A 212,061-nucleotide genomic window follows, 5' to 3' on the forward strand; every position below is an offset into this window, starting at 1 on the left:
ACTCTTGTAATACATACAAATACAATATTTTTTGCATACAATATTATACAATATAGGTATCTGATAAAAAGAAGATGTTAAACCAGAATTAGTCCTATGTGGGTTTACTCTATACAGGCTATCATCCCTGCCAACAACTTTTTCCCTTGATCTTTTTTTTGCGCATCGAGATACAATACGCACTTATCTATACAATAATCTCCGATTATCATTTCTATCAATACATAATAAATACTCATCACGACGAGTACTTCAAAAGTAAAACATTTTACATGGATTGTTAACATTTCAGTTTTTTTATTTTTTATTTGATATATGATATATTATGCATATATACTATAATTATACATACGTATACGTTACGAGAACGAATTATATATACAATGTGTACATCAAGATGCATATTTTAAAGATAATATTTTACGCTATAGTTATTCAATGATGTATAAGTGGTTTTTAAATTTAAACCGTATACAATATATACTATAACGAAAAACACGATACATTGAATTGAAAACAAAATGTATAGAATATTTAAATATATATTTAATGTATAAAATATTAAAACGTCTGCCTTCTCAACAGTCTCGAGTCTCGACCTATACTCACAGTAAGTTCAGAGTGCAGACAAACATGAGTATTAATTATAAAATTAAAATAAGTATATATTTGAACGATCACACGACAGTTGATTGCAGACTACGAGCTTACTATGGAACTAAAAAATTATTTTACGTATATATATTTTTATACCAATGCCATGGTTAAAATGTATGTACAACTTAATCTCATGTAATAACATGTAAATTGTGACAATCAAAAAGAAGTTATTATAGTATATAAAGATAATTTATAACAAATTTCAAAATTGTCTGTCATATAGACATATTTTTACATTCTAGACATTTAAATATATTGTTTTAAATTAAAAAAAATATAAAAACATTATTATTTCATCTATTAATATTCATTAATTCAATATATTTTGAAAAATATTATGTAATTTGACAAATGTTTTAAAAACTTTTTAGTTTATGGTGTTAGAATAAAAATAATTCTGAAAGTATTTTTTTCGTGTTTATATTTTATAATTTATTGGCTTATGGAAATATATGATATTATATTGTTCAGATACTGTATTATTTGATATACTACACTATTTATTTACACTCATTGTTTTGTTTTATTGCTTTTTTTTTATATTTCCTAGTTTGTTTTATTTGTTGTAATTGTATTCTTACAATGAACCTACAAACAAAGAATTTTCGAAAATATTTAATATGCTACTAATAATTAAAAAAAATTAAGAATGACATTTGTAAATTATCAAATTTTAAATTTGAATATTGAATAAGAATTATTATACAGTTTACACTATAAGTGATGTATATCTATATAATATGAATGTTATTCTTTTCTTATAAAAATTTAGATTATGGAAAACATGTACTAATCATTTTCGATAGTTTCTTCATCCGATATTCCGATGACGGATGAGTTGATAAATAAACCTCATAAAGTCGGTGGATCGAGCATAGATTCTGATGTAGCGTAATACCACATAATGGTAAATCTAAATGTTATACTTATAATCAGTAATAATTTATTTTATAATACAACAAAAAGCTTTAACCTCGTATATACTATATACATTCAATATTTTATCTACACTAAAATGAATAAAACAACAATGCTGAAGTTTCTGAAAAAAAAAAAAAAAAAAAACGTTTCCGCCAAGAGTATAAAATAATTTTAAATGTGATACAATTATGTATTAAAATTGATTAGGAAACCACAGTCCGTAACTTTCCAATATCGGGAAACCAGACGACGGCAAACCGCATTACTGACCCGTGAGTTCAACGACTTCGTCTCCAGCGTGGAATAACGATAATATTTCATTAAATCGTTTTGTATTTTATTTTTCAACCATTCTATAAGTAATAGAATGAAATTAGTTCACCCCCAACGCCAAGAGTTTATCAATATCGTCGAAACCGTAAAATATAATAGTGAACAGACTTCTCAGTGGGAGAGCGGGAGATCATGAGTCGTTGTTAGTCGTTAGTCGTCGTAATTAGCTTCTATAATATGATATAGTTGATAGTTCTATTATTGTCTCACCACACTGTGAAAATAAGCTAAGTTTGTGTGTGTTTTGAGATGTATATGTCTTACGCTTACAAAACAATTATATATTTTATATAGTTTATTTCATATTATTTAAATCGTTATTTAATTAGGTGCCGTAAGTAACGATTTGTTAGTACAAACTAATTATTGTAAACAAAATAATTAACTATTAAATTTAGATTTAAAAAAAAAAATAAGCTGAACAATATACACAAATTACGAAGACCTATTAATATTTTCATTATTTTCAATGAATTTCACTATGAAAAATATAAGATATTAATTAGAAAATAAAAAATATGATCAATTTGAAATATCAACTAGAGTATAATTACAAAAATTGATATAAACACGAAAATCACTATAGTTTATGACTTTATGAGCACTACTTCTGCCACACAAATAACTGTTCACGAATAATTAGAAAACATAATTTAAGACCATTAATGTAAAGCACTAATACTAATTACTTATGATGTAGTTATTATAATAGTTTTGGTTTCCTGTTTTTCTCAGATCTAAAGTAGTACTGTAAATTCAATGAGAAAGAGTAGTATCTACAACTAATAATTATCTAGGGCGGAATTGAAAGTACAGTGGCATTTAATATGTAAATTAATTTCATTAAATAATTAATGTATTTTTTTGATTAATCTGGACTTACCTATACTACCAATAATATTATTCAATATTCAATAATGTTACCTACTAGGTAGCTAATATTTAAAAATGGCGTAGGTACATATAATAAATGAATATCAAGTGACGATATAATATCAAGTTTCTGACTGAAGATTAATTATAATTCAATTTATCTTAAATGATAGCAGTGACTGGGAAATAAATGTAATCAGAAGTGTTGTGAATATGAATAATTTAAAGTGGGGATTATAAATTTATAATAAATATTATAGCCTTTAACGTAATGAAAATGATCAAAATGCTTAATTATCGATAATATAGTAAGATATTTATATTTTAGAATCTCGTTTTATAGTCATCATAAATAAGTAAGTACCTATATTATTAAGGATATAAAAAAACTATATCATAAAATTAAATATTAATAAAATAATTTTAATGTTTTTTTTTGTATCTAATATTCTTAGAAACTGACTCATTTGGGATCGTAATTTCACATTTTAACCATAATAATATGAGTATCTCGTTCTGATAACTAGTTTTTTAAATTTTTTCAGATTTTCTATACCATAAAAAAACGTACTAAAATCATTAGAACTAGATTATTCATATACCTACTTACGTACAGGGTGTTTCTGAAATGAATGAGGAAACTAGTATATACGTACTCAGTGTGATGACCCAATGATGATTTTTTTGAAAATTTTTTTCCACCCTCAAATTCTGGGTTTTTTCATTTTATTTTTATAACATTATCTTAAATGTAAAAATAAATACTCAAGTTGTATTTTTTGTAAAAATCTCATACGAATCGAGGTGTCACATCATTTTTGAGCTTTTAGAGCGTTTTTCACGCTCGAACCGCCGACTAAAAAAAAAATGGTGTGGCACATCGATTTGTATGAGAAAACTACAAGATAAACAGTGGTGATAGTTATTTGTTGAAATTTAACATACACGATTAATTAACACATTTTTTTACATTGTAAAATAATTATAATAACATACTCTTTATTTTTAAAATCGATTTTAATCTACAAAAGTTGTTTAATGTGACCCCCGTTAACTTCGATACACTTTTCCATACGACGATGTAGTGAACTCCAAGTTTTTTCAATCATATTTGGCGTTTAACGAATTATATCAGCTACATTATGTATTCTCATCAAAAGTTCATCTCTATTATTGACTTCTTTGGAATAAATTTGTTCCTTCATAAAACCCCATAAGAAAAAGTCACATGGATTAAAATCAGGACTACGGGGTGACCATGTAATGTCTGGGCGATATTGAGCATTGTTTCCAGCTTGTCTACCAATAAGTTTGTTTGGAAAAGATAATGCAATTGTTGTCGGACTGCATTTGTATGATGAGGAGGTGCACCATCTAACATAAACCACATTGTTCTTGGTCTTCCAATGGTACATTCTCTAATAGTACCGGAAGATCATACATAATAAAAAGTAAAAATCCTTGGCCATTTAATCTAGCCGGTAGTTCATGTGGGCCCAATAAAGTATTTCCAACTAATCCACACCAAATATTTATACTAAATTTGTATTGGGAACCCCTTATACGTATAGCATGTGGATTTTCCTCTGACCACAAATGCGAGTTGTGTTGGTTAAAAATCCCATCTTTGGTAAATGCAGCTTCGTCAGTAAATAAAATATTTTTTTAAAAATTTGGATTTATTGTGATTCTATCAATAATTGTTTGCGAAAAAATCAACCTTGCAGGATAGTCACGTGGTAGTAATTCTTGAACTCGTTGCCGATGGTATTGGTACATGTTGTTTTGGTGTAATATTCTCCATACTACTGATGGAGAAATTCCAGTTCTTGAGGCAATACGTCGGACACTAAGTTCCGGATCTTCGTGTACTAAACCAAGTACCAATTCTTCGTTAGCCACATTTTGTACGAATCTCGGGCGTCCACGATTAATATTCCCAGGTCTCACGTTACCTGAAAAACACACCTTTTTAAATTTGTCAGTGCATACTTATTGAAAATGACCAATTTATTTAGTAGTCTTATCACTTTCTCTCAAACGACGATAAGTTGTTAAAAAAGTATTTGGTTGAGGCACTCTACGCTGAGGAAATCGTTCTACCCATAATCTAGCTGCAAAACTTTCATCTGCTAAACCTAGTCATAATTATTTAACAAATAAATACTTTGTTTCTTATCACATGTCACTTATAATAAGTTAACTAGGTATGATTTGGGCTAAAAAAAATACAGTTATTAATGCTGTGTATTAACATTAGTTATTAAACACATCACAAATTGGTGATATTAGTTGTAAATAATCTAATTTATTAAATTAATTAGTACTTACCCAAAATGAAAACCATATCTGCATATTCAACATTAGTGTACTCCATTATTCAAAACGTAAATTAAAAACTTTTAAATCTTAAAAACGAATTTAAAGTGTTGTACTGTTGTAGTGTTGTTCAATGGTGTTGTTTAAATCAACTAATGTTCCTTATGTAAGAAATATGGTCAATTCGATATTAACAATAAAAGTATAATATCAAACTAATAATAAGTACACTATTAAATTTTTATTTTATCGAGCCAAAATAATTACGTAACTGCGATATCCAAAACTGGATTTTCAGTGTAAATAGGAATACAAATAGTTATAGTTTCTTTTATCTCTAACTTATGAAGTATGTCGTTACGGATCAAAGTGACCATATTTTATTACCTGTACATTTAAAACACAAACCTAACTTAAATGTGTGTTAGTAAATTCGATCATTTAAAACTCTGTTAACCCTAATTATGTTATTATTTATCATTTTTATTAGTTGACAATGTAAAACAATGTGTTAATTAATCGTGTATGTTAAATTTCAACAAATAACCATCACCACTGTTTATCTTGTAGTTTTATCATACAAATCGATGTGCCACACCATTTTTTTTTTAGTCGGTGGTTCGAGCGTGAAAAACGCTCGACAAGCTCAAAAATGATGTGACACCTCGATTCGTATGAGATTTTTACAAAAAATACAACTTGAGTATTTATTTTTACATTTAAGATAATGTTATAAAAATAAATTGAAAAAACCCAGATTTTGAGGGTGGAAAAAAATTTTCAAAAAAATCATCATTGGGTCATCACATTGAGTACGTATATACTAGTTTCCTCATTCATTTCAGAAACACCCTGTATATGAATTTTTCGGTTGATTGTATCAGTTTATCCTATATTTAATATCCATAGATGTATAATTACTATAATTACCCAATATACAGTTCATATTATCAACATTAAAAAAAGCGGGTATGTCGTGGATGTCGCTCTGCTGTACAGTAGGCTACAATTGGGTTACTGTAATGGATGGAATTAAATTTGAATCCAATGATATTTTATCATTGTATACGAAAAACAAGACGGAGACGGAGAAGCGGAGACGGTTTATCTGTCTAAGATATTATATTATAGATTATTAAAAATTTTCAAATCTTAGATTTAAAAAGAACATTTTTTATGTATTTATATCTAAGATAATTTGGACATTGTTGTAATTTTTACGTATTTAGTTAAAATTTAAACTTTAAATGCTTATAAATAAAATCATGCCTAAGTATTTTTAATATTTTTCAACTGTTATTGTAACAATATGTTAGGTGTCTTGAATTAAATTTTCAAGCTAAAAAAAAAACTTCAAAAAACTAAAAACGTTGAAAAATTAAAATGTTTGTAAACAGCTTAAAACAAATCAAATAAATTTTATAAATTATAGAAAATGCCTATATAAACATTCAGTGAAAATTTCAAGTATCTGCGGTCATTTGTTTAAGAGTAACACCAAAATAAGAAAATTACTATAAATATAATGAGAAATCTAGTGAAAATCCAATTTTGTAAAAATTTAAATTTCAAACGCTCATAAAAATTGAATTTGAATTTCTGGTGTACATTTTTTTGTAATAAAGATTGACAAACTTGTAAGGAATCTTGCACTAAATTTTCAAATCTTTAGATTTAAAAAGAAAATTTTTTTATAAATTTCTAGCTTAAAATAATTTCCGAATTCTTGTGATTTTTACGTATTTTGTCAAAATTCAAACATTGAATGCTTATAAAAAAAAAAAATAAGTCTTTGAATTTATTTTATTTTTCAACTGCTATTGTAAAAATATATTAGAAGTCTTGTATTAAATTTTCAAGCTTTTCTACCCGACAAATAAATTTTTATAGATTTTAATAAAAAAAAAAAAACAAATAATGATCGAAAATTGCATATACCTATAAATAGTTAATTTAAGTCAAAATTTTTTTAAAATTTGAATGGTGGATAGAATATACTTAAATCAAAGCCTTTTTACTGTCCCAAAACGTGATTACTGACACAAAAAAAAATAATAAATACACATCATGGTAAAATCAACACATTCCTCGCTCCGGTAAGAATCTAAAAAATGTCCTGAAAAGTTGAGATTGCAAAGTACAAACCGTTTCCGCTTACATTTGTCGTGTGGAATTACAATATTTATCATTATCATTGAATTCAAATTTAACGTATCCATTACAATAACCTACTCCATAATGAGGTATACCTTCTACACTCGATACCTACTATACATATATCAAAGTGAATTGCTGACTTTAATTTTTATTTAAAATAAATATTTCCAATCTATACCAAGTATTTTCTTAACCAATAATAGGCTATTATAACACAATAATCAAATTTCATGAAATAGCACACACAGCACATGTGAGCATAAAAACGAATACTTATGAAGTTACAAAAATTTACATTCGTCGTTGAGCTCAGAATCTGAAATTATGTTTCAAAATAATATTATTTGACAACCATAAGTGTTAACCTGACATTCTAGTCAGTTGTTTTAACCAGTGGCGGAACTACATATGATTGAAGGTGGGATTTTCCGCGGGCCTCATCGTGAAAAAGGCAAACTCGCAGCAAAATTAAGTACTGTTATAAAAAAATTTCGGTTCAAGTAAATAAAACCATTGAATACTAAAATAATGCAAAGTATACTGATAAGTGAGTACTAATCGTGTACCTATATGGTTAATCATACACCATAGAATTTAGTAGGTACTATTATTAATTTGAATAATAATATTGTCATATTGTCTTATTGTGATATGCGGGCATGCGGCGGTGATACACGGTAACTCGGAGTGGAGCCTATAATAATAGCTGGTATACTAAATTATAGAAATAGATTATATACTACGGTCTACGGCCCAAGAAAGAAATTATTTTTTTCATTTCATTCTAACGATTTCAATACATATAAGAGTGGTGTTATTGGGTGTTTGACCTTTGACGGTGTTTGGTGTCAGAAACAACGTCCAGTTACTTAGGTCAGTAGTTTTACAATTATTTTGCATTGAAAGACAACATTAAATTGTGATTCGTATATAATCACTGTCGTCATTGGTGTTACGTAAATACTAGAAATTTAATATTAATCATTAAAACTAATGGTTTTGGACATATATATATATATATATATATATATATTTCATCTACATAATATATTAAATTTTAAAGAAAATTAAATAACCTTATAATTTAAAATTTTATAAAAAGTAGTTAGTACAATTACATGAGTTGTCATATTACTTTTAATAAATATATCGTGAATGCGAAATCCCATATCGTGTATCGACAATCTTATTATTATACCGTGTTCGCAAATCGTTACGTTATATTATTATATATAATATATTTATATTGTCGTGGACGCGATTGTCACTTATTATAATATATTAAACATTTTATTCATATTTTTAACGGAGACTTGACTATTTTTCTTGACTCGCATTTAATATTTTTATACCTCCATCGAGAATCACTATACATATTATTATATTATTATCGTTATTGGTGAAGACGTTTGCTCAAAACCGTAGCAGAAAAAAATCATTTTCATTGTAAATAAAATATTATTATTACTCTTTCCAAAATTATAATTCAATAAATTATGAATTTACTATAAATATATATATATATTTTTTTTTTTATTGCATACAAATAAATAGCCTAATGTTTAGACATTTAAATTACAGATATAGGGCCTCCAAAAAAATTGTATCCACGGGCCTCAATGATCGTAGTTCCGCCACTGGTTTTAACTTATTATTATATCATCCATCATGATGCTCTTTCAAACAAATTCGATGATCTCGAATTAAGTCGGTTAATGGAGTACAGTAAATATAGACATGTAAATAAATAAACTATATATATACTATATAACTATAATATATAAACTATAATATTTATAAACATATAAAGAGTGTCAGGTGTATAATTGGCGTGCTGTGAACGGGGGTTTGTGATACCTAGGCGTCATGATGGAATTTTATTTTTGAGGGGAGGTGTGGTTTGATACAATAATATGGTGAGCAAAAAAACATAAATCAAAAAATGTAATTATTGACAGTCACATAAGAATCATATTTATTATATTATAATAAGGGGTATGTACTGTGCAGTAGTTAGAGTGAGTAGGAACTGTGCATCACTGTGGTTATAAAATATGTTCACCACTAGACCTGGGCAGTATTATCTTGTATAACACTACATTTAATCACAAGCCACAGCGACATTGTATTATGGTAGGAAGGCTACAAATCGTTAAACATTATAATATAATTATAGTTTCGACCGCGGAATAAACGATACGCGTGCTTGAGCAATACTTCGTGTACTATAGCGCTCATTATTAATGTTATTATTAGATTCTATTCCCTTTTCTTAACTACATGCTTTTATTATATAAACCGTATTGCGTAAATGTATGATAATATTAATATAATAATATTATGTAATATTATAAAATACGCGTGGTTCGTACGCAGATTATATGATACGATATTCAATAATGTATAGGTATGTTATACATTATATTCTAGTACTTACTTTTTATAATATATTATATTTTAGTACGCGTATTATTATTATATCTCAGTGTGTATAAAATATATGGCAATAACAAAGTAGGTACACATTAGTCAACGTGTACGTCATAACACAATGTAGGTATATTATAGCACTAAAGCCGTATTATACCACTTTATAGGTACGATATAATATAATATTATTATAATGTACGCATCTATTATGTACACCAGGACGCGTGTGAGCCTTTAGCCAGAATTGGGGGGGGAGCTAAGGAGGGGGTACGATGAGGTCTTGATGGGTCGACGAGGTGGCGGCGGGTCGGCGTGCACAGACGGCGTAGACGACGACGACAACGACGACGAAAAACCCCTGTCTCGTCACAAATAATTAAACGCGTTTGATCGGCTGCTCTAACCAGACGGAGCAGACGCGTTCCGCACACACACGCACACACGCACCGAGACCCAGACAATGATGACGGCGTACTCACACTAACGCGCCGTCTGTGTGTGCATACGTATAATACGCCTCTTCCCCGCTTCGCGAACGCTTAGAGCCGTCGTCTACGTATACACACGCAACACAAACCACACCACCGCGACCGGCCCACTCATCCCTCCCGCGCGGCCTCTTCGCATGTGGCGGCGGCGAGTACACGATCGTGTTTATCGCGGGGAGGCGGCCCGCTCGTCCGTCTAGAGGTCTAGACGATAGTGTTTACGGCGCGGTGTGCGTATATACATAATATATTACATTATATACGGTATACGCATACACATACACACACACACATACACACACACACACACACACACACACACACACACACACACACACACACACACACACACACACACACACACGCGGTACGCGTACACTCACCGTCAGCCGCCGTCTAGTGTACTCCTCTCGTCCCCTCACCATCACGACGACGGCTGCGTGATCGGAGCAGCGGCAGCAGCAGCAGCCGGCACCACCACCACTCGTCCTCCGTTATCATCGTTCACGACTTTTTCACTATTATACACTGCCGCCGCCACGATCACGGCCAGTCGTGAATACTAATAACGGTAGAGCCGGTAGAGGAAAAAAACACTTCGCTTAGTAGTAGTAGTAGTAGTAGTAGTAGTAGTAATAGTAGCATAGTAATAATAATACAAATAAAACATATTTTGTATAATGATAATAATAATAAAAATATAAAATATACAAACCGGTCGAATAGAGGACATTGGCCATTGGATGCGTATCGTTGTCGTTTGACCTCACGCACTTGTAGTCTGCAGCAGGGTCTGAATAGCCTAAGGGGGCACCCTGGCATTTCGAGATGATGAGTTGATCTTTGGTCATATTTTTTAATGTTATTATTCTGAATTTAACGATCGTCTCCTCACTGGTACCATAAAATATCAAAATACGTATTATACATAAAACAAATCCGGGAATCGCCTATTTTCATCCAGCGACGGGAAACAACTATGCGTAATGTTTAGGTCATGCCGCCAAAAGTAATAATTCTTATATGAAAACTCAATTGAGATTTGACATAATTTTTCTTAATACGTTTTACATTCTTACCATACCTAATATACTTACGTAAATACTTATTTTATAACTGCCTATGCCCTATACAATAGTGTGTATAACTAAAATATTTACAACTAATTTCAAAGTTAATATAGTATTCGTCATTCTTTGGTGTTTTATTATTGTGTACACAGCTATATTATACTATACTTATTTTTAACATCCCATAACGATAGTTATATAAATTACTATCGTCTATCCTGCATAAATCTCATTTAAACATCAGTGTTATTGCTGTTATTTCTTATTATTTATTTTGGTTAGAAAAACGGTAATAGTGTATAGATTATTAGATTCTAAATAATCCATGCAACATCTACCTTTACTGATGTTCATTGTTCCGTTTACACTTGCAATTGGACATCAGCTGGAAAACGACATCCAAAGTGTGTATTACATTGCCACCACTTGATACAGATTCTAAGCGTGAACGATTTATAATTTATGCTCTAAATATACCTACATATTCTATTAGGAAAGTTAATTAAATTATTATAATTTTCAAAAACCATATAATATGGACTTAGGAGTTATTCGAGCTATGGCATCTTACAGAATTTAAGAATATCGTTCTTATTTTTTAATCATTTTCATCGTCACCAGAATCGCAACAAGTTCACCGACATCGTCTCCGTCGAACGAAAACGATTAACAATTTTCTTTATTTTTATTACTACACTACTGGCGGCACGGCTAGACAGAAGCCGTCTATGTAGGTTAAGCCCGGTGCCTCGGTAATGAAAAATACTAGCACTCACATTCTCAAAACTCATCAATAATTTTCAAACGTTCATTTTCTATATAATTACTAGAGAAAGCACTTCGATGCAATAATAATTAATAAGTATATTATATACCTATTAGCCTGTATAGATATTATTAAATATTAAACGGAGTTTATCGAGTATAATATGTATATTATGTTAGGTTAAATGGATTAAATGAAAACAAGTATAAATTATGTGTCTTAAACATTTTAGATTTTGAGCGGAGCTAATTAAATGAAAAATGAATGATGTCTGTTTTTTTATTTTTTTTGTCTGTCATCACGTTTGTGGAAGTAAAAATGCTTCGATTTTCGACTTCAGTATTTTGTTAGGTCAGAAACTGAATCTAGTTGGTACTTTCAGGGGTCAAAAGTAAAAAATTCTCAATATTTTTCTAAATAATCGGGATATGCAAACTAAAAATTAAGGAAAAAACGAGAAATTTTACGCACAGTTTTCGACAAAACCAATTTTTGTTTTTAATATAACTTTGAAACAAAAGACCATAGATGATAGATACATGAAATTTTCACCGAATGTTTATATAAGTATATTCTATCCACCATGTAGTTTTCAAAATGTTCTACTTAAGTTGAACTATTTATAGGCATATGTAATTTTCGATCATTATTGCAGGTTTTATTAAATTTAATATCGATAAAAATTTATTTGTTGGATAGAGAAATTTGAAAATTTTATACAAAGCTCCTAATATATTTTTATAATAGCATTTGAAAAATATTAGAAATACATATGCACGGTTTTTCTTTATAAGCATTCAAAGTTTGAATTTTGACAACATACATAAAAATCACAAAAATTCGCAAATTATTTTAAGCTATATAGAAATTCATTAAATTTTTTCTTTTTAAATCTAAGATTTGAAATTTTTTAATAATCTATAATGTATCCAAAACAGATAAACCGTCTCCGCTTAGAATCGTTTTTCGTATACAATTATGTAATATCATTTTATTCAAATTTAATTCCATCCATTACAGTAACCCACTTGTAGCCTATACTGTACAGTAGATGAGCGACGTCCCCGACTTACCCGCTTTTTTTTATTATCATTATACGGGTTAGGATCCAGTTACATGAAATAATTTAATATAACAACATAGTATTCGAAAGATAATTTTTAAACAATAAAAAAACTATTTTAGTAGTACAAACAAAAAATAATATAACTTATGTTTTATAACTTATTGTTCTTTATTTTTATACTGTATGTTTAACTAGTTTTGTATAACAACGTATTCATATTATAAAATAATAATAATAATTTTTTTATATATATATAATGAGATTTTAACATTACATTATGATATCTCGACAATTATGTACATTAATTTGGAATAATACAGTTGGTAAAGCTCACATTCTTAAATTCGGAGGCCTGATTGCAGTATAAAATTTATCGTATGTTTTATTATGTTAACATTGTCGGTTGAAAGAGCGTCAATGAGGGAAAATAATTATAATAATATATACTTATACATAATAAATAATATATATAATTATGATATGTTATAATATTCATAATATATTATTTTTATTAGCTTATATAATGTTCAATTATACCGACGTACTTATTATAGAACAATGTAAATAAGTACCTACACAATAAAAATATCTTAAAGTAGCACACAACACAAAAAAAATTCTTTACATTTTTTAAAGAGATTTTTTTTTAATCTCTTTAAGAGATATTAAGAAATATAGAATAGCCACGTGATGTCATTGGTCCCTCACCATTATTGCCTATCTTTTATACGTGTAAAAGTTCTTCGCTTCTCACAATGATTTACCAACCTAAACATTTAATTTTTTTAATTTAATTTGCATATCTATAAATATGTGGTTTTATGTGTTAAAGGCGATGCAAGTATCAGAATCTCAATATGTCGTTTAGTTTTCAAATATTAAAAATCTTGGTAAATCATTATGAGAAGCGAGAAACTTTTATACGTATAAGATAGGCGATTATGGTGAGTAGAGCCCAATGACGTCACGCTTCTTTTTTTAATTTATCATAACTTATAGAATAATGTGAGTAGAAACGTAAAACCTATACAACTATTCTTAGAATTTAATATTCTTTCCAATAAAAAATCTTATTTTTTTGTGTCGTGTGCTCCTTAAAAATAAGTCTAAATATTTTTCAAATATTATTGTGTATACACCATATTATACATTTTAGTTATATTAAATTGTTTGAAGTATTCACGATTATTTATTTTTTTAATTACATAAAAATAACAAAGATTTTTGTATCGAATAATTATTATATAATTTCGTTAGTAGTTAATGCATTTCAAGACGCTCATAAAAAATATAATGACCTTTTACTTTAATGGTTTTATTAACTACAATAAAACAAATTTTGATGAATCTTGTATGCTAAATTGTCAAGTTTTTATAAAAAAATTAACATTTTTATGGATTTTGAACTATAAAACAATACCTAAGTATATTTTCCTGATTTTGGCGGTTGAATAATGTCGGTGCCCGGTGCGCCCGCAAAAAGGCACTACTTAGCATGTTTGTTTGTTAAATTGAAAAGATTAGGGATCCTAACAAACTCTAAAAATTAAAACACTATTAATCGTCCAATAAAGCAAATTTATGATTGAAAGAGGAAGCCACGTATAATATAGAAATTAATTTGTGTGACGTCCGCTAAATATAACACTCGGAGTATTAAAATTTATAGTATATTATCCGCTGGTTGACTCGCCGTGCTGTATTTTATTTTTCAATGAAATATATTACAAGTTGATCCAACTATAAATTGTAGGTACTATATTTTTAAACACTAAACTACGGTATAAAATACAAACATATTTATGAATACGGATCACAACATTTATGACTTAGTGACCTTTAAAAAGAAAAATAGATTAAAATGTCTAGCGATAAGTTACCAAATAATTTAAGAGTTCATATGTTAATGGATATTATTAGAGTAAAAAAAAAAAAATTAGAAAATAGTAGTTCACAAATAGATAAAATGTAATATATACATTTTTCATTGTTTAAATATATATTGTGGCCTCCGTCTACTATTTAGAAACTAGGCACGAATACTTTAAACTATAAACAATACACTTAAAAATATGCTTAAATAAATTAGATGCTTACACATTAAACTAAATATAAGATCTGAATTTAATGACATTAAGATTCTTAATTCAGATACATTTTTTAAAAATCATGCACTTATCAATTTAGAATAAAAATTGTGCATGTTTTTAATTGAAAATAAGCAGTTTGTACTTTGTGTCGTCATAGAATACTCCTTAAATGGTATGCAGAAATACAAATTCCAAAAATTAGAATTTTAATACATTAATTATTAAATTATAAAAACGATGTAAACATGCTTGATGAAGTACTCTGTATATTGTTGCTCATTAATTTCTGTTTGTCAATAGTCTGCATGCATGAGTAAATACATAATAATATTAGGTCGAATGTCTGATGCATCACATTTTCTACGAACTTTCAACAAAGAAATTAGCTTCAATATACATATATTTTTATAAGGTATTATATAATATACAGTAGTTATCGCTTTAATACAATGACGAATGATTATTTTTCATTTTTTTCGTTTGTAGAAAAACAAATAGTTTGCAGTCATAATATTATATCAACAACAGTTGTATATTATAATTTTATTATCGTGTCGACCTCATAATATGCGCCATACTATTATAGTGTTGTTAAAATATACAATTAAAACATTCTGAAAGCCATAGTCAAACATAAAGAATGTGATTACATATAAGATGACTACCTATATCAAGTATATATTTTTATGTTTAACTACTCATCGTACTATACTATTATACATAATACATATTGCTACAGTAGTTATACATTTTTAGAAGCCCAATTGTACAGTAATAGCGTTTGAATAAGGGCGTATAATTACAATAATTGGGCCCATCGGAACCATAATGTACACCAATAATTCGCATTTCGCTCCAAAAATAACACAACTGAGTATGAAAACGTTTTTAAAAAAAATAACCATTTCCAAATTTTCAATCCCATATCTTCTTTTTCTGTATATTATATGTATAGAACAGTAAGCTGATTGACTGATCTATCGACGCACAGCTCAAACCATTGGACGGATCGGGCTGAAATTTGGCATAAAATAGCTATTGTGACGTAGGAATCCGCTAAGAAAGGATTCTTGAAAATTCAACCCCTAAGGAGGTTAAAAGTGGTAAAAGAGATAAAAATGAAAAAATCATCTAGCCGGAACCGCTGAAGCTATAAGTATGAAATTTGGACAGTAGTTTTGATTCATGGTATAGGCATTCACTAAGAAATTATGTTTAAAATTAAAATTAATTAAGTTAATTAAGGATACCTCCTGAAGTCCTTTATTTGATGTCTTCGTTGTTATCTGGATTAAGTTTGTTAGGAAACACTTTCAATTAAAAATGTGATTTGTCTACATTTCTAGGACGTATAGAAAAGGTGTCAGACCACAGAATGTATTTTTAATTCACTTTCACTTATTTAAAAAATAAGGAACAAACATTACGCACGTTTACAGGTCCTTTAACACGTTGTACTCCGCGGCTATATTATAGGTGTATAGTCCGTGTCGCCGCGCCGAAAATACGTCTGGTCGAAAGTGTATTTGTATCACGAATTCCTTTAATTCCGAATGATCTTCTGTTCGAATTTAAACGATTAAAGTTTCCCCTCAGAGTCTGCTTTGCAATGAATTCAAACAAATCGCAAGGCCAGACTCTCAAATTTGCGGGAATAGACTTGCGAGAAAACTGTTTTTCACATGGGCAGTTCTACTTAGCTTGCTCACGCGTAAGCTCACCCAGTAGCTTGGTGATTTTGACTTCTATTAATAAATCAACGAAGAATATTGTCTACAAAGAAGCTTTGTAGATAATATTTTGAATAATAACTAATAATAAAATGATTATTATAAACCTTCACTGCAAAAATGTATCTCAAACAAAGATACGATCAAAAGCTATAACTTATGGAATAGGTTATGATAATAATAAAATTGTCTTAATACCTAACTAATATGTATAAAATATTATTTCAACAATATTAATTACATTTTATTTAAATAGAATAAACAATATTTAATCTTGCCAGATTACATACATTTTTATACTTAAACCCGGCAACGACGGGTAATTCAGCTATGTTCCATAATAGAACTATAGGACTGTCATTATACAATAATATTTCAAAACAAATTGGTTTGGAATATCAAATGCTTAAAAATTAACATAAAATAAATACTGAGAACTAATTAATTACGAATGTATTTTGTAGCAATTGAATTTTTCTTTTTTGTTATTATTAATTTTTATTGTCAAATATTACTACTGAGTATACCAATGACGATCAACTATACCACTGATTTATTTATTTTGTATGAAAATAGTCATCTCATCATACGATGCACATATTTCATATCGTTAAAGTAATAAAGTGACGTATATTAGAAAATATCAGTATAGTACAATTCAATACAACCAGTTTTTTTTAACTAAATTAATAAGTCGTATAATCATTAATCAGATTGAATCTAGTCAAGAATACCAATCCAAAAATTGTTCTTAACTGTTTAACACCCTTAAATTTGTGATATAACACCATTGATAATGCCATAACATTTCAGTTGTTTTACTGAATGATTTGTTTTTGTGTCTATGCAGTATGTGGTACAAAAATGAGTCCACGAGAGTCTCCGAAATGTAAGAGCAAACTGTCCGTAATATGAAATAGTATATCATATTTCTCAGTGCTTACATTATTAATTTCTTTATATTAAGTTCTCAGGTTGTGTTTTAATGTCTAACATGGGCGGATAGGCCATTTTTGGGCTACCGGAAAATTTTAAAAAGGGGCCCCCACATGAAAATAAAAATTAATAATACATGATATTATAAAGGGCCCCATTACCGAAATACGAAGGGGGGCCCATCGGGAAATGCCCGGTAGCCCGATAAGCCTATCCGTCCATGAGGTCTAACAGTATAGTCATCTGTTTGATTAAAGTTATTGACTTTTGTTATTTTTTATTTTTATAACGATTATAATCATGTAGTTAGTCGTTTGAAAATGGTAAATTTTTGCAGTACCTACCATTTATGTAATAAAAAAAGAACAATGTTTTTCATTGTCACAACCGATGACTTACAGGCCATTCGGTGATCCATTTGTAAATTGTAGTTAAATCCAATAACTTTGACACAATATATTAAAATCTTATGAATTATTTAACTTTATATAGCCGAACTCTCAATCAATATTTTACTGTCATCTTTTTACCCTTTTAATATTAAATATCTAATTAAAATGTTATCTACAGGTTTATTGAAGCTTATATATACCATACTGGTATAATAAGTAATAACTATCATTTTCATTAAAAATCACTTAAATAAAATATAGTATGTAATCTTTTGTACACCTACTTAATTCACCTTATCATGTCTAGACGATTTCACTTTCCACAAGTTTAATCACAAATAAAAACTTATGTACGTATTGCGTACATCATGTGTGATAAAATCATACTTTATATACATATATATAATATATATACATATATATATATTTATATATGTATAGTTGTAGCAATCATAATTAATGAGTAATTTAATTACACATTACAGTTTTTTTTTTTTTTATGAGGGCTTGTTATTAGAGAACCAGAATCAATAGTATTCTTGTTTGAGAACAACTAAAGTGCTAATTAATAATGTAATATTCAGTTCTCTCTCTCTCTCTCTCTGATCTTTCTGTTAGGTTTTAATGAGTTTTATTATAGTAAAATATCATATACTGAGGTTATATTATGAACGATTTTGATATTTTATTACTGGAATCATTTTTAATAAATTATTTTATAGGTGATGTATCCTTATATAATTAATACAATTAATAAAATTATCTTATACACATTTATAATAATTTAAATTAAAACAATAGAGAGAATCACAACAAAAAGTTTTTCAGATAATATTTGCTAAATTTTATAAATTTAAAATCTGTAATCTGAATTTCAATATTTTAAAAAAACTGATCTGTATAATACACATTTTATGAAGTTAATTAGGTATACTGCAAAATTAATAAGACATTTTTTAACATCAAATATAGTATGTTAATCAATATAGTATATACCATGTGCAATGTGCATATTATTAAAATTAAATATAAATGAAAAACAACTTTAGTATTATTTAATGGTTTTTTTTATACATATAGCGATTATAAATTACTTAATAAAAATGCATGCCATTACGTTCAGAGTTACATAATGCTAAACCATTTAACCACGCCTCATTGGTTGACTAACAATACATTTTCCAATATTATACATTTGCATTTACTTTATTTAAAAAAATTTTATTTAAGTACAATGCACATTTACATAGATATATTATTCTTGTCAAATAAAAAAATATACTATATCAAAAATAAATAGTCACGCTCATTAAAAATGTAAGTACAAATTAATCATGACTACTGTCAACCTACTTACCATTAAAAATGTTGGTTGAATTTCCCTGCCAGTGAAGTTGAGGAATGGATTGTCCAATGTGACAAAAACTGTGAAACAAGTGAAAATCTTAATGACGATCAGATTATTACCGAAGTTTTGGAAAATAACGGTGAAGAAACTGTGAACGAGGACTCGGACAGTGATGCTGACGAACCCCCTACCCAGATTTCACACACCGATGCCAAGAATGCTTTTGATATTGCCCTTCAGTACATAGAGCAGAGCTCAACCTCAACACCTATGGACATTTTGTGGATCGAGAAATGGAGAAATATTGCAGCTAAGTCTAGAATTACATTCTCTAAACAAAAATCTATAACTGACTTTTTTTCTAAGTAATTTATATTAAAATAATACATTTATAAAATAGTACATTTATATGTGTAATTATTTATAATTAATTATTTATAATTATTTCTGAATACAAATAAATTTAATATTCAATTCTAAATAAAAATTATCTGTATATTCTGATAATCCGACCTTTTTCGCGTTCCGACCATATCTCCAGTCCCAAAGGTGACGGATTAGAGGGGTTCTACTGTACTTAGGTGTCAGTATAGTAATAAATAAATAATACGTATTAATATATTACATTAATATATTAATATATTAATGTATTACATTCAAATATTAAGTTATATATAAATACATAATTGATCAAGTATAATATTGTATAGATAGATTTGTATGTTCAATTTTATTAAATTACTTATAATCACTCTAAATAATTATCTGTCATATAAAGGTATATATTTTACTTAATTCGCATATTAAATATATGTATAAATTGAAATGTATTTTTGAAATCAAAGACTAATTTATAAATGTATTGTGTATTTATAATTTGGGTTAATGTTTATCATTTTTAAATGACGTGATGAACAATTCAATTGTTTTTACTGGTTTTAGAATACTTGTATAAAATATACAGTCAATTGTATGGTTGTACCTATGATTAATAGGTATTTCCACTTAAATTGTATATTTTTTATTCTTAAAAATAGTTTATTCTAATCAATATAATAAGGTTATGTTAAGCTAGTTATCACTTATATATTTATAATGGTTACAAAATTAATGGATGTATAAAAAATTATCATTTTTTTTTGTAAAACAGACAATTTAAACATCATTTAGATAACCTTATTCTGAAATGTTTGAGATTATTTATTATTGTATTAGATATGCTCTTTACAAATCATTCTTTAAAATTATAACGATTTAATTGTTTAAATTATAAGTCGTTATGCTATATTATTCTCATTTCACACGTCGCAGCATGCCCATAAGCCATAATATGATGAATTTCACGCATTGCTATTTTTAATGTTTAAAAAATAAATAATATCCGCTTAACTACAAAAAATACTAAATGATTTCAAACTACGCTATATGAATGTGAATTCTCATCAACATTTAACAACTATATTATTATTTTTATTAGTACTATAACTACTTTTCATACTACCTGCAGAACTATCAAATATTAACTTAAAATCATCAAGTTATAAGATAGGTACACGGTACACGTATCTATTATTATAGTTTAAGCTCATAGGTGAAATTAGGAAACCTAACCTCATAATATATGCCATTTGTGAGCTAACTAAAAAAATAAGGCGCTTCAGCCTCTCTAGTTTTTTCATTGAAATTGTGCCACTGGCTATACATAGCGTATTAACTATCATTTACCAATAATTATGTTATTTTTAAACTTCAGGTTTATATTTAACTAAATATGTTTTATTCAGTATCTATACCTACCAATGGATATTTCAACCATTATGTATAGATATACGTAATATAATATGTGTATAAACATTCCAATACATTATCTGAATTGATATTTGATTATTTACTGTCCCATATGGCCGTATAGGTATACAATAAGGTGTTCAAAAAATTAGAAACGATTTAATAACTGTTTACATATTTTTATATCTACATAATATAGCGATTAACAACTTTTAATTGGGTACCTACTATTAATGCATTATTGCATTATTTTGCTTTTTATGACTATAGATACACCTAATGTATTTAAAAATTTGTTAATTAATAATTAATAATTGTGTCTGGTGGATAAAAATTATTCATTTGGTGTAACGAAAATTTAAAATAAAATTACGTGCGAGTATAAAACAGTGGTTTCCATTTCATGAAATTTTTATTAACTATAACTGCTTCCACTTGGTACATTACTTTAAAACAATCTTACATAGTTATACGTTATGATTGAGCTTCATAAAATTAATATATTGATATCCATTATAGGTTTAAGTACAAGTTTGAATAGTTTGATTATACTTAAATATACTATTATGCGTGTGATGCGCATGATGCGACACACCGACATAGGTACAAAAATTGTATGACATAAATTGATTTGGATTTGATTCTGTGAATGTTTTTGGCAAAGCATTCCAACATGAATATTACGTTACATCATTTGTCGACCCAAATTTCAAACAAACAATATAAATATTTACATAATAAAGTAAACTTCCCGCTAAGAGTTCTAAGACTATATAGATATTATTATTATTTGAATTAGATATTGCCGCGCAATTATAGTGTTATGAATTTATGATTCATGTTGATTGTGTGACTTTAAATTATAAGACACATCAGTGAAATTGTATATTTAAGTAAATATATTATATTCGGTATTATCTATACTTTAAAAGAAGAAGTCATAACAGCTTAACGGTCAAGACTGACGCAGAGGTAAATTTGCGAAAAAATGTTAAAACAAAATTTTTTGTATAATCATTTTTGTTTTCATATTGAAAATATTAAGCATTAAAATTAAATGGACAACCAGTTTATTATGTCCAGGCAAATACCTGATATAAATATAGATTGGACGAAACCGCCCAATTCAGCGCTACGGGTGCAGTCACAGTAGTGCAAATCTAATACCAAATATTATTAGGTATATAGGTACCTACTTAACAATTTTGCGTAGAATATTAAACTGTCGATGTTCAATTGTCTGTTACCACTTTTCCCCAACCGATACACTCTGTATCGTTGTATTATTATAGTGCATCGATGTTACTATTTATATTTTGACTGGCGTACAAATATTTTAAACATCAAATAATATACAACGCGTACAATAAACACCATTCTTTAGGTCAAACTCGTTCATTATCACAAATCTGACACATTAAAAGCACGATAGTTGTGCACACTCGCAACTTGATTGTTAATAAAACTCCATCAATCAATTATTTCAATTTCATCATTAGAATAATATATTATATTACGATGACGACTAAAACACAATATATTATAATATTATAATTATCTGTCATTAAAGCCATGTGGCGTGTGCATCCGATCCATTTTCCATTATTTATGTTACACGCAAAGTAGGAAATCTGTAGGTACACTAGGTACACATAATAAAATTAATCTTCTACTTCCTACATGCCTGATGACTAGGGAACGGATTTTAATTTAGTATAAAATTAAAAATATTTAAATATAATATATTATATTTGTTTATTACTTAATAAATATTTATTTATAAATGTATAATATTTAAATATTTAAATTGAAAATAACATAGAATTATTAAATAATTAATTAAAAAATAAAAAAAAATTAAAAATCTCTTCTGAATCATCATAGTCTTCATGTGGGAAACAGTTAGAAACAACATATAGCTTGAAATTTTCAAATGTAAAGTGGCGGCGGTTCGGTCTTAACATTGCTTTGTAACGGCTGAATGACCTCTCCATATTAACGGACGTGGCAGGTGCATATTTCATACACATTATTTCTTTTGGAGTGTATTCAATTTCTGAATAATTGTTATTTGGAGTTTTGTTTAATAGTATGTCTCTTATTGACATTACAGTATTAAAACATGTGTTTTTTTCCAATACAATACGAATTTCATACAAATACTGATCGAAAAATGAACGCATATACTCATATACTGAAATTACTACCTACTACTTAGATAACTAGAAAGGATATCGAATCGTTGTCGTTTGATGTCAAAGGTGTACAGTACAGAGACCTAATCGTATCGCAAAATACTAAAATAAAAATGGAAATTCTTCAATAATACAGCATACGTATATTTATTTGTAAAATAATTAAAATATACACGGAAATTCTACAATATTACATAATTTATGTATTTATTTGTAAAAAAAGATTAATTGAAATTAAATGAAACGTATACATACATCGAAAACTTTCCGATGCTATTATTACATAAAAATATTTATTTAAATTAAAATCCGTTCCCTACTGATGGCATATTTTATGATATTGGATGTACTGTTAGAAGGTATATTGTTCAATACTTCTCTCAAATTATATTCCCTCTAGTAATGGCGCATTCTTATCTTTTCTAAACGTGGTACTTATTAGTTTAAACAATATAATATATTCGTGGCTAAGTGCCCCTAAATCCACATTTATTGGAAGCGAGTTAGAAAGAAAAATAAACGACTATTCAGCTATGTACTTTTTTTTAGCATATTCGACAATATTGCCTGCTAAATTTGTATGCAATTGACTTTCCTGGACCATAACACTTTAATAGCTTTTTCTAAATGCTGTATTATTAATAGAAGATATTTTAAAGCCTTAATCAGTTTACCTCTACTATTACTGCATTCACAAAAGTAACGGCTGTATTATTATTATGATCAGATTGATGATTTTCTATCAACATATCAGTACACAAATTTTTTCATCATACTTCTCACAGTATATCCAGAAATATAACTCCAAATATCAATCACATATTCTCTCTAATAGTTTTTAGATTACCTATTTATATATTATATATATTAAGTATTAACTAGCTGACCCGACAGACATTGTCTTGAATAAAAGCACAAAAGGAAATACTAAAATATATTATTTTGTACTTTTGTATAATTAAAACCCAATATGGCCTATGTTGCTAAGGGTCTTAATTAATTTAAAAAAAAACTTGCTCACATAATAAATTTACTGTTATAAAATACGTGTGTAATTATTTTCTTTTAAATTTAATTTTATGATTTATCCTAGGTTTTTTTATGTGATTTTTATTTATTGTTAAATTTTATCTTTTTTCATATCATTATAATATGATATTATATAATATATAAATAATCATGTTAATACAACAAGATAAAATTAGTTATTACTACATTCAATTTGCTTAAGAATTAAGAAAATAATTGAAATAAATTAGGAATTATGAACAAAAATAGTCATAAGTACACGAGTAGTATATATGTCGCATCCACTTAGTGTAATCGTATTTTTCATGAAATGGATATCCATTTCATGAACTACGATCATATCATGTAAGTCAAATTTTAGTTCATGAAATGGGCATATATTTTATCCATTTCATGAAATGAAAACTCTTATTTTACACTTTGTGTAATATTTTAAATTAATTACATCAATAGATAACTTTTTGTGAAATTGAAATCTTTAAATTTAAAAAAATTCTAAAATCTCTAAATTCAGCCACAGTTAAAATAATGTAATTGCAGTTATTGTCAATCAGAACAATCATAAACTTCACCAACTCGGAACTCAATATGGTTTAGTAAAAGGGTGGTACAATTCAGCAAGTTTGAAACCCGCGACATTTAATTTTTTTTTACACTACTGAAGTTTATAATTATAAAGAACTCACATTACGTGAAACAGTTTCTCATATTTCTGGGGGACAAGGTTTTTTAAGTTGTACTTGTAAACGCCAATGTGAATCAAAACGATGTGCTTGTTTTAAAGCTTCTGTAAAGTGTAACAGTCGTTGCCATAACACTAATATTTGTAAAAATAAGTAATAATTTATTATTTATATAAATAATATTATGATGATGATTATTATAATTATTTATATTTATATAATTTATAATTTATTTTTATTTTTATTATTATTATAAATAATTATAACAATGTAATAGATTAAAAAGTAAACTTAATTTAAACTGATTTTATTTTTTCATAACAAATCAGAGTTTATTAATATAATATTTAGTATTTAAAGATTTCGATTTCAAGAAAAGTTATAATATAAAGGTAATTATATTATTATATAGTTGCTATATTATAATAATCTGATTGTATTTTTTCATAACAAATAAGAGTTTAATATAATATGTAGTATTTAAAGATTTCAATTTCACGAAAAATTAGCTATTATTGATGTAATTAATTAAAAATATTACACAAAGTGTAAAATAAGAGTTTTCATTTCATGAAATGGATAAAATTAATGTCCATTTCATAAACTAAAATTTGACTTACATGATAATATGATCGTAGTTCATGAAATGGATATCCATTTCATGAAAAATACGATTACACTAAGTGGATGCGACATATATATGCCGGTCCTAGCGCACTCCTTATATTATCAGTAAAAGATCACAAAGAAAACAATGTGCAAAAAGATCAGACAATTAAAATGCAATTTACAATCGCAAAATATTTTTCATAATACCTACTTATTAATAATTAAAATTGAAATGCAATAATAATTAAAATATTTTTCATAAAACTAATGATATTAATAATTGAAAATTGAAATGCAAAACGAAATAAAAAAATCTTTGTAAATGGTTTTACGAGTAGACTATGACTAATCTAACATTGATATATTTATTATTATTATCGATGTTTGAAAATTAATATAATATATATTTACTATTATAAATAAGAAATGGAAAATTATAACGATGTGTGTATTTCACGATGTAAATTTTTTAAACTGTTGAAAATAAAATCAAAGAACGTGAAATACAATGTAAAGTATATCAACGTGAGATCGAGAAACAAACACAATTTATAAATAATAAATGTAAGACAAATAATTTTTATTTTTTTAATCCATTAAGAGATCACATCAAATCATATGAAATACAATATAAAAAATATCAACTTGAAATCGAGGAACTTAAGGGTATGCTTAATAATTGTAGAAATTTACTATTCAAGATACAATTTTCAAGATTTTGAATAACTAATGAATTATCATTTTTTAATAGAAATATTTCTATTAAAAATATCTTAATATCTTATATTTAAATAAATTTTTTATAATTTTTATTAAATTCTAAACACAAATGACCACAGATGGTGGATCATTATAGTATTGAAATTGGTTATCAGTACAATAAAGATTATCTTTACCCAAATATTTTACAAGTTCTTTTGGTGGTTTATCAATGAATCGAAATATATTTTTTCATTATTATTAATTTTTTTCCATGGAACCCAGTGAGAACCATCTTGGTAAGAATTATTTAAATTAAGAACTCCACGAACATTTACCCATGCTTTCATAGGTAATTCATTTATCATGAAACACCCTCTGAAGTTTTTTATTACCAAATTGTATTATATCAAAATTAATTAGCGGTTCAATTTTTGTATATTTTTTTTCTGTTAACCAAATTTTTTAATATTATTTGTAAATGTTGTTATTTCAAAATTATTCATTTTTTCAATTTTTTTTTTTTTTCTTTCAACCCAGCACCTTTTGATATAATTTTTTCCATTTATTTATTATGTCGAATTGTTTCTTGTTCCATTCGTTTTTTATGTTGAACATCAGTTACTGCAGAATAAACTGCACTTGCACCTCCAGCCAAATCACTTGCTGCTTTTATTCCAGCAATAATTAATGGTAAAAATCCACCTTCTTTAATTTCTTTATGTTTAAGTTCTAATCTGACTCCAGTATTATTTTTTTAGCGTTTTTTAATTTTGTTATTTGTTGTATATCAAAAAAAAATTATATTTTCCAGTATCAATTTGATTACTATTAAGTTGAATTGTCACATCTTTATTACTATTATAAACTCTATATATTTTATCTTTTTGATTTTTATTTAAATTTAAATTCATTTTATTATACAAAATATTAAATTAAATTCATTCCAAGGCGTCTTTTTACATTCATTACATTTGCCGTAATAATGGCGACAGTTTTTTCACCTAAAGAACTATGAGGATCATAAAATCTTTCCATTGCTGTTTGTTCTAAAATTTTATCAGCAACATGTCTTGTTTTAGTATCTTTATTATCTTTATAAAAATAATCATGTTCTCTGGCAGCTTCGTCTAATTTGTTTTTAGGTTTTTTATTTTTTTTCTAATTTTGTTCCCGGTCCTAAATAATTATAACCAGGCCAATGCATTTCAGGTAAATTTGAGCAATTCAAAAGATAATTAATAATTCCTGAACCTGTTATAATTTTATTCGGTAAGCATGAAATATATGTTGATAAATAATCTGCACCATTAATAGGTATATCAATTAATTTTTCCATTTTTCTAATACAAATATTAAGAATATCAAGTTTTTCATCATGGAAAATATAATTTCCTTTTTCTTCTTCAGTTTTCTTCATAGAATATATTTTTTTTACTATGGAATCTTTTGATATTTTCATTTCCTTTGGCAAACATGTTACATATTTTAATAAATATTCAATACCTTCAGGAGTATCAATAATGTTTTCCATAATTTCTTTAAGTAAATGAAGAATACCAATTTTTTCATTATGAAAATTATTATTTCCAGCTCTTTCTTCTGCAGAAATAAACTGTAATCTATCTATTAATTGTTTTACATTACTAATATAATTATATTCAACACGATCTTCTGTGTATTTCTTTAAACCACCCCCTTTTGTTTTACTTGTTGGTTCTTTTATTTCCTCATACATCGGTTTTATCATAATTTTATATTTATTTGAACCACTCGATTTAGGATTTCTACTTGATTTATTATTGTTCTGATATATTGATTCTGATTCAAATAATATTTCTTTATAAATTTTAAGATCCTCTGAAGTATAAAATTGTGAATCTATTAATTCTTTGTATGATAATAATCGCCACAAACCTGTTGTTCCTATATATGTTTTTCTATTTAAAATTATATCATTATTTTCAATCTTTACTGAACTTTTACCAATATAAAATTCATCCCATACATCATCATGATATAATCCAAAACATCTACCTTTAATCTTTGGTAAATATTTTGATGCTAAATCACCTAATTTTATAATATTTTTAGGTAATGGAGAATTATTATAACTATATGATGATTGGGAACTTTTCGGTGTTTGAATATTATCTACTGTACTCATTAAATGTAGTATTTCTGGATTTCTAGGCTGATATGGAACTCTTAATTTTTGGATATCACCTTCAGTTTTAATAGCCACATCTTTAACTTCTTTCATTCTTGTGTTAACTTTTGTTAAAGAGTTTATTATTGGTCCAAAATGTTTTTCTTGTTCTTCAGCTACATGTTTTTCATTTATAATAAAATTTCTAAATCTATTCTTTAAATCATTTTTAAGACGATTTATTTTTTTATATCTGAATATGTGAATTTTTTTTTTAATTTTGATTAATATTATCTTCATCATCTTTTTTAAAAATTACATTCTTTTTTTCATTGGATTTTAATAATGCCTTTTTAAATTTTTTTTTTTAAATTTTGTTTAATATTAATTATTTTCTGTGGATTTACATCAGATGTGTTTTTAAAATTATTTCCTACCTTGGAATTGTTTTGGTCTTCAAATGTTACTTTTTTTTAATTTTATTTTTTAATTCTTTTTGAATTTGTTTAAAATTAAAATAAATACTACCATTTTAAATACCATTTATAAAAGTAAATTTATTTTATTTTGTTCAAAATCAATCAAATGCTTTGATTTTCCTTTGTTTAATTTTTTCATTCCTTTATAAATAAGATTAAATTTTGTTTTTTTCGAATTTTTATATAACGATATATTTTCATCTGTCATTTCATCATTATCAAAATATCTATTTGGTAAAAATACTCTAATTTTATTATCTAATACAACAGTTATTGTTTTACCATGTGCTCTGTATCAAAATATTCGAAAAATGTCACCTCATATTTTTTTCCTTTTTCTAATGTATCTAATTTTACAAAATCATATTGTGTGTTGCCGCATTTATTTAAAGATGCTTTAAAATTTTCCATTTCTATTATTTATAATAGTAAAAATTTTTTTTTTATTTTCGATTTTTTATTTCGAAAAAACTCTATTATAAATATTTTCAAAACAACAGTAGGTGTTTGCAAAACGGTAGGTGTTTGCAAAACGGTAGGGGTTTGTAAAACGGTAGGTGTTAAATGTTATGTGCTAGGTGTTGATATTTTTTAATAATTATATTAAAATTATATTATATATTTATCAACGTTTGTGTAGCTAGAATGATTATTTTTTTAACATCCGTTATTGCAGTGTTAGGTATCTAATATATAGGGTCACAATAATACTTATTGTATACATTTACAGAATGTTATCATTTGTATATGTAATCTTACTTATCAAAACCCTAAATTTATTCCAATTGTTTGTCATAATCTATCAGGTTATGATGCTCATCTATTTATAAAAGAATTTGGGAATGATAACAATGATATAAAATTAATTCCAAATAATGAGGAAAAATATATTTTTTTTTTTCAAAAATTATAAAACGTACAAAAGTTATCAAAGGTGAAGAAACAATAGTAACAACAGAATTAAGATTTATTGATTCATTTAAATTTTTACCAAGTTCTTAAGATAAATTAGCTAATAATCTTGAAAAACATCAATTTAAAGAACTCAGTAAATATTTTCCTAAAAAACATTTAAATTTACTAACTAGAAAATTAGCTTATCCTTATGAGTACATGGATTCTGAAGAAAAATGTAATGAAACATGTTTACCACCTATAGAAAAATTAAATAGTTCTCTCACTGATAAAAATATAACCAAAGAGGAATATGAAAACTCACAAAAAATTTGGAAAGTATTTAATATACAAAATCTTCGTGAATTCACCAGTTTATATAATATGATAGATGTTTTACTATTAACAGATATAATAGAAAATTTTAGAGACATTTCTTTAAGAAATTATAAATTAGATCCTCTGTGGTATTACACAACACCAGGATTTGCTTGGGATAGCATATTAAGAATGACAAAAGTAAAGCTAGATTTATTAACAGATATTGATCAAATATTGATGTTTGAATCCGGAATAAGATGGGGCTTATCTCAATGTAGTCAAAGATATTCTCAAGCAAATGATAAATATATGGGAGATAAATATAATATTCTTAAGGAATCAATATTTTTACAATATTTGGATACAAATAGTCTTTATGGATGGGCAATGAGTAAATATTTACCTACTGGAGATTTCAAATGGATTGATAATCTGAATAATTTTGATGTAATGAAAATTTCTGATGAATCACTTAAAGGTTATATTTTAGAAGTCGATTTATCTTATCCTAAAGAACTTCATGATCTACATTCAGATTTCCCTTTAGCACCAGAAAGACATTTTGATAGTGAACAACTCCCAAAATTATTAACAACTTTGTATGATAAAAAAAAAATATATAATCCATTATGAAACATTAAAAGTATATATTAAACTAGGTTTAAAGGTAGAGAAAATTCATAGAGTATTAGAATTTAGTGAATCTCCTTGGTTAAAAGTTTATATTGATTTCAATACTAATCTTAGATCAAAAGCTAAGAATGAGTTTGAAAAAGAATATTTCAATTTAATGAACAATAGTGTTTATGGACGTACTATGATGAATGTGAGAAATCATGTTGATATAAAATTTTGTTCTAATGTTTCAAAACTAGACAAATTAATTGCGAAACCAAATTTTGATAGAAGGACAATTTTTACAGAAAATTTATCTGCAATCCATATGAAAAGAACACAAATAACTTTCAAACAACCAATTTATATAGGAATGTGTGTTTTAGATTTATCTAAATTATTAATGTATGATTTTTATTATAATATACTAAAGAAAAAATACTATACTGATACAGACTCATTAATAATAGAAATTAAAACTGATGATTTCTATCAGGATATAAAAATTATGTTAGATCATTTTGATACTTCAGATGGTATCCCGTCAATTGATCGCATGACAATTGCTCGAAAAACAATTGCTCGCAACGGCAATTGATCGAAAAGAAATAATTGCTCGCATAACTAAAAATTATATTATTATTATATTATTGATATCATATTATTTTTTAAAAAAAAGGTCATATAAAATAACTAAATAATATTAAAAAATGGTCATATAAAATTAATAGGTTATATATAAAAAAGGATAGATAATATGTAAACTTCGAAATTGTATTTCGATACTGCTTAGGAATAATAAAATCAAAATTATTTGGGTTAGGTGGAGAAGCTTCTTCTCTTTGTCGAAGACGTCGAATTGTTCTTTTAAATGTTTGAACACTTGGCATATCTGCAGCAAGAGCACTTGGTAACTAATTATATGAAAAAATATTTTTATTTAATTTAAAAATTACTGTTATATATTTATATTAGGTATAGTAACCTAGCTATAGTAAAATATAATATTTTATAATACCTGCGATGACATTTCTCCAATAACAGCATGATGAGTACTAAGCGTAGTTTGGGAAGAAATTTCCTTTAAATGTGATACAGCTTTCTTAATTTGTTTCTTAATTTTGATTGTATATTGCATTTTAATTGTCTGATCTTTTGCATATTGTTTTCTTTGTGATCTTTTACTGATGATATAAGGAGTGCGCTAGGACCGGCATATATATACTACTTACACGTCTTTCATACGTAAAAATTAAATGTTTTGCCTTTCGGTGGTGGTGGGGGAACGGAATTCGAGACAGCTTTTTTTTATCATTGCAAAGAATGACGAGTCCGCGCGCTCTAGTATAATATATTATCATCTATCTCAATTATTAATTTATTATCAGTCATAATCATCAATAATAAAATTATCATTTCTATAATCAGTTTGGTAAAATTTTTGTTACCAGCTAAAATATTTTTAGATTCTGAACGAAGTGATGAATGTATTGATTTTACAATGATGTGTGTTTTGCAAAATTTTCACGTACGTTTCCCCAGCCCCCCACATATCACTTTTCGCAAATTTTCTTTTGCCAACATTTAGTACGTCATTTGTTTGACCAAATTCAGAATTTGTTTGATGTCGGTTCACCTCGGAAAATCGGTTTTCCGTGCGGGGGGCTGTGGAAACGTTTCCATAGCCCCCCCACCCCGTTAATTATTGACTTTTCCCAAATTTTCTTTTGCCAACATTTAGTACGTCATTTGTTTGTATTTGTTTGACCAAATTCAGAATTTGTTTGATGTCGGCACGCCCCGGAAAATCAATTTTTAACAACAGTATTTATTATTATATATTATCTATCTATAAGTATATAATATATTATGTTGTTGAAACCTGATAAAAATTAATACAATTCTTATTTTTATAATATACCTACTGATTTATGTTTATTTAATGTAATATATACATTATAATTACATTGACACCAAAAAAATTACTTAACATTATATGTATCGGGAACATTTTTAGTTCGAAACGTTTGACATGTTATTATTTTTTGTTGTTCATACATTTTTTGAGTACGAACTATTTTAATTTTCGAACTTTTTTGTTCGAGTTCAGTTCGGTTCAGATTTTTTAAGACTTGGTTCGAATTTCAAAAAAAGTCAAAATATTTTGAAATTTAAATCATGTAATGAAAACGCCAATCTAAATAACCGATAAAATTTTCAAGTATCTACGACTTATACTTTTTGAATAATAACAAATATTTAAAATCGTTTGAGGATAAATCGTTATCGTTACGCTATTTCGTAAAAATTTAAAATTCAAACGAACTTAAAATTTTTCCTATAATGATGCTTCGAGTTTTCTCTATAGCTACTTGAAGTAAAACTTATAGAAAACTTAGTGTTGTATTTTCAATCCTTAGTTGTAAACGTAAAAAATGTTATGATTTTTCAACTTCAAAATTACTTGCAACTGTAAACGCTTATTAAAAAAAAATTGTGACTTACGATTTTTAATTTTTTTTTAGCTACAATAAGAACAACTCATAAGGAACCGTGTATTAAATTTTCAAGTTTTTTTGGTGGTCCAATATTTTTTTACTGACACTTCAAAAAAAAATTCTCAAAAAAATCGAAAATTTCAGTGGTCTATAAATAACTCAAAAAAAGTCGAAAATTAAACTGTATATAGATAACACTAACATTAACATTTGGTGAAAATTTCAAGTATTTACAGTGATTAGTTTTTGAATGACAACCATATAAAAAATCGATTTGGTCGAAAACTGGTTTTGCGTAAAAATTCTCGTTTTTCTGTCATTTTTTTTTTTGTTTTTCTCTATTTTTTTGAAAACTGTTGGAAAATGTTCACTTTTGACCTCTATGATGCACCAAGGATCTTCAATTTTACATCGGAAACCACCCCCAAAGTTTGAAATCGAAGCATTATTTCTACTAGTTATGCTGTACACACACAAAAAAAAAAAACACATAATTGTAAAATCAATACTGTATATTCCTATATTAAGTTTAAAAATAAAATAAGTAAACAGGTATGTATTTTATACTATCAAAAATATTTAAAACGTTATACTAATTGGAGATGAAAATATCGTACGATAAGTACTTCAGGTCACTAATAAGTAATATCGTAAAAAACGTGACACAGTGATACGGCACAAATAACAAGACATAAAACGGCCGTTCTCACGGCCACCAATTTAATGCACATATCAAGACAGAATCATACGAGCAACCGTACATACGGATAAGAACTAGGTGATTCTTCACAAGTATGATCAACGATTATGACGAGCGAAAATGACATCAACGGAGCAGAATAGATCATAGGATCGAGGTCATATTCACTCGTCATAATAGAACTCTCCGCCAATGAAAACAGCCACAACAGCAAAAACTGGTATATATACGGGTGCATTTTACTGATCGTCAACCAGTACTCCTTCAACCTTCAAGACATCAAAACAAGATTCATTGCTGTCTACAAGAAGGAAAAGGAGAACGACCGACGACGAAGCCGAATACGAAACACGTTGCAGGTCATTAAGAAGCGAATCGGACACGACTAGCCAGAGTCCAGACCCTCGAACGGCGACGATCTTTGAAGCCAACGCCGACCACACCGCATTATTAAAATAGCCCGTTTCCGGGCTGATAACACCGACGCAGCTTACGAGCCGAGACGAGCAAGAAACTTACGGAAACCACGCGGCTCGTCGAGCATTATAGTCAGCGCCGTCAACAACACCAATAGAACGAGCAACGTAACGGCTCACCAACAGATCATCACCCGCAACTCAATCCGTAAAGTTGCCGGATACCTAAAACGGCCCTTTTAAGGGCCGAGAACAAACGTGTACTGTCCCCCCAAGCACGCCTGCCTAGGCCACGCTTCCCATCCGGAACTATAGATCGACGCCACTTATTCGAGCGGGCTGATCATAGTCAACCGGGTCGCCCCTTCATTGTTCAATTAAACCTATACCCAACTTTGTAAGGACCGCCGCGCATCCATACACAACCTTGTCGGTGTGGGAGCGCGAGCCGTCCACTCCCCTTATATTGTATATAAATATTTCCTTATCATAGAAATAAACCAGCAGATGATACCATAAAGGCATTTGTATACTTTATTTGAAGTAACGGATGTTCGCTTCCGGTGACTCCGTTACAACAGTTACTAAAAAAACTTATTTAATCGTAATGAAATTATTGTTACTACATGTTATTACATGTATTTTAAAAAGTAATTGGGTTAGAAATACAAATCAAGTTTTGGTGTATTATTATTTGTATGCTTTATTTATTGATTAATATTCTTAAGTAAGCAGGGGTTTTAATTAATAAATAGGTCGCGACTCGTGACTCGTGAACTAGGAGCCACGTACCGTGCGCTAGTACATAGTAAGAAATAGTGGATGACAATTTACGCAACGGTCAACTACATTGACGCGAAACGTCTATAACGACAGTCCGTGATATAATAATGTACCGCTCCCTCGATTATAACACACGCGCCGCGGCGCGTAGATGATGGGCGTGGACGCGTGGTTACGGCCAGCCGCGACGGCGGCGATACGGAATACAACGGCATCTCTTGAGCGTTGTATGTTTTTCACTTTTACCACGACGGCCTCTTAAAGCAATATCATCATAAGGAAAGATATCCTTTAAATCATTTTTTCTTATAAACGCTAACATATCTTGTATACTTTGAGGAGTCTTGGAAATGGTTTTTAAATAACTGCCAAAATGAATACATTCATTGGAAAATGTAGTTCCCAAATCTGTACTGTATTCATTTCTTAAAAACTCAGCAGATATCCTTATGTCTGCTGCTGTCATTCCAGTTAGTTTAAAAAAAAAGTAATAATTTTTTAAAAGGTTGTCATATGCAATTTTTCTTTTCAACAATTCTGACTTCAATTGATCTAAAATTACAAAATATGTATTTACTTTAAAATCAGTGACAATATTTTCTGTTGAACTGTCATCACTAAATTTTTTAATTTTTTAATTTATTTTTTTTAAATTTTCATAGTCTTTATCCTTACGAATATCACCAACATAGTTAATTAATGATTGATAAAGCTCAACAACAACACTTAAATCAATATTTACACTTTGAAGTTTTTTGCTAACTGTATTAAACCTATGTAATATGTCACCCCAAAAAATTGATAAGAAAGATGTTTCTAATGATTTAAGTATTTTGAGTACACCATTTGCTTCACATCGAATAGCTGGTTTTTCTTTTACATTTTCTCCAATCTTAACTAAAGCATTTTCAATAGACGACCAATTTTTATTCAATGAATAATACACATCATCTCTTGCAGACCACCTTGTATCTGACATTCTCTTGATTGAAGAATTTAAAATCTGCCTACGGTAAGTTGATGCCGAAAAGAATGTGTACAAGTTTTGAAGAAAGTTAAAAAATGAATAGCTTCCTCACAACAGCTGGCCGCATTTTGTCCCACTAAATTTAATGAATGAGCCGAGCAGGGGACAAACTTGGCCAATGGATTTATCAGTTTTATTCTAGCCTGTAATCCAGAGTAACTACCTGACATGTTACTTGCATTGTCGTATGATTGTCCCCTTAAATAGTTAAGATTCAATTTGTACTTTTTCAGAATTGTTATCACTGCTTCAGCCATATCTTCTGATTTATGTCCAACATCCATAAAACATAAAAAACGCTCAAACACATTACCGTTGTTATCAACAAACCGTACAACTAAAGAAAGTTTATCAGTATGGGTAATATCTGGTGTTGAATCAACACTTATTGAAAAATATTTTGAAGTATTGACATCTTGAATAATAGTATTTTCTACTTTTTTAGACATTAATAAAATAAACTGCTCATAAGTATAATATGATAAATATGAAGTATGACCTTTACCGGGATTACCGTTTTTGGAAATATGGTTTGAGATAAAAGTTATAATATAAGATATAATAGTTGGAAAATATTGAAAATATATAGGCACTTTTTTTTATAACCGATTAAGGTTCAAATTTTGACAAAATTTATTTAATTGAAAATTTAAAAATTATTTAATTGAAAAATGTATGAAACGTTTAACTTTAATAGCTAAGGATTGACAATTTTAAACAAGGTTCCATGTAAGTAGTTAATCATCCAACAAAAAAAATCGAAAAACTTTACAAACACAGTTTTTTTATAGTTATTTTAAGTTAAAGAATAATAATTTTAGTTTTATTGTAATGTCGTTAATAACTTAATTAGGTACCTATATTAATACTTTAAAAATAACTTGTATACAGCGGCGCACGAATTGGCCCACCGGGATTCCGGGAAAGTTCCGTTGGCTGATCCTCGTTTAAAAACTCTGGGTCGATGTACTTGGATTACAAAATTATTTTACAATATTTATCTGCGTGTCAAATTGTTTGTTGTCAAATACTTGTAATTTAATATAAAAAAACGGGTAAGACTGAAGTAGGCCAGACTGACCTCCATGTCCACATCGTCAGCAAGGTGCGCGTCCGGCCCTCCCAACAGTTCCACCTCTTTTTCCGCTGATATTTCCATATCAACGGGTTGTGAGGAGGCTGTTGTTGGTTGTTCCGTGGTCCCGGTTGTTTGGTTACTGGGACCGCGGTTGATGTCGGTTTTTCCAGGCGGTGCTGCTGGGACGGCTGCAGCTTCTTCGCCCGATGGTCCCGCAAGCGTTGTTGGTTCCAGCGTTGGCAGACGTTCGGCGCGGCTGGTGAGGGTGTGGACGTCGTGGCGGCGTCCGTGTGGGCGGTGTGTGCGGACTATACGTATGTACGTATTATACCATCAGAATCACTTTGAACAGACAAAACTTTTGGTCCCAACCGCGCGAATATCAATCAATTTTAACACAAGTAATGGTGAAAAATCATCGGAGCCTCCCAAACAGAACAACATATACTTACCCGCTTTTTTATATTAAATTACAAGTATTTGACAACAAACAACTTGACACGCAGATAAATATTGTAAAATAATTTTGTAATCCAAGTACATCGACCCAGAGTTTTTAAACGAGGATCGGCCAACGGAACTTTCCCGGAATCCCGGTGGGCCAATTCGTGCGCCGCTGTTTACAAGTTATTTTTAAAGTATTAATATAGGTACCTAAGTAAGTTATTAACGACATTACAATAAAACTAAAATTATTATTCTTTAACTTAAAATAACTATAAAAAATCTGTGTTTGTAAAGTTCTTCGATTTTTTTTGTTGGAGGATTAACTACTTACATGGAACCTTGTTTAAAATTGTCAATCCTTAGCTATTAAAGTTAAACGTTTCATACATTTTTCAATTAAATAATTTTTAAATTTTCAATTAAATAAATTTTGTCAAAATTTGAACCTTAATCGGTTATAAAAAAAAGTGCCTATATATTTTCAATATTTTCCAACTATTATATCAATTTACAATAAATTGTCAAGATTTTAACCTAATAAATAAAATAATGCCAATAAGACATAGAGCAAAAAAAAATGAAAACAACGAACAATTTCAAATGTTTATAAATAAATTAAAAATTGTTGAAATATTTTGAAAATTTTATTAAGAGGTTTGTTTTAAAAAGTAAAATTAAAAATGATTTTTTTTTATACTGAGGGCCTCAGGAAAACTAGTATAGGTTTTTATTAAATATTACTAAGAGATTGAATGTCATAAGAATGATTGAGTAGCACAAGCGAATCTTCCTTGAATTTGGCCATTGCCAAACTTTATTCTCCCCAATTTTTTCCGTGGTCATAGACTTTTTGAGGTCGATTAAATCTCCAAAATAGCTCTGTCGCCGATTTGAGTTTGTCTGATTGGCTTCGATTAGTGGGCTTCGAGTATTAAATTTGGAAGTTAACTCTTCTAATAGGGTACAAAGTTTTCTTTTCGTTTTCAAACCCAAAAAAGTTCCAATTACGCCTAAAATATAACAATATCTTTACAAATATTTACAATTTTTAATGTAGAAATGTTTGTTTTGGTGTATAGGTACTATTAACAAAATAATAAATAAATATATAAATATTTACTTGGGATATGATCATAATTATCATAACTTTTTTTTGGATTCCAATAATCAAAACCTCTTGACAAAAAATTGGGTAATACCAATTTCTAAAAACAAAATTTAAGGTTAAAAGTTTGAAATTAAATATAATACTATAAGGCAGTTTTTTCCCAAAAAAACTTTTCTTTAAATTTAAATTATTATAAATTCATAAATGTCTAAATAAAAATTTTAAATAAATAATTTTTAAAGCATATTTTTATATTTTTAGTGCTATAATGATAATGAGTTTCATTTTAAGGTAAAATATATCAGAAAATCAGAATTTTCATACTTTAAAACGGCTGCCTTAAAAAGTTGATTAAATTTACATAAGTTCTTAAAAATACATACTTTCTTTTGTTTATATTTGTTATAATTTGAAGATTGGTCGTTGAAATCACAATTCGTATATACATTTTTTACATTTACAATTTTAATCTTTTGGTCAATATTGTTCCTAAACATGAATTATAAATATTATTTCTGATTAAACGGTTATAACAAAGTCGTTATGTATTTTTAATATTTCTTAGCCGATATAAGGTAGGTATATCAACTTACAAAGAACAGTCTCTGAATTTACGATATTTGCTAGTTGAATTTTTAAATTTATTATTTCCGCCAACATAGTTCCTGAAATAGCAATATTATAAATATTATTTTTGATAAACGGTTATAAAAAAAAGTCATTATGTATTTTAAATATTTTTTAATTGCTATATTATATCAACTTACGAGGAACTTTGTATTAAATTAATAAATACCTCCGTAAATTGATCATTGGGTGAGAATTATTCTGTCCAAAACTTTCCAAACTCGCAGGTTTTTTGAGGTCCAAATCTCCAAAATAACTCTGTCGCCAATTTGAAATTGTCTGATTGGCTTCGATTAGTTGGCTTCGAATGTAATTTGAAGTGTTATGTTTGGAAATTAACCCATCTAATAGGGTACAAAGTTTTCTTTTCGTTTTCAAACCCAAAAAAGTTCCATTTACGCCTAAAATATAACAATATCTTTACAAACATTTACAATTTTTAATGTAGGAATGTTTGTTTTGGTGTATAGGCACTATTAACAAAATAATAAATAAATATATAAATATTTACTTGGGATATGATCATAATTATCATAACTTTTTTTTGGATTCCAATCATCAAAACCTTTTGACACAAAATTGGGTAATACCAATTTCTAAAAACAAAATTTAAGGTTAAAAGTTTGAAATTAAATATAATACTATAAGGCAGTTTTTCCCAAAAAAACTTTTCTTTAAATTTAAATTATTATAAATTCATAAATGTCTAAATAAAAATTTTAAATAAATAATTTTTAAAGCATATTTTTATATTTTTAGTGCTAATATGATAATGAGTTTCATTTTAAGGTAAAATATATCAGAAAATCAGAATTTTCATACTTTAATACGGCTGCCTTAAAAAGTTGATTAAATTTACATAAGTTCTTAAAAATACATACTTTCTTTTGTGTATATCTGTTATAATTTGAAGATTGGTCGTTGAAATCACAATTCGTATATACATTTTTTACATTTACAATTTTAATCTTTTGGTCAATATTGTTCCTAAACATGAATTATAAATATTATTTCTGATTAAACGGTTATAACAAAGTCGTTATGTATTTTTAATATTTCTTAACCGATATAAGGTAGGTATATCAACTTACAAAGAACAGTCTCTGAATTTACGATATTTGCTAGTTGAATTTTTAAATTTATTATTTCCGCCAACATAGTTCCTGAAATAGCAATATTATAAATATTATTTTTGATAAACGGTTATAAAAAAAAGTCATTATGTATTTTAAATATTTTTTAATTGCTATATTATATCAACTTACGAGGAACTTTGTATTAAATTAATAAATACCTCCGTAAATTGATCATTGGGTGAGAATTATTCTGTCCAAAACTTTCCAAACTCGCAGGTTTTTTGCGGTCCAAATCTCCATAATAACTCTGTCGCCAATTTGAAATTGTCTGATTGGCTTCGATTAGTTGGCTTCGAATGTAATTTGAAGTGTTATATTTGGAAATTAACCCATCTAATAGGGTACAAAGTTTTCTTTTCGTTTTCAAACCCAAAAAAGTTCCATTTACGCCTAAAATATAACAATATCTTTACAAACATTTACAATTTTTAATGTAGGAATGTTTGTTTTGGTGTATAGGCACTATTAACAAAATAATAAATAAATATATAAATATTTACTTGGGATATGATCATAATTATCATAACTTTTTTTTGGATTCCAATCATCAAAACCTTTTGACACAAAATTGGGTAATACCAATTTCTAAAAACAAAATTTAAGGTTAAAAGTTTGAAATTAAATATAATACTATAAGGCAGTTTTTCCCAAAAAAACTTTTCTTTAAATTTAAATTATTATAAATTCATAAATGTCTAAATAAAAATTTTAAATAAATAATTTTTAAAGCATATTTTTATATTTTTAGTGCTATAATGATAATGAGTTTCATTTTAAGGTAAAATATATCAGAAAATCAGAATTTTCATACTTTAATACGGCTGCCTTAAAAAGTTGATTAAATTTACATAAGTTCTTAAAAATACATACTTTCTTTTGTGTATATCTGTTATAATTTGAAGATTGGTCGTTGAAATCACAATTCGTATATACATTTTTTACATTTACAATTTTAATCTTTTGGTCAATATTGTTCCTAAACATGAATTATAAATATTATTTCTGATTAAACGGTTATAACAAAGTCGTTATGTATTTTTAATATTTCTTAACCGATATAAGGTAGGTATATCAACTTACAAAGAACAGTCTCTGAATTTACGATATTTGCTAGTTGAATTTTTAAATTTATTATTTCCGCCAACATAGTTCCTGAAATAGCAATATTATAAATATTATTTTTGATAAACGGTTATAAAAAAAAGTCATTATGTATTTTAAATATTTTTTAATTGCTATATTATATCAACTTACGAGGAACTTTGTATTAAATTAATAAATACCTCCGTAAATTGATCATTGGGTGAGAATTATTCTGTCCAAAACTTTCCAAACTCGCAGGTTTTTTGAGGTCCAAATCTCCAAAATAACTCTGTCGCCAATTTGAAATTGTCTGATTGGCTTCGATTAGTTGGCTTCGAATGTAATTTGAAGTGTTATGTTTGGAAATTAACCCATCTAATAGGGTACAAAGTTTTCTTTTCGTTTTCAAACCCAAAAAAGTTCCATTTACGCCTAAAATATAACAATATCTTTACAAACATTTACAATTTTTAATGTAGGAATGTTTGTTTTGGTGTATAGGCACTATTAACAAAATAATAAATAAATATATAAATATTTACTTGGGATATGATCATAATTATCATAACTTTTTTTTGGATTCCAATCATCAAAACCTTTTGACACAAAATTGGGTAATACCAATTTCTAAAAACAAAATTTAAGGTTAAAAGTTTGAAATTAAATATAATACTATAAGGCAGTTTTTCCCAAAAAAACTTTTCTTTAAATTTAAATTATTATAAATTCATAAATGTCTAAATAAAAATTTTAAATAAATAATTTTTAAAGCATATTTTTATATTTTTAGTGCTATAATGATAATGAGTTTCATTTTAAGGTAAAATATATCAGAAAATCAGAATTTTCATACTTTAATACGGCTGCCTTAAAAAGTTGATTAAATTTACATAAGTTCTTAAAAATACATACTTTCTTTTGTGTATATCTGTTATAATTTGAAGATTGGTCGTTGAAATCACAATTCGTATATACATTTTTTACATTTACAATTTTAATCTTTTGGTCAATATTGTTCCTAAACATGAATTATAAATATTATTTCTGATTAAACGGTTATAACAAAGTCGTTATGTATTTTTAATATTTCTTAACCGATATAAGGTAGGTATATCAACTTACAAAGAACAGTCTCTGAATTTACGATATTTGCTAGTTGAATTTTTAAATTTATTATTTCCGCCAACATAGTTCCTGAAATAGCAATATTATAAATATTATTTTTGATAAACGGTTATAAAAAAAAGTCATTATGTATTTTAAATATTTTTTAATTGCTATATTATATCAACTTACGAGGAACTTTGTATTAAATTAATAAATACCTCCGTAAATTGATCATTGGGTGAGAATTATTCTGTCCAAAACTTTCCAAACTCGCAGGTTTTTTGCGGTCCAAATCTCCATAATAACTCTGTCGCCAATTTGAAATTGTCTGATTGGCTTCGATTAGTTGGCTTCGAATGTAATTTGAAGTGTTATATTTGGAAATTAACCCATCTAATAGGGTACAAAGTTTTCTTTTCGTTTTCAAACCCAAAAAAGTTCCATTTACGCCTAAAATATAACAATATCTTTACAAACATTTACAATTTTTAATGTAGGAATGTTTGTTTTGGTGTATAGGCACTATTAACAAAATAATAAATAAATATATAAATATTTACTTGGGATATGATCATAATTATCATAACTTTTTTTTGGATTCCAATCATCAAAACCTTTTGACACAAAATTGGGTAATACCAATTTCTAAAAACAAAATTTAAGGTTAAAAGTTTGAAATTAAATATAATACTATAAGGCAGTTTTTCCCAAAAAAACTTTTCTTTAAATTTAAATTATTATAAATTCATAAATGTCTAAATAAAAATTTTAAATAAATAATTTTTAAAGCATATTTTTATATTTTTAGTGCTATAATGATAATGAGTTTCATTTTAAGGTAAAATATATCAGAAAATCAGAATTTTCATACTTTAATACGGCTGCCTTAAAAAGTTGATTAAATTTACATAAGTTCTTAAAAATACATACTTTCTTTTGTGTATATCTGTTATAATTTGAAGATTGGTCGTTGAAATCACAATTCGTATATACATTTTTTACATTTACAATTTTAATCTTTTGGTCAATATTGTTCCTAAACATGAATTATAAATATTATTTCTGATTAAACGGTTATAACAAAGTCGTTATGTATTTTTAATATTTCTTAACCGATATAAGGTAGGTATATCAACTTACAAAGAACAGTCTCTGAATTTACGATATTTGCTAGTTGAATTTTTAAATTTATTATTTCCGCCAACATAGTTCCTGAAATAGCAATATTATAAATATTATTTTTGATAAACGGTTATAAAAAAAAGTCATTATGTATTTTAAATATTTTTTAATTGCTATATTATATCAACTTACGAGGAACTTTGTATTAAATTAATAAATACCTCCGTAAATTGATCATTGGGTGAGAATTATTCTGTCCAAAACTTTCCAAACTCGCAGGTTTTTTGCGGTCCAAATCTCCATAATTGCTCAGTGTATATTTTGAATAACTTATAGTTTTTGCATCATTATACCATGTCTTAAAAAGTCCAATTGATTTAAATCCATTTTTCTTAATAAATTGTTTTAAATAAGTCATTTTATAGTTTAATATTTCATATGCGGTTAGAATACCGTTAACAAAAATAATATAAATTTGTTAATATAATCAACAATCAATTGTGTTTCTATGGTTCTAAATTAATATATTAACAACAACATTTCAGCTGATTAATATTTTAAGTTACTGTTATAATTTATAGACATATTTTTTTTTTTAGGTATATAATTAAATTAATTTATAATTCCATTATTTCATGATAAATTGCACCGGAACGACAATATTATTATTACGTCAGTGGCAGTGTCGCCGACCGCTCCACGCGCCTCTTTACACCCGATTGACATAACACATACTGTTTATTTATATTGTTTTTATTAATTATTTGTATTGTATATTATATAATAATATGTAGATAAGGGTGCTATCGCATGCCGCCGCTTCGGCTATGCGATTATTATTTAACACGGCCGCCCAAGCAAGTCAGTCAGTCGCAAATAGTGTCAACGCAGACGTGCAACAATTATTATTCTTCCTTCAAAAAAGTATTACATTATACGTGCGTGAATTGTTGTCTTTTATTATTAATTTGTGTGGGCGCGAATCGCCACCCGTTTATAGTTTATATGTTATAGCCGTTATAGGTGCTTATCGCCTATATTAAATATTTACTGGCATATAATTCGTGTACGCCACGGACTAAGATATAATGGACTGGAAACGACATGGTCGGCGGGGGTCGGGGGACGGCCACCAAAAGATGTCACTGATAACAGACTGTGTTCTTGAAGTTTTCAGCGCTACTGGTGGTTTAAATTGGCGGTTCATTTTAAGTTATATATTTTAATATATAATATTAATAGCATGATAAATTAAATAATAAATTAATATTAAATAATAAATTTAATTTATCATGATTAATAGTAAACCACGGAGGCACACAGCGGCTTGGGCCTGGGAAACAACTACTCTCTGCCACACACTCCCGAAGACTTTTTGTCATCAAACATGGACGACAACATGGACTGTACTTCAGGTAAGGGCCAAAGATTTTTTTTCCTGCAATACAATGTGGGTACATACGATAAGTCATTGTTGTTGCTGTTATTATTACAACAATATCGTAACCTGACCTAACGGTATTGATGTTTTTATTAATTTTGTTTCGTTTTCCTTTGTTCATGCACTCGTGGTGTACAGAGAGCGATAATCCGGGTCCTTCATCCGACATGTCGGTAGTCGATTCACAGGAAATGTCCACGTTGGATGTCACCGACGACTTAGTCCCGTCGCTTCAAGTAAATACAATCAACTTACTATTAGAACTATAGAATTGTAATAATATAGCGAACACGTCCGATCAGTTTCGGCCAAACTCACATGCATTGTTATTGTATGGTTATTTATTATGATATTTTTTTTGTTTTCTAGTTAGGGGACGAATTTAGTAGTGACATACTGGATGAAGTACAATTGTTGATCGACCCGAACAATAAACCAGGATCGATTTTGACTTGGCTTTAAAAACGTTTCGCACATCAGCTGTTTTTATACCTAATTTTTTTTTTTTTTTATGTCACCCTAATTAAGAAATTGATACATACATGTATATTTATTTATGTGTGTGTGTCCAAGATATGTTTGTCATATTAACCTAGTCTAAGAAACATGAACCTATGTATGTGCGTCGTATGACGTGTGAAAAATTATATATTATGACGTTACACTATATTATTATATTAATACAATATATAGAGTATCTCTCCGGCACAGCGGCGTTACAGGGCGTATGTCACGTAACTGACTATCGATTGTTCCGATTTAAGTTTATATAGATTATATTAAATGTTATTAATATTGAATACCAATGCGCGTAAGCACTGGTGAATCAGATTACTCTGGTAGAAATTTGAATTTTGGAACTTCGTCGTAGTTGAAGCACACCGCCGCTCCATCTCCACACGAAATATGCATTTAAACAACATTTTTCATCAACCCGACGTTTATGCTGACGGATATTTCAATACATTTTTATTTTTGTTTACTGCCAAAGTTGAAAGGGTTAGATTTTACAGGGTATATTTTGATATTTTTTACTTAAAATATACATATTAGGTATTTTTAACATTTGTATTCAGTGCTCGAGTTCAGAAAAATAGAAGAGGGATGCAAAGTGTAAATAAAATTTGCGTACCTGAATATTTAAATGTCTTATTGATTAAAACATATAGTTAAAAAGTTACGCATAATTAATATTTTATCTTAATAATTTTTTTTTACTTCCGGGTTTTCCCTCAATTCGAGTACTGTTTGTATTTATAAATTATCTTTTCACATAATATACATATATCATACATGTAATAAATTATACTTATATGCAAGATAATTATTTTGATGTGAATTAGTCAAAATATCTAAAATGTTGATACCTACAACATGAATGCTGCAGATATTTCGCTCAATAGTCTGTATAACCACATCCCTACGTTTTCAGTATCCATAGGTTTTTCTATAACTAGCAAATGATAAATTACATGACACTATATATATGGCTATAATTTTCCCTTGCTTTTGTATCAACTGCGTATAGGTACTTATTGACATTTTAGACCGATATTGAACGATTTGCGTTAAAATAATTACCCTGCGTCTATATGTATACATATTTATATATATGATAAATGCTATGTGTGTGTGTGTACTTGCGTTTAGATAACGCCAATTATTATCACGCTAAGATTTATTCGTACTGATCAAAACAACGAGTGCCTTAAAAAACTTAGCAATATTTATGTAACCGTCCTTATTTATTGAGTATATTATGTTGAATGCGCGGAAACGTTTTATTTATCTTGTTGACATTATTAAGTTTATATTATTATGTAATTTTGTTCTCATGATATATATTTAAATTATAGAGTTGCAAATGACAATCGTACTTAAGTCCTCGCTACGAGCGTATTCATCCACCTAGAGTGGAGCGCTATACGGAAGCGAGTTATCATCCCCTCTCCTGGCCACCATCACTTTTACAATAGCACACTTAAATTTGTTCATATAAAATTTATTCTCGTGCTTCATGAATCATATTGTGTTGTGAATCAACAATGTAGTTGTGTAGGTACCTAGTTAATGATGTTATTATTACGATAAAACTGTAAATAATAATATTAATTGGTATGAAAATAATTATAAGATTGTAAAACAACAACAGAAAACTGTCATCAGGCACGGGCTAGATGTAGAGTTGTTGTTAATAATATAGTTTTGTATGGTTATAAATATATAGTATATATTTACATTCATAAAAATATTACGTTTAGTTAAATTTGCTCAACTGTGAGGTTGGCCGGAATATTATTTCGATTATCTATATTAAAGTTGTACTTCTTTAACGTGTTAAGTTTAAATTAATTGTATGTTGTTCATAATGTATTTCAAAAATATATATAATTAAGTGATAATATTAGTAAAGAAAAAAAATAAAGAAAATAGAGCTTTGGAATTATATACTTAGTTGATTATCAATTGTTCTTTTGACATTGAATGAATTATTGTAGGAGTTTTTTTACTAACTCTAAAATTTACGTTTTAATTTTAAAACATTTATTAATAATATTAAGACTGTTTGTTCTTTATATAAATTAGTATATCGATTGTGACGTATATTATGTACATTTATTTTTAGTAGTTGTAAAATTGTATGTAAATGTGTGTGCAATCTGGCTCTATATTAGTTCATTTTAAATTGCGATTAGTATAATATAGGAGCTGGTTAGGTATATCTTGTACCGATAACACGCACATAATATTGTAACCTCGACAATATCTGACACTTACAAGGCCCTCGACCTCTGAGGCTGGTTGAAACTCGAAAACTACCGAAACGTCTCTCCTTAAACGTACGAATGACATGGCACATTAATGCGACGGGGCCTTGTATAAATTAATAATATATGTGTGGTATAATATGGTAGATAGTTTCGGTTTATATTTTGTTACCGTCGGCGGTGATGCTGCTGTTGTTGCAGGTGCCGTCAAAACCGTCAAAACCAGCCGAGCGCGAGACTATTATATAATATTAGCCCATCTCCGACCCAAATTCCCGAGTTTGGTTCTCAAAGTTTTACTTTAAATTAAATTCAAACTCAGACTGTTCCGTGTTCTAAATATAATAATACAGCATATTATACTATTACTATATTCGTACTACATACCTGGTATATTATATTATATTTTACCTTAATGTCATTACTTTTAGTGATAACACATTATGCACGTGTGTATATTAAACGTACAGAATGGCGCACCGCACATGCTGCTACGGACTGAGCCCCAAATTCCCAATAAATCTTTTTTGGACGAATTGAGTGAACCTCTTGTTAAACATTACGAAAAAAATATCTTTTTTTTCATTTTTACAAACTTTGAAATCAGGAAGGGTACCTATAGTTAAAAATATTGATTTTAGTGTCCAATGTCCATTATGTAAGAATTTATTAATTCGTAAATCTATACATAATTTAATTGTTTAAACGGGTTGATATTAATAATCTATTTTTACTTTTTTCGAGTGCAGACTCAATTAGAATATAATTAATTTTTTTTTCTCCGTTCAGATATGAACGATTTTAATTAGTATGTATCGAACCTACGCGCAGTTAAACTACAATAGGTACTGCACCCAAGAAAAGTTGGTAAAACTCCATGTACTTTTTCCGTTTAATACTCGTAATTCGTATACAATACGCTTTTACTACCTAATGGCTATAGTATACATATGTACATTGTACAGTACTAGAGATTGTCGATTTTTAATATGTAGGTAGGTACAGCACAATCGTTTTTACAAGTTATTATAATCTATCCATATCAATAAAAATAAATGTGTGTGTGTGTGTGTGTGTACAACGACTGTAATTTATTCAATTCGAACCACAAAATCGTAGGTAAATCGGACGATTTTCATGTGAGTCACTTCACGTTCTAGACAAAATGCAACTTACTGACAACCTATATTACTATTATTGTTGTTATTTGCTGTACATATTGCCTGTGTGTGTACTTGATTTATGCATTATACATAATAATTTAATATATTATATTATTATTACATACCTACGCAGTTCTTATAGACATACCTTTTGCAAGTTTTCCTATCATATTATAATATAATATATTACATTTTTATTATAATAACATAATAATATGATAACGAGAAGACAATGTGTCATAAACTGTCTGTCGTTAATACGTGTGACAGTTATTATATTCTGTACCTACTTTCTACACTACATAATATTATTATTAAAATATTATAATTTGTATATTTGCGTGTGCAATTTATATATAGCTACTTGACATCGTCGTATAAACAATTTAATCACAACATAGTTATTGAAAATATACTCGTGCATGTTATCTTTACTAATTTCATAATGAAATAGAACTAATTGTTTGTATAAGGTTTTTATTTATTTATTTATTTTTTTTTTTTTGGGGGGGGGGGGGTGATGGGGGAGGAATTTATTTATAACCTTTTTATCCATTTGTCTCATTTATTTGAATAAATATATTATTTTTGGTTTGGCAATCGTCCTTATTTATGTAACGTCCTTACTCTTTAACAATTATTGTGTAGATTTGACGTTATAATTTTGTTTTCATTTTCCACTTTTTGATTTTCAAATTATATAAAATTCATAAAAGATAATTTAATTAAGCGCTGTCTCTGGCTTAAACTTAGTACCAGCTCTTCTTTAATGCAGAATGCAACAGGAAATCACAACACAATCTTATAAAGTATATTATTATTTCTGAAGAAATTGACGGCGATGGAACTAACCTATAAAAGTAAAAAAAAAAATGTGTAGTATGAAAAATTAATAAATAATAATGTAATGATGTTTGCGATAATATTTATTTATTGATTTATATCTAAGTAGTTTAAGAAATTTAAGAAAAGTGAGTGCTTCTATAATAGTAATTATAGAAACTTATTTTGAGAAATTAACCATCGAGCCATTTTCTACTAATCAAAAATCATCCACAATATTAACCAATGAATACTATAATCTTTAGTATAAATTAGCTTATGCTCTTTAAAAAGGAAAGAAGAAACAATATTAAACCGCATGCGTATCGGACATACCAGACTAACACACGGATACTTAATGGCCAAGGAAGAAGCTCCTTTATGTGATGCTTGCGGTTTAAGACTGTCCGTGAAACACATTTTAACGGAATGTTTCAAGTACGAACAAGACAGACAAAGGATCGGAATCGACGCGACACTCGGCACCGCACTGGGACCAGAATCCGAGGACAATATCAAGATGATTAACTTCCTAAAATCAACTAACTTATATAACTCAATTTAAATATTATGTTCATTTTTCCTTAGTTTTTAGTTATTAGAATACGATAGCATAATGAATCCCTATTGTAATTAACTTTTGTGTCACCATAGCTGTAACTAATGGCCACAGATGCCGGGTTGTATTTAAGATCAAAAAAAAAAAATCAGCTTACTAATTTTTAAATTATCTACCGTTAACTAAGTGTAAAAATGTCTGTTGAATTGTAACACCTATAAGGCTATACAATAGGTACCTGAAAGCTATCATTCATTATTGCATGCTCTTTTTTTTAAATGGCATTTATTGGAAGTTTACAATCTGTACAATGTACATTATATACAATAAATAAATATGGTATGGTAAAAACTAGTTTATAAAAGAAGAAAAAAACGGTTTTGAGTAGCTTGAAGGAGAACTTGGTAAAATATATGAATAACTAGCTAAATAACTCAGCTTTGCCCGTGTACAGCTTTTTATATTTATTACAGGCTGCTTTTAGATCTTCTATGTATATTGTATAGAAACTTCTGTAAACTCTTTTAAAACTAATTAAGTTTTACAACGTCGTTGTAACATTATTATATACATTATGGTGTTATATAAACCAAAAAAATTAATATTTATATTGACATATTTTATTCATCTCAATAACTCTTTACAAACAGTATTTTTGGTACTGCCTTTTGGGGCTAAAATAAATTGGAATCAACGTTATTCTCGGGATTAAAACTATATCTCCTCTTACACACCCAGTGATAAAAGCTTCTATTACATTTTTGTGCAGAACTTTAACTTGCAATCTAGTTCCATTACACAATTTAGGTGGGTTAAGATTTCTTAGTAATATTATAGGTGCTCCAATTTTAAGGATAAGTTTATGTGATGGAAGACCAGAAGGATTTAGAGTATTAAGAAATTCTAAAGTGTAATAGACAGCATCATCCAAATGGATCACTGAATCAAATAATTTATACTCAACAGCTTTTTCATTAAATGCCTTTATTAGAATTTCATTGATTTCGACTGCCTTATTGTTCTTTGGAGTTAATATGGCTCACTTGCAAAACCATTCAATGGGTTTTATCTTGATATTTATTATATCTGGTTAAATTCTGGAAGTTAGTTCTGAGAACGAGCTAATAATTGTACTCATATTTGAGGGAATAGTGATCCTAACACTAATCCCTAAGCCTGTTTTCTAAATGCACAGAAAGATGGAAGAATGTTGGGAAATCTCTCGTGGATTGGAAAAGCCAGAATTCTCCATATAGCCTCAGAGCTGCTGGTATATCAACCACTTTCATAAAACTTGACTTCATCATTATCGTTTTCAAAACCAAATGCTGCTTGATCAAACTTCCTTTTGTAATATATTAACAAATGTATTTTATAGATTTTACGGAGTTAAGGTACTCTAAATTAATATGTTCACCGAATGTACGTGAAAGCACTGGGTTATACGGCACTATCCAACGATTATCAATTTTCTTAGCATTTATTTCAACATTAAAACCATCATTTTCTGGAGCTTTTCATCTATACTTTAGATATCCGTCGTCTCCTGTGGCATTATAACGTCCTCTGTGAGCATTATCAGTTTTCTATCAGCGTGTATTTTAATTTCAAAGTTTTTACTAATTTTAGTTACTCTTTCGAGCGTGGTTTTAAAGTCCTTTATGTGTGGATTATTATGGTGCAATATCGCTTGTAATTGTTTTACCAGGCTTTGCTTTACATAAGCAAAGTTGCTACATCTTAAGCGTGTTACTCTCTCATCATCTCCAATGAAATAAATCTCTAGAACTTGAGGGTTTTGTTGAGGTAAAGCTTGAAAACTACCGATTAAATGATATACCTGACCTTTCACTTTGAATGTGAGCATAAATCCATCTTCAATAACTAGTTTCGCTCCAAAAAATGTAATTTGGAAGCAGTTATTGTATTTTCTAATAAGGTCTATGAAATGTTTGTGATCAGGATGGAACTCTATTAGATAGGTTTTGCATAGAACTAAAACGAAATCTCTTTAGGGGGTTCATTTTTTAACCAAATTTTTTATACAGTTCATCATTGAGGTACACCTGAATAAATACCAAAAATAATTGTCTGGCTGCCACCAGCTGCCACCAGCTCACATAAACCACCACAAGTATTAAATTTTAACATATCATTAAAGTATTCGGCAAACCAGCGATAATTATTTCCATCACTTTCATGTGACATTATTGAATAATCTTCCCAGTGATTTATCACATAGGTTACTATCTTTTTACGTACTTCTTGGGCCTTATCTTAAGTGTCATATAACACAAAAGATATTACACTAAACAGGCAAGCTCCGCCACCAATAATTTGAATGAAATGTGGAGCAAAATTGTGCCATTTATGTTCAATAATTGACAGCCATATTAATTATTTTTTTATTAATTTGTAAGAATGTAAAAAATTGTATTTTAATACACTTAAAGAATCATACATAAACTGGGATACGTATTCGAAGACGCATTAATAATCGAAAATAATAAGTAAAACATCTTGTTATTTTAATACAGTGGCGCACAGCCATGTGTTAAAACCCCTTCTACGTTTTTCATCAACCCACCCACCCACTCAAAATAATAAAGCATAAAAGTATAAAGTAAAATTTAAAATGGTATTGCGGTTTCTTCTGTTATCAACTAACATCAGTTATCTTAGGCTTTTCCCTAACTATTATGATTTGTGGACTGTGGAGCTTTCCAACTGCATTTGTTATGAATTGAATTAAAAATACCTCATTCTCCACACTTCCATATTGTATATATTTATCAGCTATAAATTTGGATTCTTCAAATTTGTCTATAATAAAATAGGCTGTACGAAAATGATTTTTAAACTAGAAGCATAAAAAACAATGTAGGATTCTTATAGGCACATTATTTTATTTATGTTAAGAATTAATTTATATAAATTTAACAAAAAATAGTGCTAACTACCAAGGGCCCGATCATTAGCCAGACCGACACTGCTTAACACTATTGTATAATAGTATAATACTACGTAAATTATTAATATATTATTTTTACTAGTTGATCGGAATAATTGTGTACAACATCTATTATATAATTGGATATTTTTGGTTTAATATTTTTTAGAGGTGTATTAAAAATGAATTCGATAACGTCCTCATCTTCATCATCACTACTTGATAAAAAATATAAAATTGCAGCTTTCTTTGGCTCATTCATATTCATATGTTAATTACAAATTCCAAATTCCAAATCAACCCACCCACCCACTCAAAATAATAAAGCATAAAAGTATAAAGTAAAATTTAAAATGGTATGGCGGTTTTTTCTGTTATCAACTAACATCAAATATCTTAGGCTTTTCCCTAATACTATTATGATTTGTGGACTGTGGAGCTTTCCAACTGCATTTGTTATGAATTGAATTAAAAATACCTCATTCTCCACACTTCCATATTGTATATATTTATCAGCTATAAATTTAATACTAAATATTTTTCTAAGTTCCAAAAACACAAACTGCTTCAAAAAGTGACTAAACAATTATGAGAAGTGCCGTTTTCAATTAATATAATTTATTTTTAATGTCTTAACTATAAATGCATACATTTTAAAATTAAAAACAAATACCACATTGATTCAATCTAAATTTACAAAAAACAGCAGATTGCCAGATTATAATTAATAATTGTAAATTACAATTTTTTATAGTATGTATTACTATATAGTAATTATTATATTATGTATAGTAATTGTATTACTCTTTGTTTGTATAAATGTAATATAATAAAACATAAAAAAAAAAAAAATACCATAGACAAAATAGATATAAATAAATATAGTATATAATATAATAAACTATCGAAATCAAATTAAATAGTTAATAGCTTAAGCAATCCTGGATTCTTTGAAGAAAATATATTTAAAATATTATCATAATCTATATAAATGTTATTTTCACAAGAGATTTTCATCAAATTTTCCAATCGTTCTCCAGCCATGGTTGAGCGCAGTCTGTTTTTTATTATTTTAAGCTTGGAAAAACTACGTTCAGTAGTTGCACTACCAACTGGTAAAGTTAAAGCAATTTTTACCATTATATATAAGTTTGGAAATACATCTTGAAGTTTATTTTTCCAAAATATGCTGAAAATAATATAAGAGCAAATAATAGATTAGAAATATAATGATAACATTGGAAAATAAGCTTTAGTTGGTATCTATATATATAACTATTTTCTGTTTTTATTTAATCTTTAAGATAATGGGACACAATACCCCACTAAATATGTTCCTTCAATCCTACCAAATAATAAAAAAAGTTTTTTTAATATTTATAGAAAATCTTATATAATTCATAAAATATACCATTTACCTACCTATGATCTTAAAATTAATTTAATTCAAAATTATTGAACAATTATATTACTTGAAAATATTTCCTAGGCTGGCATGGTTCATTGATTCATTTTGAGTACTTCCATGGACATACCTTTCTTCTTCTTCACTAGATATATTACTATTTTCTGAATCTGACTCGGAGGCATGTAAGAATGTTGGTAGTGCCATGTTTTTTAGAAAATGAGGAAGACTTACAGCAAATTGTATATACTCACTTTTGAGCATTATTTCATCTATAAAATAACCATAAATCTGGGAAAACGATGAAAATGAATCCAATGGAACAGTTGAAGAATCTAAACGAGTTTCATCCAATCTCTTTTTAGAAAGGAGAGAAAAATCTTTTAAGAGACCAATTGTTTGGCCTTTGCAATTATTATTGTCTCCCATAAATCGTTTTTTAATTTGTATAATTATACAGTCCAAGGCACCATAAAATGTTTCAACTTTTAATTTTTGTAAAGCATTTGATATTGGACTGTCATCAACTCCCTCTCCTGGCATCCTTTTACGTTTTTTAATACGTTTTTATTGAAGTGGAACAAATTCAATGTTACAATTTTTAGCAGTATATTCGTGAGATTTAGAAATTAAACTATTAAATACATCTTCCCTACGAAGATTTTGAAGATGACTAAGTTTTTCAGTTATCATTGGTAGTGCAGCAAGTAAATCAAAATCAGGACTTTGTAAAAAATTTGATAAAGGTTCAATAATTTCTAGAATTTTTTTATAAATAAATGCTGAATAAATAAATCGATTTGAAGTAAAGTAGGCAAATAAACCACTTGCTTCTGATCCAGCTCTCCTATCAGATGGTCCTTCACTCAATTGTATAACATTCAATGTTTCAAGCAAAGCGTTCAAAGTGTCAAGAACTGTATCTAATGCATACTTATGAGACATCCATCGAGTTGTCCCAACTTTTTTAACTCGGCGAACTTGTTGTCGTGTCCAATTTGTTTTATTGAGTCCTTCTCGTCGTTTACCACACATACAAACTTTTTCTAAACTCATAGTTTTTAATTATTTATGAAATTTAATCAAATATTAAATAAAAAAAAAATTTTAATTTAAACACAACACTGTTGAATGACGTAAATAGGTACAATAAAATATGTAATAATATAATTACAATGTATAGGTATAGGTATAACGTTTGTAACAAAAAATAAAATGATTTTTGCGCGACAACTATTGTACACGCGTCGAGAAGTACACTGTTGTTTGTACTCTGTACAAAATTGTACAAAACTGCTAATAAGTAATAACTAATAGTAATGAGTAATGCCCAACAACCAACCCAATAAACAAAAAAGAAAAACACAATTCACAAATATTATTTTAGTAGGCTGTATTGCTATAGTCGTATAAGAGCCGATTATGATTTAGTACGATCTACGGGCCTACGGGATTTACGTTTATAAATAAATATCTACATTTTAATCTCTTGTAGAAATTGGACTAATTGGAGTCTCGTTGGGAATCAGATAAGATATTAGATAATATCAAATATTACTATACTGTCTATTTTTTTTTTTTTTTTTATAGTGTCTATACTTCACTGGCTATATTGTACTCGTATATTCGTATACCTATTATCTATACTAATAATGTACTACACAGTACACACTATTATACTATATAAATAATAATTCATGTATAAAATAAATATTATTTTGTGCATTATACGTTATATTATTATTATACTTAAATACTTAATATAATATGCAATGTATTGACGTATTGGCGTATTGTAGTTAATATTATTAATTATTGTATTACGAATATTATGCCATGTGTTTTGTGTCCATGTATGATTTAACGATTTAAGATTTCATGACCAAGTATCACATTTTCATACACCCACCCCCAATGTTAAGTCTTGCAGTCGCAAGACATGAATATATGGTAGGGCGCCACTGTTTTAATACATTTCAATATTAATAAAAAACCGTAATTACCGTGCATAAACTTTGTAAGTGTGCGTATTCAAAGACGCGTTATTTAATAATAATAATAATTATTATTATTAGCTGTAATAATAAAGTGATAAATGTGTCAACACATAAATCCGGTTCTTATAGCAACAATTTATAAACGAAAATTATAAACGAAATTTCCATTATAAATCCCAAAATCCCCGTTTTAGCAACCCTTAAAATGCGAATTTTGAAAAATCCTTCTTTTGTGCGCCTCTACATTGCTTAAGGAATCTCTGTACAAAATGTCATGTCTCTAGACCCAGCGGTTTGGTCTGGGCGTTGATGTATCACCCAGGATAAGTCTCTTTATATATTATATAGATAGATAAAGTTTGTTTTATAGGTTAAGAAGATTTCTGTACTATTTGCGTTTGAGCGTCTTCTGGGGTTGTCCGGAAGTGTCTTTGAGGCCAATTTATTGTGAGATGAGGTGGTTATGGTTCATAATTGTAAGCTCTATACATAAATTATATTCCACTTATTTCTTACCTACTACACTAATTTAAATAATGAATGAGTCAATATATGTATCTATATATTTTCATGTAGATGTTACATTATTATCATTGAAATTACAATATCACGTGGAATGTGTTTTGCTTATAAATCTCAATTTGTTGAATAGACAGAATGCAATGGTCGAACCATGCAATTGTATGCTAAAAAACAATACTTAATATAGCCTATAACGTTAAGTACTATACTATATAAACTTCATTGAATATCATAATGTTTTAATTTACAAGATAAATGTTCTCACTAACTCCACATTTAGCAAATGTATTGTATTTTCAAATTCAAAGTGTAAATAGTAGCTGTACACAATTTTTTGCTAAATCACCTACAATAATATTATACTGATGGCTGATGAGAAGGTAATAATACATAAAAAAAAAAACAATGTCTGATTATTTTAATCGATTGTTTATATAACCGTGTTTGATATATTAATCTGAAAAACATAACAATAGGTACTTGGTATAACAATAAATATTAAATAATATACCTTACAATTAGGCTGTAACATTTTTTTTTATAGATTTAACTTTAATTTATTATTTGATTGCAATAAATGTGCTCACAATTCAAGTTATTCATCGCCTATATAAAGATTAGAGACAATAGAGTACACAGTTAGAATTTTACATCATATATTATATGTACATAATAGCTGTTTTTTAAGATTAAAAACTAACAATGTAAAATGCATTAACTCATTACGTTTAGTTTATTTTAAGATAATATTGTAATTGTAAACGACATTAATATTTACGTCTAAGTTTATCACTTCTACGTAAAATGTATCTATCATCTTTAATTAAATAAACGGACAAAGTTATATGATCACAAATAATACATTAATACTATGGTACTTAATTTTGTAATTACTAAAAAGATTAATTGTTCACTTTATTATTTTATTACTAAATTTAGGTACCTACGCGTAATTTATAATTGCTATGTCATCGTATTGTGTACATTTCACAAACTTAGGTAATTAAACTTTTTAATCGGCTTATAAGTTTTATAATGGGATTCGACCATCAGAAGTATTCAATACAGAAAATTGTATACCGCAACGAATTATACTTACAATTGTGTTAAGGTCATTGATTCTTCAAACGAAATAGAAAAGCTATTCTCATCAATCATCATCAACATTATTTGATGTTAGGTATAATAATAATATAATAATGTTTTTCAAATAATTAAATAAAACAAAAAGTATATAAGTATTAAATATATATATCACACACATAGATGAATATTTTTAAATTTAAGAGTATCTACTCGTAACTAAATAAATTATTAAATAGATAAAAGTTTTAAACACGCAGTATAATATAAGTTGGAAGTATAATGAGGTATATTGTGTGTAAAAATGATTTAACAAACAACGTGGGTTAATTTACTTTCAATAGGCGTGCAAAGTATAATTTTAAGTTGTAAACCCACTGTAGGTATAATGTTATGACATTATACTCCTAAGTACATTTCACAAATTGAAGGATCCGTAATAGATTAAGTTGTTTAATATTTCTTGTTGTTTTTTATTCCAAATTTATAATTATAATGATTAAGAATTTATTACAGTTGATATTTATTTTTTGATATTAATTTGTGTTGGTATACAATTCACACTATTTATCTATATATGATATACGTAAACGTAACCAACGGTTCTCAACTCACTACGGGAATAATATAAATTCAATTTAAAATATTTTATCCTTAAATTATAGTACACACATAAATATATGAAACTTGCCAATATAACATACATATATTATGTATAATTAAATAAAATATTTAGTTTATAAAAAATGGATCCATAAAATATTCATAGTATTCATAGAAGTAAAAATTGAACCTAATACCTATCAAAGAATTATCTTAAAAACAGTAAACTATAAGTATAAATATGTATAAATACTATAAATCTACGGTTTAATAATAACTCGTCAAAAGATAAACTTTACTAGATAAAGATAAAGAGAGCTAAAACGAAAAATCATTATGTTTTTCCGTAGCTGCAGCTTGCGAGTGTTCAACATTGCATAAAAAATAAAAATCACCTCCTCTTTCCTAAACCCCCTCTTTCTCATTTTAGTGGGTTTAATTTTATATCATGTGGGTTTTACTGCACAAAAAACTTTTTCCTGCCTCAGTTTTTTCAAAAAATTATTATAGCAACTTTGGTATAGGTGTGTTTGATTACCAAATTTATTTATTTTTTTTTATACACTTTCGATGTTATTTCAAAAAGTAAGAGTTTATTTGTATATATTGGTTTTTTTAAACAATGTAAATGTTAAATTGTTTATTCACATTAAATACGTATATTATTATTCATTGAATTCTGAATTTTTAATTAAAATTAAAAATGTTAATACCTTTAATCTGTATAGTTTATTATATGGTCAATGGTCATAATTTATATTAGAAACCATTTCACACTGCTCACAGAGTAGACAGCTGATATATTTTACAATTACTCCAATTTATGCGTGCACTTGGAACACGAGATAAATTAATCTGTTCGCGTACATAAAATGGTTATACTAAAAAAATTTAAATGACTGCGGTGTACCTAAATAGCCTATTCATCACGCCGTGTAAAACTTAATTTAGATTATCGAAATGCGTATCATATTATTTATAATTTATAACTACGAGATGATGAAAAAAATGAATCTTTTACTATTTTCATTAGACCGTATTATAGACGTATAATTTATAAACGATTAAATAATATTTTGTTATTGCATCGATTTAAATTTTGAGTGTTCAAAACCCCTATCATTATGATATTACCATCTGTATTCAAGTATATTATTACGGTGGCATAAATTATAATAACTTTAAAACATAATACTATAATTTTCTCACAATAATTAATGTCTTATACGATATTCATATATTGGTAAGAAATATAGTCCCGACGTTATATATCGTGATAAAGTATATTTTTATACCTAACTGTTAAATTATTTCTCAGAGCTATTATTATTATCTCGCCAATTACACAAATACGTCAGCGCTACTCTGCACGCGTTACGTATGCTGCGACTTGAACCACGACGCAAGAACATGCGATCTCCGACGCACGAAATAAACGATAGTTAACACATTATGTTTTGAATCGTTAATATAATATCGTCTATCGTACAAATAATGTAGTATAAGTGGTATTATTTAAGTAGTACTATAATGCATTTTCACAATTTGGTTTCATACTAATAAGCAATCCACCTATATACGGCGTTGATCGTAAATTACGTATAGTAATAATATGTATATTATAATATATTTCAAGTGCGGTAGCCAAATTAATTTGAAGTTACTGCGCTGTATTTTCGTTTAATTATAATATATGTGTTAGGTAAGTAGGTATGCGAGGACAAAATACACAGTAATAATTTATATTTTAAAACGTAATTACGTGTTAGGAATATCACAAAATTTGCCACCTCCCAGTAGAATTCATACAAGTGAAGTGTATTATTATGTATCATACGACAGAAAGCAAACAAAAAACACACGCATTATGCTATTATATTTCAAATGTCTTTTCCAGTTTGTTTCATTTAACTTTAATTGCTTTTTACCACATAAACAAGCAGCAATAACGAAGAATCTGACAGTATATTTATATTATTGACAAAAATTATAAAATATAATAACCTATAATAATACAATAATATTTTATAATTTTTCCCAAATTTCTTTTTTGATCCTTAAAAATCATTTAACTGCGGGCATCGCTAACCCCTTTCCATTATTCCTTTAAAAAAAAATCCATAGTTTATTTTTGTGTAGACAATTTTTAAACTTTTTAACCAAGGATAATTAAATAATGATAAAATTATGGTTTTTAGTAAGAACATGGGAAAAAAGTTTTGAAAATTGTTACCACAAAAAAAAACTAGAACTATATTTTGAAAATAAAAATGGAAGTGGTAGTGGCGCCCCCAGGAAAATGACTTTTAAGGTTCAAAAAAGAAATTTGGAATAAATTTTGGTCTTAGAATAAACTATAAATACGGCAATATGTAATCTCGAGAAAAATAAATGAAGGATAATTAAATCATGATAAAATTATGTTATTTAGTTGAACATGGTTAAAAAAGTATGAAGATGGTAACCACAAAAAAAATTGAGCTATATTTTGAAAATAAAAATGAAAAGGGTGTATTGGCGCCCGCAGGCAAATGATTTTTAAAGCTCAAAAAAGAAATTTGGAATCAATTTTGGTCTTAGAATAAACTATAAATACAGCAAAATGTAATCTCGAGAAAAATAAATGAAGGATAATTAAATCATGATAAAATTATGTTATTTAGTTGAACATGGTTCATAAAGTATGAAGATCGTAACCATAAAAAAAATTGAGCTATATTTTGAAAATAAAAATGGAAAGGGTGTATTGTCGCCCACAAGCAAATAATTTTTAAGGGTCAAAAAAGAAATTTGAAAAAAATTATAGTCTTGGAATACACAATGAAGACTCCACTATGTATTCTCAAGAAAAACAAATGAAGGATAATTAAATCATGATAAAATTATGTTATTTAGTTGAACATGGTTCATAAAGTATGAAGATCGTAACCATAAAAAAAATTGAGCTATATTTTGAAAATAAAAATGGAAAGGGGGTAGTGGTTCCCCTCAGTCAGATGATTATTAAGGATCAAAAAAAAATTTTAGAAAAAATTATGGTCTTTGATTACACAATGAAGACTGCAATATGCGTTTTCAAGAAAAATGAACAATAATTAAATCATAATAAAACTATGTTTTTTAGTGGCAAGTGGCTAATAAAGTATAAAAATTGTGTCCACAAAAATAATCTAAGCTATATTTTGAATATAAAAATGGAAAGGGGGTAGTGGCGCCCGCAGGCAAATTACTTTTAAGGCTCAAAAAAGAAATTTGGAAAAAAATTATAGTCTTGGAATACACTATGAAGACTCCACTATGTATTCTCAATAAAAACAAAAGAAGGATAATTAAATCATGATAAAATTATGTTATTTAGTTGAACATGGTTAAAAAAGTATGAAGATGGTAACCACAAAAATAATCTAAGCTATATTTTGAATATAAAAATGGAAAGGGGTTGTGGCGCCCGCAGGCAAATGACTTTTAAGGCACAAAAAAGAAATTTTGAAAAAATTATGGTCTTTGATTACACAATGAAGACTGCCTTATACGTTTTCAAGAAAAATGAACAATAATTAAATCATGATAAAACTATGTTTTGTAGTGGCAAGTGGCTAATAAAGTATAAAAATTGTGTCCACAAAAATAATCTAAGCTATATTTTGAATATAAAAATGGAAAGGGTGTATTGTCGCCCACAAGCAAATAATTTTTAAGGGTCAAAAAAGAAATTTGAAAAAAATTATAGTCTTGGAATACACAATGAAGACTCCACTATGTATTCTCAAGAAAAACAAATGAAGGATAATTAAATCATGATAAAATTATGTGTTTTAGTGGCAAGTGGCTAATAAAGTATAAAAATTGTGTCCACAAAAATAATCTAAGCTATATTTTGAATATAAAAATGGAAAGGGGGTAGTGGCGCCCGCAGGCAAATGATTATTAAGCATCAAAAAAGAAATTATGTTCTTTGATTACACAATGACGACTACACTATGCGTTTCCAAGAAAAATAAATGAAATAAAAAATGAATATAATATTTCGAGAAAAATAAATGAAGGATAATTAAATCATGATATAATTATGTTTTTTAATTGAACATGGTTAAAAAAGTTTGAAGATGGTGACCACAAAAACATTGAGCTATATTTTGAAAATAAAAATGGAAAGGGTGTATTGGCGCCCGCAGGCAAATGATTTTTAAGGCTCAAAAAAGAAATTTGGAATCAATTTTGGTCTTAGAATAAACTATAAATACAGCAAAATGTAATCTCGAGAAAAATAAATGAAGGATAATTAAATCATGATAAAATTATGTTATATAGTTGAACATGGTTCATAAAGTATGAAGATCGTAACCATAAAAAACATTGAGCTATATTTTAAAAATAAAAATGGAAAGGGTGTATTGTCGCCCGCAAGCAAATGATTTTTAAGGCTCAAAAAAGAAATTTGGAATCAATTTTGGTCTTAGAATAAACTATAAATACAGCAAAATGTAATCTCGAGAAAAATAAATGAAGGATAATTAAATCATGATAAAATTATGTTATTTAGTTGAACATGGTTCATAAAGTATGAAGATCGTAACCATAAAAAAAATTGAGCTATATTTTGAAAATAAAAATGGAAAGGGGGTAGTGGTTCCCCTCAGTCAGATGATTATTAAGGATCAAAAAAAAATTTTAGAAAAAATTATGGTCTTTGATTACACAATGAAGACTGCAATATGCGTTTTCAAGAAAAATGAACAATAATTAAATCATAATAAAACTATGTTTTTTAGTGGCAAGTGGCTAATAAAGTATAAAAATTGTGTCCACAAAAATAATCTAAGCTATATTTTGAATATAAAAATGGAAAGGGGGTAGTGGCGCCCGCAGGCAAATTACTTTTAAGGCTCAAAAAAGAAATTTGGAAAAAAATTATAGTCTTGGAATACACTATGAAGACTCCACTATGTATTCTCAATAAAAACAAAAGAAGGATAATTAAATCATGATAAAATTATGTTTTTAGTGGCTAGTGGATAATAAAGTATAAAAGTTGTGTACACAAAATTAATCTAAGCTATATTTTGAAAATAAAAATTGAAAGGGGGCATTGGAGCCCGCAGGAAAATGATTATAAAGGATCAAAAAAGAAATTTGGAAAAAATTATGTTCTTTGATTACACAATGAAAACTACACTATGCGTTTTCAAGAAGAATAAATGAAATAAAAAATGAAGGATAATTAAATCATGATAAAACTATTTATTGTAGTGGCAAGTGGCTTATTAAGTTTAAAAATTGTGTCCACAAAAATAAACTAGAGCTATGTTTTGAAAATGGAAATGGAAAGAGGTATTGGCGCCCGCAGGCAAATGATTTTTAAGGATCAAACAAGAAATTTGGAAAAATTATAGTCTTTGAATACACTATAAATACTGCAATATGTATTCTCAAGAAAAATAAATTAATTTTAATTGAATCATGGTAAAATTATGTTTTTTAGTGGCAGGTGGCTTATGAAATTTAAATGTAGCTACACAAAAATAAAATAAAGCTACATTTTGAAAATAAAATTTGAAAGGGGGTATTGGCCCCTACAGGCAAATGATTTTTTAGGATCAAAAAAGAAATTTGGAAAAAGTTATGGTCTTTGAATACACAATGAAGACTGCACTTTGTATTCTCAAGAAAAATAAATGAAGGATAACTAAATCATGACAAAATTATGTTTATTAGTGGCAAGTGGCTTATTAAGTTCAAAAATTGTGTCCACAAAAATAAACTAGAGCTATATTTTGAAAATGGAAATTGAAAGGGGTATTGGCGCCCGCAGGCAAATGATTTTTATGGTTCAAAAAAGAAATTTGGAAAAGATTATGGTCTTTGAATACACAATGACGACTGCACTTGTATTCTCAAGAAAAATAAATGAAATAAAAAATGAAGGATAATTAAATCATAATAAAACTATGTGTTTTAGTGGCAAGTGGCTAATAATATTTAAAAATTGTGTCCAAAAAATAAATTAGAGCTATATTTTGAATATATAAATGGATAGGGGTACTGGCGCCCACAGGCATATGATTTTTAAGGTTCAGAAAAGAAATTTGAAAAATTTATGGTCTTGGTTTACACAATGAAGACTCTACTATTCTTAAGAAAAATTAATGAAGGATAATTGAATCACGAAAAAATTATGTTTTTTAGTTGAAGATGATTAAAAAATTTTGAAAATGATGACCACAAAAAAATAGAGCTATATTTTTAAAATAAAAATGGAAAGGGGTATTGGCGCCCGAAGACAAACGATTTTTTAGGATCAAAAAAGAAATTTGAAAAAGATTATGGTCTTTGAATACACAATGAAGACTGAAGTTTGTATTATCAAGAAAAATAAATGAAGGATAATTAAATCATAACAAAATTATGTTTTTTGGTGGCAAGTGGCTTATTAAGTTCAAAAACTGTGTCCACAAAAATAAACTAGATTTATATTTTGAAAATGAAAATGGAAAGGGGGTATTGGCACCCGCAGGCAAACGATTTTTAAGGATCAAAAAAGAAATTTGAAAAAAATTATGGTGTTAATACACAATGAAGACTGCACTTTGAATTCTCAAGAAAAATAAATGAAATAAAAAATGAAGGATAATTAAATCATGATAAAATTATGTTTTTTAGTGGCAGGTGGCTTATAAAATTTAAATGTAGTCTACACACAAAAATAAAATAATGCTATATTTTGAAAATGAAGATGGAAAGTGGGTATTGGCGCCCGCTGGCAAACGATATTTAAGGATCAAAAAAGGAATTTGAAAAAAATTATGGTGTTTGAATACACTGTGAAGGCCACACTTTGTATTCTCAAGGAAAATGAATGAAGGATAATTAAATCATGACAAAATTATGTTTTTTAGTTGAACATGGTTAAATAGTTTAAAATTTGAGTCCACAAAAATAAAATTAAGTTATATTTTGAAAATAAAAATGGAAAGTGGGTATTGGCACCCGCAGGCAAATGATTTTTAAGGATCAAAAACAAAATTTGGGAAGAATTATAGTCTTTGAATACACTATAAATACTGCAATATGTATTCTCAAGAAAAATAAATGAATTTTAATTGAATCATGTTAAAACTATGTTTTTTAGTGGCATGTGGCTTATAAAGTTTAAATGTTGAATACACAAAAATAAAATAAATCTACATTTTGAAAATGAAAATGGGAAGGGATTATTGGCGCCCGCAGGCAAATTATTTTTAAGGATCAAAAACGAAATTTGAAAAAAATTACGGTGTTAATACACAATGAAGACCGCACTTTGTATTCTCAAGAAAAATAAATGAAGGATAATTAAATCTGGACAAAATTAAATTTTTTAGTGGCACGTTGCTTATTAAGTTTAGAAATTATGTCCACAAAAATAATCTAGAGTTATATTTTTAAAATAAAAATGGAATGGGGGTATTGGTATCCGCAGGCAAATGATTTTTTAGGATCAAAAAAGAAATTTGGAAAAAATTATGGTCTTTGAATACACAATGAAGACTGCACTTTGTATTTTCAAGAAAAATAAATGAAGGATAATTAAATCATGACAAAATTATGTTTATTAGTGGCTAGTGGCTTATAAAGTTTAAAAATTTTGTCCACAAAAGAAACAAGAGCTATAATTTGAATATAAAAATGAAAAGGGGGTATTGGCACCTACAGGCAAATGATTTTTAAGGTTCAAAAAAGAAATTTGGAAAAAATTATGGTCTTTGAATACAAAATGAAGACTGCAGTTTGTATTCTGAAGAAAAATAAATGAAGGATAATTAAATCATGACAAAATTATATTTTTTAGTGACAAGTGGCTTATTAAGTTTAAGAATTGTGTCCACAAAATTAAATTAGTGCTATACTTTGAAAATAAAAATGGAAAGTGGGTATTGGCACTCGCAGGCAAATGATTTTTAAGGATCAAACAAGAAATTTGAAAAAATTATAGTCTTTGAATACACTATAAATACTGCAATATGTATTCTCAAGAAAAATAAATTAATTTTAATTGAATCATGGTAAAATTATGTTTTTTAGTGGCAGGTGGCTTATGAAATTTAAATGTAGCTACACAAAAATAAAATAAAGCTACATTTTGAAAATAAAATTTGAAAGGGGGTATTGGCCCCTACAGGCAAATGATTTTTAGGATCAAAAAAGAAATTTGGAAAAAATTATGGTCTTTGAATACACAATGAAGACTGAACTTAGTATTCTCAAGAAAAATAAATGAAGGATAATTAAATCATGACAAAATTATGTTTATTAGTGGCAAGTGGCTTATTAAGTTCAAAAATTGTGTCCACAAAAATAAACTAGATTTATATTTTGAAAATGGAAATGGAAAGGGGTATTCGCGCCCGCAGGCAAATGATTTTTAAGGTTCAAAAAAGAAATTTGGAAAAAATTATGGTCTTTGAATACACAATGACGACTGCACTTTGTATTCTCAAGAAAAATAAATGAAATAAAAAATGAAGGATAATTAAATCATAATAAAACTATGTTTTTTAGTGGCAAGTGGCTAATAATGTTTAAAAATTGTGTCCAAAAAATAAATTAGAGCTATATTTTGAATATATAAATGGATAGGGGTACTGGCGCCCACAGGCATTTGATTTTTAAGGTTCAAAAAAGAAATTTGAAAAATTTATGGTCTTGGAATACACAATGAAGACTCCACTATTCTTAAGAAAAATAAATGAAGGATAATTGAATCACGATAAAATTATGTTTTTTAGTTGAAGGTGATTAAATAATTTTGAAAATGATGACCACAAAAAAAAATAGAGCTATATTTTGAAAATAAAAATGGAAAGGGTGTAGTGGATCCCGCAGGCAAATGATTTTTAAGGATCAAAAAAGAAACATGGGAGAAATTATAACAAAGAAGGATAATTAAATCATGATAAAATTATGTTTTTTAGTGGCAAGTGGCTTATAATGTTTGAAAATTGTGAACACAAAAATAAACTAGATTTTTATATAGTTTGTTGAACTAATTATGATCAGAGGACGCATTATTTTGTGATTGACATTAGTTCATTATATGAAATACTGGTATAACACTAATACTCGTATAGCTTTAAAACCATGATCCAAACTATGTCAATATTAATCTGGTATATATAACATGTTAAGTATTAAATATGCAGTATAAAAGCTAAAAAAAAAGTATGTATAATTTACTAATATATAAGTATAATATTATATTTTAGTATAAATGTAGTATTAATATTTTCCTCGTTAATTTTTAAATATTTTTCATTGTTATGTTGACAATTTCGAATACCTTGTTAGTTAGTAAGAAAGGTTCTATGCAAAGGTCACGACCTGTGATGATAGTCATCTATCATCACTTGAGCTCAACTTACCATTGTGTATAGGTACCTAACCTAAACTAACCTTCGTATGACTTATGTAGGTAACCATCTACTTGTCCGCGGGGAAGGCAGTGCCGTAACCAGTGTTAGGATTTGAGGAGGGAATAAGTGTATACAGTACTATACACTCAATACCCTTCGGGAAGGCTGACTACGACACTGGGTTTAATAAGTATCAATCTAAATGATCGTATAAAAATCAATGCTATTTGGGTAACGCGTGACAAACGGATGGTTAACTAGGACACTTTGAATAAAAAGATCCTTAATTGATTTCCGATATAAGTGTTTACTTATCAAGTTGTTCTATTGATTGTTAACCTCTTAGAAATAAGTCTTATTATTAAGATATTGAGCCTCTTAAATATTTTTCTCCCAACTAGATTTTTAGGACTTCAGTGCAACTGTTTTTTAGATAATATATTACCTATGGATAGAGCCATACTCATTTTTTTTTATGTATATAACTTTAAGCACATATTTATATGACGACGAGTGTCGTATGATTGGATGTAAATTGTACAAGTAATAACTAATAATTTTTAATGATTTATGAGTTTTTACTGTCTCCGATTTACAAAAGTCCTGTTGAAGATAATGAGAGTGCGACATCCTCATTAAAGCAAAACAACTTTTGTAATATTATTACATAAATGGTGTAATATCTAAATTATTTCCCCTTCCAACACACTAAAATTATAGTTATCATGCTTTTCTGGGCCCAAAAACGTCGGGTGGTACCATAATGGTAATTTTATTTTTATTTTTATATGGTACCTACTAAAAACCACCCTAGACACCAGAAATTGAATTATTACGATTTTTAATATTTTTTAAATGAAACTATCTAAAAAAATGTTTACACAATCTTTTCTATAATAAAATATTATTATTTATTACTTCAACATAACATTTTGCTGTGTGATTGGTAATCTTTACATCACAGTGTCTGTACATTTTTTGTGACAAAGATCAAGTGTCCAGAAGAAAATTTAATCATCTAAAATATCTCAAATTACGTACTTATTGTTAATTATTATTATTAAAAAGTTATAGTATGAAGTATAATATCTCATATAGAATTAAACAATGTACAATTGGTTTCTTATTATTTATTTTTTTTTTTAAACAAATCCTTCGGCAATTATATATCCATATTGCGTGTGTTTTTTTAGAAACACGTGAATATGTGGGGTAAGGATTCGTCACTAAGAACCCAGGTGGTCACCCATCCAGGAGCTAGTGACGCCAGGCGATGTTTGACCACGGCAAACCACCGCGCCACACCATACCCCAAAACACAGTATACGACTAGTGTGCTGTGCATATACCAGGCCAGAGGCAATTTTTTTGTTTTCAAGATATCAACTGCATAGCCTATTTTTACTGTTTGGTTTTAAACACATGTAAATAAGACGAGGATTCGTCACTAAGAACCCAGGTGGTTGCCCATCCGGGAGCTAGCGACGACAGTCGATGTGTTGACCTTTAGGTCCAAAATTTACTTTTTTAACATATAGAAACCATATCTATTATATGACATAATTAGTACATGTAAGTCTATTTTTCATCAAGTTCAAGAATATTTTTTTATTTTTATAGCTAATAATAACAACAACACGTATGTCACTTAAAATATTGAATACCTAGGTAATAAATACATACGTGAACAACAAAATTATTTTTTTAATTTCTAAAATCTTAAATTTAAAAATTCCATTAGACTAGTCGAAAAAGTATACGATTAACACTAGTATAGATTCCAACACTCAACTAAAATAATACTTTAAAAATGATTGTATTTGTCAGAAAAATTACCTATCACCAGTTCATATTTCTTCTTTCCAGCATTAGAGATTTGGATTAATTTTAAAAAAACTAGTAATATAAGTTGCTTTCAATTTCATAATGAAATTCTTTTAACTCTTAATCACCTTCAAAAGTTGTTTTTCTTTTATCAAGCACTTAGGTAAATATTTTTATGGATCAAAATATGTATAATTATATTAAATATGAAAGAAAAATGAAATTTTTACTAGCATTTTAATTTTTTTTTTAAATATATACAATATATCAAGTGTCTCAAATAACAGGGTACATTATATTGCTCATTAACCTGTAAATATCTTTAATTCTGTTTGTTGGGCATTAAACTTGACAAATCAATCTTAAAATCCTATATGACTTAAAATTCTTATAAGTCATGTATTTCTTAATTCTTTTTAAATTGAAATCCCTATTTTAAATATCATTTTTGGATATCATGAAATTCTCATACAAGGAAGGGCTCATCTGATCATACCAATCAACCAAATTTACTGGAGATCAAACCAAAAAACTAAGAAGCATAAATAAAATATAAATAATCACATACAGAGATCTTTAGATTCAAATAAAATAAAAATATATTATAACTATATTATAGTCCAAATGATGACTAATAATAAATAAAATATAATCCAAAGAAGATTAATACATTTTTTATAAAATAATTAAACACAAGGATGTTTAGATACAAATAAAATTAAAATATATAGTCCAAACGATGACTAATAATAAATAAAATATAATCCAAAGAAGATTAAAACATTTTTTACAAATGAATTAAACACAGAGATGTTTAGATTCAAATAAAATAAAAATATATTATAACTTTATTATAGTCCAAATGATGATTAATAATAAATAAATATATTAATATAATATCAAATTAAATTAAAATTATAGTCAAAGCGTTGAATAATAATAAATAAAATATAATCCAAAGATTAACACATTTTTTATAAATGAATTAAACACAGAGATGTTTAGATTCATATAAAATTAAAGTTATAGTCCAAACGACGACTGATTATAAATAAAATATAATCCAAAGAAGATTAATACAATTTTAATAAAAGAATTAAACACAGAGGTATTTAGATTCAAATAAAATAAAAATATATTATAACTATATTATAGTCCAAATGATGACTAATAATAAATAAATATATTAATATAATATCAAATAAAATTAAAATTATAGTCAAAACGTTGAATAATAATATATAAAATATAATCCAAAGAAGATTAACAATTTTTTTTTTTTTAAAGAATTATACACAGAGATGTTTAGATTCAAATAAAATTAAAGTTATAGTCCAAACGACGACTAATAATAAATAAAATATAATCCAAAGAAGATTAATACATTTTTTATAAAAGAATTAAACACAAGGATGTTTAGATGCAAATAAAATTAAAATATATAGTCCAAACGATGACTAATAATAAATAAAATATAATCCAGAAATGTTTGACACATTTTTTATAAATTAATTAAACACGTCATAGTTGTTAAGATTCAAATAAAATTAAAATTATAGTCCAAGCGTTAAATAATAATAAATAAAATATAATCCAACGATTAACACATTTTTTATAAATGAATTAAACACAGAGATGTTTAGATTCATATAAAATTAAAGTTATAGTACAAACGAAGACTAACAATGAATAAAATATAATCCAAAGAAGATTAATACAATTTTAATAAAAGAATTAAACACAGGGATGTTTAGATTAAAATAAAATAAAAATATATTATAACTATATTATTGTCCAAATGATGACTAATAATAAATAAAATATAATCCAGAAATGTTTAACACATTTTTATAAATTAATTAAACACGTCATAGTTGTGAAAATTCAAATAAAATTAAGATTATAGTCCAAACGATGACTAATAATAAATAAAACATAATCCATAGCAGATTATCGGGAATATTAACAAATGTTTCTTTTATCAAAAATAATATCGAACTATAAGATTTTACTTTTGATATATCACATACAAATGGTAAAGAAAACAGAGTATCAGACGGGCTACCTATAATACAATAACATAAATACAAACGATAAAAACGATAAAAACATTGGAATCGACAAATCACTTAATTAGGTACGAATGTACGACATAAATCCATCAAATTCCAAAGATCAATTTTGCATTTACAACAAAAGTGATTAATGAACCCAAAGTAAATATAAATAAAAACATTAAAAACATATTAAGGAATTCACGACAATTTGTCATAATAAATAACATATTATATTATCAACGATGCACACCATATTATACCGATTATAGCATTTTTTTTTCCTAATGCATGATTTTGAACCTTATTTTCCAATAGATATTATACTAATACCAGAAAAAGCATGCCTTACAACATATAAAAATTGTTAAAGGAACTAAACGAAATAAGGAATGGAATTCCACAAATAGTAAAAAAAAACGGTACAAATTAAAGGAAAAAATTATTTTGACAGAAGTCACGGAATAGTAAGCTTTAATCCAGGTGACCAAGAATTAATAAAATTTCCATTTTCACAAATAGGCAAAACGCCTAAATAAGCACAAAAATACAGAGGCTAATTTAAAGTAATTAAAAAATAATAAATAAATATCAGAATTAAATTATAAAGTAAAATTGATCTTCGATAAAAAACTAACTGAAAACATCATTCATGTTAGAAGAATAAAATCATATTATTGCAAGTTAACCTACAACAAAAATACAAATTTAACATAATAACCAATTAAAATGTCATAATTTACAGATTTCTACAAGACTATAGGCACCTAAAAATAATACCAATAATTTAATTACAAATCAATGTTCAAAAACAATAAAATAAAAATAAAAATTTTTAATTTATAAAAATAAATAAATGTAAGCTACAAGAAATTAAATAGATTATCCATTCAGATTCCAGATCATAATCATGAAATCCTTACAAGGAATGGCTTATCTGATCATACTAAACCCCCACAAAAACGAAATTCTAATTTACAATAATTTACCAAATGAATAATGTCATTGAACACTATTGCCACAATAAAGCAAATATTCCAAAAGTCTAAAGAAAAAGACAACAAAACATCAAATAACAATAATACATTAGAGATTCTAATATCCAATCTCATACATATTAATTAGGTACTTCATAAAAGACGTTCGATATTCTACTACCTACATACCTACATGTAATCAAGAGAAGAAATTTCTACGATAAATAATTATGCCAGGAAATGCTAGATGCTAACTTTATCATAAATATAGACAACAATAACAACATATACAAATATTAAAAGGCGTCTTCACAAATCTTACTCAATTTATCTCGTATATACAGCATTAAAATGAATTTAAAAAAAAAAAAATTTAAAGATAATAAATTTAAAGAAGACGCAACATTTCAACATTCAATCACAACAACAAAATGCCTTGATAAAACCAAAATCAAAAACATTCAATGAAACATCGCCATACTAAACACAGGACTTAAAATATCCCTACTATACCAAACTTTTGATTGGAGTATCAAAATATTAACAAAACATTTTACTGATCTAACAAACAATAAACAACATAACAATATATTTAAAAAAAAAAAATACTCATGGGAAACAATAAGTAGAAGTCTACGCCAATTACAAAAACAACAAAACCAAGTTGTATGGAAACCACTAAAATATTTGAGTTAAAAGAATTTTAAATTTTTAAGTCATATAAGAATTTATGATTGATTACAGGGTATAATTAATGGGTAATGAGTGATAAAGAGTACCTACCCTGTTTTGTGGGACACACGGTGTATATATATATAAACATATGATAAAATGCATGAAATATTTAACTAAGGAATTTTTATAGTGTAATAAAAGAATGTAATTTTTTTTAAGGCATATCTAACTGCATATATTTGATGAATTATTAGTAAGTACATAAGAGTCCTAGTTCTACAGTTATTAATTATAACTTTTACTTCCAATCATGCCTACTTTCAATTTTATTTTTTTAATCACAATCATAGTACAATCTTGTAAAGTAATATTAAACAAAAGTATTCAAATATTTGATTTTGAAATTGAAGTCCTAAGATGAATATTTTGAGAATAAGAATTTTTAATATTTAAATTTTTTTACTTATCGAGCAACAACTCTAATACTTTTTTTTATTGAGCATTACATTACTTTTCATAATAAGACTATTAACTTTACTATAATATGTTTAATGAAATTGTAAATTTGTATATAAAAACAAAATTTGTTATTTTAAAGATAATATTCATTTGATTGATGTGATATTTTAACAAAATATGTAATGACAAAGTCATACTTTTTACAAGACTCACAATAATGTAAACAATCAACAATCAAGAGCTTTATTGACTTGATAACACTTAAGAGGATGTCAGTGCATTTCTTTTTTTTCTCTCTGACCCACACACAACATAGCATAACATATAATAATTTCTAAAATTAGAGTGAAATGGCCTCTTTTAAAATTTATGATATGCCCTAGATAAAAATCTAACCATTCATTTTTCTCTAATTTAAGAAATTATTAAGTTTATTGTGAACAAAAAATTTGATATATTGCGCATGAGTCGGAGAAAAAAAATTCCACTGACATCCTCTCAATCGGCCTAACCAACCTTCTCTTTTTATTCTATCCCATAAGTCGAAGGTTGTAAACCTTACCTAACCTGGTAGTATCACTCAAAGGGTCGAGTGACCTTTGCAATTAAGATCCTTTCCTACATATTCAGAATTGTTAGCATAACTATTCTACCTAACTATCTCCCTTCCCCCCCCCACCTAACCCAATCCTCTCTCTCTGCCACTACCCCTCTTTCTTCCTATCCCTATCACGCCCTCCCCTTCACCTATCTCACTGTCTCACACAACCTCTCACAATTCTCTCTCGCTTTTTATTCTGTTCCCCCACCTAACCTTATCATCTCCCTTTGACACTACCTCTCTCTCACCCTATCACTTTCACACCATCCCTCTCACCTATCCCTCTCACACTCACTCGTCTGACATTCCTCCTCTGCCCGTTTTTCTCACACTTGCACCCTCTCATTCACTTTATCTCCTTATCCTTCATCCTATCTACCTCTCTCACTCCCTCTCACACTATCTTTCTCTCGCCCTCTCCTTACAAGTCACTATAGTACCTACCTTACCTAACCTAACCTAATCTAACCTTACCTCACACTATCTATCTCTCTTACTATCCCTCCTTTTCTTTCTCACCCTTTTTCTCTTGATTTTTCTTCTGCTTCTCTACCATCTCTCTACACTACTTCTCACTATCTCTCTCTCTCTCTCTCTCTCTCTCTCTCTCTCCACCTTTTCTCTTTATCATTCTCTGCCTCCACCCCCATACTCCCAGTCCCTATAGTACCTACAGGTCATCGTACCTGATAATTGGTAAAAATATTTAAATATCATTGAGGAAAATACTAAAAAAAAAAATTTTAAATATTATACCTGACCAATTTCCTAATTTTTATCATGATTTTATTGATAACTTGAATAGTGTTATACCAGTGGTTACAAAACGAATAATTTAAAAATTGAAGGTAATCTATCCCCTGATCAATTAATAAATTAATAAAATAAAAATAAACCTACTGAAAAATAGAAAATCACTTACCTAATATCTGAATCTGCTATAAAACTTCATCTTTGAAACATTGTTAATACATTTCACACAGGCTTCACAACGAATATGATATTTAGTTGGCAAATCTTCACTGATGAATACCATCTCTGAAATTTCAATAAAATATTCAACAATATTTTCTGACCTATTCATTTTAGATTCTGAACGAAGTGACGAATGTATTTATTTTACAATGATGTGTGTTGTTTTTTTGTGTGTGTCTGTACAGCATAACTAGTCGAAATAATGCTTTAACTTCAAACGTTGGGGGTTAGGTTAGGTTAAAAGTGAATATCCTTGGTGCATTAAAGAGGTCAAAAGTAAAAATTTTCCAACAGTTTTCAAAAATATCGAGAAAAACAAAAAAAAAAATGACAGAAAAACGGAATTTTTACGTAAAACCAGTTTTCGACCAAATCGATTTTTTTATATGGTTGTAATCCAAAAACTTATCACTGTAAATGCTTGAAATTTTCACCAAATGTTTATGTTAGTGTAATCTATATACAGTTTAATTTTAGAGTTATATATAGACCACTGAAATTTTAGATTTTTCTGTAAATTTTTTTTTGGTGTCGATAAAATTTTTTTGCCCCAAAAAAACTTGAAAATTGAATACAAAGTTTCTCATAAGTTATTCTTATAGTGATTAAAAAATTATAAGAATACATAAGCACAATTTTTTTTAAATTAGCATTTGAAGTTCAAATATTTAAAAATATTCGTCAAAACCATGAATTTATTTTTTTTTTTTTGTCTGTCACGTTTTGGGGCAGTAAAAGTGCTTCGATTTTGTGCACTACCAGTTTTCGACAAAATCTTTAACTTTAAAACAAATAACCATTGATACATGCGATTTTCACCGAATGTTTATATAAGTATATTCTAACCACCATACAATTTTCAAAAATGTTTGACTTACATTGAACTATTCATAGGTATATGCAATTTTCGATAATTATTAATTTTTTTATTAATATCGTAAAAATTTATTTTTTTGTTAGAAAATCTTGAAAGTTTAATACAAGGCTCTTAACATATTGTTACAATAGCAGTTGAAAAATTTGAAAAATAAAAACTAAATTCATAGTCACAATTTTTTTATAAGCATTCAAATTTTGAATTTTGACAAAATACGTAAAAATCACAACAATTCGCAAGTTGTTTTACGCTAGAAATTCATAAAAAATTTCTGTTTTAATCTAAGATTTGAAAATTTAATACAAGATTCCTCACAAATTTGTCAATCTTTATCACAAAAAAAATGTCCACCGGAAATTAAAATTAAATTTTTATTAGCATTTGAATTTCAAATATTGACAAAAATTCGTCAAAACCATGAATATTTGCAAATTATTTTGTAGCTTAAAATTCATAATATTGTTTGTATTTATATCTAAGGTTATAAAATTTAACACTAAGTTTTCAATAAGTTTTGTTTCAAATAGTTATAGAGAAAATTTTATGGGTCATTATATGAAAAATGTTTTGAGCGTTTGAGTTTTAAATTTTTATGAAATCGCGTAATGATAACGATTTATCCTCAAACCAAGTATATGTATATCTATGATAATACAAGGTTTTATGAATTATGATAACTACATGCAATGTTTTTGGAAAAATTGATTAACCATGCCTTATGCAAAATGCGTCTTAATTAAAAAATAAAATATTTGTTTCAAAATACAATATATGATAATATTTAAATACAATATATCCTAGACTGACAAATCATCTCCGTTCAGAATCGTTTTTCGTATACAATGATACCTATCATTGCATTCAAATTTAACCTACCCTTGTCAGAGGTCCACCCCACCCCCTAAACTGTACAGCAGAGCAACATCCACTTACCCACATTTTTTTTATCATTACAGATAAAATATAGCTAAACAATCCGTTTAATGTTATTATGTGTTTTGATTATTTTATTCAAGAACTTATTAATTTTATATAGCTATAAAAACATTATACCTACTGTATAGCTACTACGCTACTAAAACTCTAGTACCGATTCATTTTTATTTTAATAATTATTTATACAAACTTTAATTATTATTGCGGATTTTAGTTTGTTTATTTATTTTATTTCAAGAATTCATGAATATTATAATTATTATTCTATAATAATTTTTGAAAGATTGAGTTTTATAAAATGAATAAATTCGATTGCAATAAATTATAATTTGTTTATTTACCTAACCTTACGTAACTTCATAATAAATAATGACTGTACAATTTTGAAGAAAATAATAACTCCTGTGTGTATGTATTAGGTAGATACACTATTTTAACAGATATTTATTACATGTATGATAACTAAGTTATAATATATTTTTCATAACCGCTTAGTTCAGAACTCAGTCAACATTCTTTTAGTCTTTAGGTCATAGGGCATTATAGGTGTACCTACAATGTAATAACTTAATAAGTACCTATGATATTAGATATAAGATAAAGAATAAAGGTTATAAATAATTTTAAATATCTATAATATACATAATTTATCAAAATATATTTTTTTCTAAATTCCTGACTTCTAACGTTGGATTTGGAACAAATTACCATTTACGAATTAAAATTGATCCCTATGAGTTTTGGATACTAAAGTTATCAGTTAAAACGGATATTACAATTAACTAACTAAATAAAAATTGAAAAATGTCGATTACAAACACATACCTAGGTTATAATTATGAAATTATAATTATTATACGTTTGGCAACCTGAAAAACGACGCAGCGCTTTTATATTATTCGATCTCGCGTATTTCTTAACTTAGCGCTTAGAAATAAAATATGCGTCAACGATACTGGGAACTTGGGAATATATTTTTCGTGACGTTAAATATTTATTTAAAGTCTAACATAAGATTCAAGCCTCAAAATAATATGAAAATAAACTTACCTCAAACATCGACTCTTTTTCGGGGTTTTGGTGAAATCCGAGACGTGTATGGGTACACTCCGATACCGACGTAAGAACGCGTCAGATACTTAATTGAATTCTGAAAATATTATTAATTATGAAATTAAAATTATATGGAATTCAGAATCTTTTTAGTTCATGTTTGCTCTAGTGGTCATTGAAATTATAATTTTAGAATCTTTAATCGACTGCTACTTCTGATTCTGAAAAGACAATTGCCACAGATTATATTATGTTACGCTAATAGGATAAATCCAGAGATATGTAATATTTCAATAAAACTTCTATTACCAAGGAGGTTCACGTTTATGAATAATGTTCATTTCAATAATTAAATGTGATACAACAATAACCAAAAAATATTTGTAATTTTAAATTTAAATTATAATATAATATATTATTTTTCTTAGCCTATTTTTGTTTGATTATTGATTACGATCATGCTTCTTTTATGCATTACAGGTATTATACATCTAAAATAATCCAATTAATGTTTAATTTTTATCTTCCCTACCTAGTTATAATGTGTTAATTTATTTTTTTGAATATTTTATTCAAGATCTTATTATTTCTTCACCAGTTCACTAACAACAACAAGCTATCTACTAAAACTCGGATACCTACCGGTTCGTTTATATTTTAATAACGTAAAGATTAATTATAATTACTTGTATTAATGTTTATTTATTTTACTTCGATAATTTTTAAAAATATTATTCCAATTTATTATTTATTAATTTTTGATATATTGTGTTTTTTTTAGAAAATAAATAATAAATGCAATTTTAATAAATTATTGAATTAGGTACCTACGTAAAATATAAAATGACCTATTATGAAAAAAACCTAGACATAATTAATTTTTTAAGAAAAACAAAATTGTTCAATCTTATATTAAAAAAAATGTTTTATCCTAATTAAATAACTTACCATTGTATCAGTACCTACATATTATATTATATCATTATTGTAAATAAGTGTAACTAATGGTCTTTGTTGTCGATGTGAATATGCTCATTAAAAAAAAGTATATAATATATAAAATTGTTTAACTATAAATCTGTAAAAATTTAATTTAATTTTAAATGGTTTAACTTTTAACAATATGAATTAAAAATATAATGTATAAATAGGTAATAATATATTAATCTGTGGCTTGGTGAGGCGCGGTCGTACGCTCAATCTGCGGAAACGCACTGAGCGTACGTACCGGCCGCAGTTGCTAGCTCCCGGATGGGTGACCACCCGGGATTTTTAGCAACATATCCTTGCCTCACTTACACAAACACGTGTTACAACCCTACCCAATTAAAAACCTACAAACAAACATACAAATATAATCCCTACCGTACCACCCCACACCCAATGGCCTATGTTGCCGCGGATTCTCCTTACAAAAAAAAAAAAATATATATATATTAATCTATGTCAGTTGTTGGCTTATTGTATACCCTAATAAATACCGAATGCAATTCATTATATTAATCATTTTCTGATAATTTCTAATGTACTAAACCTTACCAACCATACATTTTAATTTAATAGTGTTTTTGTTCTATGAAAATATTAACAGCTATTAAAAATGCCGAACTTAATATTACAAATAAAGTAATATTGGATGGTTAAATACTACACCTTCAGTGATAAGTACATGAATATGCGAATAGTAAGTAAGTACTTAGCAGCTACACAGTTGCAATTTTTTACAAGCTATATTATAAATTATTATAATATTCTTTTAGACGATTTACCATTGAAAACCACACATGACACATTCAAACAAATCAAATGAAAGTTCACAAAATTTCATTGAGCTAGTAGGAGCCAATGGAAACTTATTAGTGTGATTAAATAACTGACTCTAATAATAAAGAATAATTTTATGTTGATCTCAATGTTCTCGTGTTTATATGAACTTTATGTTACAACACAGTTTGTATTCTGTTTACAGATTTAGATAATGAAGATTTTGATAATAGTATTGACAAGGACTGGAAGGAAAATAAAAATTCAGGAACATCATAAGAAAGGTCTAAAATTAAAAAGGTTAATAAAAATACTATCGGTCAAATGGTTTTATAGAGAGATATTAAATTAATTAAAGTTAAAAAAGAATTCCCTGATAATTTGTTTTTACAACAATTTAAACAACTTATGGGCAAGCAAATTATCAATAAATTATAGTTTTAAAGAAAAATAGAAATTCAAAAATAAAATTATCAAACATACATTACATATGAAATTTGCATTTATTGAAAAGCCTGGAATCTTACAAATAAAAAATACTTAATTTTATCGTGCAAAGTAAAACTTATTCCAGATACTTATTATCATTTTTATAAAAACTTAAAAATATCTGAAATTGATAATACTTATAACAAATACTAATAAAATAATAATAATAATAAAAATTATGAAGATGGTGATTAATTTATATAATAAAATTAGACTTATTATTTATTTATTTTCAAAGCCATAGGTAGCATAATATTATTAAACATAAGGCCATGATAATTATAATGAGTAACTTTTTTTTACATTGTATTTCAAACAAGTATTACCTATATTATTAAAATAATAATAAATTATTCAAATTCGTACATAATGTTATAGTCTTGTACTCTTGTTGTTCAAAAGCATTTGATAATTTTATAGTCATTATCCTCAATTCTTTTATAATATTAAGCCGCAAAAAATTGGTATTAAAACAAACTTACCTTAAATATCAATTATTTTGGGCTTTGTTAGAGTCCGCGACGTGTATGCACTCCGACGCTGAAATGGAAACGCATCAGATACTCAGATACTGCTGAATTGAAGTCTAAAAATAATGTGATTTATGAAAAAAAAGATTAAACGGAAAACAGGATGTTTTTCGTTCATGTCTACTTTGCTATCTAATTAAAATGTTAGAATCTTTAATAGACTGCGTCCTCCGCAACGACTTTGACAATCGCCATGGATTATATTGTACTAAATCAATAAGAGCAATCCATAGATACCTAGGTATATATTATAATACTACTTTTGTATAAACGATGCCCTTATTGTATACAATCTGTTCATTGCAGAGCATCGGGCAATAATGAAATGAGATAACTATACCGAAATAATGCATAACTTTAAATTAAAATTATGTATAACAAAATAAAGTAGGTACCTTGGTATTATTTTAATTATTTTTTTTTAAATTTATTTATTTGATTATCGATTAAGAATATTTAAGATGGTGTTTAAATGTTAGAAGCACATGCATATTTTTACTAAAATATATTTCTTTTTGAACTATTAAATAAATGTGATACTGATTTTTAAAGTTAAAATTAAGTTATACAGTGTACACATTAATTTACGTACCGACCATGTCGGGCGACAGCTAGTTTGTAAAATTCCAAGTCAAAAGTTTTCTCCAAATACGAAACAATAATTAATTACAAATTTGTTATTTATTATAATTAATTAATTATCTACGGCAAAAGCCAACAATATGCCAATCATGTGCCACCACAATCTCACTAAACACATCTTCGTAGCATAATAATATTGTTAATCATAAGGTCATGACAATTATAATAAGTAGGGCTAGGGTTTTAAAGCAAATACTTATTTTTCGTATAGGTAGGAGATAGAAATTTAATTTATATATATATAAATTAGACTCACGCTATTCTTATTCCAAATAAACCAATTTAATTTAGCTTTTTTTATTGTTTCTTTCAGGTTATTTTAGATGTCGAATTTGTATATTATGTTTATTATCAGGGTTCGGATTTTATAGCATCAAAAATCCTAAAATATGCCCTATAATATGACCAAAAAAAAAACCGTAAAATATGCTCTATAAATATTCCCTAAAAAAATCAAAAATAGCAACAAATAAAAATAAATACAAATCAAAATTTTATTCAATTTATCATATATCTTTATCAAATCATATATTTATAAAAAAAAAACAAAAAACTCCGTATGCAGTTTAAAAAAAATTGTATGTATACTGATTAACTATTGATACCTTGAATTATGACATCGTTTGTACGCAACTATTCAAAATTATCTGAGTAAATAAGAATAAAATTTCAATTCTTATTGATTCGCATTAATGATTACCATTTGTCACGAGATTTATGAAAATATAAAATAAAGCGTTGAATTAAGAATATTAGCAAAACATGGCACCAAAACTTTAAAAGTAGCACTAAAATTCTAAAATTCTTCAAATATGCAAAAAATAGCAAAATAAAATTTCATATTTAGAGTCCGTGGTGCATTAAACAAATTTACAGCCCACTCGGCTATTTTTATCTCTATCCTATAATAAGTAGCAAAATATGCTATAAAATCCGAACCCTGGTTATAACTTAAAAATTATAATATAGGTACCTACTATTGTTTTGAACATTTCCTATGTCGTACGTGTGTAAAACGGAGACAACACATGCGGGTTAGACGTCCTCTTAATAAGAAAACTATAGGTATACTTATAGGTACCTATATAGCCATGTATAAGTAGGTACTCACTATGACACTACTCACTACTCAAATACTATAATTATACGAGTATTTATATTGTATTTTTCTATAAACTCTTAATTAGTTTATTATTGTAATAATATGTCCTTCTAGCAATACCCACCTAGTACCCACCCACCCATATTTAAGGTGTTGCTTGAACAACACTTGGACCCTAGGTTACACGCCACTGACGTAGACGATTATCAGGGAGGGTATATATGCAACATATTATCCCCTTAGTTATTTCAAACCGAGTGGGTGTCGATATTTCTATAAAATCCCATTAAATTAATGAGTAGTGGTTCGCTAATCTCATACATACCGGTCTAATGGACATGGTTGTTGGACTAATAGGAATATAATTTTCTAAGTTATAGTTTACATACCATGGAAATGTATGACTTCTTTCATAAACAACACAATATAGTAATTTACACTCAGATATTTTGTTTAATATCTGAAATTTTAATTAAATAATACAATACCTGAGTAATCCTGTATTCCTGTTCTTGACAGTTGCATTTGTGAAGATCACGAGAGTAGAGGAATACGAACTGAATGATACAATTTATTAATATACGATGGCTAAAATATTGTGATTCATTTATGAGGTAAGTTATTCTACTTAAATTAAATGGATTTAAAATATTATGTAAAACGTGTAGAGTTGACTGTTGTTAGTCTCTACTTCGCGATCAGAACCCACAACACTAACTAAATATACAATATTATACGTTCGTACTCAACGTATCTGTGTTCTGTTAACCTAAGCAATTCACCGAGTGCTACATAAATGATGAGTCAGTAATCGGTAAATCGCCACAGTGCTTGGTAATGACTTAAATGACTGAAAGGTCTGACGATTCGGATTATGTTGAAGTTTTGAGTAAAACCTTTTGTAGTTATTTAAACATTTTTTTTCTTCATAAAATGCATTTAATGGTGGGTGGCCCTATGCTGTTATTAATTTTATACTTTTACAAGTTATAACAAGGTGATCATTGAATAACCATTCATCAATGAACTTAACACATAATCATTAATAATAATATGTTTGGTATCTAAAATAATCAGAATAGACAGATTTCTCCGGCTTATACTAAAACATAATTTCATATTTAAGTCAGTTATTTTCCTTTTTAATAGTTATACATATTTTATCACGGATTCCTTTGAAAGTCTGAACATAGTATCGATATTATAGCGACACGGATTGTTTAATCTAATTATTTTCACAATAATAATTATTAATGGTTTCGGAAGTATATAATATAATCATGAGATAAGTTAACTATAATAAGATAACTTATTGGCCAAAAAACAGTTCATTCTTCAATATTTTTATCTCTATACATATATCTGTAATAGCTGTCTTGTATTCGGTGTTGCCCGTGCCAATTGATTATTAGTTATTGTAATTAGATATTTTGTTTTTGGTTAATTGTATTGGACACAATGGGGTCATTATGGGTAGCTGCGTAAAGTTGGCCATCCTTAAATGGTTTTTAGCTTATAATATTTTAATGACATTGGAGAATTATCAAAATTATTTTGCAATTTTTCACTCACTAATATTTTTACGAATATTTACTACGCTATAATAAAACGTATAAACGTATATCGATAATAGATGAAAAATAATAAAATCTAATACGTGGGAACGTAACTATAGTAAAGCATTAATTCTACTGAGTACATTATTTTTACCTACCCATCCATAATCCAAAACTCTTAAGCGGTTCAAATGCACGATGCACACATTTAAGTGTGTACATAGCGCCACTGTGTGTGTTTCACTGTTTACATTACGATGACGATGACGATTTTGATAGATGAGATAATATTATTATATGTTTTAGTGGGTGTGGTTTCTTAGCAACACGTTGGGTCAATGACTGAAATTGTATTATATAATATAACGTTTATTCACACGATCACATAGTGTATATTGGCTGGTACCATTGACGCTCTTGTTCCGTCCGCTTTATAGCATGGTACATATTTTGCTTGATGGCGTCGCTATCGCAGACAATTGCACAGCATTGAGTCGGTAAAATGTCCAACCCAGAGAACAAGGAACTGAAACAACTCAATAATAACATCAAAAGTAGTAATAATAAAAATAATAATGTTAAGCCACAGCAACAGCAGCAGCAGGAAAGGAGGAAGAATAAAAAGATAGACAAGGTTCAATGTGACGGCAGATTGTAAGTAAAAAAAGGAAAATGTTGTGAAATTTATAGTTAATAATAAAATAGAGTTATGTTTTTATTTTTTACCATTATTGACATCATATAAATTTTTTTTTTCATCCCAGGAAAATTGTAATAAATAGAGAAAATGAATTGCGAGCCAGATGGCCGGAACGGTGGGGATTTTATTCGAAAAATAACGTGGAAAAAGTATGTGGTCTATACTAATAATTTCATCGATTATGTTTTGATTCGTATTTTAGATTTTGAACAGAGTGATAACTGTAGTATTGGTTTTACATTGATGTGTGTGTGTGTTTTTTTTTGTCTGAAAACACTTATTTATATAGCAGAAAAATAAAGTTTACACGTCAATTGGTCGTTTGAAATCGGCCGTTTGGTAAATCGGTCGAAACTCGGAGTATATTTTTGTCACAAGACGTGAATACTGGCTTAAAAACGTTAAGTAGGTACAAACGGACAATAATCAATATAATTATACGTTTTGCAATATTAAGTTGAATAGCGGCGTGTACAAATGTACAACCAGCAGGGGTGGATCTTCGATATTTTGATTGGGGGGCACATATAAATTGTATAATTTTAATTTTAATTAATAGCTAATGGTTATAATAATTATAAATAGGTTTCTAAAGCTGTACATTTTCTTCTATCAGTTCTAATGCAAATAATGATTATAATAATTAATAGTTGGTACTAATAGCGTTTTCCACTACACTGCACTGACTGCACCAGTGCATATTTTTATATTTCATCGACAAGATTAATGTGCACCGAGTGAACTTTTTTATAATAATAATATTTCGTTTTTACGGAAATAAATTCCAATTACAGTTTTTTTCCATATAATATGTATATAATATATTGTTATAATATATTTCACCTCAATGCACTACACCAATTTTTTGCACCCAGTGCAATGATAAACATGCGAGCTCTAGGAGCTCATGTGCGTTATTATTATCATAATAGGTACCCATTAAATATTTTACTATCGTTATATTATGTCAGTGATGAGTATAGATATTGTTTCATCTAAACTTGCACCAGCCCGCACTGACGATTATCAGTGAACTGTACCAGTGATACGTTGGTGCAATAGTGCGGTATGGTGGAAAACGCTATATTATTTATTTTAATTGAATTTTTGATTTATATGATACTCAAAGTTACATAAAAAATTGTCGATAGAAAATTGACAGGGGGCACGTACCCCTGTACTCCTCCCCTGCATTCGAAACTGACAACCAGCATTATTACACATATTATATACCTACGATTATATTAAATTACGATACTAAATATTATCGGATGTCATTTATCCGGAATAAAAATTATATATTTCCTCTATAGTCTATATTGAATTTCAGTTGATTGTGTAGTCTAGTGATATTTATAAAGTTAATACAAAAATACAAAACTAATGATTAGAATATGAATATGAATTGGTGTAATAATGATAATCTTAATAGCTAAAATAATATTATAAGATTACATAGGTTTCATCCAGCTGGACCAGCTGCCTATTATAGTCTACAACATTATTCCACTTAAATAGCTGTTCAAAATAGGTATAGTAATATAGTGTTGTATACAATTTTTAATTACTTTTTTCAAAAAATTATTTTCATTATTGATTATATAAAAAAATTATCTTTTAAATACCTCAAAAAGGTTCATAATATTTTGAAAAAATTGGAACATGTTTTGTGAAAGTAGTTATTATGTACGACGGTTATTCGTTTTTGAATTATAAGTGTATAATATGTATTCCATAAAATCAGCGAATCGATTTAACCAAATATTAAAAATATTACTTGGAATTAACTTTTTATGAATTAACCCTACCACTCAAAAGACTAGATCCAATTGCCACCAAAAAAACACCCACAATGTTGAAAGTTACTTATAAGTTTGTATATTTATACGATACTATAATTGTTTTATAATAATATGATGTTTGAATAATAATATTAATACTTATTACCAAATACCTATTATTTTCATATAGATTTTTAATCAAGATAGCCATCTTTACCAATATCGAAAATACCTAGATACTTATGATACTTATTAGATATACTTAAACTTTTTGGCTGAACTAATAGATTGATCATTTTCAATTAAAACATTTTTACAATATCCAATTAATCTATAATTTTCAATTAATACTCTTTTAAATATTTTATTTACATAAAAATAATAATTAAATTCCTTACATTTTAATTTAATTTGTAGAATTGTTCAAGTAATTTTATACCTGAATAAATATACATATCATATTTTTTTTTAATTATTAGTATGTAATATGTATATACATAATTATTTGTTGGTATTTATTATAAAATATTTTTGCATCATAAGACAGGATTAAAAATAATTAAAATCATAGAATTATTAGGCACTGAAATCTTTAATGCACATTTAAGTATCGCGTTGAATTGAGCTGGTAAAAAATCACTTGCGGTATTTCATATTTAAGCATAACACTATTTTAAATGCAAGTTAAATTTAAAACTAAAAACTCAGTGGTTATTCATATAAACAGTGAACACGAAATGTGGAAAAAATTAAAAGCCTAAGCCCTGAGGTCAATATTATTATTCTCAGCAGGGTTTAAAAAAGAGCCAAATCATTGTAAACGGCGTATGTTTCTTGCACATTTATACTAACTTGGACTATTATTCCGTAATCGCCGTCTGTGAAATGTTCCACGCCTCCAGAACTATAATGCTGGTCAAATCGATGTACTGTGCTGTGCACGCGAAATTTTGGTTTTGTGATTTATTTATAATTTTATACTTACTTGACTGTAGTACATGAAACATGAAGTACACCGTAAATATATACTATATAGGGTACCTACCATACAGTTGACTACACAGACATGATTTCAATAAACGTACGTGATAAAACGTTGATATTTGATAGCAACTAACAACTAAAACTCAATCAAGTTGACTGTCACTAGATGAACTGGCGATCATTTTAGAAATTTCAAATTTTTTGTAAAATACAACATAATAGATGATGTATAAACTATAGTTATAATCATAATTTGTATAGCCACCTAATTGTTAAATTCCAGTGGTTGACTCGTGGGGAGGGACTCGGGGGGACTGAGTACCTCAACTAATTTTGGTTTATTATTTAACTTTAATGTTTGCAGTTGTGGAGCGAACAGGCTGTCAGTTTAGGATTACCGGAAAATTTTATCGATCTCAGAAGACAAAAATTACGTAAACAAGATAGAATTCAACCGTTGATCAATGCTGTACCATCACCAATGTGCATTCCCATAACGTCATCAGGTAATTTTTTCAACTCCTGTATACCTACCTAATATGATTTTATGATGATTTTTCACAGGTTTTATAGGATGGCGTTCTGCGCAAGGAATTTGTAATTTAGAAATGTTTGGCAGGACTTTTGATAACAATAAATTAGATACTAGAATGTTGAAACCGGATAATGAACCCGATCAAAAACAACAAAGATTTATAATTCTAGGATAAATTAATGTTTGTGAAAACGAAGGTTTTAAGGACAATAATAATAATAATAATAATAATACACTTATCACTCATTTCAGTTAGTCAAGTATAAAAATATTTATTGTTTTTTGTGTCAGATCAGACACTTTTTTTTTGATACTTATTATTAGCTATAAACACGGATTAACATCAACTGCAACCATTTATTCTAGGTTCAAAAAATCAAATAACGCCAAGATCTAAACAAAAAAAATCAAATATTATTCACGATGGAAAAAAAAATAAACATGCAAACATAATACAACAGTAATTATAATTTAATATTATAGTTTTTTTTTTTTTTTAACGTGTTTACATTTTAGAAAATGTTTAAACATAATTAGGTTTACAGTATGAGTGTGTATGTATAACATTTAAATGAATTAATAAATCTATTATTACTGGAGAATATACTGGTGTTTGTAATATATTTAAGATAATCAACTTTAAACAAAAATAAAATAATTATTAGTATTAAAATAAGGTATTAAAGTAATGCTTCTAGATCTCTACAACTTTTATGAAAACAAATTAGGTATTAGGATTTCGATATGCCAAAGTAAAAACACTTTATTAGGTTCAACTAAAGAAAACTTAAAGTCATTAGATGTGTTACCATATGAGCAATGAGTATATAAGAATATAATTATTTTATATATTATACTAAAAACTTTGAATCCTTTCTGGGTGTGAAAAATTAACAGTTAAAAGAGAAAATAACGTATTTGATGTAAAAATGGAGTATTCTAGAATATTGTTTAGTCAAAAATGCATAAACAATATCATAGCCAAATAGGTACAAAAAACTAAAATTTAAAGCCTAAAAATATAAAAAATACATGTTCTATTCGGATGGAAATCGTATAACAACAAATAACTGTGAAAATGAAAAATAAATTAATTCAGATTTGGCTGTTTTCAGTACTTGAATGAGAAATTATTTTTCTACTGTTGCATTTTAATATATTAAAGTAAAAAATACTCAATAGTTATGTGTAATTATTATCTGTTTTTCATATTTTATAATTAAATTGTTCATAATATGTTATTTTAATTCTCTGCTACCACCATTGACACCATTAGTATGTGTTTACATGTTTAAAGATGGTAGTAGTTTTTATTTTATTTTTTTATTACAAACTTTATTACCATCAAGTAAAAATATGAGTAATTTCTCTGTATAATAAAAATAGTAATAATATTAAATGATTTAATACTATAATAAATTATAACTATAATAAAAACTATAATAAATTATAATAATTAACTATACAATTAAATAAACTATTTCTTCTAACGTGTAACTGAAAAAAAATTTATGAATATATAAATCTAGTATTCAAAAATAAATTTGGTTAAAAATATTTCATAATTATTATACAAGCAAATTAATTAATAACTAGATTAATATTATTTTCTATACCCTGTTTATAATAAATTGTTTCATTTGTTTCTTAAGATTATACATTGTGATACGTTTATTGTCTGATAGTAAAGCTAATTCCGTAAAATCAGTACTATATTCTCTGATATTCGGATTTTGATAAATCTACAGGCTTTTTTTTCGTAACAAAAGACGTTGGCAGCGCTGGCGCCGCACGAATGGATCTTCGCAGGAAAAAATATTTTGTGTCCGTATATAATATTGCCTACAATTAGCCCCTTTTTTGCAGCTATCAAAATGTGATAACATCATTTTCATTATAAATTATATTACAATATTTTATTATAATATTAGATTTAATGATTTTATATATTACTAAATTAAAATTAAAATAGTTAAATACATTTAATAATACACAATTCGTTGCGAATACTTCAAGCGAAAATACAAATGTTATAATTAGGCTATATTTTGTATATTTTTTTTTTAAATGCAAAATCATCTTGTCCAGTATTTCAAATACAAAATTGGATTATAAATACATTTTATTAACTATTTGGCCCATAATTGAACACTCATAGTATAAGCGTTTAAATGTTGTTCCTTCCACAGAATCTTGAACAGTTGAACATCATTTAATACTCTTTGAATAGGAACCCAGCGGCGTATTTAAGGGAGGGGCACATGGGGCCCGTGCCTCGCTCATTCGCCGTATTTTATACTTATTTTTATTATATGAGAAATTTTAAAACTCTACACCCCATGTACGCAAATTTGAACTTTTTGTTTGTGCCCCCCCCCCTTAAGACATTTCTAAATACGCCCCTGTAGGAACCAGTATAGATGGTACTATAGAATTATATGAAATAAAATAATATAGCTACCTGCCAATTTTTCTCTATCAGCTAAAAAATATTTTAAAACATTGCAATAAAATTAGTGAATCACATACAAACGAATCAAAACCTATGCAAACTGAGGATATGAATACAATTAACATAAAAAACAAAAAAAAAACAAAACAAAATTGAAAAACAAACACGTTTCTTCACTAAAAATAATATAAACGATGTTTTAAATGTTCATTCATATGACGATCATTCTTATAGCGTTAAAACAAAATTAATTTCTTACTTGTTGAATGGTACCTTTTAAATGGTATAAGTGAATATTGTGTTTTTTTCGAATTGTGTATTATTAAATTTATTTAACTATCTGAAATTGAATTTAGCAATATATAAAACCATCAAATCTTATTGTAATAAAATATAACATTATAATTTATAATGAAAATGATGTTATCACATTTTGATAGCTGCAAAAAAGGGGCTAAATGTCAAGGTTTATAGATTATAGAGGTTGCGTCATATCGAAAATCTGAAAAAACGGGAGTGGGAGAAATCGGACCGTGACGTCACCCGTAGGAGACTTTTCAATTGTTTACATAGTTTACACGTGAGTTTTTGCGAGTTCTACTACTAGCATGGCTAAATAACTAGGTATGATCATAGTTCCGTGATACGCATGTCGAAGACGTCAGCCGGAAGGAATTCTTATCAATACCCGCGTATTTTTTAATTTGTCTTGTGAGTTGTGATTCACAATCTAAAATGAAAACATCTTGTAACATAATATTCTAAATTTCTAACATCACAAGTTGAGAGATCAAGTTTTTGTATCTTATAAAAGCGACACTAAAATTTATATATTATAATAAATACTACCTACTAAAGACTATATTATGTATTTAAAAGTTTAATATATAAACTATAAACAATAAATAATTAACAATATGTATTATTTACTAGACTTTGCATTCACATTTGATTTGCCACATGCTAAAATCCATTTATTCTCAAAAACCGGATTTTTTGGGAATCTATGAAACCGTACATTAGAATCTTTGTGGTTCTTTTTTAAATTTATTTCACAGTATTTTACTGAACACCAAGACATATTAATAAATTATTAATACTACAAGGACTGCAAGGTTCAAATATACAACAATAGGTACAAGACCAAGAAAGCAAGAACAATAATGACTTACAAATTGTTACTTTGTTTATTGATATGAATAATAAATATTGCTAATTAGTAAATATTATATAAATTACATATACATATATATAAAATTAGATACATAATAATACAATATGAGCAACCTATTAAGCTAATATTAAGTCAAGGAACACACTGTCGATATTATGATGTGAATATGTCATATGCATAGGCGCAAATAGGGGGGGCTTTGGGGGCTAAGCCCTCCCAAAAATTTCCATAGCCCCCCAAACATTTCCTACATTTAGTTTTTAGCTTGTTCAATATTATCAAATTAAGGCTTTCCCCCAAAATCCCAAACGTTATTTGCGCCTGTGGTCCTGTGACACCTGTTTTAAACGGAGACCGAACCCGCCAAAACGGCTGGCAGTGCCCTAAAAGTTAGGTTAGGTTAGGTTAGGTTACCTGCCGGTTGACGTCATAATTCAATGGAAAGAATGATAAATTAGCTGTTTCTTCCATGAATGCGCTCATTGAACCAAATTTGGTAATTATGTGATCATACCTAGTTATTTAGTCATGACTACTAGTTTGTCTACGTTAATCGTTTTTTCGTTCATTTTTGCATATAATAATTACATTTATCAATTGTAGAGCATGTCTACAAACAGTACAAATCACAAAAAACATTCGGGTGGTTCATCTTGTGCCGTAGCGACGTGCAAGAATTACGCTAGCAAGATTAAAGAGCAAGGACTCGATATTTCATTTCACAGGTACCTAATTTTACCGTAATTTTTTCCAATAGGGTATTATTTTATTAATTATGTATGCTGAAAAATATGTAGGTAGCTTATTTTGATGACAACAAAGCTTTTCATATTTTATAGCTAAGAGTAGTTAAAAGACTTACAGACAAGATTTTCAACAGAACTGAAATGCCACAAAAATATAAACCTGTAATTCAGTCTTATGTCAAACAAAGGTTGTTGATCCGAATGAAATATTTTAACTTGCATGCAGCATCATTAGCAAAAAAACGAAAAGCAAAAGCTCAACTAAATAAAATAAGTAAATTAAGAAAATTAATGACTTAAATATGTATACATTTATCTACCCAATTAATAATAATATATTTTTTTTTTTTTTTAGTATAAAAATTGTATAATAATATATTAAAATATAAAATGAAATGTATCTAATGTATGAAAAACAAAAAAATGTTAATGTTAATAAACTATTTTAAAATATTTATTATATTATATTTGTATTAAAACATTAACTTTTTAGAAGCACCTATAAAACAATATGTTGTATTGTATCTGTACAATTAATTATTATATGAATATATTGCTAATAAATAATAATAGTATTGATTATGACTATGATTATGATTTGGAATGTATTTCTCATTCATGAGAAAACTGAAAACTTTAAAAATTAGTTTATATTAGTATGAGGATTGATAATACAATGAATTTAAAGTATCATATTTTAATATTGGGTTTAAAGTTTTACACATTTAGTAATAATTACAATAGTTTATAATCAGTCAACACTTTATTTGTAAATTGTGTTGAGTATAATGTTATGAATATATAGGTAATAATATAGGTTTCTACTTTCTTCAACAAAAAATATTTTAATATATGATTAAAAATTATAGGTGGGTACATTAATAACCAGGGCACGTAAATTAAAGCATTTGCTTATTTTTATGGATTGACTTAAAATGCAGTAGAGTGCTATGGAAGTGTATGTCATGTTGAAACACGTTCAATTATTAAATTTGAAAGTGCATTTTTCAATGATTTTATAAAAATATGCTTATTTCCAGGTTTTTTTTACAATTTTTGCTTTTTTGACCAGTTTCTCTACTTTTTATGGTTGTTTCAGAAAATCTATTACGTCTTATAACGTCTCAAAAGTGAAGTTTGATTTTTTTATAAAATAAATATTTTTTTTTTTTATTTTTTAGTTAGAAACTTCCTAATCATTTTGTTTCAATATTTTTTGTAGTCTTAAATTATATTATTTTTAGCACAGTTACAAATTATGTCTAGTTTCTACTTTATCGTGTAAAAATAAAGTTCTTTTTTTTATTAAATATTTTTGATCAAATCTAAGTTTTTTAAATGCTTATTTGAGTGCTTATAATGATGTTTTTAAGCGCTTATTTTAAAGATTTCAAGTGCTATAAGTCCCGAACCCTGATAATAACATAATAATAAACATATGTCAAACACAAATTCACATTAATTAGCATTTAGCAGTCAAGTATGGCTGTAAATATGAATATTAAGCATTGTGCATGTAAGCATGTTAACATACGAAACCATAGCCGCCCGCGAAACTCTCCTACGGATGACGTCATGTGTAATAAGGCGCTGCGGGGGATTGCTTTGTTTACATGATTATGAGGCAACCTCTATAATCTATAAACCTTGGCTAAAATGTAGGCAACATTATAATACGGACACAAAACATTTTTTCCTGCGAAGATCCATTCGTGGCGCCGCGGTGGTTATCTATTCTGCTGTGCCGTTATCATAGTACGCGGTAATCAATGTTATCATACATTCTTGCAGTGATGTTATCACTTATCTCTTTTGCAATAATTGTTTATGTATTTTTGATGATCGGCTCGTGAAAGTTGAATACTTTTAGTTATAATCAGTTTTAGATACAAATTGTTTACACACTATTTTTCTAGTATTCGATATTTCTATCTTCTGCCTATTTCATTCGACGACCGAAAGTCCAAAATCAATATACAGAATATCAGCAAATATCGACCAGGCGTGTGTTTATACGGACATGTTTTGCAGAGTTCTCTCAAAAACAGGTAAGTGTCTAATTATATAATGTTTGTCTGACGATTCAAAACGTAATAATGCACGTTGGTTGTTACTAATTGTTTCGTTTCAAACCTTTTAATCAATGCGCAAATGTAGCCAAAGTGATTTGGGTAAATAATTTCCTATTTTGATTTTAACAATCTATATCTTTTTATCGTTTTTGTTTTCATATCCAGATAAGAATCAACTGACTTAAATCTGCTGAATGATATTTTATGATGTTTTAATTCATTGAAATTAATGCAAGCATATTGAAGTGATTCTGTAGGTAATCTGTCAATATTTTCACTTGTTTGACCGTTTTAACAAACATATAGTTTTTTAACATTATTCAACGGCGTAGAAAGCATACATTTAGAACTATGAACATAAGTACACTTAACATAGTTTAGTTTAAATAAGAATAGGTAGTAAATCAGTTCCACCGTTTCGTGTAGATATTAACATTTAGATTTTTCAAGGATTGATTATAAAGTTGGTAGATACGATTCTTATATTAGGTATTCTAATATTTTATCGTTATTTATTAGACAAGCATATTATAGGTTTCTAAATACCTAAAACTTTCATACCTACTGCTTGCCTTATCAAAAATGGTCAATATTTTTAACTTATCAGGTAAATAGGTATGAAACCTTTATGTGTTAGATAGATTTATGTTCAAAATTTTCAATTTTTAAATTAAAATTATTTAATGTTTGAAGTTCATATTAATTGAATAAAGGAAGATGAAAAATTTAAATTCTTACTAAAAATTCCCAAATATTTTCAGAAACAATATGACACTATACTTATATAACGTATCAACTAATAAAAGACTAAAAGGCTGAGCGTTGACAAGAGACTAAGTAACATGATAAATACCTCTTTCAACACTGTGCTAGTGATGTAAATGATACTACAGTATAAACTTGATCGCTCAAGTGTTTTGATCAATTAATAATGAGGTATTTTATTTTATTTTTTGGGAGAATCAACACATCTTATTAACAGAAATACCCAAAAGTAGGTATTAAGTGTCTTTTTATGGGAAGGGGGTATTCTCGACTCTCCTAAAAGTTGTGCAGGCTAACTAGAAAATACATGGTGCTTGTCCCTTATTGTTACTATTAATTTTTTTTTTCAATTTTGATACAGATGACTGGTAAAATTTGCTTTTCTTTTTCAATCAGTAATTTGCAGATATTTTCTAAATTAACATACAAATTAAGGCATGCTTAAAAACATTGTTTAGGTATTTCTAGTTTTAAATTCTGTACTGAATAACAAAAATTAATTTTGCTTTTTACCTTTACTTTTATACCAGTCAGTATAATCTTATGTATTTACCTAATAAAAAAAACTCGTAAATTATGATCTCTGCTATTGATGTTGTATAAAATCAATAAAAAAATATTAATATATAACCTATTATATGTATAACTGTATTTTTTTCATCAACAAACCTATCTTTAATTTAATATTAAAAATCATGTACATTTTGAGAATAAGTACTGGACTTCAATTATATTATTGTGTTAGTAATGTATTAAAAGGTCCCTCAAAAATACAAAATGGTTGAACATATTATTTAGTGTTTGTAACTAATTAGCCTTGTCTAGTATATTAGATATCTTGTAAGATATCTTTTATTTTATTTTATATAACTAACTCATGTTTTAAATTTAGATTAGGTTAATATAATAAAGAAGTTGATTCAGATGATAAAGTAAACTACTCCCAGGAAAAAAAAAAGATCTTTAAAAATGTTATGTATTTAGAAAAATCAAGAACATTAAATTGTTGTGATTAATCTTAAATAAAGTTCCACATATTTATAGTATAAAATCTATTGAGGTAATATCCCTGGGTAATATTGATTATTGTTATAATTTCTTTCTTATAGATGTGTCGTGACGTGTTAAGTTTTTTACTTATAAATACAAAATGGACACCGATAAAGGATTTGATGACTTTCTGTCAAGCATGAAGAATTTCAACATAAATGCAGCATCAGCATTTTTATCAAATTTCAGCTATGATATAAACCATTCTGGGAATGTCATAGAATTACTTGGAATGGGATTAACAAATGAATATTTTAAAAGTAGACCTGAGTATTTCAACTTTTGTGAAGAACAGTTACTAAAATTGGCAAATAATGAAGAATATCAAGAGCTAATTTTTGATTTTTTAGATATAATTGAAATGGATGATTGTAAATTATCAAATTCTGTTCTAATTATAGTAACTGTTTTGGAGAATACCAAAAATCCAATTCGAGCGTCCTTAGAATATTTATTGGTTGGTACTTTTAATCGTTTATTTGAAATGGACATCAACAATTTGAAAGACATTTTGCCAACCATAATACAAATTTTAATAAAATTAAAAAAACATTTTCTACTCCATCAATCAATGTTATATTATTTTGCTAGAGTTGCTTCTTTAGTGTTGAAAGCTAACATTGAACCAATTGAGTATCTAAACTTATTGTCTAACATAATTTATGACCCTTTTTATTTACTTGAGTTTGAATTTGATGAAGTTAAAGAAAAAAATGAGCTATTATATATTGCTTCATTTTTTTATTTATACTTTAAAACTGGAATGCAATGGGGACCTAAGATTTACAATAGGTTTTATGTCTTGGACAAATGTTGTAACTTAGCCATGTCTGTGTATGATGATAATAATTTTGGAAAATCTTTTGGAAAATTAATTTTATCAAAATTTAAAAATAATGAAATTCCATTACATTCGTTAAATAAATGCCATGAACGTTTTGTATTAGAAGCTGCACATAGTGCCGTATATAATGAACATCTGAATATTAGGAAGGACTCTATTGATTCATTGATGATATTCATGGATAAATTATGTTCTGATGCTCAGTATGTAGTTCTTAAATATATATTTTCAAAACCATTGGAGTCTTGTATCAAAGATCAATTTATTGTTAAAATGAAAAACCTGATTATATTAAATTTAAACTCAAATAATGATCTTGGATATTTTCAAGGAATACGACTTTTAGAAATAATTCAATTATGCTGTAATATTTCTGTTAAACCTAAATTCGATCTTCAAAGCAATAAAGAACATATCTTGGGCGCAATATCACTTTATTATTTTTTATCAGTCAATGATATTGAAAAGTTAAATATGGGTGAAGAATTTTCAAATGCAACTAAACAATTTGTGAACATCATTCAAAATGCCATCGATTATTCGCATGAACAGCACAATTTCGAACTAAAACGTTTAGACGATAATGTGGAAAAGTATGAAAAAGGCGTAGAAGAAATAATAGAAGATGATTGTAAACCAAAATTTTCAAAAAAAGAAAAGCTAGATATATTATCACAAATTAATACTACCATAACATTAGTCCAGTCAAATTTGAATATGTTGAAAAGCGTAATCTAAAAATGTAAACTTTATATTTAGTGTGTATAAATGTAAGTCATCTTTATGGAAATAAATAAAATTGTTATAGGTTTTATAGTGTGTCTTCGTTGATAATATTTGTCTTTCATCATACAATAATTTTAAGAATTATTGCGGTCTGTATAACGAAAGAATTATAATTTAATATTATAACTGTATCGTATTATCATGTCTTCAACCACGGATTTGGACGGGGACATGTAAGGTATTACGCTGAAAGTCGACCGACGAAACTGTACTTTTCCATGCCAAATATTATGGTGATGACACCTGAAACAAAATCCAAGCACCGTCCTCCACAATAGCTTCAACGGAGTCAGATATATCCTGATTGCACCTAATGGGTCTGTCGTTTGTGTGCACCTGGAGGATACGGTTTTGGCAACATCGGATGGTGCGAAACACAGTCAAACCCCAACGCCGATAAATTTGGTTCACTTCAAAAAAATTCTTCGGCTGCGCGTGTTGAAAAATAAATAAATGATTTTTGTTTAAATGGCTGCTATTAGTTAAATTTAATATTAGTATTGTAACTATAAGAAATAGGCATACATATTTTTTTAATAGATTTATTTAAAAATTTAAAATATAAATCTTTGGCCTGAAAAAACGTCAATGAGGAAGCTGGTGTTTTATAAATACAAAAATGTGTTCGTATGCTGGTACTTACTTTTGAATTATGATTGTACTAATACATTTATATAATTATTCCAAATATTTTTAATCGAACAAAGCTTAATAAAATGTTCAAATTATTGTTTTAGATTCGATGACTTAAATTTGTATAAAAAATTATTACGTACTATAAATTATATTAATTAACACAATTATATTTCTTGTTGAATTATTCAATTGGTTTCTATTTTATGTACCCATTGGCTATTATTATTTATTGGTAAACGTCAAAACACTATCTAATACTTTTTGTAAAATTAATTTGTTTTGAAAATTGTGACTAACTAGGTATGTATTTTTGATTTTTTGTAACTACTTTAGTAAAAATGAGCTCAAGAGATCTTGAATATTGCATTTTAAGCTTTTTCACCAAGGAACAAAAATTACTATCGACATAATAATTTCAATTGTCTTTAAATAGGTAGAAGGACTATAGCAACATTTTTTTTTTTAAATTAGAAGGATAAATAAGCTTATAGTACCAATATCTTAGATTCTTAGAAAGGGTTAGTCTATGTCTCTTCCAAATCTTTTCAAATTTCACCCAAAAAGGGTGAGTATAGGCTAAATAATTTATATTCCTAATATTATAGTTGTACGGCTATCAAAGTCCCGATGGTTCATAGAAATGTATTAAAAAAAGTGTTTGCATAAATCGTACTCATCCATACCATATCCTCCTAACTGTCGATGATAAAGATATTATCGTTATTTCTGCATTTTGTTTTTGTAGTTTTTTCCCTTCTTTACAGGCAATTTTGCCAGGGTGAATAATTTTCGAGCGTCGTTCCGACCGAACATCGGTGGAGGGTCGACTTCAAGATCGTGCAGTGGTAGCGGTAACCCCAATGGCAGCGGTAACCCCGATGGCAGCAGTAACCCCGATGGCAGCAGTAACCCCAATGGCAACGGACAATTCGCGAATGGTGAAAATGATGCTGATGGTGATCGTTACGAAAAAGATATCAAAACTAAGATACTAAAATCTTCTCTGCCGCACGTTTCCCTACACGGATGGTCCAGGGATACCGTGGCCGCAGGTAATCATAATTTGTCGATAACTCTCTTTCTCTCACGTCTACCAAGCTATGTAAACCCCACACTTCATTCGCCAAACTTATTATGGGTTGTGTGTATAATTGCAATTTGCAGGACATTTTCTATAACACTAAAATATAAAAAAAAATATTTTATAATTGCATGGTTGGGCTTTTTTGCATCCGAGTGCAACTCGGAATTAAAAAACAAGTATCCTTCAATGTCACCTTATCAGGTTTATTATTATCGCAGAGAAATTTTTTCTATACAGCTGTGAAAAAAAACTAATATAATAGTGACTAAAGTCTAATCCTTCATATTTCAATGGCAAAAATAGGGTGGGGTGCTTGCCGGTGTTATAAACTCCCTCCCCACTAAAAAAATTATTCTAAGTTCTCTACCACCAAAATCAAGTTTTCAGCAAGGAAGTATACTTATAGTAACAATAATTATTTTAAATTTTGAAATTACCTATATCAAAATAAAATAAATGTATTTAAAATTTTATTTTTATGGTTGGTAGGTAGCAAATGTCCACTTTGCGTCTGATAGTTGCGATATAATCACAGATAGTAAGAATTGTTTTATTTTTCGTAGAAAATGACAAAATGTGTGGTAATAGAATGACGTTAAACATGACCCGACCTGGTAATATTTTACTGCATACACCTATGTGTGATTGTCAACTACTGCATTAATACGATTTATGTCATCAATTGTAAATAGTGCGGAACAAATAAAGCCAAAGACATGTTAAATATACACATAAATAATATACAATAATAATATAATGTATACATAATAAATAAGGTATTATAAAAAAATGTCCAAAATCAAAAATGTCCGAAACCGAGAATGTTCTTGGTAAAAATGTTCAAATGTTATTATGTTTTAAATAAATAAATATATACATTGTAATATATTGTTATTAATTATTAGTATTATTACACATTCCGTTTAACGTTCACTTAAACTAACTGCAGTCATTTTGTTTGTCCGATCGTATATAGGTGCCGAAGACCTCGGTTATCCGGACACGGTGCACGGTCTCTTTCAGGACCCAGGGGCCGAGTTGGCGTTGTACTTTTACTCGGCCAGCAACGATTCACTGTCCCGACTCCTCCGGGACGGCACGTTGGTGGGCCCCAATGAAAGGTACTGTTGTGCTGACTCCTCCAATCATCGGCCGTGCATGTTAAAAATGTACTTTATTCCTCTATTATTTAATTACAGCAAAGCGGAACTGACCGCGTTCCTGACGAACACCATCAAGACCAGGCTGTTGATGCTCCAGCCGTATTTGAACCAGTGGCCGCAGGCGATCGCATTGCTCTCCAAACCGTCCAACGCGCCACACGCTCTGTCCAACCTGATGACTCTAGTCAACGACATCTGTTATTATGCGGGTGACCGGTCCATAGACGTACGTATAGTGTTTTGAGGGCAAAAATCCAAACCTATAAACGTATATACAACTATTCGTGTGTCCCAACTGTGTATAGTTCTATAAATACAGGGTGTTCCATTTAAACGGGTACATTTATCATCTCGAAAGTATTAACTTTTTTTAGGATTTTTTTTTAAACTTCTAGGCTTATGTTTTTCTAAAACCGTACAGTATTAACATTTTTTCACCCTTATATTTATTGGTGAAACCACTCTTGACTTTTGATTTCAAATGGTAACATAGATATAACAAAAATATCATGAATTAATAAAACCATTTTTTCATGAATTTACGTGTTAACATTTTTATTTTTCATTGATTGGTTTGCGAGATACAACTCCTTAAAGTATTGATGGTTGAAGGAGGTGTTATAGTCAGTAAATGCGGCAATATTCATACTATTTCTTAATTTGTAAAGACTATAGGAGATGCAATTGATAAATTCGATACCGTTCGACCTAATAGCTTAGGTAACAATATTGGTAACTAGAGAACGGATTTAAATGCTCTAAAAAACAAGAAAAAAGCCTTAAAAAAATACGATTTAATGCCTTAAAAAAATGCTTTAACATCAAAAAATGCACTAAAAAAATGCCCTAAAAAACTTTAAAAATGGGTTTATATTCAATAAAAACAAAATTTTGTATTTAAATTTATAAAAAAACACATTATTATGAAAAATCTAATAAAAAATATTGAAATACAATACAACAAAATGTTAATTAATTAACTTTAGATAAATAGTTTATCGTATCTTATCTCTTATCTTTATCTTAATGTGGGTAATAATCTGTTGTAACTCGTATGTATATATTTTGTGTCTACACGTGTCAACAATAATTTCGTAATTTCGTAACATAATACATATTTAGGTATTTTAATTTTTTATAGAATGAATGTGGAAAAAATGACTTAAAAACCACAAAATGCACTAAAAATTCCAAAAAATGCAAAATAAAAGTTACATTTTTTAATTCTTTGATGTATGAAATTAACTTTTTGCTTGGAAACCACTGTTTTCGGACATTCTGAAAAAAATGCAATTTGCATTCAAATCCGTTCCCTATTGATAACTCTTGTATTTAATAAGTTAATAAATTATAGGATTCAAAGTAGGTACAATAGTAATCTTTTATTATTTATTTTGTTACCATGGATTCAACAATATCCAATTTATTACTAGGTAGCTCCTGGTCTTTAAAATTATTGGATTAATAATAAAAACTGTAAATACTTTGAGGAGCTGTATCTCGCGAACCTATCAAAAAAAAATAAAAACGTCAACACGTAAATTCATAATAAAAATGCTTTTATTAATTAATAATATTTTTATTATATGTTACAATTTGAAAATCAAAGTTGATAGTGGTTTCACCAATAAATATAAGTGTGAAAAAAATTTAAATATTATATAGTTTTAGAAAAACATGTTTAAAAACAAAGAATTCAAAAAAAGTTAATACTTTTCGAGATAATTAGTGTACTCACTTAAATGGATCCTCCTGAATATATATAATTTTTATAAATTCACTGAATACAACCTATGATGTTTGTACTGTTTTATATTTTATACTCGAAATGAAAATTTTTTGTTTTTATGTCTTATGATAAGAAAAATAGGCATTCATGTATAGCGTTTGATCTACTTATTCATTATAAGAAGGGGAGATACATTACATACCACTAAATTCGAATGTATACCTTTGATTTGGTGTTCATTATTAAAATGTTTTTTTTTTTTATAAGGCATCATCAATTTAAAATTATAATATAAATTATATTAAAAATAAATCGAAAATCAAATAATTACGTTACAAGAATACAATGTATACACCTTTTGCATAGTTGTCTACAAAAGAAAAAAAGTAGACAAATTTAATTTGTTTTTATTAATTTATAAATTAAACATTTATTGTGAAATTTTAACCCCAATTTCAACAGTAAACATAATTGATTAATAATTAGGTGCACACAACCTACCTCATCATATTTTTGATGCAACATCTGTCAGTGTTACAATAGGTAACTAATTTGTTTGTGTTTATATAGACTCGATGGTACACAAGGCGTATAGGCTTGGCCACTATTTACAAATCTAGTGAACTGCATTTGTTGCAAGATAAATCGCAAGGATATGATGACACATGGAATTTCGTGAGAAGAGCAGTTGAGGAATGCGTGAAGCTGGATACAATGCTCGAGAGTAATGCTCAGCTCGCCAAAGACGTTGTTACAGCGTCAGTGTCTACAGTAAGTAGAATCGATTGGAATCAACATAACTGAAATGTATCCAAGTGGGGATCGTACAACTTAAATATCTGTTTTTTTTCTAGGCCAAAAACATTCTGGGACTTTCATGGAACAGATAATCTAAACTAGTTATTCTCCCGTGTCTTCGGCCATCAACTAGTATTGTTATTCTGCTGTTTTAAAATTTTTTGTTCTACACACTATTATTATCATATTGTAAAAATTAGTAATTTGTATTAAATAAAACAAATGAGTACCTATAATATGTAACTAAAAAACGCATTTACATATTTTATTCATCTAATGAATTGAAAATATTTGGTTGTGAGGGGAACGAAAAACAAATAATCGAGTAAATATAATTGAAAATAGAAATTGTTTTTATTTGACATAATTAGTAGACAAAATAGAATGCTTATAGTATTTATTATTAATAGAGCAAATGAAGAATTCAAAAAATTATGAAACTGATTATTAAATAATAGGAATAATTGGTACATTCTATAAGATTCATTTAACATTTCAAAAATTAATCTTAATCATAGTACGCTATTATATAATGTTCTTCCAAATATTTAATCTAGAAAGTTGTACATCAAATACTCACATAGTATTCATTCATATAGAACATATATTAATAATATTATAGAAATTACAAAAGTAAAGCGTGATTTACCTAAATAACAGTCGAGTGAATGAGCAAGAACTTCTAGCCTAAATATACAGTATTGTGTATTCAATAGGTAATAATAAATACATTTATACCAATTCAACAATCTTAGAGGCACTCTAGTAAACACAATATCATAAATATTAAACATATATTCATGTGTATTCATGAATTTTAATAAATTGGATTATAATTTTATATAATTTAAAACAATTGGCCTTTTTCTGACAAAATAACGGTAAAACTTAACGTTAAAATATCACAGATTTTACTAATCGAAAAGCGATAGAAAAAGTAAGGCATTTTGTTTCATAGTCTATATTAGTATAATATTGTAATACCCTACACTGTTTTTCAAAAACAATATTTTATTGCTACAGTTTTGTATAGGTTATTCGGTAATATTATCATGATTGGAGACTCGTGTACCGTGTCTCAGTTTGTCTATACCACCTTTATGTATACAGAGTGATTTTTTAACGTTGCAGAGACTAATTTGCTTTGTCAATTGTTATGAATTACGGTTAAAGAACGTGTTACACTAAAATTAAATTCTTTCTAATTTCTTAAACAGTTTCCATTATATTAAATTTCATATTCTAAAGGAAAATATTTTTCATAAAATTGTTGATATAAGATAACACATATATTATCATTAGGTATGTATCACACATTGAAGTGGTAGTCTTTTAATTAAACAATTTTAAGCAGTAATAGATTCCCCCAAAAAATAAAATAAAAAAATATTTTATTTCAGAATATGAAGTATCCCTAAGAGGATTTAAAATTATTTTTTTACAATAATATAAATTATTTTTTTGAAATTAATTTCTTATAATTTGTACACATAATTACTTCAAAATCTACGGAAAACATGTTTTTCTCTAAAATCAAAACAATTGACTTAAACCGATGAGTATCTCAACGTTAAACAAAACTCACCTTGTATAATAATATACATGTCTATATAACATAAGCGAAATACAATTGAACGGCAGTTTGAATTCCTAAGCTGTACACATGCCACTCTGCCACTGTACGAAACTTTCAGAACATATGTCGAAAAATATTATATATGGGAGACTTAATCGGAAGCGATAACTCTTTTTTGATATCTCGCTGGTACGAATCGGCATTTCTTCTTCGTGATGGCCGCCTCTACTGCAGAAATTGCACCGTGGTTATCAATGGACAGCAGTGATGGTAATGACGCAAAGTTTGAAGCGTTCTCTTCGTCATGCGTCGATTCGTAATGCCCTTGATCACTGACTGTCTTGTTTTGAAATCTATAGGTACGCGACAATCGACCCACATTATACGTTATTATTGAATGGTTTATCTTTTATAATTCATATAAGTTATTCAGAATGTGCCTTCAGATTTTGCACGGTTGTTTGATCTCTACTTACCTCAGTCTCCGGTTTTCAGTGCGATTACTCTTTGTTTTTCTCTTAACGGTTTTCTTGTCTTCGCCGCTCTTGCCGCGGTCTGACCAATTTTCCGACGAAAGATTTCTCATCACCGAATCGTTGGAACGTTTGTGCCTATTTCCGTAACTAACCCTGCTCACAAAATTATAATCATTACACGTAATCTATAATGTTATATTAAAACTCAGTTATAAAATACCACAACCTAATAATTTTTAAATGTATCTCTGGATTTGTCTTTTTTTCTAATTTTTTTTTTTAGCACGCCTAGTAATTATTTCATATGATAAATTGGAATGTCAACTATTAAACTTAAAAAGAACTGTCACTATTGAAGATAATTAAAAAAAAAAAATTATTATAATACAGAATACGGCTGTTATAAAGTATCGGTATAACTATCTAATAAAAAAAATATTTTAAAAAACAATACGGTATGTTTGTATTAAATGATATAATTTATATATTATAATAAAAGATTCTATATTTAGTATTAATTTAATTGTAACTATTCATTCTGTGTTAGCTCACTTTGCGGTGTCGTTTAGGCTGTCGGTAGATGACGAAGAGCTCGGTACTATCGTCTGCTGAGATCGAGATCGTCTCCTAGTATTTGGTTTGGATCGAGACTTTTTCCTGTCGTTCCTGCCGGGTACGTCTAACAGCAAAACGCTGTTATTGCACGCTGACGTATCCGATGGAGTTGTGCATGTGGGTCCCCCAAATAGCCCACCACCACTGCCAAAGTGCCTCCTCTTTCGCTCTTTCTTCTTGCCCGTTCGCTTCTTCATCGCGCAATCCGAACTCGTAAAGTCGTATATACTGTCCGAGTCGGTTATGCGGCCGTAGAACATGGGCGAGAACCTAAACACTGTCTTGTCACTAAGCGGACTTTCACTCCTTGAACTCACCGGGCTCTTCTCGTACAGCATATCCGTGGACAGGTGCAGTGTAGACGGATACTGCTGAACAGTGATTGATGGCACTGGCTGCTGCTGTAGGTGACGACCAAGCGTTTCTGGTTCCGAGCCAGAAGTGTAAGCCTTAAAACCAGTGGTGGTTACACCGGGCTTCAACGTTTCTGATTCAAGTTCTGTGTTCTGGTAGTGGTGTTTAGTTCGATGACCCAACTTTGAGTCGGCTGTTTCTGTGTCAAAGCCCTCGTCGTCGTTTTCGGAGAACGTCGTTTCTGAGTCCATTTCTCTGATTTCGGGCGTGTGGATTAGCGGTGATATGCGCCTTGGTTCTTCGCCGCAGTCCAATGGGCACAGCCGGGTGTTCGAGTTGCACCGAGATGGTCCCGAACTGTACCCAGACGAGCTGAGGTTCGACTCCGAGGCTATTCTGTCGGCCCGGGAACACATAGAAAATGGACTTAGGTAACACATGCCTCCTCCGTTTTTTGACGAGTCCGTACCGTTTTTTGTGGTCACAGACTCCGTATCTGAATCGCTCATACACGTAACGGTAATGACTGGCGGTGGTGCAGGCAGATCTAGCGATATCGGCTTCTCCATGTCTTTCAACATCTTCCGGTTGAGTGGTTTCTCTTTATGGGGTGGCGGAGACCCGGGGAATTCCATACTTGGTGAATTGATAGGTGTCGGTTGTTGAATGACCAGCATTGGTATGGCCAGTTGTTCAGCTTGGCCCGTTGGTGGTTCAGTTGGCACATTGAGGGAAGGCGGTTCCTTGATAAAGAAAAAAAATCCGTTTTTAAAATGAAAAAAACAAATTCATAGAAATGGTATAAGCACTTAAGTTTAAAATAAAATAAAACCTGCTGCTGATGGTGGTGGTAGTTTTCCATGTCTTTTAGACAACTAAATGCCGACTTCCTTGATATGATGGGCGTGGGAGAAGGTGATGGTGCCGGTGTCGGTAACTCGTGAATCGGTGACAGACAGTCCATACGGTAATTGGGCACTTCAAGTAGTATGGACGGAGGGTGTTGCAAACTGTTCAATGGGTTGTTTGAATTGTTTCGTTGCGAACTTAACATGTCCACTACTGGTAACTGATCATAAATATGTTAAATTAATATTATAATTAATACTATAAACATTTTTATTAAGAAGTTAATAACAGATATTATTTTTATTTTCGTTAAATATTACTACATATTATACTAAATATGTACTTAAGTGTCACTTATTGACTCACTTGAATCACGTTTGAGTAGCGATATCGAGTGGGGGATTCTTTGCCGCCACCTGGTGAATGAGCAGTATTTGACATCAACGATTCATCTTCGCTACCCACTACTTCGTCTTGCAGACTGGAGCAACTTGGTGTCGTGGATGCAGATAAGTAATTACTTATTTCCGTCATCGCCATTGCTGTGTTGAAATTTCGAAACATGGCCAAAATTGAATCTGCACTCATGGCTTTTTGGCCCGATTGTTGCTGGTATTCGTTTAGTGATAATGTATTTGGTTTTCGGTTTTCTATAGCAAAAACGGAATACTCCTGATATAATTATTTAAATAAAGCTAGCACAGTTTCATATTGACCAATCAATTCATAATTTTATCACCGTGTCATTTAAGAATCATAAATATCTTGAACGATTATACAAATAAATCAACTATGACTTATTATGTTCTAAAGTTTCGATTATCAACTCTAGTAAAAGCTATGTAAATATATAATATACCTAATGCACATTCTAGACTTGACATAGAATCACTTCCTTGGTGGTTACATGGTCTTCTTAAATTTCGTTTAGAGTGGGCATCTACCTCTGAACTCGTAGAGCTCATTTCCGATTGAAATTTATTCATCAGCCTGGCAAACGTAACTTTTTTTTCAATTTTTTGAACAGCTTCGTCTTAATTGAAAATTATAACATTTAGTTCATTTTATCATAAGCCACGAGTATACTAAAAAAGAGTAGTGTACATTACCTATAGAACAGTCGTTTGAAAAACTCGTTTCTTGAGAAATGTTCGACTGCGGTAGGAGAATATCGTTAGGTCCGATATTATTGGTCGATAACTTGTCCACTAGATTGATTTCGTCGTTGAAACTGGCTTGTCGTTCAAGCCCAGGTGATATGAGCTGTTGAAGTATTTCCGATTTATCGGCTATAGTGGTACGAAATTTTGATGGTGATGCGCTTTTTTGCTTGGCACGATATTGATTGAATCCTAAAATTTAAGGATTGTTGTTAATCAACAATAGGTATCTATAAAAGCTCCGCTTAAGTCATCATAATAATATAATATGTATTATGAAATATATTTACATTAAATTTACGACGTGCTATGTTTAGGTTAAATAAAATATATATTAGCTAAAATACGTTTAGTGTTGTGAGTCGTGACGTACGTATGTGTATTATTAAAATAATAATAATGATAAATTAATAGTTAATGTACTAGTAATCATAATACAAAAACAAATAAAACAATTTGGCGTATTACTGATATGTACACGTTAATATATTAACACTAGGTAATAATAATAATAATAATAAATAATGTTAGAGAGCAAGTCCAGGTGAGGTGCCAATATATATAATTTATATATATATATGTGTGTGTGTGTGTGTGTATATATAAAATATAAGAATGTATTTAATTATAGAAATAGAAATGTAGAAGTAGAAGTAATATTTATAACATTGTAAAGTGCAATGCGATGCGATTATGCAAAAAGGTGGTGAAGGGTTTTGGGAGAGGGCATATAGTCGACACCTTACTCGGAACTTGTGGCCTGAGCAAATCGTCTAGGCTGAACGTACGAGCCGTCCGGCCCGTCTGTAACGGACTGGTGAGGCTCATTAATGAAGGTTTTCGTATACCCAATCGTCTGAGGAACGTTTTCGGCTGCGGCGGCGGTGAGTTACCACCTTCTGATGGTGTCGCTCCGTTTGTCTTCACAGTTGGCACTAGCAGTTCGCCCCGTACACTCGACATCCGCCCAGAAGCATTTACTGTAACTATATTATATTCGCATGTTATAAAACCCAAAGCATTCGTATCGAAAACGTATATTTCTGATTAAATTCATGTATTCCAGGGTAACGCAAAACTCTGAACGCCCAAGACAATGACTCAGTAAGTTATGAACAATACATTGAAGTGATTTCAAGGAAGACATTGTGGTTAATGATATAAAGGAAATTGTGTACTATATCTGCGATCGACATTTCGACACAAAATTTATCAGAATTACTGGATTTTGATTGGAAGTTAGGCGCCTATGTAAGGATTTGGAGGAATTCTATTAAAACTCTACTGTTATAGTAGGTAGGGTTTTCAATGTAACATAAAACCGTTCACAATAAATCGTTTTAGAAAAATTGTGTTTTACCATCAGTTTGTTCAGAAAAGTTAACGCACATTGTAAACTGTTTTAGACTTAGGGTAATATAATATTTAGAAATTCATAGTTTTGATATAGAATTAACCGCGAAATAGATGCAAAAAAAATATTTTTATTTATTAATTATTATTACTAGGTTATGTTTTTTATTTATTAATCTAAAATGAGAAGTTCTTACGGCTCATCTGCTATCTGATTATATTATAATAATGTTCAACGAATGTAATATTTCGTCGTAAATCAGTTATAGCTGTATTTTTCATTATAAATAGATCACCTCCCAAAAACTATCAGACAGTTCAAACTTGATCATTTTAAATTAATCGCTTTAAATAACTAACGGGATACGATCAAGTATATTGAAATATATTAGTGAACATACAATTATTTTCAAAAACTATACAGCGTTAGTCTAAAAGTTTTGCTTAGAAAAGTATTTTTTTTTAATTAAAAGTTTTTTTTTTCATATAGTTTCGGAAGACATATTATTTCTATACCATTGCCATAAATTAAAAACTTTAGAACTTGCAGATAACATTTATCAAGTTAATATGTGGACGTAAAAAGTAAATCATGATTTGAATTGCACTCAATTTCGGCTGAAATAATAATAACGTGTTTCGTAATTTCATTTTCATTCTGTACTATATTACCAGCTATAGTAGCTTTATACATTATATAATTTATACAGCCAAAACAAACAAACAAATGTTTACTATTTCCATTGAACTGACAATATTGAATGTAATATAGGTTACCTAACTACCTACCTTATTGTATATTAGATGTGCGTATAAAAATTAGGCACACGCATATGTTATATAGTTGGTACTTCAGTAGGTGGGCGAGATAATTAAATTCCATTCGTAGGTACTCACAGTGTCTACTGCGTTCGGCTTCTTCGGACAATATTTTCTCGATTTTTTCGGGCACGTGCCGTTTAGCACACCATATTATTCCCAGTATGCCCATGACCACAAACACGGTGAGAAGACCTAGCCAAAATGGTTCTTGAAGCATTCGTTCCGTTAACGGTTTGTACGTGATGTGTAGCATTTTCCTCTCGCACTGATCACCTGCAATACAATATATATTATATACATAATACATATAATACGCGACGTGAGTCAAATCCGTAAAGGTAACTCTACACTCGTTTACGTTGCCATGTTTTATACTTGTCCCTTATATTATATGGTAATATTTATATAATGTATAATACACATCCATTTATTTCCGTTTGTTTTTCGTCCCCCGTTTTTCGTATATTATGGTTAAGTACGAAGTACTTACCCGTCCAATATGCGTAACATCTGCACTGGTAGTCGGAATCGCCTAACGACACACAATCACCTCGGTCCTTGCACGGGTTTAATTCGCACGGTTTGATCTTTTCATCGCAAAATCGTCCCGTATACCCATACTGGCATTTGCACACAAAGCCGTTGCTGCCAGCCAAAATGCATTCGCCAAAAACGCAATAGCCCAGATCACAGTAGGTAAGTGAACAGAACGTCCCTGTATATAAGATACATCCAGTAATGGCGTTAGAGTTTTATATAATATATAAGTTATTTGAAAACGTTTTTAAATGCGTTCAATTGAACAGTGACAAATTGTCCTTAGTTTGACTTTTTCAATTTTAAGTTTCCGTCCTTCAATGGATTTATCTATAGAACCTACGTCATCACATTTTGTAAATTAACTTAGTTTTGGACATTTTACATTTACTGTCACATATTTTATTCTAAAGTACCTAATCCAAACTACCTAATTATTGAATTAAATAAATAATTTATGTATTTAGTTATATTTATTCAAAAAATACAAAAATTAATTTAGAAACATGATTTCGCGTTTGAAACAATAATTGTATTTACTGTACTATGGTCAGCATAAAACATATGGATTTAGAGCTCGGATTTTATAGCAAATGCTTTTTTTTTTTTATACATGTATAACATAGGAATCTAATTTTTATATATAAATTAGTTTCAAGTCATTCTCATTCCAAATAAACCAATTTATTTTTGATTTTTTTGACTTTTTTTGTATAAATGTTTTTTTGCTTTTTTTCAGTTATTCTATAGCTGTGAAATTTCAAATTTGTATATCTTGTTTATTACGGTTTAATATAAAAAAAAAAATGCAATTTAATTAACCAGAAAATCTGGAATACGCAGTACGGACTAAATGGTTGTATTGTATGGTTTTCTATATACGGATAAAAACATTCTGTCAGACAATAAAGTCAGACACTACTAAAAATCTTGCCAAATACATGACAGAGAATTCTTTTTTAATTTTCTTTACTCAGTTTTAAAAACAATTCGTGTTAATTTTTGGTTGTGCTTTATTTTTGCTTTTTTAAAAAATAAATATGCTTCATTTTTGCTTTTTAAAAATAATTTTATAATTTTTTTGTTATTTATAATTATTATGCTTTAAAATCCAAGCTTTACATATGATGTGTGAATAGGTAGGTACATAAAAAGTACAAACTAAGCTAATTGAAGTCCATTAAAAAACCTTTTCTATAAATATGATACTGTTATCGTTAAATCATTTTATTTTTTAATACTTTTGCATTTTTGTAATATTTTCCAGTTTTGAAAGTTTATTAATGTAAGTATATAATGTGGCCTAAGGCCCAACCAGAAAAATATTTTTATAAATTCAATATTTTCTAAGCTTATGTACAATATTATGTGAAAAATATACTTAGTTTTAAATTCTATGGGAAATTTTTATTACATATTATATAACAATTTATACTATCAAACAAATATTTTTAGCTTATATACAATTAGTGTTTATGATGTATTAATTTCAATAAATTATGGTCATCTGCTATTAGAAATGATAAAAAGTTTACTGAAAATCAAGATACTACGGAAAATTGATAATAGTTAGATTAAACAATTTATATTGTAATTAATCAAATAAGATCCAAATAAAAAGTATGTCAACATAATAGAATAATAATTAATATGTTTTATCACACCACATTTTAAATGGTAAATTCTATAAGCATGAAAATATTGGACAAAAACATTTAGGTACTCATTGTAGTTTACCATGTAATTGTATTCTTTTCGAGATTCAATAATAAAATACGTAAATGGTAATATTTTTAACTGACATTAATATAGGACTGGTATTTTTTTTTTTTTTTTGTCTATTGATATTGTGCAATACCCATTGAAGACCCGTTTTTCAACTGTGTATTTGACCACTTAAATTGGGCATTGTACACACTTCATATACTTTACCTCAAATAATATTATCTAAACATTATAAACAATGAATACACGTGAAAACGTTCCAAACAATGATATGACGTTATAAGCTATTTTGGAAGTTATTTAAATGTATATTTACCGGTATAGTTGCCGTGACACTTGCAGTGATACGTGTGCGTGGCTTTCCGGATGACGCACGTACCACCGTTGACACAAGGGTTGGGCTTGCAAGACTCGATTCTACTATTGTTAGCTGTTTCCGGCATCTTTGCCAAGGCGACAAGTTTCTTTTTGGATTCAGCATCTACATATTACGTGGGGCATAAATGATACAGTGTAAAAAATCTATAAACATTTTTTTCGACGACCATGTATAGTGGAAATGCAACAATTAGATAAATCACAAACTGTTAGATGATGTGTATATTATAATATACAACAGTTGGAATTTTATCGGAAGTGTCAAATCCGGAGGTCATCTAAGTTTTGGTGATAAATTTCAAATATTGATGGCAGGCGCGTAGCCAGGGGGGGGGTGTTACATGTGTAATAATACCCCCCCTCGGCCGTGGTATACTTAATATTTTTTTATTAAGATAAAGATGCATCATAAGCATGAATTATCTTAAATCGTGATTTACACTTATTTATCAAAATTAAGTATATTAGTTTATATTTACGATAAAAATAATGTAAAGCACTAAAGCCGGGATCCGGCATTAATTACTATTTTAGACCGTTCAGTGACGTTTTATCGATTACTCATTTCATGCACGATTTAATATATATTTTTAAGCAGCGTGATGTAAGAAAACGTTTACAACTTCTTAATTGTTGATTATTTGATTATCATGATGAAGTATACCTACGTATACCTACGTAAAGTTATCAATTTTGTGTTTATAATTTTTTCAATTAATTTTGAATAACACCCCCCCCCCCTTAGAAATTTCTAGCTACGCGCCTGATTGATGGTGTTTTTTTTATATCAGTTTGTGACAAAAATAAATTTTTCAAAAGTAGTATCTGTTTTTAATCACAAATATAAATATATAGAGAGACGAGCCGTATTAAATTTTTGAAGCTTTCATATTATTACCCACGTCGATTACAGTGGAAAATAGTTAACTAAAACATACGAAAAAATAACCCATTATTTCAACCCCAATAGCTGTTGCTTTGAATCGTTTGGGAAGTAAAAAAAAAAAAAAAAAAAAAAACGTTTCTATGTTTAATCAGTTAAATTCGGTAAACGGGCACAATTGTATTCTTGCACAATAACATGGAGAATAAATAACAGTATGATACGAACCGGGTTTTACGTTCACTGAAATGTTTGCGGATGCTATATCTGTCGCTGGCTTCTGGCCGTATACAATGACTACGGACATTGAGTTGAGAAACGAAGTGATCGATATTGGAACGGATTTTGGTTGTTCGACGTTTTCACACAGCAACCACCACGTGCCGTTCTCAGCAGCGTAATGATCATGGACCTCGATAACAGCCGTTGATTGCTGACCCGGGCATACGGTACGGCCTAATGTGGTGTCCACTGAAAAAAATATAAATTTAAAATTAGTTTAACATAGAGAATATATAAAGCGGGCTGCATCCAAAGTCAGTCCCTACCAGAAATTTTATAGAAATTGAAAATTATTTCTATGGTTTATAGCATTAAGCTATTAAAGTTACTGAAAATACAAATTTATATAGCATAATATACCGACAGGAATCAAAACCAAAATAACACCTCAACATCAGTATGCTAAAGTTAAGGGAGACCTTTTAGTTCAACATACTCTGTGTAAACCAGAGATCGATAATGGTTTCTGAAAATCCGGTTAGAACCGCTGTTTTTTCATTATTGAACACCATAAGCAGAACCGACATCAAAAGCCTTAAAACAGTAGCTGATTAAAAACCCGTAACTGAAATCCAAGGTCTTTAAAAAACCGTTTACAAAACTAAAACCGAAACCATAGAATTGAAAAACCGTTCTTGAAAAATCGATTAAAATTAAAATTTAATATTGATTTCTTCAAATTTTGTTAAGTTAATTATATTATTTATGATTCTAGTTAAAACGAGTATTTTTATACGAAGAAAATAATACAATGTTCGAATTTATTAATAAAAATCTCGATGCTATTAAGGTACTCAGTATTATGAAATATTAGTTGGTAATACGAATATTGTTCTATTTATATTTTATATTATTACTATACTTATTGATTAAAAATTAAAATACAATGTTATCTTGTTCACCTCTATGCGGCTATGCACGTCTGTATTTTATCCATTTATTAGTAATATAGCTTATAAGTTTTGATAGAAAAAGTATTAAATACAATTTTTCGTTTGTAAATGGATGAAAGAGAATGAATTTAAGCTACTAAATTCATACATTGAATGAGACCATTATAAGGAAGCCATAATTTTAAGTTTCAATTTAGCATTTTTTTAGTTAAGCATTTTTTTATGAAAACCAGACAAAAGACATAATGTCACAAATAAAGAAGATACTTCATAATATAATGGCACTTATATAAATTATGTAAATGTATTCTTATTTCCTACTGTGTTCTAACTATTACAATACATGTAGGTACTAAAATAATGATATATTGTATTTATAATGTTATTATTTATTGCCTATTGAGTATTGGTAATAAAATCGACAAATGTTCTTAAGATAAAACATGCATATTTATAATGACTTCTTGGCCTAAAATTGTTAGTACCCTCAATAATTAAAAAAAATTGGGTCTACAGTCCTTAGATGCAGGAAAATAAAATCAATATTTGAAAAAACCGAAACCGTAACCGTTAAAATTTGAAACGGTTTAGATCCCTACGATCCCTGACCCATCATCAGCCCCTTTCCCGAAGAAAAATCTTGTCCGAAGTTGTAGTTGCGACATATAACATTATGTCGATGAAGAACTGCTATTACATTATTATAGGTATTAGGTATAATACAGGTAACATAATAGGTTTAAGATAACCTAACCAAACCACCGAGACGGTTATAATATAATTAGATTTATATTTGAAAACGCTTACTTTGTGCCGGTACCACGCGGTTGAACTGCAATTGGATATTTTGTCCGATCGAAGCCAACAGCCTCTGTTTGTACCGCAATTTGGGAAAATGCATAGGCAATGGATAATTTAATCTGTACATAAATCCAGACGTATCATTCTGCAGCACGATCGCGCGTTCTTCGTCAAAGTCCACCACTAAAATGCGTTATTTTTAATAATCACGTTTTATTGTCATATTATTATAACATTGTTGTCTTATAGTGCTATAAGACCGTACGTACCCATTTTGTACTTTATTTTGAAACCCCTTCCCCTGGGCAAGTGGTTTGTAGAGTATTCGATGTTGACGCTCTCGCCTTCCGATAAAAACGCACCGTCGTTAATTGAGTTCCGATATTTGAATGGAGTTATATTGTCCGCAGTTCTCGATAGGTACAACTTGACCGTTTGGGATTCGTCCAAGTTGTAGTCAACAAAATCAATCCATATACGGTGGCCGACTGAAAGATCCGAAAATGCATATTATTTATACCGTACTTGCAAGTCACGGTGGTACAATAATGTTTTAAAATCGTGGTTTTATAACTCTATAGACCTAGCCCTCACCCGGCGCCAGTATCATGGTGACGCAGTTGAGGTTTGGAAGTATAAAGTTCGGATAGTTTGGACTGAGAACTTGGCCTTCGAGAGCGGACAGTGTTTGTGACGGACAACCGGACATGTCGACTGTGTTCCACTGGAGATGAAATCCCGAACTAGACACGGAGTAGTCCGAATGGAAGTGCACGAACGCTTCATTCAAATCGGTAACAAAGATGTAACTGTAACATAATTAGAATTCGGCATTGTAAAATAGTTGTTTTTTTTATTTAACAGATAAATTATAATATTGACGTTGTAATAGTAATAAAAATATGATCTCACTCTTCCAGATGATTTCCGCGGTAACCGCAGACCGTCATTGTTCGGTTTTCACGTTCTTTTGGTTCCACCACGGCGACGAAATCGTAAAGACAATCAGCTTGTGGCTCGATGTTTATGGAATCAAACTGGAAAACGATGCGTGACTGGTGCGCGCCGACTACGTGTATCCAATAGTCCAAGTTGTGATAATAGTTTGCAGGATAATTTAACGACGTTATTATCCCTTTTACGCCTGTCACTGTGGTGTTTAAATTGTAATGATCCGATAATTCTTGATTCAATAATTCCAAAAATTTGCAAAAAAATATTAGTAGGTTGATATAATACAATAACACATTATCATTCGTTAATTCTGATCAGGATTATTATTTTCATAAGTAGCCAATAATAGGTAACTCATTATATTTCATTTTTAAAAGTTTTAATAATTATTTTAACAGAATTTTATTAATATATTAAATTGATTGGAAATCAGATTCACTCAAAATTATAATATTTTTAAGTAAAGCGATCCAGAGAAAAAAGATTAACTTATTTATCGTACCTAGTATATATATTTTTTTAAAGAAATTTAATAGTTTAGTTCAATAACACGTCTTTGCAAAATTTTAATGTGTTTGATTAATGATTAATAGGTACGTCCTACTCTTTTGATTCTAAGTCTGTTTTTGATTATTTTTTGACAAACAATTTGTTGGTGATTAATAAAACTTTAGGGAAATTTAAAAAAATATTTTTTCTTTGTTTAACAATAAAAAATAAATTGTTTCATATACAAATTCGAATTTTGGAGATTATTATGCACTCCGCCGGGTTTCAATCTAAAATATCGATCGACACGTTTGTGCCCCTGTTGGTGATTTTGTCGATATGTAAACAAATTTTTTTTTACCGAGAAGGTTTTGTCATTAGCCGTCAAATTAACATCACCCTACTGTTCATACATGTATAGTTCTATCGTTAGGTTATTGGATATAATATTACGAGTAACAGTAACAACGCGTTGTAGATACATATAATATTTTCATTATTATTATTGCTGTGAAATTATTGGTATTTACTTGTTTGATTTTTTTTACATATATACCCTCCAACCGTGTTGCAGTCGTTGGCAGTCCAGTAAAGGCCCCTTGGTAGATTTACGGGTGGTGACGATAGCCAACTAATTGCGAGACAGATATCCTTGTAAGGTAATGCGTTCGCTGCGTCAGTCGCCAACCAAGCTGTACACATATGGTTGTAATACATTTTTTTTTATTGCTCGAATTACATATTTCTTTTTAGGATATTCCTAATGCATATACAACATCTGACAAACCTGAAAATGTTTCTGTCGAGTTATCCACCCAGTACCAGGATTTGTCATTCCATGTTCCGCCCAACCAATAAATTGCGGATCTACTGTCAGTCGACTCCCGGATAAAAGATTCGACGAACTGTTCTTCCTCAGCATTATGGATGCTCGTTAATTCCGCCTTCGCAAACGGAGCAACACATATACGTAAGAATTTTAAAAATCTTTGAAAGCCATGCTTTTATGCACCTATATCAATAATAATAACACTATATTAGTTACTTTAATTCCATTGCAGATACTTCTAGCAGTGTGCCAAGACACTTCAGGGTAACTAGCAAACAAATAACACGATCCATTGAACATTTGCTGTCTCGCGTCGTCACACTCGTTGTTAACTGTTTATTAAGGACAAAATGAATTATTTAGTAAATAATATTGTTATAAAGATTATTGATAATGATAATTGTCAAAAATAGGCATCGCTGAGTCGCTCGAAATATACCACTTACCGTGTTCGGCGGATACGCGAGCCTTGAAGCCGCTGAACGAGTGAGAATAGTCGGATACAAAATGTATTCTCAATTTGGTCTTCTTGGTGACGAACCTAGTTAATTTGAGTATGTCACTCTTGTCTCCACAGTGTTTAGGGCCCTCGTCGTCGTCACCAGGAATTAATTCTACGTAATCATAACTGCAACTGAAAAAGAACAGATGATATGTTTATTTTTAAGATTGTATTTATTTATGTTTTTTTATAAATAAATATACAATATACTTTTTCACTTTGATAGTTATATATTATGTATATATATATAAAATGTCCTGCAAAATATTATTGAAATGTGTATTTTAATACTTACGTTGATTCGTTTTCCAACATGAGTTCTTCAAATTCAACTTCGATCTGATAACCTCGAGGTACTTCTACACTGAAAGTGCAATCTTGGTTGTCAGGATAAGGTTGTGGAAAACCTGGACTTGAAACCGAGGCAAACCTCATTTCGCTGGTTAATTTCATCGTTACATTACAATTCGATTCTTCCGGATCTGATAAAAAAAAAATACATATATACAAATTAAACTTATAACGAATAGATATGCAATCTTTTTCTTATAATTTTTCCTATGCATATAATTTATTAAAAATTACATCATACAAGGTACGGTTTATAATAAAATAATCATTACCATAATCGTTTAAAGAGGTGTGCTGTTGCGTTTGGCATAGAAATCGATTTTTCACAGAGCAGTCGCGGTCGTTCCAAGTATAAGACGAATTTCGATTAAAGTACTTGAGCAATCGGTTTTGGGGCCTGTACACTTGTCTGAGTTCGACACAGTCCTGTCTACTAAGTCCGTCGTCGTTAGGCTGTTTTGAATTCGGCCCACTGTACGGTTGATGTATGTGTCCTTGATACCAGTCTACAAAACAAATGAGTAAATAGATCGTAAAGATATTTGGTTAGACACCTTTTTATACAATTACACATTATATTATATCTACATGCGGGACCATTAAGGCATTAACCACACTAAACTTACTTGAATAAGTAAACGGCGATGAGTCTGTCCATTTGAAAAATCCTTCGTTATTCATGTCCGTAGCTCCAATCCAATACGGAGCGTTGTCACTGTAGCTGGGACTTTAAAAAAAAAAAATCATAAAACTTATCGTTTATATATATTATATATACAAGATCATTAAAATGTGCATTATTCGTTATTTAAAACACACGTCTTAATACCCTCTATTTCATTTCCATTATTTTATCCATACCATTTTTTTATTTTTTGAGAGTATTTCTGACTCCTCTACTATACTATAACATTATATTGTGTTATTTAATATCGTTGTTCATCGTTTTCATGTTTACTAATGTGCTAGTTAAATTAATAATTATCATAATGATCATTCCAAAATACATAACTAAGTCAAACCTTTTTCGTATTTAGTGTTGACGATAAGAAAGTAAATAATTATAGGTTGATAAAACAATAGGTTCTAAATATCATAGTATGTTATAGACGCCTTAGTACACTGGTTCCCAAACTGGGAGGCGTGTACACATTGCTGGGGAGGCGCAAGCAGTTATTACGAAGTACAATTTTTATTTGACCGAAAATCTTTATCTGTTAATCGAGTATCAATAACGGATAACCGATAAAGACTATAAATGTTTGGCCACAGCGTGTAACTTAATCGTTTTATGTCACGTTATCTGTTTAATAATTCTTGCCTTATTCCGAATATTGTATAGAATATAGAATATAGATAGTTTATATGTGAAGTACACCAAAAAATGCGATCGATTTTTTACAATTTATAGGAGGGGGGTGCAAGATTTTCGAAAATCTACAAAGAAAGGATAGGAGTGGTTGGGAACCACTGCCTTAGTAGGTAAGTAAAATGAGTACAGTGATAGCACTGACTACAAATTTGACATTTTTGAGTACTGAACTTTTGATAACCGTCTATTATAATATATCTTTCGTTAAAACAGTAGTTCGATACGATCTACAATAATCTATTTGTATGTTTATATTACGTTCTGTCATTTTTTTTTGGTGTTGTTATATAATGTTAAAAAAAAAATGATTTCATCTAGATTTTCAGTATACCGCCAAAGTATTTATAATTTATAAGATTATTTTCATTTAGGTATCTATAATTAACAATTATAAGCTAAAACAGTTTTTCCGTGTTGACAATAATAATAATAAAAATTAATAAATAATTTACAACTATAGGTATGTCAATCACCGGCACACGAATTTACGTTGATAAATCATTAGGTGGCGTTGGCGACACGCTCGCAAGGTGTGCGCCATTTTAAAATTTGAAATACAACACACGAGCAGGTCAGAGTCACACACATGTACGTACGTACCAGTTACCTCAGGGCTCAGACAATGCGTTGTGTAAGTATAAAAAAATTGCGACAACGTCCGGAATACTACAAGCATAAGCCAAAGCAGTAATAAAAGAAACTACCATCGATGGAAATATTTAATTCATAAAATTTTAATAACCACGTAATTCGTCGCCTTTTCTGTGAGGAGAATTTTATTCATCTAGTCATCAGTGGCGGCTCGTGAAGCGTTTGATGGGTGAGCAGATATTTTCAAAATCTAAACACACCATAGGGCAATGGGAAATAATTTCCCACCAAAAAAATTCTTAAAGGTTCTGTTATAATAATTCATCGGTAGAGTGCGTCAAAACAAATGTCAATATATCACTAAACATAGATAATTGTATATTATATATATTATATATATTTTTATTATTATTATTAAATCTCTATTTAGCTATTTACTACACAATTTTAAATTTTATCATTATTATTAATTTTTTTTTTTGGGAGGGGGGAGTTATATAAAAATGAGTTTTAAATTAACTTTTAAAATAATTAAATTTAATATTTAATATTAATCTTTAAAAATATGTAAATAATAAACCATACTTATTATTATCTGAAATATCAGAATAAAGTCAACTTAAAAAAAAAATAATACTTTTTACATAAATCTCATTTACTAAAACAATAAAAAAATTAATTTTATATTATGTTTTATAAATTAAATCTATTCTTCTGTCTTTGAGTAATGCAAATTTTTAATTATTTTTTTATTTATTAGTTTATTACTCTCAGAGATCTACTAAACTGTAGTACAAATTACAAGACACTAAACACTAGACAGATAAGAACCGATATCTTTCGTTTGTGATAAAAGTATTATAGGTAGGTATAAACTTACACTATTCCTATTTCTATGAGTGGAAGTTACGTCGCTTCGACAAATGACTAATGGATAATGTTGACAAACTCTGAGGCCCGAATCATTCTGCCTCATTTCATAATAAAATTCCGACTTCCCCCTCTACCATGATATATTTTATAATCATACTCGTCTGAGGCAAAATATTACTAGCCTCTCGGCACTCTTCGGTTTTCGTTGAGATCGTTCTATCGTTCAACGAACATCTTCGACGTGATTTTTGATAACAGTGACGAAGTATGACGTACTATCATAATAATATTATACACGATAAAATACATTTTTTTTTGTCATTATAATAATGTATAATAACATTAATAACAAAAAGATTTTGTATTTTAAAATGTATAATATATTATTAAGTATTTTAATATTCTTGAATTCGATTGGAAATAACAATAATTATAGAATATGTCTCTCCTTTTTTTTTACAATACTTTGGTGAGGCTGAGCCTCACATGCCTCCCTTGACGAGCCGCCACTGCTAGTCATGTGCCAGTTGTCAGTTCGTAATTTGTGAATGCGTGCACTAATAATAGTATGATCTTCATAGCACCTGGTCATGTCAGTTGTTAGAGTGATGAAAGTTTTGTGGAGTTTTAATTAATTATTTCCCCGTTTGCCTATCGCAATGATATTGTGCCTCTTACTAAACTTGATAAGGACAGTACGACATTTACGACAGTAACACCATTGTTGGCATACAATACAATTTTTTATTTAAAGTCATTGGAACATCACAACAACTGTGATTGGAGTACGTAAATGTTAAGCATTTTTCATGTGTATATAATATGCAGGTAAGTATACATATTATAATACCGAAATTTTGTTTGTTACCTATTCAAATAATTGAAGTACAAAATATATAATCAATTTGTTATTGTTATTTGTTTACAAAGGATTGCTAAGCAGTGACGGAACATGAACGAGTACTTTGAGTAGCGCACCGACAATACGTCTCACATTACAGTAATATTATATAGATGAAAATTTCTTCGTTTAGATATATTATAAAAATGAATAATTTGCATTAAACCGTTGACTCCATCTGCGATGATGACAATACACGTTAATATTATATTGTTCATTGAAAGTATTTTTGTATGCATATATTTTTACATGTTTTATTTCCTCAAAGATCAAATGAATAAAGTACTCACAATTAATTAGTACATGTTATCTGTTGCTAGAACTCACTACCCATCTTATCACGAAAATATTAAATCGAATAATGTTGGCAAATTATGATCGCCATTACAGTTTTGACGAAAAACGGGAAAGAATGATTGTCGGAGAACTTAGGTTTCACAAACCATAATAAATATCAGCGATTCAGAATGCGTGGGAAATTAGAACATTATGTAGAAAATATTTAAATATGCTTCATACCTATTAATCAATATCGTGTCGATGAGCATTTGCGTGCGATGACTGTCGATGCTGGCCAAATGACCACCAGCGCCATTTTGCGAACAATATTCTTCGGCGTCTTCCCAGTTGAGCAATTCGTTGACGATGGTCAGACACCGTCCAGATTTGAGTGATACGGAACCGTACGGGCACTGGGATACTACTTCCGGTATTGGTTCAGCCCGGTACGCCACCACCAGCGTTGGCACGCGCGTTGACGCCGACGACGACTCCATTAACACTACGTTTGTCTCAGACACCATGGACATCTGTCGTCTAGGACCATCAGCCGGCGCACAATAAAACCACCCGATGGCGCCGTCGGTGAGCCGGAACAAAGTCCCCGGGCACGTGTTGGTCGATTGGTGAATCGGAAGTGTGTCGATCTATGATACATAAATATACAGTAATTATAAAGTGGTATCACTATGTATGTATATACCTTAGGCAGAGCCAAGTTAAGGACCAAAGCCATTATGGAACAAACAATTGCAACACAAAAAATATAGTAATATACGTAACCTTATTATAAGAATATAAAACAGTTATTATTAAAATTATTTAACATCTCATCATGTCTTCCATTATTCATTAATACGTTATTTTTTTTTATAAATTAAATATTAGTTTATTTAACAATTAAGTTATAACAAATTATTTTTAATGGGGACCTATACAGTATACACCTATTAACACGTTATCCGACTGAAACAAATGTTCCTTTTGCATCTAACTATCTAAGTATTATAATGTGGCCATGAACTTAGAAATAAGTTGGTGAGTATGAAGTATTGATATTATATAGTCAATAAAGATATTATACGAGTATGTGCATAATTATGGTAGTGAGTCCAAACCTATCCATATATTATTATCATATCTATATCATAATAAGTAAAATAATGTAATAATACAAAAACTTTTTTTACCTGGTATATTTAGTATACATAATTAATATAATCTATGAGTGGCTTCGGGAAACTACATAATAATATGCACTATGTAGCCTACACATGTCGTTGGGCTGGAGGTGATGACCATGACTCGTTTCTACCACTTTTCAACCTACACTATAATATTATATTTGTATAACTATTTGCGAACGATGGCACGAAAATGGTTGACTATTGATCTAACTCACGGTGCGAATCTCGTGGCACAGAATCAGAGATCATTGGAGACAAAGGCAAGGCCGAGAAAACGGCTGCCGACGAACATTTTTCTAAGACACTGATAATAAATTATAAATATCATGGTTACTAGTTCACCATGAGAACTGTTAATTTAATAACACATTTAGCGGTCACCATAATCGTTTTATTACAGTCATATCGCAAAGGCTTGAAAACTCACTGGATTTCGACGACAATTTATGTTTTAGTGAAAATTTTTTTAACACGTCGTCTAAGAATTGCACAATGAGATATTATATAGGTACCAGTAGTGCTCCACAACCACGGTATGCTCGGCCGAGGCGACTGTCGTCCATCAAGGTGGGCTTCCACTACCTATATACACGTTCACATAAATCCTTTGTTGTGATTGGAAAAGTTACCACACGATTAACCACGTTACCGTGTTGTTGGACATTGCTAAAGATTTTACGTGCACACACACCACACGGATATAGTGGAAACGCGCCTTCATCCATATCGTTGTATATTATGGTAAACTCGCGATGTGTAGATAACCACATTATTATTACCGCGTTTTGTTTTCGTGTCCAAGAGTGTGTTGTTATGCTATGCGGGCGTGACAACACTTCATCGAAACTAATCATAAATAAACTCCCATATCACCTCTAACATGACAACAAGCCACCTCGCCCGCTTTTTTTTTATTATGTGCCGAGTGCATAACCTCACCGAGTACAGTGGCGTCCGCAGGGTGGAGTGGCACTCGATATTTTAATTATTATTAATCGTTTTCTCACTTATAAAAAAAAAAAAACAAAAAAATATGCGCTGTGTTATTATTGACTTTATACCCCTTCCCCCGATTATAATTTATGCAGGTGCCCTTGGCCGAGTGGATGCATAAGTAAGATACGCAAGTCACCTACATTATCCTAACCCACAAGTATAAGAATAACGAAAATTCTACAATATTTTTTATCATATAATTCTAAATACAATAATTATGCGTGTACCTATATTATTAGATAGGTTAGAAAAACCAAGTAAGACCATATTAAAATACCTAGTCATATACTCATATGGCATATAAACATGAAGTATTATTGAGCATTATTGCCATTTCGTAAAATTCACACTTATAAATGTTTTTTATATATGTATTACAATATATACTTTATCATGTTGATTTCATAAATCACTAAATATACAGATAGCATTATTAAATAATGTATTATGTATATTTGGATTCAGCGTGACGAAAGATAAAATTGGTTATATATATAATATATTTTAGTGTTACTTTGTAGATAACTGTGTACATGGCTAAATAACTAAATTACGTGTTATACCACTTAATAGTTAATATACTTTGCTGAGTATAACCAATTGAGGTATTATGACAGTTATTTTTTTTATTTATATTAATTAAAATGAAATAATTAACTTTTAACTCAAAAATTATAATTTATCGTATTTTTATGTAAAAAGGATTTTAAAAAAACATTAGCTAACAAATAATAAATAAACAAACGTTTTGTGTGGTTCTAACAAAAAAAAAGTGGAATAGGATATGAAAAAGAGACATCAGCTGCTGACCACGCCACCTACTCGTAGTGTAGGAAAAGCTTAGGTACCAGATTCAAATTTAATACAGATTTAATCCGGTCAATAAATCATAATTAACATTTAAATATTAAATATTGACTCATTTTGTAAGTTTATTTAATATTTAAAAAATGATTTTTATTTTTAATATCCTTTTTGTTTTAAATTGACGACTCGGCCATTAGCAGTTTTTATATTGCTTCCATTTCATATTTTATAATAACACAAACATTTAGTCAGGTCATATTGCGGTTTTAATAATATATATTTAATTATTTATACTTTTATAGTTTTTGTTTTATTTGTCGTTAGTAGAAATGTTGTTGAAATTTATTTTTAGTATAAAATAAAAAGTTTAAACGATATTATTGTTATTATTCTGTTTTGTTTGGAAATAGATACCTCAATACCTATACTGAGTTCCAAGCACAATATGAACAATGACTATTTTTCTACTCTTAATATAAATAATACTAAGATTATTTTACTAGGGAAAAAATAAATTCGATCGAAAACAGTGTTCAAAGAAGACAAATGGCGCTCCGAAATATTATTTTAATTATCATCGCTAGTTCATAGAAAACATTGATAAATAATTATTGGTAAGGAGTTTCCCAAGAACGTCTCGGATCGACTCATATTTACTATACCACGGAGTGCACCCAGAATAAGTTATTACCCAATGGGTTCCAAGAAAAAAATTCATATTTTTGTAATAACGCAAATGCTTCCCAGTACATATAAGACACCCAGGGTGCACTACTATAGATTGTTATGATTATTTATTTTACTATTTTGTCTTACATCAATGTATACACATTTTAAGTTTGAGTGAGTGTACTCACTTTAGCCATAATTTTTTTTTTCTTGTCTCTAAATCATTTTTATATTCTTTGAAAGTTTTGAACATTAAAAACACGTGTCTGTTACACCGGTCGTCAGTCTACTGCTCAGTAATACTCTCATCAAGCCGTAATCGTGATCTATTATTTTCGAAGTTAAAATAAAATGTTATTTGTTACCATATTGTGACGGTTGTTATAAAAATTACGTAAATATCTGTACTGCCATAACCACTGTCGGTTTTGTCTCTTAAAAGTTTCAGCTGTGTTTAGCACTTGGGCTATTAAAAAAAGGTAAAAATGAAAAACCAGACGCACTCGGGACATCCACAGCTGGTAATGTCGTAAAACCAGGTATTATATAAATTCGTAAAGTATATATGATGGGGGTTTTGTCCGTATTGACTTTGACCTTAATTACGACACTGGATGTATTTAAATTTGCGTTTTGTGCCATATAAATGCCACTAAAAATGGTTAAGATTGTAAACGCCCAGCAGTTTTCCAAAATATAAAAATAAAAAATATTATATGACGTAATTATATAGTTCTACAATTATTAAACCCTTTTTTTATGCCTTTTTCACTCCGCTTGTGATCTATTCTCCCATAGAGTATTTGTTTCAGTATTTTCAAAAATATAGATATTAGTGATATTACACGTATATAATATATACCTTATAAATATTATATGTACATAAAAGAAAAATCATGTGCTTAAATAATAATGATTTTAATAAGCTGCAGTTAAAAGTTTTTATCAATTTATTAATTAATTGATATTATATAACATTACATTTTGTTTTATTACAGGTATAACAAACTCTATTTGTGTCGGAACTTTAAATTTGTGCATCGATTGAAATCGATTGTTCCATTCTTAGGGACATAATATAATGGTATAATACAAAATTATCATCCTGCCATGCTGTATTGTCTTTACACACTAACGCGTAATGACAGCTTACAATAGCTATAACCATATTATATAGCTTGTTTTAGGTGAAAATCAATTATATTTTAACAATTATTTATGATGGTTAAAGAAAAAATATTTAATGATTCTATTAAGCCGGATTTTAAAATTACTTTTTTTCCCAGTTTAGAATCGACAGAGGAGGGTCTGTTTGCACAATACTACTCCTAAGCAGGATTTTTTTAAATTATACCTATATAGACAGGTCTGAAAAAATGTTTAATATATTCGTTTATTATTTTAATTGATTTTACTTACTGATTTTATAGTACCTATATAGATTATTATATCGCATCGCCATGTGCACATTATTGTTTAAAAGTTTACTAAAGTGTTAATCTGAAACAGGCACGCTGTGTACCATTTATGTATTATTCTAAAAATTATTGATAAGCTTTTGATTGCAATGAGAGGTGATGATAACTAAACTTATCATGTTAACTGTTATTGAAAGTAATGTTATCGTTTTTATGTAAAAATAGTACTGACCGTCATTGGTTTGGCGGTGGTGGCCACGTGGTCGTAGTCAGCGGTGGCGGCCACATCAGCGTCTCCGGCCTGATTACCGAATGGCACAGAACTGATGAGCAACCGCAACCGGTAACCGTACGGTTGAGTGACCTTGTACCGACATTCGGAACCGGGTGTGAACACGACTGTGCCGTTCTGCTGGGCCACATCGTTGTCGAAACAGCTGGCGGCCAACCGGTATACGATAGAGAACGAGTATCGGCCTACCGTTGATGTGACGGACGGCGGTGGCGAACGACCCGCGTCCAGCACGTAATGCCGATCGGGCTCGCGTAGGTCCTCCAGTTTGCCGCACACCGGCTGGTGGCCGGACACCTGAAGTCGGCCACGTTTGCACGGCACGTTCAGCTTGACGACGTCGACCACCAACCGGGAGCGATGTCGCTGCGCGAACCTGACCACGCACTGCAGTTGCTGTTGTCCACGGACCAGCGGCAGATCTCTGGACGACAGCCGACCCAACTCGGTGGCCAACAGGAACAGCTCACAGTCTGCGAACCGAGTCAGTGTTTGTATTTTAAGTGTCGGACGGCTGATATGGTTAGTGGAACTCGGTGAAGCCGTTTATTGTCACGTCCATCACTTCCGTGTCTCGGTGGGTCACGATAATGTTTATATTATGTATATAATACGCATAAAGAAGCGGAATTGTGATCAATGTAAGGTATTTGGTCGAAAAATTATCAATCATCGTATGAGAATAGTTTCTCAATATTTTAATATATTATATTAGTACTAATGCTAAATTACGAGCGTCATCCGAATTAGTAGTGGATATTTTCTAAAAAAAAATCCACGTAGGTACTATAACGATCAAATTAACTATTACGGATTAGGATTTTCGAGGGTATGTCAGGGAGGAAAAAAGCAGCCCAGGAATTTCATTTGGGTAGATTTTGTTTTAGGTTTATTTCTAATCAATATATAATAAACGTCCCCCGGAAGTAGTTTGTGTTCGTAAGCAATTTAAATATTATTTTGTTATAATATAAAGTATACCTAATGTCACGGTATTTGTAAAACTGCAACAATATACATTAGACTACTATAAACGTATTATTGTATCATTTTACCTCTTAGTATTTGTATTCTCTTTTTGAACTGGTTGGTATCCGGTGCTCCTAACGTACTATATTCTAACCTGAAACAAAGCCGATTGGCACTATTATAATATTATTACGGTACAATTATGATATTTATTGAATAGTTAGTATAAACGGTAAACGTTCAACTAGACACCATAAAGTGATTTCGAAACCAACCGATCTAGTCGAATTTCCCGTGAGAATTCTTTAAAGGTAGGTACTATACGCGCTGGGTGGATTAATAATAAGAGTCTTTTGTAAATTGTATTAAAATGATTATTGAATTACACGCTAAAGGTATACCTACAACCTGCGGTATCTACGTGATGCTTGTTTAAGGTGAAATCCGTTGGGACCAACAACTAAACGTTCTAGCTTCGCGAGTATAAAAAGATTTAATTGAAAATGTCATCAAGGCGTAAACAAAAGGAAAGATACCACGTTCATGCAAATCCATATCGTTTTTTAATATCCATAACATATTATTAAATATTATTACATTGTACTGAATTATAGTCAACAGTAGCGTTTACACAGGGGAATGTTATCTGGAGGTTCTATATGCCAAATTCCCTCTACCTTTGGTTTATTTTTCAATATATAAAAGCGGAAAATGTTTTCATAAAACATATATAATATTTATATATTAATATAACACCCACCCACCGCCATTTTGAAAGTTTCTGTGTACGCTACTGTAGGTACTTAGAAATTCACTTTAGAAGTCATGTTACATTTTGCTGTGAAAAAAAGTAAAACTATTTGTTGTGATCAAAACGTTATTATCTATAGACTATAATTATTACAAATTCAGTGAATAAATGAAAACTAATTATTTTACGGTAATATACAGAGTGATCTATTTAAGTGGGTACATCTTGAAAGGTATTAATTTTTTTTGAATTTTTTTTTTAAACTTCTAGGTTTATGTTTTTCTAAAACCGTATAATATTTTAATTTTTTCACCCTTATATTTATTAGTGAAACCACTATAAGCTCCTCAAAGTATTGACGGTTTTTATTATTTTTCCGATAATTGTAAAGTCCAGCTATATAGTGATAATTTCGATATCGTTGAATCCAAGGTAACAAAATAAATAACAATTAACTAAAGATTACTATTATACTTTGAACCCTAATAATTTATTATCTTATTGACTAGAACAGTTATCAACATTGTTAAGTATTAAGTCAAACGGTATCAAATTTTTCAGTTATAGCTCCTAATCTTTATAAATGAAGAAATATTAGGTATAAACAATGCCGCGTTTACCGATTATAACATCTCCATCGATTACCAATAATTTGGGAAGCTGTATCTAGCTAACCAATCAACGAAAAATAAAAATGTTAACGCGTAAATTCGTGAAAAATAGTTTAATAATTCATGATAATTTTATTATGTTACCATTAGAAAATAAAAAGTTGATAGTGGTTTCACCAATAAATATAAGGGTGAAAAAATTAAAATATTATACGGTTTTAGAAAAACATAAACCTAGAACTTTAAAAAAAAGATAAGATAAAAAATAGTCAATACTTTTCGAGATAATTAGTGTACTCACTTAAAATGGATCGCCCTGTATAATTATTGTCATACAATATACAGTATAATCAATACATTTATAGTATTTCAAAATTCGATGTATTTATTGGACTATTGATACTTATTAGTTATTATAGGTTTTATTTTCTTTCAAAACAATGCTTAGTACTCTAATCTTGCCGAATTTTGATCATAATATATTATAAATTGACTTACGGCTCTGCAATATAAGTGATACGATCCTTCCACCGTCATTTAATTTAACAATATTTTGTGTATACACCGCAGTGGCCTATATAATCTAGATTCTAGATATAATAGTTCCACTACGTCTAGGGATGTAGTAGGTACTTTTGGAATAATTATTTATTGTTAGTTTCAAGACTCTACTCGGAACAACTACCAATTTAATAATAAATCGTAATCCGTTTCAAAATTTTGTATTTTTACGCATACGTGTGTTTCTACAATCGATCTACGTTAGCTTGAATGTCTATTTAGTATAATAGGTACACTAAACTTCTCGTCACGGGTTTTCGAGAGATTATCATTTTTTTTTTTCTCAATGTAATCTCTACACCGAACGAGTGAGTGTGTCAAATAATCCGAGCTTAAAATGAAGAGTGTGTTTTCGATGACGTATTAAAAAAAAAAAACATTCTCTTAGGAAAGTTAAAAAAAAAAATTCTGCCATTGTCATTGCAAAAAAACTTTTTTTTATGGAAAACTCTATTTTCTAAGGTTATTTTTAATGCCAAAATGGATTTTGACACGTATTATTAAAACATATTATACTGAACTGAAATATAACACTATTACACGAAAAATAATTTTCCCATTTCTCGCCTGACTTCGTGTATTATCCGTTAAAAAAAAATATTATGTATCGTATTTGTAAAAAATATTAGATTATCGTATTAAGCTTAATACAGAAAAAGTTTTTATACCATGGATATGAAACTAATTATTTATAAACTATTTGAAAAAAAAAGGGAATAGGTCAATAATTCCATTAAAATATATTATGTACTGCGGTATACATTTTCATAAAAGAGTAATAGGATTAATTGAAAAATTATAAAGACAATTATTAACCAGGGATTAGTGGTGTGGCTAACCATGTTTCAAAACAAAGGACAAACATAATAATATAGTTTCCATATTTTCTACTTACTCATCCGTCCATCCATTAAATAATATTCTTTAATAAAGTGTCAAAATAATATTTTTTACCAAACTACAAATAAACGACTTTTTTTTATAGAATTACTTAAAATTGTTAGGCATTTAAAAAAAAACTTCCGTTAAAATATTATGATATTATAACAGTTAAATTACATTAGTTATTAGTTATTATATTATTTGTATAAGCTACACCTAATTATCGTATTATCAAAATCAAATAATAATGTCAGTTATTACAACTTCATGTATGATATAGTAATTTAGTGTTTCGTATATTATGTATTTAATTGTAACGTCAGCTTTTTAATTTAATTTTATTAAGACTTATTACTACTGAGCACTAAGCTTAACTAAACTTACGTTTCATTTTGTATTAAAAATAAAAGTATTAAATACAATTTGAATAATAATGTTTTCAACTTTTACAGTAAGGGTGTCAAACTCATAAACTATTTAATATTAGTTACAGCTGATTATCTTTGACAATTTGAATGAGCCTTAGCATCTTGAAAATGTTGACAGTGGAAGTACTTACTTATGGATAATTCATTTTAATGTAATATAATATTAAACATTTATAAGATAACAGTTTCTCTTTTGAAAATATATTATTTTACGAATTTTTCTGCAAATTTCATTATAATCGCATTATAGTATAAAAATAACACTATACTCAAATAGCTAATTCGTTATATTTATCAATTTTTTTTTTTTTTTTAATATGAATCAGATTATAATCATATTATAGGTATACTCTTTATATTTGCAGAAAACCATACTATATATAGCGCAGCGTACAACAGACTTATAATGTTTTATATTGTAGCCATCGAGATATGCATCTATACATTCAGTTTTTAACTGTTCAAAATATACAATTTGGCCTATTATCTTTAGAACAGAAAGTTAAATAGGTAATTCAAATACTACTCATTTAAATTCGAATTTTAGAAAAACCATCCATTAATATTCTTAATAATTTGTTGTATAAAAAGGGACAGGAGATATTTCTTATTTTAAAAATAATAATTAGTCAAGAACACTCCTTTAGGAGTACCAAAACTCTCAAGAATTAGAAAATGTGGCCTCTAAGTAAATTTCAAAATTTCAAAAATTAGATTTTGAATAACTGTATTATTGGATAAAAAATATGCATGAACATGCTTGGTGAATCACCTATATATTTAATATTTTTTAATGTTTTATTGATCGTTTTACTGACAGAAAGGCATTTTCACTACAAACTCAACTATTAAAAATTATTGATTTTTTGTCTCGAGTTATGTATACTCAACATTATGTGCCAACTGCAAATACTTTTGTGTTGATATTAATATGTAATCATACTGCAATATATTTAGAATATTCTAATAATATTCAAATTAATAAAAACATGGACAACGCAACTAACACACGGAAATAATGTGTCACCGATATTAAAATAACACAGAGATAAACAAAATATTACAGATATCGTCATATCGACACACTATTTATAGACATTGTATTATACATTTTACACAACACACCTGCAATCTTTAAGACCTCAGTGCGCGACTAGTAAAGGTATTCCAAGAGAATTTCGTCTTAATTTTGTTGTATAGTGTTCCTGTAACGGAAGTATATTATTTAGAGCATAGTTTCTTCATTTAACAATTATAATAACACTATTTTATAGCATCTGCTTTTTTGTAAAAGCATATTAGGTTAGAGTACAATAAATTCCATACTATATGCTAATACACAAATCTTACATGCATACGTATTACAATATTAAATTATTATTTTGTATTATTTTTTGATTTTTTTTATATACATTTATCTTAAAATATAAAATTAGGTGTTATTTGTTTTTCTGTTTTTCAGATAATATTTATTTTAATGATGTCTTTAGTAATATGATATTATGTTTTTTTTTCCTTTAGAGCGCCTACTCTAACAACTAACGTTTTCGCTAACTATCTTAGCGTAAAATACTGTCCACGCATATGCAATCAGTCAAACACTATAATCTGTATTAATTTTCTACCACAAAATACAGCTGCGTTTCAAATTTAGTCAGAGATGCGATAATTGGCCGTTGAAAAGGGTCTCCAAAATTATCCCGAATAAAGGAAATCCTCTTAAAATTAATAAACATGTATACGACTGGACGCGCGGTCATTCGAATGACCCTCAGTGTATAAACGCAATCCTATACAACAGCCACACAAACATTTACTATATAATTCCAAAGTATACATAATTTATCGTAATTTATATCTTTATGACGCAACTGGTAGAAGTGATGGTACCCATAACTATTATTACTAGGGATATTATATTACGCGCAGCCACCGCATACCTTACTGTGGTATTATGCGTTTCGTGTGTAAGGTATAATCCATTTGGTTAAATTAGATCATATTTTCAATAGACCATTAATTTATAATAACACATGGACAACGCGTTATCTCAATAATTTATTTGATCAAATAGGCGATCTCAATATTACAATAGTTTGGAATTAATGGTCTATAGAAAATGTGACGTTATAATGTTACCACTACAATGTAAAACTTACGTACGTTACCCTAGCACCTCCACATACGATTTTCATTATTTTTTTTTTCACTAATATTTAGTAAGTATGCAATTAGTATGAATTTGTATGACTATTTTTCAAATTTGTACAAATGTAGTTATCGCCACACAAGCAAAAACCCGGGGTGGTCCTAAAAAAAAGTTCCGCAGCACTCCCCCCCCCCACAAGACCCGATGGTGACAGGGTATTTATTTGTAAGTCCATTTCTGAAATTCGTATGACCTTCCCGCTAAGTACAAACAGTGCTCCAAAGACTTGGATATTTCCCCAGCACCTCTCAAAAAGAACCAATTACGTCAAGGTATTTATTTCAGTCCCATGATTAATAGACATAATGTCATGTAGCTAATACAAATTCGTTGATATCAATACATTTAATGTCATTTGTACGTTGTATCTACAAAATTAAGTTATTTAAACACATTTACATCTGCACTATGCACCGATAGAGCTTTAAGATGATAGGTAAGCACTTATTGTATTGACAATTAATGTAACTTCATGTAATTATTAACAATATTTTCACCAGTATAATTATTTAGGTACTTTTTAATAGCTTTGGAATAATTCTAATTGCAGAATGAAGACATATTTAAACTTTTCTCAGGTAAGATATCCTACACTATTGTTTAAACGTAGTTTAAATTAACCTGGGCATAATTATATGGGACAACTATTTCAAACAAATAATAAATAAATTGGGTATCTACTACATAAAATATCAATGAGTAGTGTTAATTATAGTAAAAGGTCATCAATCATACGTATTATTTTTAAAAAAAACTTTAAAATATCCATATAGCATTTAAAATGAGGATAGTAACATATCAATTAATAAACATACTGAATAAATTAAAAAAATCATAACTACGTATTTTTTATATTTGTTTAATCTCTGTAATAACAACTAACGAGGAACCAACCTATTTCTAAAATTTAAATTCATCAACCAAGACCGTTAAATAATTAAAACACTTTAAACATTATAAAAAGTTCAAAAATATTTTGAAAAATTATAAGAAGTCTAGAATTCACTTTTATAAATCTTTATTGAAAGTATCAAAGCTCTACAGTAATTCATTTTTAAATTGTCTATAAAAACGACCATTCAAATTATTATATTATACTAATGTTATTTACAATTTGTCAAATATGTAATGTTTTCAAAATCACTTCATACTGAATATAATATAAGAAGACTATAAGAATTTTTTTCACTCTAAATTTCAAACTTTTTAAAACATTCCAAAAATCTAAGCTTATGTAGCCAAGTAAAAATATCTGTGCTAGAGGTAATAATATTTTTCTCAGGTAAAAATATTATATACGTGGGCCGATAAAACTGAGACGAGTGATGAAAGAAAAATGATTGTCAGAAACAATCGGGGTTTTCACATAAAATCACATCATAGAATTCTGCTTATGTCACAATAACTCTCTTTAACTTAATGAACTGATATGTTCGGAAAACACATATTATTATAGTTCTCAAATAGTTGTAACTTCAGCATTTTGTTTTCCCACCAATGAATTATTAGTCAATATAGATAAAGAAGTCAACGCATCTGTTCAAGAATATGGCGTAGTGAGTGTAGATCTCGAATCAAATAAGATAAAATTATTAAAATTAATGTCGTATTAGATTCTGAGTGGAGCGATGATTGTATTGATTTTACCATGATGTGTGCTTAAATTTTTTTTTTGTGTCTGTCATCACGTTTTGGGGCAGTAAAAGTGCTTCGATTTTTGACTTCAGTACCTCGTTCGATCAGAAAGTATAAAACTAAGTTTTTTTTTGTTACATTATTCAAAAGATTTTTATTATTTTTTTTTTTTTTGTACATTTACCCTTGTTAACATAGCCCATTGGACGTAAAGTGATATTTTATTTTCCAGTAACTTATATATGATTATATTTAATTCAGTATAATAATATAATTGTAGTTTGTAAAATTATAAAAAGTATTTTCCGTTAAGTGATTATTGTTTAGAGTTTAATGAGTTTTAAATGTATATAATTGTGTATGTTATACGATTTTGTGAGGTGTGATAATATAATGGTGTTTACTGTATAATACTTTTATGTGTAAGAATCCAACGTACACCAACGGATAAAATACATTTATAAAATATATAGTATTTTAAAAACATAATATTAATATAAAATATTCCTAATCATGTTGGTTTTTATAACCATTCCAAACATTTGAATAGCAATATTTAATGGGAACAGAAACAAATATAAACAAGCAGTACGCTTCGAAAAGTTGAATTTTATATTAAATAAACAAAAAAAAAAATACATGGTTCTCACATTTTATTATATAACCGTAATAGAAGTTCAGTTATACGAGTACAAATACATCATGATCGTGATACAAAGTTTTAATTGGAGGATATTACATGTGTGTCGTTATAATATTATGCTGTATAATAATATGATAAAGTCTGCATAATATAGTTTTATAATTTTAAATAATATGTTTACTCCTGTTTTACATTAACTATATTTTTAGGTATTGTAGTGATAATCACAATTTATTATACATTATGAGTTATGACTAACCAACTGTGATATCATTAAATACGCATTATCTCTGTCACTTGTTTGGTTGAATTTTACATTAATTCCAGCTAGGTATAAATGAAGTAAGCATTCATTGAAAATATATTCTGAAGTGGAAAATAAAGATAATAAAGAGCCATATCGCCCATATGTGACATAGAACAATATTTTATTTTACCACAAATTATTATTATTATTATTTATTTTTATTTTGTTATAAAACAATTAAACTTAAATTACTGTATGATATTTATGAACTGAAAATGATGTACATAAATTCAAACAACTATTAAATACAGACACGTGACTAACAATTATACACATTTATAATGTGTAGTAGCACGAATAATTAACATAATCAAAAAAATATGTTTCGCTAATACCGTTTAAAAACTATTATCGATTTAAGATTAATTGACCTAGGTTAGTTCAGACCATTAAACAATTGGGTAACAATTTCTTGAACACTCGGATGTGTTTTTTTTTATTAGACAACATTAACTAGTAGAATTTAAAAAATATTTTCTTCCTAAAATTCTGATAGGTAGGAATGATTTTCTATTTTGTTGTACAAAAAGTGTTAGAAGAATATTTGATCAATTTTTTTTTTTTGGGCTTTTCACTTTTGATCATTTAATATTGGAAATATATAATATATGGTCATATTGAAGTTAAATTCTGTATACGTGAAAAATACAACTACATATATGCTTGATGAATTATCATGTGTCCTGCACATATATATATATATAATATATATTCAAATAGAATTAAATGGTCCGTTAAGTTATAAAGGGACTCCGAATTTCATTCAAGACCAAATTTATGATGGTAAAAACGTTTTCTCTTTCTTTTTTTGTATTAGATGAATTGATAAATGGTTTCCAATTCTACACATTTTTTATTTAATTTTAAAAGCCCGTGAAATTTTTAATTCACAAAAATTTTTTGTGGAGTTTGCGGGAAATCAATGGTATTTTTCATCTTAAACGTCCATGTGGATTTTTTTGTTTTTGTAACATATCCTTTCGAAAACGTTTGTTGAGACACCATTTCTGAATTTATCTTGATGACCAAGTCATTGTTTTTTAATATGGAGAAATTCTATTCAATTTATGAAATAACTAAATTATATGTATAAAAACATTAGAATAGATACAGCAGCAGTAATGCGTAGGTATCGTAATTTCCCATCAAATATTGGATTGTTTTTCACTAACGAAGACAATGTTTAACGGATTTGAAAATCTGTGTCTCGTCAACTCTATATAATATTAAAATGACCTAAAGGTTTTAAATTTATATATGTAGGTACTACATGAAAAAGTTATCAGCTTTTTTAGTGATGATAAGGTATTTAAGATGAAATGCACTTGTAATCTACACTGCTGTAGATTTATCAGTTCTTACGCAGTATTTTGTCATTCAAACAAGTCTTAAATTAATAATTACAGATAAATATAATTAATTAATTAACTAAAGGTTTTCGTTTTAGAACTCAGAGATAAAAGGTCTGATGCAGCAGGTCGGTCGGGCGTGTTTCAATTTGGAAGAAATATGCGTTAAGACAATTGTTTTGGAAAATCATGATTATATATTATGCAGAGTTAATTTTTTCCAAAAATAAATGGTTATTTCTTTCTCCTCGCGTTTTAAACGTATTGTGACTTTTTTACTTTTTTACTATTTTTACCGCCAAAACAAATTTTCTTATAAAAACTAGAAACGCATAGATACCTACAAAATGTCTAGTGTAAATGTTTATCCAGTATATTGTAACAAAAACAGTCAAAATTCACATTAGACATGGTGCACATAATATTATATTTTTTACAATGTGACCTTTAATTTTATATAGACTTATCACAGTCAGCTTCAGCCCTAAATATGTTCGCATTAATTCATTGCGAAACTACTTAACATAATGTTACACAGTAAATGCTGCAGGCATTCTAACCACAGTATTGTACGCTTAGGTGCTTAAAGACTCAAGTAACCTGGATTCTAAAGTAATCCTAATTAATAGGTCAACAATAAACCTCTAACCTTTTATAAATTATAAGTAATAGTTCACAAAACTATAATGGTTCCTGAGAAATTATAAATATCACTTAATGATCTCAATATGACTGTATAAAGGCTATATAGGGCAAACCTCGTGGATATCGAGCATTGAATTAAAAATTTAAATCGTATAAGCTAAAGTATTCAATGTGGTTACAATTTAAACTGAAGTATAAAATAATTTCTCGTAAAATAATAACGCTGTGCGAAAGATAGGTATGCAAATATATATCTAAAAATCATTTATTACCTAGAATAAATCCTTTTTTTAATAATTCAAATTTAAGGTAGAAACTATACAGTTCCAGATATGTGTTTATGTTCAAAGAGGTCTAATATCGATTATTTAAGTGGCATATAACAAATTTTGTTATTACGTGACCTGAACATGGTAAAATAATACACATTCAATGTATAATATGCATTCGAGTATAATACTGTATATTATGATTTAGTTAAATATTTGGTTTCTTACAAAAAAATTAATAGATAAATAATATACATAGATACATAAAATGTATACAGAATGAGATACAAATGACTGAGGCCTAACTCATTTTGACGTCAGTCAAATTTAATCCTAATTTAAAAATGTGGTTTTAACATAAAGTGCAACGATAAATGATAATTTAATAACTCTGATTGATATTTGGTACATAGGGATAGAATACGATCTAAATCATGTTAACAACTGGCTTTAATTCCCTTTATTCTAGTTTATTCTGATTTTCACAAAAGATTTATTAATTAAAAAAAAAAAATATATTATCTATCTACATAGCATACTGTACGTCCGTACAGTTTATACTATGTTAATCTATGTTCGATTTTCAATTGTTAAGAACGGTTACCTACATCATAAACAATTTGTACTACAATTTTACTACGTAACTCGTATAGTGTTTTTCTTTTCTTTTTAAATTTAAACAGTAAAGTTGTAGTAGTTCACTTTGATAGGTAGCAATTTCTGTGCTATCAACGGAATATTCAATGTCCATTAATATTGAAGTTATAGTTTAAATATTTAAAAGGTAAGCAAGTAGGTCAACGGAGATGTGGTAATTCATTGATTCAGCCGTGTAAACAAATAAACTTAAAAACGATGATCCATATACTACAAATTAAATGTAAAATATACCTACTGATGATACGATGATGTTATGATACTTATGTTATAATTGTAATCTATAAAAATTAATTTTAAGATTTGGAATATAGATTTGTGTAATTAAGTTGAAAGTTCTTTAATCTAAAATTCAATTGATTTCTATGTGAGTTTATCTCAATATTGGTTTACAACATTAATCGCGATATAGTGATCATATCAGACTTCAGTTAGATTTTTAGATCCAGAGCAGATAAAAATCGATAACTATATTGGTTATACGATGCCGTGTTTTTTGTCAGTTACCACATTTTGGAGCAAAAACTTCAATATTTAACTTTGACGATGTTTTCCACACAATTATATCTACAAAATATTTGATTACTCCTGCCAATTATATGGTACGTGGGTTTGACCTTTAAGTTAATAACAATAATAAATTATATTGTATTGTTATAAAAATAAATTATTTATTCATTTATTTATTTATTTATTTATGATGTATATAAAATAATGAAATAATAATAAATAATAAAATATATAATGCAATGTTATTTTTGACATAAATACTAATTATGTCTACCTTATTGCTAATAGTAATAAATAAATACATTATCATAAAATATTCTCATAAATGGACGTTGACGTAACCGTTTCTGCTCAGAATCAATTTCGTTTACAATAATATATCATTAAATTTAAATTTAACACGCCCGTTACAGTGGCATAATAAATGACGAAGTAAACTGTAAATGTCACAGAGTTACCGGATATATTATATTTTTTTTTATCGAAAAATTTACTGCATTTACCTTTACTCAATAACACTATCATGTATTATGATAATGTCATTATTATAAATAAAATAATTATAGCCAGGCGTTAATAATGTAAATTTAAAGGGAAGAAGTTTTCATAATATATCGTACCACTAGTATTAAATCCAAATCAATTTTAAACATGATAATATGAAAAGATATTTTCCGTTACCCAGCACAAATTTAATAGGTATAAAATAATATTCTTGTATTATACTTAATATAATATTATTAAATTTTATAATTATCTTTTAATGAATATATTGTGTACTTGGCAGTTTTATAATTTCTTAAATGATATTTATAATAATAAAGAGTGATTTTAAATAATTGCAATTTATGTTTCTGGAAAAATTAATCAAATGAAGAAACGGACGTAAATTTAATATACCATCAATATAAAAGATTGGTGCAGGCCGTGCAGGGACTTTCAAATCATACACGTAATCATAATTTTATTATAAGTACTTGGTAAAAATAACAACTGTTAATAATTATACAAAAACTGCTAACTTAAGTGTAAATTCAACGCAGACTTTCAGGTTTAGTGTATACTACCTCTATTTACATTTTTTCGACGTCCGATAAGACGTAAGATAAGTTATTATTATGCATTTCAAAAATGAATTATTAAGACAAGTATGATTACACGGCGTCTTGGATAGGCAATTTAACTACACTGTTGTTTTGGGGCATTCTTTTAGTATTTCATTATAATGTTTTTAAAACTCGTTTCAATAATGGAATATTATAAAAAGGCAATGGTGTGCATAATCTGACATGCCTACGTCACTCATCATGGATCCATTTTCCTGGTGGTTTAAAACTATAGTTTGTTAAAATACATAATAAACGATTACAGGTTGTGATTAAAATTTAAAATAAATGTTACATATAGGTACTAGGTATAAATAACAATTAAGTAATAAGTAATAATTTTGAGGAATATAATAAATGTGTTTCAATTTAATTAACAGTACATTTTTCTGAATGTATTAATTTGTTTACCGACAAAATTTGTATTTGGCTTTTAATGGTAAACTCGTGCCGGTTCCCAGTCATCCGGGACCAGGGTTTAAAAAAAAACACAATTAAAACCTAAGCGTTTACTCGAATGAATAAATTAATATACTATCTACAAAGGAATTTAAAAATGGTTACATATTTTATTGGGACGGGGATAGAGATTAACGGATTTCTGGAAATCGTGCCTACCACTACGCCGGCTTTAACAATCCGGACATCCGTACCGTTAGTGAAATTCGGATCTACAATTGGCCATATTACTTATAGGAAATGAAAAATGTTGATGGAATATCTTTGTATAGGCTGACAGTGGAAAAACTTTCATCTCTTTTGCATCATTTTTTACATTAAAAAAGTATCTATTAATTTTACAACGATGATCTAGATATGTGGTTTACTATTATAAGTGTGCGTGTGTTGCTGTTTAATTAACTTTCCACGACAGTAGATATTAAAAATAAATAATAATATACATGCATAATATATTATTCGCATTCAGCGACTAAAAATATTCTCATTGCGCTACAATTAAGAATACATTTGTGTATAGTGTTATCCACGTATGAGATAAATATGAAGTATACACTCACTTTTGTGAAAGAAAAATATTTTCTCATTGTTTGAACCATACTTATACAAATTACACATAATAAAGTTTTTCTTTCTGACATGGTGTCATGGTGAGGTTTTATAATTTTGTAAAACATATTCTAAAATAGAAGATGTAAATTTAGGCATATACAGGATGTCCCGTGAGGATTTACCCATTGCAATATCTCCCGAAATAATGGTGATATCGAAATTCTGGTCTTGTAATAACACTCACAGGGATAAGAACTACAATTATATCATATTTTAATTGATTTTAATGTTTTGGTAAAAATGTTAAAAAATATATATTTTTATTTAATTATTTCCAAAAAAATTAAAGATAGCCATTTTGTAGAGTTTGTTTTTATGCAGATATTGACGTTTCAAAATTTTATTTTCATTGATTTCCTGATTTTTAATATTTTTTTTAGTTTCGAGAAAAATTGCGAATGATTTAACACCGTAATGTTATCAAACATGTGACCCGCCGCGCCGCACGCATTCCCATACGGCCGGCCGAATACCTTCCATGTTCCTAATAGTTATAAATTATAATCATATTTTATTTCTTCAAAACTAGAAAAAATATTAAAAATCAGAAAATTAATGAAAATAAAATTTTGAAATGTCTATCTTTAATATTTTTGGAAATAATTAAATAAAAAAAAAATATTTTTTACATTTTTTACAAAAGCATTAAAATAAATTAAAAACTGAAATAATTGTAGTTCTTATCCCTCTGAATCTTATTGTAAAACCAGAATTTTAATATCTCCATTATTTCTTGAGATATCACAATGGGTAAATCCTCGCGGGACACCCTGTATATATATTTTTTTTAATCACAACGATTGATTTATAAAACAAGTGTAAATGACCTACCACGATAAATGGTTCATTTATTGTGTATACAAATACATATAAATACATAATAATTAAAATAAAGACTTTTTATGATAAAAAATAGTTCATATTTGAGGATTTCGATCGTATCTTTCCGAATGTAATAAAAAAAATAAACCAATAACACATCTACAAAAGGAATTCATTAAAATTTATGAATCAGTCAGAATAAAAGAGGGATAAAACCTTTTTTTATGAGTTAGCATTCTGGTATCTCGATACACGATCAGTGGCGTATATAAAGGAGGCCTGGTAGGCTGCAGTTCTACCTTACGAAATTACAGTAATCATAGTAATTACTTATACATTTATTTGTACGTTTAAAGCATTGTCCCACACTTCACTATCATATTATGATTTTATATTATATCGAAGACTGACTGACGAGCGAAACAAAAGAACTGTAAAATATTAGTAGCTTCTAGGTGGTAGATCACTTGCAAGGTGCTATCTTTTATAGACCGCCCCAAAAATTATTTCTATGAACGCCACTGCACTCAAGTATGTTGTTATGTTGTATTACACTTGAAACTTACACAAATTTCAAAAACTGTAAGTGCTACAATTTTAACAGAGCATTATAATGTTGATATTATACATAGGCACAAAGTATAATTAATATCTTAAGAATTAACGATATTTTATTTATTTTTTCATGTCTTTCAAAAAATGCATCACTTAAAACATATTTTTTGAAAACATCTTAAATTATGTTTTTCTACTACTGACTTTAGATATATCACCTTCCAATCATTTGACTAGTCACAACATATTTCAATATAATATCTCGAACATCATTTAACACTAGTTATTCAATTGGTTTTTTTTTTAATGTTACTTTTTTGTTTAAAATACTTGTTAGGTAAAAATTGTATTTTCAATTACCATATCTTCATACATAGATTATTGGTGCTCATATAATATTATAAATTTAGGCATTAGCGAGTATTGAACATTGTTTAAGATTCTAATCTGGTAAATATTTGTGTGAATAGCTTGAAACTATAATTACGGAAAACTTAAATCCCGTCGAGCCCAAATATTCGCTATGATATGGCCAGCGCTGGACAAATACTATTATGTTACACAGTGGCGCCGAACTAATTTTTTTTAGGTGTGGCAATGGACATTAATTTATACCCACCCACCTACCTAAGCGCTTTGAAACCTAAGCCGTGGGGGGCTAAGCCCCCCACACCCCCCCAAAGACACTACAGATTTTTTAACTTAGAAAATATAATTTTAATAAATAAATATATAACCCATATATTATTTACTTTATTTTTGCATTATTTCAGTAGGCTACCCCTTTATAAATGTACACCCAAAAAGTGGGGGCTACCCCCCCCCCCTTTTACAGCAATCAATTTTTATTTTATAATCAACATTCATACATTTTATATTTGCAAAAAAAGATTATATTGGTACAAATAACAATTAATTATATAATTTAACAAAAGTGTAATAATAAAATATAATTAATATATACATTATAAAATTAAAAAAAAAAAAACCGTTAAATAATTGTCTTTTATAATAGATTTTTAAGAACAGTACTATACGTTGTAAGGGTTTTTATTACCTCTTCATTATCAATGTAATATCTTTTTCACATGATATAAGCATAAGTGATTCTAATCGATCTTCTCCCATAGTACTTCTCAATCTACTTTTGATTAGCTTCAATTTAGAAAAGGCTCTTTCAGGAGAAGAACTTGAAACCGGTAAAGTTAAACATATACATAATGCAATATAAATTGATGAATTGATTAACTCTTTGCTCTATCATGATAACTATACAATGACTACTCTTCTACTGTTCCAAGACTGGTTTTCTATCACAGAACTAAAGTTTTAACTTTAAAGTTCCCAGTCCTCGGACCACCCACCCCCTTAAAAAGGTGTGGCGACTGCCACACCTAATACATGGGTTCGGCGCCACTGATGTTACATCGTGAAATATGATAACAGTCATCTAACCAGCAAGCTGAGCAAGCAATATAATATGATAACGTCCTCACGTAAAAATCACAATTAACAAATTAGACTAGCTGACGTCTATCCATCGAGTTTTGAGCTTACGTCATTTGAATGTTATAAGATACGTCTAGCCATTAGGTATATCGTTATTCCATAACCGGGTATTCGATGGTAGACTTGTCAATACCGTGAATTCTTATATTGTATATATATTTTATTTATATTAATAACAACAATATCGTAATAATGCTAGTTCACTTGTAGTCTTTGTTGTTTTGCGCGAACGTACATAATATATGTGGGCCAGTGCAACAGTGTAGTCTTATATATACGCGCGATCTATCTAATGCTTTTTACATAATTGGAATATTTCCTTTTATGAATTTTCCACACCGCATGAGCACCACTAAATATTGTATGTCATTGTACTCAACATTTTCATACTTTTTTTTTTAAATTTTTCTCTGATGCGTGTAGCTTATAGATACTTCTTACCTATTATTATTAATTAGTTACATAGTTAGGCATTTTCCGCTGTTATCATCATATCGACGTATTCATAATGATGCACTCGATAAAAGGATAAAGAAATACCTCTGCAAAAATAAAAGCTGATCACGATAAAATAATAACAAAAATGCATCCCTTTTTCCAGTATAATAATAATTATGCACATAAAATGTAGTAAATCGTGATTATGATTGACAGCTCGATGAAAAACGAAACTCGCGCACTTATAAGGACGATATAACGTAGATTTTGTATTTTAGAAGCACGAGGGTACTTCGTAAAACTTGCCTGGAGACACGCACATGACAATAATAATTAATAATAATGATAATATATCGTTTTATTATATCGTCTCCACTCTGAGGCGTTTTTCGGTCTCCCTGTGAAGTCCAAAAGCATTCATCATCACTGTGCGCCATCCCGTGGGGACGTGACACGTCGATGACAGCACTTCGCTCACCATATAAAATAACGCAGATGCATGTATTTACGCAAACGTATTTCGTAGTACGATATTAATATATTATGCATAGAGATTTGACCGATCACTTTCGATTACACCCGGTTCATAGGTCCGCTTTGTCCAGTCATATTATAATATTCAAACAACATAGTGTATACAGTGGTACCCACCTTTGATGTTTGTAAAAATATCGAACTAATCGAAGTTCATAATATTATGCAAAATTCGGTTTAATATTTTATGTACCTACCTTTTACATTGCACTCAACATTTTTTGAAATAAAGCAGAGCTAGTAATTCGTAGAATACATTTGAAAAACTAGTTTTTCAAGATATCGATTATTTTTCTGATTCAAAACTAAATGCCTGTAAAAATTTGACATTTTTACCAAACATCTTTTAAACATTTTATGGTATGATATTATGATATAATTTTAAAATTTCTAAAATATTTTGGATATTTTTATGTAATTAATAGATATATGAAATATTTACAAGTTGTTTATAAAGAAAATAAAAAATATCAAAAATACTTTTTCACGATTTTATTTATAAACATAGATTTCAATAATTTATGAAATTTATCAAAATCATATAAAACGTATGATAACGATTTATCTTGTTGTTATTATTACTCAAGATAATATTGTTAGTTAAAACTTGATACATTACATTGTTTTTAATTTATAATTTTATGAACCTAAAGTAATTTTTTAAATATTTACACAAAATTTAAGTTATTGATTATAATATTTTATATTTTTATATTTTTAAAAATGTTTATAATTTATAAAAAAAAAAATTTAACTTGATACAAAATCTGATAAAAGTTCTTATAAAAATTTAAAAACATAGCCTAAGTTTTACCTCATCGAGTCCTGAGGCACAACTATCTCCTGTGATAACAATTGCGTATCAAGTCATATCACATATAATCTTAATAATTTTATCCATAATTGGCTATCTAGCAAGTCCATACAAAACTCGAATGGATTAATTTCCATCAAATAAACCATCTCTCATTGAAATAATAAATAGAATATCTGAAGTAAAACGTCACAAAAATAAACCACTACGAATCAAGTATAAGCAAAAAAAAACATTATGAAACAGACACTTAAGATAAAATTACACACCTTGCAGGGAGAAGTAGTATACTAAAATACTTGAAACACACAGGCAAACAAACATAAAAAAATGTGATCGAACTCAAATGGTCAACAAGCAACCCGATCAAGTTACACCATCTGGTTGCTCATAACACTTATTCTTTCCTAAGTAGTAACAGCCATATCTAAACTCAATATTATTAATTTAATTGCGTAATTGCGTAATAATTATTATCATAATTTATAATTTTGTTTGCATTAAATAAATATTCCTTGTTTTTGAGTCATTTTAGATAAGTTACAGTAGGTAATTTAAGAGCTTTAAAAACTAAAAATTACCTTAAAGTGTATGTATCAAATGATTTTTTTTTTAATTAGTCATTACCAGTTTTTAAACACCATAATGGGGATAAACAAATGTAAATTGCCAATTCGCATTAAAATTTAGCTACTGATTTTGTGATTGTTATTTTACATATTATCATCAAAACTTACTAACGTATAACAAAAAACTGGAATTTGGTTTAAAAAATAAAATACCTTGATCAAACGAAATATACTGAGAGCAATTAATATCATATGAGATACCATCACTTGTACTCGGAACATAAACTCGGCTACAGGTTAGACTTTTTCAATTGTCCCAACATAATTGTTTGACTCCTCTTTCTGTCCCTCATCACAATATGAAGTAGACCTTTGATCTTTAAACCTTAACTAGTAATTATTATAATCATTGGTACCTTTTATATTTCCTACAAGCGTATGTTTTTTTCTCTTTATGCATTTTGGTTTTTAATTTCGAAGGAACCATAACATGGAATATAATAGGTTGCGAAGAATTTTTCACTAATTTACCTCAGAAAAATTGTTTTCATATTTTAATTAAATTTTAAAGACATAATAAAATTGACATCAAGCAAATTTGCAATCATTTTTGTTTTTGCAACGATAAAAATCACTAGGTCAATAGAAATATAAACATAATTGAATAAGAGTATAATGATGTATTTCTATTTGACTATTGTAGTTTTGTAATTTTACAAGATACTCATTATATTTTACAAACAAATATTTGTCCCGTGCGTATGAGACTTTGGGACACCATCTTTCCTGTGAAAATAAAAATAAATAAAAGGGAGGAGAAAAATAAAAAAAACAATGGCAAACTTGCACACAGTCTATGTCATATATTATAATTAATATTATTGTTTGCTTAAATTCTTAAGTTTTTGATTTATCTTCACGATTTGACAATAACACAAGCTATAAATATTTTAACAATGAATTATTGTATCTACACAACTACTACCACTCTTAAAGTTTCAAACTTAATGTAATTGATTTTTTTTTGTCATAAAAAAGAGTACCTACAATCTTTATATTATATATATATTTTTTTTTACATAAAACGAACATTTTATTTTTGTCATGTGTTAATTTTAGATTCCAGAAAACCGTAAAATAATGATTTTGCAATGTTATTTTTATTTTTTTCCCTTAAACTTTTGAAAATTAAAAAAATCACAAAGTTTCACCTAATTGGTTAGAAATAAAGACTATTTGATACATAACATAGAGCTCGATTGCAATAATAAATGAAACAATCGTGGTTATTTCTTAACAAGTACCCATGGTAGAGGAAAAAACTGACATTTAAAAAAATATTTTTTTGCGTAGATTAACTAAGTTCAACTTGGAATCATTTTCTAATAATATCATTTAAGCATCAACAATTTAGGGATGATAATTATTTAATTAAAGAAGAAAATATATCTAACCTTTATATAACACTTTATATGAAATATCCAAAAAAAATTTCCACCCTCATTTACATGCTCACTTATAGTCTTCTTAATAGCTAATAAACAACTTTAACAGATTAATATTTAAATTAAAGAACTATAAGGAAGACAATAATAAAATATACGATTTTTATCATTTAAAAATACGTATTATAGATGAAAATTCGTCAAAACAAATTCATCGTCTAAATGGTAATATGGTATTGGACATACCTATAGAAATATGGAAATATTTTTCTATTTCAATTTTATTTTATTTTATTATTTATCATTTTTCTTCGGGTCATTTTTTCTCACAGGTAGGTACTGCTAGCTTACGACTAGAGTCTTGTTAGAAATTATACTTCTTGATCATGACTATTTTCTTGCTTATGACTATACTGTGTTTCAAACCACTATAACTTGACCACAATTATTGCCTGGCACTCTAGCTCGATACCACTATATTATTCTCAACTACTATCTTCATTGGGCCGTGAAGTGTTTTTATATATTATTTATAAGTTAATTTTAGATTGCAAAAAGAATAACAGTTAATTTATAAAAATATTCGCCTGTAGATATTTTATAATCGAGTTGTTGGTAATGTTTTTGCTTTAATATATATTTATGTAAAACAAGACATTCGAAAAGTGACTATAGTCAGATCTGTTCACAGATTACCAACGAAAAACTTTTCATATTATGTAGAGTGCCGCTGAATCATTATGATAACTCGGTTTGTGTTCAATATTTATGCCAATTCAATAATTTTATTATAATATATTACCCAGTTTATGTCAGAAAACTCAAAACACAACACGGTTTAATATAAGAATCTATACATTTTGACTTCATTTAAAAATAAAAATCCTCGCCCAGGAATAACGTACTTTTAGACTCACCCCATCGTTGAGTTATTCCTACTAATAACAACCTAAAAAAAGTGAGCGCTCACGGGACGGCTGACATATGGAAACATCGATATTATCTTGTACAGAAAATATGTACGAAAATTGAGAGGACAGTTTATTAAAGAAAATAAACAATAAACATAGTATTTAATCATAAACAAAATATTCAAATATATTTAAGAAAAATTATTCTGAATTTTAAAAGTTGCCACGCAAATAACCGGTCTCACTCATCGCAATTTTGCATAAGATGTTTCTAAAATAAAATACTCCGTTTTTGAAATGAGCTTCGTAAATCTTGGACGACTAAACCTGGTCAAATTTGTATTTGAATTGAAAATTAACGAAAACATATATAAATCCTTACCCTAACGAATCAAGATAAGATGTTTACGATTGAGTCAGCAGATAATCTGTCAACCCATTTCAAATGTTGATAGGTAATATAATATTGATTGATTGAAACCCAACACGTTACCGACAAATTTCGAGCAAAAAATAATTAATTAATTATTCTATTTTATATTACTGTGTAATTCACCTGAACTGTTTTTGAAAATAAAACCTGAGAGGTAAACGTGAAATGTTCAAATTATTGGAAAATGTTAATGATGAAATGATTCACATTATTCACAACTTGATGGTTATGATAGTTAGTCCATTTGACAATCAAAATCCAATTGATACAAGTATCGATGTTAAATATTATATTCTAGACGCATAACATACAAATCACTACTATATGCACTAAATTACAAATTATACTGACATAATATGGTGGTACATTTTATCCTTTGCGAATTTCGCATGCTTGACTTTTTGATCACAGTTATATAAAACATAATATATTTTAAATGTTATTTAAACTAAATGTATTGAAATAACAAAAATAAGTTATCTTTTACGAATGAAAAAACATACCATTTACATTTTTTAACAACCTTTTTTTATGAAAGCAAATTTATTTGAGGAAACATTTTTAATGTTTTTCATTAACGAATATTATTTTTATACATATATATTTAAAACAGTTATATTTTATGAATTACATACCTACTTATAATATTGTGTTTCTACTACAATCAATAATGGATCGGATCGCGGGTTCAACCTGGTGGATACGGTAAGATAATAAAACAAAATATGTTACTTTCATATTAAATCTACCTTAAATGGAGGCATAGCATATCCAATTATTTAAAAATTATAAAGGATTATAAGAATATTTCATGTAACAAAGCGCGGTTTCTGGTCGATCACTATTTCAATGCATGCCAGCTGTATTTACCAGCGTTACTTGTGGGAAATTAATCCAATATATAATAATTAACACTTCTTTCTTACGTGAACTGATAACAAACAGAAATATTCAAGAAAGGTAATTAATCTATATTCTGTTAAAGCCTTAATATTTAAATAATAAACAAATAAGTAAGTAATTGAATGAAATGTGTTTATGATTTTAATATTATTAATAGCTGGTATAACACAACAACTAATTCAGTTTATTATTTAAACCTTCCTAGAATCGTCAAAATAGGTAAGTTATTATTTTCATGATTCTATATAAGCCTCAGCAGTATGCTTTGCTTTTTATAATATCAAATATCTGGGTAGAATACAATTGCGCGCGTACCCTTTTGGTTTACGATTACGCGTATTAAATACGATTACACGATCGTGCAATATTGCCAAATTTAATAACACGATGATACAAATTCTAAGATAATTATTGTCGTATTTATCTGATTATCTCATATTTTATCGTAATTTTGAATTCCCACCATATGTATGTAGTTGAGTTACCTACTAATATCTTCTGTAATAATATCATTCATCATCATGGAACCAGTAAACAAAGTACGTGTGATTTTGTCCGAAAGAAGAAAACGTTACTCTTGGTAAAAGAATTTAAATATCGTTTAATTAATAAATGAAAAGATAATTTTATGAAATGGAGATGTACCAGAAAAATGTGTTCAGCTACTATACTAACAAAATCGAATTCCACATTTATATGCATTTTATGATTTGTTCGTCTATTTTATTCTTAATTGCATTGAATCTGTATGAATTTTGACTAAATTATTATTAAAAACTCTTAGATCAAGCAAAATTAAATTACCTTCAATTTTTGTTTTTTATACTACCACTAAATTAAATTATGCCTAGTTTGGCAACATCGCATGAAGTTATACGAGCAATCGTACATATATCTTACCCAAAATGTATGTTCTATATTGTCCCATTAAAATGTGCGCAATCGTATTATGAAAAAGGTAAAATGCGCGCAATCGTATTTTACTGAAATATCTGTTACCTGTGGCTTCTATTTTAGTACTTTTATGACCCATACGGTATCCTAAATGATATGTGTGTGTGTGTGTGTGTGAAATTTAGTTCCAGTCAAAAACTGTGAATTTTCATAATACGTGTTATTTAAATGTGACCCGACCAATAATATCCGTGTTATCTGACTATCCATTATTATTATTCTGTTATAATCTATCTATAATATATGTTTTCAGTTTTATTTCAGTTTAAATATTCTCGATTGATTTTGTTAAAATCGATAAAGCATTTTTATTATTAAATAAACCTCGTTCATATACTTTTCCTCTAATATATAATATATGTTACTTAATTTTACATTTATATAGAATTATCTAATAGCTTTATAAGCCTAAATGAAAAATAATTATGCAACACAAAAAATCATAACGATTACTATTTTATTATCTCAGATAATTTATCTGTAACCAACAAATCCTATATCGAAACAAACAAATATTCAATTTTCGTGAGCTGAAACAAAATCCATGTGAGAGTTACTATAATATTATGACAAAATATAAGCCATAGGGGTTGAACAAATAAAAGATAAACATTATCCGAGTCTCAAGGAATCTATTCCAATAATATCTTAGGTCCAATAGTTTCTGACCCAATATAATATGACAAAGAAGCAGACAAACATTGAAATATTCATTTATATTTATTTGTATAAATAGATACAGATAGTATTTTAAGAAAGAAATACAAGTAGGAACTACTACATACTTTGTATATTTTTACAAACTATTAATTTTTAATTCCGCTATTTATTTATATAAAGTAAAAATACTTTTTGATTAAAGGAAATAGTGTTACTATTATCATTATGCGTTTACTAACATTATAACATAGAAATGCCGTTTGCGGGATGTAAGAATTGAAGAATATGCACCTGCGTTTCCATATATACATATACAGACATACCACATACAGTATCATGGTATTTTTTTTGTACCCGCGTGTTAATTCAAAGACACCCATTATAATTTTACTAGGTGAAGTAGTCTCATTTTTGGTATCTATACCTATGTTGAATATTATTACAGTGAAACCTCCTTTAACGGACACCTTTCAATAGCGGACACCTCCAATTAATAACGGACGGAATTTTGGGAACGATGAAATACACACTCACTGTATTTCCCTTCTTAATAGCGGACACCTCCAAACAGCGGACGACGTTTAAGCGACCAAGAGTGTCCGGTATTTAGAGGTTTCACTGTAGCTGGTTTTGTACATATCACAAAACAACTATATTATCTTATTGAAAAGTCGATGAGTGACAATTTTTATGAAAACTATTATTACATAATATTTAATACATCAGTATTATAGTGATCTGCAGTCACATAGATACAACTCGACACACATTAATAGCATATACTCGGGTAGGTACTCACCTAAACGTCATATATTTGTGCAATTGTTGGTCGGCCGTTGTCGCCGACCAGTTAAATTCCAGTTGATTGCAGCCACCTTCGGCGGCCGGTTGACCACCACGAGCGAGCAGTTTTCCGTTCACGGTGATCGTATAATTGTACAGCGTCGAGGCGGCTGTCGTGCAGTTCATCCTCACTGCAAACAATACGATAAAAATATAAACATTTTATTTGAGTTGATGCACAGTAAAAATGACAGCAGTTTAGTAATATACAAGATGTCCTATTAGCTGTAGACGGGAACTCGCCAACCGGATAAAAACCAGTTTTTTGTCGTTTTATCCATAAACTATAAAAATTATTAAAAACCAAGAAAGGTCAACATTTTCAGATAAATAAACTCTATAAAATAGGTATCTTAAGTTTTTTAACATTTTTACCAAAAAATTAAGTAAAATACATGTAGCCCTTGTATATGTGAGTCTAAAAAAAAAAAACAGATTTATGATATATTTATTATCTCTGGATATATCGCAATGGTTAAATCCTCGTAGGGCACCCTGTATATAGGTATCGTGAAGTGGTCCACAAAACAGCACGAGATAATATTGCGCAGAGACTGCAATGAATGCTGTAAACGCGTGTTTGTCGAGCGTATTACATATTTTAATATGTATATGTGTATTATTATGTTACTACATTATTATACACCAACGCAAAATCGTCCAATTCGTAAAATAGTCGCTATTTTTCTGGACCATTTCGTGAAACTACCGTGTCGCTGGTACAATATTCATGAAACGGCTAAAAGACAACGTTGTTCTATTTTCCAAACGAAATGGAAAAATTTCAGTTCTCATCGTAAACAGTGGTATTGTGACCAATGACTCTGACACATCAACTAAATCTATATTATTATTAAACATTAAGTATTTACATATTTTTAGAAATGATATTGAAAATAATTTTTTTTTTATTATTATTAAATGAGCCCTCGGCAGCATTGGCCATTGGCGGTTTACATAAGTTTAGATTACATTACATGTTAAATCAAGTTACATATAAGAGAACTTAGTTTTAAATTTTGGATTAGAGATTAGGTGTCGGCAATGGCTTTGGGATGATTGTGGAGTATTTCGGCAAGCGATTCAGGCAAGTTGAGACTTGATTGGATATTGTGGTATATACGGCATTCGGTGAGTATGTGTTTTTCACAATTTTGACCAATTCTTAGTCTCGTTAGGATGACTTCGAATTTTCTGGGTATTTTGACAGGAATTATTTGTATAATTTTTGAATAAACATATTTAATAAAAAATATTTTTTAAATTTTAAGCTTTTATAGTAACATAGTTGTAATTCATAATACTATATATTATTACTATGTGTCTTGTACTACAATGAAATCCTCTAGATGAGGAGTTACATAGATCCGAAATAGTTTTAATTCTATTCATAATTATAACTCTAAATGAGTGTAAAAAAACAAACAATTATTTATATTAAGAATAAAAATTGAAATTTACTCGTACCTAAACCTACATAAACTTGTACCTAGGTTTTTATTACAAGGGGTAACGAGGGGTTACAAGGGGTAATACGTTAAAAAGGTTGAAAAATCTTTCTGTACACGACATTATGATATAATACAATATAACATAGTATTTATTTATACGTATATGAACAAGAATATTCTGATTTAAAAATAGACTAATTTAGCTTCAAATAAGTCAAAATATTTTGATAATTTTAACATGTATATAAATTAGGAAATGATACAATAAATATTTTATAAAATTGTTAAGTATCTAAGGTTATTCGTTTTTGAAAAAAAAAGAAGACATTTTTTTAGGAGAATTCGTAAAATTTCTTATCCATTTTTATAATAATTTGCACATGTTTGACTAATGGTACATAATGATACTAATAGTAGTTAAATAAACATCTAGTGAAAATTTTAAGTATATTATATAAGATCAATTTTGTCAAAAACTAATTTGGCGTAAAATTCTCATTTTTCATCATTATTTTTTTTCTTGATGTTTTTAAAATCTACTACGAATAATGAAATTTTACTTATCAAAAATACTACAAGATTCACTGTTTTACCAAAAGTTGAAAATCAAAGAATTATTTCGTCTACTTATCAAGTATTCGTGTATACATAAACTCACATCATTGTAAAATGAATACAATCAACGCTCTGCTCGGAATCTAAAATGAAGGTCCTTGTGCAAAAAAAGGAGATTGTAACGCCGCAGAAATGAAACAGTAAATGGTATATAAAATTAAGGTATTTTAAAATAATAAAACGAAGTCTTCGACTTAACTCAAACATTTAAAATCAAATCAAAATTAGAATATATGAATTATTAAAGGATATAATGCGAGTAATCTTGCAATCTTACTTGGTAAATTATGCCTTATAAATTTTTACTAACCAAATTTATGTATTACCTATACATAACATTATATCGAAGTTGCGCCATCACGAACTTTGTGTTTAATTATGAATTACCGTTGCTGTCTGGCATCAGTTGTAACGTTGACAAAAAGTAAATTTCATGAATCAGGCAATTTCGCATCTGAGTCGTTACGCATTAATGTAGGAAGGTAAAAGATATTTCGCGATTTGTGCTGGGACCCTGGGGGGTGAGACGATAGTAAAGCGACGCGAGATAAATAAGGATATTTTCTCGGGAAAACAGACGGCGCCAAAAATCTTGTAACAGAACAAAACAAAAATTATATACACGTATATACACTACCATGGAATGGCGGTTGTTTTGGCGTCAACATCCGGAAAAGCAAAACCATTTGTCATCCGGCCGGCGAGGGGAGCGGTGCGCATCTGTAGTAGCGAGGAGTATAATTCTTTGGATAAAATATCAAGGCACGGGATTCTCTACTTTCAGCCCTTTCCGACACTCATATAATCCACCTCAACCCTTACCCTCCCATTTTCCCGGTCAAGTTTAGGTCGGACTTAAACAACTACTGTGCCATTAATACAATAATAGCAATAATAGTTGTTATTAATCAGTATAAATAATATTAAAACTACAATAGTATGCTCTACTATAATAACAGTTAGTTGTATATTATTATTATTTCCTATCACATAACGCTAAGCATTAATAATATTATTTACGTGCAGCACGCTGAATGAAAATTCACTTGTGCCGACACCAGCGGACGCATATCGATCATCGGACGACGTGTTAGCAATAACAGCTGTATTATATAATAATAATATATAATATACGAGTAGGCGCCGTCAACAACGCCGCCGCAGTTGCGGTTGGTTCTTGACGAGTCCCAATGGGGACGGGGCCGAAGGTATTTTTTAACAAACACATCTCACTTATTTTTCCGTCTATAGATGGACACGAAAAGTAAGTAATTTTATGTCCTCTACATTTTACATACCGATATATGAAATAATATTTATTAAACGTTTTATTTTTTTGATGGCCAAAAATCAAAATGAATATTTTAGAGTTATTGCGTAGATATTCACACTTATCCATCATCCGTGGTGGTCGGGCGACCCACGCATCGGAACTACCGCTGCGTCGTGTATATTATTTTGCATACATAGCTTGTCGTACCTCCTGGCAATATTATTATGTTATCGAATTATACAGACGTGACGATTCTATTGAAATGGGTCGGTATGAGGAACTCGAATTCGGACGAGTGCCATTAAAATGTCAACGAGTTGTATATTATTATTATTATCATGGTTGTCCTAATCGAATTATACAAATTTTTCGCCCATGTTATGCGTATATACATAAATCCAAACACATGAAAATGTAATTTCGTCATCGTCGCTGTTTGTTTTGTATTCAGTAATGGTCTGCGTGTACCCATATTATATTATAATATAATATATACATGCATTGTATATTTGAGAGATGCAGGTACGCACAATTATTACAATTATTATTATGATATTATTATACACATTCAGAACGGCGACCTTACAGCCGTGGTTTGTATGTTTAATATAGATTATCGGATTCGGCTACGAGTTTGAGTACACCCCGTTTAATTATTTAATTAACAATATTATTAATGCTATTTTGGATGTTTTACTATACAACTAATATATAGGTACTATACCACTACTACCAGCCACAAGTATATGCTACGACTTCTATTGCCGCACTCGCCTACACACTACACGCATATATGTATGAGCAGCGTAGGTATATATACATGATATCATATATATATATATATGTGTGTGTGTGTGTGTGTGTGTGTGTGTGTGTACCTTTAGTATACGTTTTAACCATAAAAGGTCAAGTGTAAATTATAACGGGGGGGGGGGGGACAGAAGGGGAATCGTTGTTTGTAAGTACACACATGGGTAGTGAACAACAACGGGCGCGCGTTTACAAATTCTGCCCCCGTTAACCCACAACCATTTGGATGTATACGACCGTGAGTATATAATGTGATACTCTAACTACAAGTCCCCCGCCACCGTACCAAAAGGGGAGCTTTAGTGTTACTCTAAAAGAGAATATTTTTCAATTCGTGATGGGAACAAGTTCGTACGAAATACTTAAAAAAAACACACGTTTTTAGTTCGTCACAGATGCACTCCCGCTTGCCGCTATATCCTCTCGCTCAAAATAATAAAGTTTGTTTATACTTTTCCAGTTGATCTCGGCTGTGAGATAATAGTATAGAATAATGTTAATAACTCAAAACACAACACAATAATATTTTTATTATTATTTTTTTTTTTAATAATTTATTAAGGCTTCAACAACACAGGTTTTTAGCCTACTTTAATCAAAATGTATACAAGAAAAAGAAAGGAAAATACAATAATATTATATCGTATACTTTTATAATCAACTCACCCGGTGGCCACTAAAAAGCGTTATTATAATAAACAGGAAAATAATAAAAATTATGCTTATGTTGTGGTAAGTAAAACAATCGCGTTTTTAATTCTTTCTAAACATCACGGAAAAGCGCTTGTGCTTGATTCCGTGTTTGTAAATCACTGTTCTAAAACCAACTATTATTCTAATTAACCACAAAAAATCAAAAAATACCTCATATGAATATACATCATTCAACTATATTGTAATAAATTGTAACTAATAATGGACTTTTTACATTATTATTATTATTAATTATTTAAAAAGTACCTACATACACCTACTTTATTCTTAAAATAACATTAATGATAAAATTTAAAAGTACGTAAGTTTATTGTATATTTAATACTTATAATCTACGATGTTTATAATATAATAAATACAAATCACCATTAATTATGGTAATTAGTACGCTTTAAAAAAATAATGGTGAAAAGTTGAACATTTTCTTTTCATGGTTCACAAGTTTCTTTAAAACATTTTTATTATTAATTTTAAATGTTTACAAAGTAAAGTTTTTGAAATATCTGTACATTTGCTTTCTGATTAAAATATTTAACAGCAGCTACACTTAGCGATTAACTTTGCACAAAGAAAACATTGTACCTAGATTTAAACGCTATGATCTGGAATCAAATATTATTAACAGTAAAAAAAAAAAAAATAAAGCGTGTTTAATATATAAACATTGAAAAATGTTTACGTATTATATTATAACATTACATACATTTTTATTTTTATTTCTAATTATTTTGTGGAGAATAATGTTGATCTTTTCAATAACTAAAACTCGATTACAACTATCTCCCATATTGTTTATTTTAACAACGTTGGAGACTGGAGTAACGCTAACGCACATTGAGTGCATTAAGTGCCATCTATACTAATTTGTCCATAGCAAATCTTAAGCTTTGAGAATCAAATAGTACAATATTGTAGGTATAACTACATTCATGTGTCTATAATAACGAAATTACTCAAATGGGACAAAATACTATTAAAAATTGTATTTTATTTACTGGATATAAGTAAATCGATCACAGTGCGTATTGTGTCAACGAATTTTATTGTTATAAAATATTTTTTATTCATAGCTCTCACTAAAAGAAAAAATATACGAAAAACATTATTTCCATTGTCATGTTATTGTTCAAAAACGTGATTGTAACGTAACAGTCAGCAAAAAATGTTCGAAGTATATATTATTCATCAATTATTTTCTATCTGACATTTTGATTTATTATCACTGTACTTATATAGATTTTTTTTCAAATTTTATCTATAAGCTTAAAGTTATGAAAAAGATATCATATCCATAATAAACGTTCACAACTAAAAATATTTTCGATTAATTTATATAGGTTGTTTAATATGTACTTATATTCATATCCAAATCGCCAATAAATAATATGAACAGTGTAATTTGTTATTGTGAACATTTTCCAGAACCTAGAATTTCGCGTGTGGGTGTGTCACGAGTGTTCTTCCATTTTTTTATTTTGTAAATCTAATATACATTATAGGTTCCATACACACCTATAGCTCGCATATGCAGTCACAGAGAGAGATATATGAGTGGGTAATATAAAGAAAAACGTATTATTCGCTACAAGCTACAATGATATATTTTATATCCGATAACACTTCGAGTTATGGTTGGAAAATAAAATCATATCGGCTGGATGATAAAAATACAATTTACCATTTTATTTTATAAAAATGTTATTTTTAAAAGTAATTTCAACAGTGTTCCTGATCAGAATTTATTATATTATTCAAAATTAATTCAAAAATCTAAAAGTATCAAGGTGAAATATATTGTTATTGTGCAAATACGGAAAATGTTTACATATACTTGATAATTTTTATTTTTTATCTTAATATTCGATGCATTACGGTTTTTCACTGTTTATGACATCCGAAATTATTGACTATATTAATAATTTCAGTATAATATTAGGTAATTCATAAACAAATATTGAATTCTGTTGTAACTTTGCCAAAAGTCTAATAATTTTGATGCTGTGAAATTTTATATTCTAACTTCAAATGTTAACGCAGCAAAAATGTTTATTTTAATTTTAAGAATTTCGTAAGTTCTAATCTGAGGCTATGATATAATTTCGGATGAAACTAAAATAAGACAATGATGTATAAGACCATTCACTTTTTAATATTTAATACTTTGTATACGATATAGGTATTTACAATATGCATATTTTGTTCTATTAAAATATCTAGATACCAGATAAGGTATATCATTTGAAAATTTTTTTTTTTATGCCAAATTATTAAAATTAAATAACTTGAAGAAAATAAAATCATCAATCAAAAAAAAAGTATCTATATTATATGGACATCCGGATTAATATGTCGTAAGAAAAAGACTATAAAATGTAATCATTAAATGGTATCAAGACTTAAGTTTAAAACTAAGTTTTAAGTCAAGAATGATTAATGTCTTCTGAAATACATTAAATATTATTAGTAAATATGGTATTGGGTTATACTTTTACGTTTAGTTTTTACTACAAACATTTCATAAAAATAATGTTAATAATTTCAAAATACAAGTTTAGATTTTAAACGATTATTGATTTCGCACATTATTATTATCGTGATGAATATGTGTTATTTCACAGTACCCAGGCAGGTAGAATAATATTTTTTTGTAATTTTCCGTCCAGATATATTGGTAATGGAAAATGAGTCGCTAACATAACGCGGTCGAGAAGCACTTGTATGCATAAAGCAAATAACAATGATAATAATAATAATAATAATAGAAACTATATGGGTAAACTCTCGTAGATTAAAAATGTTAATCTCGCTTAAATGGTTAAATGGCATAAGGACTTTATGCCACACGAGTGAAAGTTAAGTAATGTACCTGTGTTTTATGCAAAAACTAATTAAAGTAAAATTGTTTGTGTATATTTGTATAGTCTATAAGTAAATTTATTAATTATATGAATAGCATATATTATATTTAATTACTAGTATTTTCTCAATTTGGAAAATTGATATAGTTTTTAGTATATTTCATAAAATTACTAACTGACCAAATCTACTAATAAAAACCGCTCCAATATTATACATTGAAGTAATTAATGTTCTTATCCAAAACGTGGTAGTAAAAAAAATACATTATAATTGTCAAAATTAAAATTTTTTATACCACGAAAGTGGTTAAGTCTAGTTATTTTAGGTACCTAGAAATATTATATTATTAAAAGTATGTTTAATAATACTGTGATCACAGTTTAATATTGATTTTACAAAGGAATCTTTAGAATACAATTTATTATGATTTGTATCTATTATTTTATCTTTTCTTATTTGACTAGTACAGTAGTACATTTTGTATTGTAAATTATAATATAAAATATTGTGTACATTTATGTTTTACTTCTTTCACCAATGTATTTTACAAATTTAACAACATTACAATAGTAATTATATGAAATAATTTAAACTATTCTGTGTTCTACGAGTGTGGATTTGTGCAAATAAATGCCTTTGGTAAATAAGTACCACTCTTAGTTATCCATCTATGTATATCGTCCCCTATCCCGCTTCCTTTTGGTAGTTATATATACGAGTAATTCTGCAATAATTGGATAAAATTTGTTTCACACGTTTTCGCTGATTTAGGGAAATGAAAATCGAAATTGAAATAATTCGATGGTATAAGATCTAGAATTCAATACGCGTTTCAAATACTTTCGATAAAACAAGAATAAAAGTCCAGTAATCGTAATTATTATTGTTAATAATCAATCATTTTTAATCAGTCCAGATATCAATTGTCGGTGTATAGTTTATCATAGTTTTCATTGTCTTCAATACAGTTTAAAACGATGGATATTACATATGAGTATGAGAAGATGCATTGAACGTTATAGTGGTTTACACTAGTAAAATAATCGTGAGAATTGAATATTCATTATTATAATTTTTAATTTAGGTACCGACTTTGTGGATATTTGAATTGTATAATGTAATACTTATTAAATTGCATAACTTCATATTTTATAATATAGAACATCAGTAGCCATTATATTAACTGCAGTTTATAGTTATAACCTTTATGTCCACTAGTATACTTTATAGGTACCCGTGAAGACTTAAACAATAACGAAATATGTTTAAACGAATTTAGTAGCACTACAAGTGATACTGACAACAGATGTTGATAAGCTTTTTACACTGTCTGTACGTGGATTAAAGTAGGTACTTAGAACATATTTATGAAAATATTATTATCTTTCTTCATCGTTCACTCAATCGATTTTAATTCGTAAGAAAATATATTTTAACATTAAATAAATAATAATATATGATTTGAAAATAAAATCTTAAAGTCTTAATCTGTTTTGTTGTTATAACAGCAACAGTTAAATCCGTAAGATTATTGGAAGCTGGTACATCACTAGCAAGAAAATATAATGCCTAGTGGATGTTTGACAAAATAAAATGTGACCAACAAAAGAAGTAAAAAATTTGGTAAATAAAATTACTTATATTCCTATGTCCTATATGTATTATACTAAATAATTAAACTATAAAAATCTAGAGACATTATTTCTAAGATAATGTTGGTCATTTTACAGTCAAACCACAGTATATAAATTGTACATCTTACAGTAGATGATTACAATTAAAATTGAAAATAAATCTTAATGTATCTATCTTATTCAATATATCAATATTATAAATAACACAATGTTAGCGTATAATTAATAAAAATAATATTTAGGATAGGTATTAGAACGACGACAAAGAATAATGGAAATTACATTTGTTGATTAAATATTTACTGTCTATAAATAATTTCAGACTGCAATCATTATTAAATTTAAAGTATGAACTCGTTTTTTTTTTTAGATACAAGTGATACAACAACTGCAAAATAAAATAGCATAATCAAACTAAATAAATTAGTGCAAAATAGTATTTTCTTTAGCTGGTATTAATAGAAATTTTTTTACAATATCCGAGATAATGTACTGTGCAAATAAATATCGTGCAGATCGAAGGAACTTTAGGTTTATGCACCTTTTATTGTTTATATATTGGTTTCACAGTAATGGCATTTGCTTTCTATTAAATTTTCAAGACTGAGAGTAGTTCAAAACTTTCATGTCTGAGCAAGTGATAACAATTGTGTCCACTATAACGTCTATAACCAACCTATATGTATCTTAACTGTGAGCTGTGTTTAACGAAAATAAAATTTTACTATAATTGTGACTCATAACATTAAATGGGAACCGCTGACCATAAGAGTATTTTTCTCTTTTTACGTTTATTGAACTCATGATAATTCAATCAGAATATACATTTCAATTAATTTTAACTCAAATACTAATTTTTTCGACCTTAAACCGTGCATGAATTCATCAAATGATTTTCAGAGAATGTTGGTATATTTTAATATGCTTAGACTAACCATTATGTCTGTCACGTGCAATGAAAACAATGATTTGAATCAATGAACGGCTTTAAAATTTTATTATACACTGGTTCACTTATAATCTTTAATTAATAAATATTACATATATTACATACTGCCGTCGGGCAGAGAGCGCGATATGTTCGTTACGCCGTTCGTATTACTACTGTAGATCAGTTACTATAGTGAGAATATCTACGCCTTATCGGAGATATTCATGATAAGCGATGAGCATATCGAACAATGTCGTTAAAGCATATTATAAAATTTTATTTTATTTTTCATACAAATTTAAAATAGTTTCTATTATACATGGACAAGAAGTTTATTTGCACGCATCAATATTGAACTTTTTGAAATATATAATTGTATGGCTCTTTAAAAATGTCTCACTTTGAACAAGTTACTTTAGTGACTATATTTATATTTTTTTTCTATGGAATACGTGTATATTTAATTTTGTTTTTTATTCAAACAACAATTTATTTATGTACCTAGTTATTATAAAAAACTATACACATACTAATTCAAAATTACCTGTACGAATTGTTGCTGTTTTTCTATTGGGGAATTTAGTATAAAACAAATATGAATAATTTACATAACAGCTTACATTACTATGTGTTTCAATTTATTTATTCAATGTACATACATTTTGGTCTTAAAATGGTAGAAAATAAAAATATATGTTAGTTATAATATCATATATACAATATAATATATTTAAATCTAATATATCATTTAGTTTTTTGATTTTTAAACAACGTGGTTTATATTTATATATATTTTTCATATTCAACATAAAAAAGTTTAATTTTTGTTTTCGACGTTCGGGCATTATGTTTAATGAAAGAATAATGTAAAATCCTACAATATAATAATAATAAGTCATTTTTATATGTCTAGACTAAATTGACAGTGGAGCCATAAAGATAAATTATTTTTAAAATCTTATTTTTTACGATTGACATGAAATACATATGAAGTTTTTCCGTTTTTTTTTTTGAAATTAAAGTGTGAACAACTTAGCATAATTTTCTAGTTAATATATATTTTTGGTACGGGTATTTTTTTTAAATTGCTTTCAAGAACATGATACTTTTATGTTTGGTTATATTGAAATTTGAACATTTTAAATCAATTGAAACAATTAAGTCTTATCATATCAATATGATGTAACCATTTAATATTATTAGTACCTACTATTTAAAAGTATGATTTTTTACTTAATATTCAATCATATTTTATAAATATAATATAACGAAAATAATAAATTCATACGTCAGATTTTACACCAAAGGGAAGTTTGATGAAAAAGTTATCAAATTTTTATTATTTTAACTGTACTGATTTTCCTCATAACCCATGAATTATCGATAACCGAAGCCTACCTTGATTGTATTTTTTTATGATTTAGATCCATGATAAAAGTTCTCTAACTTATTCAGCTCTCAAAAATACAACCATGTTAATATTCATACAAGATACATATTATGTAAACACATGTGAAGGAATATGTTACATGCGTTGTCATGCATAGCAAGATTCGAACTAAATATATAATATGTAGCATAGATAGCAAGTTTCATTGAGTAACATATCTAAAAAAAGGTTAGTATGCTAATTATACAATTAACTAGTAATAATAAACGTACGTACCTAATTACTTAATTATATCATATGCTTATTATTTTATTATTTGTCAACTATAGTACTTACATGGGTTGTTGGCATAATGTTTATGTTGGATGTGTTAATTAAATTGTTTATTGTTCATATTTTTAGGATTATAAATAAAACAAAATAAAAACGTCTGACCCCGTTCGTATGAATGTCATAATTTCGAAAACAAAATACGTATTATATATATTAAAACTCCACATAGATATAAAATCATTAATCCAATTAATAGTCTGTTAAACTTGTCAACTTGGAAATGTACGGATAGCTAGTGTACACTGTACACAATTTGTGAGTGTATAATATACTAAAATCTAATAGTACGAGTATACTCTTCAGTCCTCGTAAATATAACTTGAATCTAATAAACCAGAGATATATTATACCTATATTCAATTTATTTTTCAAGCTACGGAAGAATAAAAAAAAATATATTATGTTAAAATTGTTAAACCAATTATTATTCCTAACATGTAATTTAATATATATTAAATGGTTGAACATACACCTAAAACAGTATAAGTGTTCGTAATATGTATATATTGTACAAAGTACATAGTAAATACACAGAATGGAAAATGCTAAAAAATACGAGTGACTGGTTGGGACAATTTGGATATAGGATGTATGATGGTCTTGATAGCCGATAAACACGAAAAAGAAAATTAATAAAAAGAAGAATTCATTTATAGTTTACCATGATAATTAACTTCTGAAGAAAATACATGATATAATTCTTTTATTGTATAGGCGTACTATAATTATTTTATACCAGTTAAATTTCTTATATTGAGCTTTACAGTTATTAATTTAAATTATTTTCAAAAACAACTTTTGTCTTAAAACCAACGAATTTATAATTATTTCAATTACAATTTTACAGGTTGCTCATAAATTCACAAAATAACAACTTAGCGAAAACGACTTATAAACAATAGAGTGATTTTTAATGGTTATGATTTTTTCAATTAAAAATTCTAAAAACAAATATAAATTAAAATGATATTATCATATTCAGTATACTGCCATTTTAAGATAATTTTTAGGTACATTATTTCGTCTATAAATTGTTCTATTTATTGATTATACTCCAAACATAATTTTCTACATTTATCAATAATCATGACAATTATGTGAAAAATAACTATATGACAAGTATATAATAATTGTTTTTCTTTAAAAATCGTAAAAATAATATCTATTTCATATACCTAATTTATTTGTTTTTCTGAGTAAACGTCAAAAATAAAAGAAAAAAATGTTCACGATCAGACGTGTGTTTTGTAGCAACAGATGGCTGTAATGACATTATGCGAAGGACGCGTATTATATAGGATCGACGTGGAAGAATATAAGTACATAAAACGCAAAACGTGAAACGAATACATATAGGCATTTTCAGGTCGATAAACCTATATGAAAAACGCGACTTTTATATATTATTTATTTACTTTTACTAGTTTTTGAAATTACAAAACCGTCAGGCGATCACGCGTAGTGGTAGCTTCGCTCTAAAAAATCACACACACATGGAGCAGAGGAGACGTTCCTATATACATTTGTCTATGCGAGGAGAATATAGAGAAATAAAGAGCTCTGAGAGAGAATTCAGAGGCGGCTTTGTATATATATTAATATTGTATTTGGTACTGTGTTATTCTTCGCTTTCAAAAATAGAAACTCGATTCTCGAAACTGGGATTTATGTTTTAATAAATAAATATTATATAATAATATTAAAACGTACGATTATCAGTTTAACTGGATTATGCAGATTAACTGTATCTTGTATTTGAAGAAAAAACCACACATCACGTGGCCCTCATTCTTGAACGACAGTTGTACATACTACAATTCAACGTGATGCTAGAGGAGCTGTGCCTACTTGAAAATAAATGTTTGCTCATTTGAAATTGTTTCAGAACTGTGTCTGGCACAAATGATGTAATTAGCTTTCTGTCATTCTACTGAGCAATCATCAGTTAAACTCAGCCTTTAATAATGCATCAACAATTCGTTCAAAAAAAAATATATATAAGAAAATAAACAAATCATAAAAAGTGTACTGCAGTTGACAAAAAATAGAAGTACTAACAAGTTTGAAATTCGATGTATGCGACATGCGTCTCATGTTAAGCCGAATTCCACTCAAAATCTTAACCAGATGCCAAGTATTTAATACGTATATAGTAGTTCGTGTAGGTAGTTAAAACTTAAAACGCGGTCAAAAATTCCCTTAACTAGTTGAAACATCTTCTCATTTTACTTAACTAAAAAAATATACATAATATTATGAATTTTGCTATACTGTACCTGTTCTACATCTTCCAAAGTATTACAAGTATAAAATATAATTATATCAAGCATTGTTTTTAAACATATATGTCCTGAGACGTCACAAAGCTTATCTATATTTAGCTTAAATGATTTTGAATAATTTATGTTTGCTTAAATTTAAAGTAGCTTAAATCCCATACTGCTAACATAATCTTAATCTATTATGATATAGACAAAAAGGAATTTTACTAACAATATATTATGTGAGTTTATATTATAGATTTTGTTTGTATAAAATAACTAAAAAACTTTATAGCTATCGGTTACATCGATAACGGAGAAAGAATATTCATCGTAAATTTGACATTAAGTAGATAAATTTCCGATGAATACAAAAAAGTATTTAGATTATTTCTTTACTTAAGAAATACCTACGATAAATATGTTCTGAAGAATATATAATATACTCAATACTCATATACTAGCTATTATAGTTTATTTTAACAATTGATAATTCAAAATTTTTTTATTTATTTATTGATTATGATTGAGTTATTATAATACAATTAGAATAAAATATTGAACGTTTATGATAATACCGATCATTATTTAATGAGATATCATTTATGAAATTTAACATTTTACTTCATATTTTAAAACGGAATAAATTGCAAAATTATGATATTTACAACAAAGCGCATTATTTATACTATACATAATTTATACATAATTAATAATTGTCATTCATACTTTTATTTAAATTTATAAAAATACTATATATGACTGTCATATTTATACACAAATTGTAAATGGAGTTTTGCTCCGTATATTAATAATAAATAAATAAAACAAGGAATATTGTATTGAAATTCAAACATCATAATAAATATAGTTATGAAAAGTAATTCTTGTTATAATATAATATTAGAAATAATAACACGTGAAAAAATAATTAAAAAATAAGAATCTACAATAGGTAGCCAGAAATATTATGTATGCACATATCTAATAATAATAAAAATACTAGTTTCGGGATACTATGACAAATTATTAAATGGTGCGCTTATATAAAAGTTAATTTTAAAATAAAACGAAAATGAATATATTCTGTCAACGACAACTCTGGTAACATTTAAACGCACAGCAGGATATTTTGCATGGGTGGAGAAAGCTATTTTTGTTCATAGAAATACATTTTTCTTAATTAAATATATGTATATGATTGCGTAACTACTTATTTCTCTAAGTTATATTATACAAAACCTAAATATCACGTTTGATTATTTTGAATGCACTGCATAATAAGTAAGGACTATAAAAACCGCTAAGGTAACACTCAAACATATTATATTTAAAAAAGAACAATGTTTAGCTCTAAATTAAAACAATATTAAAATGACAAACGAATTACATACATCATAAATCTTATGGAATCATTACCTAATCTTAAGTTTTAACATACGCAATATTACCATCATAAAATCCTTATTACTAAAAAACTAATACTCGAAAATTAATTCGAATTTATATACATACCTACATGTACATCAATATAAAAAACTCATATCCTTAACAACTTAAAAAGGATGGTTCTCATCAAAAAATTTATTTTGGCATATGACACCTCTTAAATTGCAAAAAATATGGTTCTTAAGTGTACATGAAAATTCCAAAAATCATTATTTGAATAAGTTGATTATTAAAAGAAAATATGGAGGTGAGCACGCTTGGCGAATCACTCTGTATACTCATATATAATTAAGAACCAACTTTAATAAGCTAAATAATATACTGAAAGCTAGGTAGTTTAAAGACTTTAAATATTAATGTAACAGTTAAATTTAATATATTTTTTAAAAAATAGCTTTTAATTAATAATATAGTTTAAATCAACATATGAGTGTAGAGTGTATTCTGTACATGACAAGTATCATATGCATAATTAATTTATAAAAAGTATAACCAAACTATAATAGTAATAAATACTAAAGTATGTATAATTTTATTTTAGAGATTGATTTATGAAGACTTGATATATTTCTGGTAATCAGTAGACTATTAATAACGGATATTTGTTTACAACTTTGAATTAAATATAACCTTGTAGAAGCCTCAACAATGATAAATTACCATAAATGCAATACAGTATTAAATAAAAAGATATATCATGTCCAAAACAAATTTTTTCAACGAAAATATTGCCTTTTTATTTATTGAAGTGATACATTTTTTGATTGCCCATTGATAATTTATAGACTTGAGGGAAATACAGAAATAACTTTACATTCAATAGGTTTCAATTGTGAAATCCCAAAACATAATACATAAAACCATTTGAACGTGGTGAAGTTGTGACTGTGATGAACACGATTAATGTTTTTAAAGTAATGAATATATGTATTGTTCTCTGGCATTTGTGGCACTATTTACATCATGGAATGACATCTGACGTGTATGGGATGACTACATTCTTGGAAGGAATTCTACCAGAAACCCATATTGCAGTGAAAGCTATTGTGATTTATTTTGACCACAAATGAGACGTTTTCACAAATGTACAACCTTTGTGTAATTGGTGGTGTGACCGTCTTTGCACCATCTAGCACACATTTTGACCGAGGAAAAGCATAGTCTGTATGCTATATTGAGTGATTCATTTTATAAACATCATCTCAAAAAGTATTACATTTTAAAAATATATTTTTTTCTTTTCATGACATGAAGTCATTTTAAGATGATATTTTTAAAAATAAAAGAATTTTTCATTTCAATTTTTTTTTTTAATTTTGAACAAAAATTTAATTGGTCATACTTACTTAAATCTTATACAGAGTAGTGGATCGACATTTAGGGGAATACCTATATCCTTGTGCCACCCATTCCATTCATTAATCAACATGATAAATTTTAACAATTAAAATAACCACCCTCATATTTATTATTCCTATACATCGAATAATCCTATGATAGATATAGATTTCAGTACATTTTTTACGAAGGAAGTCGTCGCGTCGGTACGCAGTGGAATTTTTTCACTTGAAAATAGGATTAATAATATTATTTAGATGATCCGGGATTATTGTTAGATAGCGTTTCATCACTTTTTCACCCCTGAAAGTCTTCAATGACTATTATCATTGTGTTTTTATTCAATAAAATGTCAACGTGGATGACGGCCATTTTTAGAAGATTATTCTCAAAGCTATAGAGACAAAAATATTTTAGGAGCACTATAACAGAAATTCGATTTAAAAGCAATGTATTTCTACACTGAAAGAAATTTTAGACAAAATAATGAAAAATCCGCATAATCACGTGTATCCGTACAGATTAATTATAATAAGGTTATTTATATAAATATTTTAAATTGTTCGGCCTCAAAAATGTTTGCCCATGGCGTATTATCATCGCTCACCACTCCCTCACGTCACTACCACCATACTATGGTCTTGAACTCTAATGTACGTGTTTAACACGTCAGCGCCGGATAGATAGATACCACTGATATGCGAATACGAGTATACGACCATATTTGGAGAATGTTGTCGAATTTTTTGTAAACTACTATAGATACATATCGCAGATTAAGTGTGTGAAATATATGAGATCTCGTTCTCGCCAAACGAGTTCCACGTGATTATATAGTTATACGCAGTACAGGTCATTCATAATGCAGCAGCCCCTAACGATAAGGTGACGGTGGGTGTAGATTCAGAAGAAAAATCACCGAAACTGAAGTTATATTGATAACGGAACGGTTTTAAACATCCCTAATAATAATAAATGTTAAGTTGGTAGTAGATAGATCGTGGAGTTCCGACGTGTATATATCGATTTGAGATGTATACAGTCTATTGAGATGTAAGAGCTGAATTAATATGTTCCTAGGTTGGCTATTTACGAGTACAGTGAAAAACTGTACAGAAATGAAAAAGAGGAAACTGCAAGTTACGACATGACAGAGAGAAATGCCTCGCAAGTCTATAGCGTTTGTAAGGAGAAAATTTATATCATCAGTATATAATGTTATTATTGTTATTTGTTACTATTATACGGGTACCTCAAAAGATGGCATATGATTGATAATATTTATAGATGTAAGATATTATACTAATTTCTTTCTTTTGGATTTTTGGGTTTTATTACCTAATGTGTAGCCTTATATCGCGTTCAATATATATCAATTATTAGACGGTTAGTTATTAGTCGATTACCGTGGACTGCTAATACATTTGAAATGATTTATTTTTGTGCAGAGAAATATTAGGCAAATATATGTGATTTCCAAACAAAAACAATGTTGTAATATAAATATACCAAGCTAATCTAAACTCTCAATTTTTAAATTTTGTGCGGAGGAATTCCGTATTGGTTTTGCACGATGATAATATGTTTTTTTTTCGTGCTATTCATAACTTTTTGGAGCAGTAGAAATGTTTAAATTTTCAACTTTGAAGGTAGTTTCTGAAAGCAAACTGAATCTAGTTGAAGAGTTGGTAGTTTTTTGAAGGTAGGAAATAGGTTATATTGTAATTTAAAAATGAATAACTGTAGAAACTTGCACTTTTCATCAAATATTTATATAAGCATTTTCTAACCTTATGTAATATTTTTTACTATTTATTATTTATTATAATTATTTTTAAGAAAACTTGGAAATATAATACACGCGACTCGTCATAATTCGTCCTTACAAAAATTAAAAATATGTGTACCATTTTTATACATTTTAAGCTCAAATGTTGACGAAAATAGATATTAAAAAAAAAAAAGATTTTGTTATGATTCCAAAAACATTATTCATTATGGATTTTCGTCGCTCATAATCGTTTCCCATGCAATAATTTATCATTAAAATTAGAATTTATTCAATCATTACATTGAGCAACTGAATTGCAAGATCAATTCGAATATCTGCAGTGTCACTTTTCTAATTTATTAGACTTTGAACTATTCGTCGTATTTAAAATATATTTTTTTTACAAAGGTGCATAGTTCATTTACAATAGTTTTAAAACAAAATTTAAAAAAATAACATATATGTCATTAACTCTGATCAGCTCAAATTGCAAATAATTGTAGTATTTTTTTTATGTAGTAACATATATAATTTATTATAAATAAACAATTATTGTTTATATATAGGTATATAAGCATATATTATTTATATTGGCAATAGTTTTAAGTCTATAATTTTTTTTCAAAGTTTGATAAGACCGCATTTTATTTCATATATATATATATATATATATACTTATATATACTTATATTATCTTATACTTGGGGAGATACTTATGTACAGCTCAATGGACATATAATTAATTTTCATCCTTTTGTTCGCTTTTTTATTTCAATAATTTATTAAATATATTTTTGGTTTCTATTTCACGATTCGTGAATAAAATAATACCTACTATCCATTATCCATTTATCCACTCCAAACTTCTTATAAAACAGAATACTCTTTTTAAATGTTTAACATGTTCATGTATATTGTGAAACGTTGGGTAAATAATAAAAATAAGATTACTTAATGTTATTAAACTGTCTTAAGTAGGTTTTAATTTGATAAGCTTTTAGTATAATTAATTGTTATGAAATTAAATTGTATGATTTCTCATAGGAAACAAAGAAATATACACGAATAATAAAAAAAATATATTAATTAAATATTGTAACAACTTTTGTACATCCAACTCAGCATATTGAATAATATTATAATATCGGTTTTTATAGTTTTATTAAAATATTTTTAATTAATTAAAAATCCGTATGAAAATATGTACGATAGCTGTTATCCTTATATAACATAACACAATATTTGCGAATATATGGTCGCGAGAGTAGGAAAGGAGGGAAATACAAACATATAATGTAATATATTATATGGGAGGGATAATAAGTTATGCTAACATGTACTTCACAGGTTTGAGATGGCACAAGGTTCATAATCATCTGAATATATAGTACTAGATTTAATAATTACGTTACAGATATTTGCATATCAAAGAAAATGAATAAATTTAATTATGATGATACTTTTATCACATTGCGGTGTTATAATAACGTTATTTAATTTTATCCGTTCTTTCAAATTATTTTATAAGTATTTCATTTACATAAATTTAATTTGAAATATGTGAGCACATTAAAGTTATTTTTATATCTAATACATTAAGTGTATTGCATATATTATGTGTACATAAACGCGCACACTTTCAGCATTGCAGTAGCTCTAGCTCGAATTATTTATTCGATAATATTTTAGTCTATTTTAGTTTTTTGTTTTATCCGGAAACGATATTTTTAAACCGGTAAATTTACTATGTCTTGTAATCTTACCGAAAATGTACCAATGGGTTCTTGAATGACCGCAACAAACCCCATTTTTAATATAATCATATTATAATGCAATATTATAAATAATACACTATTCAGTAGATATTCACTAAACCATAGAGTACTCTTTGTTCTAACCATACCTAAATCTGAGAGTAGGTATAGTACCTACAAGGTACACACACAATATGCAATACAAACAAAGTGTACTTATTACATCAGTGGCGTGTGTATGTGCTCAGCCACGTACTCGTGGTGTATTGTACATATATCACTTATAATATTTCATCGTTGATGAAAATAACGTAGTTATTATATAAGATTTGTATAGCAGCATTTATAGTGTCGGAATGAGAAAACGTAAACACGAACAACACATTATTTTAGTCGAAGAATCCAATATTCCCTCTAAAATCGTATATGTGTTCACTAAGTTCACTATATGTTCGCTATTACCTTATTGTATAATCAAATTGAACATAATCATTTATGGGAAATTAATATAATAAAAGCTTTACTTATAGGCTAATAATCCTAGTAATTGAAGCCTTTATGTTAATAAAAAAAAAAAAAAAAAAAGCTTTACTTGGTGATTAAAATGCCTTTAGATTATTATATTACACACTTTTGTTAAATAACCAAAAAAAAAATTATACTATACGTTATTATTAAAATATTAAATTAGTACAACGTTTGTATTACACAAACGATTATAAAATAGTAATAATGGTTAATATTTTAGAGAATCCGATACGATAGTACAGATCTGCATTAAAATAAGTTTTGTATAAAAATAATCTATTTTTTTCGATCCCACTGAAAATACAAATACATCATAATTTAATATTATAACAAACAAATAAATTTCTGAATCAGCATAGGTACCAATTCAACCATATCAAAATATAGTAATTATAGACACATGTTTTTATATTACTCTCGTCCACAATGATATTAAATAATATGTATAGGTAATAGGTATGCACGATTTTTTTTTTTTTTTTTTGATGACGATACATTTGATAACTAACCAGTGAATCATTCTAAAAATATAAACCTAAAAAATAAAATACTAAATCGCCATACTTATTACGATTAGTATGAACTCAACACTTGGTAAATGCAGATGTGTTCTTTTTACCATGAGACGTTGAAGTTGACCTCTATTATTTTTACAAGTCAAGTCACGAAAATAAAAATCAATAAAATTAGCACTTTATTAATTCGGTTTATAAGACATACCACTGTAGCATAATGTAATGTTGACGTAATTTTCTCCGTTGACATAACATTCGAATGAAAGTTTTAATATTTATTTAATTATTTTCTGGAAATATGGCCAATATTTTTGTAAATATAATTTCTAACCCGGTAGACCGTCATAAGTATACTTTGTTTAAAAGTTATCATCTATTATAGTTTTGAGCAAAAAGCGCTAAACCTGGGTAAAGCGTAATTTACATAAATTCTAAACCATCATTTTAAAATGGAACTTTGGAACGAATAGTAATTTAATGTTATTGACAAAACTCTTAGTCAATTATTACGAGTACAGTGTCACGATCGAAAAAATTAACATAACTGCTACTCAAGGTCACGGCAACCGACGTTTTTAGGGTGGCAAGTTCAGAAACGGTATGTGAATAAAACCATGGTCGTGTTTTATGTTAGTTTAGGTGGTGGTCCTATACTTAATCTACTGAGTAAATCTCAGTAGCACTTTATTATGAGCAACATTAATTTTAGTTGACCTAGTTTTTGTGCGTGTTTACTTTCTCGATTTTTGTTTTATACAATAAAATAATATGTATAAACGGTATACAAAAGGACAATATATTTTTCTTTCTCTTTTTTTATGAACATTCATAGATTTATAAAATGTAAATAGGTCTGTTTTCTTTCGGTTATGATGAGGGTGAGGATGCGTAAAAACGCCACAGGAGACCACTGGAATAACATCACTAGCTGGTAGCTAAAATATACATATTATACTATAGTATATATAGTTAAGTATATATATATATACATATATGTACATTGTTCATCTGCAATTTCGATTCGCTTTTTTTTCTTTCAACATGCATCTGAATTTTATCCTCCTACAATGTCCAGATAAAACATTATTTTTCGCTTCCATTTAACTGTCGACCAATACTGTATGTGTATAACATTTTGTATGTATACATTTAAACAAACACAAAAACAACACACTAATGACCCAAAACATCATATTTGTGCACCGGAAGTTGAAACTCTTTTATACGATTATTTTCAACCCCATCCCCTCTCTAGTAAATCATCGTTAGACGTAGGTACAATATTAATATATTATGATGGTGACTTTGTTTTTTGTCTTTTTTTTTTTTTGTTAATGGTTAAGTGGTACGAAAGGTCACTGGACATTTTGAAACTTTTCAATTGAAAAATGTAATGCGCACATATAAATATTATTTAGAACTGTGAAAATTAAATATATTTATTTCATAACATTTATGTTATGTTATACACATACTTCGTATACATGAGTGACAACTATAATATGTGAAACAGATTAGATGGGCGATTATGTTGATCAATAAAATTAAATTAAAATACAATTGTGTTTTTAGTTATGTTTATATTGTATATCTCATATTATATTATGACGCACAGAATTTGAAGGTAATAATTTAAATTTCTCATCAAAGATATTTTAATGTTTACTAATGATCAATTAATTCAAATAAGTTTCTAAAAAACTAGCAATCAATAAATTCGATCTCGATTATAATAATTATGGTGCACGTTGTAATAATGTACATTATCATGTTTAATTATAATGTAATACTTGTCAAGTGCACGTGTTATTTGTGCTCCTCTTGAAGAAAGCTTAAAAAACTAAATACATATACCTGCAGTACAATGTTATTTCGTATTTTTTATAGTAATATCCACGTCAAGCATACATAATTCACTCATAAATAATTAATTATAAGATATTTCAAATGTTGGGTCACAAACTTCTTATAAAAACTACAACCATATTGTTTAAGTAATTATGTTATTTATTATGAACACATTATTTAGATTTAAATTCTGTGCAGAAGTGTTTTTTTTTTTTACTTTATTTAATAATCCAGGTCACCTTGCATGAAAAAAATTTCATATTTCTGTAATTTTTTTATGTTGTTATTTCACCAAAAACCATAATTTGTTATGTATATTATTATATTATACAGCAACTTGGCTTTTAATTTTAGTTAAAATGATTATTTTTATAGCATAGTAATGTATACACTGCTGTTGTTTTTATTTTTCATTTACACGCAGTTTAAATCGATATATTAAATATATTATCGTGATACAAGACATTTATGTAAAAATGAAACAGGATTAAAAATTTTGATTGTATGCACAGCACAATAAAATAAAAACATTTTAAAAATAATAAGAATAGTCGGTGAACTTTAGATTTTCTGTACAAGAAATATATTATATGACCGCGTGTTGGTTTAAAAATGTATAGATAAAAAAGGTTAGGTTATCGAACTCAAATAATGTGCTATTATGTTAAACATTATTATTTTCAAGTGTATTTCATTTTTATTAAAGTTTGATCAAATTCTCACCACAAATCATTATGAAAATATTTATAATAAAACATAATATAACTATTTTTCTTCAACTCTTGTTTTAATTTATCGATTTCTTAAAATATTCGCTTCTTTCATTGATGTCAGAAACATTGATGTCAGAAACAAAGACAAAAGTATTAAAAACCAGCCACAACGGAATGTTAAATGTCGTAGAATAAATGAAAGCATCTAAAACAACAAAAAGTAACAACATGTTGTTCATTTCAACTTTCCTTTTTAATGAATTAATGATCTAAAGTAATTTATTGTTGTTTAGAGTGCGCTTTCGTTACTGACAAAATCTATATTATATTCAATTTACTTATTGGTATAGGATTTCATCAACTTATATCAAACACAATATCTTCAATGAATTTAATATATAATGATATAATACATTTTAGTGTTACGCTTACACAATATTATATATATATTATCATTGCCAAGAGGTTCAATAATATATTATGACAATATTATTAAAACAGTTCACTTATAATTTGCATGCGTACCTGTTATTGTACTTTTACGATCGCTGGTAATCTTCAAAATGTAACAAAACATACTCCACCCTCACAAATATCAACGTAAATCGGTACTCTTCAACTCCATAATCATTATACTTGTAACTTATTAAAGATTAAAATATTTATTTTGTTTGATTTAACATTTAAAAATATAAAATAGCTAATATGAATATACCTTTATGGTACATTGTTTAATAATCTATGTTGAATTCATTAAATTAAAAAAAAAAAATGTTTAAACATCACAATCTGTCAACCTATGAATCATAATATAATCTGGACGTAGTTAACTATGATAAGAGTTAAGAATAGTTGTTACACTTCTAACACGTTCAAGCAAACTTGTGGAACGCACTCTCTGTTTGATCAATTCTTGTTATCGACGAATTGGTACCACAAGTAACAATGACGGTATTTCAATTCTAACACGATCAATGTGTGATTACACCGTTCGCCAATACTATGAGTAAAACAACCGTGACCAATATTAAACATTACCATGATAACCAAAACTGATAAACTCATCCTACACACGCAATATAGTGGAATAACGCCTTGGTGTACGCAGTGGACATAAGAGCTTCCGGAAATCGAAAATCGAGACATAGGGCAGTCGCAGTCGTACTACTTATGTAACCAAGGTTATGTAATATCATACGCCATAACAGGGAGAAATTATAACGGTTGTTCGATTCCAGTTCAATGTATTATATCCTCAGCCTAACATCATCAGTGAGGTGACAAATTCCGCAAACATCGTCGACTCTAATCACACTCTTACGATGGCACACTTGACCCCGTACGACTGTATTGCCTTAAAAGTTACGATCGATAATCCAACCATTCGCTGATCGTCAGATATGAACTAAATATTTTTCTAGGAATTTCAAATTATAATAATATAAATATTAAACTTAAATTGCAACAGATGACAGTTAAAATAACAATTTTCTACAAATTGTATATACCTGAATTATCTGTATGATATTGTTAGAGACTCTAAAATAGTTATTTGAATTATTTTTTATTATACCACTTATACCTATGCGTGGGAATGGTAAAAACATGAAATTATCTTAAATCAGCGTATATGTCTATTTTGTAAAACAATAAAACAATAAATTATCGTTGATCTCTTCGTACAAAAAACGACTGCGATGTACAAATTGTTCAGTATCTACTCAACTCGATGGAAATAAGTGAATATTAATACGCTTCCACTAAAAGTGTACCTATCCACCCAATGATTTTTAGAGAATTTTCTGATGATTCTTGTCAATATCTAATTTGATGGAAACGGGTATCTAAAAACAAGGATATTAGGAAAGGTACACTTTTGGTAAGAACAGTAATTGATGGAAATAGAAATTGGTGAAAAGAGAAATTAATGATAATGAGGATTGTTGAAAAAGGAAAGGCACACTCTCTATAGAAATAAGTATCAACCTCTCTTATGGAGAACATACCAAGCTCAATTCAGACAGACTTAAACTGTGTTGTGCAATTACGCATGATGTGAAATAATATTATGGAAGTCAACACGAATGATCAACTGATTATGATTATCATAAAATATTAATTTATAAATCGTTAAATAAATGAATTGTGAATTATGTAAAATCAAGATTACCACGATTGACACAAGTTCTATAAGTATGAATATTGTACAATACGTACTAAACTAATAAAATATATTCTTTAGATTTAATTTTAGACGAATAAATCACAACGGCACATTAAAAACGAAAAACATTACTACACCAATCCTAAAAAATGTGAAAAAATATATTATAAAGCCAGCAATCGTTTTTAATAAAATCTTCACAATTGAGTTATCTAAATTTCACTGTGAATAGTTTTAATATAATTATTTATTATTATGTAATTCAAAATTGAACGATACTCTTAAAGTCTAAATACCTATGGGTATTACGCAGATACTTCAATTTCCTACGACATTTTTTGCACACTCATATAAAAATTAACACTTCTAAAATATTAATTAGCCTTAAATAATGAAAAATTTCACGACCCGCTCCAAAAAAATAAATACAAAACATTTTTATTTCCTATCAACTCTCACTATAATTAACACATTGCTATCGCAATATATTCAGTTATAAATATAAAATAATATTTATTTTATTTTCGAAGTTCATTTTTTAAACAGCCTGCAGGATTTATTTAAAAAGTAATGCAACATTTAAAATGTATTTCATAGTTTAATCTACAACCATTTTAATTTAAAAACATACGCTCGGCACTTTTGAAACATTTTTATGACATTAAAAATGATTTCTGAAGAGAAACACGTTGTTTTGAAAAATTAAAGTATTCTATTATAGTAACTATATATAAAAATGTATAGTCCCTTTATTTTAAAGTATACGAGTACCTATATTATTACTATTGATAAAATTGAATTTGTTTATTGTATATTGTTAATTTATTAACGGTGATGTAATCATATATGATGTACCTACCTTGGTAAATTATATTGGGAACAATGCCTTTTCTAGTATCGAACAAACTGTGAACAACGTCCAACGTGATCCCTTCTTCGGACGGGTCGTCGTAATCGCCATCATTTTCAAACTGAAACCCTTTGGTCGTCTCGAACTCAAAATCGATGTCCGGTTGAGTCCCTTCGTCCTGGCCCTTGTGGTCGTGTCTTATTTTCCGGGTCCCGTATTGCCGGCCAGCCAAACACAGGGACGCCAACAACATGATACCGCAACACACCCATTGGACCCGAGTGATTGTCATAGTCGTTTAATGAGATCGGATTTATTCGGTTCCTTGAATTTGTTTGTGGTCCGTTTTGAATTCCATACGCCCGTGACGTGATTTATTGTCTTCTTCGTCTTCGGTATCCATACCCTGTACAATAACACGCGTTAATGAAATCGATAAAATATAATAACGAATTTAAAATCAGCATTATTTTATTTTATTTTTTTTTATCGTTGTTTTTATTAATAAAATACAGACGCACTGTGACGTCGTAAATTGATACAAAAAACAACTAGCAAACAAAACTCTTCAATATTTATATCTGTCTGCATTGTCTGTTGAGGTCAGTATAACATAAAATAGTATTGTGGTCCAATGAAATCATAAACTGACATTTAAATAATTAAAAATAACAACTTGAAATGTATACGTGACATCGATTAGATAAATATCATTTGTATCATCATTGTTGAAAGGTTCCAATGAACGAAAGTAAAATTAATTTAAGTAATAATTTGTTTAAGTCCTATGGTTAAATGTTAATATACTTAAACATACATTTATATTTCAATCAAAATTTAATTTAATACATGTGTTTTCATTATTTTTAAAATAATGATCTTATAATACTAAGAGATACATTTATTTTTCAATTAATTATATGAGTAGTGTAATATTTATTATTTATAACTCGTTTTAGAATAGTAATAAAAAAATAAATAAAAATCAGATACGTCAATAAATGAATAAAAATATAAAATTGATCTTGAATAGGATATTCTTCAATAGTTTCCCCAAGTATAAGAAAAAACAATTGTCAACTTTTAAAAGTTCTCCAAAAGTTTCAATATTGATAAAAACCACCATACATACCCAGTGACTAGCTGTAAAGTTATCAGAGTGAGATGACTAGATTAGTTACTGATTTCCCACTGTAAAAGTATTAAATTAAAATTATACAAACCCTATATTAAGTCTCGTATAAATAAAAAATAAAATTTTTTTATTTTGTATTTGATTTATTGTCAATTATGGTTATGTCGTATTGGTGGAGTTTATATAATTAAATAATAAATAATTGCTTAGTGATTAATAAACTCGAAAAATAACTAACATAAAAAGGTAATTTAAATTTTTTTTTTTTAGCAGTAACATAATGTGGCTATACAATCAATACACCAAATCATTTTATTTTACAATATAGTAATAATTTAATCAAAATGTATACAATAAATCGTAGAATTAGATAGGTACGCAAAACGTACGTACTACATAATATATACATACTATTATTACTATCGTATATGGTCGATTTATATTTTGCTCGTTACGCTACACATGCAAGCATCAAAATTGCATACACAATGCGCCGGGTTACAATCTAATGTTATGATACCAAATTAAGGTTGTTGTGATACTCAAATTGTGTAGACCATTAAAATGTAATTGTAATACATTATGGTTGATCTTTACATATTACGCGTATGTACTGGCAGGTTGAATTTATATTTTTTTTTGTGTACGTGAATAGAATAAAGTCGATGTTATTATAACGACAACAATAAATAATAAAAGGTATTAATATGCTTAAACCAAAAAGATCGTCTCATTTACCAACCAAACGCCAAGGGTTAATTAAACTTGCAAGAAATTCGTTTAACTTTTACATTAAAAACACGTACCCTGCAGCTATAGTGGTTACATTAGGTATTGATAGTCTTAAATTATGAATAAATAAATTCCTGTAAGTATCAAAAGTAATAAAAGTCAAACCGCCCGTAATTATAATATTTATCACACTCTTCAAACGAGTACATAGATTTGATTTATATTTCATACCAGTTTTTAATAGATTAACTGAATATATATATTATATATATTTTTTTCAAATTACATCAAATTAAATTATAAACTGTAGTGTGCATTGAATATTGTATTTCACTTTTATTTCCGAAACCTATATGATATATATGTAGTGATTCGTATTGAATCTTTTATTTGAAAAAATTGTGTTAAATATTTTATAAAAATAAACTACTTGTGTGTAACACGAAATATGTATTTTAATCAAACACAACAATTTAACATTACGGAAAATATAAAATAAATGGGGCTATAATATTATACCGGTGTAGGTATATTTAATATTATATCCTGACATCATTATATTATGTAATAAATTCAGTGAACAGATAAGACCATATAGATAACGAGATGCGTTGTAAGGGGTGTGATGCAAATAGACAAATTAAGAAATGAATACACTCAAAATCCTTTGAACGTGCATAGTGCGTCAGAAATAATAACACAGTGGAAAGAATCAAACCTTTATGATGGATGCCTAATGGGGAAAATAATTTATGTTTATAGACAGAAATAAAATAAAATTACAAGGTAAACGTGGCGTATAAATTTCTATTTGAATGCGTGTAACGCTTTTTGAAATCAAATTGTGTGTAATATGCATACCACAAATTATTATTATTCTGTCGATTCGTTACAATACCCGGTTCACCAATGTGAACACCTTAACTATACATGGTAATTTACTAAAAAACAACCGAGCTAACCCTCATATTATACTTTAATTATACATTTATTTAAATTTAATTTTTAGAATTTTTAAGTTTACAAAAACACAGAACTTTAAAAAAAAACTGAAATCTTTCATGGCATTAATTATATTCGCCCTATGGTAAATAGTGAACCAAACGGTTATTTTCAAATTAGCATCTTCGACCCATTTTTACAGTTATTTGTATACTAAATGATTATATTTATTTTAATCCACTTAAACAAAATGTAAATAACAATTTTTTTAATTATTTTACTTAATTGAATACTATGATTATAATATTAAATAATAATTAGGAATATTTGTAAGTATATGGTTTTTATTATATTACAGATTGTAAATACATTTATTTATAAAAGAAGTATATGGTTATCATTAATCAGTATGAATTTATAGACATTTTATGATTTATTATAATTTTATGAGTACCTACCTATAATAATTAGTAGACTAAATAATATTAAATTTATTTTATATTTTAAGTATGCATAACATCAGAATCTATGTTTTATAAATTTATTATTATGCCTAATTACCCTTAAATCAAAAAGTACAACAACTCAGGAACTACTTACCTACTTGTTCGAATTCCAATTTACATCTTATTAATGCATTCTATTGAAAATAGCAATTGTCATGTTAAATTAGTCGTGTGATTTATTTTATTTTATTCATTTATTCAAAAACTACTATAAATAAAATACCTTTAAAATAATAAAATTACAATATATAACCTGATGTAATTTCTTTATTTTTTATTCTACAGATTTAGATCTAAAAATAAATATAAAATAAATATAATAGTCTAAAAACAATATACATAACAGTAATAACAGTAATAAACAGTTGACCGAAAAGTTCCAAATGAAAAAAAAACCAACCATGATGTTTATTTTAATTCCTTTTGATAATATTATTACTGTTTTTATTATAATTACACGTAGTATTTATCTTTCATAATCATTAAATTAATATTTACAATTTTAAAAGTTGCTATATAAAATAAAAAATTATCAATAAATGTAAATTATAAACTTTAAGATCCTTACAACCCTAATTTCTTGTCAGGTGGCACTGCTGGGAGCCTTCTTTTCCGTATTTAATGTTATTTTGTTATTTTGTCATCACATTTACTTATTATACCATTGTATAGATTGTAAATTCACTATTTTTAATAATACAGATCCTGACTGAGGAACTGAATGTATTAGTTTTAGTATTTTACATAGGTAATGAGTTATATTTTTATTGACTGCCGTCTGGCATTGTTCTTTATCTATAGCGCTAAAAATACATCAATTTGACACTTTAAAGATATTTTTTAGTAGAAAATTGGATTTAGTTGGTAATTTTTGTGGTAAATAAAACTTTTTAAATTATTGGAAAAAATGTAGGAAAACACAAATATTTAGGTACTCATCTCCATTTTTCAACAAAACAATTTTGTATTAATATGACTTAAGAATGAATAACCGTTTCAGATATTAAATCATTTAAGTATATAAATATATAAGTATTTTATAATTTAAAAAATGTTAATCATATACATTTATGATACTTCATTTCCAGATATTACATAAAATACCAGTTCATACAGTGACGTTTTAAAAAATATTTATATCGATTATAAGCTATCACTACAATTTTTTTTTTTAATTTTCAGTAAATAAACTTATGAAGAATGTTTTATCAAAGTAATATATTTTGATCATTCGTGTTTGATATTATTGTATTTAATGTTTTAACATAATAATATTGTATATTAATGGTCATTATGTTATAAATCGTTTTCGAAATATTTGGTTGATATAACATTACTATTTATATCTTGAATGAATTCCTGATAAAAAAAAGTTTAAAAAATAACAGTTTTTTTTAATAAACTTTTATTATTCATATAACATACACGTTATACGAGTATAGTCAATGTTTGTATACAGTTTTGATGGTTAAACGCCATTATATGTGTCAATGTACCTCAAATTTCCGTTCAAAAAAATGCCAACTCTGTTAAAATCTACACCTTTAGATAAAATACATTATGCATTTTAATGGTTTTATGTGGTTCCGATATGTATAACGACTATGTATAATATATTATTCGATATAATAATGACATTTATATGCATACCATTTAATTTATTCATGTTAATATATACCTATATGGCTATATAACATATATACTATATAGTATATACAATACAATGCATTCATCATTTGATCTTATTTTTTCTACCGTGAAGTCTTGGAAAGTAAAATCCAAACCAAATACAGTTATCGGTGACAGAGCACTCATCTTTCCACTGCTTTGGAATATAATAGTAAATTTATTGATAAATACATCGATATTATTGTAAATCCGCCAGTAATAGTTAATTATCTGATTTAATAAACTATTTCAAAATTAGATTACCAAATTTACATTTCTTTAATCTAAAATTTATTTTTCAGTCTTTTACAATTCAATTTGATAGGTATAAAATATGTGTTACGAATAAAAAGTACCTACTAACATCATAAATCTAATGAACGTTTTTTACTATTCGAAAATATATTTTAGATATATTAATATTTCATATATAGTTCTTAAGTACTCGTAGGTTAAGATACAATATATCATATTAATCTCGTATTTTTCAGCGATAATTATAATAATTTGATATTTTTTAAATATTAATAATTCAAAAATCAATTGTTAAAATGTCCAAATACAATTTGTTATAAACTACAACAAGCATATTAATTTTTCAACTTTAAAAATAATGCCATATAGTATTCTTCTTCGATACATTAGCAGGAATAATTCGTTATTAAACTATACAGGGTGTCCCACGAGAATTTACTATTTTAAAGTGGCAAGCTAATGGTGTTTACATTTCATCCCTTCCAACTCACTTTGAAATGGTAAATTCTCCTGGGACATCAATAGCGTATCCTAGTTTGGTGTGAACAAAAGGGTTATTTGACTCGGAGAGCATAAGGCTCCGTACATTGTTGTGGCTTCTTACTGAAATTGTTTCTCTTTTATTGTATTTTCTTATTGTATGAAAATGTATTAATATTTTTTACTAATTTTATCATTTGTTTTTATTGTCAATATATAGATACAGGGTGTCCCGTGAGGATTTAACCATTGTATATCGCAATTTCAACATTTTATTTTCCTGGTTTTTAATATTTGAATGAAAAATATGATTATAACCAGGCACACTGAAAGTGAGCTACCAATCGTACGAGAACGCACGCGGCGCGGCGGGTCATATGTTTGATAACACTATGGTATTAAATAATTCACATTTTTCTCGATACTAAAATAAAAATTAAAAAGCAGGAAATCATCAAAAATAAAATTTTGAAATGTCAATATTTTTAGAAAAATAAACTACAAAATGGCCATCTTTGATTTTTTGGAAATAATTAATTTAAAAAATAGTAATTTTTTTAACTATGTATATATATATATATATATAACACTAGTAACTATAGCAGTTAATTTTAAAATCTTTTATACTGTGTTGTATTCTATTGTTTATAATATATGCTAGTCTAAGTTGTGTTAGAGTCAATTTCAGATTCATTTGTTTTGAATAGTTTATAAGTGGTTTTAGTGGTATTTTTTTTTGTTTTGGTTCATGTAAGTTGGGGGATATTCATCCTAAAATCCATCAAGCTCTAAAATACCATTAGAAACCCAAAAACTATATTATCATCAAAAAAAATTAATCCGTGATGGTGGTGCAATAAAAATGTATAGCCCATTAAACCAACCGAAAATCTACAGTACTCAATAAACTAAATATTTTAATATAAAAAATCAATAATTAGGTAACTATAAGTGTATAAAAATATATAGTTTTTGGTTAAAAACACGTTTAATTGGAAAAGAAAAGAGTGGGGTAACTGTTTAAAAAATATTATGTTATTTATAGAAAAATTGTTCAACATAATATATAGTTCGGCCTACTAGCCAAAATAAAACAGACTCGTAATCCATATAAGTATATTAAAAGTTTTACACAACTATAGTTATTATATTATTTAGTCTTTTTTTTTAAATATATAAACACTACAGAGAACTTTTTTTCCATTAATTCCCCAAACATGAACATTAATAATTTCCATTGAGTTATATCATTGTTATAAAATGAATACAAAAACAAATGCTGAACCTAAGTTTTTTTCTAAATTGTTTCTTAAACATACATTATCAATTAATGTCGGCAATGTGGTGAATCTGTCCCACTCCCACATACCAATTACTGTTGACATACACCTATTAGTGCGTTTCGGGAATACTTTAAATATTAATAATATTATAGTGATCATATGAAATATTGTTTACCCTATTCCAACATAATAATATTTATAATTATAGATATAATATAATTATGACACGCAATTCGATAATAAAATAATTTTATATTGTTGGATTATCATCCTTGGATAACTTGAATTCTTGGTTAACTCAAATACGAAGGGAATGGTCTCTAAGTTTGAATTATCCAAGAATTCAAGTTATTCAAAGATAATCCAATAATAAGAAATTCTAGGAATTGAAAAAAAATTGTATGTTCCTAAAGACAATTTCGAAATAACAGACCAAGTTCAACAATATATATATATATATAGGTAATAAGTATACCTAAATTTAAATAATATTATGTAAGTTGTCATTATTATTTTACCTCCCAAGTGAGGATTTTTTTTTAATGTATTTCAGACATAAGTTATATAAACAAAATATTATTTCACAATTTGGTGGTCAGTTAAATACCATTATTGCAATAATAGGCTATTGTCTATGAAAATAAGACCACAACATTATCTTCAATACTAGTGAAGGTCTATAAGAGTAATAGTATCAACGGTAATAACTAGATTGTCGAATTACATGTATTACTATTATTTAATAGTAAGAGAACTCGTTTTTTTGATCTGATTTTAAATATTTTGCTTAAAAATGTAAAATCTATATTGTATCTTTTTCTATGAGTTTTTCAATATTACTTAGTGTTGTACTTAATAATTATTATATTCTGTAATTAATTTTTTTTTCTATACATTATTGGTCTACAAACCACACTAAATTTTGTAAAAGGGCTAGTTCCGCTGAATTCTAAATAAATAAAAATAAAATAATAAGCGAAAAATCTGGTTTTGAACGGGACATATGATCACCCTAACCTATAGCAATACAATATTATCTAAAATTATAATTCCATTACGAAACACATGAGGTTATCAAAACAATTTACTGATTTCTCGTATGAAAACATAATTCATAATTCATATTATCATGCATTTAAATAAGACACGTACATTCATTATTAGTTTAAATTTGCACATCAATTGGCATATTTAGGTTAATGATATTATACGTATTATTATGTTTGAACAATGAAAATTTCAGTACAAAGACTGCTTTCAACAGTCACCAAGTTCAGATGACTTCCACAGCCCCAATATATAAGTATGTATGTATAAACGACTTATGATTGTATAATATAAAAAACTATATATAAAACTTAGTAATCTCGAAATTTCAACGCTAAAAAATACATTCGTTCGAAAGTTTGAACTTGGTGCGTCTCCTCGATGTATGTCGATAAGTTAATAAGCATTATAACATATTAGTTTGATTTTAAAATTTCTACAATGTTTTATAAGTCCATAAATTATTTTAAAATTGGTGAAATATGGTTCACGAATGACATTAACAACATCGTAAGAAAAAAAAACACATGAATTAATTTTACCTCCAATGTGCGAATACTGAAAAACATGATCGAAATAACGGTTGTAAGTGCATTTGTGTCGATCGGCAAAATGATCATCGAACGATGATGAATTAATGTACTATTTAGTATTTACTATTTTAAAAACATGCAAAGACTGATAAGTGTATACATCTTTAATACAAACGTATATTGCTGTTGTTCTTTGCCGAAAGTTTGATCACGTCTGATATATACAATATACCGATGTAAATAAAGCTAGGCACTAGTTAACTGAAAACCAGGTACTGATAGCAGTTTCTTTGGAGAAGTTTAAAAAGTGTAATAAATCAAACTCACACCCTTTTTGTTGAACTAAAGCGCGTTGGTAGAAAAAAGTACAATCATTTACACGGTGTTTCAAAACAGATCATTTTAATGAAATTAATTTCGTTATTTAGTAAGACACATTTCTGTCGGTAAAAGTTTTTATTCAAAATATTTTCTGATCCAATAAAGACGAAGAAAATGTCACTTCTGTAATTCATTTATACTTAATTATATTATATATTAAGTTTAATCCTCAAACAAATGTATTAATTTGAATGTATTGTTCTTGAGCTAATAATAATATCATTGTTATTAGTTTTGGTAAGGTCTATTTACCTATTCAAACTTTAAAATTAAGAATTGTTCACAAACACCTTATATTTCTTAAGTAGGTAGGAAAGTAAAATCGCTTATATTATATCTTATATATATATATATATATTATATATTACGGTTAGTTATGTGTTTTTTATGCCTGACGTCATCTTTAACACAAGTTAAAAATTAAAATGCTTCAATCTTCAACTTTGAAGGGGGTTTCCACTGTAGCAAATTTAATTTAGTTCTACTTTAGAGTGCTAACAATTCCTAGCATTTACTTTATAAGCAGATCGATATAAACAAAAAAAATTAATTCCTTGAAAACTGAAATATTAACGCAAAAATAGATTATGTTTTTTTACAAAATTCATAACAATTCAATACAAGGTTTCTCATTGGTCATTAACTATTCTTATAAGTTATTATGATTAAATATAACAAAAATACAGAAATCGTCAACATTTATTCGAAAAATAATAGTTTTCCATCTAACTATTGTAGTTATGTTAATATTTCAAAAATATTAAGAAATTAAAATTTGTTGCTTTTAAGTGCATATAGTAACATTTTGAATGTATTTTGAAACGCCAATAACTCCGGTAGATGAGACGTATTTGTAAAATAAAAAAAAGTAACATTTCGACAGAATATTTTAATAATAAATGAATACATTTTAAGTTTTCTTTTAAACTATACTATTCATGAAGTTATATACCGATAATTCGTATTGACTTAAATTTTTATCAATTACACTAGAAACAATAAGAATATTTGAGATAAAAATTAACTGATCATGAGATTTTGTTGAATGAAGCCACCCATTGATAACACTTTCTGTTTGCTTGATGATAAATTTAATTTAGACTTAAAATTAGCAACAATAATATATGTTTCAGCTAATATGATTAGTAAAATATATGAACATTTTTATCAATACTAGTTCTACATGCCGTTTTTATAACAGAAAATAAATTAGACACTAATAATATTTTAAATTAATCATAAAAAATTCTTAGAAATACAGGATATTATAGACATAACGTCTCCACTCAGAATGTCAGAATGTTGTTTTTTCAAATGATTTATCATTTAATTCAAATGTAACACATCCACTACAATGATCTACTCAATAACAAAGTAAACTCAAAATCTTCTATTCACCACAATGACTTACCTACCCGGTGTTTTATACCTTATTTGGTGTCATGTTATATATAGTTTAGATTTTTAGAACATTTTTGTTTTTAATATAAAACTTAAAATTATTATTTTTTGTCTAATAAAATTAATTTTTAAAGGTTAAAATAAAGAATTCAATGATAAAGTCGTAACACACGTAAAAGTTTCTGAAAGTTTATTATGAACAACTTTGTAAATTCTTAATTTTTCAATTTCAATTTTTAGACAACGCTCTTAATATTATAATAAAATTAGTGATTTAAAATTCAAATGTTTTTGGATCTCTCCTTGGAATGAGTAGAGAAGTTTAAATATACCTTACCTATATCATACACTACTGATTTCAGTAGTGGGCATGATGCTCTTAAATTTTTAAAATATATCGTTTGCCTCCATAAAGTTTTATACTGTACAATAAATCAAATTTAAATTTAAAAGCATATTTCGATATTAATTGATTACTCAAGTGGAATTCTTTCTGAGCAATAATTTTATATTTACAAGTATTTTTTTTATTATTATTATAATGTATATTTTTTAAATTATTATTATTTTATTATTTCCTTGCATTTAATGTACTGAATCAAATATATTAGAATTTATAACTTTTACTTGAGTTACTTTTTAAACATGAATCATTTATTACGATCGTCAGTTTGAAGAAATGTGTAATGAAATTGTGTCTAGTTAAAATTCAATGACCAGTGAGACCATACGAAAATAAAATGTAAAAGAAAAATATTTGAAGTAAAAATGGTTCTAAATTTCAAACTGTAGGTAACTTAATATTTATTCACGTAAAATCGGTCTCTAAGTCCCAAAAGAAGAATAAATAAAATAAGTGAAATATCAATAAGATGGAAATCTAAGACGAATAAAACGATAAAGAAAAAATAAAATTGTTTATGTTTGCATGTACATTATAAACAATAGACATTTTTTAATTCTTTTGAGTGATTTAGATAAGTAAATGGAAAATTAACACATAAATAAAAATATTAGCTTGTAGTTAATCGAATTTATATACATATCGGCCATCAAATAAGCTTACATGTTTTATAGGTGGTTAAGATATTATTTTAAGATTGTAAGAATATACAATGAAAAATAAAATATTTTCATTAATAAATAAAAGTGAAATAATTTGTACAAAAGCATATCTTAATCATTTAAGCAATTTAATCATTCAATCGTTATTTACTTAAAAAGTTCACTTGCCATTACTCATGTACAAGATATATTTTATGTAGTAATGAAATTTCAAAATTAGTAATTAATACCAAATAATAGTATAACAGGTACATTGCATTTAAATTATTATTCTTGTATAAAATATTGTACTACAGATTGAAAAAAAATTCCTATCTTTCTATCCTTTTTTTTTAACTCAACAGTTCTTTATTTAAATTTTATCTAATTTAACAATATAATTAATTCACTTTACACTTGATTTAATTATGAATGACTTTATGATTAAAATAATAATTTTCCAATCTGTCTCTGTGCTTTTTGTAATATATCTATACAATATGTTATAACTCAATTTATTATAATATTACCTATACATTATTCTGTACTTACATTCCCTTATTTTCTTAATTAATACTGAAATAACTTAAGACAATAACGTAATAAAAATTATAAATTCATACTTTAAAATCAGAAATTATTCCAACTAAATTATTATTTTATATAGGACATCGGTGGTAAAGAATATATTAATGTCACCCGAATTAAACTTACACATTTTAAAATTAAACAGCTTTACTAATAAGGAATACATATTTAGAATTTTCTAGCTTAAGGATGTATTATAAATATTGTTAGTAATAATGGTAAATTATGCCATATTTGTAGAAAACCCGTTTTTATAATTTATTTTTATTGTTATTTCTTTGTTGTATAAAATAATTAATTTTATGACCTTAATATTATAATACTTTTACTGTGTTTTTCTACAAGATAGGTACCTAGCTAGGCAATCAGAACGCTGCTATAAATTTCTAATTTTATGTTACTATACCCAACACTAGCGATAAATTATCTTGTTTTTTTATTTAATTGCTTATAATAAATGTACGAAGGTTATGGCTGGCGAGTGGCGACCAATACTAAATCTAGTCGTAAATAATCAGCCATTATTGTGCAGGTCGAACGTAAAAACTTCAATCTTTTACATCATGTTATATCCTTTGAAGTCTTAAAACGGTCATACTGTAAGGCGAGGTAATACCTATTTAATCTTATTTAGATATCTTATCTCACCTTAGAAGGTAAGAAAGTATCTCTTTCAAGCTTTCTAATTTCATGCAGAAATATTTCAGTTACCTTTTCTTTTCAGAATATCTGATTGATATTTATAATAGATGAAAGTGTAATTTGTATAGTATAAATTTAAAACACTTAATCTTTAGTAAAACTATTATTATGAAACATATTAAATATATAACGAAATTAAACTTGAAGGAATTATATATCTAAACATATATAAAAAAAATTCAATATCTATTTTATCAACAGATTTTGCATAAAAAAAAGTATCTATCTATAGACATTTCAATCGTCAAAATTACATCAAATATGTATCCATATTCCTTAATCCTTCTCTCTCCCTGACTTAAAAAAATAAATTAAGACTTTACACGTGATTAAGTTTGGAATAGTTAACTTTAAAATGTGTGTGACCTAAGTATAGGTACTTAACTACTACTTACTTAAGAAATATGTCGTTTTGTTTTTTTTACGATTTAATATAGAATTTGTATTAATATTATGTTGCGTGGTTTTGTAGTATAAACTAGAAGTCTTCAAACCTACTTCTTTCAAAACCTTTTGGCATATGCATTCATTTTTAACTATTATAACTCAACATCCATTAGGTACAAAGAAAAAGTTATGCTTCCTGTAGAAATAAACGTTGGTAAAATATAATGAACGGAACTTCCATTTGAAGCAAATTCTTTGAAACTTAACATAAAGCTGTTGTTTACTGAAGTGAACCCTTTTATAAAATACAGATAAAGCTCTTTACATTTTAAACAGTTTTTAATATTTTAAACTTCTTAATAACAATTTTATTGTTTTAAAGCATCTGAATTGGTTTAAACGATTGTAAACTTTCCACTAAAGCTAAACTCCCAACATCTAATTATTTTCATATTCAAAAAATACATCATTAAATATATTGGTGATTTAGTTTTATTTCTCCCTTTTTACACATATATTTATAAGTTACAATATTAATACTCATATTTTTATATTTAAAATACGTAATACGTAATATTTTTATATTATATTAAAGTTTTAAGTAAAATATGGAAATAATTAATTTTTATTCCCATTTAATTACTATAACTAAGATAACTTTGTATACGAATTAATTTAAAGGGTCTCGGTTTAATTATTTAAAATTTAAAATATTATATAGCTTTTACCTTTCATTACAAAAGGAAGTAAACATACCTACATTATTATTGTATAGAATATAATATGTTAACCATTTCGATAAACAATAATTTTTGTACGTTTAATTAAAAAGGAATTTCAATGTAATACAAAATAATAATGTACCTATTAAAAATCTTTAATCTACATTACTATTGGAAATAATAATTTTTAAATAAAACAAAAATGAACTTTTTAATTTAATTTGTTATTAATTTATTATATACGCATTGTACACTATAAAAAATAATATAATATAGTAAATAAAAATAAAATATAAATTAAACATCTAATATTATACTGTTTACTAATTACTTCTATGAATAGGTATATATGTTTAAAATGTATTCTGAGGATCCAATGGCATACCCAGAGAGGACTTCAGCCCCTCCAATTGACCGTATTATGGCATACATTTTAAATAATAATAAAATGCTAAATACAAAAAATGATATTTCTGAAAACGGTTTTAAAGAATCTTGATTATTATCAATTATTTGTAGAGGTTATTACGGTTACAGCATAAAGTAATAACGACCTAGTTTAAAGTAATGGATATCATATTCTGATTTTCTGTATTTAGCATATAGCTTCCTCATAACATTGAAAATTCCTAAGGATACCATTGTAAATATCGATACTAAACAAATTAAATAAAATGATTTATATAATCTAACTAATACTCATAAATTATACAGTACCTATTTAATTTATATTATTCCTATAAAAATCAATTTTTATTATTCACAAATGATTTGAATTGTGTTTGTATGTTGAAGAAAATATCCTTATATTTATGAAGACAAGAGCTTAGTTGTTGTGATCAGTCATAAAATCTCAACAAATATGAATAATATGAAATATAACAAACCTATACCACAAAAATCTAAACATTGAATGAAGCAGTGTTTCAACAACTATACATAAACCTCAAATGTAAAAAAAAAAAAAAAAAAATATTACAACAAATTATATATAAGGAAACCATAAAAACGTTTCATTTTCAATTTTTGAAAATTTTTATCTTTTCTTATTATCAAAATATGATTATAAGTTAAAACGTTAAACTATATCGTTGATCAGTGTTTCTAATAAGTAATGCAAAAAAAACATAGCGTGACACATAATTTTTCGGTAACATATTTTACTCGTTCACATATTTTTATTTATATCATTATATTCAGCTTTAAGTATATCATTATATTCAACTTTAACTTTATAAAGTGTATATTACTATAGTAAAAGCATTGCATAATGTATTGTAATTTATTTATAAAATAATAAATAAATAAAGGTTCACAAACCGTTTCAATTTAATTACAAATTTTATGGATATTATCCTATACCTACTTATAATAAATTATACTAATGAGTTATTAAAATTATATTTAAAAAAAAAAATTATTTCTAAACCTATTTTTTCAAATATTCAAAGCTGAATATAAATAAACGAATAGCAACACGCAAAGAAGAATATGTTCTCGACAAAATATTGATCACGCGTTATCAATAAATTTTAATTTAATATAATATTATTGTCTATTAAGACTAGTTAACTCTCAAATAAATTAGGTATACATTATGGGGTACCACTATGTGGTAGGGGGCTCAAGGGCTACAACCCTTTCAACCACGCACATATATAATCCCTTGTTTGGCCACATATTATGTTTAATACCTGAAGACCTTTTAATGTTAATAAAGTCTATAAAACTTTAATATACCTATATAATAGTTTATTTTTTTATTATAAGAACAAAAAAGTATTATAAATTTATAGATTTTAATCGTTTGACAATAAAATATGATAATATACATTCTTGAATTGTGTTAGTTAAATTTTTAGTTTATTTATATTTACCTACTATAACAAAGTTATTAGATTTAATTAGGTAAACTTCCACACTAGTTTAAAAACACTTTTTATCATTCATATATTATAATAGTTATGGATGTAAATATTGTGTACAAAATGTATATTGTATTTATAATCTTATAAGATTATATACTTTATAAATAGTAGAGTCTTAAACACCTGTGGAACTATATTATAATTTTTTTCTGTCTAGTTTATTTATTTACTATGTTTACTAATGGTATTTATCACTTTTTGTGAAAATCATCCACAGCTCATGGTAAAATAAAGTGTACATTTTATAAATATTAACCATTTATAATCTAGTTTTAAAATAATAATCATAAGCATAATAATACTAAAACTACTTTTATGTTCAACTTTCTTACTACGTTGTTTTGTGTCAAATATATTATTACCTTGGTTCACAGTGATCGAAATCTGTGTAACGAGCAAATCGAACTTGTTGAAAGAACGTAATACTAAAAAAAATTAAAATATATTTTTTGAGTAGGTATTTACGACTGGATTTCGTGTGTGTTTCCCGGCGCGTGTGTCGTGGTAAACAGTCGACGGTGAACTGAATGTCCTGAACTTCCGAACGTTACCGACTTGAACGACGACGCCACCGCACCACACGAATAGAGATGGGTGCAGGGAGGCCGAAGGGGGCTGGTGGTAGTGTGTACGCCAACCCCTTCTTTTCCTGGAAAAACCACACGAAAATTAGCCCTTCCAAAGGAAAGGATAAAAAAAAACAAAAATAAAAAAAGCAACTACTGTGCTCACGTACGCTACTTATTGTTATAAATAAGGTCTCACCTGACTTCGTTTAGCACTCTTTATGTATTAAATTATAATTCATTGTACCTGTGTGCATGTTGCTCCACCGAATCGATAAGCCGTATGCATAAAGGTACAAAAAATAAAATAAAAAATAAATACCAGTCCCAGAGTGAAATGAGGGGCCTTATACTGAAGGGCTAAACTTAGGGGGAAGCAATGATATAGTACAAGGGTTATCAAATGGTGGCTCTTGACGAACATTATCTTTAGTCCACAGAAAATAAATTTATTTTTTTTAATAATAAATTAAATAGGGTTTTCATTATTTATCATTCATTTTTCATTTAGTATCTTGAAATAATCGAATTCATTAACATGTAATGATTCCCAAAATGTTCTACATTTCTGAAGTAGTCCTCCTAAATTATTAATTAACGATCTTTAAATCTAATGTCATTTTAAATGGGTGAAAATTATAACTGGCTCAGCAAATTCAATATTTTTAAACTATATATTTTAAATTAGGTACTTAACTATTTAAAAAAATAAAATATCAACGGTTTTGTAAGTATAAATTTTTGTCTTTACGATCCAATAAAATAAATAAAGCGGCGAAGTCTATAAATGCTGGCTGGCCCGTTAATACTGCTCACGCACACGGTAGATGCAAAATAAAAATTATATTTTACGTTTTATTTATATAGATTTATGGTCAGAGCGGGGAAAGGAATATTTATTGTGTCGAAAGCACCTCGCGATGTTTTGAAAAGTTCACTGGAACGCCAAATGCTCGCATAACACATATATACCGTATATAGGTCCACATAGGATAGTCAATGATTTAGTGTGACCATTGATTGTGCCACAATAATATATTATATTTGGTTCTCGTTAATAACTGTTAGGATTAAAATTATAGCTAAACAAATTGACAAAGTTTTCTTCAAAAATAACAATATACATTATTGCACAGATTCAAATGTTATCATATGGTATTATCATTTGATATTATGTGTATTTTTTTTATCCTATACCTATATAGCCGCAGAACATCCGATTCGTCCAGCATGTGGACCAATAAATATTCAAACTTTATTGGTTCACATGTGTTAAGCAAATTTAAAACTTTATATGATATATTATCCACAGTGTATATGGTATATAATATATAATAATTTCTGAAAAACCAGTGTGATTTAAAAAAAATAAATACCTAAGTGTATCTATTAATAATATTTTTTTGCAAAGAAAAATTACACTTTTTATATTTTTCTCTCGTAAAGATATTACTCTAGATATTGAAATTATTAGTACAGTGCTGATAATTTTCAATTACCAAATTTTTCGTGGTAATAGTTTAAACTTCTAAGTAGTCATATAAAGTCGTAATACAAATAAATGTTACAAAACAAAAATTAACAATTAACTTTACACATAAAACAATATAGTTCTTGAAATTTTTTAACTTAAAATCTGTGGAAATTTATACAAATGTATTGAACATGATTTTTATATCAACTTATATTTTTTTGTATAATTTTAGATTCTGATCTGGGCAATCAATTTATTGGTTTCACAATGCTGTGCATTTTTTCTGTGTCCCTTTGGTAGCAGTAAAAATATTGGAAACTTTAACCCTGAGTGTTTCCAAGTTTAAAATTTATCTAGTAGTCTATCTAAAAGGACCAAAAGTATAAAATTATTTTCTTTGAATAAAGGGCTCACTGCAACAACAGGGTAATAAGTTCACTTTTGAAAAATTTTCAGGAAAAGGAAAAGTAGTTTTAGCCAATAGAGAAAAAAATGATGTTGATCAGTACACACACATTGTTGTTATATTATCATGTCTTAATATATGAATTTTCTAGTGCGTAAATATTCTTGAAGTTTGAAAGATATGGACTTGCCCGGGATTTTGGTCATAAAATATTTATGTATTTTCAAATATTTTCTTATTATTAATTAAAACAAAATATATATATTAAAACCAGTAACCAGGATAAGCGATTGTCAACAGGAATGATATTTAAATATTGAATAATACTTTGTACTGATTTTAACAACATGGAGTATAATAATGTTCATTATTTTAGCATAGACTTGCATGACTTTTTGATCATAAAACACAATATGATTAGTATATTAGTTACAAAAATCAGACACGAAATCAATTTCACATATCCGAACAAATCTGTCAAGCACTTGGACCAAACCCAAAGGATGTAAAAAACTTAATTTTATTCTTAAAAAACAAAAAAACAGAATTGTACAATTTAATTTAATCTAGACAATGTATACTTAAAATACTAAAAATGTAACAAAAAAAAATTTATTTTACTAATGGCCTAGTTATCGATGTACGTTGATTAATAAAAAAAAAAAATCAAACAAGTCCGGACTTGCCTTACTTCTGACCATACAATATTAAACGAAGTAAGCCCATCAGCACGTACCAAGTTATCTCCATAAACAACGATTGGACATACCCCGTTTTTAAACAGTATTAACCGTGATAATATGGCGCATTCAAAACAATCGAAAACTGATTTACGGAAAAAGTGGACTTACCCTGTTGTTACAGTCAGCCCTTCAAATCTTGTTTTTGTTGATTCTACAGGAATATTATAAAATATTATGAGTTTATACTATCAACTATCAAGTCACAATTTTATTTTATAGTCGTTGAAAATTTTAATTTTGTCATAATTTCGATAATTTTAAAATTATTTTGTAGTTAAAATTGTAACAGTATACATATTATATTCTTAAACGGCCCTTATCAGTTATCCGGGAAACACCGCCCAAGAGTGCTACAGTAACACACCCTTACAGTTGTAATTCGTTACTTGCCGAGGTGGCTATGAGACATTACTAGGACCTGATGAGAAATAAGAAATGTTTCAATTTTTTTCTGTAAGTATAGCGATTATACTAACTTATGATGATGAAAAATATTACTGTGGTTATTTTCATCTTCATAACAACACTTGATCGTCATTTCGTGATATTCTAAATGACCGGATGCGCATAATAGTTCTTTGTTGAATTTAACAAATCGAGATTTTTGCTTTTATATAAAAAAAATCGTGAGTCCACGTACAATAGCCATTAATTATCGCAAACGATAATATTGTTTTTGCTTTTGCTTATTTATTAACATTTTAATAATTCGGATTATTTCATAAAATGTTCAGTTTGAATTTCAATACCATTACATAATTTATTGTCAAATGGTGTTCTCAAAAAGTAGGTACCTATTCTTCGGAATTTGTATCACATACCAGATTATACGCGTATTATTACAATATTATATATCGTATTATATTATTACAGCAATTTATTATAAATATTATATTAGAAACATATATTAAATGCAATGTGAAATATTCCCTATAAAGGTTGAATGTGTTTAATGCCTAAACCGTCACAAGTTGATATAATAAAATATGGTGTACATGGTCACATGGATCGGAGCATTCGCGTGTGTGTTTGTACTGTTTGTAGTGTATTGCGTATACATAATATATTATTATTATTATTATTATTATTATTAAACACGTTGCAAATAATAGAAATTATACCATTCAATAGCGTATAATAGTGTAGACCCAATTCGTATGTATTAAAACGTCAAAGCTATTAATATTGATCATGCGATAAATACATTTGAACATTTCCTATGGGGTGACCAGATAAATGATTGAGTGTGTCGGGTTAGTGCATTTAATTTAGATATTAGGTACGCCATAGTACACATGGGTATCATTATGTTATAAAGACGTTGGAATCGTGGCGATTAAAAAAACACAAATTTCTAACGAAAATCTTTAAATTTCGATGACGTAACCAAGAGGGAGGGAACCTTGAATTTTAAATCTCATGCCCTTAACTGTATTTAAGAATTATTACCTATAACAAGTATAATACGTAATTTTCGTTCGTATTGATTTAAATAATATTATTTATATTTACGATGTATACCTATGTATATAAGTTCAAAACGGCCCATATCTTAAATCACTATGTTAGTATAATTTTTTCACCTGTTTTCATTTTAATAGACTTTTCTCGGGCTTGAATCGATCGACGCGAATTCGTAATCAGAGAAGACCAGAAAACTATATACAGCTTCTGTTATGCACTCGCCGCTAACCCTAACCCTCTGAATGAAAGTGAATATAATTAATTGAATATTATTAATATAATTAATACTGTATTAATTTTAATATGAATAATTTTATTATTATAGACCATAGTCGTGGAAGTTATAATCATGTATTTACAACCAAGTCACCGCCTCATATTATGACGTTTGAACACAATAGGATATAATAGTGATGCCTGCAGCTTCAATGCTTCTAAGGACTATGATGTTCCATACCATGCTGCACCTATCAAGATGGTTAAGAACAATACCATCAACAACATGAATAAGGAAAAACCGAAAATTGCAATCAAAAAATAGCAAACAATCTTTAAATTCTTCAGTGGCCACCTTTAGAAAAAATACCTAAGCAACTGCGAATGAATCAAAATAATTAATTAATCACTATTCCGTCCTTGCTTAATCTAAACCCAACTCTATTAATGCAGATGATGACAATCATATTGAATTTTAAACTATAAATGCGGGTAATGAATTCTACTTTTCCGTGTAGAAAAGAAAAATTGACACTGTCATTATTCATAAAAAGAGTAGACAAAGTTTCCAAGCAAAGCATAATATTATAACAGTTATGTACTAATGACATTGGTACTGACAGTTTCAACTGCAAATTAACCTTTCATTTTAAAAGTTGTGATGTTATATGATTTGGGCATTTGGCAATGTGTTATCATGAGTTTTTCATTTATTAAATAAATAAAATCAATGATTTCTCTGGCAACGAGTTTTTAATCTATTTATTTATTTAGGTTAATTTTCTGTTTTTATTAATATCGTAAGTAGGTACTTGATGTGTAGAAATAATATATATTCATTTATTTTAGGTATATAGAAATATACATATTATACTTATCGATTTTAACGAATAGGTATCTACTTTATTTTAATTTAATAAATGTGTTTTTTTCTTTTTATATACATTTTCACAATTTATTATATATTACATATTTAGTTAATGACTACCCTAAAATAGTAAAATCATGAATATTTTTTTTTTAATGAAAACCTAACACAAAATATCCAACAAAATATAACATTTTTTTTTAGTAACTTTTAACGGATATTATAATATAATATCATTATCATTATCATTATGAACACAATGCTATATCTAAGCATTGAGTGATACTAAAATGTCATCTATTATCTAAAAATTATAATAATTCGAAATAAAGTTTTCAGCTGCTCAACCATGTATTGTAAACCATCTAAAAACTGTTGTATTCCACATATCATAAATCTTACTTAAAATATTTTTATTTTCCACTAGAGATATTTAATTTTATTTATTACTCTTTTAGTTTTTGTATTTTTCACTCAACCCAAAAGCAAATTCAAAATATTTTAAGACTATAGATTAAATTAAGTTCTAATTATTTCTGATTAACAGTATAGTTAATAATAAATTTCAAATTGCATCACTGTTTATTCATATTCAGTTCATTGTTGACCTGCAGCGAGACCGCACGTATGTATGGTTGTTTGCTCTGTTATCGCATTTTATTATGTAATAAGTTATCAGTTCACGGATTTCATTCCGTTAGTTACGTTTTCATTTAATATGAATTCCTCTCCGAAAATTTCCAAATCCAAACGGTCGCTGCCGTCTTCTCCTAATTCACCTATTCAAACGGAAACCAAAAAAACCAAGTCATTTGTTTCGCCAAATAAATTCGCTGTCCTAGCCAACAATGAGGACCACGATGTCCAACTCGATACTTCTAGTGATACTACCAATATTATCAACGAGTCAAATCTTCATCATCAACAGGACAATCTCAGGGCTCCACCAATATACGTTCAAAATATCACCAACTACTCCGCATTCAAAAATGCATTAATACAAATCACCGGCCTAAACGGTTTTTCTTGTAAGTCTACTTCTTCCTCTCTGATTATTCGACCTCATGGACGTATTATGTTTAACCTAATCGTTAATCATCTAATGGGCACCAGTGCCTCTTTTCACACCTTCATGCCTCCACCATATCGACCTTACAAGGTCATTATCAGAAACTTGCACCATACAACACTCATTTCCGATATATCTGACGCACTCTTGGAGTTAGGTCACTCCACCAGACGAGTCACAAACGTCATAAAAAATGGGCTCCCATGCCCACTGTTTCTTGTGGAATTAAATCCCAACACCAACAATAAAGATATCCTAAACTTGTCTTCAATTTTGCACACATATGTAAAAGTCGAACTACCATATAGGACAAAGAGTGGTCCACCTCAGTGCCGTAACTGCCAAAACTACGGTCACACCGCAAATTATTGCCACCATCCTCCACGGTGTGTCAAATGTGGGAGTGACCACCACACCGAAGACTGCACCAAATCCAAAACCAGTCCAGCCAAGTGCGCCCTATGCATGGGTAATCACACTTCCAATTACAAAGGATGTCAAATTTTCAAAGCTCTTCTCAAACGACGCAAAATCACTCAATAAAATCACAGAATCCGATTCCGGTACCCACTTCTCTTCATCTCCAGACTACCCCTTCCCCTCCCAAAACTTCTTACACCTCCGTTACTAACTCCAAAAATATACCTCTACCCAATATCCACGCAATTGATAATCCACTAACTAAATTTTTATCTGAACTTTCCTCTTTAATCACTCCCCTCATTACGCTCCTTTCAGCTGTTCTAAATAAACAGATTGTTCCATAGTCCGATACTCTGATACCTTTCTTATCACATAATTAAATTGAATTTTAAATATTTTTAATTGCCAGTATGTAAATGTAATTATTGTACCTATAGGTCTTCAATTCATATTATTACTGTAATATTTTAGTCTATATCATAATATAATTGTAATGTTTAATTTTGTACCTGTACAATCGTAATTGTCGAGCTATCATAGTTTCAACTAATAGCTAATAAAAAAAAAAAAAAAAATTTATTCATATATTTATATTTAGGAATATAGGAGTTTCACTTATGACTCGCTTATTAGGTTTAACCTGATTCCTAATTTAAAAATACCATTTAGATTGAAACATGGATAAAAACATCAGTTTTTAAGGCGTAAGCAACACGTCATACTGTATACTATATTATAACGTTTATCTTTTCAAGTAAAATATAGAATATAAATTCAAATACTGAACACACATTCATAAGGATAAATAATAATATAGGTAATACAAATGCTTTAATAAATTATAATACATTAATAAAATTAGTGTGACTCTGTATATGATACTATCAGTAGTCAGTATATTTTACGACATTACTCAATATTTAATATTAAAAAAGCAAAATGCAAAAGCATATGGATCTCTATGATAAATTTATTTGTCAAAACACAATGTATTATAATTACAAATTACGACGAAATGTAAAAATAAAATACAACCATTCAGTATTCAAAATTAATTTCTACAAAATTGATTGATATGATTATTATTTAATTAAAAATCTAGTAGGTACCAGGCAAAACAACAATTTTGTTTTCCTGTTCTCAATTTCTTTATTACCTATATATTATATTTAAATAATTTATATTAAACAAAATACCGTTGGATTAATTATGATGTTTAAAACATCTTAACCCAGAATTATACGATTAATTATTATATAGCCTGCTATTTATTAGTAATAACTAATGATTTATTGTCAGCTGTTAGATTTTACTGTCATTCATTAATTTGAGTTAATTTATTTAGACTGAAAAACAATTATTAAATTATTAAAATATTTATATTCATTCATAAATATGAATTTTTACTGTTAATAAATAATAAAATAATAATTTATACGTTATTTGGATTTATACATTTTGTTTTTATTCAATTTTTTGTTAAAAAAAAAAAAAAAAAATAATTGGAACAATAAAAACATTTAGTACCATAGTAGGACATTGATCGTATATTTTATCAGTGCTAAATAATATCAGAGAAACCAAATTAATTTTTACTCTACAGTGCGTAATATTAATCCTATACACATGAGCTGTTTCAGCCAATAAACAAATACAAGTATCTATAAACAATATTGTATTTTCAAAGGAAAAATCTTAGATGCATAAGTATTAGGATTTAATTAAATACTTACTTCTGTAGTTATATCTGCTACAATATGCAAACTGCTACATAAAAAAAAAATGTACTTTGTTTCAAAAGATTAAACAATCTAATGAATACACAAAATATAAACAGCAGTTTAAATGCAAGAGATATTAATTTAAAGAATTATAAGAATATTTGTCAAAAACCATAACTTTAAGATTTTATAATTCAGGCGACGTCTGACGCAGAAAATAATATTGAATGCATAAAAATTATTTCATAATATTAAAAACTACAGCGTCAAGATATAGGTATCAACTTTAAAATAAAAAAAAAATAAATAAAAAAACAATTTGATGTAAAAATCTGGTTTAATTAAAACACATTATGAAATTTAAAAAAAAAAAAAATGAAGTTTTTACTAAAAATAAAATAAATTGTTTGACCATTGATATAGTTGGACAATGGTATTAGGTACCTCTTAAATTTAAATTAACTACACTTCTTTGCTTTCCGTAGGTTCATATCTCAATTTTGTGAAACCTATCATGCTTTCATCGAACTATAATAATGCATTGCTGTTATTATTATTAATATCATTTAACTATTGGGTACCTACCTTACCTATTCATGTATATGTTACATACAATATCCGGAATTGTACATTTCGCAATTTGTACAGTGATGTTTGTACACATCGTGAATTGTACAATGTTGCTGTACAAAGTAACTAGATTGTACAAGTTTCATTATACAATTCGCGATGTGTACAATAATCAATGTACAAATTGTGAAATGTACCTTCATTGTACAAATCACAAAATTTAAAAACATAAATTACAATATAATAATTAATAACTGGTATGTTTTAAAAGTATTTTCTTAACAAATATTACATATTAGTATATCATATATAATTAGATACACCTGGTCTTTACGTATTAGTATATACTACAATCTTCGAACAAATCACAAAATTTAAAAACATTTTATAAAAATTACAAATCGTATAAAACTACATATTATTGTACAGTGTATACACAGTACCTACACACTGTGATATGAAATAAATACGTGAATCTATAACAATATGTATAATTTCATCTCGTATAGTAGTATGAGTTGTTTTTCCCACGTTATGTGGAATCTAACATATTAGTAAAGGTATAGTGCAATGCAAATGATAAAGTTTATCTAAAAAACTTTAACGATAGGTACTGTCGTTGAGACCGTTGAGTCGTTCAGAAATATATTTAAACAGATTTTAAAACAGACTAGTGCATTGTAATTGGAACTGCTGCAATTATACTATTATACAATCGGGCAAAATGAGTGAAGTTGAAAATAATATTAATTTAAACATTTTTTTTTATATGATATACTAATATGTAATATTTGTTAAGAAAATACTTTTAAAACATACCACTTATTATATTGTAATTTATATAACTTTATATTTTTTTTTTATATATATTAAGGAAAAAGCCTCGGTAACTACGTGACCATTGGCTTGATAACTCCATATTAAAATATTCAGTATTTCTATTTATTTGTTAATAATAATTAAGACTTTAAAACTAGTAGTAAACTTGTGATTTGAACAATGAAGGTACATTTCGCAATTCGTACAGTGATTATTGTACACATCGCAAATTGTATAATGAAACTTGTACAATCTATAGTTACTTTGTACAGCAACATTGTACAATTCGCGATGTGTACAAACATCACTGTACAAATTGCGAAATGTACAATTCCGGACATTGTATGTAACATATATAAATCAAAAGCTCGTATTTATCAAAATACTTATATTACTGTTTATCATTACAAAAATACAAAATTGCTTTTGTTCATCTTTGATTTCGATACTGTTTTATTACGAATAACATTATCATATTATTATTTAAATACTTATTATTTACAGATAATCCATTAAAATAGCTTTTAAGTTTTAGCGGGACGGTTAAATTTTATTCTTCTACGGTGTGTTTTCCGTAACATTTCTGTTTTGATTTCTAAATAGTTGTCAATTTATATCGGATATTTTAATTTCGGTCTTTAAATACAAAAATAAATAGAAGTAGGATATAACATTATTCTGTGCCACATTATCGATTTTCTGACACACTGCTGTCACGCGCGCAACTTTGAATTGCATTTAGCACGATTTCCCAGTCACAATAGTAATGAAATAGAGTGGTCCTTCGTTTACACTGTATATATAGTATAGTATAGTATAGTATAGTATAGTATAGTATAGCATAAGGATACTATATACTATAGTATCCTGAATAGTTACAACCAAAGCAACAGTGACGTCACCGTTTGTAAACATCAGCTTACTACGATTTTATTGTACACACGCGATGGCGGGGGCGATTACTCACATAATAATAATAAATAACGTAAATATATCACCTATTCAATGTATTTATGTTACACATATTATTTCACAAATTCTAGATTATCGATATCTATTTAGTATTTACCCATCATATAGTGCACATTGCACATCATATAATAATGCATTGAGAATTACAATATTCAAATGGACTTAAACTCTAACTTTGTTAATGTTTATTGTGAATAAATTGTATTATTTAATATTTTAACTGTAAATAATACCAAATTTTTATTAGAATTCTAATAAAAAAAAAAAAAAAAATAGCTAATAACCTTAGCAGTAGAAGCCTGTAATGTTTTAAATAACAATATATATATATAATATGTATTCAAACGTAAATCACGTGAGTGACTTAACCGGGTAAACTTTGGGAAGGGAGGGTAAAGAAATTTATTCATCAAAATCGAAACCATAACCAATTTGTTTTGTTTTTACATAAGCCTAAAAACTATAATATTTTTTGAAGCTTATTAGAAACTTATTATTATCCTTAAAATAATATTAAGTTCCTACATATTGTTAAGATGAGTTTAATAAAAAAAAATTCTGCTATTACTTATTTAAAAAATTAATGTGATGAAAATCTAGAAATCACAACTTACGAAATAATATTTTTCGTTGTTTTTGTACCTCAGATAATGCGATAATGTTGACAACTATAATACCAGTCTACAAGATAAATGTGAAATAAATGTACTTATTCATGTGATAATTAGAAAAAAATAATTATTACATTAAAATAGTGCATGTTAAATGTATTTCATTCTTTCATTTTTTTAGGAGATTGAAAGATTTCTACTTTTGATATCTCTCTCTCCCCTCTCTCTCACAAAAAGCAAATTAGTATTGGGGTTAGTCATGTGAAAACAGTTCGGCTCCTATGTACCGTGAGAATGGACCATGCACCATGAAATAAATAAAGAACAAAATAATAACATTTCTCCTTACCACAAAAATTTCAAGGAGGGGGAAAGTACCTGTTATTATTTAGCTGGATGTCATTATTGAAACTTTTCTATGTACGCTCTTAATTTTTGAAACAACAGTTTGCTGTGTTAGCTGGTTTACCAATTAGATGGGTTAGTCTGATGCTAATATATATATATATATATATATATATATATATATATATATATACATTCTACATTTAATATATGTATTCAACAAAAAAGTACTTGTGTTTTTAATATTGCAATCGTTTTTGCGAGTGGAATTTCCTTTTACGTATAATATTTATTTTCAAACAAAATCATTTAATTTTTGAACTTTAATCCTACAGTATAAAATACTACTCACATAAATTATCCAACCAACAGGAAATTACACTCTGCACTCTTCAATGAACAAGTTTCAGAGTTACTACCTATTTTTATCGTCATAATAAACATATTCCAAAAAGGAATACAATATAATTATGAAAACAATATAGCTTCTTGGATCTGCTCAGAGTATAAGATAAACAACCAGCAGTATTAAATATTAAATGATTAAATACTCTGATTGAGTATGTAGTGATACAAAACAAAAAAGAGAAAAAATGTTATTTACCAATGAATAATAATAGGTAAGATTAACTATTATCAATCTTAAAATATTTTTTACGTAAGTTATCCAGATAATATGTATAAGTTATAATATTAATAACAATTATAACACATTAATATTAGTTACACTGCTATTATATTATTACAGTTGAATATATTATTAATTAATAAAAATAAACTAGAACAATTTCAAAAACTAAAAATAGTAATAACAGTATTCATTTAATTGTAATTTGTAAATATTTATCTATCCATGGTCCATCCATATTAAAGAATATAAATTCTTAAATAATAATATTAACTTAAAGACGTTATATTTATCATAGATAGCCTATTGGCTATAAGCTTAAGTATATTATAGGTGT

General features: G+C 27.9%; 5 protein-coding genes and 3 long non-coding RNA genes across 14 annotated transcripts; 5 read left to right on the forward strand and 3 right to left on the reverse strand.

Annotated features, from left to right (window-relative positions):
• Positions 1-38,696: 38,696 nt before the first annotated feature.
• Positions 38,697-44,544, reverse strand: LOC149055947 (uncharacterized). Its single transcript, XM_089226746.1, has 21 exons — positions 44,394-44,544; positions 44,191-44,262; positions 43,981-44,086; positions 43,611-43,695; positions 43,269-43,500; positions 43,066-43,137; positions 42,856-42,961; positions 42,486-42,570; positions 42,144-42,375; positions 41,941-42,012; positions 41,731-41,836; positions 41,361-41,445; positions 41,019-41,250; positions 40,816-40,887; positions 40,606-40,711; positions 40,236-40,320; positions 39,894-40,125; positions 39,691-39,762; positions 39,481-39,586; positions 39,110-39,194; positions 38,697-38,999 (listed from the first exon to the last, which is right to left on the reverse strand). Exons 1-21 carry the CDS (start codon positions 44,408-44,410, stop codon positions 38,704-38,706), a joined length of 2,556 nt encoding a protein of 851 aa, XP_089082872.1. The 5' UTR covers positions 44,411-44,544; the 3' UTR covers positions 38,697-38,703.
• A 902-nt stretch (positions 44,545-45,446) lies between these two features.
• LOC149055948 (uncharacterized) lies at positions 45,447-46,164 on the forward strand. Its single transcript, XR_016191511.1, has 3 exons — positions 45,447-45,587; positions 45,752-45,849; positions 45,983-46,164. It is a non-coding gene; the product is annotated as an uncharacterized LOC149055948 (long non-coding RNA).
• Positions 46,165-55,847: 9,683 nt separating this feature from the next.
• Positions 55,848-56,336, reverse strand: LOC149055949 (uncharacterized). Its single transcript, XM_089226976.1, has one exon. The coding sequence runs from the start codon at positions 56,334-56,336 to the stop codon at positions 55,848-55,850; it is 489 nt and encodes a 162-aa protein (XP_089083102.1).
• Positions 56,337-85,772: 29,436 nt separating this feature from the next.
• LOC107169592 (ciliary microtubule inner protein 1-like) lies at positions 85,773-89,990 on the forward strand. 2 transcript variants are annotated; one of them, XR_016191536.1, is made up of 5 exons: positions 85,864-86,042; positions 86,153-86,237; positions 89,218-89,359; positions 89,418-89,639; positions 89,755-89,990. XR_016191536.1 is itself a non-coding variant. In XM_015519381.2 (4 exons), exons 1-4 carry the CDS (start codon positions 85,891-85,893, stop codon positions 89,561-89,563), a joined length of 525 nt encoding a protein of 174 aa, XP_015374867.2. In that variant the 5' UTR covers positions 85,773-85,890; the 3' UTR covers positions 89,564-89,642. The 2 variants fall into 2 exon arrangements, 1 of the variants encoding a protein (XP_015374867.2); XM_015519381.2 differs by lacking the exon at positions 89,755-89,990 and having other exon boundaries at positions 85,773-86,042; positions 89,418-89,642.
• A 1,115-nt stretch (positions 89,991-91,105) lies between these two features.
• Positions 91,106-93,987, forward strand: LOC149055950 (uncharacterized). Its single transcript, XR_016191699.1, has 4 exons — positions 91,106-91,212; positions 92,315-92,420; positions 93,618-93,739; positions 93,854-93,987. It is a non-coding gene; the product is annotated as an uncharacterized LOC149055950 (long non-coding RNA).
• A 1,446-nt stretch (positions 93,988-95,433) lies between these two features.
• Positions 95,434-105,035, forward strand: Coq9 (ubiquinone biosynthesis protein COQ9, mitochondrial). 2 transcript variants are annotated; one of them, XM_015519387.2, is made up of 6 exons: positions 95,574-95,808; positions 100,678-100,965; positions 101,974-102,118; positions 102,197-102,386; positions 104,460-104,660; positions 104,744-105,035. In XM_015519387.2, the coding sequence occupies exons 1-6, from the start codon at positions 95,781-95,783 to the stop codon at positions 104,777-104,779; spliced, it is 888 nt and encodes a 295-aa protein (XP_015374873.1). In that variant the 5' UTR covers positions 95,574-95,780; the 3' UTR covers positions 104,780-105,035. The 2 variants fall into 2 exon arrangements, with proteins under 2 accessions (XP_015374871.2, XP_015374873.1); XM_015519385.2 differs by lacking the exons at positions 100,678-100,965; positions 101,974-102,118; positions 102,197-102,386; positions 104,460-104,660; positions 104,744-105,035 and adding an exon at positions 97,707-100,272 and having other exon boundaries at positions 95,434-95,808.
• Positions 105,036-105,273: 238 nt separating this feature from the next.
• On the reverse strand, positions 105,274-199,358 carry LOC107169593 (uncharacterized). Of its 5 annotated transcripts, none has more exons than XM_015519383.2 (29): positions 199,192-199,357; positions 183,105-183,501; positions 155,851-156,025; positions 130,957-131,024; positions 129,842-130,374; positions 124,773-125,179; positions 121,143-121,243; positions 120,789-121,022; positions 120,461-120,647; positions 120,110-120,297; positions 119,880-119,995; positions 119,622-119,778; positions 119,365-119,526; positions 118,304-118,574; positions 117,986-118,200; positions 117,661-117,879; positions 117,398-117,574; positions 115,644-115,886; positions 114,471-114,635; positions 112,383-112,607; positions 111,968-112,165; positions 110,566-110,703; positions 109,667-109,909; positions 109,417-109,590; positions 108,924-109,207; positions 108,541-108,777; positions 107,292-108,451; positions 106,740-106,892; positions 105,274-106,616 (listed from the first exon to the last, which is right to left on the reverse strand). In XM_015519383.2, the coding sequence occupies exons 2-29, from the start codon at positions 183,385-183,387 to the stop codon at positions 106,415-106,417; spliced, it is 6,915 nt and encodes a 2,304-aa protein (XP_015374869.2). In that variant the 5' UTR covers positions 183,388-183,501; positions 199,192-199,357; the 3' UTR covers positions 105,274-106,414. The 5 variants fall into 5 exon arrangements, with proteins under 5 accessions (XP_015374869.2, XP_015374868.2, XP_015374870.2 ...); XM_015519382.2 differs by having other exon boundaries at positions 110,464-110,703; XM_089225113.1 differs by lacking the exons at positions 105,274-106,616; positions 106,740-106,892 and having other exon boundaries at positions 107,968-108,104; positions 108,178-108,451; positions 110,464-110,703; positions 199,192-199,358.
• On the forward strand, positions 123,667-124,779 carry LOC149055951 (uncharacterized). Its single transcript, XR_016191295.1, has 3 exons — positions 123,667-124,180; positions 124,283-124,484; positions 124,574-124,779. It is a non-coding gene; the product is annotated as an uncharacterized LOC149055951 (long non-coding RNA).
• Positions 199,359-212,061: the final 12,703 nt, after the last annotated feature.

The sequence above is a fragment of the Diuraphis noxia genome, unplaced genomic scaffold, assembly GCF_037042655.1.
Source record: "Diuraphis noxia isolate RWA-SAM2 unplaced genomic scaffold, SU_Dnox_SAM2 contig0004, whole genome shotgun sequence".
In the NCBI taxonomy this organism is placed as follows: Eukaryota; Metazoa; Arthropoda; class Insecta; order Hemiptera; family Aphididae; genus Diuraphis; species Diuraphis noxia.

Excerpts from the sequence above, each read along its gene's own strand:
- LOC149055947 (XM_089226746.1), bottom strand. Across the intron at positions 43,501-43,610 it reads TAATTATGATCATATCCCAA|GCGTAAATGGAACTTTTTTG; the intron begins GTAAATATTTAT and ends GTTATATTTTAG. Across the intron at positions 41,837-41,940 it reads AAATTCAGAGACTGTTCTTT|GAACAATATTGACCAAAAGA; the intron begins GTAAGTTGATAT and ends ATTCATGTTTAG.
- LOC149055949 (XM_089226976.1), bottom strand. The coding sequence starts at position 56,336 with ATGAGTTTAGAAAAAGTTTGTATGTGTGGTAAACGACGAGAAGGACTC.
- LOC107169592 (XM_015519381.2), top strand. The coding sequence starts at position 85,891 with ATGTCCAACCCAGAGAACAAGGAACTGAAACAACTCAATAATAACATC. Across the intron at positions 86,238-89,217 it reads CGAAAAATAACGTGGAAAAA|TTGTGGAGCGAACAGGCTGT; the intron begins GTATGTGGTCTA and ends TAATGTTTGCAG. Across the intron at positions 89,360-89,417 it reads CATTCCCATAACGTCATCAG|GTTTTATAGGATGGCGTTCT; the intron begins GTAATTTTTTCA and ends GATTTTTCACAG.
- Coq9 (XM_015519385.2), top strand. The coding sequence starts at position 97,748 with ATGGACACCGATAAAGGATTTGATGACTTTCTGTCAAGCATGAAGAAT.
- LOC107169593 (XM_015519382.2), bottom strand. The coding sequence starts at position 183,387 with ATGACAATCACTCGGGTCCAATGGGTGTGTTGCGGTATCATGTTGTTG. Across the intron at positions 120,298-120,460 it reads ATGTTGGAAAACGAATCAAC|TTGCAGTTATGATTACGTAG; the intron begins GTAAGTATTAAA and ends GTTCTTTTTCAG. Across the intron at positions 112,608-114,470 it reads GTGTCACGGCAACTATACCG|GGACGTTCTGTTCACTTACC; the intron begins GTAAATATACAT and ends TCTTATATACAG.